The 288,358-nt window shown below is 48.4% G+C and overlaps 2 protein-coding genes across 3 annotated transcripts in view; one reads left to right on the top strand and one right to left on the bottom strand.

Moving 5' to 3' along the window:
- Positions 1-98,033: 98,033 nt before the first annotated feature.
- traf3ip3 (TRAF3 interacting protein 3) lies at positions 98,034-252,894 on the top strand. 2 transcript variants are annotated; one of them, XM_072479882.1, is made up of 16 exons: positions 98,034-98,548; positions 98,842-99,477; positions 115,311-115,461; positions 118,496-118,559; positions 119,143-119,167; positions 120,263-120,292; positions 148,589-148,684; positions 150,472-150,543; positions 198,498-198,638; positions 205,972-206,109; positions 220,342-220,486; positions 243,614-243,676; positions 245,793-245,852; positions 245,934-246,046; positions 247,577-247,690; positions 251,161-252,894. In XM_072479882.1, exons 2-16 carry the CDS (start codon positions 99,070-99,072, stop codon positions 251,254-251,256), a joined length of 1,716 nt encoding a protein of 571 aa, XP_072335983.1. In that variant the 5' UTR covers positions 98,034-98,548; positions 98,842-99,069; the 3' UTR covers positions 251,257-252,894. The 2 variants fall into 2 exon arrangements, with proteins under 2 accessions (XP_072335983.1, XP_072335984.1); XM_072479883.1 differs by having other exon boundaries at positions 247,577-247,730.
- Positions 252,895-285,670: 32,776 nt separating this feature from the next.
- The window catches only part of c17h1orf74 (chromosome 17 C1orf74 homolog), a 6,962-nt gene continuing 4,274 nt past the window's right edge, over positions 285,671-288,358 (bottom strand). Inside the window, exon 3 of the mRNA XM_072479881.1 lies at positions 285,671-286,622. Within this exon, the coding sequence (XP_072335982.1) occupies positions 286,576-286,622 (47 nt within the window). The 3' untranslated portion in view covers positions 285,671-286,575. The remainder of the gene's footprint in view (positions 286,623-288,358) is intronic.

The following is a 288,358-nucleotide window of genomic DNA, read 5'->3' as shown; positions in this document are numbered from 1 at the left end:
AGGTGGATTGGCCGCGATAAATTACCCCTAGTTTCTAAAGAGATTAGGTGGAGTTACTGAGTTATGTGGATGGGGTGGAGGTGTGGGCTTAAATAGGGTGTCCTTTCCAAGAGCCGGTGCAGACTCGATGGGCCAAATGGCCTCCTTCTGCACTGTAAATTCTCTGATCCTATGATGTCGGAAGAAGACGATCAATCTCCAGCGAGTTCAAGGGTAAGTTACCACCTCTCGCCTGACATCAGTTCAGTCTGCCACCCCTCGAATTCCCCAAACCCCCTCAGTATACCGGCTGACACCTCGCGCCCTCCCCACATCCGATCTCCGTGCTTGTCCCTCATAACCACCCCGACACCCATCAGTATAACCGCTTCACATCTAGGTGCTGTGTCCACACATGTCACCTACTGTAGTGCCCCCCACCTATCAAGAATGTGGCTCACAGGGCCCTCTCTTTGTCCCCGCAGGAGAAGATAGCCCATAATAAGAGGGAAATGGTGAAGAGTGTGGGGGGTGCCATAAATTTGTGTCCTCACTCCCGATGAGGAATGATCCCTATAGATCGCGGGGTTGCCGGAGGGGAGAGCAGTAACCGACAATGAGGTTGGCTTGTACCGCAGAGGTGAGGATCTACTGACCCTCCATCCAGATGATCTGCCTCAAGTGAGTTGTTGAGGTCCCACATGTCAAGAGCAGTGGGCAGAACAAGATGGCACGGTGACGCCAGTGACACCAGTAAAATTGGGCGAGGATCTCCGACACCAAGCCTCCAAAGGATGTCAGCCAAGGCCATCAAAGGCCCTTCATGAAAATGAAAATGAAATGAAAATCGCTTATTGTCACAAGTAGGCTTCAAATGAAGTTACTGTGAAAAGCCCCTAGTCGCCACATTCTGGCACCTGTTTGGGGAGGCTGGTACGGGAATTGAACCGTGCTGCTGGCCTGCCTTGGTCTGCTTTAAAAGCCAGTGATTTAGCCCAGTGTGCTAAACCAGCCCCTCATAGGGCATGGGAAGCCGCAGATTATCTACACCTCTGAAGTGCAACCTGGAGACGCACCAGACATGGCAGTAGACCACAGAAGACTAAGAAGAATGAGGAGCACTGAGTGGGCACCTGTGAGGGAAATGGTGGTGCCTCGGTGCTTGCAGGGTGACATGGTGCCACCGATGGCCCCTGGACCTGGGGCATCCCGGCAATGGCAGGAAATCCTGTCCTGCAGCCCAGGAATCTTGGTGAGCCTGGTCCAGCTGGAAGTTGATATTGTTGGATGCCCGGGCATACAGAAAATCCATAACCTCCTGGGTGCACTTGTGGGTGGAAAATTGTGACATGCCACACAGGTCACTGCTCAAGCCCTGAAATTACCTGGTGGCATAAAGGCCCAGGACTGCAGTGAGCATCAGGCACCAGAGTGTGGCGACTAGGGGCTTTTCACAGTAACTTCATTGCAGTGTTAATGTAAGCCTACTTGTGACAATAAAGATTATTATTATTGAAAAGGTGTACTAAACGACGCCCGTGTGACTTCCTGTTTGGGAGTCAGGTAATTCCCGTGAGGCCGCCGCATTAGAATTACTTCAATCTCGTTAATGAGATTTAAATGAATGCAAATGAGGGTTAATGATATTCTCACCATTGTAGTGCGAGATCTGGAAGTCGCCATGGAGACCATGCCGGTGAATCGCAAAATGTTTCACGCCTGGCTTGATACTCGATTTTGCTCTCTCCTGCTATTCACCCCGCATGCCCCTATCTGCACCAGACTTCAGAATGCAAATCCCAAAGGGGAAGAATACTTCTGAGAAAAGATTTTCCAGTTTGTTTTTGGGAGTGAAGTTTGGAAACTCTCATGTGGCAATCAGCAGAGGAGGCAGCCACTCAGGGTTCAGAGTGAAGAGTGTATTTGCCCACATTGATCTTGTGTGCTGAAGAGGGACTTTGTGTTAATGAGACCATTGCAATTTAAAATGTACTTTGTAATCCCTGTTAAGCCTAAAATTGGTGTGGATTTGTTCAGGGGGAAAGTTTTTTTTTCATATTTAATAAATGTTTTTTCCTTGTTGTTAAAACTAATTAGCTGTTCTGTGTCTCTGTTCTCCCATGTTTTATTTAAAAAAGTAAATATTACAGTCTTTTGAGCCAGGGTTCTATTATGGCATCTTCCCGTCCAGTTATAACATCACCTGGATCGTAAGGCTCTTGAATTCCATATTACATGTATTAGTGTCTAAGGGTGGGATTTTGATCCCCCCTACCCCCCGCCGCAGCATGTTTTCCAGCAAGTGCAGGCAGCATCCACTGACCAGCGGCAGGATTTTCCAGTCCTCGCAATGTGAATGGCGTTTTGTCCACACTGCAGGGAATCCCCATGGGGCAACACCATTGGTAGAACTGTAAATCCCACAGGCAGGAAGGGCCAGAACATTCAACCCTATATTATATCTAAGACCTCCAGTTCTAGATTCTGTAACAAGTGGAAAGATCTCTACCTTTACTTTATCATATTATTGTTTAGGAGAACGGACAAAACTGAGGAGATTTCCACATTATAGGTGACAAGCGCAGGTTGGCTGTGGAATAATTAAATAATCAGGGAGGAGAGAAACATCATACAGAGTTGCAAATCTTAGACACTGAAGTTCTTGGGCGCTCGGTAATGTGGAGTGCCAGGTGGAACTATTGCCATCGGCTTTCGGACCTTTGCTACATTTTTCTTATGCACGTCACTTAGGTTAGCCCACCAAGTTTGTCCTATGCTTCCTGGACCTGACTCATCATTCGCACAAAAATTGGACCAAAGGGGCCATCCTTTCCCCTTTAAATACTTCCTCAACTCTTTCTCCCATATGGGGCATTGTTCTGCTCTGTTGGTCACAGTGACCTCGGGTTCCTGTGGGTTCATTAAACGTTCCATCACTTTAGTGGCCATTGCTTCTAATATCTCTTGCTCTACCTCTAATATCTCTTACTCGACTTTAATTTCTCTTTCCCTACCTTTTAATTTGGGACAGGGGAATAAGGCGGCGATTTGAACAGTGGGTTTGGCCTGAGCTATTTTCCGGTTCACAATCTCTCGATAGTTTTACACAATTCTAACGAGTTTACCTTATATCCCTGTTAGTACACACTTCCGAAATTCGGTGATTTGGTCGATATGGGCTTGCACTTGTGGTTCTTTCTTTCTCTCGCAATTGGATTTCAAAGTTTTGTGGGTTCCCTCGGAGTGAGGAAGTCACTTCTAAATCGAATCCCATCCGAGTCGCCAATAATGTTGCTCTTTAAAGTCACAATATGATGTTATATCCCAACAGCGTCGCCAATACTGTGAGTGTTTCTATTTCTCTTACTGAACCACAAGGCTTTCCCGTATATCGGTCAAATGATCACAGAACCAGTTATTCAGTTCAATGGTTTATTTACACACAAGGGTTACTTCGATATGCAAGCACAATGAACTACACCTATCAGCTACAATTACCTATACTTAACTTCAGGATGACCGGCACTGTGCAAGTGGATAAGGCCTTTATCTTGATCTCACGTGGCTGGTTTGAAGAAGTGGCTCTGTCTCTGCTGGGGTCATCCGTCAGGTGGCGAGCGTTGGTCTTGAACTTGGCTGGCTGTTCCTGATAGTTGGCTGGCACGGGCCGGATTCAAAGGAGGCTGGCACAGGCCGGATCCAAAGAGGCAGAACACATGGCTGTGTCCCCTTTTATCCTTCTGGGATTTCACGCTCTTTGGAGCAGTCCTTGATCTTGGACCCAATAGTTTAACAGGGGCTCTGATCACTGCCTTCGATTTTGGCCAATAAAATGGCGGGTGCCTTGGTGGCTGGGTGGGTCCTTAGAGGTCATTGACATTGACAGTTGAGCTTTCTGAGTAAAGGGAGTGGCGCCGATCAGTCTGTGGCTGTACCGGTTTCTTGATTGGAGTTCTATTGTTCTGGGGAAATGGACTCTTAGAATGCAAACAAGCAGGGGTTTCGATCTGGTCTAGCTACCTGCATTTCAAATACACAGAAGCTCTGTAGCTGTCTGAGTCCTGTGTTGGCCATAATTCACATGGTCCTTTGCAGGTAGCCATCTCAGATGGCTACACCCTGACCAAATCCTCACCTTCACTGCAGTGTTAATCCCGAATCCTGTTGCACCCAAATAGCTACCCAACCCCAATATTCCTTCCTGCCCCTGATTCATATTATAATTTGGGACCTTCCTCTGATCAATGACTCTTATTGTTCAAATGCATCCATATAGAATAAAAGCAAATTACTGCGGATGCTGGAATCTGAAAGAAAAACAGAAAATACAGGACAATCTCAGCAGGCCTGACAGCGTCGGTGGAGAGAGAAGGGAGTTAATGTTTATTACAAAGAGTCATCCAGACTGGAAACGTGAGCTCCCTTCTCACTCCACTGATGCTGTCAGACCTGCTGAGATTGTCCAGCATTTTCTGTTTTTGCATTCATGTGGAGTCTGGGCAATTCAGTCAGCGATTTGGCAATGATGGTTTCCAAGACCAAAATACAATTATAACTAGAATTTTGAATGTCTCGCTGAGGAAAAATAGAACAAATGGGGCCACTCCTCCTCATTGCTTCTCTGAGGGATGCTCAGCTCCCACAAACTGAGAATAAGAAGACTTTAATTTGCTGTGTAGGAAATGCAGCACCCAATCAGTACTCAGCAAACTCCGACAAAGACTAATGTGATGATGAGTGGCGAATTGGTCTTTGTTATGTTGATTGAGGGACAGATATTGATCATGACACTGGAGATAATTCATCTGCTCCTTCTTGGAGTCCAACGGGTGACTGTTTTGTGAAACATCTCTGTTCAGTCCAATGTGACTCTGAGGTTCCCGTTGCTTGTCATTCCAGTTCTCCACCTTGCTCTCACTATGACCTTTGTGTCCTTGGGCCCGTGATACTGTTCCAATGAAGCTTGAAGAACAGCACTTGGGGCTGAATTCTCTGCCGTCGGCATTCTCAGTTTTGCTGGCAGCCCGGGGGTTTCCCGACAGTGCGGGGTTGCCCCACAATGGGAAACCCCATTGACCAGCCGACAAAATGGAGAATACTGACGGCGTGCTGAACCAGAAATCTGGTGCAGCGGGATGGAGAAATCCGCCCCATCTTTCAACTCTGGGCTGTAGTCTTCTGGAGTCAATATTGAATGTGCAAATTTTAGATCATAATCTGTGTCTCTATCTTGTTTCATTTTATCTCCTTTCTTTATTTCTTCATTCACTGTCCAGCCATTCACATGCCGTTTGGATGTATATTTTGTTTCTTTACCCATTACCATAGAACATAGAACATTACAGCGCAGTACAGGCCCTTCGGCCCTCAATGTTGCGCCGACCTGTGAAACCACTCTAAAGCCCATTTACACTATTATAGAACATTAGCAGAAACCTTTTGTCATTTTAACGTCTTCTGCCCTCCACAGACCTTCCCTTGTGTTCTTCCCCATACTCCTCATTTTCACTTGCTCTAAACTTATTGCTGCTCATTTCTATCTTTCCTCAGTTCTGATGAAAGTTCATGATCGATCTAAAATGTTAACTCTGTTTCTCTCCATTGTTGCTGCCTTACCTGCTGAATATTTCAAGCATTTTCCATGTGGCTGAATTTGCTGCTCATGTTGTGCATGTGCAGTCATCACTGGCTGCAGCAAGTTAATACTTTTAACAATCCCCTTCATCCATAGTTCACCCCACACCTTGGGCAGGGCTGGAAAGAGCAAGTGCCAAAATAGGGTCACTCCATCCACTCATCCTCACCCCAAACTTCCAATTAAATGACACATCACGTTGGTGACATTTCAGAAATGTATTAAAAGAGGAAATATTGAAAGAAATGGTTGTGCTGGGCGATGGAGAGAGGAAAACGGCAGTGACGGGGAAATGGCCATGCCCCCCCACTGCCCGCTGCTGGTCACAGCGCTGGTCAGTAGGCACAGTGATGGGGAAATGGCCGTGCCCCCCCACTGCCCGCTGCTGGTCACAACGCTGGTCAGCAGGGACAGTGACGGGGAAATGGCCATGCCCCCCCACTGCCTGCTGCTGGTCACAGCGCAGGTCAGCAGGGACAGTGATGGGGAACTGGCCGTGCCCCCCCCACTGCCCGCTGCTGGTCACAGCGCTGGTCAGTAGGCACAGTGATGGGGAATTGGCCATGCCCCCCCACTGTCCGCTGCCAGTCACAGGGATGGTCAGTAGGCACAGTGACGGGGAAATGGCCGTGCCCCCCCACTGCCCGCTGCTGGTCACAGGGCTGGTCAGCAATGGCAGAGATGGGGGATGCCTGCTGCTAATCACAGGACTCAGGAAGTGTGAATTGTTTCAGACCAGCCATTTTGTTCAGGAGGATGGTCCACCTGGTGACAATTTTTTTTGGTGCGATTTTGTCACTTTGGGGCAATGAAATCCAAGATTCAGAATTGAAAGTTTGAAAACTGCCAAAAAGAAGCTATTAGCGCTTATGAGGGTGGTTGGGTTTCCTGCTGATGGGTATTGGGGACCGTTGAGGGTGGTTATGAGGGTGGTTGGATTTCCTGCTGATGGGTATTGGGGACCGTTGTGCACTGTCATCTTGCATTGGTAGAATTTTGTTTTTAAATTTGCCAAATTGCGTGTTTTTTGTTCTGAAACATTTCTGTGGTCTTGGATTTACAGATACATTCAGGGGAGGTGCTACCAACTGACTTGAAGCTGACTTTTCTACCACTAAAAGTTGGCTAAATTCTCTGCCTCTCAAAACTAAAAAGCCAGCTGTTCAGTTGTCAGCTTGGTTGGGCTGAGTGAAGGATTCCTGCTCCGACACTGGGGACGGCATTTCCAGGGCCTTCTCGGAACGAGGGCGCTAAGTTGCCCTTTCCCCTTATTTGCTGCGGGACGTGACTGACCTTCAGATTTGCTGGGAGGTCCGGCCAACAGAGAACGTGTAATACGTGATGTTACTGAAGCTGTATATAAACCCAGGAGTGGAGCTGTGTGGAACTCACACCACACTGTGCTATAGTGCTGGAGACAGGCAGCAGACACAACAGCCCGTGGACACACTGTGACTTCCTGATCAAAAAGAAGGTAAAGAAATCATTATTTCAAATAGGTTCAGATGGACAAATACAACTTTATATTGGAGTCTTTTTTAAAGAAACGAATTTTCTGATGCAGTAATGAGCTATTGGTCAGGACCGAATAGCATATTATCTGGAATGTTGCTGTTTAGTCCGTTGGTGTCAGGGAAAGTCTTTGCAGTAAATCAGGTTGTGGAAGATCTTCTGTCGCTTGTTCAGCATCAATTTCATAATGTTTTATTTTATTTTATGAAGGAACCGAGATGGAAACTATGAACGAGTTGATCCCTTTCGCCAGAGAGATGCTGGCCCAAAGACCCAACCGGAAGATGGTGAAGATCTATGTGCTGGGCTCGATGTTGACCTTTTTCGGGGTGGTCATTGGGTTGGTGGAGACGGTCTGCTCGCCCTTCGCGGCGGTCACTGAGCCCGGGGAGCAGCCGGAGGTGAAAAACAAACTGCCCACAGAGCCCAGCAAGGAGCAGAAACAGCTCAAAGAAGTGAAAAGGCAGATAACGAGGAGCGGATCGTACAGAAAACATGCCTCCTGAAGCAGACACGGCGGGACAGGGCTGCGGGGCACCATCTGTGACTGACATTAATGATTTACTGGGAACTCAGAAAGGAGTTTCAGTAATAAGCTCGTTAAATTACAATTTGCTGTTGTGCAGCAGTTCTCTATGTTTATACCTTTCTGGTATCCTGTGAATACGTTTTTTTTTTACACTTAAATTTCATATATGCATTTTTGCATTGAATAAATTGTTTTTTCAATCAAATATTCACGCATGTGGCTTGTATGTTTAAACTAGGGCTTTGTGCTTAGAAACATTGCAATAGGCAGATGTTCAGAATTATATAAACTTTGGTGCAGCAAGAACTTTCAGTTCCCCTCGCCTCAAGTCTGCTTCAATTGTGTCTCTCTGCCCTTTCTTAGGAACCTTTGTGAACAAATATGAACATTAGTTGTGACTCTGAGCTTCAGGTTACAACGCCTGTCTTCAAAGGAAAAACAGAAATTATTCCAAAAAGGGTTATTATTTCCTGGCGGTTGATAACATTTTCTCACTCTGCTTAATTACACAGTCTTTATGGATTAACATATTTCCAGGAAGTCTAGAAACAAGGTCAATTTCTAAACATGATCTCCGTAAATTACAATGTCGGAGTCTTTTAGAATCATGTTTATCATAAAAATATTCAAAGCTATGACAAGAAAAGTATAACCTGCATTTGTATAGGGCCTTTCACACTCTCAAAACACTTTACTGCCAAGGAAGCACATTGGAAGCATATGGGAAGATGGTGGTGTAGTGTTACTGTCTCCTGCAGAAGCTGATGGGCAATAATCCAGATACATAAGGTAATTCCCTGGGGATCTGGGTGTGAATCTCACCCCAGCACATGGTGGAATCCAATAAAAATCAAATTAAAACACCTGGGGCTGGATTCTCTGTTGGCGGGATCCTCCGCTTCGCCGGCAGTGCACGCACGCCCGAGGATTTCCCGATGGAGTGGGGGTGCCCACAATGGGAAACCCCATTGGCTGGCTGCCGGGAGCGCGGAACGGAGAATCCAGCTCCTTTATGGAGGGAAATCTGTTGTGTTTAGTTGTAGCAAATCGCTCAACACAAGTCAATAAGGAATGAAACCGGACGACCACCCGGCATCGACCCAGGCACCGGAAACGACAATGGCAAACCCAGCCCTGTCGACCCTGCAAAGTCCTCCTTACTAACATCTGGGGGCTTGTGCCAAAGTTGGGAGAGTTGTCTCACAGACTGGTCAGCAACAGCCTGACATAGTCACACTCACAGAATCATACCTTACAGACAATGTCCCATAAACTACTCTCACCATTCCTGGGTATGTCAGTCATAGAATTTACAGTGCGGAAGGAGGCCATTCAGCCCATCGAGTCTGCACCAACTCTTGGGAAGAGCACCCTACCCAAGCCCACACCTCCACCCTATCCCCATAACCCAGTAACCCCACCTAACACTAAGGGTAATTTTGGACACTAAGGGGCAATTTAGCATGGTCAATCCACCTAACCTGCACATCGTTGGACTGTGGGAGGAAACCGGAGCACCCGGAGGAAACCCACGCAGACACGGGGAGAAAGTGCAGACTCCGCACAGACAGTGACCCAAGCCGGGAATTGAACCTGGGACCCTGGAGCTGCGAAGCAATTGTGCTAACCACTGTGCTACCATGCTGGCCAGCCCATCTCACCGGCAGGACAGACCCAGCAGAGATGGCGGGGGGCACAGTGGTGTACAGTCAGGAGGGAGTTGCCCTGGGTGTCCTCAACATCGACTCTGGATCCCATGAAGTCTCCTGGCTTCAGGTTAAACATGGGCAAGGAAACCTCCTGCTGATTACCACGCACCATCCACCATCAGCTGATGAATCAGTACTCCTTCATGTTGAACACCAATTGGAGGAAGCACTGAGGGTGGCAAAGGCGCAGAACATGCTCTGGGTGGGGGACTTCAATGTCCATCAGCAAGAGTGGCTCAGTCATACCACGACAGTCCAAGCTGGCTGGGTCCTAAAGGACAGAGCTACTGGTCTGGGTCAGCGAAAGGTGGTGAGGGAACCAACAAAAGGGTAAAACATACTTGATCTCATCCTCACCAACCTGCCTGCTGCAGTTGTATCTGTCCGTGACAGTATCGGGAGGAGTGACCACTGCACAGTCCTTGTGGAGACAAAGTCTTGTCTTCACAGTGAGGATACCCTCCATCGTGTCGTGTGGTTCAACCACTGTGCTAAATGGGCTAGACTTCGAACAGATTTTGCAACTCAAGACTAGGCCTACATGAGGTGCTGTGGACCATCAGCAGCAGCAGAATTGTATTCAACCACAACCTGTAACCTCATGGCCCAGCATATCCCCCACTCTGCCATTACCACCCAGCCAGGGAATCAACCCTGGTTCAATGAAGAGTGCAGGAGAGCATGCCAGGAGCAGCTCCAGCCATACCAAAAAATGAGATGAAGCTACAACTCAGGACTATATGCATACCAAACATGAGCAGCTTGCAATAGACACAGCAAAGTGATTTCACAAATAATGGATCAAATCTAAGCTCTGCAGTCCTACCACATGCAATCGTGAATGGTGGTGGACAATTAAACAACTCACTATATGAGATAGCTCAACAAATAGCCCCATCCTCAATGATGGAGGAGCCTAGCACATACATGCAAAAGACAAGGCTGAAGCATTCGCAATAACCTTTAACCAGAAGTGCCGAGTGGATGATCCGTCTCGGTCTCCTCTGGAGGTCCCAGCATCACAGATGCCAGTCTTCAGCCAATACCATTCACACCACGTGATCTCAAGAAACGGCTGAAGGCACTGGATACTGCAAAGACTATGGGCCCTGACAATATACCGGCAATAGTACTGAGGACGTGTGCTCCAGAACTTGCCGCGCCCCTAGCCAAGCTGTTCCAGTACAGCTACAACAGTGGCATCTACCCGGCTATGTGGAAAATAGCCCAGGTGTGTCCTGTACACAAGAAACAGGATAAATCCAACCCAGCCAATTACTGCCCTATCAGTCTACTCGCAATCATAAGTATTGATGAAAGGGGTCATCAACAGAGCTGTCAAGCGGCACTAGCTCAGCAATAATCTGCTCACGAACGCTCAGTTTGTGTTCCGCCAGGGTCACTCAGCTCCTGACCTCATTACAGCCTTGGTTCAAACACGGACAAAAAAGCTGAACTCCAGAGGTGAGGTGAGAGTGACTGCCCTTGTCACCAAGGCAGCATTTGACCGAGTGTGGCATCAAGGAGCCCTAACTAAACTGGAGTCAATGGGAATCAGGGGGAAAACTCTCCACTGGTTGGAATCATACCTCGCAGAAAGATGGTTATGGTTGTTGGAGATCAATCAAATCAGTCCCAGAACATCACTACAGGAATTTCTCAAAGTGGTCCTAGGCCCAACCATCATCAATTGCTTCATCAATGACCTTCTTTCTAACATATGGTCAGAAGTGGGGATGTTTGCTGATGACTGCATAAAGTTCAGCACCATTTGCGACTCCTCAGACACTGAAGCAGTCCGTGTCCAAATGCACAAACACCTCGACAATATCCAGGTTTGGGCTGACAAGTTGCAAGTTACATTCGCACCACACAAGTGCCAGGAAGACTATCGCCAACAGGAGAGAATCTAACCAGTGGACCTTGACATTTAATGGCATTAGCATCACTGAATCAACATCCGGGTTTGGGGGGGGGGGGGGGGGGGGGCGGCGGTGGTACCATTGCATTGACCAGAAACTGAACTGGACTCACCATATAAATACTGTGGTTAGAAGAGCAGGTCAGAGGCTAGGAATCCTGCGGTAGGTAACTCACCTTCTGACTCCCCAAAGCCTGCCCACCATCTATAAGGTGCAAGTCAGGAATGTGATGCAATACTCTCCACTTGCCTGGATGAGTGCAGCTCCAATATACTCAGGAAATGCGACACCATCCAGAACAAAGCAGCCTGCTTGATTGGCACCACACTGACAAATTTACACTCCTGATGTACAGTAGCAGCCGTGTGTACCATCCTCAAGATGCACTGCAGCAACTCACCAAGGCTACTTAGGCAGCACCTTCCAAACCCATGACTACTGCCAGCAAGAAAGACAAGAACTGCAGATACATGGAAATCCAACCCACTCACCACCCTGGTTTGGAAATATACCGCCATTCCTTCACTGTTGCTGGGTCAAAATCCTGGAACTCCTGCTTAACAGCACTGTGGGTGTATGTTCAACACATGGACTTCAGCGGTTCATGAAGACAGCTCACCACCACCTTCTCAAAGGTCCAGAGGAGGCTCATAAGAATGAAGGACTTGTCATGTGAGGAATGGTTGAGGACACTGGGTCTGTACTCGATAGAGTTTAGAAGGATGAGGGGGATTAAGTCACTCCTCATCCTTCATTGTTCCAAGGAAATAACCCGACCATCCAATCTCTCCTTATTACTTTATGAGCGACGAACTGCGTCAATTCCTGCTCAGCAAAGGCATCGCCTCGAGCAGGACGACCAGTTACAACCCCCGGGGAAACGGACAGGTAGAGAGGGAGAACGGAATGGTCTAGAAGACTGTTCTACTGGCCCTACGGTCCAGGAACCTCCCAGTCTCCCGCTGGCAAGAAGTCCTCCAGGAGGCCCTCCACTCCATCCAGTCACTGCTTTGTACGACCACCAATCAGACACCTCACAAACGTCTCCCTGTCTTTCCTAGGAAGTCCACCTCCGGGACCTCGCTCCCGACTTGGCTGGCAACACCCGGACTCAACCGGCTCCGAAAACACGTGCGGGTGCACAAGTCGGACCCGTTGGTCGAGAGAGTCCATCTGCTACACGCTAACCCCCAATACGCCTACGTGGCGTTCCCTGATGGCCGACAAGTACATCCCAGCCACCAATCCCACCCTCCCCTCCACCGCAGCACCTTACAGGAGGATTAGTCCTTCCGCCGCCCCTACCTCGGCCCCCACCCACCCACCGACGCCCACTACAGGCGCCCCCTTCCCGTTTTTCCCACCAGCGCCGTCTCGGGGCGACGAAGCTGCCATGGAGATCGAAGCCACGCTCCCGGAGTTGAAGACGCCCAAGCCCCCACCGGAGTCACCACTGAGGCTCCGACGATCACAGAGGACGACCAGGGCACCCGACCAACTGATTGCAACATTTTAACTGATCTGTAAATATTAAACACTGAATGTACATGTCTGACATGCTTGTAAATAATCACTAAACACTGTAAGGAGGTATCACGGTACGCCCATAACTGATTATACAATGTTGTTACATTTTGTAGTTGCTGACCACCACCCCCGCCGGACTCTTTTTTTAACAGGGGGTGAATGTAGTATTATCAGGTATTACGGTACCTGAGAGGCTGAAGTGCCATTGGTTAAACCTAGGGGTTTGAAGCATAGATTCACCCCCCCCCTCCCAGGCCACCCCCCTGGGTGCCCTCTGGCCCCAGCCGACCCATCAGCTGCATGGCGTGCTCCAGCACAACCAGTGCCATCCTGTTGGCTGGGATGGTGTGTGTGGGGAGTGTAATGTGTATGTGCGGCTGCAGCTTGTCAGCCTCCTGAGTGTCAATCACGGACCCGGCAAATCCCACACCGTTTTTTATTGTAATCAATTGTTTTCCACATGGATCCTGTGCTAGTCTTTTAACAGTAATGGAATCGGTCCAGGCATGGCGATAGTTTTTCTGTCGTGGAAGTCCACGAATTCTGCATTGGCATCGACACTTAGTCTCAGAAACGGAGAATCCTGGCCATTACATCTCGAGCACTTTCCTCTTCTGATGGAGAGTCACAGATCTGACATGTTTAACTCTGTTTTGATCCACAAAGGCTGTCATAACCTCCTGAGTGTTTCCAGCATTTTCTGTTCTTTATTTACAGAATCTGCAGTTTCTGCTCTTTAACATGGGCAGTGCATATTTACCACAGCAATTTGCAGGTATATTGAGCATTTAAAGCAGCAAAACACCTTCCAGCAGCTATCAAACAACATTTGGCAATGGAGGCACAGGAGATATTAGGGCAGGTGACCAAGAGCTTGGTTCAAAGTGGCAGGTTTGAAGGGGCTCATTAAAGGAGGTGAGAACAACGCAGAGGTTTAGGGAGGAAATGTTATGAGCTTCGGAACCAACCTGGTGGTGTGCTTAAAATAGGGGGTGGAATTCTCAAGAGTGTGGAATTGGAGGAGTATTGAACTCTCAAAGGGTTGTAGGCTTGCAGGGTTTAAAGAGGTAACAGAGGTAAGGAGGGGAGAGACAATGGAGGGGTATGTAAACAAGGATCAGAATTTAAAAACATGAGGCATCACAGGACTGGGAAGCAATATAGATCAGAAAGAAGTGGATAATGGGTGAATGGGAGTTTTGTATAAATTAGGATCCAGGCAGCAGTTTTCATTGATCTCAAGTTTCTGGAGAGTGGAATATGGGAGGCCGAGTGTTGGAATAGGAAAGTCAGGAGGTAGCAAAGACATAGATCAGGGTTTCTGCAACAGGTGAGTTGCGGCAGGGTGGAGTTGTGTATCACAGAGTCCCTTCCAATTCTCCAATACAAGAGCATTGGTTATCACAGCTTTCAGGCAGTCAAATGCCTGTTCAAAGTCCGCTGTCCATTGAAATTTTCAACGTTTCTTCAGCAAAGTCCATCAGTGGGGCAATCACGCTACAAAACTTTTGCACAAATGTTCGATCAAATCGACTCATGCCAAGAAATCGCATTATTTCTCTTTGTCTCGAGAGTATTGAAAACTTCTCAATAACTGTTGGTTTCACATCCCGTGTGATCATTCGACCCTGTCCAATTGTAACGCCAAGGAAAGTGACTTGGGCTTTTCCAAATTCACTTTTGGCTAGGTTTATCACCAAACCCACCTCCTAAAGTCGATCAAATAACTCCATCAGGTGTTTTAAATGTTCTTTCTATGTCTGGCTGAAAATTACCAGATCGCCGATGTATACCGCACAATTGGGTAATCCTGAAACAACTTTGTTAGTTAACCGTTGAAATGTGGCTGGTGCATTTTTCAGGCCAAATGGCATAACTTTGAATTGGTATATATCATCTGGAGTCACAAAAGCTGAAATCTCCTTCACCCTTTCGGATAAAGGTACCTGCCAGTAACCTTTAAGTAAATCCAGTTTGGAAATAAAAGCTGATTGTCCCACTTTCTCAATTCAATCCTGAAAACGTGGGATAGGTTAAGAGTCCGTTCTGGTAACTGCATTAACCTTTCGATAGTCCACACACAACCATTGGGTACCGTCTGGTTTTGGTACCATCACTATGGGTGAGCTCCATTGGCTGCAACCCACTTCAATTATGCCATTTTTAAGCATACTCTCAATCTCTTTGTTAACCTGTGCCAATTTTAAAGGGTCAAGTATGTATGGACGTTGTTTGATCGGAATAACCTTTCCCACATCTACATCATGTATAGCCATTTTAATAGTTCCCAATTTATCTCTACAAACCTGCCCATGCGATATCAATAACTCTTTCAGGTCAGTCCGTTTTTCCTCTGGAAGGTAACTCAACAATTTATCCCAATTTTTAAGAACATCCTCATTTTCCAATTTAATTTGAGGTATGTCAAGTTCACAGTCATCTGGATTTGGTTCGTCTCTTTGAGTTAGAATCATTAAAACCTCATCCTTTTTCCCTCCTTTCCTTTCAAAGTACCTTTAAAGCATATTCACATGACACACTTGGTGAGTCTTCCTTCTATCTGGTGTTTTTACCACATAATTCTCCTCACTTAATTTATTTTCAATCTGATAAGGTCCACAAAACCTAGCTTTTAAAGGTTCACCTACCACTGGTAACAACACTAAAACTTTATCTCCACTGACAAAACTACGAACTTTGGATTTCTTGTCCGGTACCCATTTCATCACATTTTGTGCAACTTTTAAATGTTGTCGAGCCAATTCACCTGCTCTATTTAATTGTTCCCTAAAATTTGACACGTAATCCAATAATGTAATTTCTGAATTCTCACTCACCAATTTTTCCTTAATCAATTTAAGTGGTCCTCTTACCTCATGACCAAAAATTAGTTCAAAAGGACTGAATTTGGTTGAGTCATTAGGTGCATCCCTAATTGCAAACAGTATGAATGGAATTCCTTTATCCCAATCCTCTGGATAATTGTGACAATAAGCCCTCAACATTGTCTTTAATGTCTGATGCCACCTTTCTAACGCTTCCTGCGATTCTGGATGGTATGCAGTTGATTTAAATTGTTGTATTCCTAAGCTACCCATAACTTCTTTGAATAATCTTGAGGTATAATTTGATCCTTGATCCGATTGTATTTCTGTGGGTAGTCCATATCTAGTAAAGAATTTAAGTAACTCCTCCACAATCTTTGTAGCTCTAATATTACGTACTGGAATGGCCTCTAGAAACCTGGTAGACACATCCATTCTCGTCAAAAGATGTTGATTCCCACTTTTTGTTTTAGGAAGCGGTCCTACGCAAACAATTAGGACCCTTGTAAAAGTTTCCTCAAATGCTGGAATGGGCATTAATAAGGGTGCTGGTTTTATCACTGCTTGAGCTTTTCCTATCACTTGGCATGTGTGACATGATTGACAAAATTCAACAACATCTTTATGTAGTCCAGGCCAATAAAAATTTTCTGGATTTTAGCTTGAGTTTTCCTTATTCCCAAATGACCTTCCACGGCTACCTCATGTGCTACTTGCAACACCTCCTTTCTATATCCTAGCGGCAATACCACTTAATGAACTTTTCATCCACCTGCATATGTAAAGGTCTCCATTTTCTCAACAAGACATTACTTTTACGCTAATAACACTCTGGTATGCACGCAGATTCCTCTTCCGTGTATGCTTTCTGATACATTGTTTTATTTCTACATCTTTTTGTTGTAACTCCGTCAATTTTCCTGAACTAAAAATATCCGCCTCATCCTCCATCTGTTCTTATTCTTTTTCAACCATCTGATCAAAAATCGTTTCTGATAATTGCACTTCAACTTCATCTTCACTCTTTAATTTCTCCTCTTGAACCTGTGACTTTGCGTCCTTGTTACGACACAATCCAGAAAAATCCCAGGATGCTCATCCTTCAACATTTCAGTTGTCTGATTTTCCACTGGCTTATCAACCAGGCATCACTCCCACCTGCGATCCAGCTATATCATTACCCAAGATAAACTGTATTCCTGGGCAAGATAGTTTTTCTATTACTCCTACTACCACTTCATCACTCTTCACTGGACTTTCCAACCTTACCTTATATAATTGAACACGACTACTCTCACCCTGAATTCCGCATATTACCACCTTTTCTGCCAACATTCTTCCCAAACTACATAACTCCTCATCTCTTACCATTAAATATTGACTAGCTCCCATATCTCTTAAAATTGTGACTTCTTTACCTGCTCCTCCTGATACACATGAGTAAACTTTACCCACACAAGTAAATTCTTTAAATAGATCTGGCACCTTCTTATCAATCACCTCTTGAATGAAAATGAAAATCGCTTATTGTCACAAGTAGGCTTCAAATTAAGTTACTGTGAAAAGCCCCTAGTCACCACATTCCGGCGCCTGTTCGGGGATGCTGGTACGGAAATTGTGCTGCTGGCCTGCCTTGGTCTGCTTTAAAAGCCAGCGATTTAGCTCAGTGTGCTAAACCAACCTTGATCAGGCTGTACAATCTTTTGCACCTCCTTCACTTCACTTGGGCGTTCCTTTGCCACTTCCACAAACCCCACTGTCTTATCCTGTTTTACCACATCAGCCTTCCCAGTGCTTTTCTTCAACCACCAACACTGTGACTTTACATGGCCTAGTTTATTACAGTGAAAACATCTGAAACTTTTCATCACTTTTCCACCCTCCTGGATTTCTTTTTGAATCTGAGGTACTCTCTTTTTATTATCTCCCATCAGATCACCTTTACCTTTATCACTTCAGTATTTCTCATGTCCCCAGTTTCTATCCCTCACCGGCTGAAACTGATGTCGGAAATCAAGTTTTGATTTATGAACTAATTCATAATCACCTGCCATTTCCGCGGCGAATCTCGCAGTTTTAACCCTCTGCCCCTCCACATGAGTTCTCACTACATCAGGAATTGAATTTTTAAACTCCTCCAAAAGTATAATTTCTCTGAAGGCTTCATGCGTTTGGCCTATTTTCAAAGCCCTCATCCACCCATCAAAATTACTCTGTTTGGTCCTTTCAAACTCCATGTATGTTTGACCAAATTCTTTCCTTAAATTTTTAAACCTTTGTCTGTAGGCTTCAGGCACTAGTTCATATGCACCTAAGATGGATTTTTTCACCTCCTCATACGTCCCAGATACCTCCTCCGGTAGTGAGGCAAACACTTCATTAGCCCTACCTACTAGCTGCGTTTGAATCAGTAGTACCCACATGTCCTGAGGCCATTCTATTTGTTTAGCCACCTTCTCAAATGAAATAAAAAAGGCTTCCACCTCCTTCTCATCAAACCTTGGCAATGCTTGAACATATTTAAATAGATCCCCACCAAGCCTTCGACTTTGACGCTCTTTCTCACTATCCTCATCACTATCATCCAACTGTACGTTTCCGTTTATATCTGCCAATTTTAACTGACTGTCATGTTTCATGGCCATTTTCTGAAGTTCAAACGCTCTCTCTTTATCTTTTTCCCTGATCTGTATCTCCCTTTCTCATTCTTTTTGTTTTGCTAGGGCTATTCTTTCTTTTCTCCTTTCTTCTCTTTCCTTTTCTTTTTCCTCTCTATCTCTTTCTCTTTCCGCTCTCTCTATTTCTTTTTCCTTTCTTTCGTATTCAAGCTGCTTCAATTCTTTCTCATGTTCCATTTGTTTAATTTGTAACTGAACTTTTGCCATTTCCAATGAGTCAAACTGTATCTCAGGCAAGTTTAAATGCTTAGCCACCACCATAATTGCCTCATCTTTTCGCATTTTGTCAGGTAATGTTAACTGCAATGTTTTTGCCAAATCTAACAGTCTGCTTTTAGTGTCTGTAAGGTACTGCGTGTGACCGTCTCCACCCCCAAAAACCTCAGAGCCTCTGAAAGAGCCATTGTCCACAACACACTCTCCACTTAAACTAGAATACCACACCTGAAATGCAACCACAATATGCTCACCCCTCACTGTCTTTAAGTTCACGAAGCCAATCCAATAGATAGACTTTTATCCCGGACGAGCCCCCAATTTGTTATGGGCCAGGGTTTAGAGAACCCCAAAGTGTATCATGGAATTCACCTGACCCACAACCTTTAATAGATTGTGGTATGGGGAGCACACGGCCCACTCTATAGGAGTGGTACAGCAGAAATGGAAACGTATTTTTTAAAGCAAAACAATGTTTATTCTATGAACACAAGTTAACCTTTTAAAACATACAGTGAACACCTTAGCAACCATTAATTCAAATACACCCCCAAAGAATATAACACTAAGTAATCCTTAATAACTTCCCAAACAACATCCAGAAGACCAAAGAAACACCTTTTAACAGAAGCACATTAGGTTTACATTCACGACTGAGAACATTTATAATTCTGAATTCACCAAATGATCAAGAGATAGTCTTTTCATGGCAGAGAGATCAACAGTACACCTGCTCTGTCTGGCTTCAGTTCCAACACTGTAAACAAAACTAAATCACACCCTGCAGCCTGTTCAAAAACGAAAGTAAAAAGCTGATAGACAGCCCAGCTCCACCCACTCTCTGACATCACTGCAGTAGTAAACACCCATTTCTTTAAAGGTACTCTCACTACAGATATTTATATACACATCCATTTATAAACACCCATTTCTTAAAGGTACTCTTCCATGACACTGGAACACCCTCCCTAACAGCACAGTGGTTGTATCTACACCATGTAGATTACAGCGGTTTAAGAAGACCCTAAAAATGGCCTGTTTTTGTCCCTAACTTGGTGAGACCTACTTGGACCTACTCCTGAAGAAAACAATTCTTCGAGGGCATCATATGGCAAGAGGAGGCCTGGAAAAGGAGCCTGAGAAAGGAATACTAGTGATCTAGAGTCCAAGGACCAATCCCACCTCCCAGAGACACCTGCCATTTGGGTGGCACAGTGGTTAGAACTGTTGCGTCACAGCACCAGGGATCCGGGTTCAATTCCAACCTCAGGTGACTGTGTGGAGTTTGCACTTCCTCCCCGTGTGTGCGTGGGTTTCCTCCGAGTGCTCCGGTTTCCTCCCACAGCCCAAAGATGTGCAAGTTAGGTGGATTGGCCATGATAAATTGCCCCTTAGTGTCCAAAGAAGATGTGTAGGTTATGGGGTTATTGGGGTAGGGCGGGGATGTGGGCCTGGGTGGAGTGCTCTTTCAGAGGGCTGGTGTAGATTTGAATGGCCTCCTTCTGCACTGTAGCATTCTATGATTCTTTAGGTGTGTAGTGGAACATGTGGCTCATCAGCCACGCAAGGATTCACAGAACCCATGACCAGTAACACAGAGGGTGCTGATGTAGAGCTGGGTGTCATCAGTGTTAGTGAGGATCGCTGAAAGAGAAGAATATATCCACATTAATGAAGACTGAATTACTGTTCAGGAAATAAACTCTTCGGTACATATTCACTGTAAATATCTAATGATCATATATCTTCACGGTTGTACCTAAAGTGACCTTTAATTATTGGCGTAATGTCTAAATGGCCAAAATAGGCATGAACACAACATAGAATTACAAAGGATAAATTCTAATCATCTTCCAATGGATGAATTAAAGGGACTATTTAAAAAGAGGATCATAAGGTTCCAGAAATTAGCAGAGCAAATGGACTAGTTAATATATTGCATCATAATGTTGGCATGGAGATCATATTTGATTTTCTGTTCAATACCCTGTCCAGAGGTCAGTTTTTAGACAGGAAACCTTGGCTTATCCTGTCTCAATCGGTGCTTATCACAAAAGTGCCACAAAATCAAATTTGGTCTCTGAGCGTTGCCATTTCCCCTAGAATATTTCCATGTTATTTCATCAGCTTGAATGCTAAATGCTGGATTGATTTCACAATCAGTCAGTTGGATTGGTAAAGGGGATTTGTCCTGTTCATTCAAGTTGCCTTTGCTGTGCTGTCATCAGTTCACACTTTCAAAAACATATCATGCAAAAAAATGTAAAACCTAAATGCATAGAATCATAGAATCGTATAATTTACAGTGCAGAAGGATGTCATTTGGCTCATCGAATCTGCACTGGCCCTTGGAAAGAGCACCCTACCAGAAAGAGCCCACGCCTCCAGACCCGTAACACAGTAACCCCACTTCACCTTTTTGGACACTAAAAGCAATTTAGCATGGCCAGCCCACTTAACCCACACATCTTTGGATTGTGGGAGGAAACCGGAGCACCCGGAGGAAACCCACGCAGATACAGGGAGAGCGTGCAGACTCCGCACAGACAGTGACCCAAATTGGGAATCGAACCTGGGACCCTGGAGTTGTCAAGTAACTGTGCTACCCACTGTGCTACCATGCATGAGGGTAAAGAACAAAAGAACAAAGAACAATACAGCACAGGAACAGCCCTTCGGCCCTCCAAGCCTGCACTGATCATGTATCCTATCTAGACCAACCGCCTGTATCCTTCTATACCCTGTCTGTTCATGCGTCTATCCAGATAAGTCTTAAAGGTCGCTAACGTATCTGCCTCAACCACCTCTCTGGGCCGTGCATTCCAGGCCACCACCACCCTCTGTGTAAAAAACGTCCCCGCACATCTCCACTGAACCTATCCCCCCTCACCTTGAACTTGTGCCCCCTTGTATTTGTCATTTCCGCCCTGGGAAAAAGCCTCCAACTGTTCACCCTATCTAGACCCCTAATCATTTTATAAACTTCTATCAGATCGCTCCTCAGCTCCGTTTCTCTAGGGAGAACAATCCCAGTTTATTCAATCTCTCCCCATAGCTAATACCCACCATACCAAGCAACATCTTTTCTGTACTCTCTCCAAAGCCTCCACGTCCTTCTGGTAGTGTGGTGACCAGAATTGGACACAGTATTCCAAATGCGGCCTAACCAACGTTCAAATATAACTGTAACATAATTTTCGAGCTTTTATACTCGATACCCCGTCCTATGAAGGCAAACGTGCCATATGCTTTCTTTACCACCACTTTCACCTGTGCTGTCACTTTTAAGGATTTGTGGACCTGCACACCCAGAGCTCTCTGTGTCTCTATGCTCCTGATGGTTCTGCCATTTATTTTATAGCTCTCACCTGAATTGGATCTACCAAAATGCATCACCTGACATTTGTCCGGGTTAAATTCCAGTTCTCTGCCCAATTTTGCAGCCTATCTATATCCTGTTGTATTCTCTGACAATCTTCATCACTATCCGCAACTCCTGCAATCTTAGTATCATCCGCAAACTTACTAATCAGACCCGCTTTGTTTTCTTCCAAGTCATTTATATATATTACAAAGAGCAGAGGTCCCAGTACTGATCCCTGCAGAACACCACTAGTTACAGACCTCCATTCAGAAAAACACCCTTCCACTGCTACCCCTGTCTTCTATGGCCAGGCCAATTCTGAATCCATCCAGCTCGTTCACCCCTGACCTCATGTGATTGAAATGTGACTAATGTTACACTGGGTGGCCTATCACTGCAAATTATAGCCCATTGAACTGATCCTGAATTATAATGAAGTCACTCCTTCGCCAACAAGTGGAGACTAGAATATCTCTAAACACCTGGCGACTTGTTCACTGCTAGATTCCTACCTCGGAGTGTTGGGTTTGGATTTAAGCCCTGCTGCACGCAGCCCTGGCTGTGACCACTGAGCTGATGTGCAGCGGCTGCACTTGTGTCTAATGTGTGGCTCTCCCACCCCGGCCTGCAGCGAAGATTGGACTTTGCAGCATAGTTTGCAACTCTTCAAATAAGAAGGTCTCCAAACATACAAACCATGAGAAAGGTCATCAGAAGACACATTACCTCCTATTCACTGGTAAGTAACTCACAAATCTTAAATGTTAAATTTGGGGCAGGAGTTTTAGCCCCAATGCAGCACTCCGGCTGGCCAGAGAAGGAGTCCCTCTCAATTAGGTGGCCGGTCAGCTGAGACCATTTTTCAAATTTCAAATCAAGTTGGAGAACTTCATGTAGGGGGGCCTATTCTCACTTACCTAAATCGGCACCCTGCTCTTACTCGATTACTGAAGGACCTCCAGTTGTCCCTTCAGCTTCGAGATTCGGTCATCCCCAGAAACTTCTTCTCTGGCCAACTGGCAATTCAGCGAAAATCACATCCGTTGTTCCCCACACAGTGTGAAATGCTGACTTCCGTTTGACCCTGATGTTGGAATCTTGACGCCTGTTGGGAAAATCCTATCCTGAAGGACTAATGTAGGGCAGAATGCACTCTGCAGACATACAGGAGTGATTGCTTTAAATACTGCAGCCAGTAGGTGCACTGCAAAGTTCTATTAAAAGCAGTTACCCAGTTTTATTGGTGCATCTGTAGCCTACACAATTATTCTCGTGTGCAAGTTCCAGGCAACTAGGGAACCTGGGAATTGTTCCTCCAATTAGGTATGAGATTCATACCTAAAGTGCAGGTGCATTTCCCCTGACAATGATAGAAAGCATTGATTCAAACCAGCAACAGAAAAGGGAACCAAATTATCTGTTTATGAAACATGGAACTAAAAGCCAGCACATGAATGCAGCAATACTTTTATATTGTGTATTGCAATCTCCTGAACAAGTGTTGCAACTGTCCTACTATTTACTAAATGTTTTTGAACAGGGTGTCTGAAAATGTCTAACATGTAAACTGGGGTATTTGCAGTTTACTTTTAATTTTTGGCTAGTATTTGTGGAAAAATATTGACACCAGTATAACATGCATGATAATCATTTTCTTTGCCAAAATTAGTGAACATTTGGAAAAACACAGATAAAATTCCAGTTTTTTAAACGTGAAATGTGGAACCCTTCATTACGAAACTTTTAAATTACTTTTCTTTATCAGCAAAAAAATCCTCAAACATCTGTTCCTGTCCGACTCGGTCGGGATTTGTACTTTATGCCTCAGAATGTAGAATATTGAATACACATACAGAAGGTCAAAGCAGACACTTAGGTTGGGAGTGCATTGCCCAGCTCGACAGAGCTGTCTCAGGAGAAAGTACCCCACAAGGTAGGGTAGTTTGTTCCGGGATGATGGGGTTGCCTGGGAGTTGGGCCAGGCAACTCCAGAACAAATGCAGGGGCTGCTGGATGCAGAGGCAGGCTGGGAATAGGCCTGTGTCCAGACAACAGAGCATTAAAACAAAAATCAGCCCTCCAAACCTCACCTTGACATCCCTCAGACATACTTCCCATTCATGCCAAACCATGCCATCTTCACCCAAAGGGCCTTCAACTCCTCATGCCATCCATGCCAACTTATGCCCTTACACTCACCCCATAACCCCTCATAACCTCTATGCCAACCTATGGCCCTCTATCCAACCCCATGGTCCTTTATAGCCCTCTGTGCCAACTTAGTGCCAAGCCATTTACCCTAACACCTTCCATGCCAACTCACCCAGTATCCACCATGGGAAGATCTGAAAAGCCATGCTGAGATAAAATAAATTTTAAGCATCTATTGCAGTTTATTTTTTTAACTTTAATTTATAAAAGCTAATTAACAGCATTTAAATTACTTCAATTGCATAATCCCTTATTAGGGCGGTATGGTGGCACACTGGTTAGCACTGCTGTCTCACAGCGCCAGGGTCCCAGGTTCGATTCCCGGCTTGGGTCACTGTCTGTGCGGAGTCTGCACATCCTCCCCGTGTGTGCGTGGGTTTCCTCCGGGTGCTCCGGTTTCCTCCCACAGTCCAAAGGTGTGCATGTTAGGCGGACTGGCTATGATAAAAATTGCCGCTAAGTGTCCAGGTGAGGTGGGGATAGGGGAGGGGATTGGGCTAAGATAGGGTACCTCGTTCAGAGGGCGGTGCAGGCTCGATGGGATGAACGGCCTCCTTCTGCACTGTAGGAATTCTATGATTTTATGATGAGAGCATAAGTTCCTTTCAAGTGCTAATAAAACAAGTATTGGAATGCATAGTCACACTTCAAAAGAGTCTATAACCACTTGGAGCTGTCAATCAAACTGTGAAATGGAAGGCGCACTACTGTAATATCGGAGACTGAAATCAGCCATGGAGCCAAATTATTGATAACCAACAGGTTAATGTCAACAGACAGAGTGAAATAGCAAGCAATGATTTTTTGAACACACCACCAAATTTTTTCATAGATTTAAAAGAAAGGAGTTCAAATGGCTTGACATTATAGGAGGGATCTGCTAGCACTGGAAAGGGTGCAGAGGAGATTTACCAGGATGTTGCATGGGCTGGAAAGTTTTAGTTATAAAAAGAGATTGGATAGACTGGCATTGTTTTCCTTGGAGCAGAGGAGATTGAGGAGGGATATGACTGAGATGTATAAAATTATGAGGGGCATAGATAGAGTCAACAGGAGGAAACTTTTCCCCTTGGTGGAGGGATCAATGACCAGGGGGCATAGGTTTAAGATAATGGGCAGGAGGTTTAGAGGGGATGTGAGGAAAAGCCTTTTTACCCAGAGGGTGGTGGAGTTTGGAACTTGCTGCCTGAAAGGGTGGTGGAGGCAGAGACCCTCATAACATTTAAGAAGTATTTGGATGTACACTTGTGACCCCAAGCCAGACACGGCTATGGGCTAAGTGCTGGGAAATGGGATTAGAATGCTTAGGTGTTTGTTTTTTGACCAATGCAGACGCGATGGGCTGAAGGGTCTTTTCTGTGCTGTTTACCTCTATGACTCTATGACAGCGTGATAGTTATAGAACATAGAACATTACAGCGCAGTACAGGCCCTCTGGCCCTCGATGTTGCGCCGACCTGTGAAACCACTCTAAAGCCCATCTACACTATTCCCTTATCGTCCATATGTCTACCCAATGACCATTTGAATGCCCTTAGTGTTGGCGAATCCACTACTGTTGCAGGCAGGGCATTCCACGCCCTATGTACATGGACACCGAGATCTCTCTGCTCATCCACACTACCAAGAATCTTACCATTAGCCCAATACTCTGTCTTCCTGTTATTCCTTCCAAAATGAATCACCTCACACTTTTCTGCATTAAACTCCATTTGCCATCTCTCAGCCCAATGCTGCAGCTTATCTATGTCCTCTGTAACTTGTAACATCCTTCCGCACTGTCCACAACTCCACCAACTTTCGTGTCATCTGCAAATTTACTCACCCATCCTTCTACGCTGTAATTGAAAATATGGACAGATGTGTCATTTGAAACATGGAAGTCTGGCAATATCTGGTCTGAGAGAAACATGAGAGAATACAGGGAAAGATCCCACAAAGCGTTAACAGCAGCTGCAAAGAGCAGGATTGTAAAATGCAGATATCCTTGGTGAAGCAGGCTTAGCAAACACACAGGATTTTGAATGAAGCCAAAAACAATGGCTCACACCTTGATTGAAAGTAACTATCTTAGTGAGCAGCTGGAAAAGAATGGATGAGGTTGAGTTGAATTTGGGACAATTTTAGGTGTGAAATTTTGCTAATACCAAGTAAATTAAAGAAAACTGGAGACTATCAGTCTACGAGAAATATAATTCAAAGCCAAAATCAAAGTCAAAATTATGAGCTGAGGCCACAATTGGAAAATAAAACGACAGAAGTCACAGGAATTAAAAGTAACACCTCTTGAAGTCAAAGCATTTTGAACATCACAAAGGAAACAATGTAATCAGTGACCTGAGAGCTTAGGTCATGTCAAAATGAGTACTTAGTTGGATTAGAATGTTTAGATCAAAGATACTTTTTACAATCAAAGATAATCAAGAGTTACTTTACAATAAAGTCATAAAAACTAGATAACTGTTAGAAAAATATATAAACCCGAAGAAAGGGGACACAGGCAGAACCAGAACCAGGGGCGGGATTCTTCGATATCGGCGTGATGTCCGCCGACCGACGCCAAAAACGGCACAAATCAGTCCGGCATCGCGCCGCCCCAAAGGTGCAGAAGTCTCCGCATCTTGAGCGGCCGAGCCCTAACCTTGAGGGGCTAGGCCCGAGCCGGACTGATTTCCGCCCCGTCAGCTGGCGGGAAAGGCCTTTGGTGTCCCGCCAGCTGGCGCAAAACTGACTTTGCCGGGCGGCGCATGCGCGGGAGTGTCAGCGTGTCCGCCCACGGCATCCCCGCGCATGCGCAGTGGAGGGGGTCTCTTCTGCCTCTGCCATGCTGGAGACCATGGCGAGGGCAGAAGGAAAAGAGTGCCCCTTCGGTGAAGGTATGGGTTATACCAGGGGATAACTTGAAAACATAGTTTGACCTGAATAGCACCCACTGAAGCCTGTATCGGAGTCGGGGAGTGAGAATCCCTGTTTCACCATTTAGAATGTTGGCCCTTTTTGGTATAGGGGGACTTCTAAGAATAGTGGTGAGTTTTCAAAAACAACACCCTTCTCCAGGTCATTTATAAAAATGACAAACAGCAGTGGCCCCAAAACAGATCCTTGGGATACACCACTAGTAACTGGATTCCAGTCTGAACATTTCCCATCAACCACCACCCTTTGTCTTCTTCCAGCTAGCCAATTTCTGATCCAAACTGCTAAATCACCCTGAATCCCATGCCTCCATATTTTCTGCAATAGCCTACCGTGGGGAACCTTATCAAACGCTTTACTGAAATCCATATACACCACATCAACTGCTTTACCCTCATCCACCTGTTTGGTCACCTTCTCAAAGAACTCAATAAGGTTTGTGAGGCACGACCTACCCTTCATAAAACCATGTTGACTATCTCTAATCAAATGATTCCTTTCCAGATGATTATACATCCTATCTCTTATAAACCTTTCCAAGACCTTGCCCACAACAGAAGTAAGGCTCACTGGTCTATAGTTACCGGGGTTGTCTCTACTCCCCTTCTTGAACAAGGGGACAACATTTGCTATCCTCCAGTCTTCTGGCACTATTCCTGTAGCCAAAGATGACTTAAAGATCAAAGCCAAAGGCTCAGTAATCTCCTCCCTCGCTTCCCATTAATTCTCATTAATCCCATTCTCATTAATGACTTGGATGAGGGAGTTGAAGGGTGGGTCAGTAAATTTGCAGACGATACGAAGATTGGTGGAGTTGTGGATAGTGAGGAGGGCTGTTGTCGGCTGCAAAGAGACATAGATAGGATGCAGAGCTGGGCTGAGAAGTGGCAGATGGAGTTTAACCCTGAAAAGTGTGAGGTTGTCCATTTTGGAAGGACAAATATGAATGCGGAATACAGGGTTAACGGTAGAGTTCTTGGCAATGTGGAGGAGCAGAGAGATCTTGGGGTCTATGTTCATACATCTTTGAAAGTTGCCACTCAAGTGGATAGAGCTGTGAAGAAGGCCTATGGTGTGCTCGCGTTCATTAACAGAGGGATTGGATTTAAGAGCCGTGAGGTGATGATGCAGCTGTACAAAACTTTGGTAAGGCCACATTTGGAGTACTGTGTACAGTGCTGGTCGCCTCATTTTAGGAAGGATGTGGAAGCTTTGGAAAAGGTGCAAAGAAGATTTACCAGGATGTTGCCTGGTATGGAGAGTAGGTCTTACGAGGAAAGGTTGAGGGTGCTAGGTCTTTTCTCATTAGAACGGAGAAGGATGAGGGGCGACTTGATAGAGGTTTATAAGATGATCAGGGGAATAGATAGAGTAGATAGTCAGAGACTTTTTCCCCGGGTGGAACAAACCATTACAAGGGGACATAAATTTAAGGTGAAAGGTGGAAGATATAGGAGGGATATCAGAGGTAGGTTCTTTACCCAGAGAGTAGTGGGGGCATGGAATGCACTGCCTGTGGAAGTAGTTGAGTCGGAAACATTAGGGACCTTCAAGCAGCTATTGGATAGGTACATGGATTACGGTAAAATGATATAGTGTAGATTTTTTTGTTCTTAAGGGCAGCACGGTAGCATTGTGGATAGCACAATTGCTTCACAGCTCCAGGGTCCCAGGTTCGATTCCGGCTTGGGTCACTGTCTGGGCGGAGTCTGCACATCCTCCCCGTGTCTGCGTGGGTTTCCTCCGGGTGCTCCGGTTTCCTCCCACAGTCCAAAGATGTGCAGGTTGGGTGGATTGGCCATGGTGGATTGCCCTTGGTGTCCAAAATTGCCCTTGGTGTTGGGTGGAGGTGTTGAGTTTGGGTAGGGTGCTCTTTCCAAGAGCCGGTGCAGACTCAGGGGGCTGAATGGCCTCCTTCTGCACTGTAAATTAATGATAATCTATGATTAATCTAGGACAAAGGTTCGGCACAACATCGTGGGCCGAAGGGCCTGTTCTGTGCTGTATTTTCTATGTTCTATGTTCTATGTATGTTCCCAGAGAATCCTAGGATAAATCCCATCCGGCCCAGGAGACTTCTCTATTTTCACACTTTCCAGAATTGCTAACACCTCCTCCTTATGAAGCTCAAGCCCTTCTAGTCTAGTAGCCTGAATCTCAGTATTCTCCTCGACAACATTGTCTTTTTCCTGTGTGAATACTGACGAAAAATATTCATTTAGCACCTCTCCTATCTCCTTGGACTCCACGCACAACTTCCCACTACTGTCCTTGACTGGCCCTACTCTTACCCTCGTCATTCTTTTATTCCTGGCATATCTATAGAAAGCTTTAGGGTTATCCTTGATCCTACCTGCCAAAGACTTCTCATGTCCCCTCCTGGCTCTTCTTAGCTCTCTCTTTAGGTCCTTCCCAGCTAACTTGTAACTCTCGAGCGCCCGAACTGAACCTTCATGTCTCATCTTTACATAAGCCTCCTTCTTCCTCTTGACAAGTGTTTTGACTGCTTTAGTAAACCACGGTTCCCTTGCTCGACCACTTCCTCCCTGCCTGACAGGTACATACTTATCAAGGACACGCAGTAGCTGTTCCTTGAACAAGCTCCACATTTCCATTGTGCCCATCCCCTGCAGTTTTCCTCTCCATCCTTTGCATCCTAAGTCTTGCCTCATCGCATCATAATTGCCTTTCCCCCAGATATAACTTTTGCCCTGCGGTATATACCTATCCCTTTCCATCACTAAAGTAAATGTAATCGAATTGTTGTCACTATCACCAAAGTGCTCACCTACCTCCAAATCTAACACCTGTCCTGGTTCATTACCCAGTACCAAATCCAATACGGCCTCGCCTCTCGTTGGCCTATCTACATACTGTGTCAGGAAACCCTCCTGCACACATTGGACATTGAAACTTATAACACTTTTGACAAATTTTGTTGACACTTCTCTTCATGTTTCCAACATGTTTATACACTTTTTACGCATATTCACATGCACTCTTAATGATCCCAAAGGGCAATATACTTCTCCCAACATCAATGATGGGATTCTCAGTCAGCCAACACGGAAATTGGGGAACGGGATTGGGCAGAGAATCGGTTTTGACACCGAAATCATGGCAGGCGCCGATTTGACGCCAAATCGCAATTCTTCATCGCCTCAAGAGTGCCGTCAATGTGTTCCGAATGCACGTACAGTGGACACCCTTTGCGGGTCTCACCAGTATTCCCAGGGGTCTCAGCGATTCTCCACCGCCGATGGGCCGAGCTCCCGATGACGCGGTTCACTTGTGCTTTTAAAAAGCATGAACCAAGCATCTTGGCTGCTGAGGGAGAGGAGGTAGGACACAGAGAGGCGTGACCATGGGCTGCCGGGCTGGATGCTAACTGGACTGGCACTGGAGTGGGCGGGGGGTCCCTGCCAGGGCCAGAGGGGTGGGAGGAGTGACCAGGGGATGGACCGTGTGGCCGGGGTGACCTCCCATGGTCCAGGCACAGACCGCCATTGCTGCGGCCTGCAAGGCAGCTATCTTGCTGCACACCCCACTGACCACCCACCTTGACCCCTGGTTCTGCAGAGTGACACCAGCCATATGGGTGGTCCCACCCCCAAACCCCAGCCCCCAACCCCCCCACCCCAGCCCCCACACTCCGCCACACACCCACCACCCAACCAGCTGCCACCAGCCGGTGGGGCATCATGCGGCCCACTCAAGGGCAATGCTGACTGTCACCCCTATGGGGGCACCGGGCGGGGGCCGCAGAGTGTACCGCTGGCAAGGACTGCGCCAGCAGACGGTACCTCTGGCATCACAGGCGCCAGGGCCAAAGGCCCCCACGGTGTCGGGCACGATGGGGCCAGGGTCCGGGAATGGCGGGGGGGAGGACATGAGGGAGCAGGGGCCGCAGTGCCAACGGGGGGCATCGGGTACCCTGTTGGACCTGGTTGGGCACGGGGGGCATGCAGCATGTTAACATGTCGGCCTGGCAGATCTTGCAGACAATGGGTATTGGAATTGAACCGGCAATGGTGGCCTTCCTGCTGGTCGAGATGGAGCTGCTCGAGGAGGAGGAGGAAGCTGCAGCAGCGAGCAGGCAGCAACGGAGCGGGCAGCGGCAGAGTGGGCATCAGCGAAGCGCGCAGCAGCGGAGTGGGCAGCAGAGGAGTGGGCAGCAACGGAGCGGGCAGCAGCAGAGTGGGCAGCAGAGGAGTGGGCAGCAGCGAAGCGCGCAGCAGAGGAGTGGGCAGCAGCGGAGCGGGCAGCAGAGAAGTGGACAGCAACGGAGCGGGCAGCAACGGAGCGGGCAGCAGCGGAGTGGGCAGCAGCAGAGTGGGCAGCAGTGGAGTGGGCAGCAGCAAAGCGCGCAGCAGCAGAGCAGGCAGCAGAGGAGTGGGCAGCAGTGGAGTGGGCAGCAACGGAGCGGGCAGCAGCAGAGTGGACAGCAGCGAAGCGCGCAGCAGCGGAGGGTGCAGCAACGGAGCGGGCAGCAGCAGAGTGGGCAGCAGAGGAATGGGCAGCAGCGGAGTGGGCAGCAGCAGAGTGGGCAGCAGCAGAGTGGGCAGCAGCGGAGCGTGCAGCAACAGAGCGGGCAGCAGCGGAGTGGGCAGCAGAGGAGTGGGCAGCAGTGGAGTGGGCAGCAATGGAGCATGCAGCAACGGAGCGTGCAGCAACGGAGCGGGCAGCAGCAGAGTGGGTAGCAGCGAAGCGGGCAGCAGTGGAGCGTGCAGCAACGGAGCGGGCAGCAGCGGAGTGGGCAGCAGAGGAGTGGGCAGCAGCGGAGTGGGCAGCAGCGAAGCGCGCAGCAGCGGAGCGGGCAGCAGCGGAGTGGGCAGCAGTGGAGTGGGCAGCAGCGAAGCGCGCAGCAGCAGAGCGGGCAGCAGCAGAGTGGGCAGCAGAGGAGTGGGCAGCAGAGGAGTGGGCAGCAATGGAGCAGGCAGCAGCAGAGTGGGCAGCAGAGGAGTGGGCAGCAGAGGAGTGGGCAGCAGCGAAGCGCGCAGCAGCAGAGTGGGCAGCAGCGAAGCGCGCAGCAGCAGAGTGGGCAGCAGAGGAGTGGGCAGCAGAGTGGGCAGCGGCGGAGCGGGCAGCAGCGGAGTGGGCAGCAGAGGAATGGGCAGCAGCGAAGCGCGCAGCAGCAGAGCGGGCAGCAGAGGAGTGGGCAGCAGAGGAGTGGGCAGCAGCGGGGTGGGCAGCAGCGAAGCGGGCAGCAGAGGAGTGGGCAGCAGAGGAGTGGGCAGCAGCGGGGTGGGCAGCAGCGAAGCGGGCAGCAGAGGAGTGGGCAGCAGAGGAGTGGGCAGCAGAGGAGTGGGCAGCAGCGGAGTGGGCAGTGTCATGATATTCAAACACACATCACAACACACACATCATGATAGACAGACCAACAGACCAATTAGCACACATGACACGACAGCCAATCACAGACAAGAGCAGACACAGTATAAGACAAGAAACACGACACCTGCTGGCCAGTCCATCTGGAGACAGGACAAGGCCAGGACCTCATTAACAAGACACTCACACAGTCAGCACGTGCTGAGTACCAAGTCAGATGTGTAAATAACTAGATGGAATAAAACTGCGTTGTACCAATCGCAACCGTGTTGGTTTGTCTGTACCTCAGAGCACCCAACACCACAGGCAGCAGCGGCGCCAGCAGCAGCAGAGCAGGCAGCAGAGGAGTGGGCAGCAGCGGAGTGGGCAGCAGCAGAGCAGGCAGCAGAGGTGTGGGCAGCAGCGGAGTGGGCAGCAGCAGAGCAGGCAGCAGAGGAGTGGGCAGCAGCGGAGTGGGCAGCAGCGGAGTGGGCAGCAGCAGAGCAGGCAGCAGCAGAGCGGGCAGCAACGGAGCGGGCAGCAGAGGAACAGGAGGCAGCCGCCCAGGATGGAGAGCCGGCCGCCCAACAGGCCGAGGAGGAGGTGCCAAAGAGGCGCCACTTGAAGTTTTGTGTGTACCGGCAGCGCCTGTCATTCAAGGACCTGCCGGACCGAGCATGTCATCGAAGACTCCGGCTGAGCAGGGAGACAGTGCGACATATCTGCCAGATCATGGCACACCTGACACCGCGGGTGAATGGGGAAGGACACTCGCTACTGGCGACCATCAATGTGACGGTCGCCAAGAACTCCATATCCCATCCCCACACTACCCACTGCCCCCCCATCCCTCAACCACCACCTTTTTCCTGCAACCTCCTCCGTGAAACATACCTGCCGCACTACGGGGGTTGGGACCCTGTGTTGCAGTAACAGTGGGTCTGGTCTATGGGATGGAGGATGATGAAAACCCGCTCTGCGATGAGCTCTGGTGCTCCGCATCGTTTGACAATGTCTGACTCCTGCCCACAGTGGCACCGGCCACCTGGGTGATCCCTGCATGCGAGCTGGTCATTCCATCACACGGTCCCGTTGAATCCCTGGGGTGGCGAAGGTGGGGGCAGTTGGAGGGGAGGGGGGGGGCGAGGAACACGGGCCACCCACAAGGTCCACCCATTCCCCCCCCTCTGCGGCCAACCCACCCCTCACATCCATTTGTAACAGTCGTAACAGGTGTTTATTGTGCGGAAATACATACACAGTCTGTGCCCTAGTCCCTGTAACTAAACTGTGCCCTGCATCCGTGCCAACTTAACTGGTGTTCAGCTTTCTGACCATACGGGCTCTAACACCACGTCTCGGTGATTCCCAGACAGTACATCAGGGGTGGAGGCGGTCTGCTGTGATTCCTGACCTGCAGCCTGGGTCTCAGTTGACGGGCATCTTCTGGGGTGACCGGGATGCTGCTACTCGGGTGTCCCAGATTGTGTTCCATGTGGCGCCGGTCCTAACCCCTCAACAGTAGCTGAATCAGTCCATGTGCGGTGCCAGTTTTGTGTCACGAAACTCCATAAATCCGGTGTGGGCATAGCCTCAGAAACAGAGAATCCCGCCCTGTGTCTCTCCCAGAGGGATGTCTCCCTCTGTGAAACATTTCCTATCACCACAACCAAAGGAATATCCAAAAGGATTCCCACCTTTCCAAAGGACTTTGCAAAGTTTTGACTTGCTCCTACAGGTCGGATTTGCACACGTTGGGTGTACATTAGCAGGTCTATTAACCATGAGCACAGACCCTGCGCTGGCCGCTAAATATTGAGAGAGGCAAAAAACATGATTTGCACCGGTGAGATTTCGGCATGCAGTCTTGCCGGACCCTCCCCAATGACATGATCAGGTTCATGCCCTTCCTGGGCATGAACCTGGGGCGGGATTCTCCGCAAACTGGCGTGATGTCCGCTACCCAGCGCCAAAAACGGCGCAGATCACTCCGGCGTCGGGCCGCCCCGAAGGTGCGGAATTCTCCGCACCTTTAAAGGGCCAACCCCTCGCCTTGAGGGGCTAGGCCCGCGCCGGATGGTTTCCGCTCCGCCGGCTGGCGGAAAAGGCCTTTGGCGCCACGCCAGCTGGTGACGAAAGGTCTTCGCCGGGTGACGCATGCGCGGGAGCGTCAGCGGCCGTTCACGGCATCCCTGCACATGCGCAGGGGCGGGGGTCTCTTCCACCTCCACCATAGTGAAGACCATGGCGAAGGCAGAAGAAAAAGAGTGCCCCCACGGCACAGGCCCGCCCGCGGATCGGTGGGCCCCGATCGCGGGCCAGGCCACCATGGGGGCATCCCCCGGGGCCAGCTCGCCCCGCGCCCCCCCCCAGGACCCCGGAGCCTGCCCACGCCGCCTTGTTCCGCCGTTCAAAAGGAGGTTTAATTCACGCCGGCGGGAGAGGGTTGACAGCGGCGGGACCTCGGCCCATCGCGGGCCGGAGAATCGCCGGGGGTGGGCCCGCCGACCGGCATGATTCCTGCCGACCGGCGCGGCGCGATTCCCGTCCCCGCCGAATCTCTGGCGGCGGAGAATTCAGGACACGGCGGGGGCGGGATTCACGCCAGCCCCTGGCGATTCTCTGACCCGGTGGGGGGTCAGAGAATCGCGCCCCTGATTTCAATGAATTTAAATATATTTCAATATTATTAGCGAGTTTAAAATCAACTCTTAATTTAGATTTCAGAGCCCTGTGTTAGTCTGCAGGCTGTGAATTTTATTTAGATTTCAGAGCCCTGTGTTAGTCTGCAGGCTATGTGGCAAGACAATGAAAATGAGGGCTGAGTTACTCAGCTGTTTGTGGCGTGGGCAAGCATTTCAAAATGATGAGGCTGGATTCTCCGCCGGTGGGATGCTCCGTTATGCCGGCCGGTCAATGGGGTTTCCCATTCTGGGGCAGCCCCACGCCGTTAGGAAACCCCCGGGCTGCCGGCAAAACGGAGCCTCCCGCCGGCGGAGAATCCAGCCCCGTCATTTTGAAATGCTTGCCCACGCCACAAACAGCTGAGTAACTCAGCCCTCATTTTCATTTTCTTGCCACATAGCCTGCAGACTAACACAGGGCTCTGAAATCTAAATAAAATTCACAGCCTGCAGACTTCAGGACATCTATTCCCATCCTATTCATGTATTTGTCAAGATGCCCCTTAATGTCACTATCGTCCCTGCTTCCACCACCTCCTCCGGCAGCGAGTTCCAGGCACCCACTACCCTCTGTGTAAATAACTTGCCTCGTACATCTCCTCTAAACCTTGCCCCTCGCACCTTAAACCTATGCCCCCTAATAATTGACCCCTCTACCCTGGGGAAAAGTCTCTGACTATCCACTCTGTCTATGCCCCTCATAATTTTGTAGACCTCTATCAGGTCTCCCCTCAACCTCCGTCGTTCCAGTGAGAACAAACCGAGTTTATTCAACCTCTCCTCATAGCTAATGCCCTCCATACCAGGCAACATCCTGGTAAATCTCTTCTGCACCCTCTCTAAAGCCTCCACATCCTTCCGGTAGTGTGGCGAGCAGATTTGAACACTATACTCCAAGTGTGGCCTAACTAAGGATCTATAGTTAGTTTCGGGAGCTCAGTTCCGGGAGCGGCCACAGGGAGCAAGTGCTGCTGGGAGAGTTAAGTGCTGTTTAAAACGTTCCTTACCTTGCAGGTCAGCCGTTAGTTTTGGGAGTTCAGTTCCGGGAGCAGGCCTATTGGCTGACTGTAAATCAGGAAGGATACAAAAGGTGTGGCTGAAGTGCCTTTAGAAGCGGAGTGCTGGAAGCAAACAGAGTGTATCTGAGTTTGGGTAAGGCTGAGTGCTGGAAGCAAACAGAATGTATCTGAGTTTGGGTACGGCTGAGTTCGGGTAAGAGGTGATTGAGGGCTGTGTTTTTTGGAGTTTGGTGCTTGGGGTTGAGTTTCCAAAAAAAATAAAACAAACAAAAAAAAAATTAACTAGTTAAGGGAATTTGGTGCTCATCTTAAGGAGGTGCAGAGAAGCAGACCTGTGAGGGAGCCTCGGGAGCAATTACATCACAGCCAGCAGGTAAGTGATTGGCTTGTGACTGGTAAGTGATTTTTCTTTTCTCTCTTTGACTTTCTCTTAGCTGTGTAGTGTAGTTCAAATTTAACTTCAGGTTTAAGTCATGGCAGGAGAGCTCAGACCCGTGTCATGCTCCTCTTGTGAGACGTGGCAATTCAGGGACCCTTCTGGTGTCCCTGACTCCTTCATCTGCAAGAAGTGTGTCCAACTGCAGCTCCTGTTAGAACGCTTGATGGCTCTGGAGCTGAGGATGGATTCACTTTGGAGCATCCGCGATGCTGAGGAAGTTGTGGATAGCACATTCAGTGAGTTGGTCACACCGCAGATTAAAATTACTGAGGCAGATAGGGAATGGGTGACCAACAGACAGAGGAAGAGTAGGAAGGCAGTGCAGGGATCCCCTGCGGTCATCTCCCTCCAAAACAGATTTACCGTTTTGGAAACTGTTAGGGGAGATGGCTCACCAGGGGAAGGAGACAGCAGCCAGGTTCATGGCACCGTGGCTGGCTCTGCTGCACAGAAGGGCGGGAAAAAGAGTGGCAGAGCTATAGTGATAGGGGATTCAATTGTAAGGGGAATAGACAGGCGTTTCTGCGGACGCAAACGAGAATCCAGGTTGGTATGTTGCCTCCCTGGTGCAAGGGTCAAGGATGTCTCGGAGTGGCTGCAGGGCATTCTGGAGGGAGAGGGTGAACAGCCAGCTGTCGTGGTGTATATAGGCACCAACGATATAGGTAAAAAACGGGATGAGGTCCTACAAGCTGAATTTAGGGAGTTAGGAGTTAAACTAAAAAGTAGGACCTCAAAGGTAGTAATCTCAGGATTGCTACCAGTGCCACGTGATAGTCAGAGTAGGAATGACAGGATAGCTAGGATGAATACGTGGCTTGAGAGATGGTGCAAGAGGGAGGGTTTCTAATTCCTGGGACATTGGAACCGGTTCTGGGGGAGGTGGGACCTGTACAAATCGGATGGTCTGCATCTGAGTGGGACCGGAACCAATGTTCTCGGGGGTGTGTTTGCTAGTGCAGTTGGGGAGGGTTTAAACTAATGTGGCAGGGGGATGGGAACCGATGTAGGAAGTCAGTGGGGACAGAAACAAAAGGCAGGAAGGGGGAGTGTGTAAAGCATGACCAGAGAAAGCAGGGCAGAGAGCAAGGAAAGTCTACATTAAACTGCATTTATTTCAATGCAAGGGGCCTGACGGGCAAAGCGGATGAACTCAGGGCATGGATGGGTACATGGGACTGGGATATTATAGCTATGACTGAAACATGGCTGAGGGAGGGGCAGGACTGGCAGCTCAATGTTCCGGGGCACAGATGCTATAGAAAGGATAGAACAGGAGGTAAGAGAGGAGGGGGAGTGGCCTTTTTGATTAGGGAGAACATCACGGCAGTACTTAGAGGGGATATATCCGAGGGTTCGCCCACTGAGTTTATATGGGTGGAACTGAAAAATAAGAAGGGAGAGATCACCTTGATAGGACTGTACTACAGGCCCCCAAATAGTCAGCAGGAAATTGAGGAGCAAATATGTAAGGAGATTACAGATAGCTGCAAGAAAAATAGGGTGGTAATAGTAGGGGACTTTAACTTTCCCAACATTGACTGGGACAGCCATAGCATTAGGGGCTTGGATGGAGGGAAATTTGTTGAGTGTATTCAGGAGGAATTTCTCATTCAGTATGTGGATGGACCGACTAGAGAGGGGGCAAAACTTGACCTCTTCTTGGGAAATAAGGAAGGGCAAGTGACAGAAGTGTTAGTGAGGGATCACTTTGGGACAAGTGACCATAACTCCATTAGTTTTAAGATAGCTATGGAGAATGATAGGTCTGGCCCAAGAGTTAAAATTCTTAATTGGGGCAAGGCCAATTTTGAGGGTATCAGACAGGAACTTTCAGAGGTAGATTGGGGGAGACTGTTGGCAGGCAAAGGGACGGCTGGTAAATGGGAGGCTTTTAAAAATGTGTTAACCAGGGTTCAGGGTAAGCACATTCCCTTTAGAGTGAAGGGCAAGGCTGGTAGAAGTAGGGAACCCTGGATGACTCGAGATATTGAGACTCTGGTCAAAAAGAAGGAGGCATATGACGTACATAAACAACTGGGATCAAGTGGATCCCTTGAAGAGTATAGAGATTGTCGAAATAGAGTTCAGAGGGAAATCAGGAGGGCAAAAAGGGGACATGAAATTGCTTTGGCAAATAATGCAAAGGATAATCCAAAGAGCTTCTACAGATACATAGAGGGAAAAAGAGTAACTAGGGACAGAGTAGGGCCTCTTAAGGATCAACAAGGACATCTATGTGCAGAGCCACAAGAGTTGGGTGAGATCCTGAATGAATATTTCTCATCGGTATTCACGGTGGAGAAAGGCATGGATGTTAGGAAACTAAGGGAAATAAATAGTGATGTCTTGAGAAGTGCGCATATTACAGAGGAGGAGGTGCTGGAAGTCTTAAAGCGCATCAAGGTAGATAAATCCCCGGGACCTGATGAAATGTATCCCAGGATGTTGTGGGAGGCTAGGGAGGAAATTGCGGATCCCCTAACAGAGATATTTGAATCATCGGCAGCCACAGGTGAGGTGCCTGAAGATTGGAGAGTAGCGAATGTTGTGCCCTTGTTTAAGAAGGGCAGCAGGGAAAAGCCTGGGAACTACAGACCGGTGAGCCTAACGTCTGTAGTAGGTAAGTTGCTAGAAGGTATTCTGAGAGACAGGATCTACAAGCATTTAGAGAGGCAAGGACTGATTCGGGGCAGTCAGCATGGCTTTGTGCGTGGAAAATCATGTCTCACAAATTTGATTGAGTTTTTTGAGGGGGTGACCAAGAAGGTAGATGAGGGCAGTGCAGTAGACGTTGTCTACATGGACTTTAGCAAAGCCTTTGACAAGGTACTGCATGGTAGGTTGTTGCAGAAGGTTAAAGCTCACGGGATCCAGGGTGAGGTTGCCAATTGGATTCAAAATTGGCTGGACGACAGAAGACAGAGGGTGGTTGTAGAGGGTTGTTTTTCAAACTGGAGGCCTGTGACCAGTGGTGTGCCTCAGGGATCGGTGCTGGGTCCACTGTTATTTGTGATTTATATTAATGATTTGGATGAGAATTTAGGAGGCATGGTTAGTAAGTTTGCAGATGACACCAAGATTGGTGGCACAGTGGATAGTGAAGAAGGTTATCTAGGATTGCAACGGGATCTTGATCAATTAGGCCAGTGGGCCGACGAATGGCAGATGGAGTTTAATTTAGATAAATGTGAGGTGATGCATTTTGGCAGATCGAATCAGGCCAGGACCTACTCAGTTAATGGTATGGCGTTGGGGAGAGTTATAGAACAAAGAGATCTAGGAGTACAGGTTCATAACTCCTTGAAGGTGGCGTCGCAGGTGGACAGGGTGGTGAAGAAGGCATTTGGCATGCTTGGTTTCATTGGTCAGAACATTGCATACAGGAGTTGGGACGTCTTGTTGAAGTTGTACAAGACATTGGTACGGCCACACTTGGAATACTGTGTGCAGTTCTGATCACCCTATTATAGAAAGGATATTATTAAACTAGAAAGAGTGCAGAAAAGATTTACTAGGATGTTACCGGGACTTGATGGTTTGAGTTATAAGGAGAGGCTGGATAGACTGGGACTTTTTCCCCTGGAGCGTAGGAGGCTTAGGGGTGAACTTATAGAGGTCTATAAAATAATGAGGGGCATAGATAAGGTAGATAGTCAACATCTTTTCCCAAAGGTAGGGGAGTCTAAAACTAGAGGGCATAGGTTTAAGGTGAGAGGGGAGAGATTCAGAAGGGCCCAGAGGGGCAATTTCTTCACTCAGAGGGTAGTGAGTGTCTGGAATATGCTGCCAGAGGTAGTAGTAGAGGCGGGTACAATTATGTCTTTTAAAAAGCATTTAGATAGTTACATGGGTAAGATGGGTATAGAGGGTTATGGGCCAAGTGCGGGCAACTGGGACTAGCTTAATGGTAAAAACTGGGCGGCATGGACTGGTTGGGTCGAAGGGCCTGTTTCCATGCTGTAAACTTCTATGATTCTATGATTCTATATAGCTGCAACATGACTTGCCAATTCTTATACTCAATGCCCCGGCCAATGAAGGCAAGCATGCCGTATGCCTTCTTGACTACCTTCTCCACCTGTGTTGCCCCTTTCAGTGACCTGTGGAGCTGTACAACTAGATCTCTCTGACTTTCAATACTCTTGAGGGTTCAACCATTCACTGTATATGCCCGACCTGCATTAGACCTTCCAAAATGCATTACCTCACATTTGTCTGGATTAAACTCCATCTGCCATCTCTCCGCCCAAGTCTCCAAACGATCTAAATCCTGCTGTATCCTCTGACAGTCCTCATCTCTATCCGCAATTCCACCAACCTTTGTGTCGTCTGCAAACTTACTAATCAGACCAGTTACATTTTCCTCCAAATCATTTATAGATACTACGAATATCAAAGGTCCCAGCACTGGTCCCTGTGGAACACCACGAGTCACAGCCGTCCAATTAGAAAAGCACCCTTCCATTGTTACTCTCTGCCTTCTATGACCTAGCCAGTTCTGTATCCAACTTGCCAGCTCATCCCTGATCCCGTGTGACTTCACCTTTTGTACCAGTCTACCATGAGGGACCTTGTCAAAGGCCTTACTGAAGTGCATATAGACAACATCCACTGCCCTACCTGCATCAATCATCTTTGTGACCTCTTCGAAAAACTCTATTAAATTAGTGAGATACGACCTCCCCTTCACGAAACCATGCTGCCTCTCACTAATACGTCCATTTGCTTCAAAATGGGAGTAGATCCTGTCTCGAAGAATTCTCTCCAGTAATTTCCCTACCACTGACGTAAGGCTCACCGGCCTGTAGTTCCCTGGATTATTCTTGCTACCCTAAACAAACGAACAACATTGGCTATTCTCCAGTCCTCTGCGACATCACCTGAAGACAGTGAGGATCCAAAGATTTCTGTCAAGGCCTCAGCAATTTATTCCCTAGCCTCCTTCAGTATTCTGGGGTAGATCCCATCCGGCCCTGGGGACTTATCTACCTTAATATTTTTCAAGTTGCCCAACACCTCATCTTTTTGGATCTCAATGTGACCCAGGCTATCTACACTCCCTTCTCCAGACTCAACATTCACCAATTTCTTCTCTTTGGTGAATACTGATGCAAAGTATTCATTTAGTACCTCACCCATTTCCTCTGGCTCCACACATAGATTCCCTTGCCTATCCTTCAGTGGGCCAACCATTTCCCTGGCTACCCTCTTGCTTTTTATGTACATGTAAAAAGCCTTGGGATTTTCCTTAACCCTATTTGCCAATGACTTTTCGTGACCTCTTCTGGCCCTCCTGACTCCTTGCTTAAGTTCCTTTCTACTTTCCTTATATTCTACACAGGCTTCGTCTGTTCCCAGCCTTCTAGCCCTGACAAATGCCTCCTTTTTCTTTTTGACGAGGCCCACAATATCTCTCGTTATCCAAGGTTCCCAAAACCAGGATGGTGCCTGAGCTGGAGCGTTTCAGTTATGAAGAGGGGCTGGATAGACTGGAGTTATTTTTCTTAGAGGAGAGACGGCTGAGGGTGGACCTGATTGAGGTGTACAAAATTGTGGAACATAGATATGGTGGATAGGAAGGTACTGTCCCCCTTAGTGGAGAGGTCAATAACCAGGGGGTATAGATTTAAGGTAAGGGGCAAGAGGTTTAGAGGCGATGTGAGAAAAAACCTCTTTGCCCAGAGGGTGGTGGGAGTCTGGAACCCGCTGCCTGAAAGGGTGGTGGAGGTGGGAAACCTCACAACATTTCAGTAGTATTTAGATGACCACTTGGAACTCCATTGCATACAGGACCACGGACCTAGTGCTGGAAAATGGGATTAGAATAGTGTTATGGGCCAGGGTTTAGAGAACACCAAAGTATATCATGGAGTTCACCTGACCTACAACTGTTAATGGATTTTGGTTATGGGGAGCACACGGGTCCACTCTCCAGGTCTGATGCAACAGAGACCTTAAGTATTTTTAAAAAGAAAACAATGTTTATTCCATGAATTCAGTTAACACTTTATAAACACACAGTCAACAGTTTATCAACTAACAACACTTATAATCCCCACAGATACAATACTCTATAGGTAACCCTTAATAACTTTCCTAACATCATCCATAAATCAAAAGACCCTTTTTAACAAAGACAACAAGTTTGAAATCGTGACAGAAAGCAGGTATCACTTTTAAATTATCAAGTGATCCGAACACCTTTTTAACCTGCAGAGAGAGAGAGTCTGGCATCCTTGTCATCTGAATACAGCTTTCAACTGAAAATGAAACTAAGACACAAAGCAGCTTCCAGCTCAAAACAAAAGTAAAAGACAGAATCACATTCCAGCTCCACCCACACAATGACATTACTGCAGCCATTTGATAAAACACACTTTTCTTTCAGGGATTCTCACATGACAATAGATAAGTGTTTGGTGCCGGCGTGGACATGATGGGCTGAAAGACCCTCTTTCTGTGCTGTAAAACTCGATAATTCTATGACAATAATGACCTGACTTGAGGCTGCCCATCTGGGTGAAGGTGTGGTGATTACCCCCTTTTCTGTCGCAGGCCAACCTCGCTCGTTGTTCATGCCTGGTTCTGCTCCTCTCCTTCTAGCTCCATGGCACTCTCTTCAAAAGGAGTCAGGATCCTTATTTTAGCCATTCCTCTGCCTGTCATCTCTCTCTGGTTGTGGCCAATTTTCTCCTGGGACACAAAAGGGGATATTGTGAGCCGGTCGCCTGGTGGGCCAGTGGTCGATAACAACTGGCATGTGTGGGCACTGCGCTTAAGCAGGAAGGAGTTCGGATAAGGAGTGCTGGGGGACATTTGAGGATCATGCTGGGAGGTCGGGTGCTGGGGACCTGCGAGGAGGCGGCATCGTACGTTCAAAGTGACATTCTGGGGTTTGACAGAAGGGTGGAGTGCCAAGGGGAGACAGGGGGAACTTCCCTTGTAAATCATAGTAGGTCATTCATTTTCTTCCTACATTGAGCTCCCATCCTCATGATCCGGCTTCTGGTCATGATCAGTACTCCACCGGTTCCCACAGGACTGGTGACCTTGCTGGGCCTCTTGCCGACAAGTGGGTAAATTGTGGCCTGCCTCTCCTCCACGACATCCAGCAATCAAGTGTGGGCCCCCTCCGAGAATCTGGGAGTTGGTCTTCCAGCTGCTAACCTCCTGTTTAGAATGAGGGTCAATGCTGTGGAGCCCTTCTAAATGCAGCTCCCATTGGCTGAGGTGCGGAGTGGCGATGGTAGCCACCAGCTCCACCAGGTTCCACCCCTCTGATGAGGCTGTGTCTCACAGTCAGCACACGGGACAGGGCAGCGGCTGTGCATGTGCTGCCGACAGGCCGCCTGGCCCATTGGGAGGGTGGGGAATAATAATAATAATCACTTATTGTCACAAGTAGGCTTCAATGAAGTTACTGTGAAAAGCCCCACGTTGACACATTCCGGCGCCTGTTCGGGGAGGCTGGTACGGGAATTGCCTACTGGGTGTTCAGATGTTGGCTGCTGCGTGTGTGGTGTTGCCCCCCGCAGTGTTCAGGTATCAAGGTGTGATTGGGATGCTGGCAGGGCAATGACTCCCACATGCTACATAGCCCGCCTGCCCACGGGTACCAACTTGGGTTGTGTAAAGTTCTCACTTAACCACAATTTCCAATTCCCCATCAGCAATAGCCTTCAGCCACAAGGCCCGAAGCCTTGGCAGTCTGTGGGGGATATGGGTGGGCAGTGGAGCAGACGGGCATTGACAAGGGTTGCCCCCGGAATGGGTACACACGATCCAGGGGTTGGCATGGTGGTGCCGCGAGCGGTTTCCCCCCAGTTGTCCCCCCCCCCCCCAGCGCATCCCCCCCATGGAGGCCCACCCCTGCGGAGGGTCCCCCATCCCCAGCCGAGAGTCCCCCAACCCCCACCGAGCACAGGGGCAGCAAGCCCAGCACCCCTGGGCTCTTTGCCTGTGAGCAAAAATGGCTGCTCACCTCCTCGGCTCCCTACATGGTCCCTTCCGCCAGGTTCACGTTTTTCAAAAGGAGTCTGAATCGGCGCCAGCGTGAGTACTCGCTGGGGAGGCCGGGCAATGACAGGAGGACGTTGGATATTGAGAGGCTCTCTCTTTTTGTATAGAGATAGGAGGCGCAATTCTCCTATCGGGAGTCTAAGTGCCGACGCCGGAGTGAAAACCGGAGTGTTTCACTCCGACGTCAGAGGCCGCTCCCAGCCCCCTATTCTCCCGCCCCCGGGGGGGCTAGGAGCGGCGTCGCGTCATTTAGGCACGCCGGGCATTGGCGCCGGGTAAAAGCGGTGCCGCATAAATGATGCGGCCGGTGCCGCGTAACTAGCGTCACCTGCGCATGCGCGGTTGCCGTCCTCCCCGAGGCCGCCCAAAAAGACGATGTCGGATGAATCTTGTGCGGCGGCGGAGCAAAGGAGGTCCTCCTTCAGAGAGGCCGGCCCGCCGATTGGTGGGCACCGATCGCGGGCCAGACCCCATTTGAGCCCCCCCCTGTGCAGGAACTCCCTCCCCCCCCTGCACAGGCCGCTCCCCCCTGTGTTCCCGCACTGTTCCCGCCGACAGCGACCAGGTGTGGACGGCGCCGGTGGGAACCTGTCATATTGGGCAGGCCGATCGGTCCACCCGGGCCGGAGAATCGCCGCTTGCCCGTTGCAAACGGCGAGCGGTGATTCTCCCAGCGGCCAGCCGTGATTCTCGTCGCGCTGGTTGGGGGGGGGGGGGAGAATCGCGTGCAGGCGTTGGGTCGGCGTAGCGGGACACGCGCGGTGGCCCGGCGATTCTCCCACCCGGCGTGGGGGGGGGGGAATTCTGCCCAGGGTTTAAGTGGTGATAATTGGTTTCTCATCACAGGAGTGGGCTGGTTGCATCGCAAACTGCTTGCCACCTGCCGCGGTTCTCGTTTTCAGTCTCTCCCGCTATTCACTGGCCTTGTTCCCCTTGAGCAGGACCGTAACAAGGCCGGAGATTCGCATCCTATGCCTCCTGGTTTGAACTGTGTTTACCTTAGTGAGAATTCTCCAATCTGATTGTTGAAGAATCTTTTTTTTTCTTGTCACAGATATCATGGATCACCTATAGAGAGGGCCACACTGACACAGACTCTAGATTGGAGGATGTGTATGGTTTATGCTGCTGTAATGGGAAAGTGAGAGGTTTGAACAGGAGGTGACTTTTCTGTCAAACTGCTGGCCATGAACCCAGTGCTGTCGACCTTTACTGTTATGAAACATTGTATTTCAGCCAGGTTGCAATGATGTAAATTGCCTAACTCAGTAATTATCAAGGGCATTTAGGATTACTTGGGACAATGAGCAAAATATAGAGCAACATTCAGTTTCCATCGAAATTCAGATATGTAAAAACACATGCTTCACTGCAGTTGATTTTTCTGTTAATTAAAAGTGAGGCCGTATATCATACTTAGCCAGTAAGTGCCTCATTGCACAGCTCATGTGTAACATAAGCAAAAGGTGCACCTGAAAAACTGCAGATGGCAAATTTTATATGGTAATGATTCTGGTAATTGCCCTTTGGGTTTTACTACATTAAAAGCATTATATAAATCCAAGTTGTTGTTGTTTGATCCTGGCAAAATTACCCGAATTCATCCAGCGGTGACTGTCAGCAGACATCACCAAAGTTTGTGGGGTCAGTGCATCTGAATATTAACAGAAACATGGGACCAGGAGGTGACGATACAATTCCACAAGTCTGTTCTGTCAGATAACTTGTACTTTCAGTTCCACTTGTTCTTTTACATCTTTTATCTCATAATAATCTGTCAATTTCAATCTTTAAAATTTGACTGATCAGCATTTGCATGGTTTTAGGGGAGTGAATCCCAGATTTCCTCTGGCTAGTTCTGAGATTTGCAATGATTTGCATTAATACTGTGTGAGAAAGTAGTTTTGCATAGTTTAGTGTCGAGTAGGAGGCTAGAAAAGGTGGGACCTGTGAGGGAGGAAGACGGCTTTTGCACTATGTTTATATTTGTATGTACACTGTTTCTTCTGTTACTGTTATAAACCCATAAATACCTCAATAAAATGTTTATTAAAAAAAAGAAAGTACTTTTGCTTCTGAATGACCACTTCTCTCATTGTTAAGGTTGTGCCCCTTTGTTCTGGATTTCCCATCGGAAGAAATAGATTCCTGATATTGAAATCGCTTGAGTGTTAATCAGATCAACCCTAAAAATCTTGGGCTGGATTCTCCATTTTGGAGACTAAGTCCCTTCGCCAGCGTGAAAACGGTGGTGTTTTATGCCAGGAAAACTGGCGCAAAATGGCCACTGATTCCCCGCTTTGCTGGGGGCTAGCAGGGAGGCAGCGCAGAGCTCCCAGCTCTAGCGGCCGATACGGCCCTGAGCATTTCCGGGTCCGTGGCAGCGGCCGCACCGTGCCTCATGACGGACTCAGCCCACGACCCCGACTGCAAAAGTAGTATCCTCCTTCGAATGAAGCCCCCCCCCACTGCCCACGGGTTGGCCCTCCCCCGACTGTGGCGGCCCCAGTCTGAGTCCGCAACCGCCATACTAAGTTCACGATGGGTGAGACCACACGTGTCCCACACCGTCGGGAACTCGGCCGTTCGGGGACGGAGCATCGCGGGGCGGGCCCCAGGCAATGGCCTGAGGCCATGGATACAGCTTGCGGTGTACTCTTAGAGTACGCTTTTTTCAGGGGGCAGAGCATCATGAAAGCGGCCCCCGTTTATTGGCGCCTACGGGGATTCTCCGCCCCCTCGCCAAATGTGATTTCGGCTTTGGGGATCGGAGAATCCACCCCTAAACTCAGGGCAATACAAGCCAAATGTGTGCAACCTGTCCTATAATTTAACCTTTGTAAGCCCAAGTGTTCTTTTGGTGAGTCTGTGCTCTCCAACTGCCAAGGCCAATATTACCCTTTCTGATGTGCAGTGTACAAACTGAATGGACTGAATTAGGACTGAATAAAACTCTGTACAACTGAAGCATAACTTACTCACTTTTGATGGGGCTGGTTTAGCACAGTGGGCTAAATAGCTGGCTTGTAATGCAGAACAATGCCAGCAGCACGGGTTCAATTCCCCTACCGGTCTCCCCGCCAGTCCCAAATTACCCGAGGGACTTTTCACAGTAACTTCATTGAAGCCTACTTGTGACAATAGGTTATTATTATTCCAACCCTCTTGTGATAAAGAACAACATTCCACGAGACATTTTGATTTTGTACTTTATACTCGCTGTTATTGATTTGTGTATTTGGCTACCCAATCCCATTGCCTCTCGGTAGTTACACATCTCTCACCATTAACAAGTTATTTCTGCCTCTGTTGGATCCAACATGGATGACTTCACTCTCCATATGCTGCAATTTCCACCAATCATTTAAACATTCTGGGCAGCACGGTGGCGCAGTGGTAAGCACTGCAGTCTCACAGTGTCAAGATCCCAGGTTGGATTCTGGGTCACTGTCCGTGTGGAGTTTGCACATTCTCCCCGTGTCTGTGTGGGTCTCACCCCCACAACCCAAAGATGTGCCGGTTGGGTGGATTGGCCACGCTAAATTGCCCCTTAATTGAAAAAAAAAATTGGGCAAAAAAACTGTCTCAGAATAAAGGTGGGGGGGGTGGGGGGGGGTGGGGGGGGTGGGGGGGGGGTGGGGGGGGTGGGGGGGGTGGGGGGGGGTGGGGGGGGGGTGGGGGGGTGGGGGGGGTGGTGGGGGGTGGGGGGGGGGTGGGGGGGGTGGGGGGGTGGGGGGGGGGTGGGGGGGGTGGGGGGGTGGGGGGGGGGTGGGGGGGGGTGGGGGGGTGGGGGGGGTGGGGGGGTGGGGGGGGTGGGGGGGGTGGGGGGGTGGGGGGGGTGGGGGGGGTGGGGGGGGGTGTGGGGGGGGGTGGGGGGGTGGGGGGGGTGGGGGGGTGGGGGGGGTGGGGGGGTGGGGGGGGGGTGGGGGGGGGGTGGGGGGGGTGGGGGGGTGGGGGGGGGTGGGGGGGTGGGGGGGGTGGTGGGGGGTGGGGGGGATGGGGGGGTGGGGGGGGTGGGGGGTGGGGGGTGGGGGGGGTGTAATTTGGGATGGGATACAAAGAACAAATAACAAAGAAAAGTACAGCACAGGAACAGGCCCTTCGGCCCTCCAAGCCTGCACCGACCATGCTGCCCTCTAAACTAAAATCTTCCACACTTCCTGGGTCCGTATCCCTCTATTCCCATCCTATTCATGTATTTGTCAAAATGCCCCTTAAACGTCACTAACGTTCCTGCTTCCACTACCTCCTCCAGCAGCAAGATCCAGGCACCCACTACCCTCTGTGTAAAAAACTTGCCTCGTACATCTATTCTAAACCTTGCCACTCCCTCTTTAAACCTATGCCCCATAGTAATTGACCCCTCTACCCTGGGGAAAAGCTTCTGACTATCCATGAGGAGGAATTTAGTCTCTCAGAGACTTTGGAACTCCCTGTCACAGAGAGCTGTGGGGGCAGAGTCCGTGTGCATATTTAAGGCTGAGATAGATTCCTGATTGGTGGGGGAATCGAGGGATACGGAGAAAGGGCAGGTAAGTGGATGTGAGGAATGTCGGATCACCCGTGATCCTGTTCAATGTTGGAGCAGACTCGATGGGCCGAATGGCATTCCTGTTCCTATTTCTTATGGTCTGAGGGTTGGTAACCAAAGAACTCAGATTTAACGTCATTGGCAAAAGAATCAGAGGCAACATAATTTTTACATAGTGAGTTTTTAATGAAAGGAATGCACTGTCTCAAATGGAGGTGGAAGCACGTTCAATGGTAACTTTCGAAAGGAAATTGATAGAATATTTGAAGAGAAAATATTGCATGGTAATGGGGCAAATGTGGGATGTAGAACTAATTGGTTAAATCTTCCAAAGATCTAACACAGGCATGATGGATGAATGGCCTCCTTCTGTACTGTCTCATTTAATAATAATAATAATCTTTATTAGTGCCACAAGTAGGCTTAATTAACACTGCAATGAAGCTACTGTGAAAATCCCCTCGTCGCCACATTCCGGCACCTGTTCGGGTAATGAGTGCCTGATAACTGAGTGTTGTCTACCTTATTAACAGACATCTGTACATCAAAAAGAAAGACAGGTAAAATGGAAGAATTTGCTTGAAAATATGATTTGTTCTGTCTTTGGGAGTGAGGTTGCATTAGCAAGACGTTGGCAGACTTCCGGTGATGGCGGGCGGGAGACGGCCTCACAATGGAGGGCTCCCGTTCGGGAACGGCATTTTCGGGGCTTTAAGCCCGGTCCCAGGATCCACAGAGGCGGCAAAAGCAGGGAGAAGGCACAGGGGCGGCAGAGTGAAGGCAGAGTGAAGAAAAATGTCGAGGGTGAGCAAAAGAACGTCCGGAAGGAAAACAGCTGAAGGTCCGTCGGGGAGTGGAAAGGTCACCGCGGGGTCACCAAGGAAAATGGAGGCTGGAGCACTGGGGGAGGCCGCATTGCTTACGGCTGAAGAAATAACTAAGCTGATGGCTGCAGAATTCGAAAGGCAATTTACAAAATACATGGAGACAATGAGGAAGGAGATGAGAGAGGTTTTGAGTGTGCTGGTGGAGGAGGCGGTTTCCCCGGTGAGGACGGAGTTGGCGAGCGCAGTGGCGGAGGTGCGAGAGCAAGGGGAGGCGCTGAAGGAAGTGGAGGAGACGTTATTGCAGCACGGTGATCAACTTGTCTCGATAGGGAAGGAGATGCGGAAGGTGATGGACATTAACAAGGATCTGCGAGGAAAAATGGAAGACCTGGAAAACAGATCCAGGCGACAGAATTTGAGGATTGTGGGGCTGCCCGAAGGAGTTGAAGGACCGAAGCCGACTGAGTATTTTGCCGCAATGCTGGCAAAACTATTGGGGGAGGGGGAGGATCCCTCCCGTTATGAACTGGATCGGGCTCATCGGTCGTGGAGGCCTGTACCAAAGGCGAGTGAGCCGCTAAGGGTAGTGACTCTGTGCTTCCGTAGGTACAGTGTGAAGGAGAAGGTCCTGAGCTGGGCCAAGCAGAAGCGGGTGGTGCAGTGGGCTGGAGCTGGTATACGTGTATACCAGGACTTTACGGTGGAGCTGGCAAGGAGGCGGGCTGCCTTCAACCGGGTGAAGAGGGCACTGTACATTAGCAAGGTGCAGTGCGGCATTGTATATCCAGCGAAGCTGAGGGTGACTTACAAGCTCAGGGACTTTTATTTTGGAACGGCGGAATCTGAGGAGGAGTTTGCGAAGGCAGAAGGACTGTGGCAGAACTGAGAAATTGAGGAATGGCCATGTGCCGATGTAACCTCATGACTGTATTTTCTTCTTTTTTGTTTCACTGCATGCGGGTGTATGGGCTAAAGGAACCAATGTTGTATATATTTGGACAAGGGAAGTGATGGGACTTTCACTCGAAATGAGGGCTCTTTGCGGTGTAGGTGGCTATGCGGGATTTGTGTGCTAAAAGGAGATTTCTGGGCTTTCCTAGGGCCGGGCAAGGGGGAAAGGGCCCCGGGCGGGGGCCTCCTTGCTGGCCGGTTTAAGCCGGCCAGTGAACGGGAGTGAGGTGGGGGGAGGGGCTGCGGCCATCGGAGCCTGGCAGAACAGGGTCCGAGTGGTCTAGCCGGGGTGGAAAGTTGGGGGGAAGGAACCGAGGTTGGGGGGAGGAGTTTTACAAGAGGCGATGGATGGGAGGAGTTGGAGACTGGGGGGGGGGGGGGGGGGGCGCGGGGGGGGGGGGGTGGTGGCGGTGGTGTACAACTCTTGGGTATCATGTACGGTACTCTTTCAGAGGTTGGAGGGCGTTGAGTGTAGTGGGGGAGGGGAAGTGGACTCTCTTGGTCAATGGTGACCATGGCCGGTCCCGGACTCTTTTTTTTTCTCCTTTGTTTTTTTGTTGCCACTGTGGGAGGGTTTGTTTTACTGGATGCATATATTGACAGGTGGGCCGTTGTTTGGGGTGGTGGGAGGATGGGATCGTTGTTATTGTTAAGGGGATTGATTTTGTATTTGTTGCCGTTTACTGTCTGCAGGTGGGGTGTAAACCTTTGAAGGAAAATGTGAAAATGGAGAATAAAAACATTTTTTTAAAAAAGGAAGACGTTGGCAGTTTCTATTCAGAACAGTCTGTAACTGTGTTGGAGTAGGTTCTGTATCTCTGAGTTCACTAATTTTCCTGCCCTTAGCAAAATCTGCATTTGACTCAGAAAGAAACTGATAACTTGAAGCAGATTCAATAAGTTCAACGCCCTCATTTTTCCCACATCCCTACACATGTCACTGCAGAGAACATTGTACATTCCGAGCCACTTAATCACTTAAACAGCAGCTGACTGGGGGTTGGAAAGTCTGCGTCACCCAATAAAAGAAGGAATATTATCAGGCCCCTGACTGTACCAGAAGAAATTATTTTCTGTGTCAGATAAATATGGCACTTATCAGCAAATATAAGCAGAACTCCTGGAAGTTAGGGATTGGCTCAGAATTCTCTCATTGTCTTCAATACTTATCCGTTATTAACGTGCAATTGGCCTAAAATGCAGAGGAAATTCTCATGTTGGCACATTTCGGTAAATTTGCTTTGTTTGAAATCATTTTCAAAGTGCAAATCGGAAGCTTCTTAGAGCCCCTCGGGGTTATTTTTCACATCTGCACAATTCAAGTACACACATTGAAGTTTCTGGGTTTATAGTTCCTGCAATCAATGTGATCTCATACTGAACAACAATAGTCTAACAGCTCTCTGACAGGCAAGTGTACATGAGGAGTAAGCGAGTTTCTGAAGAACTTCTTTAACCGCCTTTCTTCACACTTTATAATCACTGACTCCAACTGGAGGGCGCCACCATGGAAGTCAATTGTGTTTCTTCTGTCTGCTGCCCTGGCATGGTGCCCATTGGGCACAGTTTATAAATCAGCAAGGTGGCACCAACCTGGAATAGGGGTGCCAGTTAAAGTCCACAGCCTTCTGCGGCAAAGAGTTCCACAGATTCACCACGCTCTGGCTGAAGAAATTCCTCCTCATCTCTGTTTTAAAGGATCGTCCATTTAGTCTGAGATTGTGTCCTCTGCTTCTAGTTTTTCCTACAAGTGGAAACATCCTCTCCATGTCCACTCTATCCCGGCATCGCAGTATCCTGTAAGTTTCAATAAGATCCCCCCTCATCCTTCTAAACTCCAACAAGTACAGACCCAGAGTCCTCAACCGTTCCTCACATGACAAGCTCTTCATTCCAGGGATCATTCTTGTGAACCTCCTCTGGACCCTTTCCAAGGCCAGCACATCCTTCCTCAGATACAGGGCCCAAAACTGCTCACAATACTCCAAATGTGGTCTCTATACAGCCTCAGAACTACATCCCTGGTTGTCGACGATTCAAATATCTCTGCTAGGGAATCCGCAATTTCCTACCTTGCCTCCCACAACGTCCTGGGATTTATTTCATCAGGTCCCAGGGATTTATATACCTTGTTGCGCTTTAAGACATCCAGCACCTCCTTCTCTGTAATATGTACACTTCTCAAGACATCACTATTTATTTCCCCAAGTTCCCTAACATCCATGCCTTTCTCAACAGTAAATACCGATAAGAAATATTCATTTAGGATCTCGCCCATCTCTTGTGGATCCACACATACATGACCTTGTAGATCCTTAAGAGGCCCTACTCTCTCCCTCGCTACTCTTTTGCCCTTTATGTATTTGTAGAAGCTCTTTGGATTCTCCTTTCCCTGATCTGCCAAAGCAATCTCAGGTCCCTTTTTTGCCCTCCTGATTTCTCTCTGAACTCAACTCCAACAACCTCTATACTCTTCAAGGAATCCACTTGATCCGTTTTGACAAAGAGTCATTGGACTCGAAAACGTTAGCTCTTTTCTCTCCCTGCAGATGCTGCCAGACCTGTTGAGATTTTCCAGCATTTTTTCTCTTTCGTTTCAGATTCCAGCATCCGCAGTAATTTGCTTTTACCCAGCTGCCGATGTATGTCATATGCCTCCTTTTCCTTTTTGACCAGGGCCTCAATATTCTGAGTCATCCAGGGTTCCTACTTCTCCCAGCCTTACCCTTCACTCTAAAAGGAATGTGCTCACCCTGAAACCTGGTTAACACATTTTTGAAAACCTCCCACTTACCAGCTGTCCCTTTGCTGCCAACAGACTCCCCCCAATCAACTTTTGAAACTTCCTGTCTAATCCCATCAACATTGGCCTTGCCCCAATTTAGAATTTTAACTTTGGGGTCAGAGCTATCTTAAAACTAATGGAATTATGGTCATTGGTCCCAAAGTGTTCCCTCATTAACACTTCCGTTACCTGACCTTCCTTATTCCCCAAGAGGAGGTCATGTTTTGCCCCCTCTCTAGTCAGGCCATCCACATATTGAATGAGAAATTCCTCCTGAATACACTCAACAAATTTCTCTACATCCAAGTCCCTAATGCTATGGCTGTCCCAGTTAATGTTGGGAAAGTTAAAGTCTCTAACTATTACCACCCCATTTTTCCTGCAGCTATCTGTAATCTCTTTACATATTTTCTCCTCAACATCCCGCTGGCTATTTGGGGGCCTATAGCAAGTCCTATCAAATACCTTTCTTATTTTTCAGTTCGACCCATATAGACTCAGTGGGCGAACCCTCGGTTATATCCTCTCTCTGTACTGCCGTGATACTGTCCCGAATTAAAAGCACAACTCCCCCTCCTCTCCTATCTCCTGGTCTATCTTTCCTATAGCATCTGTACCCCGGAACATTGAGCTGCCACTCCTGCCCCTCCCTTAGCCATGTTTCAGTAATAGCTATGATATCCCAGTCCCATGTACCCATCCATGCCCTGAGTTAATCTGCCTTGCCTGTCAGACCCTTGCATTGAAATAAATGCAGTGTAATCTGGACTTCCCTTGCTCTCTGCCCTGCTTTCTCAGACTATCTGTTCGGTCATGTTTTGTACACACTCCCTGTGTTTTATTTCTCTTAGCCTTACTCGACCCATTCACTGAGTCCTGCACACTTTCTGTTCTCTGCACTGTGGTCTTTTTGATTTTTCTTTGACTTTCACTTTCCCCCTTACTGCCTTTTGTTTCTGTCCCACTTTACTATCTGTTCCCCTTACCATTGAATCCCCTATCACTATAGCTGTGCCACTCTGTTTCCTGCCCTCCTGTGCAGCAGAGCCAGCAACGGTGCCATGAACCTGGCTACTGCCACCTTACCATCTCGCCCAACAGCATCCGAAACTGTATAGCTGTTTTGGAGGGAGATGACCGCAGGGGACCCCTGCACTTCCTTCCTACTCTTCCTTTGTCTGGTGGTCACCCATTTCCTATCTCCCTCAGTACCTTTCATCTGCGGTGTGACCAACTCGCAAAATGTGCTACCTACGACTCCCTCAGCATCATGGATGCTCCAAAGTGAGTCCATCTGCAGCTTCAGAGCCATTACGCTGTCTAACAGGAGCTGCAGTTGGAAACATTTCCTGCACGTTAGGAGTCAGGGACTCCAGAAGGGTCCCGGAATTCCCACTTCGCACAGGGGGAGCATGACACGGGTCTGGAATCTCCTGCCCTGACTTAGCCCTTCAGTTAACTTACAACAACATCTACAATGCCAAGAGAAAAAGAGAAAAAATAAAATAAAACTATTTACCCGTCACCAGCCAATCCCATACCTGCTGTTCGAGGGGACTGAGTTGACTTGTCCCAAAATCCTCTTCTGCCGCCTCTATTGAACGATGATCTTCCTCCTGTTGGTCACTGGAGGGGTTATTCGACTACGCACAGTACAGTCGAGGTGACTGAGTTGACTTCTCCCAGGGTCACTCTGCTGGCCGGGATATCCTTCTGTACCCCTGCTTGTCATGGATACCAAAGAATTTACAGTGCAGAAGGAGGCCATTCGGCCCATCGAGTCTGCACTGGCTCTTGGAAAGAGCACCCTACCCAAGGTCCACACCTCCCCCCTATCCCCATAACCCAGTAACCCCACCCAACACTAAGGACAATTTTGGACACTATGGGCAATTTATCATGGCCAATCCACCTAACCCGCACATCTTTGGACTGTGGAAGGAAACCGGAGCACCCGGAGGAAACCCACGCAGACACGGGGAGGACGTGCAGACTCCGCACAGACAGTGACCCAAGCCGGGAATCGAACCTGGGACCCTGGAGCTATGAAGCAATTGTGCTAACCACTGTGCTACCATGCTGTCCTCCTCACAGTGCCTTTTATTTGTTTAGCGGAGGAGGGAGGGAGAGAAGCACTAATGTCGTCTTTCTGGTTTTACCACTCTTTGACACCAGGAGCTGGATTCTCCGCCGTCGGGATTCTCCGTTTTGCCGGCAGCCCGGCGGTTTCCCGATGCAGTGGGGCTGCCCCACACGGGGAAACCCCATTGACCAGCAGCCAAAACGGAGCATCCCGCCGGCGTGCTGAACCAGAAATGTGGGGCGGTGGGACGGAGAATCCAGTCCAGTTTTCCGGCTATCCACAGTACAGTCGAGGTGCCTGAGTTGACTTCTCCCAGAATCCTCTTGTGCCGCCTCTACATGCTCTGCTGGCAAAGTAACGTTTATTACAAGTGCTAAATTACAGTGATGACCTAACCAAACTCATGCCCATATCTACCTCTGCCATTCAGTGCCTACAGTTTCTTACTCTACCTCACCCTCAAACTATGCCGAGGTCCATCCCCAGGGCCCACAGCTGAGGCTGAGGCAGCTGCTGCCTTTCACACCCTGTTGTCTGAGATGACCCTGGGGGTCTAAACTTGAAGGTCTGGGCGCACTTTCGGGCAGCTCAGGTGTTGTAGTGCTGCCGTCCTCAGTGTGCTGAGCTGGAGGTGTGTCGTTCACAGAGAGGAGGGTGTCAGATGATTGGACACCCCCGGGGTTCCCTTGGTGGAGGACTCTGGGCTGTGCTCCAGCCGATTCTCTTCCCTTCAGGTGCCCGGGGCCCCTGGGCTCCTCCATGGGATAGACGGGCAGCTGGAGTGAGATCCAGAAGCCCCTCCACCCTCTGGCTCTGACACTTGTGGATTCCCACTGGACCCTGCACCATGGAGTGAAGCCCTCAGCCATGGAGGTCATGCCCTCAGCCATGGAGGTCATGCCCTCAGCCATAGAGGTCATGCCCTCAGCCATGGAGCTCATGCCCTCAGCCATAGAGGTCATGCCCTCAGCCATGGAGGTCATGCCCTCAGCCATGGAGCTCATGCCCTCAGCCATGGAGCTCATGCCCTCAGCCACGGATGTCATGCCCTCAGCCATGGAGCGGACATTCCCCGTCATGGAATGTACATCCTGCACCAAGATCTCCACTCTGCACACCACCCTTGCAGTTTTGGCCTCGTTGCGTTGCATTGACAGCGCCATCTACTCAGACAGAAGGAGATGGGACTCCTCCTGTGGAGACACATCTGGGAGATTCTAGACACGGGTATTGGAGGTCGCGTCTCAGCTGCCCTCCATCCAGGAGCCTTAGCAGCTTCTCCCGCCAACATCAGCCTTTGCAAAATCAGAGAAAATCTCCCACCAAGTGCTTCATAGAATGATAGAATCCCTACAGTGCAGGAGGAGGCCATTCGGCCCATCAAGTCTGCACCGATCCTCCAAAAGAGCACCCTACACAGGCCCACCCACACCCCATCCCCGTAACCCACCTAACCTTTTGGACACTAAGGACAATTTAACATGGCCTATTCACCTAACCTGCAAATCTTTGGACTCCGGGAGGAAACCGGTGCACCCGGAGGAAACCCACCCAGACACGGGGAGGAAGTACAAACTCCACACAGTCACCCAAGGCCAGAATTGAACCTGGGTCTCTGGAGCTGTGGTGCAGCAGTGCTAACCACTGGCCATCGTGCCACCCACATGTTTGATGACACTGGGCAAGCTAGTGTCTTCTTTTCAATATAAAGAGTTTGAACACCAAAGATCAAGTTTATGTTCTGCCAGACGAGAAAATCATATAAAAGGTGAGCTGGCTCGTTATGTTAGCACCACCTTCTGGCCAAATTGCTGCACTCGGTTCCATTTTCAATACTCACTCTCAATGGCACATTAGTCCTTTCTATAGTAGAAATATCCTGTCCTCCCTTTGATCCCTCTTCCTCTCCTCCATGCCCCTGATCCCAGTTCACACGCACCCCCACTCAGCACTGACTCACCCTGGCCAGTAACAAATCTCCTGCTGCCATTTTCCTGAATCCCTCCTTTGTGTCGCAGAATTCAACAAGGAGCCTATCTGACGTCATACACAACCACACAATGCTGACTGTCACATATCACCTTCAAATGGACGTGAATCGGATGCCGTGAGATTTCATGAAGGGAGGACATAATTACAAAATGTTCTAATACAATAAGTGATAGTTGCCATGAGGCAACATTCTCTAATCTGCTTCACCTGGATGTCTCGGCTGCGTAGTGTTAAACAAAGAACAACAAGATTTGTTAACGAGCAAAACTACACATTTATTTACACTACTTATTATGATTTGTTCACGTTCCTAGAGTAGAAGGTTTCTATATTAAACTAAGCTATCTCTAAACTGCAGAACACTCTGGTGTGCAACTGCTCTCTCTCGTGACTCACTATCTGACTCTTCTGTTTTTCTTCAATCTGATTTCTCTATCAATCTGACCCACAATTTGTCTCATCCCTTATATACTTATGAGACTAGCTCCCTCTAATGGCTGTCTGTATACATTTCATTAACCCTTGCATTGCCTTCATTTATGATAATACCCCAAACATGACCCCTGACCTGCTGGAAATAAGATGCTGAGTGAATCTTTAAATTTAAATCCACCATCGGGAAAATTACATTTTAGCTCCTGTCTAAGTAATCACCTCACCTGCAGATTCCAGTAAAACCCCACATATTTGATGCACTCGGAAGGGTCAATTTTGAGTACCTGACTTGTCTAACTTGTTTGTAATACTCCCTGCATTGAAGTATAAACTGTTTAATCCCACCATTTTCCCTTGCTGGACACTTTTAAAACTTTGCTTCTCCTGTAATTCCAAGTCTATCACAACATCTTCTATATCACTCGCTAATGTTCTACCTCCATTTTCCTGATCTGAGTTTGACCAATCTGATCCTGCTCCTGGGATCCCATCTCCCTGCCACACTAGGTTACTTACTTCCCAACAGAACTCGCAAAAGCCCTCGCAAGGACATTGGTCCCAGCTCTGCTCGGGTGCAACCTGTCCGGTTTGTACAGGTCCCACATTCCCCAGAACCGGTCCCACTGCCTCCAGAATCCGAATCCCTCCTGGCTACACCATCCCTCCAGCCATGTGTTCCTCTGATCTATCCTCCTATTCCTGCTCTCTCTAGCGCGTGGAGCTGGGAGCAATCCTGAGATTATGCGTTTGAGGTCCTGGATTTTAGTTTATCTCCTAACTTCCTGCTCTCAGCTTGCTGGACCTCATCCTTCAGTTTACCCATGTTGTTGGTACCAATGTGAACCACAAGCACTGGCTGTTCACCTTCCCTCCCCAGAATGCCCTGCAGCTGCTCCGTGACATCCTGGACCCTGGCACCAGGCAGGCAACACTCCATCCTCGATTCACGTTTGTGGCCACAGAGGCGTCTGTCTGTGCCCCTAGGTATTGAATCTCCTATCACTATATCCCTGCCATTTGTTTTGCCCCCACCTATCAGAGCAGCAGAGTCACCCACGGTGCTGTGGATTTAGCTGCTGCTTCTCTGCCCTGAGAAACCATTACTCCCAACAGTATCCAAAACAGTATATCTGTTTGAGAAGGGGATGACCACAGGGGACTCCTGCACTGCCTTCTTGAGTCTTTTACTGTTCCTGATGGTCACGCATTCCCTTTTTGCCTGTGAAATTCTCACCTGCGATGTGACCACCTCGCTAAACATGCTATCTACAACTTCCTCAGCATCACAGATGCTCCACAGTGAGTCCACACACAACCCCAGCTCCAAAGTCCGGTTAGCTAGAAGCTGCAGTTGGACATCCTCTGCACACTATAGTCACCAGGGACACTGGAAGTTTCCCTCATTTCCCACATTGTGCAGGAGGAGCATAATATGGGTCTGAGGTCTCCTGCCATGGTGTCCCTCTTGATTAAGCTCATTATTCCCTGAAAAGAAAAATGGGCCAGGATTCTCCGACCTGCCGCCGGGTCAGAGAATCCCTGGGGGGACACAAGAATCACGCCCCGACGCCAGCTTCCCCATTCACCAGCGCCGATTCTCGGGTGACCGCGGGATTCCCGCCGCACCGGTTGGGGGCCATTGACAACCACCACCCCGGCGATTCTCCGAGCCCCAATAGGCCGAATGGCTGACAAGTTTGGCCGAGTCCCACCAGTGTGGGTTACCCATGTCCCACACAGCGGGACCTGGAAGGTGCGTCTGCGGGGGCCGTCCTGGAGGGGGGGGGGGGGGATGGCAGCCCCCACAGTGGCCTGGCCTGCGATCGGGGCCCACCAATCGGCAGGCGGGCTGGTTCCGTGGGGGCCTATTTTACTCTGCGCCGGGCCCCTGTAGGGCTCCGCCATATTGCCCGGGGAGTGGCGCAGTGAAGGGAACCCCCGCACATGCGTGAACTCGCACAGGCCGTTCCACGCCGGATGGGGCTGCGGGGACCACTCCAGCACCGACCTAGCCCCCTAGGAAGGGGAGAATTCCCCATTATCAGGGACCGTTGACGCCGGAGTGGTTGGCTCCACTTTTCACGCCGGCGTGGGGACATAGCCCCATTATTGGAGAGTCCCACCCATGGTGTTAGCAAGGAACCTTCTTTCTTACTTAACCCTTCTATTGTGATTGTACGTTACTAATCTATATTCCTTTAACTTTATTAATTAATTAGTGCATTTATTTATTTACAGTCCCAATTCAGTTTCAAGCAATGAATTTGATTAAAAGATTGGAAAACAAAACTCACCTGGACCTACTCACCAAATCAGCTGCCTTGGTTGGTCCCTCACCACTTTCTGAATCGGCATTATGTAATTATCCTTCTCCTCTCTCACTCTTTCAAACTCCCGGCTCCTCTCTCGCTCTTTCAAACTCCCGGCTCCTCTCGCTCTTTCTCGTTCTCTGCTCCTTGTTATTATAGAATTTATAACTGCACTCACCCAATTCGCACTTTTTGATTTCCTGGTTCTGCTATCAGAGTCACTTTGTTCTTTCAGTTTGGTTCCCTAACTGTTATCTTACCCATTATAAGTTGCAGAATTTCCACAGCTTTGCAATGGTGAGGAATGAGTGGCCATCGTTATTATGGAGGAAATAAGACAACAATTTCCACATCTGCATAGATGAATGTAGAAATCCAAAAGCTGCAATCTGGGTTACACAACTTCTCCCCAAGGGAACTGTATTAAACCAGAAACTCACTGGTAGTTCTGGCATTGAAAGGCAACAGTGTGAAGTTGGGATACTTATTGATTAGTTAGTCAGGGTTCGTGCATCCAGGAGTAATTCATTTTTTAAAGTGGTGTGAGAAATGATAATTATTTTCAAACGACCTCTTTGGTCCTGAAATCATTTTGTTTCCAGTGTGTAATCACATTCCTTCATAAAGAATTCAGTGTTGGATTGTTTAAATCTCACTTACTGCTATCTGTCTTTTCTCATCTTTATTAGGCTTGTTGTACATGCTTTAAACCTAATCTCTTTAATTGATACTTTCTACTTTAGACTATAAATATTTCTAAAAAGTTTCTACAAATATATAAAACAAAAAAAAGTGGCTAAGGTAAATATTGGTCCTTTAGAGGATGAGAAGGGAGATTTAATAATGGGAGATGAGGAAATGGCTGAGGAACTGAACAGGTTTTTGGGTCGGTCTTCACAGTGGAAGACACAAATACCATGCCAGTCACTGATGTAAATGAGGCTATGACAGGTGAGGACCTTGAGAGGATTGTTATCACCAAGGAGGTAGTGATGGGCAAGCTAATGGGGCTAAAGGTAGACAAGTCTCCTGGCCCTGATGGAATGCATCCCAGAGTGCTAAAAGAGATGACTAGGGAAATTGCAAATGCACTAGCGATAATTTACCAAAATTCACTAGACTCTGGGGTGGTCCTGGCGGATTGGAAATTAGCAAACGTGACACCACTGTTTAAAAAAGGAGGTAGGCAGAAAGCGGGTAATTATAGGCCAGTGAGCTTAACTTCGGTAGTAGGGAAGATGCTGGAATCTATCATCAAGGAAGAAATAGTGAGGCATCTGGATGGAAATTGTCCCATTGGGCAGACGCAGCATGGGTTCATAAAGGGCAGGTCGTGCCTAACTAATTTCGTGGAATTTTTTGAGGACATTACCAGTGCGGTAGATAACGGGGAGCCAATGGATGTGGTATATCTGGATTTCCAGAAAGCCTTTGACAAGGTACCACAAAAAAAGTTGCTGCATAAGATAAATATGCATGGCATTAAGGGTAAAGTAGTAGCATGGATAGAGGATTGGTTAATTAATAGAAAGCAAAGAGTGGGGATTAATGGGTGTTTCTCTGGTTGGCAATCAGTAGCTAGTGGTGTCCCTCAGGGATCAGTGTTGGGCCCACAACTGTTCACAATTTACATAGATGATTTGGAGTTGGGGACCAAGGGCAATGTGTCCAGTTTTGCAGACGACACTAAGATAAGTGGTAAAGCAAAAAAGTGCAGAGGATACTGAAAGTCTGCAGAGGGATTTGGATAGGCTAAGTGAATGGGCTAGGGTCTGGCAGATGGAATACAATGTTGACAAATGTGAGGTTAGCCATTTTGGTAGGAATAACAGCAAAAGGGATTATTATTTAAATGATAAAATATTAAAACATGCTGCTGTGCAGAGAGACCTGGCTGTGCTAGTGCATGAGTCGCAAAAAGTTGGTTTACAGGTGCAACAGGTGATTAAGAAGGCAAATGGAATTTTGTCCTTCATTGCTAGAGGGATGGAGTTTAAGACTAGGGAGGTTATGCTGCAATTGTATAAGGTGTTAGTGAGGCCACACCTGGAGTATTGTGTTCAGTTTTGGTCTCCTTACTTGAGAAAGGATGTACTGGCACTGGAGGGTGTGCAGAGGAGATTCACTAGGTTAATCCCAGAGGTGACGGGGTTGGATTACGAGGCGAGGTTGAGTAGACTGGGTGGGACTGTACTCGTTGGAATTTAGAAGGATGAGGGGGGATCTTATAGAAACATATAAAATTATGAAGGGAATAGATAGGATAGATGTGGGCAGGTTGTTTCCACTGGCGGGTGAAAGCAGAACTAGGGGGCATAGCCTCAAAATAAGGGGAAGTAGATTTAGGACTGAGTTTAGGAGGAACTTCTTCACCCAAACGGTTGTGAATCTATGGAATTCCTTTCCCAGTGAAGCAGTAGAGGCTCCTTCATTAAATGTTTTTAAGACAAAGATAGATAGTGTTTTGAAGAATGAAGGGATTAAGGGTTATGGTGTTCGGGCTGGAAAGTGGAGCTGAGTCCACAAAAGATCAGCTATGTTCTCATTGAATGGTGGAGCAGGCTCGAGGGGCCAGATGGCTGACTCCTGCTCCTAGTTCTTATGTTCTTGTAGGAAATCAGTATTAGTAAAGAGATGGTTTTGGGGAAATTAATGTGATTAAAGATGGACAAATCTCCAGGACCTGATAATCTATATCCCAAAGTACTTAAGGAAGTGGCTCTAGAAATAGATCCATTGGTGGTCATTTTCCAAAATTCTTTGGGCTCTGGAATGGTTCCTTCAGATTGGAGGGTAGCAAATGTAACCCCGCTATTCAAAAAGGGAGGTAGAGAGAAAACAGGGAACTATAGACCAGTGAGCCTAACGTTAGTTGTAGGGAAGTTGCTGGAACCCATTATCAAGGATTTCATACCACAGCATTTGGAAAGCAGTGGTGTAATCAGACAGAGTCAGCATGGATTTATGAAAAGAAAATCATGACAAATCTACAAGAATTCTTTGAAGATGTAACTAGTAGTCTTGACCAGGGAGAACCAGTGGATGTGGTTTATTTAGACTTTCAGAAGGCTTTCGACAAGGTCTCACATACAGATTAATATGTAAAGTTAAAGTTAAAGTGTCTGGAGATGGATAGAAAGCTGGTTAGCAGACAGGAAACAAAAAGATGGAATAAATGTGTCTTTTTCCGATTGGCAGACAGTGACCAGTGGGGTACCGCAGGGATCTGTGCTGGGACCTCAACTGTTCACATTATATATTAATGATTAATGATTTGGATGAGGGAAGTAAACATATTGGTGAGATTCTCCATTTCAGAGACAAAGTGCTGACGGTGAGACTGAATTGTGTGTGTTTTACGATCCCAATAGCGGCGCCGGTCTCGGTTCCGAATGGTCCAGCACTGGAGCCACGTGGAACTAGTGTGGTTCCAAATGACGCCGGCGTCGGATTCGCTGCAGTTGGGATTAGCACTGGGGAGCCGGACAAGCTGGAACTGTATATAATTTTGACAAAATTTACAGTACCCAATTATTTTTTTTTCCAATGATGGGGCAATTTAGCGTGGCCAATCCACGCAGACACAGGGAGAATGTGCAAACTCCACATGGACAATGACCCGGATCCAGGATCGAACCCGGGTCCTCGGCGCCATCAGGCAGCAGTGCTAACCACTGTGCCACCGTGCCGCCCTGGGGAGCTGTATATAAGCACTCCTCTCCCCACACACACTCATTCCAGCCAAGAGGATGCCAACCTCGAGGGTGGCCCCGGGATTCACTGGTGCAGAGCTGGAGACACAGTTGGATGCCGTGGCGGAGAGGCGGGACATCCTCTCCCCGGAGTGGGAAGGAGGCTGCCACCTGCAGATGTCAACTGGTCTTGGGCGCAGGTGGCAGAGGCCGTGAGTGCCATGGGTCCCACCACCAGGATCGGCCAGCAGTTCAGGAAGAAGCTGCGCTACCTCCTCAGGGTGGCCAGGGCGAGTCATCACCACCACCATGCCCTGGCACCACCCCTGTACCACACTCCCCACACCATCACCTCCCCCCCCCACCCCACGTGGTAGACTGGGTGGGGATGGGCAACTCCCAGACCAGTGAGTCACCACCACCCCCCTCCCCCCCCATCCTAGAGGGTGATCGAGCCCCACCTGCGGGCAGGCTGGTCGCACCCCACCCACATGCCAATACTCATACCGCCTGCACCGTCCCTGTACTCCGCACCACCCCCATCCCAAGAAGTAGCATGAGGCCATCGGGCACCTGAGAGAGGAGGAGGTGATGGGGCCCATGCAGGTAGCATAGTGGTTAGCACTGCTGCCTCACAACTCCAGGGACCCGGGTTCAATTCCAGCCTTGGGTCACTGTCTATGTGGAGTCTGCACTTTCTCCCTGTGTCTGCTCCAAAGATGTGCAGGTTAGGTGGATTGGCCATGCTAAATTGCCCCTTAGTGTCCAAAAGGTTAGATGAGGTAACAGGGATAGGGTGGAGGTGTGAGCTTGAGTAGGGTGCTCTTTCCAAGGGCTGGTTTAGTTTTGATGGGCCGAATGCCCTTCTTCTGCACTGCAAATTCTATGATTCTATGATACAAGAATGGGCACCGAACTGTAAGTTTACAGTTGGGACAATTTTGCACCCAGGATCCCACAGAAGATACATGACAAGTGGCCAGAATGAGAAGGATTTGTTCAGAACCAAATCATCTGCAGTTTTACAGACAAAGGCGGAATGGTGGCCAAAACGACCGAGATCCAAACCAGCCCCAAAATCCTAAACAACTTTTGAACATGATTAAAAATGCAACCAGGAACAGCCTCCAAGAATGACACGACCGCTACGAGCAAATTAAACACCTGAGATAAGATCACCATTACACTTTCTGGATGTACTAGCAGATTACCTCCACATTTTAAAGACACATAGATTCACTTGTCTTATCCAAGTAATAGTAACTAAACATGAACATGTATTTGGTGGAAAGGGGGAAAACTATCTTTAAAAAGAACGGGGCTGTTGTAATATGCCTTTCAGGTATAGCAGCGTACCTGTACCTTAAAATAAATGTATCATGTGATCCAGCCTTGATATCACTTTGGACTGGAGCAGGACTCAGCAGATGTACAACTTTGTCTGCAGCAATGATGTCCTCACTCTTTCCATCCATGTATGTATATCTGTTCCCATGGGCGTCATTCTCCAACCCCCCGCTGGGTCGGAGAATGGCCGTTGGCCGCCGTGAATCCCGCCCCCGCCCCCGCCGAAGTCTCCGGTACCGGAGATTGGGCGGGGGCGGGAATCGGGCCGCGCCTGTTGGCGGGACCCCCCGTTCAATTCTCCGGCCTGGATGGGCCGCAGTCCCGCCCAGAAATTGCCTGTCCCGCCGGCGTAAATCAAATGAGGGCATTTAAAAGTTTATTGGATAAACATATGGATGATAATGGCATAGTGTAGGTTAGATGGCTTTTGTTTCGGTGCAACATCGTGGGCCGAAGGGCCTGTACTGCGCTGTATTGTTCTATGTTCTATGTTCTAAACCTGGTATTTACCGGCGGGACCAGGCAGCGTGGGCGGGCTCCGGGGTCCTGGGGGGGGGGCACGGGGTGATCTAACCCCGGGGGGTGCCCCCACGGTGGCCTGGCCCGCGATTGGGGTCCACCGATCCATGGGCGGGCCTGTGCCGTGGGGGCACTCTTTCCCTTCCGCTTCCGCCACGGCCTCCACCATGGCGGAGGCGGAAGAGACTCTCTCCACTGCGCATGCGCGGGAAACTGACAGCGGCCGCTGACGCTCCCGCGCATGCGCCGGGAAACTGACAGCGGCCGCTGACGCTCCCGCGCATGTGCCGCATTTCCGCGTCAGCTGGCGGGGCAACAAACGCCATTTCCGCCAGCTGGCGGGGCGGAAATCCCTCCGGCGTCGGCCTAGCCCCTCAATGTTGGGGCTAGGCCGCCAAAGATGCGGAGCATTCCGCACCTTTGGGCCGGCGCGATGCCCGTCTGATTGGCGCCGTCTTTGGCGCCAGTCGGCGGACATCCCGCCGTTGGGGGAGAATTTCGCCCCTTGTGTTCATTTTTTTTTGGAAACGATTTTAATTAAATTTTTAATATTTTATGCAAAGGATATAAAAGACATGAATCATAACAAACATTCTTTTACAAGATTCCATCAACAAACACATTTTACAAAGACTTTCAACTCCACCCCTTCAAAAAGCGGCTCATCCTCGCTTTAGTGAGGTGAGCTCGGAAATCAACCTTTAGCTGAATGTGTCGCAGCCTCGTGCAAGACGATGTCGCATTCACCCTCCTCAACAACTCACACCACACCCCTTCCTCTAGTATCAGCCCCAACTCTTCTATCCATTTTGCCATTGTCCTCTCAACCAAAGCTATATGCTGGTACATCCTGGATGTACTACTCTCCACTAATTCTGCGCAGGATAAAGTCAGTTCCAGCAAGGTGGGCGGCTGAACCACTGGAAAAGCTGGAAAAAACTCTTAACCAAGCTCCACATCTGAAGGTACCTAAATCCTTCCGCATCTGAAAGCCCATATTTCTCCTTTAACTCCTCCACGCCAGCGAAACGCCCCTCCAAAAATGGATCCCCCACCTTCTCGAATGTTTCTCCTTCCAAACACTAAATGTGACATCCGGCCTTGTCAATTTGAATAGGTGATTTGCACAGATGGGAACCAGACGTAATGTTGCCTCCAATTCACAATTTTGGCGAGCTGCCTCCAAATATTTAGCAAATTCCACTGGATTTGTGGAATATTTCGTCAGTGACACCAGGAGCAGTGCCATTCCCAACGCTCCCAAACTCGTCCCCCTAACTGACTCCGATTCCATCCGCACCCAGAGGGCCTCGGGATCCCCGCACCACTCGAGCACCTTCTCCACATTAGCCACCCAATAGTAATATAACAGATTTGGTAGTACGAGCCCCCCACCAGTCTCTCCATCTGAAGCACCCCCTTCAAATCCTCGGTACGTTTACCAAGCAGATAAATCGTAATAAGTTGTGGGGATAGGGTGGAGGTGTTGACCTTGGGTAGGGTGCTCTTTCCAAGAGCCGGTGCAGACTCAAAGGGCTAAATGGCCTTCTTCTGCACTGTAAATTCTATGATCATCTATTATTAATCTAGGACAAAGGTTCGGCACAACATCATGGGCCGAAGGGCCTGTTCTGTGCTGTATTTTTCTATGTTCTATGTTCTAAGTTGGTCTATCTCTTGAAAAATACTGGGAGGCACTGGAACAGGAATAGAAATCTAGGCAGTATATAAATTCTAACCAACCGAACTCAGCCCGCCCTTGATAGCGGGAGATGTGGCGGTATCCACCGATATTAAAGGCTGATCAGAACTGATTTTATATTAAATCATATATTCACTCTATATTAAAAGCTGATCAGAGCTGATTTTATATTAACTCATGTATTTAGCCCTATATTAGAAACTAATGACTGATATAGTCAATTATCTACTGTAAACCATTACTTATCGCAATAATGTTTTTTAATACGTATTACAGACATTATCTTTGTAAGAGTCCAGATGCAGTGAACTCATTACATCTTGTGGCCTTGTCTGGAAATAAGCTCTGTCAACTAAAGGAAGATATCACTTGTATTGTAGCCTTGTCCCTATGGGGGGCTACTGCTCGGCAAGAGACCCTGCCAAGAAGGGAGGCTGGTGTTTTTCTGGAGATAGCTACCGGAGGTATCAACCTTGTATCTTTCAGAAGCAAATGCCCTTCAAAAAACTCCCTAGAAACCAAGGACTTGCCGACCAAGAGAGAGACTGTTCTTTGTCTCAAAATAACTGGGGAGTCAAACTCCCTAAGTAAGAAAAGGATATAAATGTTTAAACACAGGCTCAAAAAGTTAGAGTTTCGCTTGGAGAGCTGTTTAGGAGATTACTGGGTGTTTATTTGAGTAAGCTGCTATCTCAACTCATAGAGTTCTGCTCTTGATTGAGTATCGAACTCCGAGACTACTAGTCGATGTAAGTATGAGATGTTTTAGGCTTAAGCAAATATGTAGTTAAGAAGGTCACAGGCTAACTCATCACATATCCTGTATTTGTCAAACTGTATCATTTATCAAAATCACTTGTATTACCCTTTCTCTTTAAATAAATTGCGTATATATTTTACCATACAGATCCGTGTCTATTTTAATACATAAGAGTGACATTTAACGAAGACTCATCATATTCTCACCCTTTGAGGCTATCTGAAGGGTTACTTGCCCACGCCTGGCTCTCAAGAATTAAAAATATTTAGTCAACGTTAAGGAAAGGATAGCATCTAAGTCACAGTCTATCCTGTACACTGAAGGTAGTGAACGCAAGGCACATTGTGGACACTATAATTAGAACTCCCAAATAGCGAGCCTTACTTTAGATATTCACAAGACCTTGTCTGGTAGCTTACAACCTCGACTAATCGGGAAAATCTTAGATAGAATACTCCTCAACTGTCACATCTGGCGCCCAACGTGGGGCCTGAGATTTATTCTTGGGGTTTAACAAATAAACACTAAAACTCTGTCGCTAGAATATATTTAATGTGTAAGCTAAACTAAAACAGTGCACTTTGACTCTTAAGTAAGGTCAGAACAATATAAAATGAAGCGCTAATACCAGCAAAAATAAATTGAATTTGACTACTATTGTTAAACTGTGTTTACTAGTAGGAAAGACCAAGTATATATTTTTTAAAATACTTTGGCTATGGCAGCTCAAGCACATCTCTGGTGTGATCCACCAGCAAACCCTGATCCCCTTGCAAATGAAACATTTAATGTTCCCTACTGGTGGATCATTTACTTGCATTGCAACCTCCCTTCGCAGACGGACAGAGATTTACGCTTGAAATAACAGAATTTTTCCCAGAGATAAATCACAGACAAGACTGTCAGTTTGAATTAGCCACTCGCCTAATTAGACCAGGTTGTAGTGTAAAGCCAAATGAATTCGTACCATTTGTGGTCTGTCACTCAGAAGATATAGACCCACTCAATGCTAGCAGGGTCTTGGGGTTAACAGTACATGCTTATCCTGTTCCGGTCCCACAAACTCCTGCCTTCGATCCAGGGAATCCCTGGAGAGACGCTATAAGTATTCTTAGTGACCTTAACATCCCCACACTTCTGACACCGGCTCAGATAGGGATAGCGGGAAGAGCCATTGCAGGGATGAATCACACACTCCTGACAGCACCTAAACCGACTGGCGAATCTGTGATTCCGGTCAGGATGAGATCAGTAATTGGGGAACACACCGTGTCCGTATTTAAAGATACCTTTGGACCAATTCCCCCCGACGATAAACAAGCCCTTAAATATTTTTTTGAAAAAATGTCCATGTTAGAAATATTCTTCGGACCATTAACTCCAAGAGATAAGCAGCAGCTGCTCCGAGTTACAGCCCCAGCAGGCTTTCATCTTTCAGAAGTGGAATGTGGAACCTTGTTTCAAATTTTAGCTGCTGCCCATAAGAAAATGTATGGCCATGGGATGCAGGGGGGTTTCAGAAACATTCTTTTAAATGCCCTTAAAGTAGGGAGCATTAGAGAAACTTTCCAGCTTGCCTTGCAATTACAATTCGATTTTGCTCAAGTCAGTCGATTGCGATTAAAATCAGTCACTGACTCAGCCGACCGCCTGCGCTTGCAGGATGCAGCACATGGTCAACAAAATCAAGCTGCTAAATACCACGCAGTTATTCAGGCTTGCGGAGACCTTGAGGAACTTTGCCAGCTGTCGGCTACCGAACTAGGAGGAAATAGGGATGTCCCCTCCATCTCTGGGACACAACCCAGGGGGGGAATAGGAGCACCAGTTGCCCCCCATATCCCAGGCAGGAGACAATCTCCTGCCGGAAGGTCCCCAAGAACTCCTGCACGAGCCCCAGCCTCAGGTTCCAGACAGCAGCCTTTTAGACAAATCCCCAGGCAGACACCACCGGGACCCTCTAGGGATCCACAACAGGCAGTACCCCATCGCCTATTCGAGGACAGAGGTCCACGATACCCCCAGTACCCTCCTCAACAAGGACAGTATGAGTTCCGAGATATAACTAATATCCGCCCCCCTGGAAGATACCAGGATGATAGAAATCCACAGAGGCAACAGCAGCAATACCAGGATCAGCCTAGAACTAATGGCAGTACTGGACAAAACAGAGGCCAAGGTAGAAATTCTAAAGGCGGCCGCGTTCCGAGTGTACACCACCTCTAAGAATCACTATTGACTATGTTGCTAACTTTTGGTTGGTTCAATTGGCTCTGTTTTATAACCTTTGCTCTAGAGTCGCCAGGTATCTTTATGATACCACCACGAGGTTCAAGTTCAAGTAATGATCAATAACTCAATACACCAATTAGTAAGATTCAAATCAAAGCACATTTATTATACACAGTAAATCGCTACTCATGCTTAAACTCTACTTTCTAAGCTATTTCTATCACTAACAGGCCTATACTTAGCTTCGGACTGGCCCACCAGGTCAGGGGAACAAATGGCCTTTCATTCGGGTTCTGAGTCTGCGGGATTCAAAGCTGGTATGGACTGGTAGCTAGGAGCGCCTATCTCGTAGAGAGCGTTGACTTGAGACTTATGTTCTTTGGAGGCAGCTGGACAGGTCACTGTCAAGGGTTGGTTCGCGTTGTTGAGTGACCCTGTCAAGAAGGACGATTTGAACTTGGGGGCTTTACTTTATAGTCCCCAGGGGCTTCCTGCCCTTCGGGGCGGACCCCGTACCTGGTTTCAAGTGATTGGACTTTGTTCCAATCACTTGGTTCGGTTTCTCCAGTGCTGGAGCGGTTCCCTGATCGTTGGGCGGTCTTTAGGTGTCCATTAACCTCTTTTGTGTTGGCTCCTGCTGGCGCCGAGGAGTCTGGCTTGGCCTTGTTTACCTTAAATGTTCTGATTGTTCCCGGGGATCGCTCATTAGTATGTAGATGGCTGCTACATTATTATGCTGATAGTTGCTGGTATCGATGCTGTCTGGGCTTTTGCAGAGTCTAGAACACAGTAAACTTGCACCTGCTAGTTTCTGCCTGTGTTGGCTGAATTTCCCTTCAGCCTTTGCTGTTCTCCATTTTATGTCGGGAATTGGCCAACCCAGGTGGCTACAACCAACAGGCAGGTCCGCTGACAAATTCTCCCAAATCGCTCCCGCTCAATTCCCATCTATAAATGCCACCCTGTATCTTAATCTAAAATTACTAACCGCTACAATAGGGGTAATTTTACTCCTCGATACTGGGGCGGAAATGCCCCTCATAGACAAAGGATTTGCCCGCTACCATTCCTTAAACAGATCAATAATAGGGACCAGGAGTGTAAAAGGCATAACTTCAGAAGTAAGACAAATACCATTGGTACAGATCACCCTTCTAGCAAATGATCAAGTAATTAGATGTCAAGCCGGACTATGGCCAAATTTAGACAAAGATCATGATTGCGACATTATCCTAGCCCAAGACATAATTCAAAAGTATGACTTACTTCAATTAGCCCCTCAGGATAATAGAAAAAAACAGTTAGGGGAAATCCTTAGGGATAGCCCAGGCAAACAGACAAAAACACAAATTAAAAACTTAATTCTCAGACACTGGGACTTATTCCAAAAACATCAGAATCACTGCGGACTGCTAAAAATTCAACCAGTCACAACCGAAGTCATCGACTTCCCGGTTCAGAAACAATGGTTCATCCGAGACCCGGAGTGCAGAGCCGCGCTCCAAAAAACAATTAACTCCCTATGCCAACAAGGCGTTCTGATTAAAAGATCATCTCCTTATAACTCCCCTATGTTTGGAATTCCCAAAGCTAAAGGTCAGACCTTTAGTCGACTACCGAGAACTAAACCGCGTTACGAGTCCAAACGCAGCCCAATCCGCTAGCATACAACAAGTTACACAACAGATTAGCCGAAAAAAGTACAAATCCACTTTAGACTTATCTAACGGCTTCTGGTCACACCCAATCCTCCCCGAGGAGTATGAATGCACAGCGTTCACTGGTCCTAACGGCCACCAGTACGTCTGGACCCGACTCCCGCAGGGCTTCCGCAATTCGCCTCAGCTCTTCGCGGCCGGCGTTATTTCAGCATTAGCGCCCATACGTCATAAGTACGATATCGACGTCTATGTAGATGATGTGTACGTGACAACCAACACCAGTTAACAACACTTAGAAGCCCTAGACAAAATCTTAACCCTCTTAAAAATCCATGGATACATAGTCGGCCTTAAGAAACGCCAATTGCTTAAAAAATCAGTTGAATACCTCGGTATCAATGTCACAGACACTGGCTGAGGCCTTACCGACTCCTTTTCCGAGAAATTCTCGGCTATTAAAAATCCTACTTCCCTTAAACAGCTACAATCTATACTGGGACTGCTTAATTTTGGACGGACATTTGTACCAGCATTCGCTCCACTTTCAGCTCCCTTGTATGAGTTCTGTACCCCGACAAATAAACCTTTCTGCTTCCCGGTGCATGCAAAGGAAGCTCTTACACAGCTAATTTGTGCAGTAAAAGATGCCACTGATCTTAGCTCAAGAGACCCATCCAGGGATATCTGTCTTATCCCTTGGATCGCTTCCCGAGCAGCCTGTACAGCCTGCATCGATGAGGGGGCCACAACGCTATTCCCATACCTCTCCCTTAACTACTCTCCCTGTGAACAGAGGTTGACTGCCTTAGAACGCTGCATGGTCCTCATCCTACATGCCGTAAGTTCCTTGCGGAAGGTTCAGGCCAATGCACGCATTATAATTAAAATGGGTTTTCCCAACAAAGATCACAGGAAGGAATCCAGGGAATGAACGCAAGGCAACTGTTATAACCTGCCTGCTTACCATTGGCTGGGGAATAATGACAATCCCACAATCCTGTGGGAGTATGAGCTTCCCCATTGAGGGGGGGCGGAGAAACCATTAGTAAACTCCATGTATAAATAAAGCTGGCCAGTTTGGAACCAGCAGGAAGGAGTGTGCAGCAAGGGAAGTTGCTGCTGCTGTTATATATATATATGTTATTGTAAATAAATGTTATTACTTTGTATCCTTAAAACTCGTGCTGGATTCTTCGTGGCCCTCACAAAACTGGCGACGAGGGTTAAAGTGAAAAGCTGTCTACACTGCTGAAGCCACCTCCCTGGATTTTTGTTGGATACAGGTTGGAAGTTGTTTTCTATTATACCATGCCTCTGTACGGACGTTTGGATGTTTTTGATGCTGCGCTGGAAAGCTGGAACCAGTACACACAACGGATGCGTTACTATTTCCGGGCAAACAATATCACCGAAAACAAGCGCCAGGTGGTCATATTGCTCATCGCCTGCGGCCCGCATACGTTTGGGGTGATTAGGGGCCTTACGTACCCAGCTGCGCCGGACACCAAAACGTTTGATGAACTTGTGAATTTAGTGGGGCAACATTTTAACCCAACCCTGTCCACGATAGTCCAGCGTTACCGGTTTAATACTGCTGAGAGGACCCCTGGAGAATCCCTTGCCGACTTTCTATCCAGGCTACGCAGGATTGCGGAATACTGTGACTATGGTGAGACCTTGTCAGAAATGTTACGCGACCGTTTGGTTTGCGGTATTAACAATGCGGCCACCCAGAGAAAGTTGTTAGCTGAGCCAACATTGACTTTTCAACAGGCCATTCAAATAGTATTGTCCCGAGAGAGCGCAGAACGAGGAGTGTAGGAGCTACAGGGAATAGAAGTGCATGCCTTGGGGCGCAACCCCTTCCGTCCGAAAATGTCCCCCCGCACTCCTGCGGTACCTTGGGCGAGGCGACGTCTGGATCGACGGCAGTGGCCGTCGGACATTCCTCCCCGAAGGGAACCTTCTCCAGAACCAATGGATGAGGAGCCATGTCCGTGTCAGACTTGTAGGCGCCGTCATGGATGCCGGTCCTGGGGGCGCCAGAGGCGCCGTCGTTCCGACCGAAACTGGGACCAGCCCAGGGGCCGTACCTTCCATGTGGATGAACCTGCGGCAACTACTTCTGAGGACGTGGAGACGGAGGACGACTGCCTGCAGTTGCATTGTGTGGCAGCTCCCCGTGTGGCCCCCATTAAGGTGACAGTATGGATCAATGGTCACCCGCTTGAGATGGAGTTGGACACTGGCGCAGTGGTCTCCGTGATTGCCCAGAGGACATTCGACCGCATCAAGCAGGGTGTACAGACCCTTACATTAACTACAATGACCCCTGCTGTTTATGGACGCCAGGAGGGGCATTTTCCACTTATCGTAGTGCGTGGCCATGGGCCCAGCCTGTTGGGTCGGGACTGGTTGCGCCATTTGCGATTGCAATGGCAGCACATCCTCCAAACAGTTTCTGGAGGGTTGACTGAGGTGCTAGGACGATACCCAGATGTATTCCAGCCCGGTTTGGGGAAAATAAAAGGGGCCGTAGCCCGTATCCAAGTCGAACCAGGAGTCACGCCGCGCTATTTCCGTGCGCGCCCGGTGCCTTATGCCTTGCTCGAGAAGGTAGAAGGGGAGCTCACTCATTTGAAGAGTTTGGGTATTATCAGGCCCGTCCGTTTCGCTGACTGGGCAGCACCAATTGTACCTGTAATGAAGCCAGATGCCACAGTTCGCTTGTGTGGCGACTATAAACTTACAGTGAATACGGCTTCCCAACTCGACCGATATCCAATGCCTCGCACATAGGATCTCTACGCGAAGCTTGCAGGCGGACTCTCGTTCACAAAATTAGATATGAGTCACGCCTACCTACAGTTGGAGCTGGACCCTGCCGCCCGACCATATGTAACGATTAATACACACCGGGGCCTGTATGAATATACACGGTTGCCCTTTGGAGTATCCTCTGCTTGCGCTATTTTTCAACGTGTTATGGAGGGCATTTTGAGAGGTTTACCGCGTGTCGCTGTCTACTTAGATGACGTTTTGATTACAGGGACGCGGAGCAGGAACATTTGGAAAATCTGGAGGCTGTCCTTAGGCGCTTTTCGGAGGCTGGAGTCCGTTTACGCCGCATAAAGTGCGTATTTCAGGTAAAGGAAGTAGTCTACCTAGGTTATCGGGTGGACCACGAAGGTTTGCACCGCGTCGCAGAGAAGGTGCGCGCGATTCAACATGCCCCCACCCCGACTGACACTTCGCATCTTCGTTCTTTTCTCGGTCTCGTAAACTATTACGGGAAGTTCCTCCCCAATCTGGCAACTACGCTGCACCTTCTGCTAAAGAAAAATCACACCTGGGTTTGGGGTCAGCCGCAAGAAACCGCTTTCCGGCGGGTAAAGCAACAATTGCCGTTGTCTGGGTTACTAACCCACTATGATCCTGGAAAGCCTTTGCTCGTCACATGTGATGCATCCCCGTATGGTATTGGGGCCGTCCTGTCCCACAAGATGGAGAACGGGGCCGAGCGGCTGATAGCTTTCGCTTCCCGCACATTGACTGCAGCGGAGAAAAAGTACGCGCAGATCGAGAAGGAGGGCCTGGCAGTGATTTTTGCGGTGAAACGCTTCCACCAGTACGTGTATGGCTGCCATTTCACTATCGTGACTGATCATAAGTCTCTGCTGGGACTTTTCAGAGAGGATAAGCCAATACCGCCCATTGCTTCTGCACGGATCCAGCGCTGGGCTTTGTTGCTTGCTGCATACGAGTATTCTCTGGAGCACAAACCAGGAACGCAGATAGCAAATGCCGACGCACTGAGCCGATTGCCTTTATCGACCGGCCCCATGTCGACCCCCACGACCGGTGAGGTGGTTGCAACCCTAAATTTTATGGACACCTTGCCTGTCACGGCATCACAGATCCGTGAGTGGATCCAGACGGAGCCAGTCCTGTCAAAGGTTCGGCACATAGTCCTGTATGGTGGGCAGCATAGACAGCTCCCAGGCAAGTTGCGGGCATTTTCCTCCAAGCTTTCAGAATTCAGCGTGGAAGACGGCATCCTCTTGTGGAGGACGCGTGTGATTGTCCCGGAAAAAGGACAGGAGCTGATACTAAGAGACTTGCACAATGGGCATCCAGGTGAGACCAAAATGAAAATGTTGGCCCGGAGTTATGTCTGGTGGCCAGGCCTCGACACCGACATTGAGAAGGTGGCCCAAAACTGCTCCATTTGCCAGGAGCATCAGAAGTTTCCGCCGGCCGCACCCCTACATCACTGGGAATGGCCAGGGCGGCCTTGGGCACGCTTGCATGCGGATTTTGCAGGTCCTTTTCAAGGATCCATGTTCCTTCTATTAATCGACGCCCAGTCTAAATGGCTAGAGGTGCATACGATGCTGGGCACAACGTCCTGCGCAACAATTGAGAAGTTTGTCTTTTAGTACGCATGGCCTCCCCGAGGTGCTGGTCACGGATAACGGCACTCCATTCACGAGTGAGGAGTTTGTGAGGCTCATGAAGATGAACGGCATACGCCATATCTGCACTGCCCCTTACCACCCGGTTTCAAATGGGTTGGCAGTGCAGACATTCAAACGAGGCCTAAAGAAGCAGTCTTCCGGATCAATGGACACGAGACTGGCTCGCTTTTTGTTTTCGTATAGGACCACCCCCATGCGGTGACTGGGGTAGCTCCCGCAGAACTCCTAATGGGCCGGAGACTTCGCACCCGCCTTAGTATGGTTTTCCCGGACACTGGCGCAAAAGTACGCCGCACACAAGAACGGCAGGGACAGGGTTTTTCTCGGCATCGGCCGATTCGGCAGTTTGTGCCCGGTGACCCAGTGTTCGTTTGGAATTTTGCTGGTGGTGCTCAGTGGGTTCCTGGCGTAATCTTTCGCCAAACGGGCCCTATATCTTACCAGGTGCAAGCCCAGGGTCGTCTCCAGCGCAAACATGTAGACCACGTTCGGTCCAGAAGACCATCCCCTCCAAAAATTCCCCGCCCCCGGAGCTCATTTCTACAGCCACGGAGACCAGAGACAATGGAAGGTAGTCCTCACAATCTTCCTCTGGTGCCTCACTCAAAGCCTGCGCAGGTCGTTACAGAACCGAATGGAGATAGAGACGCCGAGATGACAGATGCAGCAGACTCTGACTCCGAGATGGAGACACAGGACGCATCAGAGGGGGAATCCTTGGGCCCACGGGCCGTGGATGTACAACCGTTACGCCGTTCATCACGGAAGAGCCGGTCTCCGTCTCGTTACACGCCGCCTGATCCAGCGCCGCGTGCAAATGGTGTCCGGCCTGCGGCAAAACGAGTCCAAATCCCTCCTTCGCCAGGGTCTTCGGTGGATTCCTTGGACTTTGGGGGGGAGGGATGTTATAACCTGCCTGCTTACCATTGGCTGGGGACTCATGACAATCCCACAATCCTGTGGGAGTATGAACTTCCCCAATGAGGGGGGCGGAGAATCCATTAGTAAACTCCAAGTATAAATAAAGCTGGCCAGTTTGGAACCAGCAGGAAGGAGTTTGCAGCAAGGGAAGTTGCTGCTGCTGTTATATATATATTGTTATTGTAACTAAATGTTGTTACTTTGTATCCTTAAAACTCGTGCTGGATTCTTCGTGGCCCTTACAAAAGCAACCCAGGCCAGATACACTAAGTGGCACCATCTTTTACATGATACCATCCTGAGCTTTGAATACAATGAAAAATACTCGCAGAATATACTCCATTTTCCTCGTTTTGACAAAGAAGAGGGCCCGGGTATTCCGCGTCTCAATCTTACCGTAACTCCCCTGGACTTTGACCTTGTCATTTACTGCGATGGATCGGCAATGCCCATCCCTGATAGACAAGGCAGCATGCGCACGATAGCTGGTAGTGGGATATATACTAGGTTCTCATTCAAATGGAACCTTTAACCCCACCAAATCAATTTCAAGGACCCTGGGTCCCCATAATGCCCAATATGCAGAAGCACAGGCATTATTATTAGCCTTACAAGAAATACCTTCTAATGATACTAAAACATCAATCTGCACTGATAGTGCCTTTGGCAGAAGGCTGCTAATACCTTCTTACCAGTATGGAGAAAGAATACCTTTAAGACAGATAAAGGAAAACCAATAGCTCATATATCCTTATGGCAAACAATTGCCCAGCAATTAGACAACAAGCGGCATGTTACCATTATGCATGACCCAGGCCATACAAAAGGAGGCCCCCACAGAATCGGTAACCAAATGGCAGACAGCGCTGCAAAACAAGCAGTGACCCTAGAAAAAGTAGGGATAGAACATGTAAAGGTCCTGGTAATTACAAGCCAAATGTACAGTGACAATCAGGATGATGAGTTACGCCTACTTATTTCCGGGGAAACCCCGCGCGGGTACCCATCCAACTATAACTATCATTGCGAATAAATGGGAAGAGTCTTGGTTACTATTCCAGAAAAGGAGGCTAAGGGTGTCCCATCGGCAAAGAAACACCTGAGTTTAATAGAGGAGGCCCCCGTTAGCCAAGGTTCCGGCCATCCTGGAGCCAAGGCAACAATGGCTAAACCACTGCTCACCTATTGGTGATGTGGAGATGCCGGCGTTGGACTGGGGTGAGCACAGTACGAAGTCTTACAACACCAGGTTAAAGTCCAACAGGTTTGTTTCGATGTCACTAGCTTTCGGAGCATTGCTCCTTCCTCAGGTGAATGAAGAGGTCTGTTCCAGAAACACATATATAGACAAATTCAAAGATGCCAAACAATGCTAGGAATGCGACCATTAGCAGGTGATTAAATCCTTACAGATCCAGAGATGGGGTAACCCCAGGTTAAAGAGGTGTGAATTGTATCAAGCCAGGACAGTTGGTAGGATTTCGCAGGCCAGATGGTGGGGGATGAATGTAATGCGACATGAATCCCAGGTCCCGGTTGAGGCCACACTCATGCGCGACAACGCAGAATCGCCGAGCAGAAACTTATAGCCATGTTCCGCACACATGAGTGCGGCCTCAACCGGGACCTGGGAATTAATTCCTACTGTTTCTCTCCAGGCTCTAACAGGGCCCACATTCAAAATGTCATCAATCACTCGACCCCTGACTACCATATGCCTCAACTCATGGCTGGTGAACATATTATTTGTTCCACTTTCTTCTACGGACCCTAGTACAAAGAATACAGAGACCTTGTTAAAGATTCTATTAATTTCCTCAAGTCACTATCACAAAATTCATCCAACAACAACCTTCACGATACGTGCCAACATATCCTCCAAGGCACCAATCACTCAGGTTCATGCCAAGATTCCTTTCAACCGATCACCTTTTGTGACATTTACAGGCACCCCCTGTGGGTTGCCCTCCTCAAGCAATCCTTAACAAACCATACAAATGGCATGAGATTGAACAGAAAAGGTATGGGAGCTTGTCCACTAAAAAACAGCACCATTACTAAACCGTTTTGGCTTTGTACTAATAACGTCACAGCTTCTACCTGGACAGATAACAGTAACCAGAATATGACCTTCAGATCTCTCCATCTTGTCCTATTGGAAAACGAGACCCTCCTACACTCGCTTCACTAAGCGTTAACTCCTATTCCCGTTTGGAACACTACCCTGGCAGACAGCGCAGGAAATCCGACTGCAGCAATTGACTGGGCCTGGCTCCACCAGCTTGATTGCCACCTCAGGAATAAACTCCCCTCTTTCATCTCTAACTTCAAATGCGACGTTCATCTTCTTGAACTTCCCTCAGGCCTCGCACATATCGTAAACAACCTCACCGCGCCTCAGCCCATGGCCAGCTGCGAACGCAGATCTATTTCCGCTCAAATAGTTAAGGGACAACAAATCTCTGTAGACCTTTTCTCCAGGTTTTTATCCTGGAATAACGAACTGACGAACAACCAGCAGAATATTGCTCACCATATTATTTCCCTCGGAAAACACTCGGCCCAGGGACTCGCCCTCTCAGCAGCCGCTATGTTACAGTTAGGGGCCAAATTATCGATCGCTAAAACATATACGCAACTACTTAGAGTTATTAACGCTCTCCAGATGGGCCATGTCCCCTGGGAAGAGTTAGAACAATCAATCGATGAATGTATGTATTCAGACAAACATCTGGCTGGTTTACAAAGAGGAGGAACAACTGTAAAACTTTATAACGTCATTACTTCTAATCCCGAAGATCCTGCTGGGGATATATTAGGTGGTATGGTAACTAGATATTACCAAAGATGTCTGTATAAGATTCAGCTTGTATTCTCAATACCTATGTTTCATGAAAATGGAGTGTCATTATTTATCTACTTTTTGGCCAATATCGGCATTCCCCAATGTAGGGCCAAACACTGTACCCGGATACAGATAAAACCGAACTATAATGTCGGTATAGGTGAGCTGCCCCTTAAAAATCAGATGGCCTTATTATACGCCTCAACTAACATTACCAGGCTCACGGCTAAATTAGGGATCCTTCTACATCGCTGATGACTGGACACCAGTTAACCTCTGCGATACCAGTGCACATGGTTGCCCTGTCATAGCCACACCAATTACACAGGCGTTCCGCTCCTACTTCTCCATGGCCAATGGCTCAACCATTATAGCCACAGCAAAATTTTGCGAGGATTGCTCACTTCCAGTCGGCACCTGGCTGATTACCCCACCGGTTAACCATACCAGGTGTTGTACCTGTTTATTACCGCCAGTCACACAGCATAAGCAGTCTACCTACTGCCCCCCCAGTGGTAGATCCATTCCTAAGGCTTCTTATTTCACAAAACTGGACGCCGCAATGGTCATCATACAGGAGCCATTAGTCCTTACATATACTAATTGGGACATCAACAAACAGATAAAACATCTCCAGGCCCACTTGGAGTCAGTAGACACTTCCTATACGGGAGCCATGAGAGAATTCTTTACTGTATTAGGCGAAACCATGAAAAACGCCTTCCCGAGACTACCACATGCATTCTCCTCTATTATTGACTTCGCCGTCAACACGGCCTCCAGAATGCTTAACTGGTTTGGCGACATGTTAGGAAAGGGAAAATACCTAAAATATGGTTTGATTGGGGTTGCAGGCTGATGCACGATCAATGACCACTAAAGCGAGGTTGGAGTCCAACTGAAGGCTTTAATAAGCTAGATGTTTCCCCCAGCAGCTCAGGTACAGAATGAAGGCTGCTGGGGCGGCACAGGCTCTTATACCCCGCCTTGCAGGGTGGAGCTACCATACCGCTTGACCAATTGGAAACATACAATATCTACCAATGGTGTTCCAGCATTACCAGGCACCGTAATACCTCTACACAGACTCCCACATTCACCCCCTGTTAAAAAAGAGTCCGGCGGGGGTAGTGGCCTGATATTACAACATGGTAACGTGGTAGACATTATAGTTGTGGAGGTACCGTAATACCTCCATACAGCGTTTTGTAACTATTTACAATTCTATTTACTGTTTACAATTTATGATTCATAATTAACTATACACTTTAAAATGAAGCAATCAGTCGATCGGGGGCCCTGGTCTCGTAGGGAGACCGCATCTTGTCGGCAGTCGTGGTACGCCACAGAGGTGTACTGGGGGATAGCGTGGAGAAGATGGACCCTCTCGACCAACGGATCCGACTTGTGCGCCCGCACGTGTTTTCGGAGCAGGATGGGTCTGGGAGCTGCCAGTCAGGTCGGGAGCGAGGTCCCAGAGGAGGACTTCCTGGGGAAGACAAGGAGATGTTCGTGCGGTGTTTGGTTGGTCCGGGAGGACTTCCTTACAGCGGGAGACTGGGAGATTCCTGGACCGTAGGGCCAGTAGGACGGTCTTCCAGACCGTTCCGTTCTCCCTCGCTACCTGTCTGTTACCCCGGGGGTTGTAACTGGTCATCCTGCTCGAGGCGATGCCCTTGCTGAGCAGGAATTGACGCAGTTCATCGCTCATAAAGGAGGACCCCCTATTGCTATGTATGTAAACGGGGACCCCGAACAGTGTGAAGATGCTATGGAGGGCCTTGATGACGGTGGTTGCAGTCATGTCGGGACAGGGGATGGCGAATGGGAACCGGGAGTACTCGTCAATCACGTTCAGGAAGTACGTGTTGCGGTCGATGGTGGGGAGGAGGCCTTTGAAGTCCATGCTGAGGCATTCAAAGGGACGGGAAGCCTTTATCAGGTGCGCTTTCTCTGGCCGGTAGAAGTGCAGTTTGCACTCCGCGCAGATTTGGCAGTCCCTGGTGGCTGTCCTGACCTCCTCGATGGAGTAGGGCAGGTTGCGGGTCTTGATAAAGTGGAAAAAGCGAGTGACCCCCGGGTGGCAGAGGTCGTCGTGGAGGGCTCGGAGGCGGTCCACTTGTGCGTTGGCACGTGCCGCGTGACAGGGCATCAGGAGGCTCGTTTAGCTTCCCGGGACGATACAAGATCTTGTAGTTGTAGGTGGAGAGTTTGATCCTCCACCGCAAGATCTTATCGTTTTTTATCTTGCCCTGCTGTGCATTATCGAACATGAAAGCAACTGACCGTTGGTCGGTGAGGAGAGTGAATCTCCTGCCGGCCAGGTAATGCCTCCAATGTCGCACAGCTTCTACTATGGCCTGGGCCTCCTTTTCGACTGAGAAGTGGCGGATTTCGGAAGCATGGAGGGTACGTGAGAAGAAGGCCACGGGTCTGCCCGCTTGGTTGAGGGTGGCCACCAGAGCTACGTCAGAAGCGTCGCTCTCGACCTGGCATGCATCGTGGCCTTTGCAAAGTCTGCTTTGATGGGGCTGAAGGCCTGGTGGACCTCTATCGACAGGGGAAAAGTTATGGATTGGATCAGGGGTCGGGCCTTGACCGCATAGTTGGGGACCCACTGGGCACAGTAAGAGAAAAACCCTAGGCAGCGCCTCAGGGCCTTGGAGCAATGAGGGAGGGAGCACTCCATAAGCGGGCGCATGCGTTCAGGGTCGGGGCCTATAACTCTATTTTGCACTACGTAGCCGAGGATGGCTAGGCGGTCAGTGCTAAACACGCATTTATCCTTGTTGTATGTAAGGTTAAGGATCTTTGCGGTCTGGAGGTCTTTTCGGAGGTTGGTGTCGTGGTCCTGCTGGTTGTAGCCGCAGATGGTGACATTATCGAGATACCGGAATGTTGCCCGTAAACCGTACCGGTCAACCATTCGGTCCATCTCGCGCTGGAAGACCGAGAGGGTCGCAAGGCCGCAGATAGTGAGGGAGGGTATAGGGCCGCCGAATTTGAAAGTTAGACTTTGGAGATTACACTGGAAGTCTAAACCTAGGAGTGTGGCCGCGCAGAAGTGGGGAAGGACGTAGAGCCGGTAATTTTTAAACTCCTTTCCCTGGACTGTGAGGTCTGCGACACAAAACCCCTTTATCTCCACTGAGTGGGAACCGGAGGCCAGGGAGATTTTTTGATTAACGGGGTGTACGAGGAGAGAACAGCGTCTTACCGTGTCGGGGTGTGCTCCCTGAGTCGATTAAGCAGGATGCCTCGTGCCCGTTGATTAGTGCTGTTGTTGTAGCAGTTGAGAGTGTTCGAGGCCGGGACTGGTCCAGAGTCACCGAGGCGAATCTCAGCAGTTGAGTGTTCTCTTCGGGCGTTGTGCGGTCAGCCGAGCTGAGGTCCTGGGAGTCCATCCAAGATGGCGGCACCCATTGGTTGCACATGGCTGGAGGTGCACAAAATGGCAGCGCCCATCCATCGAATGTGCCGTCCGCGGGACAAGATGGCGGCGCCCGGGGGCCGCACGTGGCCCTGGAGTAGGAAGATGGCGGCGCCCGCTGGCCGCACAGGGACCGTGGCGAGGTTTGTGGTGGCGGTCCGCATTAGCTGCCGGAGACCGCGGCGACCGTACGGGCCTGGCATGCCACCACGAAGTGGCCTTTTTTACCGCATCCCTTGCAGGTCGATGCGTTGGCCAGGAGCGCTGCCGGGGGTGCTTGGCCTGCCCGCACAAGTAGCAGCGGGGCCCCCCGGGGTTGCCAGGCCGCTTTGCAGCACAAGCTTGCGGGGAGATGGGGGATGTCTCGGGGTCGGCTGCGGAAAGGTTCCACGCTGCCCAGGGGGCTGCCGTGCGGTCAGGAACGTAAGCGCGGGCGTTTCTGGAGGCCACATCCAGGGAACCTGCAAGGGCCCGTGCCTCCTTGAGGCCGAGGGTGTCTTCTTCCAGCAATCGCTGGCGGATTTGGGAGGACACCGTACCTGCCACAAAAGCGTCCCGGATCAAGAGTTCTGTGTGGTCGCTTGCCGAAACTTGCGGGTAGCTGCAGTTTCTCCCCAACACCAGGAGCGCACGGTAGAATTCTTCCAGCGATTCCCCAGCGATTTGTCGCCTCGTTGCTAGCAGATGTCGGGCGTAGGTTTACCAGGCGAATATAATGTCCTTTTAGCAGCCCTATTGCTGCATCGAAGTCTTCCGCGTCCTCGATGAGGGTGTAAATTTCCGGGCTCACCCTCAAGTGCAGGACTTGCATTTTCTGTTCTCCCATGGGTGTGTTTTCGGCCGTTCCGAAATATCCTTTAAAACGCGCCAGCCAGTGCTTGAAGATTGCCGCTGAGTTCGCCACGTGGGGGCTGAGTTGCAGACACTCCGGCTTGATTTGGAGCTCCATTCTTTTAAATCTAACTTATTAAATTGATGCACGATCAATGACCACTAAAGCGAGGTTGTAGTCCAACTGAAGGCTTTAATAAGCTAGATGTTTCCCCCAGCAGCTCAGGTACAGAATGAAGGCTGCTGGGGCGGCACGGGTTCTTATACCCCGCCTTGCAGGGCGGAGCTACCATTCCGCTTGACCAATAGGAAACATACAATATCTACCAATGGTGTTACAGCATTACCAGGTACCGTAATACCTCTACACAGACTACCACACGGGCATAGTACTGATATGTTTCCTTCGCCCCAATAGATAATTGACAGTTATGGATCAATACCAAAAGAGAGATGAGGACATAATTCAAGAATTCTCTTTCCAATCCTACTTCTCTTTCCAGTCATTAACGGAATTATATGAAGAAGCTCTTGTCAAGCTTTCACTAAATACTAACGCAATCACAGCAGATATGTACCCATGATATATGAGCTCCAATGGTTCCGTTCCAGGCGCTCTTTACTTCCGAGTCAGGCCATCATTGTGGTTCTCACTAGGCCTCTCACATCCAGACCTCCAGATTACAAGCGACCTGCTTGCAGTGGGACACTTGTGTGTTCCCTCTGCCCTTATGGCCTCATGCCCACTTAGTGACTTTTGTTGCCCATCTTTTGATCCTTTATCTTGCCACTCACGCCATGTCCATTCCTGGTGCTACGGTTATGAATTGGCTTCCTTATAAAATTTCCCTTAAGTCTTTTTATGAGGCTACATCCTACGCCCTTCCAGCACCACTTGACCGTTTCGCATTAGAGAACTCACCTTCAATACAAGCGAGCATCCTTGGCTATTACCTCACGCCTCCACGCGCTGCGCCTTTCACGCCACACGCCTCGCACGATGTGGCTTCTACCTCTGCTTTATTGACAGATAATCATGACTCTTCGCTGAGTGAAGAGCCTAGCACTGACAGGAGTAGATGATGTTGATGTCAATACGTTCGACCGTAACTTTGATGTGTCTCTCTCCGACTAAAAATGATAAGACGAAAGAACAGTGTTTACAACCCTTCTACTTCCCTTTTTTGGTTCCTTGGACACTAGTATTTCCACCGGTCTGCTCAGCAGCCCAGGTGGCCAAGAGGAGGATATGACCAGCAACTTGCGTATTATGACTTGCGGATTATATGACTTGCGGATTATGTCCCCCTAGTCTGCCTCACCGTTCTGTAACACTTTCCCAATTTCCCAATATATAGTATTGACCAAACATTTTCCCAATCTTGTATTCTCCACTGCCATATGAACAAAGAACTTTGATATTATTAAAGGAGGACATATTGTGGCATTTGGCTTTATACCTCTTACACTGATTATTATATTGCGCCTTATCAATACTAGATTGGCCCCTATCACCTTGGAGCTCCAACTGTCAAAGCCAAAATTTGAACCAAAGCAGAAGACCAACTGAAAACAAATCTACAAACCATTATGTCTGATAATCCAACCTTCTGCTCCCCCACTGCACCGTCCTCCATATGCAAATGGGGCTCAGCAAATCAATACTACTCAATCCAAACCGATCAACAAAGACAGGAGACCCTCTGTACTCTGCAAAAGCTGCAACAATTATTGCTTGAGCATCGCGCCCCCTTATGCGGAGAATTGATATACCAATTCCTATACCCACGCTGGACCGAGGACTGGACCTCTTGCCTCACCTTGATGACCACGACAACTGATGATCATCTACATTTCAATTTTTATACACACCACCTGGAAAATTTGGAAAAAGACCCTGGACATAGAGACATGTTAACCGTTTGCAGATCTAACAATGGTACCTTCACTTGCAACAAAGTGCAGTTCCATGTTGGAGTAACTAAACAAGAAACTTCTCATTCTTATACTTGCCCTTACATCCCAGAGAGACCAGAAGAAACCCTTTTGCAAGGACTTATGAGCAAGGACTTCCTGAAAGCCCATACTAGCCATTGTAATCTAACCACAGGAATGCCTATCTTTGCCCACAACCATCCCGTGAAGCAAAGGCCCCGTACACAATTCCAGTGTGTAACCTGTTCCAACCAGAATATTTACTGGAAGTACTCTCCCATTTGTCTGCACTGTTTGATCCAAGCATGGGAATTTAATATGGAAATAGAAATTTGTTTTAACTATGACTCAAGGTCCTCCGAGCAATAATTTCAGATCCCCAAGTACCTGACAACTATGAAGCCCACTCTAGGCTGGCTGAAAAGATAATCCTGAAATTAACTTCTTATAAAATAGCACCTCAAATAGGATGTACCCCTGAACAAGCCCTCAAAATACTGACCATGGAAAAAGAAACAGGTCAGCAAACCCCATTCAATCCAATATGTACACTCTGGGCAGGAGGATATGCCAACTGCCTCCAAACCAGGCATAAATATCCAAATACCACGACACTAGCAGAGCTCCTACAGACAGACACCTTCCGTATGATCTACCCAGATGATGGTAGATGGATGGTCTGCCTGGAAAGGATAGTGTCCCTTAGAAGACAAGCCGATACCCAAAGCTTCCAAGAAATATTTTCAGTCCTTTCAGAATGGGAAAATGTCCTCTATGCCAAGAATGCCCGAGATGAGAACAGATTAATTGATCAATTTAAGAAAGGATTCGAGGAATTCTCACTCTGTCATGGATGGGGATGCAACTAAACCCCACGCCCCCCCGGCCTATGAGCACACGGAAGCTAAATGTTCCAACCTTACGCTGAAAATGGTCTGTGACAAAGTCACAAAATTGGATTTGGTCCATGGCAATTGGATGCCCAAAAAATACACCAAATGGAAATAGCCAAATTAACCATGTATGGCCATTCTTCAATCCATGTGAGTACCGACCAAACCTACCTGAACGACCCCAGGTCATCAACCCAGACTTTTGCTGATTGGGTAAAAAACAAAGAAAACCTGCTGCCAGGAACTGGCCGAATGGATTTAGAACGCTGCAGAAAACAGCACTAAGATAAGCAAGTAGTGATGTCCACCAGAGATAGGATAGATGGGACTTACCCCACCAAGGCACTAACTCTAACTGACTAAACCTGCCTTATCTTTCTAGATTGGCCAACCCGGCTATGTCTCCATATACTTGGAGGATACTCAGCCTATGGAGAAATGTTTATGCTCATTACTCTTGTGTAATCTACAATTTTAATTCTAATTAGCATTAGAAAACCTTAGGAATAGATTGCCTCATAACAGGAAACTGTAACATTATTATTGAATGCATTAACCTTAGATTACTGTACCTTCGAAACAGAAATCGATTTCCTGAACAAAATACCCACAGTCCATATCTTGCTAAAAGAAAACTGCCCATAACACTAATCCCAGAATCACACGAACATGAGGACAAATTACAAAGCAAAACTCTTCTTGGGATTCTGTTGTTATCTCCTCTTATTATGGACACTCAAAAGATGGGACTGAACTGCTTATTCGGAAATCAGAAGCATATATCATTTGGGAAAACACCCATGAAGGACTGGTGGCAGAATCAACCCTTTTCCAAACAATTAGAAGGAAAAGAGGAATGCAACAAAGATGGACATTCATTCAATATGAACCATGACCATAAAAAGCGAACCTCAAGGACAATCATCAAGAAAACTATCCGAAGATGACATTAGTCACCAGACTTATTTCGCTCAAGAGGAGGATGTGGCGGTATCCACGTATATTAAAGGCTGATCAGAACTGATTTTATATTAAATCATATATTCACTCTATATCAAAAGCTGATCAGAGCTGATTTTATATTAACTCATGTATTTAACCCTATAATAAAAACTGATGACTGATGAAGTCAATTATCTACTGTAAACCATTACTTATCGCAATAATGTTTTTTAATATGTATTACAGACATTATCTTTGTAAGAGTCCAGATGCAGTGAACTCATTACATCTTGTGGCCTTGTCTGGAAATAAGCTCTGCCAACTAAAGGAAGATATCACTTGTATTGTGGCCATGTCCCTATGGGGGGCTACTGCTCGGCAAGAGACCCTGCCAAGAAGGGAGGCTGGTGTTTTTCTGGAGATAGCTACCGGAGGTATCAACCTCGTATCTTTCAGATGCAAATGCCCTGCAAAAAGCTCCCTAGAAACCAAGGTCTTGCCAACCAAGAGAGAGACTGTTCTTTGTCTCAAAATAACTGGGGAGTCAAACTCCCTAAGTAAGAAAAGGATATAAATGTTTAAACACAGGCTCAAAAAGTTAGAGTTTCGCTTGGAGAGCTGTTTGGGAGATTACTGGGTGTTTATTTGAGTAAGCTGCTATCTCAACTCGTAGAGTTCTGCTCTTGATTGAGTATCGAACTCCGAGACTACTAGTCAATGTAAGTATGAGATGTTTTAGGCTTAAGCAAATATCATAGAATTTACAGTGCAGAAGGAGGCCATTCGGCCCATCGAGTCTGCACCGGCTCTTGGAAAGAGCACCCTACCCAAGGCCAACACCTCCACACCCTATCCCCATAACCCAATAACTCCACCCAACACTAAGGGCAATTTTGGACACTAAGGGCAATTTTGGGCATTAAGGGCAATTTATCATGGCCAATCCACCTAACCTGCACATCTTTGGACTGTGGGAGGAAACCGGAGAACCCGGAGGAAACCCACGCTCACACGGGGAGGATGTGCAGACTCCGTACAGACAGTGACCCAAGCCGGAATCGAACCTGGGACCCTGGCGCTGTGAAGCAATTGTGCTATCCACAATGCTACCGTGCTGCCCATTATATGTAGTTAAGAAGGTCACAGGCTAACTCATCACATATCCTTGTATTTGTCAAACTGTATCATTTATCAAAACACTCGTATTACCCTTTTTCTTTAAATACATTGCGTATATATTTTACCATACAGATCCGTGCCTATTTTAATAAATAAGAGTGACATTTAACTAAGACTCATCATATTCTCACCCTTTGAGGCTATCTGAAGGGTTACTTGCCCATGCCTGGCTCTCAAGAATTAGAAATATTTAGTCGACGTTAAGGAAATGTTAGCATCTAAGTCACAGTCTATCCTGTACAGTGAACGCAAGGTACATTGTGGACACTATGATTAGAACTCCCAGATAGCGAGCCTTACTTTAGATAATCACAAGAACTTGTCTGGTAGCTTACAACCTCGACTAAAAGGGAAGATCTTAGATAGAATATTCCTCAACTGTCACAGAGACTGTCCCACCTCTTTAGGTCAGCCTTGATCCTCCCCTCCCAAGCTTGTATAATTCAACTTCCGTAACCGTCCCCACTCTCCCGCCACATGTAACCCTAAGTAGCAGAAGTTGGTCCCTGCCAATCAAAACTGTAACTCCCTCGGTCTAATTCAGTCTCTTGCTGCTCCTACCACAAAACATTCAATATTCCCTATATTCTGCTTGTAGCCAGAGAAAGCCCCTAATCGCTGCAAAAACCTCCATGATATTCCCAATAGATGTCTCTGGATCCCTTACGTATAACAGCAAATCGTCAGCATATAACGATACCCTGTGCTCCATCCCCCCATCCCCCTAACTATCCCATTCCCTCCCTTTGAGATCCTTAATGCCATGGCCAACAGTTCAATTGCCATTACAAACAGCAAAGGAGACAGTGGACATCCTTACCTTGTGTCCCGATGTCCATGTGCTTACTCTTTATAAATTAACCCACGACATGCTTGAAAAATCCCCCAAGAGCGATAGTTATATCATAACACACACAACAGAAGAACATAGAACATAGAACATAGAACAATACAGCGCAGTACAGGCCCTTCGGCCCACGATGTTGCACCGAAACAAAAGCCATCTAACCTACACTATGCCATTATCATCCATATGTTTATCCAATAAACTTTTAAATGCCCTCAATGTTGGCGAGTTCACTACTGTAGCAGGTAGGGCATTCCACGGCCTCACTACTCTTTGCGTAAAGAACCTACCTCTGACCTCTGTCCTATATCTATTACCCCTCAGTTTAAAGCTATGTCCCCTCGTGCCAGCCATTTCCATCCGCGGGAGAAGGCTCTCACTGTCCACCCTATCCAACCCCCTGATCATTTTGTATGCCTCTATTAAGTCTCCTCTTAACCTTCTTCTCTCCAACGAAAACAACCTCAAGTCCATCAGCTTTTCCTCATAAGATTTTCCCTCCATACCAGGCAACATCTGGTAAATCTCCTCTGCACCCGCTCCAAAGCCTCCACGTCCTTCCTACAATGCGGTGACCAGAACTGTACGCAATACTCCAAATGCGGCCGTACCAGAGTTCTGTACAGCTGCAACATGACCTCCTGACTCCGGAACTCAATCCCTCTACCAATAAAGGCCAACACTCCATAGGCCTTCTTCACAACCCTATCAACCTGGGTGGCAACTTTCAGGGATCTATGTACATGGACACCTAGATCCCTCTGCTCATCCACACTTCCAAGAACTTTACCATTAGCCAAATATTCTGCATTCCTGTTATTCCTTCCAAAGTGAATCACCTCACACTTCTCTACATTAAACTCCATTTGCCACCTCTCAGCCCAGCTCTGCAGCTTATCTATAGCCCTCTGTAACCTGCTACATCCTTCCACACTATCGACAACACCACCGACTTTAGTATCGTCTGCAAATCTACTCACCCACCCTTCTGCGCCTTCCTCTAGGTCATTGATAAAAATGACAAACAGCAACGGCCCCAGAACAGATCCTTGTGGTACTCCACTTGTGACTGAACTCCATTCTGAACATTTCCCATCAACCACCACCCTCTGTCTTCTTTCAGCTAGCCAATTTCTGATCCACATCTCTAAATCACCCTCAATCCCCAGCCTCCGTATTTTCTGCAATAGCCTACCGTGGGGAACCTTATCAAACGCTTTGCTGAAATCCATATACACCACATCAACTGCTCTACCCTCGTCTACCTGTTCAGTCACCTTCTCAAAGAACTCGATAAGGTTTGTGAGGCATGACCTACCCTTCACAAAGCCATGCTGACTATCCCTGATCATATTATTCCTATCTAGATGATTATAAATCTTGTCTCTTATAATCCCCTCCAAGACTTTACCCACTACAGACGTGAGGCTCACCGGTCTATAGTTGCCGGGGTTGTCTCTGCTCCCCTTTTTGAACAAAGGGACCACATTTGCTATCCTCCAGTCCTCTGGCACTATTCCTGTAGCCAATGATGACATAAAAATCAAAGCCAAAGGTCCAGCAATCTCTTCCCTGGCCTCCCAGAGAATCCTAGGATAAATCCCATCAGGTCCCGGGGACTTATCTATTTTCAGCCTGTCCAGAATTGCCAACACCTCTTCCCTACGTACCTCAATGCCATCTAATCTATTAGCCTGGGGCTCAGCATTCTCCTCCACAACATTATCTTTTTCCTGAGTGAATACTGACGAAAAATATTCATTTAGTATCTCGCCTATCTCTTCAGACTCCACACACAACTTCCCATCCCTGTCCTTGACTGGTCCTACTCTTTCCCTAGTCATTCGCTTATTCCTGACATACCTATAGAAAGCTTTTGGGTTTTCCTTGATCCTTCCTGCCAAATACTTCTCATGTCCCCTCCTTGCTCGTCTTAGCTCTCTCTTTAGATCCTTCCTCGCTACCTTGTAACTATCCATCGCCCCAACTGAAACTTCACACCTCATCTTCACATAGGCCTCCTTCTTCCTCGAAACAAGAGATTCCACTTCTTTGGTAAATCACGGTTCCCTCGCTCGGCGCCTTCTTCCCTGCCTGACCGGTACATACTTATCAAGAACACGCAGTAGCTGATCCTTGAACAAGCTCCACTTATCCAGTGTGCCCAACACTTGCAGCCTACTTCTCCACCTTATCCCCCCCAAGTCACGTCTAATGGCATCATAATTGCCCTTCCCCCAGCTATAACTCTTGCCCTGCGGTGTATACTCATCCCTTTCCATCATTAACGTAAACGTCACCGAATTGTGGTCACTGTCCCCAAAGTGCTCTCCTACCTCCAAATCCAACACCTGGCCTGGTTCATTACCCAAAACCAAATCCAACGTGGCCTCGCCTCTTGTTGGCCTGTCAACAAACTGTGTCAGGAAACCCTCCTGCACACACTGTACAAAAAACGACCCATCTAATGTACTCGAACTATATCTTTTCCAGTGAATATTTGGAAAGTTAAAGTCTCCCATAATAACTACCCTGTTACTTTCGCTCTTATCCAGGATCATCCTCGCCATCCTTTCCTCTACATCCCTAGAACTATTTGGAGGCCTATAGAAGACTCCCAACAGTGTGACCTCTCCTTTCATGTTTCTAACCTCAGCCCATACTACCTCGGAAGATGAGTCCCCATCTAGCATCCTCTCAGCCACCGTAATACTGCTCTTGACTAGCAGCGTCACACCTCCCCCTCTTTTGCCTCCTTCTCTGAGTTTACTAAAACACCTAAACCCCGGAACCTGCAACATCCATTCCTGTCCCTGCTCTATCCATGTCTCCGAAATGGCCACAACATCGAAGTCCCAGGTACCAACCCATGCTGCCAGTTTCCCTACCTTATTTTGTATACTCCTGGCATTGAAGTAGACACACTTCAAACCACCTACCTGAACACTGGCCCCCTCCTGCGACGTCAAATCTGAGCTCCTGACCTCTATACTCTCATTCTCCCTTACCCTAAAACTACAATCCAGGTTCCCATGCCCCTGCATGGGATAGAAGCAACGCTATTTTCTTTGTGAAGACTGCACTGTATTCATACTGGTGGCTTTGTGCTGTGGCATTCAATGGCCTAGTCAAAGGTGTTCAACGGTAGACCCAGATATCTTCTTTGGAAATTTGAGAAAAATGTATGTGAAGAAATGTTTTGGGAGGTATTAAAATCCTTTGATTAAAAGAATATAATCCTCTGTAGAACATTCGGGGTGAGTGAGTGCCGGCTGGCTTTGGGTATTCAGTGTGATTATTGAGAAAATATAAGCTGCGGGATTCTCTGTCAGCGGGATCCTCCGCCCTGCCAGCACCTCCCAGCCCCCGCGTTTCCCAGCAGCGTGGGGTGGCCACAGCGACCTGCTTCCAGAAAACAGGGCTGGCGAGACAGAGAATCCCACACATGAACTCTGATTTTCTTACTCAAGTTCAGAGGGAGGCACGGTAGCTCAGTGGTTAGCAGATGCTTCACAGCTCCCGGGTCCCAAGTTCGATAACCGGCCTGGGTCACTGTCGGTGTGGAGTTTGCACTTTCTCCCCGTATGTGCGTGGGTTTCCTCCGGGCGTTCCGGTTTCCTCCCACAGTCCAAAGATGTGCAGGTTAGGTGGATTGGCCGTGATAAATTGCTTAGTATCCAAAAAGGTGAGGAGGGATTATTGGGTTACGGGGATAGGGTGGAGGTGTGGGCTTAGGTAGGGTGCTCTTTCCAAGGGCCGGTGCAGACTCGATGGGACGAATGGCCTCCTTCTGCGCTGTAAATTCTATGATTCTATGAACAGAAGGAAAATACCTGACAGCATATTTTCTCAGTTATTGCATTTATAAATAATTGCATTTTTATGACAAATCTGGATGATAGACAAACAACGAACTTCACCGCTCTTCCACAAGAGTTAACCACTGCCTCACAGCACCAGGGGACTGGGTTCAATTCCAGCCTCTCGTGACTGTCTGTGAGGAATTTGCACTTTCTTCCTTTATCTTCGTGGGCTTCCGGTACTCTGGTTTCCTCCCACAGTCCAAAGATGTGAAGGTTAGATGGATTGGCCATGGTAAATTTCCCCATAGTGTGCAGAGATGTGTAGGTTATGTGGGGTTACAGGGTTCATAAGTTCATAAGATGTAGGAGCAGTGCATGGGTTTCGCCCCCACAACCCAAAGATGTGCAGGGTAGGTGGATTGAACACGCTAAATTGCTCCTTAATTGGAAAAAATGAATTGGGTACTCTAAATTTAAAAAAAAGATATAGGAGCAGAATTAGGCTATTCGGCCCATCGAGTCTGCTCCGCCATTCTATCATGGCTGATATGCTCCTCATCTGCTACCTACGATGTTACAGACCAAGAGCTGGATTGCGAAAACAGCCAGAGCATCTCCTCCCTAGAACACATGACCGAAGATCAGGAGTCGGTAATTTAGCCTCCGGAGCATAGCACCTTCAATGTGATCATGGCTGATCCCAATCCTGCCCTCAACTCAACCGTCCTGCCCGTTCTCCATAACCCTTAAACCCATTACCAATTAAAAAGCTGAATAACTCCTCCTTAAATATACTCACTGTCCCAGCATGCACCACACTCTGGGGTAGCGAATTCCACACATTCCCAACTCTTTGGGAGAAGTAGATTCTCCTCAAATCTGTTTGATACCTCTTATTCTAAGATTATGACCTCTTGTTTTACAATGCCCCACAAGAGGAAGCATCAGCTCCACGTCTACTTTATCCATACCATTTAGCATCTTGTATACCTCAATTAGATCTTCCCTCTTCTAAACTCTGGAGAGAATAGGCCTAAACTGTTCAATCTCTCCTCATACGGCAAACCCTCATCTCTGGAATCAATCCAGTGAACCTCCTCTGAACTGCCTCCAATGCCACTTCATCTTTCCTCAAATAAGGGGACCAAAACTGTGCACAATACTCCAACCAGAATGTTGCCTGGTATGGAGGGAAGATCTTATGAGGAAAGGCTGAGGGACTTGAGGCTGTTTTCGTTAGAGAGAAGAAGATTAAGAGGTGACTTAATTGAGGCATACAAGATGGTCAGAGGATTGGATAGGGTGGACAGAGAGAGCCTTTTTCCTCGGATGGTGATGTCTAGCACGAGGAGACATAGCTTTAAATTGAGGGGAGATAGAGATAGGACAGATGTCAGAGGTAGGTTCTTTACTCAGAGAGTAGTAAGGGTGTGGAATGCCCTGCCTGCAACAGTAGTGGACTCGCCAACACTAAGGGCATTCAAATGGTCATTGGATAGACATATGGACGATAAGGGAATAGTGTAGATGGCTTTAGAGTGGTTTCACAGGTCGGCGCTGTAGCCATGTAAAATAGCTAACTCCCGATTATAATGGCCAAACCCCGATTTAAAATGGCGAACGGAAGAGGCCGATGGGAAAATCAGCCAACAGGACTCAAACAGACAGCTGCAGGTAAAACAGTGGATTCGCCTCTGGAGAAGCCAGACCGAATCGATACCTGCAGCCATCAACATCACAACACCCCAGCCTTCTGCATATTAATCAACAATCCCCGGGAACAATTGCTACAAATTAGTAACACAAAGCCGACCCAGACCTTTCGGCGCCAGCAGGAGCTGACACAAAGAGAGGGGAATGACCACCCCTCGATCAAGGAATCGCTCCAGCATTGGAGAATATCGAATCAAGTGATTGGGACCAAGTCCAATCACTTGGAACCAGGTACAAGGTCCGCCCTGAGAGGCGGGAAGCCCCTGGGGACTATAAGAATAGGGGCAAGTTCAAAACGGCCCTTCTTCTCCTCTCCGCACCCTTCGAGACCCTCTGCAACAGCCACGAGAAACGTAAGTCTTACTCCAACGCTCGCTACGAGATAGGCACTCCTGACTATCGACCTGTACTAGCTTTGAATCCCGCCGGCTCAGAACCCGTACGAAAGGCCATTCATTTCCCTGACCTGGTGGGCCATTTCCAAAGTTAAGTATTGGCCTGTTAGTTGTAGGAAGTAGCTTAGAAGTAGAATTAATGTATAAGTATTAATTGCTGTATATAATAAATGAGCGTTGATTTAACTCTTACTAAGCAGTGTGTTGGATTATTAATCATTACTCGGACTTGAACCACGTGGCGGTATCAGAAAGATACCTGGCGACTCAAGAGCAAAGGTGACCGAATAAGAGCAATTAAACTAAGGCCAAAATGAGCAACAGCGCAACATCGAAGGCCGAAGGGCCTGTACTGCGCTGTAATGTTCTATGTTCTATGTTCTAAGTGGGGTCTCACCAATGCCTTGTATCGTTGCAACAAAACTTCCTTACCTTTATACTCAATTAATTTTGCTATAAATGCCAACATTTCATTTGCTTTCCTTTGATGTACCTGCATGCTCATTTTCTATGACACGTGCACGAGGACACCCAGATCCCTCTGCATCGGACCACCCCGAAGTCGCTCCCCATTTAGATATTAAGTTGCCTTCCCATTTTTTCGACCAAAATGCGTGACCTCACACTTATCCACGTTAAACTGCATCTGCCACATTTTGACCCACTCTCCTAACCTATCTATATCCATTTGCAAGGTTCTTATTTCCTCATTGTAACTTACTGTCCCACCTATTTTTGTGTCATCTGTGAATTTGGCTACAGAACCTTCTATCCCTGTATCCAAGTCGTTAATATAGATTGTAAATAGCTGGGGCTCAAGGACTGAACCCTGTGGAACCCCACTAGTTACATCTTGCCATCCAGAAATAAACCCATTTATCCCAGCTCTCTGTCTCCTGTCTGTCAGCCAGCCTTCTATCTCAGCTAATACGTTTCAGGGATAGGGCGGGGGAGTGGGCCTATGTAGGGTGTTCTTTCAGAGGGTTGGTGCAAACTTGATGGGCTGAATGGCCTCCCTCTGCATTGACAGGATTCGATGTCTATGTCTATCAGGCTTGCAAATATCATTCGTGTTAAGTTCCCTTTCCATAGAAGGTGATGTCACACATAATTGGCACCCTTTTTAAAAGGGCTTCACAAGAAGTTGTACATTTTAAGATGTGATCCCAGATCTGCCGCTTCAGGCTGCAATAAAAATAAAATATGTCAGTGTGCGGCAGTAACTTAGTTTGATGTTGTACGATGCAACATCTAATGAGCAAAAATTTGGTTGTATTGCAGGAAAAAGGACAACTGTTTTTTTAAATTCTGGGTGTGCTTATAATATTTTCTGTCTCATAAATTCTTCCCCCTCCCACCCCTCCCATAAACTGATAAACATCTGTCAGGCCCGGAGCCTAAAATGCACCATATCCTGTGTGATTGGGTTATCACAGTCAGTGTGCAATTGAGATACAGCCTGTCAGCAAATAGGCAGAGTTGACAAGAGGAGGAGAAAGAACGAACAGAAAACATTACAGCAACAAAGTCGGACTTTATGCAGTTTGCACCGACAAATATTCAGCAACGATGCAAAGGTGCTTGTCAGGTGTACAAGTAAAATAAGACCACATTTTGTGGAACAGTTAACAGAGCAAACTAACTGACAGGATGGTGAAGAAGCCACATGTTCTGAGTCAAGTGTGAGAGACAGGGACAGGAAGAACGTTAGAAGCGTGGTGGTTTATTTAAAAAAAAATTATTTCCTGTTTTAAATTGCAGAGGCGTGAGCACAGTGGAAGCAAATGGCCTGACTTGCAGGCATCCAACATGATTCGCGGCTCAAAGTAGCCATAAGTGTCACTCTGAGAGTAACTTTGTTGCTTTATGAAGTGAAGATTGATCATCTTGTTGGAATTGGAGCTTATGAAGATCGAAATGAGAAGTTGAAGCACTTGCCGACTTCCAGACTCGAAGCAGTGCCCAAGGACGAACATTTTCTCTGCCAATGTATCTCTCCTAGTCTCTGGTTTAGTAAGTTCAGATGTATTTTAAATATGGACAGTAAGCAAACGTAGATTGTGCATGTGAGGGCTGGTTAACCTTTTGCTTACTGAGTGAACAACTACATCTCGGAGAGAGCAACATTCTCTCAGTCTAACAAGAAAGTCAGAAATTCTGGAATGACAAATAGTGGGTAAATGGTGTTCATCAAGAAAGAAAGTAACAGTTCCAAAGTGATCAGATTGTCCGAAATGAACAATTATTTTTTGTATATATTTTGTCTGTTATAAAACAATTCTTAAACAGGATATTTATCGTTCCAGGTCTCGGTAAAGCCAGCCTCTGGAGCTAATTTTTGAGTCCAAGTAACCTGAAATATTCTCGGATAGTTTTACAATCATTCTGCAAACATCAGAACTAAATTAAACTGCAAGGGCTTTAGAAGATTTTGTGAAAGAAGTACGGTGTTTTTGGCACCACTGCCAATTACTGAGGTGCAAGCAGGTTTTAAACATTTTGGTCCTAAGAGTATTCTACAAATATCCCAGGGAATGAGCACTGAGATACTGTGCTTCAGAATGATGGGGAGCAGTCCAAAGCGAGTTCTAAGCCCAGGAGAACCTGACTTGTCCAAGAAAAGGAGACTCTTTGCTGAAAGCTATGATGAAAAACTCGAGCGGAGACATGAAAACCATCTGAATCTCATTGGCCGGAATAATATCACAACCTGTCGCAGGTCGCCAAGGGAGCGGAATGTGGAGCAGAACTCAAGACAAGTGCAGTTTCTGAAACGAAGAAATTTAACAATTGATGAAGAAGAGATAAAACAAAAGCCTTCCAAAGTAACACGTCACAGAGTGGAAAGGAGAGCAGAAACCGCCACTTATGCTGCAGCTGCCACTGCAGCCCCGGAAGTGGGTTTGAAGTTATCACAACAGAAATCAACTGCAGTCAGCCAGGTAAACTATCTGCTTTAATAGACATGGTAACAGAAAGCCAAATTACTGCTGTCTGCTGAAAGTTAAAGATGGACAGTATTAAATAATGTAAATTATCAAATTATTGAACACTGAACACAAAACCTACTCTTCTGCATTATTTTAAAACAGCACACTAGCAAATAATGGCTAATTAGACCAAGATAGACTGCATTATTTTCCACCCTTTCCTCTTCCTCGCCAACTAATGCATTATCTGGTGGCAAACTATCTCGCTGTTATGCCATTTTTTTGAAACCCTGAGAAGTTGAGCCCACCGAAGTTTATTTGTAACCACCACCGCTTTCTGTTACTCAATGAGGTTCACACCAGGAATTATTGCACTTTTGAAAATTACATTGGTACTCTGGTTGAGAGACACTAATGTGGGGAATTAAACACTTCTGCACTATTGTTACTATCCTGGGTAGATACTGGGCATGTACAGCACGGTAGCATTGTGGATAGCACAATTGCTTCACAGCTCCAGGGTCCCAGGTTCGATTCCGGCTTGGGTCACTGTCTGTGTGGAGTCTGCACATCCTCCCCGTGTGTGCGTGGGTTTCCTCCGGGTGCTCCGGTTTCCTCCCACAGTCCAAAGATGTGCAGGTTAAGTGGATTGGCCATGATAAATTGCCCTTAGTGTCCAAAATTGCCCTTAGTGTTGGGTGGGGTTACTGGGTTATGGGGATAGAATGGAGGTGTTGACCTTGGGTAGGGTGCTCTTTCCAAGAGCCAGTGCAGACTCGATGGGCCGAATAGCCTCCTTCTGCACTGTAAATTCTATGAAAATCTAGGTAAGGGGTAGGTGTCTTACACCACCAATTTTGATTTATGGATTTTGTTTATTGTCACGTGTACCGAGGTACTGTGAAAAGTATTTTTCTGTGAGCAGCTCAACAGATCATTAAGTACATGAAAAGAAAAGAAAATAAAAGAAAATACATAATAGGGCAACACAAGGTATACAATGTAACTACATAAACACCGGCATCAGGTGAAGCATACAGGGTGTAGTGTTAATCAGGTCAGTCCATAAGAGGGTCATTTAGGAGTCTGGTAACAGCGGGGAAGAAGCTGTTTTTGAGTCTGTTGGTGGGTGTTCTCTGACTTTTATATCTCCCATGCGTGTTCTCAGACTTTTGTATCTCAATTGGCAATGTGCTTTAACCACAACCTCTCCTTCCATCATTGTGGAAATTCAGTTTGCCACACTAACTATCTGCCAAGGCTCTCAGACGGAGATGGTTATTTTATTCCGAATGGTTTGCAGTTATTTTGTCTCAAGCAATTTAGATCTGGAGTGTCAAAGTTGTTGAGCACAGCAAACTATCATTCCTTCATTCAAACCCACGATTCACAGATAAAAAACAGTCTTCTAGGAATGTAGGACTTAGGGGAAAAAGTAGGTTAGTCAGCTCTTCGAGCCTGCTCCATCATTAGACAAGATCATGGCTAATCTTGTTGTGGCCTCAACTCTGCTTTCCTTTCTCTCCTCCTAACCGTTGACTCCCTTGTCTATCAAAAATCTATCAAACTCAACCTTGAATAAATTCAATGGTTCAGCTTCCACAAACAAGCAGACCTCGGAGAGAAATAAATTCTTCTCATCTGGGAGACCTCTTACTCTGAATCTGTGCTCCCGAGTTCTAATCTCCCCGACAAGAGAAATATCCTCCCAGTATCTAGTGCTGTATCTGCCCACAATGCTCTGGGTGGCATGGTAGCACAGTGGGTAGCACTGTTGCTTCACAGTGTTGCCTCCCAGTATTGATCCTTTCAAGTCCCCTCAGGTTCTTATGTTTCAATAAAATCACCTCTTGTTCTTCTAAACTTTAATGGATAATGGCCCAACCTGTTAAACCTTTCTTCAAAAGGTAAGTTCATCATCTCAGGAATAAGTCAAGCGGACCTTCTCTGAATTACTTCTGACATAATAAAATCCTTTTTCAAACAGGGAGACAAGATCTGTACATAGTATTCCAGTTGTGATCCCACCTTGGCCCTGTACAGCTGCAGTAAAACTTCCGCACTTTTATACTTCATTCCCCTTACAATAAAGACCAACATTCCATTGACTTCCTAATCACTTGATGCACCTGCAAACTAGCATTTTGTGATTCAAGAGATGGGGCACCCAGATCCCTCTGTACCTCAGAGTTCTGCAATCTCTCTCCAGTTAAATAATCTACTGCTTCCCTATTCCTCCCACCAAAGTTGACAAGTTCCCATATTATACTCCATCTGCCATGTTTTGCCCACAAACAGAACCATCCCTTTGCAGGCTCTCTACCTCCTCTTGACTATTTACTTTCCAACCCATCTTGGTGTTATTGGCAAATTCAAGACTCGAGCTGTGTCACCCAAATTCCTTATCCGTACCACTTGTCCTAACAAAAACTCTGATCTACTATAATTGGAAGAGCTGTTTGCAATACAGAGACAAATCTTGGAAGATGGCAGCATGACTATTTATTCTGATCTTAATTTTCCATTAAAGGTATTAGTACAGGCTAATTATCTGAGATAATCTTGGGATTTTAGATGTTCAGCCTCTGCCAATAGGTAATGAGCAGGAGTATCTCAAGATGAAGCGCAACAGGCTCAATATAATGAATGATATTTGGGATTTTATAAGGTCGTGCCTCTGATTGGCCAGCTCAGCACAAGAGATGCTCAATTACTTGATGAAAACTCCAATTTTCAAATAGAAAATAGATTATACTGATTTGAGGACATAAAAGGTTGTATCAATGAGTTGAGCGAACTTAATTGGTATACTTACTCTGATTGGAGACCTTGTTTAATATGTCAACACAATAATACATCTTTAAGTATAACATAAATAGAAATGTGTACGCCATATAAGATCAACAGTAATGGCATAATATATAATTGCTCAACTGTTTCACTCTGAGAATGCTCGCAATGTGGGATACTCTCAGTCCATTAACCTTTATCTTCACTGACGATAAAATCAACAGTGGGTCCATGATCTAATTTTCTACTGCAGTAATTGTCTCCGTGTTTATGGGGGGTATTTTTGCTTTGGTCCTGGCAGAGTGCATTGGCCAGTGGTAAACAGCAGAGCAAAGAGAGGGTTTAACCTATATGCTATTTTATTTACAATATATTAAAAATTCTATATCTACATATACAATATATGCATTAAAAACTCTACAGGGAGCGGCACGGTGGCACAAGGTTAGTACTGCTGCCTCACGGCGCCGAGGCCCGGGGTTCGAACCCAGCCCTGGGTCACTGTCTGTGTGGAGTTTGCACATTCTCCCCTTGTCTGCGTGGGTTTCGCCCCTCCAACCCAAAAAAGACGTGCAGGGCAGGTGGATTGGCCACGCTAAATTGCCCATTAATTGGAAAGAAATTAATTGGGTACTCTAAATTTATAAAAAATAAAACTAAAAAAAAAGAATACTCTACAGGTGCATCATTGTGCTTGGCGAGAATGCATGTGAGCCAGGTCGATCGTGACAGCAGCCTAAATGGCAAAGCTCGTCAGGAGCCAAGCGGTTTGTGATCGGATCGGCTCGCTCCAATTGGCGGTTTCCGGAACTGGTCTAGGAGCAGTGAGAACCCCCAAATCACCGCTTAAAGGACAATCTCCATTCATTAACGAGATGGTCACCGTATCCAATGGCCTGCTGGGAATGAATCGGCTCGCCAGTGAGAGATCCTGCGAGCAGTGATTGGTGCTGGTCCACACAAACGAGGACCAGGCGGAACAGCACTTGGATGGTCTCCCAGGCTGTTGATGCCGCTTGGGCAGTCAGGGACAGGGCAGAGTGGCACTCTGGCTCTCCCTGACACCCGCACACCTTGGTACCGCCCGGCTAGCACCTTGGTACTGCCACTCTGGCACTGCCAGGCTGCCAAAACTGCCAGGGTGTCAGTTCGGCAGTGCATGGGTGCCTGGGTGTCAGGGTGACACTGCCATGGGTCAGGACCTGAGGGGAGCGATGTACGTGAAGGTGGGATGAGGAGGGCACAGAGGATGGGGTTAAGGGTAAGAATCAGGGGGCCTCCGGAAGGTTGGTTGGGTGAAGGGTGGAGGTCTCGGAAAGGAGGAGGGCCCGAAAGGGGATGTGGGTTGGCCTGAATTGGGGAGCTCTAGCAACTCCACAGTGGGGCATGGATAGAGGATTGGCTGACTGGCAGAAGGCAGAGAGTGGGGATAAAGGAGTCTTTTTCAGGATGGCAGTCAGTGATTAGTGGTGTGCCTCAGGGGTCTGTGCTGGGACCACAACTTTTCACAATATACATTAATGATCTGGAAGAAGGAACTGAAGACACTGTTGCTAAGTTTGCAGATGATACAAAGATCTGTGGAGAGACAGGTAGTATTGAGGAAGCAGGCGGGCTACAGGAGGACTTGGACAAGTTAGGAGAGTGGGCAAAGAAGCGACAGATGGAATACAATGTGGAAAAATGTGAGGTTATGCGCTTTGGAAGGAGAAATGGAGCACAGACTATTTTCTAAATGGGGAAATGCTTAGGAAATCAGAAGAACAAAGGGACTTACTTGGGAATCCTTGTTCACGATTCTCTTAACGTTAACGTGCAGGTTCAGTTGGCAGTTAGGAAGGCAAATGCAATGTTAGCATTCATGTCAAGAGGGCTAGAATACAAGAGCAGGGGTGCACTTCTAAGGCTGCATAAGGCTCCGGTCAGACCCTATTGGGAGTATTGTGCGCAGTTTTGGGTCCTGTATCTGAGGAAGGATGTGCTGGCCTTGGGAAGGGTCCAGAGGAGGTTCACAAGAATGATCCCTGGAATGAAGAACTTGTCGTATGAGGAACGGTTGAGGACTCTGGGTCTGTACTCGTTGGAGTTTAGTAGGATGAGAGAGGATCTTATTGAAGCTTACAGGATACTGCGAGGCCTGGATAGAGTGGACGTGGAGAGGATGTTTCCACTTGTAGAAAAAACTAGAAGCAGAGGACACCAACTCAGACTAAAGGGACGATCCTTTAAAACAGAGATGAGGAGGAATTTCTTCAGCCGGAGGGTGGTGAATCTGTGGAACTCTTTGCCGCAGAAGGCTGTGGAGGCCAAATCACTGAGTGTCTTTAAGACAGAGAAAGATAGATTCTTGATCAATAAGGGGATCAGCGGTTATGGGGATCAGAAACATATCAGGCATGATTGAATGACGGAGCAGACTTGATGGGCTGAGTGGCCTAATTCTGCTCCTATGTCTTATGGTCTTATGGGGTGTCTACACTTGGGGGTGTGTGGGATAATGCCTATGTGTGTGGGGAGTGACATTGCCCATGGGTGGAGGGGCGTGATTGACCGGCAAGCTCACTTGGAGATCGGGCACCCTTTCAAAATGGCGGCCCAATTTCTGAGGAGCCGATCTGGCAGTGAGCTCAGCACCCCAGCAATGAAAATAACAGACTCAACCGGCGAGGAACTCGCAAGGGCTCAAAGAAATGCCTAGGTGCCATTCGATAGCTGCCAAGAGCTCGCCAACACTGCTGTTGAGGAGCTTGAGGGAAACACTGCTCACTACAGCACTTAGAACGTGTCCCGTTAAATCACACCTGACCTCTATAAACTGTCCCTGTCTATGTAACCCATTCCTGAGAACCACATTTTTGTCATAAATGCCTATTATGACGGGATAGTCATCAACCATGACTGCAGTGGATAATCCCTGTCACCCAGGAGCCAACCCCCCCAGCCGGTGGGGGTGGGGGGGTGGGGGGGGGGGGCGGGTATTGGGCGCAGGCGAGCATGATGGTTACGTATCAGCTGCATGTTCATCGAGTGGTACCCCTTTCGGTTTGTGTAGAACGGCCTGTCATCTGCAGGTGCTGGTAGGGGGACATGAATCCCGTCATTCACCCCCCTAAACTCGGGGCATCCCGGCGATGGCGGCGAACCCGCTGCCCGGGCAGCCAGGTGGGCTCGGTCCACATTGAAGTGGATGTATTGAGCCGCCTGGGCATCTCGGGCCTCCGTGACGGTGTGGACGCACCTGTGCACCGAGGTCTGTGAGATCCCGGACAGGTCCCCACTCGGTGCCTGGAAGGACCCTGTCGCGTAAACGTTCAGGGCGACCGTCACCTTGACGGCCACCGGGAGGGGGTGTCCTCCCCCATGGTGCCAGGTGTGCCATCATCTAGCAGATATGTCGCACTGTCTCCCTGCTCAGCTGGAGTCTTCAACGGCATGCCCGGTCTGGAAAATCCTCGAATGACAGACGCTGCCGGTACACACAAGCCACATTAGGCGCCTCCTTGGCAACTCCTCCCCCTCGGCGTGTTGGCTGGCCGGCTCTCCATCCTTACAGCTGCCACCTGCCCTCTGCTGCCCACTCCGCTCCTGCCCGCTCCGCTGCTGCAGCTTCCTCGTCCTCGAGCAGCTCCAGCTCGTACAGCCTCAGGGCATCCCCCAGGGCTGCGGCGAGCAGCAGGAAGGTCACCATTGCTGGTTGAATTCCAATATCCATTGTCTGCAGGGGGTGAAAGGCGGACATGTTAGCATGGTGCATGCCCCCGTGCCCAACCAGGTCCAACGGGCTTCCCCCCCTCTCATCCCCACACCCCTGGACCTGCCATTGCCCCGCACTGTGGGGCTCTGGCCCTGCCATCCGTCCCTGCTGCCAGGGGTACCGTCGGCTGGCCCTACGCTTGCCAGCGGTGCACTCCGTGGCCCCGTCTGGTGTCTAGTGTGGATGTTGCCCTTGAGTGGGCTGCCTGAAGCCCTGCCGACGGGTGGCGGCCGGGTTGGAGTGAGGATATGGCGGAGGGTGGGGTGCGGGGGTGGGTGGGGTGGAGGCTCCCATGCGACCAGTGTCACTCTGCAGAACCAGGGGCCACGGTGGGTGATCAGTGGGTGCGCAGCAAGATTGCTGCCTTGCAGGCCGCAGCAATGGTGGTTCGTGCCTGGACACCGCTCCAGTCCCATGGGGGGTCACCCTGGTCACAATGCCTGTTCCCCCATCAAGCCCCCTCCCCCAGCCCTGGAAGGGCACCCCAGGCCGCACAGCCAGTGTCAGGTCCGGCAGCTCGTAGTCGCTCCTCTCTGTGTCCTACCTCCTCTCCCTCCATCATCAGCCATGACACTGGTTTCACAATTATTAAAAGTACAAGTGAAGCGCGCCGTCGAGAACCCGACCCATTGGAGAATCGCGGGGGCCCCGGAGAATGCCGGGTATGGCCCCCTAATGATCTGCAAGCAGTATTTACTGTACGTGTGTACAGTATTTACTGTACTGCATTGACGCCACTGGCAAGTTGATGGAGAATTGTGATTTGGTGTGAAATCGGTGCCCACCGCGATTTCGGTGTCAGAACCGATTCTCCGTCCAATCGCGTTTCTTGATTTCGGCCGACGGAGAATCCCGCCCAACCGGTCTCACCAAATGTGTGCCTGACGTGGTGGACCTCACATTGGGCCAAGGGGTAACTCCTTAAGGGAGTTGCCCCCAAAATCCATCCGCGGGCCCCCTCCCTCTACAATGCATAACCTGCCCACCTCTCCTCTACCAGATCCCCCCAGGTCCCCCCAAAGACCCGCTAAAACATGAAACCCCCTAAGAGACCCCTTTAGTATGCAACCCCCTAACTAAAGGAACCCCCCACTGAAACCTCCTAACTCGAGTGACCACACCACTGGGATCCCCTAACTATAGAGGGATGCCCACAGACACCACCCCCAGAAAAAAGACCCCTGTGTGGAAGCTCGAGCAGCAGACCATACAGGGCAGTGACAGAAAATACAGTTGTTACACTTATCGAGAAGTTCCATGTGTCCATTCCTGTTATTGAACAGATGTGACCTGTGTTTAAACACCTCAGATCCTGTCATTGAAAGCCATTCATTCAGTTCTAGTCGTCGGCTGTGATTGACAGCTTTGACAAAATAGCTGCAGCCTTGATTCATTCATCTTCCTTCATGGATAAGTGACTCTAAGTCCTGAAAGTCCAATGTTTTCAAACAACAACCACATCAAAGAGCGGTAAGTGCATTGCAATCACATGCTGCTCTTCGATCTGCGGCTTCAGATATCTGTCCAATCTGGGTTCCCTAGTCACTGTCAATTTATTGTTGCTACAAAGATTTGTCCAGTTTCAGGACGGGAACCATTTGTGCTGCCCAGTTGGTGAATCTAAGTGGTCTGATGACTCCAAGGTCCTCCAGCTGTCCAAGCTCTGCCTCAACCTTCGCCAGTAGTGCATAGGGAACTGGGTGGACTGGAAAGTATTTAGGCTGTGCTTCAGGGTCTACATGAATTTGAGCCATGGCTATTTTGATTTTCCCCACACCGGCTTGGAAAACATTGCGGTATTTCCCCAATACCTCTTGTTAGACGTTTTTGTTGCTGTGATATGAAGAGTCTAAAGTTCTGTTCCTTTTTCACAAACACACATTTATTTCCTTCCAACAGGCTTTGCACAAAACTCTCACTATACATCACCTGATAGAGGCCATCTGAAGACCCTTTACATATCAGTGTCAATTCATGGATACTTAACATAAATGAGACAACTAATTGCAATGTCTCTTAACCCATTACTTAACACCTCTTAAGAGGCCTCCAGAACTCATCTGAAAAATTCCCTGCTAATCAAGGCGAAGGCATTGCAGCCAATCACGGCCGAGTAAATTAGGGCCGTGTCCATTCAGTCCAACCAAAGGCAGCCTCGCAGACTGCTGCCCGCTCACCACTGGGGTCATCACAGTCCCCGCTATGGCAAGCGGTTCCCCCGTATATGTGACTAGTTTTGCCTCTGCATCTCGTGAACTCATCTGTTGCACTGATTTAATCCTTTCAAATGCTTGTTTGCCAATGACCGAAATGGTGGTTCCCGTCTCTATTCCATTTCAAGAGAGTGACTGTTTACTTGAACGGTGATCCTAATGGCGGCAACTTTGGGAGCCGCAATGCAATTTAGCTGCATTCCTTTGTCATTGGGCTGTTCCAAGAGAAAAGTTTGGGATCTGGGTTGGCACCTCTCTCGGTGGGGCAACGGGTATAAAATTGAATTGTCTCAAGCCAGGGCTGTTGGTAGGGGGTGAATATAATGAGACAATTCCCACCTCTTTAACCTGTGATTATCCCTCTCTCCAGTTGCTTCTTCTGGATCTGTAAATACTTAATTACCTGCAAAGACTGGAGTGGTGTAGCGACAACAATCTCTCCCTCAATGCCAGCAAAACTAAAGAGCTGGTAATTGACTTCAGGAAGCAAAGTACTGTACACACCCCTGTCAGCATCAACGGGGCCGAGGTGGAGATGGTTAGCAGTTTCAAATTCCTAGGGGTGCACATCTCCAAAAATCTGTCCTGGTCCACCCACGTCGACGCCACCACCAAGAAAGCACAACAGCGCCTTTAGTTCCTCAGGAAACTAAGGAAATTCGGCATGTCCACATTGACTCTTACCAACTTTTACAGATGCACCATAGAAAGCATCCTATCGGGCTGCATCACAGCCTGGTATGGCAACTGCTTGGCCCAGGACCGCAAGAAACTTCAGAGAGTCATGAACACCGCCCAGTCCATCACACGAACCTGCCTCCCATCCATTGACTCCATCTACACCTCCCGCTGCCTGGGGAAAGCGGGCAGGATAATCAAAGATCCCTCCCACCCGGCTTACTCACTCTTCCAACTTCTTCCATCGGCCAGGAGATACAGAAGTCTGAGAACACGCACGAACAGACTCAAAAACAGCTTCTCCCCACTGTTACCAGACTCCTAAATGCCCCTCTTATGGACTGACCTCATTAACACTACACCCTGTATGCTTCATCCGATGCCAGTGCTTATGTAGTTACATTGTATATGTTGTGTTGCCCTATTATGTATTTTCTTTTATTCCCTTTTCTTCTCATGTACTTAATGATCTGTTTGAGCTGCTCGCAGAAAAATACTTTTCACTGTACCTCGGTACACGTGACAATAAACAAATTCAATCCAATCCAAGACTTGCATTCAAAGCATCGTCTGGCATCTTTGAATCTGTCTATATATATGTTTCTGGAACATACCTCTTCATTCACCTGAGGAAGGAGCAGTGCTCCACAAGCTACTGATTCGAAACAAACCTGTTGGACTTTAACCTGGTGTGTCAGACTTCTGATGTTTCCCTGGAGTGAGAGATTTCCATGGCCTTCTTCAGGTCTAGCAATGGCTCAGCAAGTAACTTTCATTATGTCACCATATTGCTTACATCACAAGACAATCGGTCCCGTTACATTTCAGGAAGAGAAGAGCTATACTCACAAAATTCAGATATTTTCCTCAAACACATAAATAACCTGGTTACAGACTCCCCTCGAGTCCTTTCAGACTTGTTGAAATGGTTCAGTTGCATGATGATCGAGGGTAGTGGGGTCATAATAGTTCGAGGAGATAAAAGTCTCCATTTTCTCATTAATATATCATTTCTAATGTAATAACACTTTGGTATACGCTCAGATTCCATTTCTGTGTTTGTTTCTTGATATAACTGCCTTATTTCGGAATCTTTCTGTTGTAATTCAATCAATTTGTTTGAACTAAAGATATCCACTCCACCAACCACCTGCTCTTGTTCTTTACCAACCATCTGATCAAACATGGTTTCGGACAACTGTACCTCAGCCTCTCTATCGGTACTCCTCAAGTTCTCTTCCTCAACCTATGACTTTGTGATCTGGTTACCACACCATCAGGAACCCCCCCCCCCCCCCCCTTATACTTCTTGCAACATCTCAGTTGTTTGACTTTCCACTGGCTTGTCAACCACAGTAGGCTGCACTCCCACCTGTGATCCAGCTATATCATTGCCGAGGAGGAATTGTACCCATGAAAAAGTTCATTTTTCTGAAACTCCGATTACCACTTCACCACTTTTAACCAGACTCTCTAATCTTATTTTGCATAGTGGCACACGACTGTTCTCACCACTAATCCCACATATTATCACCTTTCCTGGCAATACGCCTTCCCAACTATATATCTCCTTTTCTCTCACCATTAAAGGTTTACTTGCTCCTGTATCCCTTAAGATCTCAAATCTCTTTACCTACTCCATCTTGTACACATGAGTGAACCTTATCCTCACAAATAAAATCCTTAAAAGTTCTGGTACCTGTTTATCCACCAACCTCTGAAAGGCTGTACACTCTGTTACCTCTTTCACTGAAATAATGGTCTTCTTCCCACTTTAGTGAACCCCACTGGTTTATCCAGTTTTACCGAGTCTGTCTTCCCAGTACTTTTCTTAACCCCCACAACAAAGCGACGCCACACGCCCAACTTTATTACAATGAAAACACTTACGTTTTCTTATCTCTCTGCCACTATCATAGGTTTCCTTTTTACTCTGAGCCAAACTCCCCTTAACATCACCAACTAAACCTCCTTTGCACTGACCACCAGTAAATTTCTCATTTCCCCAGTTTCTATCCCTCACGAATTGAAACTGATGTTGAAAACCAAACTTTGCTTTATGACCAATTCAAAATCATCGGCCATTTCTTAAGCATGTCTCGCAGTTTTAACTCTTTGCTCTTTGACATGAGTTCTCACGACTGCGGGAAGTGAATCTTTAAATTCCTACAAAATAATCATTTCCTTAAGAGCATCATACATTTGGTCTATTTTGAATGCTCTTATCCACCTATCAAAATTATTTTGTTTAATTCTTTTGAATTCTATATATGTCTGACCTGGTTCTTTATTTAGATTACTAAAATTTTGTCTGTAAACTTCTGGCACTAGTTCATATGCACTCAATATATATTTTTTCACCTCATCGTAATCTCTAGTTACCTCCTCAGATCGTGATGCAAACACTTCACTCACTCTACCTGACAACTTTACTTGAACCAACACTACCCACATGGTCTTCGGCCAATTTAATTGTTTAGTCACTTTCTCAAATGAGATGAAAAGGGCTTCCACATCTTTCTCATCAAATCTTGCCAATGCTTGAATATATTTAAACATAAACCTACTAAGCTTTTGACTAGAAAGTATTTCTTCTCCCTCTCGACCTTCCTCAGCTTCTGCCTTTAACTCCAATATTTTAAGTCAATGTTCTCCTTGCAGTGCCAGTTTCCAAAGTTCAAATTCTCCCTCTCTTTCCTTATCCCTTTTTTCCTTTGTTAATCTTTGCATTTGTACCTCAATCTTCCTCCTTTCCATTTCCTTTTGAAAAGCCCTCTCTTTTTTCTTTTCTTTCATGTCCAATTTCTCCAGTTCTATTTCTTTCTGTTTATCTTTTTCCTGCATTTCTAATTGTTTCATTTGTAATTGAATTCTAGCTAATTCTAATGGTTCAGGCTGTATCTCTGGAAAATTTAAACCTTGAGTTATGGCTTGTATTATTTCTACCGTCCTCATCCCTTTAGATAAGGTTAACTGCAGCTTCTCGGTCAAATCCAAAAGTTTTGCTTCTGCCTCCCTCTGTAAATAATCGCAAGTAACCATTTTCTAACCCAGGAAAGGTTTTGCAACTGCAAATGGCTTGTCTAGTCACTCCCCATTTAAATTTCAAACCCTGAAAGAATGCAATTATCCCAAACACACTCACTGTCATTAAGTTCAATAACCCCAAGCCAAACAAGTAATTATGCTTAAGGTCCTGGGCGAGCCCACAATTTTATTATGAGACCAGGCCAGACCAGACCCAGCAATGGCTCGAACACTGGACCAAAATCTCAATATTTTAGTTCATTTGTAAGACTGCGCGGAAAGGATGATTCGTGCCAGGATTGAATGCATGAAAAAATAGGACCTGAGCATTTTTAAAACAAAACTTTATTATGAATATAATATTAAACTTTCTAATTCCACACCTGAAAAGAACAGTTTACAATTACTCGGTAAACACTAATACTCAATTCCCATTAAACAACAAGAAAATAAACATACACCTCTCAATCTATCTTACTGTGGGAGAATTGTAGACTCAGCGTCAGACAGATCAGAATTCAACTCCTCTCTCCAAAGATTTCTCCAAAAACTGCCTCCCGAAAGCTTTCAAAATATTCTCTGAATTCCTTAGCTCCACCCAGCAATGACCTCATCTCCCCACGCTGAAAAACAAATTATGTCTGTAGGCTAAACCACATTAAATCCCCAGGGATTTCCCCAGTCAAACCACAGTCCATTAACCCAGGCTGAAAAACACATTCCTTTGTCAATTTCACCTTCTGGCTACTAAAAGCATCCAAGCCCTGCAAAACAGAATTCTTTTAAAAGCATGACCACTGTAGCCAAACAAACTCTGACCCCAGGCTTTTAACCCTTACATTGCCCAATACTTAGAATCCAATATTCATAAAGTCTTTCACTCGTCACACTGATTGCTGGCAAAGGAACCAAATAAGGGCTGGAATTTTCCCACTGGCAGTGCGTCCCTGATACTGATTTTGCAGAGGTGTGGGGTGGTTTCAATGGGAATTCACATTGACAAACCACAAGGAATATGTGGCTGGGGGATACAACCCAATGTTTCATTTTACTAATTGTATCCAATCTGAAGTGAGGTCCTGGATGTAGTGGGTGTAGTGTATAATCACTTTTTTGAACAAAAAATATAATGTTCGATGGCAGGAAATTCCAGCAGTACAGAAAAAAATGATTGTGATAAGGCAAGATTACGGTAGCACAGTCATTAGCACAGTTGCTTCACAGCTCCAGAGTCCCAGGTTCGATTCCCGGCTTGGGTCACTGTCTGTGCGGAGTTTGCATGTTCTCACCGTGTCTGCGTGGGTTTCCTCCGGGTGCTCCGGTTTCCTTCCACAGTCTAAAGATGTTCGGGTTAGGTGGATTGGCCATGCTAAATTTCCCTTAGTGTCCAAAAAGGTTAGGTGGGTTATTGGTTTTCAGGGAAAGGGTAGAGTCGTGGGCTTAAGTAGGGTGCTCTTTCCAAGGGCCGGTGCAGACTCGGTGGGCCGAATGGCCTCCTTCTGCACTGTAAATTCTTTGATAAGACATTTATATTATCCCAGATTTTCCTGGAAATCCTTACCATAACTGTGGCCTATGTGCTATGTATATACAATGGTTAACACTGTTGCTTCACAGCGCTAGGGACCCGGGCTCGTGTCTCGGCTTGGGTCACTGTCTGTTCTCACCGTGTCTACATGGGTTTCCTCCGGGTGCTCCGGTTTCCTCCCACAAGTCCTGAAAGACGTGCTTGTTAGGTGAATTGGACATTCTGAATTCTCCCTCTGTGTACCCGAACAGGCGCGCTTTTCACAGTAACTTCACTGCGGTGTTAATGTAAGCCTACTTGTGACACTAATAAAGATTATATTATATTATACTATTACACTATTATACTGCCATTTCTTTGTTAGCACATTCACATTGAACTGGTTTTGCCAGTTTTATGCTGAAATATCAGTTTAGGCAAATTTCCTCACTTGTTTGTGTCACTTTTGTGACGTGTGCAGGAATCCTCTTCTACTCACTGAAAGCCCCCATTCCCCAAACAAGCCCAATGCAAAGAGGAGCAGGCAAAGTTTCCTGTATTTATGTCGATATTGCACGAGTGTAGATTGCCAGATCAAAATGTTGGCGCAATACATCCATGTAACTGACATTTATGGAGTTTGTTAGAACGATTTTGTCACAAATTCAAGCTAAATCTTATACTGAGATCTGTTCTGTAGTTAAGCAAAATTATTGTCAACCTCAGCACACATGACATTTTTCAGACCCTTACCCCATTAACACATGCACAGAGTCAGAAGGATTAAGCAGATGGAATGGTCTTCTTAATGGTCATCTCCCTGTTCTGCATTGTAGAGGAAGAGGAACAGCGATATGAGGCTCTGAGATTGAGACACTACAACAGGAGAGAGCAGCCCACTCAATACTGCCCCTGGTGGTGCATCAATTGCATTTGTTTCCCTCTTTAATTTCCAAATGAGGTAAATAAGCTGATGCAGGAAATCTGGGCATAAATTCTCACCAGCAAGATCGACACAGACATTGTGTAAATTTCGGTTTGAACTGGATCAAGGAACTTTTGGGCAATTGGTTCCAAACTATTGAAGACAAAGTTCAAGTTAATAAAATGGAAATGAGTCTGGGTGTTTTACCATACCAGACATCTTCGGCCGATGAATTAGTAACTTCAGAATACTTTAAAACAATAATTAATCCTAACAGCCTCCACTGCAGCCAATATTAATAAATTGTTGTACCCACTAATCTCTCAGTGCAGTAGAGGTGGGAACTGGACTGAGGGTTCTCCTATAGGGTGATCACACTGTTTCAATTTGACTTACTTGAGCATTGATGTGGTGATTTGTATCTGTAAAGTTTGCTTTATGTAGCGAGAAATGGAAGCACTGCACAAAGATTCCACTGTCCTGCGGAATTGTTGACAATTTGAACATTATGTTCATCCATGCAATGCAGGCGAAAGTCATTTACTATTAAAATGAAGACTGATGACCTCACAACTTTGACATGATGGCATTTACCATTCCTTATTATCTGGCAAAAAACAAGTTGAGTTGGAAAGTTTTCCCAATTAGAAGACTAATGTGATGGCCCATGGTTCAATTATTATCTGTGTGTAGATTCGTATCAAGAGAAGTTAGAAAGAGAGTCACTTGCTCAAACAAAAACATGGCTAATTTTCTACTGAGCTGCATTTAAAAATCCTTTCAAACATTGGTATGTGTCCATTAAAGCCTCTGGAGAATGCTCCCTGTCAATGTTGCTGAGGGGAAGGAGTTTTATTTTTACGTATGAGAAGGAATTGTCCCCATCCTATGTAGAAGAGCACTTTGTTGTTGACCAATAATTTTTTAAGTGAGCTCTTTTTCTGTTTACAGATGTCTCCACACTTCCTTTCGAGCAACAATGACACCCCATTAGCTAACCAACATTCTCACTGGGGAACAAAGGATCCAAATGTCAGTTTCCACATCAGTGCAACAGTCCAATGTGACACATCCATCAAGAAGGTTTCTAAAAGGGATAAAGGTGAATATCTGAGAAGAACAATAAGAGTCTAAAGTTAAAGATAGTTTACATTGTTAAGACATAATTAAGTCTTTATTTTGGAATGAAGGATAATACATGAGCCTCTGGACCTGAAGCTGGAACACATGACAGTATTGTCCTGGCTGATTGCTATATTCTGGACCGCTGTATTGTGCCACATTAAGTTTTGGAAGAGATGATTTGGTTAATTTGGCATCAATTGTCAATTTTTGGTTACTATCAATCTTCTGCTTCATTTCATTGTGTTTTGAACCTCCTCTGGAGGTCCAAGGCCAGCACATTTTTCCTTAGATATGGGGCCCAAAACTGTTACAATACTCCAAATCGGGTCTGACCAGAATCTTATATAGCCTCAGAAGAACATCTCAGCTCTTGTATCCTAGCTCTCTCAACATGAATGTTAACATTGCATTTGCCTTCCTAACTGCCGACTGAACCTGCACGGTAACCTTAAGAGAATCGTGAACAAGGACTCCCACATCCCTTTGTGCTTCTGATTTCCTAAGCATTTACCCATTTAAAAAAAAGTCTATGCCTCCTTCCAAAGTGCATAACCTCACGCTTTTCCACATTGTATTCCATCTGCCACTTCATTGCCCACTCTCCTAGCCTGTCCAAGTCCTCCTGCAGCCCCTCTGCTTCCTCAATACTACCTGTCCCTCTACAGATCTTTGTATCATCTGCAAACTTAGCAACAGTGCCTTCTTCCAGATCATTAATGTATATTGTAAAAAGTTGTGGTCCAACACAGACCCCTGAGGCACACCACTAGTCACCGGCTGCCATCCTGAAAAGGACCCCTTTATCCCCACTCTCTGTCTTCTGCCAGTCAGCCAATCCTCTATCCGTGCCAGGATCTGACCCTTAACACCATGGGCTCTTAACTTATTCAACAGTCTCCTATGCGGCACCTTGTCAAAGACCTTCTGGAAATCTAAATAAATCGCATTCACTGGTTCTCCTTTGTCTAACTTCCTTGTTACCTCCTCAAAGAACTCCAACAGATTTGTCAGACATGACCTCCCTTTGATGAGGCCGTGCTCTCAATCCTATTTTACCATGCACTTCCAAGTGCTTCGTGATCTCATCTTTAATAACAGACTCTAAAATCTTACCAATGACCGAAGTCAGGCTAACCGGCCTATAATTTTCCATCTTCTGCCTCACTCCCTTCTTAAACAGTGGTGTTACATTAGTCACTTTCCAGTCCTCTGGGACCCTTCTTGCCTCCAGTGATTCCTGAAAGATCATCACCAATGCCTCCACAATCTTCGATCCACTAGTTGAGGCTGGACCTCTGCCCCGAGCAACTGGAAGTCATGCCTCAGAGAGCTGCTTGTCAATCAGAAGCAGGCAGCACCCCAATACTGACAACACCACCAGGAAAGGTGGCCACTGCTGGTACTACAGCAAGGCCATGACGACGGAGTGTTGTGCTGAGTTTGGGATTTGAGGTGTGTTTGGGGTCTCACTGCAGTTGAATTGGCAGGCTTGTTGAGTGAGGAGTGCAAGGGAAGTGAGGGGCCAGATAGAAAGTCTGGAGAGGGTGGCAGGGGAAACTGGGGAAGTTTGAAAGAGCCCTACAATGAGTCTAGGTGGTGCATTAAAGTGGGACCCTCTCAGCACATTCCCAGGCTGAGCAGGAAGTGCTGTTGGGTTGGGCAGTTGGCATGGTGTAGGAAACCCCCTTTCCAGTTAAAACCCAGCAGTGGGATGAGGCCCTTAAGCAGGTATTAATTGCCCATTTGAGAGCTTCAATTGGCCCACAGGTGGGCAGGTTGGCCAAGCGCCACTGATAAGGTGGCCTGCCCTGCCTTCAAATCCCTGGCAGGAGAGCATGAAATCCAGCCCCTGATTCCTGCACATTAGCAGTTAAGTGCAGTTAAATGTAAATTAGCAGTTAAATCCATAGGTTTGGGACGAGACATTCCCGCCCCAAAGTGGTTTACGAGAGCATTAGAAAATAAATCCATAGGTTACGACAGCTATAACCTGCTGCTTTGCACAGCTCACTATTGCAGTCTCAATCAACTCTGTATTGAATTGTCTGCTGAGCAGGCACTCACTCGTTCCACATTACAGATGACTGAAAATATTAGGACAGGTGCATTCAGGAGGAAATGAGTTTTTAACAATGTAAGAAGTAATAATTATCGCTGAACAACCTCCATCACCCGAAAATTTTATTTTATAAGTGTGGAGTCCCATTCCCTTAGAAACCAAATTAATGATGGAGATTTTTTTTTAAATAGAAGCGATTCTGCTTTCCAATTTTTTTTGTCATTCTCTTAATCCCATCTGTCTTTTCCAATCTTTATTTGTCTTTCTGTACATAATTTAAATCTAATTTAGGGCAGCAGGGTGGCGCATTGGTTAGCACTGCTGCCTCTCGGCACCGAGGCCCAGGTTCGATCCCAGCTCTAGGTCACTGTTCATGTGGAGTTTGCACATTCTCCCCATGTTTGCGTGGGTTTCGCCCCCACAACCCAAAGATGTGCAGGGTAGGTGGATTGGCCACGCTAAATTGCTCCTTAATAGCAAAAAATGAATTGGGTACTCTAAACTTAAATCTAATTTCTACTTCCAGCTTTAAAGTTGCTGTTTTGGACTTTTTGAGAATTCTTCAATCTGATTATTGGAGAGTTTGTTGTTTTTCGTGCTGCCTACAGGTACCACAGGTCTGTTTTAGAAGAGGGCGCCTCATTGAATTGGTGCAAGGTACACTGAAATTAGGGTTTCGAAAAACCAGGCCCACCAAACTCTTGTGGTCAGCTTGTAACAAAGTGAATGTCGAGCTGTTCCTCCACCATTGAGAGGAAAATGTGGACCAATGTACGATTGTTATTTATTTACATATAGTCCATCTATTAATGTAGTAATGTAATAGACACAAATGTCATACTTTGTTGTAGAAACAGGTCAATTTTCCTACGCTTGTTGCTTCTTAGCTTTTATGTGGGTATTTTAACCGTCACAGCACTTACGTATCCAATCTTACCCCTTGTTTGAACAGCCATACAGGTGCCTTCAGGCACAGACAGTGAACTCATGAAGAAAGAAGCAAGCCAACAAACAGAGTATGTATACACCTGCCATCATGTGGACTGTTACTTGAAATGAAATGAAAATCGCTTATTGTCACAAGTAGGCTTCAAATGAAGTTACTGTGAAAAGCCCCTAGTCGCCACATTCCGGCGCCTATACGGGGAGGCTGTTACGGGAATCGAACCGTGCTGTTGGCCTGCCTTGGTCTGCTTTCAAAGCCAGCGATTTAGCCCTGTGCTAAACAGCTTTGATACTTGCTTCTTTCCAGCACTCAACTATCTTATGCATTGTTTAGTATTTTTCATTTAGCCAATTCCTTTTAAAATCTTTGTCTGGTGATCAAGGTAGATGAAATCAAACTACTGTGCAGGAACGGAAGAGCGATCTGACCAATGGCACCATTTCTGCTCTGCCTATGCCCCAGGAAACTGTGCTCACCTAAAACACAACAACTTATGCATAATGAAAATGATCATCGATACACAGATCACACATCTATGATATGAACATCCTGTAGGAGCAGCATAGCATTTACAGAGATGAATCACATCATTTTAGTTGGAATCCATTGCCCGGTGAATGTCCCTAATGCTTTTTTAATATTTTCGTTTACAGCTGCGGTATTGCTATTCTGGATAAGGTAAAGAAAAAAGCATCAACGGTCCACACAATGCATGAATTATTGTTTCAGTCAATCCTTTCACAGGGTAGGAATTCATACTTGGGGTTCACTCATGACCAACAATAAGCAGAATTACAGTAAAAATTACAGTGTTCATGGATGTTGCATCAACAAATTCTCATAACTTGAATGATCATTGGGCAAGATGTAAAGCAAGAACTCCCTGGCACAGGATTGACAATCGTTAATCTCATTTTTACACTGGGGTAGTTAATGGGGAGCGTACCTAGTGAATGTTTCGGGATCGGCTGTGAAAAGATCTGGGGCAGGATTCTCCATTAGCCGGTCAAAATCAGGAAAGGCGATTGGGCGGAGTACTCCACTGACCTCAGGCGGGATTCTCCGGCCGCATCTGACCAGCGACCGGAGAGTCCAACCCTAAGTGTGTACTAAACCAGTGAGAAATTCCCCAGGGCCCAAAAAAGTGACTAAGTGTCGTTGAATAACGGTGGGGAATTCGCCGGCAGAGCCAGCGGGAAACTCCCTGAAAAACCCGCCACAAATTAGTTTTGAAATGTTTTGGAAGAATCGCACCCTTGAACTCCCTTCAATCTTGAAGGGAGAAGATGGGAGAGATGTTTAACGTACTCAGTGGAGTGGGAATGCTGAAAACTCTATTGCACATTATATCATGTTTTTATGTCAATTTGACATGTCCAGCTAAAAAAAAACAAGCTTTGAATTAATGTCAGGAAAACCTCATAAATGATAATGTTTCAAGTCGAATATGATACTTCTTTAGATCTGAAGATTCAGTTCCAGTTCTGATGAAGTCATATTTGACATGAAATATTAACTTTGCTCCTCTCTCTACAGGTTCTGCCAGACCTGCTAAAGTATGTGTTTTTATTTCAGATTTCAAGCACTCACAGTATTTTGCTTTAACCTTTTACAAATGCTGGTTAATATCTGCAAATCTTCTGGGTAGGGTAGGGTAGTGGAGTGAAACTTTACGGAGGGATTAACATTCCTGTCAAAGACGTGCTAATTGGCCTTCATCCATGACTCATTTTGTTTCTTTAAATTGATGTAACCTGTATTCGTTTCTTGCAGGAGATCCAACAGCTCTCGGAGTATCTAAAGGTAATATCCACTATTCGTTTCTTGAAGACAGCAATGATCATTTATTATGTCATAAAAACATACTGTTCAGACTCACCAGAGTAAATGTCAGTTTATATATGTCTACTTTAACATTTTCACCACAAAAAGATTTTCACCAGGGCGGCATGGTGGCACAGTGGTTAGCACGGCTGCCTCACAGTTCCAGGATGCCATGTTCGATTCCGGCCTCGGGTGACTGTCTGTGCGGAGTCTGCATGTTCTCCCCGTGCCTGCGTGGGTTTCCTCCGGGTGCTCCGGTTTCCTCCCATAGTCGAAAGATGTGCAGGTTAGGTGGATTGGCCATGATCAATTTGCCCCTTAGGGTGGGGTTGCAGGAATAGGGTGGGGATTGGGTATAGGTAGGGTGCTCTTTCGAAGGGTCGGTTTAGACCCGATGGACCGAATGGCCTCCTCCTGCACTGTAAGGATTCCATGGGCGTGATTCTCCGGCTGCGTTGTGATCTCACTGGAGAATGCTGGGAGAGGCCTGCAGCGAGCCTCCCAACAGGTTCCGCACCTCCCGGGAATCTCCAAATTCCGGTGAGGCATCGGATTCGGAACCCGGCCCCAAATAAGAACATAGAACTAGGAGCAGGAGTAGACCACCTGGCCCCTCGAGCCTGCTCCGCCATTCAATGAGATCATGGCTGATCTTTTGTGGACTCAGCTCCACTTTCCGGTCCGAACACCATAACCCTTAATCCCTTTATTCTTCAAAAAACTATCTATCTTTATCTTAACAAAATTTAATGAGGGAGCCTCAACTGCTTCACTGGGCAACGAATTCCATAGATTCACAACCCTTTGGGTGAAGAAGTTCCTCCTAAATTCAGTTCTAAATCTACTTCCCCTTATTTTTAGGCAATGCCCCCTAGTTCTGCTTTCACCCGCCAGTGGAAACAACCTGCCCGCATCTATCCTATCTATTCCCTTCATAATTTTACATGTTTCCATAAGATCCCCCTGCATCCTTCTAAATTCCAACGAGTACAGTCCCAGTCTACTCAACCTCTCCTCGTAATCCAACCCCTTCCGCTCTGGGATTAACCTCGTGAATCTTCTCTGCACATCCTCCTGCGCCATTCAGCTGTTGAGTTCGGGAGTGAGAGCTGGGACCTTAGAATCAGCGCGGGAATTTTGAAAAGCGCGGGGGCTGCGAGACAGAGGGGACCATTTAAAAGGTTGCTGTCTGTGGTGAGGTGAGTACAGATTAACTTACTTGCCTTGCAGGTCAGCTGTTGAGTTCGGGAGTGAGAGCTGGGACCTTAGAATCAGCGCGGGAATTTTGAAAAGCGCGGGGGCTGCGAGACAGAGGGGACCATTTAAAAGGTCGCTGTCTGTGGTGAGGTGAGTACAGATTAACTTACTTGCCTTGCAGGTCAGCTGTTGAGTTCGGGAGTGAGAGCTGGGACCTTAGAATCAGCGCGGGAATTTTGAAAAGCGCGGGGGCTGCGAGACAGAGGGGACCATTTAAAAGGTCGCTGTCTGTGGTGAGGTGAGTACAGATTAACTTACTTGCCTTGCAGGTCAGCTGTTGAGTTCGGGAGTGAGAGCTGGGACCTTAGAATCAGCGCGGGAATTTTGAAAAGCGCGGTGGCTGCGAGACAGAGGGGACCATTTAAAAGGTCGCTGTCTGTGGTGAGGTGAGTACAGATTAACAACTTGCTTACCTTGCAGGCCAAGTCGATTTCAGCAGGAGCAGAGCAGGTTCGTCCATTTCTGCGGGGGCAGTGCGGAAGTGATTTCTGGGAGGTAAGTTTCTCCTTTAAATAAATTTTTTTTAAAAAATTCTAGTGTTTAAGGTGGGAACAGGAAGTCGACCCGCGGACGTCTGGGAAGACCCTCACCAATAAATTCTGGTGGAGAGGAAACCCGAGACACTACACGTGTAGTGTCTCCCACCCGCCCTCCTCCTCTAACCTAATAATAAAACCCTTTGGTGTGAGGTAAGTACCATATTTTATTATTGTTATTAATAATTTTTATTCTTTATTTTTTTTTTATATATAAATTTTTTTTTAAAATTTAGTTGTTAGCCAGATCTTGGTAGAAAGTTAGAGGAATGGCAGGGAAGGGAGTGCAATGTTCCTCCTGCAGGATGTTTGAGGTGAGGGATGCCGTTAGTGTCCCTGCTGATTTTACCTGCAGGAAGTGCTGCCATCTCCAGCTCCTCCAAGACCGAGTTAGGGAACTGGAGCTGGAGTTGGAAGAACTTCGGATCATTCGGGAGGCAGAGGGGGTCATAGATAGCAGCTTCAGGGAATTAGTTACACCAAAGATTGGAGATAGATGGGTAACTGTAAGAGGGACGGGGAAAAAACAGTCAGTGCAGGGATCCCCTGCGGTCGTTCCCCTGAGAAACAAGTATACCGCTTTGGATACTTGTGGGGGGGACGACTTACCAGGGGTAAGCCATGGGGTACAGACCTCTGGCTCAGAGTCTGTCCCTGTTGCTCAGAAGGGAAGGGGGGAGAGGAGCAGAGCATTAGTAATTGGGGACTCTATAGTCAGGGGCACAGATAGGAGATTTTGTGGGAGCGTGAGAGACTCACGTTTGGTATGTTGCCTCCCAGGTGCAAGGGTACGTGATGTCTCGGATCGTGTTTTCAGGGTCCTTAAGGGGGAGGGGGAGCATCCCCAAGTCGTGGTCCACATTGGCACTAACGACATAGGTAGGAAAGGGGATAAGGATGTCAGGCAGGCTTTCAGGGAGCTAGGATGGAAGCTCAGAACTAGAACAAACAGAGTTGTTATCTCTGGGTTGTTGCCCGTGCCACGTGATAGTGAGATGAGGAATAGGGAGAGAGAGCAATTAAACACGTGGCTACAGGGATGGTGCAGGCGGGAGGGATTCAGATTTCTGGATAACTGGGGCGCTTTCTGGGGAAGGTGGGACCTCTACAGACAGGATGGTCTACATCTGAACCTGCGGGGCACAAATATCCTGGGGGGGAGATTTGTTAGTGCTCTTTGGGGGGGTTTAAACTAATGCAGCAGGGGCATGGGAACCTGGATTGTAGTTTTAGGGTAAGGGAGAATGAGAGTATAGAGGTCAGGAGCTCAGATTTGACGTCGGAGGAGGGGGCCAGTGTTCAGGTAGGTGGTTTGAAGTGTGTCTACTTCAATGCCAGGAGTATACGAAATAAGGTAGGGGAACTGGCAGCATGGGTTGGTACCTGGGACTTCGATGTTGTGGCCATTTCGGAGACGTGGATAGAGCAGGGACAGGAATGGATGTTGCAGGTTCCGGGGTTTAGGTGTTTTAGTAAGCTCAGGGAAGGAGGCAAAAGAGGGGGAGGTGTGGCGCTGCTAGTCAAGAGCAGTATTACGGTGGCGGAGAGGATGCTAGATGGGGACTCATCTTCCGAGGTAGTATGGGCTGAGGTTAGAAACAGGAAAGGAGAGGTCACCCTGTTGGGAGTTTTCTATAGGCCTCCAAATAGTTCTAGGGATGTAGAGGAAAGGATGGCGAAGATGATCCTGGATATGAGCGAAAGTAACAGGGTAGTTATTATGGGAGACTTTAACTTTCCAAATATTGACTGGAAAAGATATAGTTCGAGTACATTAGATGGGTCGTTTTTTGTTCAGTGTGTGCAGGAGGGTTTCCTGACACAGTTTGTTGACAGGCCAACAAGAGGAGAGGCCACATTGGATTTGGTTTTGGGTAATGAACCAGGCCAGGTGTTGGATTTGGAGGTAGGTGAGCACTTTGGGGACAGTGACCACAATTCGGTGACGTTTACGTTAAGGATGGAAAGGGATAAGTATACACCGCAGGGCAAGAGTTATAGCTGGGGGAAGGGAAATTATGATGCCATTAGACGTGACTTGGGGGGGATAAGGTGGAGAAGTAGGCTGCAAGTTTTGGACACACTGGATAAGTGGAGCTTTTTCAAGGATCAGCTATTGCGTGTTCTTGATAAGTATGTACCGGTCAGGCAGGGAGGAAGGTGCCGAGCGAGGGAACCGTGGTTTACCAAAGAAGTGGAATCTCTTGTTAAGAGGAAGAAGGAGGCCTATGTGAAGATGAGGTGTGAAGTTTCAGTTGGGGCGATGGATAGTTACAAGGTAGCGAGGAAGGATCTAAAGAGAGAGCTAAGACGAGCAAGGAGGGGACATGAGAAGTATTTGGCAGGAAGGATCAAGGAAAACCCAAAAGCTTTCTATAGGTATGTCAGGAATAAGCGAATGACTAGGGACAGAGTAGGACCAGTCAAGGACAGGGATGGGAAGTTGTGTGTAGAGTCTGAAGAGATAGGCGAGATACTAAATGAATATTTTTCGTCAGTATTCACTCAGGAAAAAGATAATGTTGTGGAGGAGAATGCTGAGCTCCAGGCAAATAGATTAGATGGCATTGAGGTAAGTAGGGAAGAGGTGTTGGCAATTCTGGACAGGCTGAAAATAGATAAGTCCCCGGGGCCTGATGGGATTTATCCTAGGATTCTCTGGGAGGCCAGGGAAGAGATTGCTGGACCATTGGCTTTGATTTTTATGTCATCATTGGATACAGGAATAGTGCCAGAGGACTGGAGGATAGCAAATGTGGTCCCTTTGTTCAAAAAGGGGAGCAGAGACAACCCCGGCAACTATAGACCGGTGAGCCTCACGTCTGTAGTGGGTAAAGTCTTGGAGGGCATTATAAGAGACAAGATTTATAATCATCTAGATAGGAATAATATGATCAGGGATAGTCAGCATGGCTTTGTGAAGGGTAGGTCATGCCTCACAAACCTTATCGAGTTCTTTGAGAAGGTGACTGAACAGGTAGACGAGGGTAGAGCAGTTGATGTGGTGTATATGGATTTCAGCAAAGCGTTTGATAAGGTTCCCCACGGTAGGCTATTGCAGAAAATACGGAGGCTGGGGATTGAGGGTGATTTAGAGATGTGGATCAGAAATTGGCTAGCTGAAAGAAGACAGAGGGTGGTGGTTGATGGGAAATGTTCAGAATGGAGTTCTGTCACAAGTGGAGTACCACAAGGATCTGTTCTGGGGCCGTTGCTGTTTGTCATTTTTATCAATGACCTAGAGGAAGGCGCAGAAGGGTGGGTGAGTAAATTTGCAGACGATACTAAAGTCGGTGGTGTTGTCGATAGTGAGGAAGGAAGTAGCAGGTTACAGAGGGATATAGATAAGCTGCAGAGCTGGGCTGAGAGGTGGCAAATGGAGTTTAATGTAGAGAAGTGTGAGGTGATTCACTTTGGAAGGAAAAACAGGAATGTGGAATATGTGGCTAATGGAAAAGTTCTTGAAAGTGTGGATGAGCAGAGGGATCTAGGTGTCCATGTACATAGATCCCTGAAAGTTGCCACCCAGGTTGATAGGGTGGTGAAGAAGGCCTATGGAGTGTTGGCCTTTATTGGTAGAGGGATTGAGTTCCGGAGTCAGGAGGTCATGTTGCAGCTGTACAGAACTCTGGTACGGCCGCATTTGGAGTATTGCGTACAGTTCTGGTCACCGCATTATAGGAAGGACGTGGAGGCTTTGGAACGGGTGCAGAGGAGATTTACCAGGATGTTGCCTGGTATGGAGGGAAAATCTTATGAGGAAAGGCTGATGGACTTGAGGTTGTTTTCGTTCGAGAGAAGAAGGTTAAGAGGAGACTTAATAGAGGCATACAAAATGATCAGAGGGTTAGATAGGGTGGACAGTGAGAGCCTTCTCCCGCGGATGGAAATGGCTAGCACGAGGGGACATAGCCTTAAACTGAGGGGTAATAGATATAGGACAGAGGTCAGGGGTAGGTTCTTTACGCAAAGAGTAGTGAGGCCGTGGAATGCCCTACCTGCTACAGTAGTGAACTCGCCAACATTAAGGGCATTTAAAAGTTTATTGGATAAACATATGGATGATAATGGTATAGTGTAGGTTAGATGGCTTTTGTTTCGGTGCAACATCGTGGGCCGAAGGGCCTGTACTGCGCTGTATTGTTCTATGTTCTATGTTCTATGTTCAGGTAAGGAGACCAAAACTGAACACAATACTCCAGGTGTGGCCTCACTAACTCCTTATACAGTTGCATCATAACCTCCCTGGTCTTAAACGCCATCCCTCTAGCAATGAAGGACAAAATTCCATTTGCCTTCTTAATCACCTGTTACACCTGTAAACCAACTTTTTGCGACTCATGCACACCCAGATCTCTCTGCACAGTAGCATGTTTTAATATTTTATCACTGAAATAATAATCCCTTTTGCTGTTATTCCTACAAAAATGGATAACCTCACATTTGTCAACATTGTATTCCATCTGCCAGACCCCAACCCATGCACTTAACCTATCCAAATCCCTCTGCAGACTTCCAGTATCCTCTGCACTTTTTGCTTTACACTCATCTTAGTGTCGTCTGCAAACTTGGACACATTGCCCTTGGTCCCCAACTCCAAATCACCTATGTAAATTGTGAACAATTGTGGGCCCAATACTGATCCCTGAGGGACACCACTAGCTACTGATTGCCAACCAGAGAAACACCCATTAATCCCCACTCTTTGCCTTCTATTAATTAACCAATCCTCTATCCATGCTACTACTTTACCCTTAATGCCATGCATCTTTATCTTATGCAGCAACCTTTTGTGTGGCATCTTGTCAAAAGCTTTCTGGAAATCCAGATATACCACATCCATTGGCTCCCCGTTATCTACCGCACTGGTAATGTCCTCAAAAAATTCCACTAAATTAGTTAGGCACGACCTGCCATTTATGAACCCATGCTGCGTCTGCCCAATGGGACTATTTCCATCCAGATGCCTCGCTATTTCTTCCTTGATGATAGATTCCAGCATCTTCCCTACTATCGAAGTTAAGCGAACTGGCCTATAATCACCCACTTTCTGCCTACCTCATTTATTAAACAGTGGTGTCACGTTTGCTAATTTCCAATTCACCGGGACCACCCCAGAGTCTAGTGAGTTTTGGTAAATTATCACTACTGCATTTGCAATTTCCCTAGCCATCTCTTTTAGCACTCTGGGATGCATTCCATCAGGGCCAGGAGACTTGTCTACCTTTAGTTCCATTAGCTTGTCCATCACTACCTCCTCTGTGATAACAATCATCTCAAGGTCCTCACCTGTCATAGCCATGTTTCCATCAGTCACTGGCATGTTATTTGTATCTGCCACTGTGAAGACCGACCCAAAAAACCTGTTCAGTTCCTCAGCCATTTCCTCATCTCCCATTACTAAATCTCCCTTCTCATCCTCTAAAGGACCAATATGTATCTTAGCCACTCTTTTTTGTTTTATATATTTGTAGAACCTTTTACTATCTGTTTTTATATTCTGAGCAAGTTTACTCTCATAATCTATCTTACTCTTCTTTATAGCTTTTTTAGTAGCTTTCTATTGCCCCCTAAAGATTTCCCAATCCTCTAGTCTCCGACTAATCTTTGCCACTTTGTATGCTTTTTCCTTCAATTTGGTACTCTCCCTTATTTCCTTAGATATCCACGGTCGAGTTTCCCTCTTTTTACCGTCCTTCCTTTTTGTTGGTATAAACCTTTGCTGAGCACTGTGAAAAATCACTTGGAAGGTTCTCCACTGTTCCTCAACTGTTTCATGAAAAAGGTGTTTGCTCCCAGTCTACCCACAACCGTGATCCCAGAGACGTCATCCACTTACCGGCCTTCACCCCATCCACGCATGGTCTGGACATCCACCAACCTGTGAAGACAAACCGCAGCCCGACAGCGACCCGGCCCGCTCGACCGCGCTGATATGCCATTAATAAACACACGACGAGCGATGAACGTACCTGAGGCTTTAATATACTAAACAGCAAGCCTCCTGGCTTCTGGTCCCGAACTGGGTCGGAGGCGGAGACTTGCCACCTTTAACATGAGCCCGACGGGAGGAGCCACAGGCGAAGCCAGCCTGGACAAACCCAGGCATGTAACAACACAACACAATGTAATACAGTGGTTTACCACATTCACCCCCTGTTAAAAAAAAAGAGTCCGGCGGGGGTGAAGTGGTCTTAAAAGTCATGTCTGTTGGGGGCCTTGACCTTTCGCCGTGATCGCCTCAGTCCCGGCTGTGGTGTGGGCACCGGTGTCGAGACCTGCGAGTCCGGGAGCGTGTTGTCCTCTTCTTTGTTAGATGTTTTAGTTGCTGTGAAATGAAGAGTCTAAAGTTCTTGTTCCTTTTCACCAAACACCATTTATTTCACTTCCACAGCCTCTGCACAAAACTCTTAACACACACCACCTGACTGAGGCCACCTGAAGCCCCTTTACATATGTGTCAATTAATGGATACTTAACATAAATGAGACAACTTATTGCAATGTCTCTTAACCCATTACTTAACAGTCTCCCCTTCCATGGAGAAATTTTTTTTTTTCAAGAAACTCAAAAACACACATGATGTCCCCCTTTTTTTTTTGGACAAGAAACAAAAAAGTCACAGAAACAAGCGCCCTTCATTAACAATATCCAAAAGTTTCTGTGAACTCGCCCCTCTTTTCGTAAAACAGTGACAGTTGATAGCTCCTGTCGGACCATTTAATTTTTGTTATTTCCCCTCTGTCCAATATCTGCTTCAAACTTGCGATGTCTATCTGTAACCTCTTTTCATTGGCACTGTTTGTAGAGTGCACATTTTCCCACAGGGATTTATTGTCAGTGTGACAGTCAATAGGTATATTACCCAAATCCCCTAATCGCAAAATTTCTGTCAATATCATACTTATATAAAAAGCCATATCCACCGCTTCTACAAGGCTTAACGTCTCAGCAGCCAAAGTGCTTTTTACCACTCTCCTTATTTTCTTTGTTTCCCACACAAGTGGGCAACATTTATCATTGTTCCCCAAAAGGAAAATTATAAAACCTCCTGTGCTTGAAACCCCATCACACAAATTTGCGTAGGACACATCACAAAAACGATGAGTTTCAAGTGCTTAAGGTCACCTAAAACTGGGAACTTCAAAACACACTCCTGCATTTTTAGTTTGGCCAACACTTTATTGGCTCTTATTATGTCTTCCACTTTGGGATCATTCATTTTTGTACTCAACTCTAAGACATCAAAACGCACATCCGGTCTAGTCTGTCTACCTAACCAGTTCAGTTGCCCAATTAAACTTCGCAGTTGCTCTTTTTCTATCTTTGAAACCATTACGTCTTTTTGTGAAACTCGTCCACGACTAATTGCTATTGGGGTGATGCTTTCCAAATAAGATTGCTGATGTAAAGTTGCCCCTAATTTAGTCTGTCCAATTTCCAGTCCAATATATTTAAATGCACCGGAAGCCTGACTTCCAACCCTGAATTCTTTCCTCAAACCAGAGATTACAAGAGCTTGAAAATCACTAGTCCCACCCCACAAAAAATCATCAACATGCATCATAAAAATGCCAGAAAGATTTCCTTTATAATGCCAGTAAAACATTGCAGGATCTGCTTTCAACTGGCAACAGCCTAACTTTAACAAAACTGACCTTACCGAAAAATACCAGACTCTAGATGCATCATTTAATCCATAAACACATTTGTTCAACTTCCAGAGTACAAAAGAACATAAGAACTAGGAACAGGAGTAGGCCATCTGGCCCCTCGAGCATGCTCCCCCATTTAATGAGATCATGGCTGATCTTTGTGGACTCAGTTCCACTCTCCGGCCCGTACACCATATCCCCGAATCCCTTTATTCTTTAGAAAGGTATCTATCTTTTTCTTAAAAACGTTTAAAGAAGGAGCCTCAACTGTTTCACTGGGCAAGGAATTCCAGAGGTTCACAACCCTTTGGGTGACGAAGTTCCTCCTACACTCCGTCCTAAATCTACTTCCCCTTATTTTGAGGATGTGCCCCCTAGTTCTGCTTTCCCCGACCAGTGGAAACAACCTGCCCGCATCTATCCTATCTATTCCCTTCATAATTTTATATGTTTCAATAAGATCCCCCCGCATCCTTCTAAACTCCAATGAGTACAGTCCCAGTCTACTCAACCTCTCGTCATATTCTAATCCCCTCAACTCTGGGATCAACCTAGTGAATCTCCTCTGCACTCCCTCCAGTGCCAATATGTCCTTTCTCAGGTAAGGAGACCAAAACTGAACATAATACTCCAGATGCGGCCTCACCAACACCCTATACAATTGCAGCATAACCTCCTTAGTCTTGAACTCCATCCCTCTAGCAATGAAAGACAAAACTCGATTAGTCTTCTTCATCACCTGTTGCACCTGCACACCAACTTTTTGCGACTCGTGCACCAGCACACCCAGGTCCCTCTGCACAGCAGCATGTTTTAACATCTTACCGTTTAAATAATAATCCATTCTGCTGTTATTCCTCCCAAAATGGATAGCCTCACACTTGAATTCCATCTGCCCGACCCTAGCCCATTCACTTAACCTATCCAAATCCTTCTGCAGACTTCCGGTATCCTCTTCACTTTTTGCTTCAGCACTCATCTTAGTGTCGTCTGCAAACTTTGACACATTGCACTTGGTCCCCAACTCCAAATCGTCTATGTAAATTGTGAACAACTGTGGGCCCAACACTGATCCTTGAGGGACCCCACTAGTTACAGGTTGACAACCATAGAAACACCCATTTATCCCCACTCTCTGCTTTCTGTTAGTTAACCAATCCTCTACCCATGCTACCACTTTACCCTCAATGCCATGCATCTTTAGTTTATGCAGCAACCTTTTGTGGGGCACCTTGTCAAAAGCTTTCTGGAAATCCATACATACCGCATCCATTGGCTCCCTTTGTGAACCCATGCTGCGTCTGCCCAATGGGACAATTTCCCTCCAGGTGCCCCGCTATTTCCTCCTTAATGATAGATTCCAGCATTTTCCCTGCAATCGAAGTTAAGCTTAGCGGCCTATAATTACCCGCTTTCTGACGACCTCCTTTTTTAAACAGTGGTGTCACGTTTGCTACTTTCCAATCCTCTGGGACCATCCCAGAGTCTAGTGAATTTTGATAAATTATCACTAGTGCGTTTACAATTTCCCTAGCCATCTCTTTTAACACTCTGGGATGCATCCCATGAGGGCCAGGAGACTTGTCTACCTTTAGCCCCATTAGCTTGCCCAATACTGCCTCCTTAGTGATTACAATCATCTCAAGGTCCTCACCTATCATATCTTTATTTCCATCAGTCACTGGCATGTTATTTGTGTCCTCCACTGTGAAGACTGACCCAAAAAACCTGTTCAGCTCCTCAGCCATTTCCCCGTCTCCTATTATTAAATCTCCCTTCTCATCTTCCAAAGGACCAATATTTACCTCAGCCACTCTTTTTTGTCTTATATATTTGTAGAAGCTTTTACTATCTGCTTTTATGTTCTGAGCCAGTTTACTTTCATAGTCTACCTTACTCTTCTTTCTGGCTTTTTTAGCAGCTTTCTGTTGTCCCCTAAAGACTTCCCAGTCCTCTAGTGTCCCACTAATGTTTGCCACTTTGTATGTTTTTTCCTTCAACTTGATACTCTCCCTCACCTCCTTAGATATCCACGGTCGATTTTTCCCCTTTCTACCGTCTTTCTTTTTTGTCGGTATGAACCTTTTCTGAACACTGTGAAAGATCGCTCGGAAGGTTCCCCACTGTTCCTCAACTGCTTCACCATGAAGTCTTTGCTCCCAGTCTGCCTTAGCTAGTTCTTCTCTCATCCCATTGTAATCGCCTTTGTTTAAGCACAAAACACTAGTGTTTGATTTTACCTTGTCATCCTCCAACTGTATTTTAAATTCCACCATATTGTGGTCGCTCCTTCCAAGAGGATCCCGAACTATGAGATCATTAATCAATCCTGCCTCATTACACAGGACCAGATCTAGGACCGCTTGTTCCCTCGTAGGTTCCATTACATTCTGTTCCAGGAAATTATCCCGGGCACATTCTATAAACTCCTCCTCAAGGCTGCCTTTACCAACCTGGTTAAACCAATCGATATGCAGATTAAAATCTCCCATGATAACCGCCGTACCATTTCTACATGCATCCGTTATTTCTTTGCTTATTGCCTGCCCTACCATCCTGTTACTATTTGGTGGCCTATAGACTACTCCTATCAGTGACCTTTTCGCCTTACTATTCCTGATTTCCACTCAAATTGATTCAACCTTGTCCTCCACAGCACCAATATCATCCCTTACTATTGCCCGGATGCCATCCTTAAACAACAAAGCTACACCACCGCCCTAACCGTCCATTCTATCCTTTCGTATAGTCTGATACCCTTGGATATTTAACTCCCAGTCGTGACCATCTTTTAACCATGTTTCAGTAATGGCCACTAAATCATAGTCATTCACGATGATTTGCGCCATCAACTCATTTACCTTATTTCATATACTACGAGCATTCAGGTAAAGTACACTTATGCTGTTTTTTATGTCTTTGTTATGAATCCTAACACCTTGATCAGTAACTTTTCGCAATTTATTTTTCCTCTTACCCTTTCTCCTAATTTTCCTTGTCTTTGAACCCATATCTCTACATAATAACCTGTCACGTAACCTGTTGCCTTGATCTCCATTAACCATTATACTGTCCATAGCTTTACACTTCCCTTCCCCCCAACTTGCTAGTTTAAAGTCCTTGTGACCAACCTATTTATCCTATTCGCTAGAACACTGGTCCCAGAATGGTTCAGGTGAAGACCGTCCCAACGGTACAGGTCCCTCCTGCCCCAGTACTGATGCCAATGCCCCATGAAATGGAATCCCTCTTTCCCGCACCACTCCTTTAGCCACGTGTTAACTTCCCTAATTTTCTCAACCCTATGCCAATTGGCACGTGGCTCGGGTAGTAATCCAGAGATTATAACCCTGGAGGACCTGTTCTTTAATTTAGTCCTTCGTGTTTGATAATCCCCAAACAGGTCCTCTTTCCTAGTCTTACCTATGTTGTTAGTCCCAACGTGGACCACAACAACTGGATCCTCCCCCTCCCTCTCCAAAATCCTTTCAAGCCGATCAGAGATGTCCCTCACCCTGGCACCGGGCAGGCAACATACCATGCGGGACTCTCGATCTAGCTTACAAAGGATGCCATCAATCCCCATAATTATAGAATCCCCTACAACTACCACTTATCTTTTTGCTCCCCCCTCTTGAATGGCTTCCTGTACCAGGGTGCAGTGGTCAGTCAACGCATCCTCCCTACAGCCCTCTTCCTCATCCACACAGGGAGCAAGTACCTCATACCTGTTGGACAAGGTCAAGGGCTGAGGCTCCTCAACTCCTAAACTCAGGATCCCCCTACCTGCCTCCCTTGCAGTCACACCACTCTGTCCCTGACCACTGTCCGAATTAACAGTACTTATTCTACCGGGTGTGACTGCCTCCTGAAACAAAGCGTCCAGGTAATTTTCCCCCTCCCTGATGTGCCGCAGTGTGTGCAGCTCGGTCTCCAGCTCATCAATTCTGAGCCGAAGTTCCTCGAGCACCCAACACTTGCTGCAGATGTGGTCACTGACGGTCTCAATGGGATCCACCAGTTCCATCATCATACAGCAACAGCACATCACCTGTCCAGCCATATTCAATTAGTTAATTAATTTAAATAATTTAAAACATTTTTTTTATAGAACCTCAAGGATAAACCCGAATACGAACAAAAACACAGCCACTCATCCAAACTCAGTCACTCACCTACACTCAGATGCACTCTGTTCCAATCAGCACTCCGTGACTAAAGGCACTCCTGCCACACCTTTTGTGCACTCACCTCTCCCAGCACTGTCCGGGCTCTCTCCTCCCGCACTTTTTAAATCTCCCGGCTCTCTCCTCCCGCGCTGTTTTCGCTGTCCGGGCCCTCTCCTCCCGCACTTTTAAAATCTCCCGGCTCTCTCCTCCCGCGCTGTTTTCGCTGTCCGGGCTCTCTCCTCCTGCTCTTTTTAAATCTCCCGGCTCTCTCCTCCCGCGCTGTTTTCGCTGTCCCGGCTCTCTCTCCACTCGCGCTGTTTTCGCTGTCCGGGCTCTCTCCTCCCGCGCTTTTTAAATCTCCCGGCTCTCTCCTCCCGCGCTGTTTTCGCTGTCCCGGCTCTCTCTCCGCTCGCGCTGTTTTCGCTGTCCGGGCTCTCTCCTCCCGCGCTTTTTAAATCTCCCGGCTCTCTCTCCACTCGCGCTGTTTTCGCTGTCCGAGCTCTCTCCTCCTGCTCTTTTTAAATCTCCCGGCTCTCTCCTCCCGCGCTGTTTTCGCTGTCCCGGCTCTCTCTCCACTCGCGCTGTTTTCGCTGCTTCTTTAGGAGGACGGAGAAAAATGTCTCTCTGGAGCTGATGCCCCTGCAAAAAGGCAGCTTTTATATCTATAGATTTGCATTCCCATCCTTTGTAGCTAATAGAGCCAAGAAGATCTTTAAAATAACCTTTCCTGCTGTAGGTGAATCTACCCTTAAATCCTGATCTTCTAAGTTTTCTTCAAATCCCCTTGCCACAAGCCCGGCCTTTGCCATATAAGTTCCATCCAGAAGAACCTTTTCTGTGCAAATCCATCTGTGGGATAGAGCTCTTTGTGCCCTATCCGGTACTTCCGTGTATACCCCAAATTCACTCCAACTATGCAATTCTTGCTGTTTGGCTTCTTTCATAACTTTTTCATCTAATTTATTTGAAGCCACCAAAATCTCACGAGCATGTGGGCTTCTACTCCTATTAGTATTCGTAGTCTTACTCATGTTCCGAGATCTTGATAAACTACGTCCCCTCTCCCGCCTGGTATCTCGTTCTGTACTGCTACTGCTTGATCTTTCCCTTCTGCTGTGGGATGTCCTTTCAATAGTTCTCGACCTTTTCCTGCGGACCTGTTCACTATCCGATATACTATCTGAACTGGCACTGCGTTTCTGTGCCCTCCATTTTTGAACTTCGTTTTCCCAATCCATTGTCTTGACTCCTTCCCCTGAATGCTGTACATTCAACCAATGTTTATACTTTCCAGTGCCCTTCCCTGCTCTACTTATAACAGTTGCATCCTTCCAAGGACTAGACCCTTCAGGCAAGTATGTCACTTTTGTACCAACTTTTGACAGTTGCCCTTTCGGAAAAATGGCCTGTTCTAATTCATCAGAAGTGTTATGTTCCTCCGCAGAAACCGTGTCTACATCAGTTAATTGGTCCTCATAGTTCTGTAACACATGCGTACCAGATGACTCTGATTCCTCGTCATGTCTGTCTGCTCTGTCTAAATTTGAAAATTTGTAATCTGTACCCATTATCCTTGATGAATGGACCCTAACAGTTTGATTACCATGTTGCAAAATAATCGTTTTGCCATCTATGCCTATGATATTCCCTGGGCCTTTCCATTCATTAGAATTGTCTCTCTTATAGTATACCATGCCTCCTTGCTGAAAAACGGCATCTGATGGCCGTACGTTATGTCTTAAAGCTCTGCGAATTCTTTCAGAGACTTCTGCTTCCAAAAAAGCTTTTCTACTGCTATGTAATGCATTTAAATGTTCAGCAAAACCAGAGCTAATTGTAGTCCCCTCCCAAGCTGGAGGCTGGTCATCCAAAATGGATGGAATTTCAGGATTTCTACCAAACACTAATTGATAAGGACTATAGCCCCCAACCATCTGCAATGAATTCTTTGCATGTACTGCCCATGCTAAAGCTGAATTTAGCCTGCAATTTGGTCGGTCAGCCAAAAGTTTCCGAAGCATGTCACCGATGACAGCATGATTTCTTTCACAGACACTATTACTAAATGGGCTTTCTGCAGCCGTATTTATAACTCTGATATTCATATCCCTCAACTTATCATAAGGGGCAGCACGGTAGCATTGTGGATAGCACAATTGCTTCACAGCTCCAGGATCCCAGGTTCGATTTCGGCTTGGGTCACTGTCTGTGTGGAGTCTGCACATCCTCCCCGTGTGTGCGTGGGTTTCCTCCAGGTGCTCCGGCTCCCTCCCACAGTCCAAAGATGTGCAGGTTAGGTGGATTGGCCATGATAAATTGCCCTTAGTGTCCAAAATTGCCCTTAGTGTTGGGTGAGGTTACTGGGTTATGGGGATAGAATGGAGGTGTTGACCTTGGGTAGGGCGCTCTTTCCAAGAGCCGGTGCAGACTCGATGGGCCGAATGGCCTCCTTCTGCACTGTAAATGCTATGATAAATTCTATGATCATTAGCAAATTCTCCCCCATTGTCCGTAAGGAATTTTGCCGGTGGACCCATTCCTGTCCCTATCCATTTTTCCACGATTTGATCCAGAATTACTCTCTTTTCTTTACTTCGTACAATCGTTGATTGACTAAATCTGGTTGCTAAATCTACAAAATGCAAAATAAATATATTATTTGCTTTATCCCAGATCTTAAGGTCCATGGCCACAATGTCGTTAAAATCCCTGGCCAAAGGTAGGGTTACTATCGGTCGTGCTGGTGTCCTTCTGTGCTTCCTACAAACTTCACAGCGGTCACTAACCTGTTCTATCAGTTTAGTATAGTCGTCATCCCTTACCCCTGCATCCTTTAATACATTTTTCAGCCTCCGAGGAGACAGATGTGCAAATTGCCTGTGCAGTTTTAATACCACAAGCTTTTTATCAGCTAAAGTCCCATTCTCAACTACCATTAACACATCCTTAACCACTCTACTTGAAATATTATTTGTCAGTAATGGAATATAATAGTGTCCCGACTGTGTAAATTGTAAGGCCACCTTCTTTCCAAAAACTGTTGCCTTATCCTGTTCCATATCCAGTTTCATGTGTGCTTTCTTCATTGACGGTCTGCTCAGAAGCAAAGGTATCTCACTTGATACAACATCCGTGCTAATGAAATGATTCACTCCAGCAATATTGCAAGGGATCACCACTCTTTTCAGCGACTTCAGAGTATTATCATCCCCAAACCTGAAACTTGTGGAACTTTCAAATTCCTTAACCGTGTTACGATTTTCAGCATTCAAAGAGTCCAGGTAACATTTTAACCAGTCAATTCCACACACAGTAGATGTGCAGCCACTGTCCAATACAGCACAGTTGAAGGATTCTGCAACCAACACCCTCATTACCGGCGTAAAACTGCTTGTCAATAGGACAATGCCTTCTTTCTGGTCAATATCTTTTTCCTCTTCTGACTCTTCCGTGTCATGTGTCACTTCAAACACTCTATCATAACGAGTTGGACAGTTGAAAGCATAATGGTATTGAGATTCACATCGAAAACATCAATTTATCATGCCCCGTGCATTTCTGGGGTTCATCTTCCTATTGTAGGTTCTAACTGGGTTTCTGTCTTCATAATTTCCTTGTCTTAGACTCCTTCGATAGTCTTGAGCCCTGTTCGTAGCCATACAATTTCGCTATCCTGTTAGTAGTGTATCTTCCATATTCTGCCTTATTGCAGGCTGACCTATTTGGGTCATCAGAGCCATCGGAATCGAATGTTTCCCCAGAAACTTTTGTAAAGCTTTTGTCATCTGTTCGAATAAGGTATCCTTATCAGTAAACTGAACTCCTGTCAAAACCAGAGCCTATCCATGTTGCTCACTCTAGCACAGTCAAGTAATTTAAAGGCCAACACAGACTGTGGAAATTCCAGATTGTGTTTCTGCAGTCTTTTATATAGTCTGCCAAATTCCATTATATAGTCTTCCATGGAGATATCCTCCATTTTCCGGAACTTATCAAAATCCGACCATGCTTCATACGCACTGAACAAGTCATCTTTCTTATAAATCTTATCCATATAATGTAATAAAGTCTCCAGACCTTCTTCTGAGTCTAACTTGTCCAATTCCAGCTCAGAAAGCACTTTGTTTAGGATTTTACTGCCATATGGTAGAGAAAGAGCCAATGCCATACCTTGTTTTCTCTTTCCCAAAGCAGTTACTTTAGTCCACATAACTACTGCACTTCTCCATTGGTCGTAAGATTCCCTCTCAGAAAATAAGGGAGGATAGTCATATCCGGCCATCTCTATCCTGAGTTCAGCCATGTATCTTTTTTTTCCTTCTCACTCACTCCTTGGTTTGATCAGGAAAAGTTGTATCTATCAAACCTTCACATTTGCACAGCAACCATCCCCTGCTACCAATTGTTAGACGTTTTAGTTGCTGTGAAATGTAGAGTCTAAAGTTCTTGTTCCTTTTCACCAAACACCATTTATTTCACTTCCACAGCCTCTGCACAAAACTCGTAACAACCACCACCCCCCAGAGGCCACCTGAAGCCCCTTTACATATCAGTGTCAATTAATGGATACTTAACATAAATGAGACAACTAATTGCAATGTCTCTTAACCCATTACTTAACATTCTTCACCCAGTTGTTGAGTCGGTGGAGGGGGGGGGGCGGTGTATGGGCGGAGGTGGTGGTGATGGTCATCGGTGGGCCTGCGGGTGCCAGTTCTTGAGGTAGGTGGGTAGAGGTGGGGGAAGATGGTGTAGTGTCGGGGGTGATGGTCGCTGGGGAACCTGCAGGTGCCAAATCCCGGAGGGAGACTGTCCTGTCGCCCGTCCTGGTGTGCCACGTAGGCATATTGTGGATTGGCAGGAGGAGCAGGACCTTCTCGACGAGGGGGTCGGATTTATGGCTCCTCTCATGCTTCCGGAGGAGGACGGGCCCTGGGACTGCCAGCCAGGTCGGGAGTGAGACCCCGGAGGTGGACTTCCTGGGGAAAGCAAACATACGCTCCTGAGGAGTCTCGTTGGTGGCTGTAGACAGGAGCGACCGGACGGCGCGGAGCGCATCGGAGAGGACCTCCCACCAGCGGGAGACTGGGAGACTTCTAGACCATAGGGCCAGGAGGACGGCCTTCCAGAACTTCGCGTTCTCCCTCTCCATCTGTCCATTGCCCCGGGGGTTGTAGCTGGTCGTCCTGCTGGAGGCGATGCCTTTGCTGAGCAGGAACTGACGTAACTCGTCGCTCATAAAGGAGGTAAGCGGGGAACCCGAACAGGGTGAAAAGACTGTGCAGGGCCTTGATGACGGTGGCAGAGGTCATGTCAGGGCACGGGATGGCGAAGGGGAACCTTGAGTACTCGTCAACAATGTTAAGGAAGTACAGGTTACGGTCGGTTGAGGGGAGGGGCCCTTTGAAATCGATGCTGAGGCGCTCAAAGGGGCAAGAGGCCTTTACCAGGTGTGCTCTATCTGGCCGACAGAAGTGCGGCTTGCACTCCGCACAGACCTGGCAGTCCCTGGTCACGATCCTGACCTCGTCGATGGAGCAAGGCAGGTCGCGAGCCTTGATGAATTGAAAAAAAACGGGTGACCCCCGGGTGACAGAGGTCATTGTGGAGAGCCCGGAGTCGGTCAACTTGTGCGCTGGCACATGTACCGCGGGATAGGGCATCTGGGGGCTCATTGAGCTTCCCAGGTCGATACAAGATATCGTAGTTGTAGGTGGAGAGCTCGATCCTCCACCTCAGAATCTTGTCATTCTTGATCTTGCCCTGCTGTGTGTTATTGAACATGAAGGCAACCGACCGTTGGTCAGTGAGGAGAGTGAATCGCCTGCCAGCCAGGTAATGCTTCCAATGTCGCACAGCTTCCACTATGGCTTGGGCTTCCTTTTCGACGGAGGAGTGTCGAATTTCGGAGGCATGGAGGGTACGGGAGAAGAAAGCCACGGGCCTGCCCCCTGGTTGAGGGTAGTGGCCAGAGCGAAGTCCGAAGCATCGCTCGCCACCTGGAATGGGATGGACTCATCCACAGTGTGCTTCGCGGCTTTGGCAATATCTGCCTTGATGCGACTGAAGGTCAGTCGGGCCTCAGCCGTCAGGGGAAAAATGGTGGATTTGATAAGTGGACGGGCCTTGTCCGCATAATTGGGGACCCACTGGGCAGAGTACAAGAAGAACCCCAGGCATCTCTTCAGGGCCTTGGGCCAGTGGGGAGGGGGTGTCCCAGGAGGGGGCGCATGCAGCCGGGGCCGGGCCCTAGGACTCCGTGTTCCACGGTGTAGCCGAGGATGGCTAGGCGGGTTGTGCGGAAAACGCATTTTCTTTATTATAGGTGAGGTTCAGGAGTTTGGCGGTGTGGAGTAAGTGCCGGAGGTTTTTGTCATGGTCCTGCTGGTCATGGCCGCAGATGGTGACATTGTCTAAGTACGGGAACGTGGCCTGCAGCCCGTAGTGGTCAACCATTCGGTCCATTTCTCTTTGGAAGACCGAGACCCCATTGGTGACGCCGAAGGGGACCCTGAGGGAGTGGTAGAGGCGGCCATCTGCCTCGAAGGCAGTGTCTTGGTGGTCCTCCAGGAGGATAGGGAGCTGGTGGTGTGTGGACTTCAAGTCAACTGTGGAGAAGATACTGCGCAATCTGGTTGACCATGTCAGATATGCGGGGGCGGGGGTACGCATCGAGCTGCGTGTTCCGGTTGATGGTCTGACTGTAATCGATGACCATACGGTGCTTCTCCCCAGTCTTGACGACCACCACTTGGGCTCTCCAGGGGCTGGTACTGGCCTCTATGATCCCCTCTCGCAGGAGTCGCTGGATCTCCGACCTGACAAAGGCCCTGTCCCGGGCACTGTATCTTCTGCTCCTGGTAGCAATGGGCTTACACTCCGGGATGAGATTTGCGAAGAGCGACGGTGGGGCGACCTTAAGGGTTGCGAGGCTACAGACGATGAGGGGTGGCAGGGGTCCACCGAACTTTAAGATAAGGCTTTGGAGGTGGCACTGGAAGTTGAGCCCCAGTAATAGGGCAGCACAGAGATAGGGAAGGACGTGGAGTTTGAAGTTAGCGTACTCTACGCCTTGTACAGTAAGGGTCGCGACACAGTACCCCCGGATTTCTTCTGCGTTGGATCCGGAAGCCAGGGAGATTTTCTGGGCCACAGGTAAGATTGGGAGGGAGCAGCGCCTCACCGTATCTGGGTGAATGAAGCTGTCTGTGCTCCCGGAGTCGAAAAGACAGGCCGTCTCGTGCCCGTTGAGCCGGACAGTCATCGTAGACTTCGCGAGGTGGTGCGGTCGGGACTGGTCGAGCGTGATGGAGGCAAGCTTCGGAAGGCGGTTGGTAGGCCGGTCGGAGGTAGCGGGAGGCATCAGCGATGGCGTCCAAGATTGCGGCCCTCATGGGTCATGCGTGGCGGGTGGCAGCGGCGATGGCGTCCAAGATGGCAGCCCCGTGGGTTGCACGTGGCGGTTGGAGGATGTGTTTAAGATGCCGGCCCCCATGGGTCGCACGTGGCGGGTCAGCTGGGGGCGGCCGCAACGGGCAGCAGGCAGCACTGCTGGGCCTGGAAGTTTTAGGGGAAGATTGGGCTTGGCAGGCTTTTGCAAAGTGGCCCTTCCTCCCACACCCATTGTAAGTTGCGTTCCGTGCAGGGCAGCGTTGTCTGGGGTGATTACCCTGGCCGCAAAAGTAGCACCTCGGGCCTCCGGCATTGGCGGGCCGCTGCGCGGCACAAGCTTGCGTCGCACTGGGTCGGATGATGGGTGCGTCCACGAGGGTGCTGCGTGGTCGGAGGTGTAGGCCTCCATGTTCTGGGAGTCCACCTCCAGCGAGTTGGAGAGTTGCACTGTCTCTGGGAGGCCAAGTGTACCCCCTTCTAGTAATCGCTGGCGGATATAGTTTGATTTCATGCCTGCGACATAAGCGTCCCTGATCAGCAGCTCAGCGTGCTGGGTAGCTGATATCGCCCGGCAGTCACAGTTCCGGCAGAATACATGCAAAGCACGCAGGAATTCTGCAAGTGATTCCCCAGGGCGTTGTCGTCTCATGGCGAGGAGGTGCCTAGCATAGACCTCGTTAACGGACTTCACATATTGTCCCTTCAGCCACATTATTGCCTCCGCATACAAGGGGCGTCCCTGATGAGAAGAAAGATCGTGGGCTCACCCGTGCGTGGAGGATCTGCTTCTTCTGGAGGTCTGTGAAGTCTTCGGTGAAGGATCCGAGCTATGCTTCGAAGCAGCTTAGCCAGTGCTCAAATATTTCCGTGGTGTCGGCTGCCTGTGGGTCCAGCTCCAGGCCATCAGGCTTGAGTGAGGAGTTCATCTTAGAAGTTTAGTTTATTAAACTGATATGCCATCAATAAACACACGACGAGCGATGAACGTAACTGAGGCTTTAATACACTAAACAGCAAGCCTCCTGGCCTCTGGTCCCGAACTGGGTCGGAGGCGGAGACTTGCCACCTTTATACATGAGCCCGAGGGGAGGAGCCACAGACGGAGGCAGCCTGGACAAACCCAGGCACGTACAACACAACACAATGCAATACAGTGTTTACCACACGCGCAGACCCACCTACTGACGCAGGAACCGCAAGCAAGGCAACAAATCCTCCATCCACACACTGACCAGAGTGAATAACCTCATTGGACACAACTATTCCCTTAACACTGCATACTCTCACCGTCTCCCAGGCTCAAAAAGAAGCCATCACTCCAGGAAGCGTGGGAAACGCGCAGCCCTGCAGGTGATAGTGAAACAACGCGGCCCCAAGCCCCTCTGCCCAGCTTACTCCGAGCGAACGTCCAATCTCTAGAAAACAAGCCAGACAAACTTTAAGCCAGACTCACTTTTCAAAGAGAACTAAGGGACTGCTGTGTGCTCTGTTTCATGGAGACATGGCTCACTCCAGCTTCAGCAGACTGAGCCCTACAACCAGAGGGCTTCTCAATCCACCGAATGGACCATACGGCAGCCTCAGGCAAGGCAAGGGGAGGTGGGGTTTGCCTCCTAATCAACACCTCCTGGTGCCTAGATGTAGCAACACTGGTGAGTTTCTGCTCACCGGACCAAGAATACCTCACGCTAAAATGCCGCCCCTACTACCTTCCGCGGGAGTTCAGCTCCGTTATCCTGATGGCAGTTTACATCCCACCTCATGCGAACGTGAAAATCGCACTGGACGAAATATTCACCACCACAAATAGCCTTGAAACAAAACATCCCGAGGCCTTGTTCATTGCAGCTGGGGACTTCAATCAGACCAAGCTCAAGAGCGTACTACCAAGTTACCACCAACACGTCACCTGTTCCACCAGAGTTCCAAGCATCCTGGACCACTGCTGTACAAATACCAAACATGCCTACCGCTCTATCGCCCGCCCACACTCCGGCAAATCTGACCACAAGGCTGTGCTCCTGCTCCCGGCTTATAAGCAAAAACTGAAGCGGGAGAATCCGTCAAAGAAAGACGTGCGTTGTTGGTCTGAGGAATCGGATGATCTCCTACGGGACAGCTTAGAGTCAGTGGACTGGTCAGTATTTAAAAAGTCTGCGACCAGCCTGAACGAGTACGCCACTACAGTAACTGACTTCATTAATAAGTGTGTCGGAGACTGTGTGCCAAAGAAGCAAATGAAACCCTGGATGAACAGGGATATCCACCGCTTGCTGAAGTCTGGGTCTGAGGCGTTCAAGTCAGGCGACCCTGACCTCTACAAGAAAGCCAAAGTAGCAAAGATCAGTGGGAGACTAGAGGACTGGGAAATCTTTAGGGGGCAACAGAAAGCTACTAAAAAAGCTATAAAGAAGAGTAAGATAGATTATGAGAGTAAACTTGCTCAGAATATAAAAACAGATAGTAAAAGTTTCTACAAATACATAAAACAAAAAAGAGTGGCTAAGGTAAATATTGGTCCTTTAGAGGATGAGAAGGGAGATTTAATAATGGGAGATGAGGAAATGGCTGAGGAACTGAACAGGTTTTTTGGGTCGGTCTTCACAGTGGAAGACACAAATAACATGCCAGTGACTGATGGAAATGAGGCTATGACAGGTGAGGACCTTGAGAGGATTGATATCACCAAGAAGATAGTGATGGGCAAGCTAATGGGGCTAAAGGTAGACAAGTCTCCTGGCCCTGATGGAATGCATCCCAGAGTGCTAAAAGAGATGGCTAGGGAAATTGCAAATGCACTAGTGATAATTTACCAAAATTCACTCGACTCTGGGGTGGTCCCGGCGGATTGGAAATTAGCAAACGTAACACCACTGTTTAAAAAAGGAGGTAGGCAGAAAGCGGGTAATTATAGGCCAGTGAGCTTAACTTCGGTAGTAGGGAAGATGCTGGAATCTGTCATCAAGGAAGAAATAGCGAGGTATCTGGATGGAAATTGTCCCATTGGACAGACGCAGCATGGGTTCATAAAGGGCAGGTCGTGCCTAACTAATTTAGTGGAATTTTTTGAGGACATTAACAGTGCGGTAGATAACGGGGAGCCAATGGATGTGGTATATCTGGATTTCCAGAAAGCCTTTGACAAGGTGCCACACAAAAGGTTGTTGCATAAGATAAAGATGCATGGCATTAAGGGGAAAGTAGTAGCATGGATCGAGGATTGGTTAATTAATAGAAAGCAAAGAGTGGGGATTAATGGGTGTTTCTCTGGTTGGCAATCAGTAGCTAGTGATGTCCCTCAGGGATCAGTGTTGGGCCCACAACTGTTCACAATTTACATAGATGATTTGGAGTTGGGGACCAAGGGCAATGTGTCCAAGTTTGCAGACGATACTAAGATAAGTGGTAAAGCAAAAAGTGCAGAGGATACTGGAAGTCTGCAGAGGGATTTGGATAGGCTAAGTGAATGGGCTAGGGTCTGGCAGATGGAATACAATGTTGACAAATGTGAGGTTATCCATTTTGGTAGGAATAACAGCAAAAGGGATTATTATTTAAATGATAAAATATTAAAACATGCTGCTGTGCAGAGAGACCTGGGTGTGCTAGTGCATGAGTCGCAGAAAGTTGGTTTTCAGGTGCAACAGGTGATTAAGAAGGCAAATAGAATTTTGTCCTTCATTGCTAGAGGGATGGAGTTTAAGACTAGGGAGGTTATGCTGCAATTGTATAAGGTGTTAGTGAGGCCACACCTGGAGTATTGTGTTCAGTTTTGATCTCCTTACTTGAGAAAGGACGTACTGGCACTGGAGGGTGTGCAGAGGAGATTCACTAGGTTAATCCCAGAGCTGAAGGGGTTGGATTACGAGGAGAGGTTGAGTAGACTGGGACTGTACTCGTTGGAATTTAGAAGGATGAGGGGGGATCTTATAGAAACATATAAGATTATGAAGGGAATAGATAGGATAGATGCGGGCAGGTTGTTTCCACTGGCGGGTAAAAGCAGAACTAGGGGGCATAGCCTCAAAATAAGGGGAAGTAGATTTAGGACTGAGTTTAGGAGGAACTTCTTCACCCAAAGGGTTGTGAATCTATGGAATTCCTTGCCCAGTGAAGCAGTAGAGGCTCCTTCATTAAATGTTTTTAAGATAAAGATAGATAGTTTTTTGAAGAATAAAGGGATTAAGGGTTATGGGGTTCGGGCCGGAAAGTGGAGCTGAGTCCACAAAAGATCAGCCATGATCTCATTGAATGGTGGAACAGGCTTGAGGGGCCAGATGGCCTACTCCTGCTCCTAGTTCTTATGTTCTTATGTTCTTATGATCCAAAGAAATCCATCAGAGATGCCAAAAGACAGTCCCGGACCGAGCTCGAGTCCCAGGCTCGCCACACGGATCCCCGCCGTCTATGGCAAGGTCTGCAAGACATAACGGGCTACAAGATGAAGGCATGTAAAATTGTCGGCTCCAACGCACCCCTCCCTGATGAGTTCAATGCATTCTGTGCCCGCTTTGAGCAAGAGGTCAGCGAGAGCGAGCCCTCCACCCCAGAAGCCTCGGATGAACTTGTATCGGAGATCACCACTGCAGACTCAGAGCAGCCTTGTCGAAGGTCAACCCACGGAAAGCCACTGGCCCGGATGGGGTACCCGGCCGAGCACTCAGGTCTTGCGCGGATCAGCTGGCGGGGGTATTCACCGACATCGTCAACCTCTCTTTACAACAATCTGAGGTCCCTATCTGCTTCAAGAAGACGACCATCATCCCTGTACCAAAATAAAGTCAAGCAGCGTGGCCTTAATGACTATTGTCCACTGGCTGTGACATCCATCATCATGAACTGCTTCGAAAGGTTAGTCATGGCACGAATCAACTCCAGCCTCCCGGATTGCCTTGATCCACTACAGTTCGCCTACCCCTGCAACAGGTCCACAGCAGACGCCATCTCCATGGCCCTGCACTCTACCCTGGAACACCTAGATAACAACGACACCTATGTCAGAATCCTATTTATCGACTACAGCTCAGCCTTCAACACCATTATTCCGACAAAACTCATCTCCAAACTCCGTGGCCTTGGCCTCGGCTCCTCCCTCTGTGACTGGATCCTGAACTTTCTAACCCACAGGCCACAATCAGTAAAGATAGGCAACAACACCTCCTCCATGATCATCCTCAATACTGGTGCCCCACAAGGCTGTGTCCTCAGCCCCCTCCTATACTCCTTATACACCTATGACTGTGTGGCCAAATTCCCCTCTAACTCGATTTTCAAATTTGCTGATGACACCACCGTAGTGGGTCAGATTTCAAACAATGACGAGACAGAGTGCAGGAATGATATAGAGAATCTGGTGAACTGGTGTGATGACAATAATCTCTTCCTCAATGTCAACAAAACGAAGGAGATTATCATCGACTTCAGGAAGCGTAGTGGAGAACATGCCCCTGTCTACATCAATGGGAACAAAGTAGAAAGGGTCGAGAGCTTCAAATTTTTAGGTGTACAGATCACCAACAGCCTGTCCTGGTCCTCCCATGCCGACACTATAGTTAAAAAAGCCCAACAACGACTCTACTTTCTCAGAAGACTCAGGAAATTTGGCATGTCAACTACGCCCCTCACCAACTTCTACAGATGCACCATAGAAAGCAATCTTTCTGGTTGTATCACAGCTTGGTATGGATCCTGCTCTGCCCACGACCGCAGGAAACTACAAAATGTTGTGAATGTAGCCCAGTCCATCACGCAAACCAGCCTCCCATCCATTGACTCTATCTATAATTCCCGCTGCCTCAGAAAGGCAGCCAACATAATTAAGGACCCCACGCACCCCGGACATACTCTCTTCCACCTTCTTCCGTCAGGAAAAAGATACCAAAGTTTGAGGTCACTACCAACCGACTCAAGAACAACTTCTTCCCTACTGCCATCAGACTTTTGAATGGACCTACCTCGTATTAAGTTGATCTTTTCTCTACACTTTGCTACACTGTAACATTATATTCTGCAGTCTCTCCTTCCCTATGTACGGTATGCATTGTTTGTACAGCATGCAAGAAACAATACTTTTCACTGTATACTAATGCATGTGACAATAATAAATCAAATCAAATACCTTAGCAAGCTCTTCTCTCATCCCATTGTAATCTCCTTTGTTTAAGCACAAAATACCAGTGTTTGATTTTACCTTCTCACCCTCCATCTGTATTTTACATTCCACCATATTGTGATCGCTCCTTCCGAGAGGATCCCTAACTATGAGACCATTAATCAATCCTGTCTCATTACGTAGGACCAGATCTAGGACCGCTTGTTCCCTCATGGGTTCCATTACATACTGTTCCAGGAAACTATTGCGGGTACATTCTATAAACTCCTCCTCAAGGCTGCCTTGACCGACCTGGTTAAACCAATCGACATGTAGATTAAATTCCGCCATGATAACTGCTGCACCATTTCTACATGCATCAGTTATTTCTTTGTTTATTGCGTGCACCACCATAATGTTACTATTTGGTGGCCTATAAAGACTACTCCTATCAGTGACTTTTCGCCTTACTATTCCTGATTTCCACCCAAATGGATTCAACCTTATCCTCCATAGTACCGATGTCATCCCTTACTATTGCCCGGATGTCATCCTTAAATAACAGAGCTACACCACCTCCCTTACCATCCACTCTGTCCTTCCGAATAGTTTGATACCCTTGGATATTTAACACCCAGTCGTGACCATCCTTTAACCATGTTTCAGTAAAGGCCACTAAATCATAGTCATTCAAATGGATGGGACCGAATGACGCTCGCGGAAGTAGGTCATAAACCTACTTATAACCCACCTACGCGGGATCCACCAGCCTCCCTCAATTCTTCGGCCTTCCCAGGGACGCTGCACCCGGGTAGGTGTCGGGTGGCTACCTGCTCTCCCCCTGGAACATGGGCATCTTGGCATTGCTCAGCTGGCACCTTGGCACTGCCACCCTGGCAAGAGCACTGCCTGGGTGCCAGGGTGGCACTGTCAAGGGCCAGGGGGCGAGGGGAGCCATGTTCATGAAGTGAAGGTGGAGGGAGGGTTTGAAGGGTGGGGGAGTGCAGGGCAGGTAAGTAGGGAGAATCGCGTCTATGATTCTATGAAAATTAGATAACTATAATTCAACAAGTATAGATTTAGTGATTTAATATAGTTTTCAATACCAAGCAAACATGTGAGTTTATCAGATTGTTAGAGTTTGGACTAATACTAAATGTATATTCCTCTTGCAGGAAGCTCTGCATCGTGAACTGATGCTGAAAAAGAAACTCACTCTTCTCCAACAGCTACTTGCAACAGTCTTTCAGGCGGCAGAGAAATCATGGAAGGTAGGAAAGGATAGGGCGATTTACTGCCAATTAATACTGGTTGGTGAATCCAGAATCTTCCATTCCTTTGTATGTTTTACTCAACAGATGTTGGAAGTGCTGACAAAGGTGATTTCTGGCCCATTCCTGGTCTCTCTGAGAAGTAGTTGTGGCCTTATTAAACTCCCAGATGGTAGGGAATTCCAGAATACCGGCCCAATGACAATGAAGGAACAGTGGTATATGTCAGGATGGTGTGTGCTAATATTCACTTGTTGATTGGTAGAATGTAGACAGATTGTCATTGATCCATTGTCCCGAAGAGTCTGTGGTGTGCAAACAATTTCAATATGTACATGTGAGTTTTTTAGTCTGAAGGGACAATACTTCCAGCCAAGCAAATTCCCTGCAATGAAAGTGAAAAATAATCCAGCAGACGTGAGCTGGGTTTAATGTGAATGTTGGCTTTAACCCAGGTCTCAGCACAAAGTAATATTTGATTATATGTATTCAAGAAAATCCAATATTTCCAGTTTGCACTGGTACTTATTAAAGGTGTAGTATATTCTATTTTTATTAATTAGAGCAATGGTATTTATAGCAATGGTATTTATACCTGACACACAAATGAACAATATGCTGTATGGGCAGCACGGTAGCACAAGTGGATAGCACTGTGGCTTCACAGCACCAGGGCCCCAGGTTCGATTTCCGGCTTGGGTCACTGTCTGTGTGGTGTCTGCACTTTCTCCCCGTGTCTGCGTGGGTTTCCTCCGGTGCTCCGGTTTCCTCCCACAGTCCAAAAATGTGCAGGTTAGGTGGATTGGCCATGCTAAATTTCCCTTAGTGTCCCAACAAAAAAAGGTTAGGATGGGGTTATTGGGTTAGGGGGATAGGGTGGAAGTGAGGGCTTAAGTGGGTCGGTGCAGACTCGGTGGGCCGGATGGCCTCACACTGCACTGTATGTTCTATGTTTGACTAAATCCCACACACATACAAGCTTCTCTTGTGTTGCTTGTTTTTACAGCTAAATAGCTACTGCTCACATCTGAAAAGCAAGAATTATACAGTAGGATCACAACCTTTTAGCGAATAAGATCCAGAGGTCACCATGTGGGGCTTTTCCTCTGTATTAAATAGAAAATGTTTGACGTTGTTGCAGCAACATTGATTACTCATTCTGTGCTGCAAATCACACGCAGGATAGCCGATACTGCCACAGCACAGGAAGCTAAAAGAAAACAGACTTACCTTTATATTTATGTTTCTTTATATTCGCTCACACAACACAGTTCTGTAACAGAGAAGTAGAAATATGGTAACTTAGAAAGTAAGCAACAACTTTAAAAACACATCCCCTTAATGCTGATAACTAAAGATGAGCCAAGGCTTCCTTGGGACAGGGAAAGAATCGTCCAGGACCATAACAACAATGTCAATTGGGTTACTTTTAAATATGATGGTCATCTCATTCTTTCTGATTCACAAGGCACAGATTACGAGGACTTTAAACTTCAATGCACAAACAACAAGGATTCAAGCTAAAAGTTATTTATTCAAATTTACTTTGTCCTGTTGGGTAGTCCATGAACTTTGTCCTGTTGGAGATTTCAGAGTTGGCTTTCGGGAATTAAAACACATTGCAATCCCAAAGACATCATCCAGCATGATTTTAATATTTAAATGAGACCCTCACCTGTCTAAAGATTAGGTGAATTTTCTGAGGATGAATATAATGTAGCCCAGTATCATATGGACTCTTTATCAGTTGATGACTTTGAGTTGAATCTTTATTTCTGTTTATACAGGTGCAGTTGGATGATGACTTAGCGAATTGTAAACTGCAGTCGCTTGAGAATCAGTTACACACCTGGGCACAGGTAACAGAAAGAAAGAATTATTTAAAAAACGGAATTCTTAACTGAACAAATCCCTGTAAATCATTGAGAGAACAAAGTCTCCTAACGTATGTTTACAAGCAAAAATATCATTCAGATTATTGCACAGTGTCAACAAATTCAATTTAACAGGAAAAATGTGGAATATTACTTATACAAAAAACAAGCAGTGACCTGAACAGCAATCATGTTCAACAAATTGAAGGATCTGGGGTTGCAGGTACATAAATATGCAATTTTAAAAACTGCTATCAATAATGCAAAACGGGTTTTATACAGAGGACAGCAAATATAAAGGTGAAAAGTAATGTTGAACATGTTTAAGACATTCATTTTCATTTCATTTTCATTTCACATTAATTAAGCCAAGGTTGGAGTTTGTCATTCATTATAAGAAGGATATGAGAGTTATTAACACAGCACAGTGAAAATTCACTGCAATGGTACAAAGAGTCACTAACGGCCTAAAACACTTTATTCACAGAAACTGAAAAGGTTGCATACATCCACGAAGGATTTTTCAAATTATGGAAGTCTTGAGAGTGTAAATAGTGGAAGTTTGTTTCCATCGATTGGTAAATTGGTAATAAACTCAGGTTTACCTGATAAACTAGAAAAATGCAGGGTGAAGTTAACAAAGAACAAAGAACAAAGAAATGTATAGCACAGGAACAGGCCCTTCGGCCCTCCAAGCCCGTGCCGATCATGCTGCCCGACTAAACTACAATCTTCTACACTTCCTGGGTCCGTATCCCTCTATTCCCATCCTATTCATGTATTTGTCAAGATGCCCCTTAAATGTCCCTATCGTCCCTGCTTCCACCACCTCCTCCGGTAGCGAGTTCCAGGCACCCACTACCCTCTGCGTAAAAGCTTGCCTCGTACATCTACTCTAAACCTTGCCCCTCTCACCTTAAACCTATGCCCCCTAGTAATTGACCCCTCTACCCCGGGGAAAAGCCACTGACTATCCACTCTGTCTATGCCCCTCATAATTTTGTAGACCTCTATCAGGTCGCCCCTCAACCTCCTTCGTTCCAGTGAGAACAAATCGAGTTTATTCAACCGCTCCTCATAGCTAATGCCCTCCATACCAGGCAACATTCTGGTAAATCTCTTCTGCACCCTCTCTAAAGCCTCCACATCCTTCTGGTAGTGTGGCGACCAGAATTGAACACTATACTCCAAGTGTGGCCTAACTAAGGTTCTATACAGCTGCAACATGACTTGCCAATTCTTATACTCAATGCCCCGGCCAATGAAGGCAAGCATGCCGTATGCCTTCTTGACTACCTTCTCCACCTGTGTTGCCCTTTCAGTGACCTGTGGACCTGTACTCCTAGGTCTCTTTGACTTTCAATACTCTTGAGGGTTCTACCATTCACTGTATATTCCCTACCTGCATTAGACCTTCCAAAATGCATTACCTCACATTTGTCCAGATTAAACTCCATCTGCCATCTCTCCGCCCAAGTCTCCAAACAATCTAAATCCTGCTGTATCCTCTGACAGTCCTCATCGCTAGCCGCAATTCCACCAACCTTTGTGTCATCTGCAAACTTACTAATCAGACCAGTTACATTTTCCTCCAAATCATTTATATATACTACAAACAGCAAAGGTCCCAGCACTGATCCCTGTGGAACACCACTGGTCACAGCCCTCCAATTAGAAAAGCATCCTTTTATTGCTACTCTCTGCCTTCTATGACCTAGCCAGTTCTGTATCCACCTTGCCAGCTCACCCCTGATCCCATGTGACTTTACCTTTTGTACTAGTCTACCATGAGGGACCTTGTCAAAGGCCTTACTGAAGTCCATACAGACAACATCCACTGCCCTACCTGCATCAATCATCTTAGTGACCTCCTCGAAAAACTCTATCAAGTTAGTGAGACACGACCTCCCCTTCACAAAACCACGCTGCCTCTCACTAATACGTCCATTTGCTTCCAAATGGGAGTAGATCCTGTCTCGAATGATTCTCTCCAGTAATTTCCCTACCACTGAAGTAAGGCTCACCGGCCTGTAGTTCCCTGGATTATCCTTGCTACCCTTCTTAAACAGAGGAACAACATTGGCTATTCTCCAGTCCTCCGGGACATCCCCTAAGACAGTGAGGATCCAAAGATTTCTGTCAAGGCCTCAGCAATTTCCTCTCCAGCCTCTGCCTCCAGCAGTATTCTGGGGTAGATCCCATCAGGCCCTGGGGACTTATCTACCTTAATATTTTTTAAGACACCCAACACCTCGTCTTTCTGGATCTCAATGTGACCCAGGCTATCTACACACCCTTCTCCAGACTCAACATCTACCAATTTCTTCTCTTTGGTGAATACTGATGCAAAGTATTCATTTAGTACCTCGCCCATTTCCTCTGGCTCCACACATAGATTCCCTTGCCTATCCTTCAGTGGGCCAACCCTTTCCCTGGCTAACCTCTTGTTTTTTATGTACGTGTAAAAAGCCTTGGGATTTTCCTTAACCCTATTTGCCAATGACTTTTCGTGACCCCTTCTAGCCCTCCTGACTCCTTGCTTAAGTTCCTTCCTACTTTCCTTATATTCCACGCAGGCTTCGTCTGTTCCCAGCCTTTTAGCCCTGACAAATGCCTCCTTTTTCTTTTTGACGAGGCCTACAATATCTCTCGTTATCCAAGGTTCCCGAAAATTGCCGTATTTATCCTTCTTCCTCACAGGAACATGCCGGTCCTGAATTCCTTTCAACTGACACTTGAAAGCCTCCCACATGTCATGATTTGCCCTCAAACATCCGCCCCCAATTAACTGAATTAATTTCACAAAGGTTGTCAGAAGATAGAACATAAGAACATAAGAACATAAGAACTAGGAACAGGAGTAGGCCATCTGGCCCCTCGGGCCTGCTCCACCATTTAATGAGATCATGGCTGACCTTTGTGGAATCAGCTCCACTCTCCGGCCCGTACACCATATCCCCGAATCCCTTTATTCTTTAGAAAGGCAACTATCTTTTTCTTAAAAACGTTGAAAGAAGGAGCCTCAACTGCTTCACTGGGCAAGGAATTCCAGAGATTCACAACCCTTTGGGTGAAGAAGTTCCTCCTACACTCCGTCCTAAATCTACCTCCCCTTATTTTGAGGCTATGCCCCCAAGTTCTGCTTTCCCCGACCAGTGGAAACAACCTGACCACATCTATCCTATCTATTCCCTTCATAATTTTATATGTCTCAATAAGATCCCCCCGCATCCAATGAGTACAGTCCCAGTCTACTCACCCTCTCGTCATAATCTAATCCCCTCAACTCTGGGATCAACCTAGTGAATCTCCTCTGCACTCCCTCCAGTGCCAATATGTCCTTTCTCAGGTAAGGAGACCAAAACTGAACACAATACTCCAGATGCGGCCTCACCAACACCCTATACAATTGCAGCATAACCTCCCTAGTCTTGAACTCCATCCCTCTAGCAATGAAAGACAAAACTCGATTAGCCTTCTTAATCACCTGTTGCACCTGCACACCAACTGTTTGCGACTCGTGCACCAGCACACCCAGGTCCCTCTGCACAGCAGCATGTTTTAACATCTTACCGTTTAAATAATAATCCATTCTGCTGTTATTCCTCCCAAAATGGATAGCCTCACACTTGGCAACATTGAATTCCATCTGCCAGACCCTAGCCCATTCACTTAACCTATCCAAATCCTTCTACAGACTTCCGGTATCCTCTGCACTTTTTGCTTTACCACTCATCTTAGTGTCGTCTGCAAACTTTGACACATTGCACTTGGTCCCCAACTCCAAATCGTCCATGTAAATTGTGAACAACTGCGGGCCCAACACTGATCCTTGAGGGACTCCACTAGTTACAGGTTGCCAACCAGAGAAACACCCATTTATCCCCACTCTCTGCTTTCTGTTAGTTAACCAATCCTCTACCCATGCTACCACTTTACCCTCAATGCCATGCACCTTTAGTTTATGCAGCAACCTTTTGTGTGGCACCTTGTCAAAAGCTTTCTGGAAATCCAGATATACCACATCCATTGGCTCCCCGTTATCTACTGCACTGGTAACGTCCTCAAAAAATTCTACCAAATTAGTCAGACACAACCTACCCTTTGTGAACCCATGCTGCGTCTGCCCAATGGGACAATTTCCCTCCAGATGCCCCGCTATTTCCTCCTTAATGATAGATTCCAGCATTTTCCCTACAACCGAAGTAAAGCTTACCAGCCTATAATTTCCCACTTTCTGCCGACCTCCTTTTTTAAACAGTGGTGTCACGTTTGCTACTTTCCAATCCTCTGGGACCACCCCAGAGTCTAGTGAATTTTGATAAATTATCACTAGTGCGTTTACAATTTCCCTAGCCATCTCTTTTAACACTCTGGGATGCATCCCATCAGGGCCAGGAGACTTGTCGACCTTTAGCCCCATTAGCTTGCCCAATACTGTCTCCTTAGTGATTACAATCATCTCAAGGTCCTCACCTATCATATCTTCATTTCCATCAGTCACCGGCATGTTATTTGTGTCCTCCACTGTGAAGACTGACCCAAAAAACCTGCTCAGCTCCTCAGCCATTTCCTCATCTCCCATTATTAAATCTCCCTTCTCATCTTCCAAAGGACCAATATTTACCTTAGCCACTCTTTTTGTCTTATATATTTGTAGAAGCTTTTACTATCTGCTTTTATGTTCTGAGCCAGTTTACTTTCATAGTCTACCTTACTCTTCTTTCTGGCTTTTTTAGTAGCTTTCTGTTGTCCCCTAAAGACTTCTCAGTCCTCTAGTCTCCCACTAATTTTTGCCACTTTGTATGTTTTTTCTTTCAATTTGATACTCTCCCTCACCTCCTTAGATATCCACGGTCGATTTTTCTCCTTTCTACCGTCTTTCTTTTTTGTCGATATGAACCTTTTCTGAACACTGTGAAAGATCGCTCGGAAGGTTCTCCACTGTTCCTCAACTGCTTCACCATGAAGTCTTTGCTCTCAGTCTACCTTAACTAGTTCTTCTCTCATCCCATTGTAATCGCCTTTGTTTTAGCACAAAACACTAGTGTTTGATTTTACCTTGTCATCCTCCAACTGTATTTTAAATTCCACCATATTGTGGTCGCTCCTTCCAAGAGGATCCCGAACTATGAGATCATTAATCAATCCTGCCTCATTACACAGGACCAGATCTAGGACCGCTTGTTCCCTTGTAGGTTCCATTATATACTGTTCCAGGAAATTATCCTGGGCACATTCGATAAACTCCTCCTCAAGGCTGCCTTTACCAACCTGGTTAAACCAATCGATATGCTGATTAAAATCTCCCATGATAACCGCTGTACCATTTCTACATGGATCCGTTATTTCTTTGCTTATTGCCTGCCCTACCATCCTGTTACTATTTGGTGGCCAATAGACTACTCCTATCTGTGGCCTTTTCGTCTTACTATTCCTGATTCTGGAGGATAGCAAATGTGGTCCCTTTGTTCAAAAAGGGGAGCAGAGACAACCCCGGCAACTATAGACCGGTGAGCCTCACGTCTGTAGTGGGTAAAGTCTTGGAGGGGATTATAAGAGACAAGATTTATAATCATCTAGATAGGAATAATATGATCAGGGATAGTCAGCATGGCTTTGTGAAGGGTAGGTCATGCCTCACAAACCTTATCGAGTTCTTTGAGAAGGTGACTGAACAGGTAGACGAGGGTAGAGCAGTTGATGTGGTGTATATGGATTTCAGCAAAGCGTTTGATAAGGTTCCCCACGGTAGGCTGTTGCAGAAAATACGGAGGCTGGGTATTGAGGGTGATTTAGAGATGTGGATCAGAAATTGGCTAGCTGAAAGAAGACAGAGGGTGGTGGTTGATGGGAAATGTTCAGAATGGAGTTCAGTTACAAGTGGAGTACCACAAGGATCTGTTCTGGGGCCGTTGCTGTCATTTTTATCAATGACCTAGAGGAAGGCGTAGAAGGGTGGGTGAGTAAATTTGCAGACAATACTAAAGTCAGTGGTGTTGTCGATAGTGTGGAAGGATGTAGCAGGTTACAGAGGGATATAGATAAGCTGCAGAGCTGGGCTGAGAGGTGGCAAATGGAGTTTAATGTAGAGAAGTGTGAGGTGATTCACTTTGGAAGGAATAACAGGAATGCAGAATATTTGGCTAATGGTAAAGTTCTTGGAAGTGTGGATGAGCAGAGGGATCTAGGTGTCCATGTACATAGATCCCTGAAAGTTGCCACCCAGGTTGATAGGGTTGTGAAGAAGGCCTATGGAGTGTTGGCCTTTATTGGTAGAGGGATTGAGTTCCGGAGTCAGGAGGTCATGTTGCAGCTGTACAGAACGCTGGTACGGCCGCATTTGGAGTATTGCGTACAGTTCTGGTCACCGCATTATAGGAAGGACGTGGAGGCTTTGGAGCGGGTGCAGAGGAGATTTACCAGGATGTTGCCTGGTATGGAGGGAAAATCTTATGAGGATAGGCTGATGGACTTGAGGTTGTTTTCGTTGGAGAGAAGAAGGTTAAGAGGAGACTTAATAGAGGCATACAAAATGATCAGGGGGTTGGATAGGGTGGACAGTGAGAGCCTTCTCCCGCGGATGGAAATGGCTGGCACGAGGGGACATAGCTTTAAACTGAGGGGTAATAGATATAGGACAGAGGTCAGAGGTAGGTTCTTTACGCAAAGAGTAGTGAGGCCGTGGAATGCCCTACCTGCTACAGTAGTGAACTCGCCAACATTGAGGGCATTTAAAAGTTTATTGGATAAACATATGGATGATAATGGCATAGTGTAGGTTAGATGGCTTTTGTTTCGGTGCAACATCGTGGGCCGAAGGGCCTGTACTGCGCTGTATCGTTCTATGTTCTATGTTCTATGATTTCCACCCAAATTGATTCAACCTTGTCCTCCATAGCACCAATATCATCCCTTACTATTGCCCGGATGCCATCCTTAAACAACAAAGCTACACCACCGCCCTTACCGTCCATTCTATCCTTTCGTATAGTCTGATACCCTTGGATATTTAACTCCCAGTCGTGACCATCTTTTAACCATGTTTCAGTAAAGGCCACTAAATCATAGTAATTCACGATGATTTGCGCCATCAACTCATTTACCTTATTTTGTATACTACGAGCATTCAGGTAAAGTACACTTATGCTGTTTTTTATGTCTTTGTTATGAATCCTAACACCTTGATCAGTAACTTTCCGCAATTTATTTTTCCTCTTACCCTTTCTCCTAATTTTCCTTGTCTTTGAACCCATATCTCTACATAATAACCTGTCACGTAACCTGCTGCCTTGATCTCCATTAACCATTATACTGTCCATAGCTTTACATTTCCCTTCCCCCCAACTTGCTAGTTTAAAGTCCTTGTCACCAACCTATTTATCCTATTCGCTAAAACACTGGTCCCAGAATGGTTCAGGTGAAGACCGTCCCAACGGTACAGGTCCCTCCTGCCCCAGAACTGATGCCAATGCCCCATGAAATGGAATCCCTCTTTCCCGCACCACTCCTTTAGCCACGTGTTAACTTCTCTAATTTTCTCAACCCTATGCCAATTGGCACGTGGCTCGGGTAGTAATCCAGATTATAACCCTGGAGGACCTGTTCTTTAATTTAGTCCCTAGTGTTTGATAATCCGCAAACAGGTCCTCTTTCCGAGTCTTACCTATGTTGTTAGTCCCAACGTGGACCACAACAACTGGATCCTCCCCCTCCCTCTCCAAAATCCTTTCAAGTCGATCAGAGATGTCCCTCACCCTGGCACCGGGCAGGCAACATACCATGCGGGACTCTCGATCTGGCTTACAAAGGATGCCATCAATCCCCCTAATTATAGAATCCCCTACAACTACCACTTGTCTTTTTACTCCCCCCTCTTGAATGGCTTCCTGTACCAGGGTGCAGTGGTCAGTCAATGCATCCTCCCTACAGCACTCTTCCTCATCCACACAGGGAGCAAGTACCTCATACCTGTTGGACAAGGTCAAGGGCTGAGGCACCTCAACTCCTAAACTCAGGATCCCCCTACCTGCCTCCCTTGCAGTCACACCACTCTGCCCCTGACCACTGTCCGAATTAACAGAACTTATTCTACCGGGTGTGACTGCCTCCTGAAACAAAGCGTCCAGGTAATATTCCCCCTCCCTGATGTGCCGCAGTGTGTGCAGCTCGGTCTCCAGCTCATCAACTCTGAGCCGAAGTTCCTCGAGCAGCCAACACTTGCTGCAGATGTGGTCACTGACGGTCTCAATGGGATCCACCAGTTCCATCATCATACAGCAACAGCACATCACCTGTCCAGCCATATTCAACTAGTTAATTAATTTAAATTTTTTTTAATTTTTAAAATTTCTTTATCGAACCTCAAGGATAAATCCGAACACCAACAAAAACACAGCCCTCTCTCGCCACTCACACAAACTCAGTCACTCACCTAAACTCAGATGCACTCTGTTCCAATCAGCACTCCGTGACTAATGGCACTCCTGCCACACCTTTTGTGCACTCACCTCTCCCAGCACTGTCCCGGCTCTCTCCTCCCGCGCTTTTTAAATCTCCCGGCTCTCTCCTCCGGCGCTGTTAGAATGCTTTAAGGAATGCGAGTGAGGACTGGATGTCCAGGAGGTACAATTTTTTGTCAAAGTTAGTCTATATTTTTCACTTTTGTTTTATTTTTTGTGTCTGGTGGGTGGTGACGGGTTGGGGCAGTGGATGGGAAAGGCGGATATGGATCATGTTGTCAGGAATATGGAGGGGACTAGATTGATTTGCTTTCACTTTCTGTCGTTTGTTTTAGTTCCTTTTCACATTCATTAGCTGATTTCAGCAAAACAAAGGTCAAAAAGATTGAAATGAAGAAGATATGAGAGATCCACTCAGATGGATTTGATCCAAGTACAATGATGGAAGCTTTGCACACACCCTGCTTGCTGCTAACAGAGTCAACAGCAAATAAAACACAACTCCATTTTTAACTACATTTCCCCATGGTTCTGCTTTCAATACTGCTGGTGGAGAAGGTGTCCACTGGACTTGGTCATAGCCTCGTGGATCAATGAAAATCGAGGTTCTACGTTTCTATGTAAATAAGACTTCAATGGCATTTTAACTGAGACATGAGTGGCGAAACCACTGCAGCAACCAACTGGACTCAAACCACCGCAACAACTAACTGGACTCAAACCACCACAACAACCAACTGGACTCAAACCACCGCAACAACCAACTGGACTCAAACCACCGCAACAACCAACTGGACTCAAACCACCACAACAACCAACTGGACTCAAACCACCGCAACAACCAACTGGACTCAAACCACCGCAACTACCAACTGGACTCAAACCACCGCAACAACCAACTGGACTCAAACCACCACAACAACCAACTGGACTCAAACCACCGCAACAACCAACTGGACTCAAACCACCGCAACAACCAACTGGACTCAAACCACCGCAACAACCAACTGGACTCAAACCACCGCAACAACCAACTGGACTCAAACCACCGCAACAACCAACTGGACTCAAACCACCGCAAAAACCAACTGGACTCAAACCACCGCAACAACCAACTGCACTCAAACCACCACAACAACCAACTGGACTCAAACCACCACAGCAATCAACTGGACTCAAACCAACCCAACAACCAACTGGACTCAAACCACCACAACAACCAACTGCACTCAAACCACCGCAGCAATCTACTGGACTCAAACCACCGCAACAACCAACTGGACTCAAACCACCACGTCAACCAACTGGACTCAAACCACCGCAACAACCAACTGGATTGAAACAACCGCAACAACCAACTGGACTCAAACCACCACAACAACCAACTGGATTCAAACCACCGCAACAACCAACTGGACTCAAACCACCACAACAACCAACTGGGCTCAAATAAACGCAACAACCAACTGCACTCAAACCACCACAACAACCAACTGCACTCAAACCACCACAACAACCAACTGGACTCAAATAACCGCAACAACCAACTGCACTCAAACCACCGCAACAACCAACTGGATTCAAATCACCACAACAGCCAACTGGACTCAAACCACCGCAACAACCAACTGGACTCAAATAACCGCCACAACCAACTGCACTCAAACCACCACAACAATCAACTGCACTCAAACAACCGCAACAACCAACTGCACTCAAACCACCGCAACAACCAACTGCACTCAAACCACCACAACAACCAACTGGATTCAAATCACCGCAACAACCAACTGGTCTCAAACCACCACAACAACCAACTGGACCCAAAGCACCACAACAACCAACTGGACCCAAAACACCGCAACAACCAACTGGACTCAAACCACCGCACCAACCAACTGGACTCAAAACACCGCAACAACCAAATGCACTCAAAAAAACGCAACAACCAACTGGACTCAAACAACCGCAACAACCAACTGGACTCAAACCACCGCAACAACCAGCTGGACTCAAACCACCGCAACAACCAACTGCACCCAAACCAACCCAACAACCAACTGGACCCAAACCACCGCAACAACCAACTGCACTCAAACCACCGCAACATCCAACTGCACTCAAACCACCCCAACAACCAACTGGACCCAAACCACCACAACAACCAACTGGACCCAAACCACCACAACAACCAACTGGACCCAAACCACCACAACAACCAACTGCACTCAAACCACTGCAACAACCAACTGGACTCAAAGCACCGCAACAACCAACTGGACGCAAACCACCGCAACAACAAACTGGACTTAAACCTCCCCAACAACCAACGGGACCCAAACCACCGCAACAACCAACTGGATTCAAACCACCGCAACAACCAACTGGACTCAAACCACCACACCAACCAACTGGACTCAAACCACCGCAACAACCAACTGGACTCAAACCACCGCAACAACCAACTGGATTCAAATCACCGCAACAACCAACTGGACTCAAACCACCACAACAATCAACTGGACTCAAACCACCTCAACAACCAACTGGATTCAAATCACCGCAACAACCAACTGGACTCAACCACCACAACAATCAACTGGACTCAAACCACAGCAACAACCAACTGGACTCAAACCACCGCAACAACCAACTGGAGTCAAACCACCGCAACAACGTACTGGACTCAAACCACCGCAACAACCAACTGAACACAAACCACCACAACAACCAACTGGACTCAAGCCACCGCAACAACCAACTGGATTCAAACCACCGCAACAACCAACTGGACTCAAACCACCACAACCACCAACTGGACTCAATCAACCACAACAACCAACTGGACTCAAACAACCGCAACAACCAACTGAACACAAACAACCGCAACAACCAACTGAACACAAACAACCACAACAACCAACTGGACTCAAACCACCGCAACAACCAACTGGACTCAAACCACCACAACCACCAACTGGACTCAATCAACTGCAACAACCAACTGGACTCAAACAATCGCAACAACCAACTGGACCCAAACCACCACAACAACCAACTGGACTCAAAGCACCGCAACAACCAACTGGATTCAAATCACCGCAACAACCAACTGGACTCAAACCACCGCAACAACCAACTGGATCCAAACCACCGCAACAACCAACTGGACTCAAACGACCACAACAATCAACTGGACTCAAACCACCTCAACAACCAACTGGATTCAAATCACCGCAACAACAAACTGGACTCAACCACCACAACAATCAACTGGACTCAAACCACAGCAACAACCAACTGGACTCAAACCACCGCAACAACCAACTGGAGTCAAACCACCGCAACAACGTACTGGACTCAAACCACCGCAACAACCAACTGAACACAAACCACCACAACAACCAACTGGACTCAAGCCACCGCAACAACCAACTGGATTCAAACCACCGCAACAACCAACTGGACTCAAACCACCACAACCACCAACTGGACTCAATCAACCACAACAACCAACTGGACTCAAACAACCGCAACAACCAACTGAACACAAACAACCGCAACAACCAACTGAACACAAACAACCACAACAACCAACTGGACTCAAACCACCGCAACAACCAACTGGACTCAAACCACCACAACCACCAACTGGACTCAATCAACTGCAACAACCAACTGGACTCAAACAACCGCAACAACCAACTGGACCCAAACCACCACAACAACCAACTGGACTCAAAGCACCGCAACAACCAACTGGATTCAAATCACCGCAACAACCAACTGGACTCAAACCACCGCAACAACCAACTGGATCCAAACCACCGCAACAACCAACTGGATTCAAACCACCGCAACAACCAACTGGACTCAAACCACCGCAACAACCAACTGGACCCAAACCACCGCAACAATCAACTGGACTCAAACCACCGCAACAACCAACTGGATCCAAACCACCGCAACAACCAACTGGATCCAAACCACCGCAACAACGAACTGGATCCAAACCACCGCAACAACCATCTGGATTCAAACCACCGCAACAACCAACTGGACTCAAATGACCGCAACAACCAAATGAACTCAAACAACCGCAACAACCAACTGGACTCAAACCACCGCACCAACAAACTGGACTCAAACCGCCACAACAACCAACTGGACTCAAACCACCGCAACAACCAACTGGACTCAAACCACCGCAACAACCAACTGGATTCAAATCACCGCAATAACAAACTGGACTCAAACGACCGCAACAACCAACTGGACTCAAACCACCACAACAACCAACTGGACCCAAACAACCGCAACAACCAACTGGATTCAAACCACCGCAACAAACAACTGGACTCATACCACCGCAACAATCAACTGGATTCAAACCACCGCAACAACCAACTGGACTCAAACCACAGCAACAACCTACTGGATTCAAACCACTGCAAGAACCAACTGGACTCAAACCACCGCAACAACCAACTGGATTCAAACCAGCGCAACAACCAACAGGACTCAAACCACCGCACCAACCAACTGGACTCAAACCACCGCAACAACCAACTGGACTCAAACCACCGCAACAACCAACTGGACTCAAACCACCGCAACAACCAACTGGACTCAAACCACCGCAACAACCAACTGGATTCAAACCACTGCAACAACCAACTGGATTAAAACCACCACAACCACCAACTGGACTCAATCAATCGCAACAACCAACTGGACTCAAACCACCGCACCAACCAACTGGACTCAAACCGCCAAAACAACAAACTGGACTCAAACCACCGCAACAAACCAACTGGACTCAAACCACCGCAACAACCAACTGGACTCAAACCACTGCAACAACCAACTGGATTCAAACCACCGCAACAACCAACTGGACTCAAACCACTGCAACAACCAAATGGACTCAAACCACCGCAACAACCAACTGGACTCAAACCACCGCAACAACCAACTGGATTCAAACCACTGCAACAACCAACTGGACTCAAACAACCGCAACAACCAACTGGACTCAAACCACCGCAACAACCAACTGGAGTCAAACCACCGCAAAAATCAACTGGAGTCAAACCACCGCAACAACCAACTGGATTCAAACCACCGCAACAACCAACTGTACTCAAACCACCGCACCAACCAACTGGATTCAATCCACCGCAACAACCAACTGGACTCAAACCACCGTACCAACCAACTGGATTCAAACCACCACACCAAACAACTGGACTCAACCCACCGCAACTACCAACTGGACTCAAACAACCGCAACAACCAACTGGACTCAAACCACCGCAACAACCAACTGGACTCAAATCACCGCATCAACCAACAGGACTCAAACAACCGCAACAACCAACTGGACTCAAACAACCGCAACAACCAACTGGACCCAAACCACCGCAACAACCAACTGCACCCAAACCAACCCAACAACCAACTGGACCCAAACCACCGCAACAACCAACTGCACTCAAACCACCGCAACATCCAACTGCACTCAAACCACCCCAACAACCAACTGGACCCAAACCACCACAACAACCAACTGGACCCAAACCACCACAACAACCAACTGGACCCAAACCACCACAACAACCAACTGCACTCAAACCACTGCAACAACCAACTGGACTCAAAGCACCGCAACAACCAACTGGACGCAAACCACCGCAACAACAAACTGGACTTAAACCTCCCCAACAACCAACGGGACCCAAACCACCGCAACAACCAACTGGATTCAAACCACCGCAACAACCAACTGGACTCAAACCACCACACCAACCAACTGGACTCAAAACACCGCAACAACCAACTGGACTCAAACCACCGCAACAACCAACTGGATTCAAATCACCGCAACAACCAACTGGACTCAAACCACCACAACAATCAACTGGACTCAAACCACCTCAACAACCAACTGGATTCAAATCACCGCAACAACCAACTGGACTCAACCACCACAACAATCAACTGGACTCAAACCACAGCAACAACCAACTGGATTCAAATCACCACAACAACCAACTGGACTCAAACCACCGCAACAACCAACTGGAGTCAAACCACCACAACAATCAACTGGACTCAAACCACCACAACAACCAACTGGACTCAAACCACCGCAACAACCAACTGGAGTCAAACCACCGCAACAACGTACTGGACTCAAACCACCGCAACAACCAACTGAACACAAACCACCACAACAACCAACTGGACTCAAGCCACCGCAACAACCAACTGGATTCAAACCACCGCAACAACCAACTGGACTCAAACCACCACAACCACCAACTGGACTCAATCAACCACAACAACCAACTGGACTCAAACAACCGCAACAACCAACTGAACACAAACAACCGCAACAACCAACTGAACACAAACAACCACAACAACCAACTGGACTCAAACCACCACAACCACCAACTGGACTCAATCAACTGCAACAACCAACTGGACTCAAACAACCGCAACAACCAACTGGACCCAAACCACCACAACAACCAACTGGACTCAAAGCACCGCAACAACCAACTGGATTCAAATCACCGCAACAACCAACTGGACTCAAACCACCGCAACAACCAACTGGATCCAAACCACCGCAACAACCAACTGGATTCAAACCACCGCAACAACCAACTGGACTCAAACCACCGCAACAACCAACTGGACCCAAACCACCGCAACAATCAACTGGTCTCAAACCACCGCAACAACCAACTGGATCCAAACCACCGCAACAACCAACTGGATCCAAACCACCGCAACAACGAACTGGATCCAAACCACCGCAACAACCATCTGGATTCAAACCACCGCAACAACCAACTGGACTCAAATGACCGCAACAACCAAATGAACTCAAACAACCGCAACAACCAACTGGACTCAAACCACCGCACCAACAAACTGGACTCAAACCGCCACAACAACCAACTGGACTCAAACCACCGGAACAACCAACTGGACTCAAACCACCGCAACAACCAACTGGATTCAAATCACCGCAATAACAAACTGGACTCAAACGACCGCAACAACCAACTGGACTCAAACCACCACAACAACCAACTGGACCCAAACAACCGCAACAACCAACTGGATTCAAACCACCGCAACAAACAACTGGACTCATACCACCGCAACAATCAACTGGATTCAAACCACCGCAACAACCAACTGGACTCAAACCACAGCAACAACCTACTGGATTCAAACCACTGCAAGAACCAATGGACTCAAACCACCGCAACAACCAACTGGATTCAAACCACCGCAACAACCAACAGGACTCAAACCACCGCACCAACCAACTGGACTCAAACCACCGCAACAACCAACTGGACTCAAACCACCGCAACAACCAACTGGACTCAAACCACCGCAACAACCAACTGGACTCAAACCACCGCAACAACCAACTGGATTCAAACCACTGCAACAACCAACTGGACTCAAACCACCACAACCACCAACTGGACTCAATCAACCGCAACAACCAACTGGACTCAAACCACCGCACCAACCAACTGGACTCAAACCGCCAAAACAACAAACTGGACTCAAACCACCGCAACAACCAACTGGATTCAAACCACTGCAACAACCAACTGGACTCAAACAACCGCAACAACCAACTGGACTCAAACCACCGCAACAACCAACTGGAGTCAAACCACCGCAACAACCAACTGGATTCAAACCACCGCAACAACCAACTGTACTCAAACCACCGCACCAACCAACTGGATTCAATCCACCGCAACAACCAACTGGACTCAAACCACCGTACCAACCAACTGGATTCAAACCACCACACCAAACAACTGGACTCAACCCACCGCAACAACCAACTGGACTCAAACAACCGCAACAACCAACTGGACTCAAACCACCGCAACAACCAACTGGACTCAAATCACCGCATCAACCAACAGGACTCAAACAACCGCAACAACCAACTGGACTCAAACAACCGCAACAACCAACTGGACCCAAACCACCGCAACAACCAACTGGACTCAAACCACCACAACAACCAACTGGACTCAAAAAAACGCAACAACCAACTGGACTCAAGCCACCACAACAACCAACTGGACTCAAAAATCCGCAACAACCAACTGGACTCAAACAACCGCAACAACCAACTGGACTCAAACAACCGCAACAACCAACTGGACCCAAACCACCACAACAACCAACTGGACTCAAACCACCGCACCAACCAACTGGATTCAAACCACCACACCAAACAACTGGACTCAACCCACCGCAACATCCAACTGGACTCAAACAACCGCAACAACCAACCGGACTCAAACCACCGCAATAACCAACTGGACTCAATCAACCGCAACAACCAACTGCACTCAAAAAACCGCAACAACCAACTGGACTCAAACCACCACAACAACCAACTGGTCTCAAAAAACCGCAACAACCAACTGGACTCAAACAACCGCAACAACCAACTGGACTCCAACCCCGCAACAACCGACTGGATTCAAACCACCGCAACAACCAACTGGACCCAAACCACTGCAACAACCAACTGGCCCCAAACCACTGCAACAACCAACTGGACTCAAACCACCGCAACAACCAACTAGACTCAAACCACCGCAACAACCAACTGGACTCAAACCACTGCAACAACCAACTGGACTTAAACCACCACAACAACCAACTGGACTCAAACCACAGCAACAACCTACTGGATTCAAACCACCGCAACAACAAACTGGACTCAAACCACCGCAACAACCAACTGGACTCAAACCACTGCAACAACCAACTGGATTCAAACCACTGCAAGAACAAACTGGACTCAAACCACCGCAACAACCAACTGGATTCAAACCACCGCAACAACCAACAGGACTCAAACCAACGCACCAACCACCTGGACTCAAACCACCGCAACAACCAACTGGACTCAAACCACCACAAGAACCAGCTGGACTCAAACCACCGCAACAACCAACTGGACTCAAACCACCGCAACAACCAACTGGATTCAAACCACTGCAACAACCAACTGGACTCAAACCACCACAACCACCAACTGGACTCAATCAACCGCAACAACCAACTGGACTCAAACAACTGCAACAACCAACTGGACCCAAACCACCACAACAATCAACTGGACACAAAGCACCGCACCAACCAACTGGATTCAAACCACCACAACCACCAACTGGACTCAATCAACCGCAACAACCAACTGGACTCAAACCAATGCACCAACCAACTGGACTCAAACCGCCACAACAACAAACTGGACTCAAACCACCGCAACAACCAACTGGACTCAAACCACTGCAACAACCAAATGGACTCAAACCACCGCAACAACCAACTGGACTCAAACCACCGCAACAACCAACTGGATTCAAACCACTGCAACAACCAACTGGACTCAAACAACCGCAACAACCAACTGGACTCAAACCACCGCAACACCAAACTGGAGTCAAACCACCGCAACAACCAACTGGATTCAAACCACCGCAACAACCAACTGGACTCAAACCACTGCAACCACCAACTGGACTCAAACCACCGCAACAACCAACTGGACTCAAACCACCGCAACAACCAACTGGACTCAAAAAACCGCAACAAACAACTGGACTCAAACAACCGCAACAACCAACTGGACTCAAACAACCGCAACAACCAACTGGTCCCAAACCACCACAACAACCAACTGGACTCAAACCACCGCACCAACCAACTGGCTCAAACAACCGCAACAACCAACTGGACTCAAACAACCGCAACAACCAACTGGACCCAAACCACCACAATAACCAACTGGACTCAAACCACCGCACCAACCAACTGGATTCAAACCACCACATCAAACAACTGGACTCAACCCACCGCAACAACCAACTGGACTCAAACCACCACAACAACCAAATGGACTCAAAAAACCGCAACAACCAACTGGACTCAAACCACCACAACAACCAACTGGACTCAAAAAACCGCAACAACCAACTGGACTCAAACAACCGCAACAACCAACTGGACTCAAACAACCGCAACAACCAACTGGACCCAAACCACCACAACAACCAACTGGACTCAAACCACTGCACCAACCAACTGGATTCAAACCACCACACCAAACAACTGGACTCAACCCACCGCAACAACCAACTGGACTCAAACAACCGCAACAACCAACTGGACTCAAACCACCGCAACAAACAACTGGACTCAAACAACCGCAACAACCAACTGGACTCAAACAACCGCAACAAACAACTGGACTCAAACAACCGGAACAACCAACTGGACTCAAACCACCGCAACAACCAACTGGATTCAAACCATCACAACAACCAACTGGACCCAAACGACCGCAACAACCAACTGGACTCAAACCACCGCACCAACCAACTGCACTCAAAAAACCGCAAAAACCAACTGGACTCAAACAACCGCAACAACCAACTGGACTCAAACAACCGCAACAACCAACTGGACCCAAACCACCGCAACAACCAACTGGACTCAAACCAACACAACAACCAACTGGACTCAAACCACCGCAACAACCAACTGGACTCAAAGCACCGCAACAACCAACTGGACTCAAAAAACCGCAACAACCAAGTGGACTCAAACCACCGCACCAACCAACTGGACTCCAGCCGCCACAACAACAAACTGGACTCAACGCACCGCAACAACCAACTGGACTCAAACCACCGCAACAACCAACTGGACTCAAACCACCGCAACAACCAACTGGACTCAAACCACCACAACAAGCAACTGGACTCAAACCACCGCAACAACCAACTGGACTCAAACCACCGCAACAACCAACTGGACTCAAAGCACCGCACCAACCAACTGGATTCAATCCAACGCAACAACCAACAGCACTCAAACAACCGCAACAACCAACTGGACTCAAACCACCGCACCAACCAACTGGACTCAAACCACCGCACCAACCAACTGCACTGAAAAAACCGCAACAACCAACTGGACTCCAACCACCGCACCAACCAACTGCACTCAAAAGACCTCAACAACCAACTGGACTCAAACCACCGCACCAACCAACTGGACTCAAACAACCGCAACAACTAACTGGACTCAAACCACCGCAACAACCAACTGGACTCAAGGCACCACAACAACCAACTGGACTCAAACAACCGCAATAACCAACTGGACCCAAACCACCACGACAACCAACTGGACTCAAACCACCGCACCAACCAACTGGACTCAAACCGCCACAACAACAAACTGGACTCAAACCACCGCACCAACCAACTGGACTCAAACCACCGCAACAACCAACTGGACTCAAACCACCGCAACAACCAACTGGATTCAAACCACTGCAACAACCAACTGGACTCAAACAACTGCAACAACCAACTGGATTCAAACCACCGCAACAACCAACTGGAGGCAAACCACCGCAACAACCAACTGGATTGAAACCACCGCAACAACCAACTGGACTCAAACCACTGCAACAACCAACTGGACTCAAACCACCGCAACAACCAACTGGACTCAAACCACCGCAACAACCAACTGGATTCAAACCACTGCAACAACCAACTGGACTCAAACAACCGCAACAACCAACTGGACTCAAACCACCGCAACAACCAACTGGAGTCAAACCACCGCAACAACCAACTGGATTCAAACCACCGCAACAACCAACTGTACTCAAACCACCGCACCAACCAACTGGATTCAATCCACCGCAACAACCAACTGCACTCAAACAACCGCGACAACCAACTGGACTCAAATCACCGCACCAACCAACTGCACTCAAAAAACCGCAACAACCAACTGGACTCAAACCACCGCAACAACCAACTGGACTCAATCAACCGCACCAACCAACTGCACTCAAAAAACCGCAACAACCAACTGGACCCAAACCACCACAACAATCAACTGGACACAAAGCACCGCACCAACCAACTGGATTCAAACCACCACAACCACCAACTGGACTCAATCAACCGCAACAACCAACTGGACTCAAACCAATGCACCAACCAACTGGACTCAAACCGCCACAACAACAAACTGGACTCAAACCACCGCAACAACCAACTGGACTCAAACCACTGCAACAACCAAATGGACTCAAACCACCGCAACAACCAACTGGACTCAAACCACCGCAACAACCAACTGGATTCAAACCACTGCAACAACCAACTGGACTCAAACAACCGCAACAACCAACTGGACTCAAACCACCGCAACAACAAACTGGAGTCAAACCACCGCAACAACCAACTGGATTCAAACCACCGCAACAACCAACTGGACTCAAACCACTGCAACAACCAACTGGACTCAAACCACCGCAACAACCAACTGGACTCAAACCACCGCAACAACCAACTGGAGTCAAACCACCGCAACAACCAACTGGATTCAAACCACCGCAACAACCAACTGTACTCAAACCACCGCACCAACCAACTGGATTCAATCCACCGCAACAACCAACTGCACTCAAACAACCGCTACAACCAACTGGACTCAAACCAGCGCACCAACCAACTGTACTCAAAAAACCGCAACAACCAACTGGACTCAAACCACCGCAACAACCAACTGGACTGAAACCACCGCACCAACCAACTGGACTCAAAAAACCGCAACAACCAACTGGACTCAAACCACCACAACAACCAACTGGACTCAAAAAACCGCAACAAACAACTGGACTCAAACAACCGCAACAACCAACTGGACTCAAACAACCGCAACAAACAACTGGTCCCAAACCACCACAACAACCAACTGGACTCAAACCACCGCACCAACCAACTGGCTCAAACAACCGCAACAACCAACTGGACTCAAACAACCGCAACAACCAACTGGACCCAAACCACCACAATAACCAACTGGACTCAAACCACCGCACCAACCAACTGGATTCAAACCACCACATCAAACAACTGGACTCAACCCACCGCAACAACCAACTGGACTCAAACCACCACAACAACCAAATGGACTCAAAAAACCGCAACAACCAACTGGACTCAAACCACCACAACAACCAACTGGACTCAAAAAACCGCAACAACCAACTGGACTCAAACAACCGCAACAACCAACTGGACTCAAACAACCGCAACAACCAACTGGACCCAAACCACCACAACAACCAACTGGACTCAAACCACTGCACCAACCAACTGGATTCAAACCACCACACCAAACAACTGGACTCAACCAACCGCAACAACCAACTGGACTCAAACAACCGCAACAACCAACTGGACTCAAACCACCGCAACAAACAACTGGACTCAAACAACCGCAACAACCAACTGGACTCAAACAACCGCAACAAACAACTGGACTCAAACAACCGGAACAACCAACTGGACTCAAACCACCGCAACAACCAACTGGATTCAAACCATCACAACAACCAACTGGACCCAAACGACCGCAACAACCAACTGGACTCAAACCACCGCACCAACCAACTGCACTCAAAAAACCGCAAAAACCAACTGGACTCAAACAACCGCAACAACCAACTGGACTCAAACAACCGCAACAACCAACTGGACCCAAACCACCGCAACAACCAACTGGACTCAAACCAACACAACAACCAACTGGACTCAAACCACCGCAACAACCAACTGGACTCAAACCACCGCAACAACCAACTGGATTCAAACCACTGCAACAACCAACTGGACTCAAAGCACCGCAACAACCAACTGGACTCAAACCACCGTACCAACCAACTAGACTCAAACCACCGCAACAACCAACTGGACTCAAGCCACCGCACCAACAAACTGCACTCAAAAAACCGCAACAACCAAGTGGACTCAAACCACCGCACCAACCAACTGGACTCCAGCCGCCACAAAAACAAACTGGACTCAACGCACCGCAACAACCAACTGGACTCAAACCACCGCAACAACCAACTGGACTCAAACCACCGCAACAACCAACTGGACTCAAACCACCACAACAAGCAACTGGACTCAAACCACCGCAAAAACCAACTGGACTCAAACCACCGCAACAACCAACTGGACTCAAAGCACCGCACCAACCAACTGGATTCAATCCAACGCAACAACCAACTGCACTCAAACAACCGCAACAACCAACTGGACTCAAACCACCGCACCAACCAACTGGACTCAAACCACCGCACCAACCAACTGCACTCAAAAAACCGCAACAACCAATTGGACTCCAACCACCGCACCAACCAACTGCACTCAAAAGACCTCAACAACCAACTGGACTCAAACCACCGCACCAACCAACTGCACTCAAAAAACCGCAACAACCAACTGGACTCAAACCACCGCACCAACCAACAGGAGTCAAACAACCGCAACAACCAACTGGACTCAAACCACCGCAACAACCAACTGGACTCAAACCACCGCACCAACCAACTGCACACAAAAAACTGCAACAACCAACTGGACTCAAACCACCGCACCAACCAACTGGACTCAAACAACCGCAACAACTAACTGGACTCAAACCACCGCAACAACCAACTGGACTCAAGGCACCACAACAACCAACTGGACTCAAACAACCGCAATAACCAACTGGACCCAAACCACCACGACAACCAACTGGACTCAAACCACCGCACCAACAAACTGGACTCAAACCGCCACAACAACAAACTGGACTCAAACCACCGCACCAACCAACTGGACTCAAACCACCGCAACAACCAACTGGACTCAAACCACCGCAACAACCAACTGGATTCAAACCACTGCAACAACCAACTGGACTCAAACAACCGCAACAACCAACTGGATTCAAACCACCGCAACAACCAACTGGAGGCAAACCACCGCAACAACCAACTGGATTGAAACCACCGCAACAACCAACTGGACTCAAACCACTGCAACAACCAACTGGACTCAAACCACCGCAACAACCAACTGGACTCAAACCACCGCAACAACCAACTGGATTCAAACCACTGCAACAACCAACTGGACTCAAACAACCGCAACAACCAACTGGACTCAAACCACCGCAACAACCAACTGGAGTCAAACCACCGCAACAACCAACTGGATTCAAACCACCGCAACAACCAACTGTACTCAAACCACCGCACCAACCAACTGGATTCAATCCACCGCAACAACCAACTGCACTCAAACAACCGCGACAACCAACTGGACTCAAATCACCGCACCAACCAACTGCACTCAAAAAACCGCAACAACCAACTGGACTCAAACCACCGCAACAACCAACTGGACTGAAACCACCGCACCAACCAACTGCACTCAAAAAACCGCAACAACCAACTGGACTCAAACCACCACAACAACCAACTGGACTCAAAAAACCGCAACAACCAACTGGACTCAAACAACCGCAACAACCAACTGGACTCAAACAACCGCAACAACCAACTGGACCCAAACCACCACAACAACCAACTGGACTCAAACCACCGCACCAACCAACTGGACTCAAACAACCGCAAAAACCAACTGGACTCAAACCACCGCAACAACCAACTGGACTCAAACCACCGCACCAACCAACTGGACTCAAACAACCGCAACAACCAACTGGACTCAAACAACTGCAACAACCAACTGGACCCAAACCACCGCAACAACCAACTGGACTCAAACCACCACAACAACCAACTGGACTCAAAAAACGGCAACAACCAACTGGACTCAAACCACCAGAACAACCAACTGGACTCAAAAAACCGCAACAACCAACTGGACTCAAACAACCGCAACAACCAACTGGACTCAAACAACCGCAACAACCAACTGGACCCAAACCACCACAACAACCAACTGGACTCAAACCACCGCACCAACCAACTGGATTCAAACCACCACATCAAACAACTGGACTTAACCCACCGCAACAACCAACTGGACTCAAACAACCGCAACAACCAACTGGACTCAAACCACCGCAACAACCAACTGGACTCAATCAACCGCAACAACCAACTGCACTCAAAAATCCGCAACAAGCAACTGGACTCAAACCACCACAACAACCAACTGGACTCAAAAAACCGCAACAACCAACTGGACTCAAACAACCGCAACAAACAACTGGACTCAAACAACCGGAACAACCAACTGGACCCAAACCACCACAACAACCAACTGGACCCAAACGACCACAACAACCAACTGGACTCAAACCGCCACAACAACAAACTGGACTCAAACCACCGCACCAACCAACTGGACTCAAACCACCGCAACAACCAACTGGACTCAAACCACCGCAACAACCAACTGGATTCAAACCACTGCAACAACCAACTGGACTCAAACAACCGCAACAACCAACTGGATTCAAACCACCGCAACAACCAACTGGAGGCAAACCACCGCAACAACCAACTGGATTGAAACCACCGCAACAACCAACTGGACTCAAACCACTGCAACAACTAACTGGACTCAAACCACCGCAACAACCAACTGGACTCAAACCACCGCAACAACCAACTGGATTCAAACCACTGCAACAACCAACTGGACTCAAACAACCGCAACAACCAACTGGACTCAAACCACCGCAACAACCAACTGGAGTCAAACCACCGCAACAACCAACTGGATTCAAACCACCGCAACAACCAACTGTACTCAAACCACCGCACCAACCAACTGGATTCAATCCACCACAACAACCAACTGCACTCAAACAACCGCGACAACCAACTGGACTCAAATCACCGCACCAACCAACTGCACTCAAAAAACCGCAACAACCAACTGGACTCAAACCACCGCAACAACCAACTGGACTGAAACCACCGCACCAACCAACTGCACTCAAAAAACCGCAACAACCAACTGGACTCAAACCACCACAACAACCAACTGGACTCAAAAAACCGCAACAACCAACTGGACTCAAACAACCGCAACAACCAACTGGACTCAAACAACCGCAACAACCAACTGGACCCAAACCACCACAACAACCAACTGGACTCAAACCACCGCACCAACCAACTGGACTCAAACAATCGCAAAAACCAACTGGACTCAAACCACCGCAACAACCAACTGGACTCAAACCACCGCACCAACCAACTGGACTCAAACAACCGCAACAACCAACTGGACTCAAACAACTGCAACAACCAACTGGACCCAAACCACCGCAACTACCAACTGGACTCAAACCACCACAACAACCAACTGGACTCAAAAAACCGCAACAACCAACTGGACTCAAACCACCAGAACAACCAACTGGACTCAAAAAACCGCAACAACCAACTGGACTCAAACAACCGCAACAACCAACTGGACTCAAACAACCGCAACAACCAACTGGACCCAAACCACCACAACAACCAACTGGACTCAAACCACCGCACCAACCAACTGGATTCAAACCACCACATCAAACAACTGGACTTAACCCACCGCAACAACCAACTGGACTCAAACAACCGCAACAACCAACTGGACTCAAACCACCGCAACAACCAACTGGATTCAATCAAGCGCAACAACCAACTGCACTCAAAAATCCGCAACAAGCAACTGGACTCAAACCACCACAACAACCAACTGGACTCAAAAAACCGCAACAACCAACTGGACTCAAACAACCGCAACAAACAACTGGACTCAAACAACCGGAACAACCAACTGGACCCAAACCACCACAACAACCAACTGGACCCAAACGACCACAACAACCAACTGGACTCAAACCACCGCACCAAACAACTGCACTCAAAAAACCGCAACAACCAACTGGACTCAAACAACCGCAACAACCAACTGGACTCAAACAACCGCAACAACCAACTGGACCCAAACCACCGCAACAACCAACTGGACTCAAACCACCACAACAACCAACTGGACTCAAACCACCGCAACAACCAACTGGACTCAAACCACCGCAACAACCAACTGGATTCAAACCACTGCAACAACCAACTGGACTCAAAGCACCGCAACAACCAACTGGACTCAAACCACCGCAACAACAAACTGCACTCAAAAAACCGCAACAACCAAGTGGACTCAAACCACCGCACCAACCAACTGGACTCAAACCGCCACAACAACAAACTGGACTCAACGCACCGCAACAACCAACTGGACTCAAACCACCGCAACAACCAACTGGACTCAAACCACCGCAACAACCAACTGGACTCAAACCACCACAACAAGCAACTGGACTCAAACCACCGCAACAACCAACTGGACTCAAACCACCGCAACAACCAACTGGACTCAAAACACCGCACCAACCAACTGGATTCAATCCACGCAACAACCAACTGCACTCAAACAACCGCAACAACCAACTGGACTCAAACCACCGCACCAACAAACTGGACTCAAACCACCGCACCAACCAACTGCACTCAAAAAACCGCAACAACCAACTGGACTCAAACCACCGCTCCAACCAACTGCACTCAAAAGACCTCAACAACCAACTGGACTCAAACCACCGCACCAACCAACTGCACTCAAAAAACCGCAACAACCAACTGGACTCAAACCACCGCACCAACCAACTGGACTCAAACAACCGCAACAACCAACTGGACCCAAACCACTGCAACAACCAACTGGACTCAAACCACCGCACCAACCAACTGCACTCAAAAAACCGCAACAACCAACTGGACTCAAACCACCGCACCAACCAACTGGACTCAAACAACCGCAACAACTAACTGGACTCAACCCACCGCAACAACCAACTGGACTCAAGGCACCACAACAACCAACTGGACTCAAACAACCGCAACAATCAACTGGACCCAAACCACCACGACAACCAACTGGACTCAAACCACCGCACCAACCAACTGGACTCAAACCGCCACAACAACAAACTGGACTCAAACCACCGCACCAACCAACTGGACTCAACCCACCGCAACAACCAACCGGACTCAAAGCACCGCAACAACCAACTGGACTCAAAGCACCGAAACAACAAACTGGACTCAAACCACTGCAACAACCAACTGGACGCAAAGCACCGCAACAACCAACTGGACTCAAACCACCACAACAACCAACTGGATTCAAACCACCGCACCAACCAACTGGACTCAAACCACCGCAACAACCAACTAGACTCAAACCACTGCAACAACCAACTGGACTCAGACCATCACAACAATCAACTGGACTCAAACCACCGCACCAACCAACTGGACTCAAACTACCGCAACAACCAACTGGATTTAAACCACCACAACGACCAACTGGATTCAAACCAACACAACATCCAACTGGACTCAATCCACCGCACCAACCAACTGGACTGAAACCGCCACAACAACAAACTGGACTCAAACCACCGCAACAACCAACAGCACTCAAACCGCCACAACAACAAACTGGACGCAAACCACTGCAACGACCAACTGGACTCAAACCGCCGCAACAACCAACTGGACTCAAACAACCGCAACAACCAACTGGACTCAAACAACCGCAACAACCAAATGGACCCAAACCACCACGACAACCAACTGGACTCAAACAACCGCAACAACCAACAGGACTCAAACAACCGCAACAACCAACTGGACTCAAATAACCGCAACAACCAACTGGACCCAAAGCACCACGACAACCAACTGGACTCAAACCACCGCACCAACCAACTGGACTGAAACCGCCACAACAACAAACTGGACTCAAACCACCGCAACAACCAACTGGACTCAAACCACCGCAACAACCAACTGGACTCAAACAACCGCAACAACCAACTGGACCCAAACCACCACAACAACCAACTGGACTCAAACCACCGCACCAACCAACTGGACTCAAACCGCCACAACAGCAAACTGGACTCAAACCACCACAACAACCAACCGGACTCAAACCACCGCAACAACCAACTGGACTCAAAGCACCGCAACAACTAACTGGACTCAAACCACCACAACAACCAATTGGACTCAAACCACCGCAACAACAAACTGGATTCAAACCACCGCAACAACCAACTGGAGTCAAACCACCGCAACAACCAACTGGACTGAAACCACCGCAACAACCAACTGGATTCAAACAACCACAACAACGAACTGGAATCAAACCACCGCAACAACCAACTGGACTCAAACCACCGCAATAACCAACTGGACTCATACCATCGCAACAACCAACTGGACTCAAACAACCGCAACAAACAACTGGACTCAAACCACCGCAACAACCAACTGGACTCAAACCACCGCAACAACCAACTGGACTCAAACCACCGCAACAACCAACTGGACTCAAACCACCGCAACAACCAACTGGACTCAAACTACCCCAACAACCAACTGGACTCAAACCACCACAACAACCAACTGGACTCAAACCACCGCACCAACCAACTGGAGTCAAACCACCGCAACAACCAACTGGATTCAAACAACCACAACAACCAACTGGACTCAAAACACCGCAACAACCAACTGGACTCAAACCACCGCAACAACCAACTGGACTCAAACCACCGCAACAACCAACTGGACTCAAACCAGCGCAACAACCAACTTGACTCAAACCACCGCAACAACCAACTGGACTCAAACCACCGCAACAACCAACTGGACTCAAACCACTGCAACAACCAACTGGACTCAAACCACCACAACAACCAACTGGACTCAAAAAACCGCAACAACCAACTGGACTCAAACAACCGCAACAAACAACTGGACTCAAACAACCGGAACAACCAACTGGACCCAAACCACCACAACAACCAACTGGACCCAAACGACCACAACAACCAACTGGACTCAAACCACCGCACCAAACAACTGCACTCAAAAAACCGCAACAACCAACTGGACTCAAACAACCGAAATAACCAACTGGACTCAAACAACCGCAACAACCAACTGGACCCAAACCACCGCAACAACCAACTGGACTCAAACCACCGCACCAACCAACTGGACTCAAACAACCGCAACAACTAACTGGACTCAAACCACCGCAACAACCAACTGGACTCAAGGCACCACAACAACCAACTGGACTCAAACAACCGCAACAACCAACTGGACCCAAACCACCACGACAACCAACTGGACTCAAACCACCGCACCAACCAACTGGACTCAAACCGCCACAACAACAAACTGGACTCAAACCACCGCACCAACCAACTGGACTCAACCCACCGCAACAACCAACCGGACTCAAAGCACCGCAACAACCAACTGGACTAAAAGCACCGAAACAACAAACTGGACTCAAACCACTGCAACAACCAACTGGACGCAAAGCACCGCAACAACCAACTGGACTCAAACAACCACAACAACCAACTGGACTCAAACCACCGCAACAACCAACTGGACTCAAACCATCACAACAATCAACTGGACTCAAACCACCGCAACAACCAACTGGATTCAAACCACCGCAACAACCAACTGGACTCAAACCATCACAACAACCAACTGGACTCAAACTACCGCAACAACCAACTGGATTTAAACCACCACAACGACCAACTGGATTCAAACCAACACATCATCCAACTGGACTCAATCCACCGCACCAACCAACTGGACTGAAACCGCCACAACAACAAACTGGACTCAAACCACCGCAACAACCAACTGGACTCAAACCACCGCAACAACCAACTGGACCCAAAGCACCACGACAACCAACTGGACTCAAACCACCGCACCAACCAACTGGACTGAAACCGCCACAACAACAAACTGGACTCAAACCACCGCAACAACCAACTGGACTCAAACCACCGCAACAACCAACTGGACTCAAACAACCGCAACAACCAACTGGACCCAAACCACCACAACAACCAACTGGACTCAAACCACCGCACCAACCAACTGGCCTCAAACCGCCACAACAGCAAACTGGACTCAAACCACCACAACAACCAACCGGACTCAAACCACCGCAACAACCAACTGGACTCAAAGCACCGCAACAACTAACTGGACTCAAACCACCACAACAACCAATTGGACTCAAACCACCGCAACAACAAACTGGATTCAAACCACCGCAACAACCAACTGGAGTCAAACCACCGCAACAACCAACTGGACTGAAACCACCGCAACAACCAACTGGATTCAAACAACCACAACAACGAACTGTAATCAAACCACCGCAACAACCAACTGGACTCAAACCACCGCAATAACCAACTGGACTCATACCATCGCAACAACCAACTGGACTCAAACAACCGCAACAAACAACTGGACTCAAACCACCGCAACAACCAACTGGACTCAAACCACCGCAACAACCAACTGGACACAAACCACCGCAACAACCAACTGGACTCAAACCACCGCAACAACCAACTGGACTCAAACTACCCCAACAACCAACTGGACTCAAACCACCACAACAACCAACTGGACTCAAACCACCGCACCAACCAACTGGAGTCAAACCACCGCAACAACCAACTGGATTCAAACAACCACAACAACCAACTGGACTCAAAACACCGCAACAACCAACTGGACTCAAACCACCGCAACAACCAACTGGACTCAAACCACCGCAACAACCAACTGGACTCAAACCAGCGCAACAACCAACTTGACTCAAACCACCGCAACAACCAACTGGACTCAAACCACCGCAACAACCAACTGGACTCAAACCACTGCAACAACCAACTGGACTCAAACCACCACAACAACCAACTGGACTCAAAAAACCGCAACAACCAACTGGACTCAAACAACCGCAACAAACAACTGGACTCAAACAACCGGAACAACCAACTGGACCCAAACCACCACAACAACCAACTGGACCCAAACGACCACAACAACCAACTGGACTCAAACCACCGCACCAAACAACTGCACTCAAAAAACCGCAACAACCAACTGGACTCAAACAACCGAAACAACCAACTGGACTCAAACAACCGCAACAACCAACTGGACCCAAACCACCGCAACAACCAACTGGACTCAAACCACCGCACCAACCAACTGGACTCAAACAACCGCAACAACTAACTGGACTCAAACCACCGCAACAACCAACTGGACTCAAGGCACCACAACAACCAACTGGACTCAAACAACCGCAACAACCAACTGGACCCAAACCACCACGACAACCAACTGGACTCAAACCACCGCACCAACCAACTGGACTCAAACCGCCACAACAACAAACTGGACTCAAACCACCGCACCAACCAACTGGACTCAACCCACCGCAACAACGAACCGGACTCAAAGCACCGCAACAACCAACTGGACTCAAAGCACCGAAACAACAAACTGGACTCAAACCACTGCAACAACCAACTGGACGCAAAGCACCGCAACAACCAACTGGACTCAAACAACCACAACAACCAACTGGACTCAAACCACCACAACAACCAACTGGATTCAAACCACCGCAACAACCAACTGGACTCAAACCATCACAACAATCAACTGGACTCAAACCACCGCAACAACCAACTGGATTCAAACCACCGCAACAACCAACTGGATTCAAACCACCGCAACAACCAACTGGATTCAAACCACCGCAACAACCAACTGGATTCAAACCACCGCAACAACCAACTGGACTCAAACTACCGCAACAACCAACTGGATTTAAACCACCACAACGACCAACTGGATTCAAACCAACACATCATCCAACTGGACTCAATCCACCGCACCAACCAACTGGACTGAAACCGCCACAACAACAAACTGGACTCAAACCACCGCAACAACCAACTGCACTCAAACCGCCACAACAACAAACTGGACGCAAACCACTGCAACGACCAACTGGACTCAAACAACCGCAACAACCAACTGGACCCAAACCACCACGACAACCAACTGGACTCAAACAACCGCAACAACCAACAGGACTCAAACAACCGCAACAACCAACTGGACTCAAACAACCGCAACAACCAACTGGACCCAAAGCACCACGACAACCAACTGGACTCAAACCACCGCACCAACCAACTGGACTGAAACCGCCACAACAACAAACTGGACTCAAACCACCGCAACAACCAACTGGACTCAAACCACCGCAACAACCAACTGGACTCAAACAACCGCAACAACCAACTGGACCCAAACCACCACAACAACCAACTGGACTCAAACTACCGCACCAACCAACTGGACTCAAACCGCCACAACAGCAAACTGGACTCAAACCACCGCAACAACCAACCGGACTCAAACCACCGCAACAACCAACTGGACTCAAAGCACCGCAACAACTAACTGGACTCAAACCACCACAACAACCAATTGGACTCAAACCACCGCAACAACAAACTGGATTCAAACCACCGCAACAACCAACTGGAGTAAAACCACCGCAACAACCAACTGGACTGAAACCACCGCAACAACCAACTGGATTCAAACAACCACAACAACGAACTGGAATCAAACCACCGCAACAACCAACTGGACTCAAACCACCGCAATAACCAACTGGACTCATACCATCGCAACAACCAACTGGACTCAAACAACCGCAACAAACAACTGGACTCAAACCACCGCAACAACCAACTGGACTCAAACCACCGCAACAACCAACTGGACTCAAACCACCGCAACAACCAACTGGACTCAAACCACCGCAACAACCAACTGGACTCAAACTACCGCATAAACCAACTGGACTCAAACCACCACAACAACCAACTGGACTCAAAACACCGCACCAACCAACTGGAGTCAAACCACCGCAACAACCAACTGGATTCAAACAACCACAACAACCAACTGGACTCAAAACACCGCAACAACCAACTGGACTCAAACCACCGCAACAACCAACTGGACTCAAACCACCGCAACAACCAACTGGACTCAAACCAGCGCAACAACCAACTTGACTCAAACCACCGCAACAACCAACTGGACTCAAACCACCGCAACAACCAACTGGACTCAAACCACTGCAACAACCAACTGGACTCAAACCACCACAACAACCAACTGGACTCAAAAAACCGCAACAACCAACTGGACTCAAACAACCGCAACAAACAACTGGACTCAAACAACCGGAACAACCAACTGGACCCAAACCACCACAACAACCAACTGGACCCAAACGACCACAACAACCAACTGGACTCAAACCACCGCACCAAACAACTGCACTCAAAAAACCGCAACAACCAACTGGACTCAAACAACCAAAACAACCAACTGGACTCAAACAACCGCAACAACCAACTGGACCCAAACCACCGCAACAACCAACTGGACTCAAACCACCACAACAACCAACTGGACTCAAACCACCGCAACAACCAACTGGACTCAAACCACCGCAACAACCAACTGGATTCAAACCACTGCAACAACCAACTGGACTCAAAGCACCGCAACAACCAACTGGACTCAAACCACCGTACCAACCAACTAGACTCAAACCACCGCAACAACCAACTGGACGCAAGCCACCGCACGAACAAACTGCACTCAAAAAACCGCAACAACCAAGTGGACTCAAACCACCGCACCAACCAACTGGACTCAAACCGCCACAACAACAAACTGGACTCAACGCACCGCAACAACCAACTGGACTCAAACCACTGCAACAACCAAGTGGACTCAAACCACCGCACCAACCAACTGGACTCAAACCGCCACAACAACAAACTGGACTCAACGCACCGCAACAACCAACTGGACTCAAACCACCGCAACAACCAACTGGACTCAAACCACCGCAACAACCAACTGGACTCAAACCACCACAACAAGCAACTGGACTCAAACCACCGCAACAACCAACTGGACTCAAACCACCGCAACAACCAACTGGACTCAAAGCACCGCACCAACCAACTGGATTCAATCCACGCAACAACCAACTGCACTCAAACAACCGCAACAACCAACTGGACTCAAACCACCCCACCAACAAACTGGACTCAAACCACCGCACCAACCAACTGCACTCAAAAAACCGCAACAACCAACTGGACTCAAACCACCGCACCAACCAACTGGACTCAAACAACCGCAACAACCAACTGGACTCAAACAACCGCAACAACCAACTGGACTCAAACAACCGCAACAACCAACTGGACTCAAACCACCGCAACAACCAACTGGACTCAAACCACCGCAACAACCAACTGGACTCAAACCACCGCACCAACCAACTGGACTCAAACAACCGCAACAACCAACTGGACTCAAACCACCGCAACAACCAACTGGACTCAAACCACCGCAACAACCAACTGGACTCAAGGCACCACAACAACCAACTGGACTCATACAACTGCAACAACCAACTGGACCCAAACCATCACGACAACCAACTGGACTCAAACCACCGCACCAACCAACTGGACTCAAACCGCCACAACAACAAACTGGACTCAAACCACCGCACCAACCAACTGGACTCAAACAACCGCAACAACCAACTGGACTCAAACCGCCACAACAACAAACTGGACTCAAACCACCGCACCAACCAACTGGACTCAAACCACCGCAACAACCAACCGGACTCAAAGCACCGCAACAACCAACTGGACTCAAAGCACCGAAACAACAAACTGGACTCAAACCACCACAACAACCAACTGGACTCAAACCACCTCAACAACCAACTGGATTCAAACCACCGCAACAACCAACTGGATTTAAACCACCACAACAACCAACTGGATTCAAACCAACACAACATCCAACTGGACTCAAAGCACCGCAACAACCAACTGGACTGAAACCGCCACAACAACAAACTGGACTCAAACCACCGCAACAACCAACTGCACTCAAACCGCCACAACAACAAACTGGACGCAAACCGCCACAACAACAAACTGGACTCAAACCACCACAACAACCAACTGGACTCAAACAACCGCAACAACCAACTGGACTCAAACAACCGCAACAACCAACTGGACCCAAACCACCACAACAACCAACTGGACTCAAACAACCGCAACAACCAACAGGACTCAAACAAGCGCAACAACCAACAGGACTCAAATAACCGCAACAACCAACTGGACTCAAACAACCGCAACAACCAACTGGACCCAAAGCACCACGACAACCAACTGGACTCAAACCACCGCACCAACCAACTGGACTGAAACCGCCACAACAACAAACTGGACTCAAACCACCGCAACAACCAACTGGACTCAAACAACCGCAACAACCAACAGGACTCAAACAACCGCAACAACCAACTGGACCCAAACCACCACAACAACCAACTGGACTCAAACCACCGCACCAACCAACTGGACTCAAACCGCCACAACAACAAACTGGACTCAAACCACCGCAACAACCAACCGGACTCAAACCACCGCAACAACCAACTGGACTCAAACCACCGCAACAACCAACTGGAGTCAAACCACCGCAACAACCAACTGGACTCAAACCACCGCACCAACCAACTGGACTCAAACCACCGCAACAACCAACTGGATTCAAACCACCGCAACAACCAACTGGAGTCAAACCACCGCAACTACCAACTGGACTGAAACCACCGCAACAACCAACTGGATTCAAACAACCACAACAACCAACTGGAATCAAACCACCACAACAACCAACTGGACTCAAACCACCGCAACAACCAACTGGACTCATACCACCGCAACAACCAACTGGACTCAAACAACCGCAACAAACAACTGGACTCAAACCACCGCAACAACCAACTGGACTCAAACCACCACAACAACCAACTGGACCCAAACCACCGCAACAACCAACTGGACTCAAACCACCACAACAACCAACTGGACTCAAACCACCGCAACAACCAACTGGACTCAAACCACCGCAACAACCAACTGGATTCAAACCACTGCAACAACCAACTGGACTCAAAGCACCGCAACAACCAACTGGACTCAAACCACCGTACCAACCAACTAGACTCAAACCACCGCAACAACCAACTGGACGCAAGCCACCGCACGAACAAACTGCACTCAAACAACCGCAACAACCAACTGGACTCAAACAACCGCAACAAACAACTGGACTCAAACAACCGGAACAACCAACTGGACCCAAACCACCACAACAACCAACTGGACCCAAACGACCACAACAACCAACTGGACTCAAACCACCGCACCAAACAACTGCACTCAAAAAACCGCAACAACCAACTGGACTCAAACAACCAAAACAACCAACTGGACTCAAACAACCGCAACAACCAACTGGACCCAAACCACCGCAACAACCAACTGGACTCAAACCACCACAACAACCAACTGGACTCAAACCACCGCAACAACCAACTGGACTCAAACCACCGCAACAACCAACTGGATTCAAACCACTGCAACAACCAACTGGACTCAAAGCACCGCAACAACCAACTGGACTCAAACCACCGTACCAACCAACTAGACTCAAACCACCGCAACAACCAACTGGACGCAAGCCACCGCACGAACAAACTGCACTCAAAAAACCGCAACAACCAAGTGGACTCAAACCACCGCACCAACCAACTGGACTCAAACCGCCACAACAACAAACTGGACTCAACGCACCGCAACAACCAACTGGACTCAAACCACTGCAACAACCAAGTGGACTCAAACCACCGCACCAACCAACTGGACTCAAACCGCCACAACAACAAACTGGACTCAACGCACCGCAACAACCAACTGGACTCAAACCACCGCAACAACCAACTGGACTCAAACCACCGCAACAACCAACTGGACTCAAACCACCACAACAAGCAACTGGACTCAAACCACCGCAACAACCAACTGGACTCAAACCACCGCAACAACCAACTGGACTCAAAGCACCGCACCAACCAACTGGATTCAATCCACGCAACAACCAACTGCACTCAAACAACCGCAACAACCAACTGGACTCAAACCACCCCACCAACAAACTGGACTCAAACCACCGCACCAACCAACTGCACTCAAAAAACCGCAACAACCAACTGGACTCAAACCACCGCACCAACCAACTGGACTCAAACAACCGCAACAACCAACTGGACTCAAACAACCGCAACAACCAACTGGACTCAAACAACCGCAACAACCAACTGGACTCAAACCACCGCAACAACCAACTGGACTCAAACCACCGCAACAACCAACTGGACTCAAACCACCGCACCAACCAACTGGACTCAAACAACCGCAACAACCAACTGGACTCAAACCACCGCAACAACCAACTGGACTCAAACCACCGCAACAACCAACTGGACTCAAGGCACCACAACAACCAACTGGACTCATACAACTGCAACAACCAACTGGACCCAAACCATCACGACAACCAACTGGACTCAAACCACCGCACCAACCAACTGGACTCAAACCGCCACAACAACAAACTGGACTCAAACCACCGCACCAACCAACTGGACTCAAACAACCGCAACAACCAACTGGACTCAAACCGCCACAACAACAAACTGGACTCAAACCACCGCACCAACCAACTGGACTCAAACCACCGCAACAACCAACCGGACTCAAAGCACCGCAACAACCAACTGGACTCAAAGCACCGAAACAACAAACTGGACTCAAACCACCACAACAACCAACTGGACTCAAACCACCTCAACAACCAACTGGATTCAAACCACCGCAACAACCAACTGGATTTAAACCACCACAACAACCAACTGGATTCAAACCAACACAACATCCAACTGGACTCAAAGCACCGCAACAACCAACTGGACTGAAACCGCCACAACAACAAACTGGACTCAAACCACCGCAACAACCAACTGCACTCAAACCGCCACAACAACAAACTGGACGCAAACCGCCACAACAACAAACTGGACTCAAACCACCACAACAACCAACTGGACTCAAACAACCGCAACAACCAACTGGACTCAAACAACCGCAACAACCAACTGGACCCAAACCACCACAACAACCAACTGGACTCAAACAACCGCAACAACCAACAGGACTCAAACAAGCGCAACAACCAACAGGACTCAAATAACCGCAACAACCAACTGGACTCAAACAACCGCAACAACCAACTGGACCCAAAGCACCACGACAACCAACTGGACTCAAACCACCGCACCAACCAACTGGACTGAAACCGCCACAACAACAAACTGGACTCAAACCACCGCAACAACCAACTGGACTCAAACAACCGCAACAACCAACAGGACTCAAACAACCGCAACAACCAACTGGACCCAAACCACCACAACAACCAACTGGACTCAAACCACCGCACCAACCAACTGGACTCAAACCGCCACAACAACAAACTGGACTCAAACCACCGCAACAACCAACCGGACTCAAACCACCGCAACAACCAACTGGACTCAAACCACCGCAACAACCAACTGGAGTCAAACCACCGCAACAACCAACTGGACTCAAACCACCGCACCAACCAACTGGACTCAAACCACCGCAACAACCAACTGGATTCAAACCACCGCAACAACCAACTGGAGTCAAACCACCGCAACTACCAACTGGACTGAAACCACCGCAACAACCAACTGGATTCAAACAACCACAACAACCAACTGGAATCAAACCACCACAACAACCAACTGGACTCAAACCACCGCAACAACCAACTGGACTCATACCACCGCAACAACCAACTGGACTCAAACAACCGCAACAAACAACTGGACTCAAACCACCGCAACAACCAACTGGACTCAAACCACCACAACAACCAACTGGACCCAAACCACCGCAACAACCAACTGGACTCAAACCACCACAACAACCAACTGGACTCAAACCACCGCAACAACCAACTGGACTCAAACCACCGCAACAACCAACTGGATTCAAACCACTGCAACAACCAACTGGACTCAAAGCACCGCAACAACCAACTGGACTCAAACCACCGTACCAACCAACTAGACTCAAACCACCGCAACAACCAACTGGACGCAAGCCACCGCACGAACAAACTGCACTCAAAAAACCGCAACAACCAAGTGGACTCAAACCACCGCACCAACCAACTGGACTCAAACCGCCACAACAACAAACTGGACTCAACGCACCGCAACAACCAACTGGACTCAAACCACTGCAACAACCAAGTGGACTCAAACCACCGCACCAACCAACTGGACTCAAACCGCCACAACAACAAACTGGACTCAACGCACCGCAACAACCAACTGGACTCAAACCACCGCAACAACCAACTGGACTCAAACCACCGCAACAACCAACTGGACTCAAACCACCACAACAAGCAACTGGACTCAAACCACCGCAACAACCAACTGGACTCAAACCACCGCAACAACCAACTGGACTCAAAGCACCGCACCAACCAACTGGATTCAATCCACGCAACAACCAACTGCACTCAAACAACCGCAACAACCAACTGGACTCAAACCACCCCACCAACAAACTGGACTCAAACCACCGCACCAACCAACTGCACTCAAAAAACCGCAACAACCAACTGGACTCAAACCACCGCACCAACCAACTGGACTCAAACAACCGCAACAACCAACTGGACTCAAACAACCGCAACAACCAACTGGACTCAAACAACCGCAACAACCAACTGGACTCAAACCACCGCAACAACCAACTGGACTCAAACCACCGCAACAACCAACTGGACTCAAACCACCGCACCAACCAACTGGACTCAAACAACCGCAACAACCAACTGGACTCAAACCACCGCAACAACCAACTGGACTCAAACCACCGCAACAACCAACTGGACTCAAGGCACCACAACAACCAACTGGACTCAAACAACTGCAACAACCAACTGGACCCAAACCATCACGACAACCAACTGGACTCAAACCACCGCACCAACCAACTGGACTCAAACCGCCACAACAACAAACTGGACTCAAACCACCGCACCAACCAACTGGACTCAAACAACCGCAACAACCAACTGGACTCAAACCGCCACAACAACAAACTGGACTCAAACCACCGCACCAACCAACTGGACTCAAACCACCGCAACAACCAACCGGACTCAAAGCACCGCAACAACCAACTGGACTCAAAGCACCGAAACAACAAACTGGACTCAAACCACCACAACAACCAACTGGACTCAAACCACCTCAACAACCAACTGGATTCAAACCACCGCAACAACCAACTGGATTTAAACCACCACAACAACCAACTGGATTCAAACCAACACAACATCCAACTGGACTCAAAGCACCGCAACAACCAACTGGACTGAAACCGCCACAACAACAAACTGGACTCAAACCACCGCAACAACCAACTGCACTCAAACCGCCACAACAACAAACTGGACGCAAACCGCCACAACAACAAACTGGACTCAAACCACCACAACAACCAACTGGACTCAAACAACCGCAACAACCAACTGGACTCAAACAACCGCAACAACCAACTGGACCCAAACCACCACAACAACCAACTGGACTCAAACAACCGCAACAACCAACAGGACTCAAACAAGCGCAACAACCAACAGGACTCAAATAACCGCAACAACCAACTGGACTCAAACAACCGCAACAACCAACTGGACCCAAAGCACCACGACAACCAACTGGACTCAAACCACCGCACCAACCAACTGGACTGAAACCGCCACAACAACAAACTGGACTCAAACCACCGCAACAACCAACTGGACTCAAACAACCGCAACAACCAACAGGACTCAAACAACCGCAACAACCAACTGGACCCAAACCACCACAACAACCAACTGGACTCAAACCACCGCACCAACCAACTGGACTCAAACCGCCACAACAACAAACTGGACTCAAACCACCGCAACAACCAACCGGACTCAAACCACCGCAACAACCAACTGGACTCAAACCACCGCAACAACCAACTGGAGTCAAACCACCGCAACAACCAACTGGACTCAAACCACCGCACCAACCAACTGGACTCAAACCACCGCAACAACCAACTGGATTCAAACCACCGCAACAACCAACTGGAGTCAAACCACCGCAACTACCAACTGGACTGAAACCACCGCAACAACCAACTGGATTCAAACAACCACAACAACCAACTGGAATCAAACCACCGCAACAACCAACTGGACTCAAACCACCGCAACAACCAACTGGACTCATACCACCGCAACAACCAACTGGACTCAAACAACCGCAACAAACAACTGGACTCAAACCACCGCAACAACCAACTGGACTCAAACCACCACAACAACCAACTGAACTCAAACCACCGCAACAACCAACTGGACTCAAACCACCGCAACAACCAACTGGACTCAAACTACCCCAACAACCAACTGGACTCAAACCACCACAACAACCAACTGGACTCAAACCACCGCACCAACCAACTGGAGTCAAACCACCGCAACAACCAACTGGATTCAAACAACCACAACAACCAACTGGACTCAAAACACCGCAACAACCAACTGGACTCAAACCACCGCAACAACCAACTGGACTCAAACCACCGCAACAACCAACTGGACTCAAACCAGCGCAACAACCAACTGGACTCAAACCACCGCAACAACCAACTGGACTCAAACCACCGCAACAACCAACTGGACTCAAACCACCGCAACAACCAACTGGACTCAAACCACCTCAACAACCAACTGGACTCAAACAACCGCAACAACCAACTGGACTCAAACCACCGCAACAACCAACTGGACTCAAACCACCGCAACAACCTACTGGATTCAAACCACTACAACAACCAATTGGACTCAAACCACCACAACAACCAACTGGATTCAAACCACTACAACAACGAACTGGACTCAAACCACCGCAACAACCAACTGGACTCAAACTACCGCAACAACCAACTACACTCAAACCACCGCAACAACCAACTGGACTCAAACCACCACAACAACCAACTGGACTCAAACCACCACAACAACCAACTGGACTCAAACCACCGCAACAACCAACTGGACTCAAACCACCGCAACAACCAACTACACTCAAACCACCGCAACAACCAACTGGAATCAAACCACCACAACAACCAACTGGACTCAAACCACCACAACAACCAACTGGACTCAAACCACCGCAACAACCAACTGGACTCAAACCACCGCAACAACCAACTGGACTCAAACCACCGCAACAACCAACTGGACTCAAACCACTGCAACAACCAACTGCACTCAACACTGAAACAACCAACTGGGCTCAAACCACCGCAACAACCAACTGGACTGAAGCAAGACTTCATCTGGTGCGGGAAAGAAAAGACGCTCAGATAAATGAAAACCAGGGCCAGGATTCTGCATTTTTGAGACTGAGTGTTATCGGCAATGCAGCAATCATGGACTTTCACGGCTGCAAAGCTGGCGCCGCACCTGGACCGATTCAGCGACCTTTGAGGGGCTAGCGCCGGCACCACGTGGAACACAATCGATTCCAATGAAAAACGGCGTGGGGTTTGCCAGGTTCAAGATTGACACGCAGGAGTCTGACAAGCTGCAGCTGCATATACACACTTCACTCCCCACACTCACCATCCCAGCCAACAGGATGGCATTGGTTGCGCTGGAACAGGCCCATCCCGTTGATGGGTTGGCTGAGGCCAGAGGGTACATAGAGTAGCCTGGGGGGTGACCAACATAACTCGTGGCCCGAAGTTCACAATGAGCTGTTAGTGACCTGCGCAGCTGCATGGCTACCTTGCCGGCTGTGGCAATGGTGTGCCCACGGGAGGGTTTAAACTAGTATGGCAGGGGGTGGGCACAGGAGCAATAGGTCAGAAGGTGAGAGCATTGAGGGAGAACTAGGGAATAGGGACAGTGTGGCTCTGAGGCAGAGCAGACGGGGAGAAGTTGCTGAACACAGCGGGTCTGGTGGCCTGATGTGCATATGTTTTAATGCAAGGAGCATTACGGGTAAGGCAGATGAACTTAGAGCTTGGATTACTACTTGGAACTATGATGTTGTTGCCATTACAGAGACCTGGTTGAGGGAAGGGCAGGATTGGCAGCTAAACGTTCCAGGATTTAGATGTTTCAGGCGGGATAGAGGGGGATGTAAAAGGGGAGGCGGAGTTGCGCTACTTGTTCGGGAGAATATCACAGCTATACTGCGAGAGGACACCTCAGAGGGCAGTGAGGCTATATGGGTAGAGATCAGGAATAAGAAGGGTGCAGTCACAATGTTGGGGGTATACTACAGGCCTCCCAACAGCCAGCGGGAGATAGAGGAGCAGATAGGTAGACAGATTTTGGAAAAGAGTAAAAACAACAGGGTTGTGGTGATGGGAGACTTCAACTTCCCCAATATTGACTGGGACTCACTTCGTGCCAGGGGCTTAGACGGGGCGGAGTTTGTAAGGAGCATCCAGGAGAGCTTCTTAAAACAATATGTAAACAGTCCAACTAGGGAAGGGGCGGTACTGGACCTGGTATTGGGGAATGAGCCCGGCCAGGTGGTAGATGTTTCAGTAGGGGAGCATTTCGGTAACAGTGACCACAATTCAGTAAGTTTTAAAGTACTGGTGGACAAGGATAAGAGTGGTCCGAGGATGAATGTGCTAAATTGGGGGAAGGCTAATTATAACAATATTAGGCGGGAACTGAAGAACATAGATTGGGGGCGGATGTTTGAGGGCAAATCAACATCTGACATGTGGGAGGCTTTCAAGTGTCAGTTGAAAGGAATACAGGACCGGCATGTTCCTGTGAGGAAGAAAGATAAATACGGCAATTTTCGGGAACCTTGGATGACGAGTGATATTGTAGGCCTCGTCAAAAAGAAAAAGGAGGCATTTGTCAGGGCTAACAGGCTGGGAACAGACGAAGCCTGTGTGACATATAAGGAAAGTAGGAAGGAACTTAAGCAAGGAGTCAGGAGGGCTAGAAGGGGTCACGAAAAGTCATTGGCAAGTAGGGTTAAGGAAAATCCCAAGGCTTTTTACACGTACATAAAAAGCAAGAGGGTAGCCAGGGAAAGGGTTGGCCCACTGAAGGATAGGCAAGGGAATCTATGTGTGGAGCCAGAGGAAATGGGCGAGGTACTAAATGAATACTTTGCATCAGTATTCACCAAAGAGAAGGAATTGGTAGATGTTGAGTCTGGAGAAGGGGGTGTACATAGCCTGGGTCACATTGTGATCCAAAAAGACGAGGTGTTGGGTGTCTTAAAAAATATTAAGGTTGATAAGTCCCCAGGGCCTGATGGGATCTACCCCAGAATACTGAAGGAAGCTGGAGAGGAAATTGCTGAGGCCTTGACAGAAATCTTTGGATCCTCGCTGTCTTCAGGGGATGTCCCGGAGGACTGGAGAATAGCCAATGTTGTTCCTCTGTTTAAGAAGGGTAGCAAGGATAATCCCGGGAACTACAGGCCGGTGAGCCTTACTTCAGTGGTAGGGAAATTACTGGAGAGAATTCTTCGAGACAGGATCTACTCCCATTTGGAAGCAAATGGACGTATTAGTGAGAGGCAGCACGGTTTTGTGAAGGGGAGGTCGTGTCTCACTAACTTGATAGAGTTTTTCGAGGAGGTCACTAAGATGATTGATGCAGGTAGGGCAGTAGATGTTGTCTATATGGACTTCAGTAAGGCCTTTGACAAGGTCCCTCATGGTAGACTAGTACAAAAGGTGAAGTCACACGGGATCAGGGGTGAACTGGCAAGGTGGATACAGAACTGGCTAGGCCATAGAAGGCAGAGGGTAGCAATGGAGGGATGCTTTTCTAATTGGAGGGCTGTGACCAGTGGTGTTCCACAGGGATCAGTGCTGGGACCTTTGCTCTTTGTAGTATATATAAATGATTTGGAGGAAAATGTAACTGGTCTGATTAGTAAGTTTGCAGACGACACCAAGGTTGGTGGAATTGCGGATAGCGATGAGGACTGTCTGAGGATACAGCAGGATTTAGATTGTCTGGAGACTTGGGCGGAGAGATGGCAGATGGAGTTTAATCCGGACAAATGTGAGGTAATGCATTTTGGAAGGTCTAATGGAGGTAGGGAATATACAGTGAATAGTAGAACCCTCAAGAGTATTGAAAGTCAAAGAGATCTAGGAGTACAGGTCCACAGGTCATTGAAAGGGGCAACACAGGTGGAGAAGGTAGTCAAGAAGGCATACGGCATGCTTGCCTTCATTGGCCGGGGCATTGAGTATAAGAATTGGCAAGTCATGTTGCAGCTGTATAGAACCTTAGTTAGGCCACACTTGGAGTATAGTGTTCAATTCTGGTCGCCACACTACCAGAAGGATGTGGAGGCTTTAGAGAGGGTGCAGAAGAGATTTACCAGAATGTTGCCTGGTATGGAGGGCATAAGCTATGAGGAGCGATTGAATAAACTCGGTTTGTTCTCACTGGAACGAAGGAGGTTGAGGGGCGACCTGATAGAGGTATACAAAATTATGAGGGGCATAGACAGAGTGGATAGTCAGAGGCTTTTCCCCAGGGTAGAGGGGTCAATTACTAGGGGGCATAGGTTTAAGGTGAGAGGGGCAAGGTTTAGAGTAGATGTACGAGGCAAGTTTTTTACGCAGAGGGTAGTGGGTACCTGGAACTCGCTACCGGAGGAGGTAGTGGAAGCAGGGACGATAGGGACATTTAAGGGGCATCTTGACAAATATATGAATAGGATGGGAATAGAAGGATGCGGACCCAGGAAGTGTAGAAGATTGTAGTTTAGCCGGGCAGCATGGTCGGCACGGGCTTGGAGGGACGAAGGGCCTGTTCCTGTGCTGTACATTTCTTTGTTCTTTGTTTGTTCTTTACATGTCCAACCTGACCCCACAGCCCACCTCCTGGCCACCCCCCCCCCCCCACCGCAACCCCCCCTCGCCCTGGCAGACGCCCCCCCCGGCCAGCGGCACAATTCTCAGCAAACTGTGACGATGTTGGACACTTTCCGTACCCGCTCTCTCTCCCTCAGCAGCCACCACGCCATCGGGAACTCGGCCCACCGGACTGGGAGAATCCCGGGGGTCCCAGGGAGTACCGGGTCAGGCCCGCTAATGATATGCAAACAGTGTTTACTGTACGTGCATTCAGAATGCATTGATGTAGCTGTTGAGTTGACGGAGTATTGCGATTTGTTGTCAAATCGCCACCCGCCGCGATCTCAGCATCAGAACCAATCTCCGCCCAATTGCGTTTCCCGATTTTGGTGTCAGCCAAGGGAGAATCACGCCCCATGACTTTGAGGCCAGAGGACCATTGGTGGGCCTGGGTCCTCCGGTCCCCATAAAGCTAGTTGTAGCCACTCCCGCTTTCAACATTTACCCCCATCCCTTCATGTGAGATCTCACAGCTCCAGGGTCCCGGGTTCAATTCCGGCCTCGGGTGACCGTCTGTGTGGAGTTTGCATGTTCTCCCCGTGTCTGCGTGGGTTTTCTCCGGGTGCTCCGGTTTCCTCCCAAAGTCCAAAGATGTGCATATTAGGTGGATTGGACATAGAGGCACAGAGTCATAGATGTTTACAGCATGGAAACAGGCCCTTTGGCCCTGCTTGTCCATGTCGCCCAGTTTTATCAGTAAGCTAGTCATGGTAAATTGCCCTGAGTGTTCAAAAGGTTAGGTGGGGTTTCTGGGGTACAGGGATGGGGTGGAGATATGGGCTGAAGTACGGGGCTCTGTCCAAGGGCAGGTGCAGACTCGATGGGCCGAATGGCCTCCTTCTGCATTGTGAATTCTATGATTCTATGAACCATCTCTCTACCACCTACCCGTGAGGTGCTGATGTTCAACAGCTACCCAATTCTCCCAGGCTCCATCACTCTGCACCCTCTTCGCAAATGGAAAATGGAGCAATTATATTGAAATGCTACCTGAAGGTAAATAACCCCAGGCCTGAAACTGAGGCCATTGAACTCGTTTTGCACTTGCCCATCCCTGCCTACCTGACATCCCCTTTCTGTGTGATTAAGGGGAAATTAATACTCAGATCCAGAAAATGATTATTAAATAATCTATTAAATCAACTAATCGACTTAAACTTTTAATAGTAATTCACTGAATTTACCAATAATCCTGCACAGTGTCTGATGGTCGTTAATACCGTCCTTCAGACTATGTTGTGTAAACAGCTGGGATATTTAGCATTTTGGTAGCATGGCGCCATTCAGGAAAGGTTCTTTGCGGGCCACGCGGTGCCGATGGAGCCAGCATGTGAACGTTAGCCTATCAGGTGTTAAGATGCAGACCTGGCTCTTGGAGTTTGGTCATAGTTAGTTTGGGAGTCGAGGGGACTGGACATGTGTGGGATTGGACTGTTCTGTTTATAAAGTTCCTCTTTGTTAAATAAATGTGAATTAACCTTGCCTGGTCGCTTACCTTGCAAACAATAAACATCCTCTGTTGTTTGTCCATAGAATCACTCCCGAGACACTGTGAAGGAAAGCATGATTGAAATGCAGAAGCAGAAACTCAAGTATGAGCTTGTTGCGAAGGAAACACTTCAGAGAACAATCAAAGAGAAAATGGCCGTTGAAGAAATTTTGGCCAGTGCACAGGTAAGAGAGAAAGTTAAAGTCCAGAGCGATTGAGAGCTCATAGAATCCCTGAAGTACAGGAGGCCATTCAGCCCATCAAGTCTGCACCGACCCGACTTCCGGGTGCGGCGATGACCAGCTGAGTCGCACGTTTCGTCAGCTCCCGGTGAAACGGACTTTTGGGCTCTTGATAGGAACCCCAACGGCAATTTTGACGGCTAAAAACACTGTGCGGTAAACCAGAAGGGAATCCCCCCTGGAAAAGGATGAAAAAAGGAGGAGAAAGTGGCCGGATTGCAGTGGATCCTTTAGAACAGCGGCAAGGAAGGCAAGCAAAAACCAAGATGGCGTCGGAAGGTGGCAGTTTAACATGGGGCCCTGAACAACAAGAGTTCTTGAAATGCTGTGTGGAAGAGCTCAAAAAGGAAATGAAGAAAGAGCTGTTGGCCCCGATACTACAGGCGATCGAAGGGCTAAAGGAGGAACAAAAGACCCAGGAGCGGGAGCTTCGGGTCGTGAAGGCAAAGGCAGCCGAGAATGAGGACGACATACAGGGCCTGGTGGTGAAGACGGAGACGCATGAGGCACATCAGAAACGATGTGTGGAAAGGTTGGAGGCACTGGAGAACAACGCAAGGAGGAACAACCTGAGGATTCTTGGTCTTCCTGAAGGTGCGGAGGGAGCGGACGTCGGGGCATATGTGAGCACGATGCTGCACTTGTTAATGGGAGCGGAGGCCCCGGCGGGTCCGCTGGAGGTGGAGGGAGCATACCGAGTGATGGCGCGAGGACCGAGAGCAGGAGAAATTCCCAGAGCCATAGTGGTGAGATTCCTCCGTTTTAAGGATAGAGAAATGGTCCTTAGATGGGCAAGGAAAACTCGGAGCAGTAAATGGGAGAACGCGGTGATCCGCGTTGATCAAGACTGGAGTGCGGAGGTGGCGAGAAGGAGGGCGAGCTTTAATCGGGCCAAGGCGGTGCTTCATAAAAAGAAGATAAAATTTGGAATGCTGCAACCGGCAAGACTGTGGGTCACATATCGAGGGAGGCACCACTACTTTGAGACGGCGGATGAAGCGTGGACTTTTATTGTGGAAGAAAAACTGGAATGAGCGGGTTATTAAAAAGAACGTTTGAACAAAGTGGTGGGGCGAATGTGGGGGGCGAAGAGGGGGGTTAAAAAGGGGGGAAAGAGGAGTTTTATGTACTAATCCTGCGATGTGGTAACTTTTCTCTCTTCCACAGGTGGTGATGGGGGAGGAGGGGAGGTGGAGGAGATGGGGCGTTGGCCATTGGGGGCGGGGCCAAGGGAGAAGCGCGGGCTTGGTTCCCGCGCTATGATAATCATGGTGGGAATAGAGAAGCAGGAAGGAGGGGGCGTCGCACGGTGCGGGCCGAGGTCACGGGGGGAAGCCGAGGTCGGCCAGAGTTTGCTGACTTCTGGGAGCAACATGGGGGGAGTAATTACGCTAGCGGGGGATCTAGCGGGGGGGTGGGAGGGGCGAATTACTGGGTTGCTGCTGCTGGAGAGAGGGGGGAGCTGGTATGGGAGGGGATGGGCGGGGGGGGCACCGCCTGGGGGAGATACAGCTGCGTGGGAACCGGGTGAGGAGCTGGAAAAAGGGGATGGCTAATCGACAAGGGGGGGGTAGGAAGCCCCCCAACCCGGCTGATTACGTGGAACGTGAGAGGGCTGAACGGGCCGATAAAGAGGGCACGGGTACTCGCACACCTTAAGAAACTTAAGGCAGATGTGGTTATGTTACAGGAAACGCACCTGAAACTGATAGACCAGGTTAGGCTACGCAAAGGATGGGTGGGGCAGGTGTTCCATTCGGGGCTAGATGCGAAAAACAGGGGGGTGGCTATATTAGTGGGGAAGCGGGTAATGTTTGAGGCAAAGACTATAGTGGCGGATAACGGGGGCAGATACGTGATGGTGAGTGGCAAACTACAGGGGGAGACGGTGGTTTTGGTAAACGTATATGCCCCGAACTGGGATGATGCCAATTTTATGAGGCGGATGCTAGGACGCATTCCGGACCTAGAGATGGGAAAGCTGATAATGGGGGGAGATTTTAATACGGTGTTGGAACCAGGGCTGGATAGGTCGAAGTCCAGGACTGGAAGGAGGCCGGCAGCAGCCAAGGTACTTAAAGATTTTATGGAGCAGATGGGAGGTGTAGACCCGTGGAGATTTAGCAGACCTAGGAGTAAGGAGTTCTCGTTTTTCTCCTATGTCCATAAAGTCTACTCGCGAATAGACTTTTTTGTGCTGGGAAGGGCGTTGATCCCGATGGTGAGGGGAACGGAGTATACGGCTATAGCCATTTCGGATCACGCTCCACACAGGGTAGACTTGGAGATAGGGGAGGAAACAGGAGGGCGCCCACCCTGGAGAATGGACATGGGACTAATGGCAGATGAGGGGGTGTGTCTAAGGGTGAGGGGGTGCATTGAAAAGTACTTGGAACTCAATGATAATGGGGAGGTCCAGGTGGGAGTGGTCTGGGAGGCGTTGAAGGCGGTGGTTAGAGGGGAGCTGATATCAATAAGGGCACATAAAGGGAAGCAGGAGAGTAAGGAACGGGAGCGGTTGCTGCAAGAACCTTTGAGGGTGGACAGACAATATGCGGAAGCACCGGAGGAGGGACTGTACAGGGAAAAGCAAAGGCTACATGTAGAATTTGACTTGCTGACTACGGGCACTGCAGAGGCACAATGGAGGAAGGCACAGGGTGTACAGTACGAATATGGGGAGAAGGCAAGCAGGTTGCTGGCACACCAATTGAGGAAAAGGGGAGCAGCGAGGGAAATAGGGGGAGTGAGGGATGAGGAAGGAGAGATGGAGCGGGGAGCGGAGAGAGTGAATGGAGTGTTCAAGACATTTTATAAAAAATTATATGAAGCTCAACCCCCGGATGGGAGGGAGAGAATGATGGGCTTCTTGGATCGGCTGGAATTTCCCAAGGTGGAAGAGCAGGAAAGGGTGGGACTGGGAGCGCAGATCGAGGTAAAAGAAGTGGTGAAAGGAATTAGGAGCATGCAGGCGGGAAAGGCCCCGGGACCGGATGGATTCCCAGTCGAATTCTATAGAAAATATGTGGACTTGCTCGCCCCGGTATTGACGAGGACCTTTAATGAGGCAAAGGAAAGGGGACAACTGCCCCCGACTATGTCTGAAGCAACGATATCGCTTCTCTTAAAGAAGGAAAAGGACCCGCTACAATGCGGGTCCTATAGACCTATTTCCCTACTAAATGTAGATGCCAAGATCCTGGCCAAGGTAATGGCAATGAGAATAGAGGAATGTGTCCCGGGGGTGGTCCACGAGGACCAAACTGGGTTTGTGAAGGGGAGACAGCTGAACACGAATATACGGAGGCTGTTAGGGGTAATGATGATGGCCCCACCAGAGGGGGAAACGGAGATAGTAGTGGCGATGGATGCCGAGAAAGCATTTGATAGAGTGGAGTGGGATTATTTGTGGGAGGTGTTGAGGAGATTTGGTTTTGGAGAGGGGTATGTTAGATGGGTGCAGCTGTTGTATAGGGCCCCGATGGCGAGCGTGGTCACGAATGGACGGGGATCTGCATATTTTCGGCTCCATAGAGGGACAAGGCAGGGATGCCCTCTGTCCCCATTATTGCTTGCACTGGTGATTGAGCCCCTGGCGATAGCGTTGAGGGGTTCCAAGAAGTGGAGGGGAGTACTTAGAGGAGGAGAAGAACACCGGGTATCTTTGTATGTGGACGATTTGCTACTATACGTGGCAGACCCGGCGGAGGGGATGCCAGAAATAATGCGGATACTTGGGGAGTTTGGGGATTTTTCAGGGTATAAATTGAACATGGGGAAAAGTGAGTTGTTTGTGGTGCATCCAGGGGAGCAGAGTAGAGAAATAGAGGACCTACCGCTGAGGAAGGTAACAAGGGACTTTCGTTACCTGGGGATCCAGATAGCCAAGAATTGGGGCACATTGCATAGGTTAAATTTAACGCGGTTGGTGGAACAAATGGAGGAGGATTTCAAGAGATGGGATATGGTATCTCTGTCACTGGCAGGGAGGGTGCAGGCGGTTAAGATGGTGGTCCTCCCGAGATTCCTCTTTGTGTTTCAGTGCCTCCCGGTGGTGATCACGAAGGCTTTTTTTAAAAGGATCGAAAAGAGCATCATGGGTTTTGTGTGGGCCGGGAAGACCCCGAGAGTGAGGAAGGGATTCTTACAGCGTAGCAGGGATAGGGGGAGGCTGGTACTACCGAGCCTAAGTGAGTATTATTGGGCCGCTAATATTTCAATGGTGAGTAAGTGGATGGGAGAGGAGGAGGGAGCGGCGTGGAAGAGATTAGAGAGGGCGTCCTGTAGGGTGACTAGCCTACAGGCTATGGTGACAGCCCCATTGCTGTTCTCACCGAGGAACTACACCACAAGCCCGGTGGTGGGGGCTACACTGAAGATTTGGGGACAGTGGAGACGGCATAGGGGAAAGACTGGAGCCTTGGGGGGGTCCCCGATAAGAAACAACCATAGGTTTGCCCCGGGGGGAATGGATGGGGGATATGGAATGTGGCAAAGAGCAGGAATAACGCAACTGAAAGATCTGTTTGTGGATGGGAAGTTCGCGAGTCTGGGAGCGCTGACCGAGAAATATGGGTTGCCCCAAGGGAATGCATTCAGGTATATGCAACTGAGGGCTTTTGCGAGGCAACAGGTGAGGGAATTCCCGCAGCTCCCGACACAAGAGGTGCAGGACAGAGTGATCTCAAAGACATGGGTGGGGGATGGTAAGGTGTCAGAACTCTATAGGGAAATGAGGGACGAAGGGGAGACTATGGTAGATGAACTAAAAGGGAAATGGGAAGAAGAGCTGGGGGAGGAGATCGAGGATGGGCTGTGGGCAGATGCCCTAAGCAGGGTAAACACGTCGTCCTCGTGTGCCAGGCTAAGCCTGATTCAGTTTAAGCTATTACACAGGGCGCATATGACTGGAGCACGGCTCAGTAAATTTTTTGGGGTGGAGGATAGGTGTGCGAGGTGCTCGAGAAGCCCAGCGAATCATACCCATATGTTTTGGTCATGCCCGGCACTACAGGGGTTTTGGATGGGGGTGACAAAGGTGCTTTCAAAAGTAGTGGGGGTCCGGGTCGAACCAAGCTGGGGGTTGGCTATATTTGGGGTTGCACAAGAGCCGGGAGTGCAGGAGGCGAGAGAGGCCGATGTTTTGGCCTTTGCGTCCCTAGTAGCCCGGCGCAGGATATTGTTAATGTGGAAAGAAGCCAAGCCCCCGGGGGTGGAGACCTGGATAAATGACATGGCGGGGTTTATAAAGCTAGAGCGGATTAAGTTCGTTCTAAGGGGGTCGGCTCAAGGGTTCACCAGGCGGTGGCAACCGTTCGTCGAATACCTCGCAGAAAGATAGATGGAATGGAAAAAAGAAGGCAGCAGCAGCAGCCCAGGATCGGAGGGGGGGGGGGGGGATTGGGGGGGGGGGGGGGGGAGGAGGAACCAGAAGGACTCTCAGGGTTGTTAATATATACTGTATAATATGTATAGGTCGTTGCGACAGATAATTATATATTGGACTGTTAAATTATATTTTTGGAGAGTGTTACTTGTGATAAGGCAGTTGCCAATTAGGGTTAGTTTTCATTTTTGTTATTTATTATTTATTCATTTTTTGTTTATAAAATAGGTCATTGTTATTTGTGTTGTTATAATATTGTGTAAAGGATGCACAATGTACTGTGTTGGTTGACCAAAAATTTTCAATAAAATATTTATTAAAAAAAAGTCTGCACCGACCCTTTGGATGTGCACTCTACCCGCACCCACTTCCCTCCTATCCCCGAAACCTAACCTGCACATTCCTAGACACGAAGGACAATTTAGAATGGCCAATCCACCTGACCTGCACATCGTTTGGGGCTTGGAGGAAACCCACGCCGACGCGGGGAGAAAGTGCAAACTCCACACAGACAGTCACCCGAGATCGGAATTGAACCTGGGACCCTTGTGCTGTGAGGCAGGAGTGCTAACCACTGTGCCATCGGGAGTCTCCGTCCCGCGCTCCCGCCTGCATTGGGAATCTCCGTCCCACGCTCCCGCCGGCCTCGGGAATCTCCGTCACGTGCTTCCACCGGCCTCGGGAATCTCCGGCCCGTGCTCCCGCTGGCATTGGGAATCTCCGTCCCGCGCTCCCGCCGGCATCAGGAATCTTTGTCCCGCGCTCCCGCCGGCATCGGGAATCTCCGTCCCGCGCTCCCGCCGGCATCAGGAATCTTCGTCCCGCGCTCCCGCCGGCATCGGGAATCTCCGTCCCGCGCTCCCGCCGGCATCAGGATTCTCCATCCCGCGCTCCCTCAGGCCTCGGGAATCTCCGTTCCGCGCTCCCGCCGGCATCGAGATTCTCCGTCCCGCGCTCCCTCCGGCCTCGGGAATCTCCGTTCCGCGCTCCCGTCGGCATCGGGAATCTCCGTCCCGTGCTCCCGCCGGCATCGGGAATCTCCGTCCCGCGCTCCCGTCGGCATCGGGAATCTCCAACCCGTTCTCCCGCCGGCATCGGGAATCTCCGCCCCGCGCTCCCGCCGGCATCGGGAATCTCCGTCCCGCGCTCCTGCCAGCATCGGGATTCTCCGTCCCGCGCTCCCGTCGGCATCGGGAATCTCCGCCCCGCGCTCCCGCCGGCATCGGGAATCTCCGTCCCGCGCTCCCGCCAGCATCGGGATTCTCCGTCCCGCGCTCCCGTCGGCATCAGGATTCTCCGTCCCGCGCTCCCGCCGGCATCGGGAATCTCCGTCCCGCGCTCGCGCTGGCATCGGGATTCTCCGTCCTGCACTCCACCCGGCATCGGGATTCTCCGTCCCGCGCTCCCGTCGGCATCAGGATTCTCCGTCCCGCGCTCCTGCCGGCATCGGGAATCTCCGTCCCGCGCTCCCGCTGGCATCGGGATTCTCCGTCCTGCACTCCACCCGGCATCGGGATTCTCCGTCCCGGCAGCCTGTGAATGGGGTTTCCCCTTGTGCGCACCTCCACTCCGTCGGGAAATCCGCCCATTGGGCGGGATTCTCCGCCAACGGGATTCTCCGTTTTGCCAGTGCCGGGGGGGTTTCCCGACGACGTGGGGCTACCCCACAATGGGAAACCACATTAACCAGCTTGCGTAACGGAGAATCCAGCCCATGTTTGATTTGATTTCCACATCTTCACATTAGCAAAGCACCAGTGGAGAGGGTAACAAGGTCAAATCATAGCCAGGAGGGCCTGAATTCATCAATACTTTACTAATCTCACCATTGATCCTCTTTGGAACAGTGGATTTGGAAGCTGGATAAATCCTGCCTGTTTGTGTTTGCAGAGATCACTGAGCGAAGCAGAAGGAGAATCCGCTCACTGGAAAGGGCAATGTGGTCGAGCTCAGGCAGATTGTGCTGAGCTGACCCTCAGACACCAGGAGACCACTGACCAATTACACATTTCCCAGGGCAAACTACAGGTATTTTAATGTCATAACATCAGTGATTTTAAAAATATGTCTGATTACAGAATTAGCTTAAATTTACAACATATAGAATTGATGAAATTGCGCTGTTTGACAAAGTGGAGATTTCCAAATTGTTGTTACTGAACATCCTTTGGCTTTAATAGGGGATGTGAGCATTGCTGGGCCAGCATTTATTGCACAGCCCTAATTGCCCTTGAACAGAATGGCTGTGACCCTATTTCAGGAGAAATCTAAGAGTTAACCACATGGGTGTGGGTCTGAAGTCACATGTCGGTCAGACCGGGTGGGGATGGCAGATTTCCTTCGCCCAAGAACATTAACTGCCCGACTGATGGTTTTTCACCTCAACTGTGGCACCTGGAGAGGGGCTGAATGGGGGGCAAGATCACGGAGACAGAGGGAGGTCAGAGGTTAAGTCACTCCACACACTCTCATACAGCTCTGATCAGATAGTTACCAATTAACAGTGCTCTGACTGTGAGATGTGGCAGGTCCGGGAGGCTTCCAGCGTCCTGGATGGCTTCATCTGCAGAAAGTGCACCCAACTGCAGCTCCTCACAGACCGCATGGTTCGGTTGGAGCAGCAATTGGATGCACTTAGGAGCATGCAGGTGGCAGAAAGCGTCATAGATCGCAGTTATGTAAGTGTGGTCACACCCAAGGTGCAGGCAGAGAAATGGGTGACCACCAGAAAGGGCAGGCAGTCAGTGCAGGAATCCCCTGTGGTTGTCCCCCTCTCGAACAGGTATACCCCTTTGGATACTGTCGGGGGGGATAGCCTATCAGGGGAAAACAGCAGCAGCCAGAGCAGTGGCACCACGGCTGGCTCTGATGTTCAGAAGGGAGGGTCAAAGCGCAGAAGAGTAATAGTTATAGGGGACTCTATAGTCAGGGGAACAGATAGGCGCTTCTGTGGACGTGAAAGAGACTCCAGGATGGTATGTTGCCTCCCTGGTGCCAGGGTCCAGGATGTCTCCGAACGGGTAGAGGGAATCCTGAAGGGGGAGGGCAAACAGGTAGAGGTCGTTGTACATATTGGTACTAACGACATAGGCAGGAAGAGGCATGAGGTCCTGCAGCAGGAGTTCAGGGAGCTAGGCAGAAAGTTAAAAGACAGGACCTCGAGGGTTGTAATCTCGGGATTACTCCCTGTGCCACGTGCCAGTGAGGCTAGAAATAGGAAGATAGAGCAGACAAACACGTGGCTAAACAGCTGGTGTAGGAGGGAGGGTTTCGGTTATCTGGACCACTGGGAGCTCTTCCGGGGCAGGTGTGACCTGTATAAGATGGACGGGTTGCATCTAAACCGGAGAGGCATAAATATCCTGGCCGCGAGATTTGCTAGTGTCACACGGGAGGGTTTAAACTAGTATGGCAGGGGGGTGGGCACGGGAGCAATAGGTCAGAAGGTGAGAGCGTTGAGGGAGAACTAGGGAATATGGACAGTGTGGCTCTGAGGCAGAGCAGACGGGGAGAAGTTGCTGAACACAGCGGGTCTGGTGGCCTGAAGTGCATATGTTTTAATGCAAGGAGCATTACGGGTAAGGCAGATGAACTTAGAGCTTGGATTAGTACTTGGAACTATGATGTTGTTGCCATTACAGAGACCTGGTTGAGGGAAGGGCAGGATTGGCAGCTAAACGTTCCAGGATTTAGATGTTTCAGGCGGGATAGAGGGGGATGTAAAAGGGGAGGCGGAGTTGCGCTACTTGTTCAGGAGAGTATCACAGCTATACAGCGAGAGGACACCTCAGAGGGCAGTGAGGCTATATGGGTAGAGATCAGGAATAAGAAGGGTGCAGTCACAATGTTGGGGGTATACTACAGGCCTCCCAACAGCCAGCGGGAGATAGAGGAGCAGATAGGTAGACAGATTTTGGAAAAGAGTAAAAACAACAGGGTTGTGGTGATGGGAGACTTCAACTTCCCCAATATTGACTGGGACTCACTTAGTGCCAGGGGCTTAGACGGGGCAGAGTTTGTAAGGAGCATCCAGGAGGGCTTCTTAAAACAATATGTAAACAGTCCAACTAGGGAAGAGGCGGTACTGGACCTGGTATTGGGGAATGAGCCCGGCCAGGTGGTAGATGTTTCAGTAGGGGAGCATTTCGGTAACAGTGACCACAATTCAGTAAGTTTTAAAGTACTGGTGGACAAGGATAAGACTGGTCCGAGGATGAATGTGCTAAATTGGGGGAAGGCTAATTATAACAATATTAGGCGGGAACTGAAGAGCATAGATTGGGGGCGGATGTTTGAGGGCAAATCAACATCTGACATGTGGGAGGCTTTCAAGTGTCAGTTGATAGGAATACAGGACAGGCATGTTCCTGTGAGGAAGAAAGACAAATACGGCAATTTTCGGGAACCTTGGATGACGAATGATATTGTAGGCCTCGTCAAAAAGAAAAAGGAGGCATTTGTCAGGGCTAAAAGGCTGGGAACAGACGAAGCCTGTGTGGCATATAAGGAAAGTAGGAAGGAACTTAAGCAGGGAGTCAGGAGGGCTAGAAGGGGTCATGAAAAGTCATTGGCAAATAGGGTTAAGGAAAATCCCAAGGCTTTTTACACTTACATAAAAAGCAAGAGGGTAGCCAGGGAAAGGGTTGGCCCACTGAAGGATAGGCAAGGGAATCTATGTGTGGAGCCAGAGGAAATGGGCGAGGTACTAAATGAATACTTTGCATCAGTATTCACCAAAGAGAAGGAATTGGTAGATGTTGAGTCTGGAGAAGGGGGTGTAGATAGCCTGGGTCACATTGTGATCCAAAAAGACGAGGTGTTGGGTGTCTTAAAAAATATTAAGGTAGATAAGTCCCCAGGGCCGGATGGGATCTACCCCAGAATACTGAAGGAGGCTGGAGAGGAAATTGCTGAGGCCTTGACAGAAATCTTTGGATCCTCGCTGTCTTCAGGGGATGTCCCGGAGGACTGGAGAATAGCCAATGTTGTTCCTCTGTTTAAGAAGGGTGGCAGGGATAATCCCGGGAACTACAGGCCGGTGAGCCTTACTTCAGTGGTAGGGAAATTACTGGAGAGAATTCTTCGAGACAGGATCTACTCCCATTTGGAAGCAAATGGACGTATTCGTGAGAGGCAGCACGGTTTTGTGAAGGGGAGGTCGTGTCTCACTAACTTGATCGAGTTTTTCGAGGAGGTCACTAAGATGATTGATGCAGGTAGGGCAGTAGATGTTGTCTATATGGACTTCAGTAAGGCCTTTGACAAGGTCCCTCATGGTAGACTAGTACAAAAGGTGAAGTCACACGGGATCAGGGGTGAACTGGCAAGGTGGATACAGAACTGGCTAGGCCATAGAAGGCAGAGGGTAGCAATGGAGGGATGCTTTTCTAATTGGAGGGCTGTGACCAGTGGTGTTCCACAGGGATCAGTGCTGGGACCTTTGCTCTTTGTAGTATATATAAATGATTTGGAGGAAAATGTAACTGGTCTGATTAGTAAGTTTGCAGACGACACAAAGGTTGGTGGAATTGCGGATAGCGATGAGGACTGTCTGAGGATACAGCAGGATTTAGATTGTCTGGAGACTTGGGCGGAGAGATGGCAGATGGAGTTTAACCTGGACAAATGTGAGGTAATGCATTTTGGAAGGGCTAATGCAGGTAGGGAATATACAGTGAATGGTAGAACCCTCAAGAGTATTGAAAGTCAAAGAGATCTAGGAGTACAGGTCCACAGATCACTGAAAGGGGCTACACAGGTGGAGAAGGTAGTCAAGAAGGCATACGGCATGCTTGCCTTCATTGGCCGGGGCATTGAGTATAAGAATTGGCAAGTCATGTTGCAGCTGTATAGAACCTTAGTTAGGCCACACTTGGAGTATAGTGTCCAATTCTGGTCGCCACACTACCAGAAGGATGTGGAGGCTTTAGAGAGGGTGCAGAAGAGATTTACCAGAATGTTGCCTGGTATGGAGGGCATAAGCTATGAGGAGCGATTGAATAAACTCGGTTTGTTCTCACTGGAACGAAGGAGGTTGAGGGGCGACCTGATAGAGGTATACAAAATTATGAGGGGCATAGACAGAGTGGATAGTCAGAGGCTTTTCCCCAGGGTAGAGGGGTCAATTACTAGGGGGCATAGGTTTAAGGTGAGAGGGGCAAAGTTTAGAGTAGATGTACGAGGCAAGTTTTTTACGCAGAGGGTAGTGGGTGCCTGGAACTCACTACCGGAGGAGGTAGTGGAGGCAGGGACGATAGGGACATTTAAGGGGCATCTTGACAAATATATGAATAGGATGGGAATAGAAGGATACGGACCCAGGAAGTGTAGAAGATTGTAGTTTAGTCGGGCAGTATGGTCGGCACGGGCTTGGAGGGCCGAAGGGCCTGTTCCTGTGCTGTACATTTCTTTGTTCTTTGTTCTTTGTAAACCAGGAGCCAAACCTAATAATGGGCCAGAGATTTCAGGATGGTTCATTGTGCAGGCAAACACAGGCTTACGCGCGCGACGCGGCATGGCATGATTTTCAGTGGTAAGTTCTCAGTTTGAGACCTTCCCCACCCCCGCCAGTGATGTAATCAGGTTCATGCCCAGAATTTAAATGTATTGTAATCATTACATGCTTAACACCGTTGCTGTCGACGCATTGGTTGTTTCTCCTGCCCAACCAGTGTGAGTCGATACTGGTTTTGATAACGAGTCGTGATGACCACACCAGGGGTGCTGAGAGGAGTATGCCCCCTGGTGTTGACGGACTTGGCAGAGCACTACCGCCTAGCACCCTGCCAGTGCTGACCTCGCTGTGACAGGTTGGCAATGCTGGGGGCGGGTTCTGTGTGTCGTCTGATTGGGGTTACTTCCTTTCTGTGTTGGCGGGGGGGGGGGCTATGTATGGTGAGGGACGGCTTGTGCCTGCATTCGGGGTCAGGGGGTGGCGAAGACCATGAGGGGTCCTGCCAATGCTGGCGAAAGGGTGGGGGGTCAGGTCATCCTGATGCTTGCCTGGTGTGGGGGGAGAGTCCGGACCTAGTTATTTAACTGCCTTTGCCTTTCATCAATAAACCCCTCGGATAACTACCGGAAGCCTCCAATGTGTCTGCAGCACCACATTGGTGACAAGGCCAAAACATTTCAATTGCAGCTGACAGTTGTCGTGGATCGAGGGGGAAAGAAGGAAACAGAAAAACTCCAGCAAGAGTTGGAATCACTTAAACCAGGAGTGGGAATGATTATCATTGGGAAACAAGACCCCTTTGGTCAAGGGGTTGATTTATGGAGTCAGTACATCGTACGGCTCAGTTTTCTCTTTACCGTGAATAAGACCACAGATGAGGACGGCAGAAGGTGATACTTTTGCCGGTCCAGACATATCATTTTATTCGGAACCTCACGTCCTCGGATGCACCAAACTCGAAGGCCTTTGATCAGACAATGAAATTGGTCAAAGAACATTTCAACCCATTGCTTTCGGTTATCCTCCAACGTTATAAGTTTATCTCTGCAGTGAGGGGCCATGAAGCGTCTGTCTCAGCTTCATAGCCAGACTGAACACTATGAGTTCAGACCACATTCAGCGCCATGTTGCGCAACCAGCTGGTTTGTAGGGTCCAGAGCCTTAATATCCAGAAGAAGCTAGTGGTAGAAATCACAATCATGTTGGAGAAAGCGATCGAGTTGCTCAGGTGACAGAGTTGTGGTAGTCACCACTTTTGTATTATATTGTATATATGGGTATTACGGTAAGGCCCCTGTACTACAGGTACGGGGGTAGATCTCTGCCTGCTGGCTCCGCCCAGGAGGCGGAGTATAAATGTGTGTGCTCTCCGAACAGCAGCCATTTCATAAGCTGCTGTAGGAGGCCACACATCTCTGTGTAATAAAACCTCGATTACTCTCTACTCTCGTCTCGTCATAATTGATAGTGCATCAAGAGTGAGCCGAAAAAGGGGCCATGGAGCTTCAAAGCATGTCTAAAGAGGAGGTTAACCTAGTACGGGGCAGTATGGCCCCGAGGTCTGCGGCGGATCGACAGACACGGCTCAGAGCCAGACACGGTCCTCGGGACAGGACTCAAACCCAAGGAACGGGAAGAAATTGGAGCCTCAAACCCAATCTGAGGTGAACTGCTATCACTGCAGGAGGGTTGTCATACCAAGGAGACCTGCTATGTTCAGGAGTTCATGTGCTTCCATTGCTACTGAAGTGGGCATGCTTCAGCACATTGTCGAGTGTCAATGTAAAATAAACCAGCAGCAGTCCACAACACCGTGGAACATATTGGAGAAGAGTTGTTGAGAAGAGAATGTGACGCATTGGCTGAATGCAGTCCAATTGAATAAAACGGCTCAGCTTAAAATTGCCTTAAGGGTAAATGGCAAACCCATAAAAATGGAAGTCGACACAGGGGCTTCGGTGACTGGAGTGGGTGGACAGACCTTTCAATATCTGTCTTCAGGAACACAGGGCTAGATTCTTCGCAGCCCCGCACCGCAATCGCGTTTGGCTCGGGGGCGGAGAATTCACTTTCACGCCGTAATTGGGCCCGGCGCTGGTTGGCGATTCTCTGGGACCCGAAAATCGTCGTGACCACGGAGTACGCCGCGCGGCTGGGGGCCCATTGACAGAGGACCGCCCAGCAATCCTCCGCTCCCGACCGGCTGAATTCCCGACGGCGTGGAACGAATCACCTATTGCCGGTCAGGATGCTGGCGTGGCGACTGGGGACTCAGTCCGCGGCCGCCCTAGTCGGGGGCAGGGGGGACCGGACACCGCGGGGGGGGTGCCCTTATAGGCGGTCCGGGGTTAGATCTCCATGGTTTGACGCTTGGTCACGCGGCCGATCGGGGGGATTCTCATTTTTACACCTGGCTCCGCGGTCTGAGTCCACCATCGCGCTCGGCGCAGCCGCTGGAGGCCGCCGCCGTGCACATGCGCGGACTCCAAACCAGAAGTGCGGGGCCCGTATCCGCAGCTAAAGCTGTGGGATTTATTCCGGGTCTCTGCTAGCCCCCTGCAGGGTATTGAATTAGCTCAACCTGCTTCTCGGAGTTTCTGGAGTAAAACTCCACTGTTTTCACGCCGGCGTGGGGACAGAGTCCCATTTTGGGAGAATCCAGCCAACAGTCTTTAAGCTTAAAGAGTACGACAGCCAAGCTTTCGAGCGGGGGGTTTTGAAGATCCTCAGAACAGCCAAGACCCAGTGGCCGACAGAGGGCAGGAGGGCAGGGGGCCAATCTGCCTTTGGTTGTCATGGAAGGATAAAGGCCAGTCTGTTGTGAAGAGATTGGTTACAGAAGATTCGGCTCAACTGACTGGAAACCTTCATAATATCAGACAGCATCCTCCAAGATGTCTTAAGGAGATATGAAGACCTCCACAAAGAATTGGGTTGGATCGAGGGCGAAAAAGCCAAGACATATGTCAATCTGGATCCAACACCCAGGTTCTTCAGAGGCAGACCAGTGCCATACGCATTGAAGCAGACGTTTGAAGCAGAGCAAAAGACATGAGATGGAGCTGGGTATAATCAAGCCAGTTCATTTTTCAGAGTGGGCCGCACCAATAATCCCTGTCTTCAAACCTGATCGGTCAATAAGGATTTCTAGGGACTATAAACTGACCATAAATCAAGCTGCCCAGGTAGATCGGTATCCTCTACGCCAAGCTGGTGGGAGGCTTCACCTATTCAAAACTGGGCTCAGCTACACCTACCTGCAACAAGAATTGGATGAAGAATCTCAGAAGTTTGCTACAATCAATTCCCATAAAGGCCTCTTCCAGAATTCCAGACTACCATTCAGCATTGCTTCAGTCTGCGCAATCTTCCAGCGCACAATGGAAAATCTTCTCCAGGGAATTCCCAGGATGATGGTTACCTTGTTGATGTGCTATTCACCGGCACTACACCAGAAGAACACGTGGCCAGCCTAGAGGAAAAATTAAAGATGAAGGGGGGTCCACCTAAAATGCAAAAAATGTACTTTTCCGGCCCCTGGAGTGACCTTCTAGGGTTTTACGTTGATGTGACACGGCTTCACCCTTTGGAAGAAAAGTCAAGGCCATATGAGGCATCCCTGCACCAAAACAAATCCTTTCTTGGTATGGTTAATTATTATGCAAGGGGCAGCACGGCGGCATAGTGGGTTAGCCCTAAGAGATGGTGCAGGAGGGAGGGGGTTCAGATTTTTGGGACATTGGGACCGGTTCTGGGGGAGGTGGGACTACTATAAATTGGATGGTCTACACCTGGGCCAGACTGGAACTAATGTCCTTGGGGGTGCTTTTGCTAACGCTGTTGGGGAGGGTTTAAACTAATGTGGCAGGGGGATGGGAACCAAATGAGGAGTTTAGTGGACAGTAAGGAGGTAGTAACTAAAGCGCGTAAGGAACTAGATCATGAAGTCAGTGTGACTATGGGGAAGAGTAGGCAGGGAGCAGATGATGAATGCAAAGGGACTGGTGGTCTGAGGTGCATTTGTTTTAATGCAAGAAGTGTAGTAGGTAAGGCAGATGAACTTAGGGCTTGGATTAGTACCTTGGAGTATGATGTTATTGCTATTACTGAGACTTGGTTGAAGGAAGGGCATGATTGGCAACTAAATATCCCAGGATATCGATGCTTCAGGTGGAACAGAGAGGGAGGCAAAAGGGGTGGAGGAGTTGCATTACTGGTCAGAGAGGATATCACAGCTGTGCTGAAGGAGGGCACAAGCAGTGAGGCGATATGGGCAGAGCTCAGAAATAGGAAGGGTGCGGTAACAATGTTGGGGCTGTACTACAGACCTCCCAACAGCGAGCATGAGACAGAGGTAGGGGCTGGTTTAGCACACTGGGCTAAATCGCTGGCTTTTAAAGCAGACCAAGGCAGGCCAGCAGCACGGTTCAATTCCCGTACCAGCCTCCCCGAACAGGCGCCGGAATGTGGCGACTAGGGGCTTTTCACAGTAACTTCATCTGAAGCCTACTTGTGACAATAAGTGATTTTCATTTCATTTCATTTCAAATATGTAAACAGATTGTGGAAAGATGTAGGAGCAACAGGGTGGTGGTGATAGGAGATTTTAATTTTCCCAACATTGACTGGGATACACTTAGTGTCAGAGGTCTAGATGGAGCAGAATTTGTAAGGAGCATCCAGGAGGGTTTTCTAGAGCAGTATGTAAATAGTCCAACTCGGGAAGGGGCCATATTGGACCCGGTATTGGGGAATGAGCCCGGCCAGGTGGTTGAAGTTTCAGTCGGGGATTACTTTGGGAATCGTGATCACAATTCCGTAAGTTTTAGAATACTCATGGACAATGACGAGAGTGGTCCTAAAGGAAGAGTGCTAAATTGGGGGAAGGCCAACTATACCAAAATTCGGCAGGAGCTAGGGAATGTGGATTGGGAGTAGCTGTTTGAAGGTAAATCCACATTTGATATGTGGGAGGCTTTTAAAGAGAGGTTGATTAGAGTGCAGGACAGACATGTCCCTGTGAAAATGAGGGATAGAAATAGCAAGATTATGGAACCATGGATGACAGGTGAAATTGTGAGACTAGCTAAGAGGAAAAAGGAAGCATACATAAGGTCTAGGCGACTGAAGACAGACGAAGCTTTGGAAGAATATCGGGAATGTAGGACCAATCTGAAACGAGGAATCAAGAAGGCTAAAAGAAAAATAGCTTTAGCAAACAGGGTTAAGGAAAATCCCAAAAACTTTTATTCATATATAAGGAGCAAGAGGGTAACGAGAGAAAGGGTTGGCCCACTCAAGGACAAAGGAGGAAAGTTATGCGTGGAGTCAGAGAAAATGGGTGAGATTCTTAACGAGTACTTTGCATCAGTATTCACCAAGGAGAGGAACATGACGGATGTTGAGGTTAGGGATAGGTGTTTGATTACTCTAGGTCAAGTCGGCATAAGGAGGGAGGATGTATTGGGTATTCTAAAAGGCATTAAGGTGGACAAGTCCCCAAGTCCGGATGGATCTATCCCAGGTCACTGAGGGAAGTGAGAGAGGAAATAGCTGGGGCCTTAACAGATATCTTTGCAGCATCCTTGAACATGGGTGAGGTACCGGAGGACTGGAGAATTGCTAATGTTGTCCCCTTGTTTAAGAAGGGTAGCAGGGATAATCCAGGTAATTATAGACCGGTGAGCCTGACGTCAGTGGTAGGGAAGCTTCTGGAGAAGATACTGAGGGATAGGATCTATTCCCATTTGGAAGAAAATGGGCTTATCAGTGATAGGCAACATGGTTTTGTGCAAGGAAGGTCATGTCTTGCCAACTTAATAGAATTCTTTGAGAAAGTGACAAAGTTGATTGATGAGGGAAGGGCTGTAGATGTCATATACATGGACATCAGTAAGACATTTGATAAGGTTCCCCATGGTAGGCTGATGGAGAAAGTGAAGTCTCATGGGGTCCAGGGTGCACTAGCTAGATGGAAAAAGAACTGGCTGGGCAACAGGAGCCAGAGAGTAGGAGTGGAAGGGTGTTTCTCAAAATGGGGAATTGTGACCAGTGGTGTTCCACAGGGATCCGTGCTGGGACCACTGTTGTTTGTGATATACATAAATGATCTGGAGGAAGGTACAGGTGGTCTGATTAGCAAGTTTGCAGATGACACTAAGATTGGTGGAGTAGCAGATAATGAAGGGGACTGTCAGAGAATATAACAGAATATAGATAGATTGGAGAGTTGGGCGGAGAAATGGCAGATGGAGTTCAATCCGGGCAAATGCGAGGTGATGCATTTTGGAAGATCCAATTCAAGAGCGAACTATATGGTAAATGAAAAAGCCCTGGGGAAAATTGATGTACAGAGAAATCTGGGAGTTCAGGTCCATTGTACCCTGAAGGTGGCTGCGCAGGTCGATAGAGTGGTCAAGAAGGCATACAGCATGCTTTCCTTCATCGGAAGGGGTATTGAGTACAAGAGTTGGCAGGTCATGTTACAGTTGTATAAGACTGTGGTTCGGCCACATTTGGAATACTGCGTACAGTTCTGGTCGCCACATTACCAAAAGGATGTGGATGTTTTGGAGAAGGTGCAGAGGAGGTTCGCCAGGATGTTGCCTGGTATGGAGGGTGCTAGCTATGAAGAGAGGTTGAGTAGATTAGGATTATTTTCATTAGAAAGATGGAAGTTGAGGGGGGATCACATTGAGGTCTACAAAATCATGAGAGATATAGACAGGGTGGCGAGCAAGAAGTTTTTTCCCAGAGTGGGGGACTCAATTACGAGGCGTCACGAGTTCAAGGTGGGAGGGGAAAAGTTTAAGGGAGATATGCATGGAAAGTTCTTTACGCAGAGGGTGGTGGGTGCCTGGAACGCATTGCCGGCAGAGGTGGTAGAGGCGGGCACGATAGCATCATTTAAGATGTATCTAGACAGATACATGAATGGGCAGGGAGCAGAGGGATACAGATCCTTAGAAAATAGGCGACAGTTTTAGATAGAGGATCTGGATCAGCGCAGGCTTGGAGGGCCGAAGGGCCTGTTCCTGTGCTGTAATTTTTCTTTGTTCTTTGTTCTTTGATGCCGAGGTCCCAGGTTCAATCCCGGTGCTGGGTCACTGTCCATGTGGAGTTTGCACATTTTCCCTGTGCTTGCCTGGGTTTCACCCTCCACAACCCAAAGATGTGCAGGGTAGGTGGATTGGCCACACTAAATTGCCCCTTAATTGGGAAAAATGAATTGGATACTCTAAATGTTTTAAAAAATTATTATGGAAGGCTTATTTTGAACTTAGCCACAATGTTGACACCATTACACCAGAAGAAGATTCCGGAAGAATCAGTAGTGACAATGGAGAGAGCCTCAAGAGGAAGCTGCCTGAGATGTGAAGTAAACATCACAGTCTTCAAACCTCTTGGTGCATTTTTATCCGGGGAATCCAATCGTGCTGACATGTGACATGTCCTCTCATGGTATAGAGGCTGTTTTAGCCCACAAAATGGGAGATGGTTCAGAACGCCCTATCGCCTTTGCCTCAAGGACCCTTTCTGAAGCAGAATGAAACTACGCCCAGGTTGAGAAGGAGGGTTTAGTTATATTGGATGTGAAGAAATTCCACCAGTATGTGTATGGTCGATGGCTTGACACCGTGACTGGCCACAAGCCATTACTGGGCCTGTTAAGGGAAGTTTAGCCCGTACCACCCACAGTCTCAGAGGGGGTGCAGTGTTTGGATCCTGCTGTTGACGACATCCAACTGCTTTTCAGCACCGGTCTGGTATACAAGTTGTTAATACAGAGGCGTTAAGTCGCCTGACCCTACCCAAGAACATTCCGCCTCAAACCATTCTAGCTCTAAACCTCCTTGACATTCTGCCAGTGTCCATGGGGCACATCTGCAGCTGGACTACAAACTGATTCTTTCCAAGGTTAAGATCTCTGAAGGTAGAGGGAAGGTTAATAGGGTGGTGAAAAAGGCAAATGGGACACTTGCTTTAATCAATCGGGGCTTAGATTACAAAAGCAGGGGGGTCATGTTGGGTTGTACAGAACTTTAGTGAGGCCACAGCTGGAGCACTGTGTACAATTCTGGTCACCACATTATAGGAAGGCTGTGATTGCACTGGAGGGGGTGCAGAGGAGATTCACCAGGATGTTTCCTGGGATGGAACATTTCAGTTATGAAGAGAGGTTGGATGGGCTTGAGTTGTTTTCTCTGGAGCAGAGAAGACTGAGGGGGCGACCTGATCGAGGTGGACAAGATTATGAGGGGCACGGACAGGGTGCATAGGGAGCAGCTGTTCCCCTTAGTTGAAGGGTCAGTTACAATGGGACAGAAGTTCAAGGTGAGGGGCAGGAGGTTCAGGGGGGATTTGAGGAAAATCTTTTTTCCCCAGAGGGTGGTGAGGGTCTGCAACGCACGGCCTGGGAGGGTGGCCCAGGCGGGTTGCCTCACATCCTTTAAGAAGTGGATGAGCACTTGGCACATCATAACATTCGAGGCAGAGCAGCACGGTGGCGCAGTGGTTAGCACTGCAGTCTCACGGCGCTGTGGTCCCAGGTTCGATCCTGGCTCTGAGTCACTGTCCGTGTGGAGTTTGCACATTCTCCCCGTGTTTGCGTGGGTTTCGCCCCCACAACCCAAAAATGTGAAAGCTAGGTGGATTGAACACGTTAAATTGCCCTTAATTGGAAAAAATGAATTGGGTACTCGAAATTTAAAAAAAAACAATTGTGGCTACGGACCAAGTGCTGGCAAATGGGATTTGGATTGTCAAATCAGGAGCGGGATTCTCCGACCCTCCGCCGGGTCGGAGAATCGCCGGGGGCTGGCGTGAATCCCGTCCTGCCGGTTGCCGAATTCTCCGGCACCGGATATTCGGCGGGGGCAGGAATCGCTCCGCGCAGGTTGGCGGGCCCCCCCCGGCGATTCTCCGGCCCGCGATGGGCCGAAGTCCCGCCGCTGTCAATCCATGCCGGCCGGCGTGGATTGAACCACCTTTGGGATGGCGGGATATGGCGGCGCGGGCGGGCTTCGGAGTCCTGGGGGGGGGGGGGGGGCGCGGGGCGATCTGGCCCCGGAGGGTGCCCCCACGGTGGCCTGGCCCGCGATCGGGGCCCACCGATCCGCGGGCGGGCCTGTGCCGTGGGGGCACTCTTTTCCTTCCGCCTTCACCATGGTCTCCACCATGGCAGAGGCGGAAGAGACCCCCTCCACTGCGCATGCGCGGGGATGCCGTGAGCGGCCGCTGACGCTCCCGCGCATGCGCCGCCCGGCAGTCAGTTTCGCGCCAGCTGGCGGGTCACCAAAGGCCTTTCCCGCCAGTTGCCGGGGCAGAAATCAACCCGGCGCGGGCCTAGCCCCTCAAGGTGAGGGCTCGGCCGCTCAAGATGTTGAGACTTCCGCACCTTTGGGACGGCGCGATGCCGTACTGATTCGCGCTGATTTTGGCGCCGGTCGGCGGACATCGCGCCGATATCGGAGAATCCCACCCCAGGTGCCTGTCATGTGGCGGTACAGACTCGATGGGCCGAACGGCCTGTTCTGCACTGTAGTATTCTGTGATTCTGAAACAGAGTAATCAATATAGTTTGTTGATTACAGTAGATTGGCTAATCATTGGTTAACAATGGAGAAGGTAACCCTACAAACTGCCAAGTTACATGGCGAGCATCCCACACGTTAGTTGGCTTCAGAGAGGTATTCCACAGACAAGTTAGCTAAAGGAGAGAATTGAGGAAACCAGCTGATTGGCTGATTTGTTTGCTCCCTTTCTGTGTTTCTTTTTCTCCATCTCTTCATCTTCTCTTTTTTCAGAGAGCAGAAAATGACAATTTGTGGCTCAGAAATTTAGAGACGAAATTGGAAATGGTCGAAAGTGAGAAACAGAAACTCTTGGATCAAATTTCTGCTTTAAAAGAAGACAAGGACCTGAAACAAGAGCAGCTTCAAACCAGTCAAGGTACTGCTTCTACGTGGGTAAGGGGCTTCAGCGAGCGAGTTGGTACTTATTTAGCAGTAAATAATTTTACGTGATTTACAATTAAGTACTGTATATTTAGAGCAGCACGGTGGTGGAGCAGTGGTTAGCACTGCCGCCTCACGGCGCTGAGAACCCGGGTTCGGTCCCGGCTCTGGGTCACTGTCCGTGTGGTGTTTGCACATTCTCCCCGTGTCTGCGCGGGTCTCACCCCCACAACCCAAAGATGTGCAGGCTAGGTGGATTGGCCACGCTAAATTGCCCCTTAATTGGAAAGAAAATAATCGGGTACTTTAAAAATAAAAAAAGTACGGTATATTTAAATAGCAAGCATTAAGACAAGGTGCTTGTATCTGATCATTTTGGTCCATAATCAATTCAAAATTTCCAACTTTTGAGTGGCACAAATGGTAAATATTGCTGAAAATACTTATGGAAAAGCAATTGTAATCAAGTCAGTCTAATGTCAACTTCCGGGTGCGGCGATGACCAGCTGAGTCGCACGTTTCGGCAGCTCCCGGTGTAACGGACTTTTGGGCTCTTAATAAGAGCCCCAACGGCAATTTTAACGGCTAAAAGTACTGTGCGGTGAAGCAGAAGGGAATCCCCCCTGGATACGGATGGAAAAAGGAGAGGAAGGTGGCCGGATTGCGGTGGATCCTTTAGAGCAGCGGCAAGGAAGGCAAGCAAAAACCAAGATGGCGTCGGAAGGTGGCAGTTTAATATGGGGCCCTGAACAACACGAGTTTTTGAAACGCTGCGTGGAAGAACTCAAAAAGGAAATGAAGAAGGAGCTGTTGGCACCGATATTACAGGCGATCGAAGGGCTAAAGGAGGAGCAAAAGACCCAGGAGCGGGAGCTTCGGGTCATGAAGGCAAAGGCTGCCGAGAATGAGGGTGACATACAGGGCCTGGTGGTGAAGACGGAGATGCACGAGGCACACCATAAACGATGTGTGGAAAGGCTGGAGGCGCTGGAGAACGCGAGGACGAACAACCTAAGGATTCTTGGCCTTCCTGAAGGTGCGGAGGGAGCGGACGTCGGGGCATATGTGAGCACGATGCTGCACTCGTTAATGGGAGCGGAGGCCCCGGCGGGTCCGCTGGAGGTGGAGGGAGCACACCGAGTGATGGCGCGACGACCGAGAGCAGGAGAAATTCCTAGAGCCATAGTAGTGAGATTCCTCCATTTTAAGGACAGAGAGATGGTCCTTAGATGGGCAAAGAAAACTCGGAGCAGTAAGTGGGAGAACGCGGTGATCCGCGTATACCAAGACTGGAGTGCGGAGGTGGCGAGAAGGAGGGCGAGCTTTAATCGGGCCAAGGCGGTGCTTCATAAAAAGAAGATAAAATTCGGAATGCTGCAACCGGCAAGACTGTGGGTCACATATCAAGGGAGGCACCACTACTTTGAGACGGCGGATGAGGCGTGGACTTTTATCGTGGAAGAAAAATTGGAATGAGCGGGTTATTAAAAAAAAGAACGTTTGAAACAAAGTGGTGGGGCGAGTATGGGGGGCGAAGAAGGGGGGAAAGAGGTGTTTTATGTTATTAATCCTGCGATGTGGTAACTTATCTCTCTTCCACAGGAGGTGGTGGGGGGAGGAAAGGAGGTGGAAGAGATGGGGCGTTGGCCATTGGGGGCGGGGCCAAGGGGGAAGCGCGGGCTCGGTTCCCGCGCTATGATAATCATGGCGGGAATAGGGAAGCAGGAAGGAGGGGGCATCGCACGGTGCGAGCCGAGGTCACGGGGGGAAGCCGAGGTCGGCCAGAGTTTGCTGACTTCTGGGAGCAACATGGGGGGTGTAACTACGCTAGTGGGGGATCTAGCGGGGGGGGGGGGGTGGGAGGGGGGAATTATTGGGCTGCTGCTGCTGGGGAGAGAGGGGAGCTGGTATGGGGTGGGATGGGCGGGGGGGCACCGCCTGTGGGGGACACAGCTGCGTGGGAACCGGGTGAGGAGCTGGAAAAAGGGGATGGCTAATCGACAAGGGGGGGGGGGGTAAAAAGCCCCCCAACTCGGCTGATCACGTGGAACGTGAGAGGGCTGAACGGGCAGATAAAGAGGGCACGGGTACTCGCACACCTTAAGAAACTTAAGGCAGACGTGGTTATGTTACAGGAAACGCACTTGAAACTGATAGACCAGGTTAGGCTACGCAAAGGATGGGTGGGGCAGGTGTTCCATTCGGGGCTAGATGCGAAAAACAGGGGGGTGGCTATATTAGTGGGGAAGCGGGTAATGTTTGAGGCAAAGACTATAGTGGCGGATAGCGGGGGCAGATACGTGATGGTGAGTGGCAAACTGCAGGGGGAGACGGTGGTTTTGGTAAACGTATATGCCCCGAACTGGGATGATGCCAATTTTATGAGGCGTATGCTAGGACGCATCCCGGGCCTAGAGGTGGGAAAGTTGGTAATGGGGGGAGATTTCAATACGGTGTTGGAACCAGGGCTGGACAGGTCGAGGTCCAGGACTGGAAGGAGGCCGGCAGCAGCCAAGGTGCTTAAAGATTTTATGGAGCAGATGGGAGGAGTAGACCCGTGGAGATTTAGCAGACCTAGGAGTAAGGAGTTTTTGTTTTTCTCCTATGTCCACAAAGTCTATTCGCGAATAGACTTTTTTTTTTCGGGAAGGGCGTTGATCCCGAAGGTGAGGGGAACGGAGTATACGGCTATAGCCATTTCGGATCACGCTCCACATTGGGTGGACTTAGAGATAGGGGAGGAAACAGAAGGGCGCCCACCCTGGAGAATGGACATGGGACTAATGGCAGATGAGGGGGTGTGTCTAAGGGTGAGGGGGTGCATTGAAAAGTACTTGGAACTTAATGACAATGGGGAGGTCCAGGTGGGAGTGGTCTGGGAGGCGCTGAAGGCAGTGGTTAGAGGGGAGCTGATATCAATAAGGGCACATAAAGGAAAGCAGGAGAGTAGGGAACGGGGGCGGTTGCTGCAAGAACTTCTGAGGGTGGACAGGCAATATGCGGAGGCACCGGAGGAGGGACTGTACAGGGAAAGGCAAAGGCTACACGTAGAATTTGACTTGCTGACAACGGGTACTGCAGAGGCACAGTGGAGGAAGGCACAGGGTGTACAGTACGAATATGGGGAGAAGGCGAGCAGGTTGCTGGCCCACCAATTGAGGAAAAGGGGAGCAGCGAGGGAAATAGGGGGAGTGAGGGATGAGGAAGGAGAGATGGAGCGGGGAGCGAAGAGAGTGAATGGAGTGTTCAAGGCATTTTATAAAAAATTATACGAAGCTCAACCCCCGGATGGGAGGGAGAGAATGATGGGCTTTCTGGACCGGCTGGAATTTCCCAAGGTGGAGGAGCAGGAAAGGGTGGGACTGGGAGCACAGATTGAAATAGAGGAAGTAGTGAAAGGAATTAGGAGCATGCAGGCGGGGAAGGCTCCGGGACCGGATGGATTCCCAGTTGAATTTTACAGGAAATATGTGGACTTGCTCACCCCACTACTGATGAGGACCTTTAATGAGGCAAAGGAAAGGGGACAGCTGCCCCTGACTATGTCTGAGGCAACGATATCGCTTCTCCTAAAGAAGGAAAAGGACCCGCTGCAATGCAGGTCCTATAGACCTATTTCCCTCCTAAATGTAGACGTTAAGATTCTGGCCAAGGTAATGGCAATGAGGATAGAGGATTGTGTCCCGAGGGTGGTCCATGAGGACCAAACTGGGTTTGTGAAGGGGAGACAGCTGAATACGAATATACGGAGGCTGCTAGGGGTAATGATGATGCCCCCACCAGAGGGGGAAGCGGAGATAGTTGTGGCGATGGATGCCGAGAAAGCATTTGATAGAGTGGAGTGGGATTATTTGTGGGAGGTGCTGAGGAGATTTGCTTTTGGAGATGAGTATGTTGGATGGGTGCAGCTGTTGTATAGGGCCCCAGTGGCGAGTGTGGTCATGAATGGACGGGGATCTGCATACTTTCGGCTCCATAGAGGGACAAGGCAGGGATGCCCTCTGTCCCCATTACTGTTTGCACTGGCGATTGAGCCCCTGGCAATAGCATTGAGGGGTGCCAAGAAGTGGAGGGGAGTACTTAGAGGAGGAGAAGAACACCGGGTATCTCTGTATGTGGATGATTTGTTGTTATATTAGCGGACCCGGCGGAGGGGATGCCAGAGATAATGCGGACACTTCGGGAGTTTGGAGAATTCTCAGGATATAAACTGGACATGGGGAAAAGTGAGTTGTTTGTGGTGCATCCAGGGGAGCAGAGCAGAGAAATAGAGGACTTTCCGCTGAGGAAGGTAACAAGGGACTTTCGTTACTTGGGGATCCAGATAGCCAAGAATTGGGGTACATTGCATAGGTTAAATTTAACGCGATTGGTGGAACAAATGGAGGAGGACTTCAAGAGATGGGACATGGTATCCCTGTCACTGGCAGGGAGGGTGCAGGCAGTTAAAATGGTAGTCCTCCCGAGATTCCTCTTTGTGTTTCAGTGCCTCCCGGTGGTGATCACGAAGGCTTTTTTCAAAAGGATCGAAAAGAGTATCATGAGTTTTGTGTGGGCCGGGAAGACCCCGAGAGTGAGGAAGGGATTCTTACAGCGTAGTAGGGATAGGGGGGGCTGGCACTACCGAGCCTAAGTGAGTACTACTGGGCCGCCAATATCTCAATGGTGAGTAAGTGGATGGGGGAAGAGGAGGGAGCGGCGTGGAAGAGATTGGAGAGGGCGTCCTGTAGGGGGACTAGCCTACAGGCTATGGTGACAGCCCCATTGCCGTTCTCACCGAAGAAATACACCACAAGCCCGGTGGTAGTGGCGACTTTGAAAATTTGGGGACAGTGGAGACGGCATAGGGGAAAGACGGGAGCCTTGGTGGGGTCCCCGATAAGAAACAACCATAGGTTTGCCCCGGGGAGAATGGATGGGGGATTTGGAATATGGCAAAGAGCAGGAGTAACGCAACTGAAAGATCTGTTTGTGGATGGGAAGTTCGCAAGTCTGGGAGCGCTGACCGAGAAATATGGGTTGCCCCAAGGGAATGCATTCCGGTATATGCAACTGAGGGCTTTTGCGAGGCAGCAGGTGAGGGAATTCCCGCAGCTCCCGACGCATGAGGTGCAGGACAGAGTAATCTCAAAGACATGGGTGGGGGACGGTAAGGTGTCAGATATATATATAGGGAATATATATATATATAGGGAAATGAGGGACGAGGAGAAGATTATGGTAGATGAGCTGAAAGGGAAATGGGAAGAAGAGCTGGGGGAGGAGATTGAGGAGGGGCTGTGGGCGGATGCTCTAAGTAGGGTAAACTCATCGTCCTCGTGTGCCAGGCTAAGCCTGATTCAATTTAAGGTGTTACACAGGGCGCATATGACTGGAGCACGGCTCAGTAAATTTTTGGGGGTAGAGGATAGGTGTGCGAGATGCTCGAGAAGCCCAGCGAATCACACCCATATGTTCTGGTCATGTCCGGCACTACAGGGGTTCTGGGTGGGGGTGACAAAGGTGCTTTCGAAAGTAGTGGGGGTCCAGGTCGAACCAAGCTGGGGGTTGGCTATATTTGGGGTTGCACAAGAGCCGGGAGTGCAGGAGGCGAGAGAGGCCGATGTTTTGGCCTTTGCGTCCCTAGTAGCCCGGCGCAGGATACTGTTGATGTGGAAGGAAGCCAAGCCCCCGGGGGTGGAGACCTGGATAAATGACATGGCAGGGTTTATAAAGCTGGAACGGATTAAGTTTGTCCTAAGGGGATCGGCTCAAGGGTTCACCAGGTGGTGGCAACCGTTCGTCGAATACCTCACAGAAAGATAGAGGGAATGGAAAAGAAGAAGGCAGCAGCAGCAACCGGGGTGGGGGGGGGGGGGGGGGGAGGAACCAGAAGGAGTCTCAGGGTTATTAATATATATGTATAATATGTATAGGTCGTTGCTATAAATAATTGTATATTGGATTGTTAAACCATATTTTTGGAGAGTGTTTATCTGAGACAAGGCAGTTGCCATTTAGTTTTAGTTTTCGTTTTTGTTATATATTATTTATTCTTTGTTTATAAAACAGGTCATTGTTATTTATACTGTTATATTATTGTGTAAAGGATACACAATGTACTGTGATGGTTGACCAAAAATTTTCAATAAAATATTCTTTAAAAAAAAGTCAGTCTAATGTCTGCAATAACATGTAATTTATGTTCCCATATTTAAAGGTACATAATTGAGTCTTTCAATTATCCAATTTCCTCAAGCTTCAAAATTGTTTCAGTTAATGTCCATCCTGTATGGAACGATTACTTGAATTTTGGTCGGCCCATTTTGCATCACTCAACAAGAATAATAACAACTTGTATTTATGTAACTTTGTTTAGCCATAATATGGCTAATCAAGTTCCGTTTGTGGTCATTGGTAACCCCCAGGATGTTGATAGTGGGGGATTCAGTGATGGTTAGATTCTCTCTTGTAGGAGATGGTCATTGCCTGGCAATTGTGTGGTGCGAATGTAACTTGCCACTTGTCAGCCCAAGGCTGGATATTGTCCAGGTCTTGCTGCATTTGGACACGGACTGCTTCGGTGTCTGAGGAGTTGCGAATGATGCTGAACATTGTGCAGTCATCCGCAAACATCCTTACTCCAGTTTAGCTACAACTCCTTGATGCCATATTGAGTAAAATACTGCCTTGATGACAAGTGCAGTCACTCTGACCTCACCTCTGGCATTCAGCTCTTTTGTCCATGTTTGAACCAAGGCTATAATGCGGTCAGGAGCTAAGTGACCCTGGTGGAACCCAAACTGAGCGTCCGTGAGCAGGTTATTGCTGAGTAAGTGCCGCTTGATAGCACTGTTGATGACTCCATCCATCACTTTGTTGATGATGGAGAGTAGACTGATAGGGCGGTAATTGGCTGGGTTGGATTGGTCCTGTGTACAGGACACACCTGGGCAATTTCCCACATTGCTGGGTAGATGTCAGTGTTGTAGCTGTACTGGAACAGCTCGGCTAGGGGTGTGACAAGTTCTGGGGCACAAGTCTTCAGTACTATTCCCGGGATATTGTCAGCGCCCATAGCCTTTGCAGTATCCAGTGTGTTGAACTCTTGTGTTAAATTTGTACAAAGCCTGAATACAACATTCTATGATTCTGTGAATAATATTATCTTTATTATTGGCACAAGTAGGCTGACATTAAGACTGCAATGATGTTACCGTGAAAATCCCCTAGTCGCCACACTCCGGCCCCTGTTCGGGTACACAGAGGGAGAATTCAGAATGTCCAATTCACCTAACAGCACGTTTTACGGGAGGAAACCGGAGCACCCGGAGGAAACCCATGCAGACACGGGGAGAACGTGCAGCACGGTAGCCAGATGGAACGGCTTCAGATGGTGTTGGTTGTGGGGAAAATGGTGACCTGCATCGCAAGGGCTGCAACCTGCTGGAAAGTGGGATTAAGTGTTGCCGTGAACTGGTCTGGGAATGCTATCACTTAGTGCTATCACTCAGTCAACATCACAGGGAAGCGGACTTGGACACAGTGTCTTCACGGTCACAGCTGCAGAGAAGAGGACATGATTCTAAAAAGTGTTTTTCTTTGGATGAAGCGATTACCAGAGAAACAACACAAATAAGTGAAAATCAGGGTCTTAACAGTAAAGTAATATAAGTAAACAAAGTAGGATAAAGGAAGCACACGCCCTCAGTACTGACCCTCTGACAGTGCGGCACTCCCTCAGTACTGACCCTCTGACAGTGCGACACTTCCTCAGTACTGACCCTCTGACAGTGCGGCACTCCCTCAGCACTGACCCTCTGACAGTGCAGCACTCCCTCAGTACTGACCCTCTGACAGTGCGGCACTCCCTCAGCACTGACCCTCTGACAGTGCGGCACTCCCTCAGTACTGACCCTCTGACAGTGAGGCACTCCCTCAGTACTGACCCTCTGACAGTGCGGCACTCCCTCAGTACTGACCCTCTGACAGTGCGACACTCACTCAGTACTGACCCTCTGACAGTGAGGCACTCCCTCAGTACTGACCCTCTGACAGTGCGGCACTCCCTCAGTACTGACCCTCTGACAGTATGGCACTCCCTCAGTACTGACCCTCTGACAGTGCGGCACTCCCTCAGTACTGACCCTCTGACAGTGCGGCACTCCCTCAGTACTGACCCTCTGACAGTGCGGCACTCCCTCAGTACTGACCTTCTGACTGTGTGTGGTAGTCACCACTAACTGTATGTTAGATGTAGTACGGTACGGCTCCTGTACTCGAGGTACATGGGTAAATCCGGCCTGCTGGCTCTGCCCAGAAGGCGGCGTATAAATGTGTGTGCACACCGAGCTGCTCCCATTCTGGAATCAGCTACAGGAGGCCACACATCTTTGTTCAATAAAGCCTCGATTATTCACTACTCTCGTCTTTGTAGTAATTGATAGTGCATCAATGTATTGAGCAAAGATTTTAAAACGATGGAACTTTGCATCAAGCCTGATCGCCTACAGCTGCACCCTCAGGCAGCCAACGCCACGTCCGCCTTTGACCACTGGCTAGCCTGCTTCGAAAGCTACCTCCGAACATCGGCTGGACAACCCCTGGATGCACAGAAGCTCCAGGTCCTTTATTCACGGGTGAGCCCTGCCATTTTTCCTCTCATCCAGGATGCGCCCACTTACTCTGAAGCAATGGAGCTCCTGAAAGGACATTACGTTTGGCACGAGACAGCAACTCCCCGGTGAGTCCCTAGATGATTTCTGGCGTGCCCTGCACATCCTGACGAGGAACTGTGACTGCCAGGCAGTTTCGGCAGTCGGGCATACAGAACTTTTAATCAGAGATGCTTTTTTTACAGGCATGGGGTCGGCGTACATCCGCCAGCACTTATTGGAAAGGGGTATGCTTGACCTTGCGGGGACCAGGCAGCTCGCGAACTCGCCGCTGTTTCTAGGCCTAGTGTTCCTACACCCCCCATGTGCGACCCGTGGGCGCCGCCATCTTCTTACACGCAGACCATGTGCGCCCTGTGGGCGCTGCCATCTTCGCCACCATTTTGGACGGCACCTCAGGACCCCTGCTTGTCGGGAAGCTCGGTTGGCTGCTCATTGCCTGCCACTACCGCTGACCAGCCCGGGGCCTCCCAGCATCAGCCACAGCTCGCCTCGATCACCCTCGACCAGTCCCGGCCTCACAACCTCGCAACCGCAACGACAACGGTGAAAATCGATGGGCACGAGACATCCCGCCTTTTTGACTCCGGGAGCACGGAAAGCTTCATCCACCCCGATACGGTAAGGCGCTGTTCCCTCGCGGTACATCCCCTTACCCAGAGAATCTCCCTGGCCTCCGGATCCATTCCGTGGAAATCCGGGGGTACTGCATCGCGACCCTCACCGTCCAGGGCGTAGAGTTTAGCAACTTCCGGCTCTACGTCCTCCCCAACCTCTGCGCTGCCCTGTTACTCGGTCTGGACTTCCAATGCAACCTCCAAAGCTTAACTCTAAAATTTGGCGGACCCCTACCCCCCTCACCGTATGCGGCCTCACGACCCTTAAAGTCGATCCACCCTCCCTGTTTGCAAACCTTAGCCCGGATTGCAAACCCGTTGCCACCAGGAGCAGACGGTACAGTGCCCAGGACAGGACCTTCATCAGCTCGGAGGTCCAGCGGCTTCTGCGGGAAGACATCATTGAGGCCAGCAACAGCCCCTGGAGTGCCCAAGTGGTAGTAGTAAAGACTGGGGAGAAATACAGGATGGTCATTGACTACAGTCAGACCATCAATCGGTACATGCAGCTCGATGCGTACCCCCTCCCACGCAGATCTGATATGGTCAATCAGATTGCACAGTACCGGGTCTTTTCCACAGTGGACCTGAAATCTGCCTACCACCAGCTCCCCATCCGCAAGGAGGATCTCCAATATACTGCGTTCAAAGCAGATGGCCGCCTCTATCACTTCCTTAAGGTTCCCTTCGGCATCACTAACGGGGTCTCAGTCTTCCAACGTGAGATGGACCGAATGGTTGACCGGTACGGACTCGGGCCACCTTCCCGTACCTAGACAACGTCATCATCTGCGGCCACAATCAGCAGGACCACGATGCTAACCTTCACAAATTTCTCCACACTGCCAAACACCTTGTAGAAAATGGAGTTCTAGGGCCCGACCCCGACCACATGCGCCCCCTCATGGAACTCCCCCTCCTCCACTGCCCCAAGGCCCTGAAACGATGCCTGGGGTTTTTCTCCTATTATGCCCAGTGGGTCGTTAACTATGCAGACAAGGCCCGCCCACTCATTCACTCCACAGTTTTTCCCCTGACGGCTGAGGCCCGCCAGGCCTTTAACCGCATCAAGGCGGACATCGCCAAGGCTACGATGCATGCGGTCGTCAAGTCCCTCCCCTTTCAGGTCGAGAGCGATGCATCGGACGTGGCTCTGGCCGCCACCCTCAACCAGGCAGGCAGGCACGTGGCATTCTTTTCCCGCACCCTCCATGCCTCCGAAATTCGACACTCCTCCGTCGAAAAGGAGGCCCAAGCAATCGTGGAAGCTGTGCGGCATTGGAGGCATTACCTGGCCGGCAGGAGATTCACTCTCCTCAATGAACAACGGACGGTTGCCTTCATGTTCACTAATGCACAGTGGGGCAAGATCAAAAACGATAAGATCTTGAAGTGGAGGATCGAGCTCTCCACCTATAATTACGAGATTTTGTATCGCCCCGGGAAGCTCAACGAGCCCCCGATGCCCTATCCCGAGGTACATGTGCCAGCGCACAAGTGGACCGACTCCGGGCCTTACACAATGGTCTCTGTCACCCGGGGGTCACCCGGTTCTTCCACTTCATAAAGGCCCGCAACCTGCCCTACTCCATTGCGGAGGTCAGGGCTATCACCAGAGACTGCCAGGTCTGCGCGGAGTGCAAACCGCACTTCTACCGGCCAGATCGAGCGCACCTGGTGAAGGCCTCCCGCCCCTTTGAGCGCCCCAGCATGGACTTCAAAGGGCCCCTCCCCACCACCGACCAAAACACATACTTCCTGAACGTGATCGATGCGTACTCCCGACTTCCCTTCGCCATCCCATGCCCCGATATGACTTCTGCCACGGTCATTAAAGTGCTCAACAGCATCTTCGCCATGTTCGGTTTCCCCGCTTACGTCCACAGCGACCGGGGATCCTCCTTTATGAGCGATGAGCTGCATCCGTTCCTGCTCAGCAAGGGCATCGCCTCAAGCAGGACGACCAGCTACAATCCCTGGGGAAACGGGCAGGTGGAGAGGGAGAATGGGACGGTCTGGAAGGCCGTCCTGCTGGCCCTACGGTCTAAAAATCTCCCGGTCTCCCGCTGGCAGGATGTCCTCCCCGACCCGCTCCATTCCAGCAACACTCACCCTCCCCCCTGCGCACCTCACCACAGCCCCCACCCCAGGAGAATCCGCCCGCTCACTGGTTCCACTCGGGGGCGATGAAGATGAGGACAACACGCTCCCGGAGTCACAGGTGACCAAGTCGGCGCCCACATCACCACCGGGACCGAGGCGATGACAGCGGAGGGTCAAGGCACCCGACTGACTGAACTTGTAAATTTTGCCTGAACTTGTGAATTTTGCCTGAACTTGTAAATTCTCCACCACTCCCGCCGGACTCTATTTTAACAGGGGGTGAATGTGGTAGTCACCACTAACTGTATATTAAAGGTAGTACGGTAAGGCTCCTGTATTAGAGGTACAGGGGTAAATCCCTGCCTGCTGGCTCCGCCCAGAAGGCGGCGTATAAATGTGTACACACAACGGAGCTGCTCCCATTCTGGAATCAGCTACAGGAGGCCACACATCTTTGCTCAATAAAGCCTCGATTATTCACTACTCTCGTCTTTGTAGTAATTGATAGTGCATCAGAGTGCAGCACTCCCTCAGTACTGACCCTTTGACAAGTGCAGCACTCCCTCAGATTCCCTCTGACAGTGCGGCTCTCCCTCAGTACTGACCCTCTGACAGTGCAGCACTCACTCAGTACTGACTCTCTGACAGTGCAGCACTCCCTCAGTACTGACCCTTTGACAAGTGCAGCACTCCCTCAGATTCCCTCTGACAGTGCGGCTCTCCCTCAGTACTGACCCTCTGACAGTGCAGCACTCCCTCAGCACTGACACTCTGACAGTGCGGCACTCCCTCAGTACTGACCCTCTGACAGTGCAGCACTCCCTCAGTTCTGACCCTTTGACAAGTGCAGCACTCCCTCAGATTCCCTCTGACAGTGCGGCTCTCCCTCAGTACTGACCCTCTGACAGTGCAGCACTCCCTCAGTACTGACCCTCTGACAGTGCAGCACTCCCAGTACTGACCCTCTGACAATGCAGCACTCCCTCAGTACTGACCCTCTGACAGTGCAGCACTCCCTCAGTACTGACCCTCTGACAGTGCAACACTCCCTCAGTACTGACCCTCTGACAGTGCAGCACTCCCTCAGTACTGACCCTCTGACAGGGCAGCACTCCCTCAGTACTGACCCTCTGACAGTGCAGCACTCCCTCAGTACTGACCCTCTGACAGTGCTGCACTCTCTCAGTACTGACCCTCTGACAGTGCAGCACTCCCTCAGTACTGAACCTCTGACAGAGCGGCACACCCTCAGTACTGACCCTCTGACAGTGCAGCACTCCCTCAGTGCTGACCCTCTGACAGTGCAGCACTCCCTCAGTACTGACCCTCTGACAGTGCGGCACTCCCTCAGTACTGACCCTCTGACAGTGCAGCACTTCCTCAGTACTGACCCTCTGACAGTGCAGCACTCACTCAGTACTGACCCTCTGACAGTACAGCACTCTCTCAGTGCTGACCCTCTGACAGTGCGGCACTCCCTCAGTACTGACCCTCTGACAATGCAGCCCTTCCTCAGTACTGACCCTCTGACAGTGCAGCACTCACTCAGTACTGACCCTCTGCCAGTGCAGCACTCCCTCAGCACTGACCCTTTCACAGTGCAGCACTCCCTCAGTACTGACCCTCTGACACTCCCTCAGTACTGACCCTCTGACAGTCAGCACTCCCTCAGTACTGACCCTCTGACAGTGCAGCACTCCCTCAGTACTGACCCTCTGACAGTGCAGCACCCCCTCAGTACTGGATGAGCTCAAGACGTGACATTTGTCTTTAAAAGTCCTACAAGCTAAGACAAGCTGACGCTCAATTTGAAAAGGTAAAATCACAAAATATCGTGATGCAAGGTACTACATTTCAAGCTAACCGATTCTAAATCCTAAAATAGTCGTTACTGGTTGAATGGAAGACTTCAGAGAAACCGTGCAATTTCAAATCCGAGGTATTGCAGGGCAGACGTGTGGTGTTCAAAATAAATTTTAAAGAAATATATAAAATGTAATCATTAAAAATAAATCTGCAGACTGGACTTCCTGAATTTGATGCATTTTAAAAATATTCTTCGTTATTTTTGGTCTGATTGTGGTTCTGCTGGGGAAGCATGTAGCTGTCCGAGAGCTGATACCACATTGAAACCTTTCACATCCTGTTTTGTGTGATTTTTGAATGTGTTTTTTAAATATGAGGGGTTGGCAACTGTGACAAATGCACTACGTAAGTTATATTTGAAAGTAACTTTTCAAACACAGTCTCATTGATCTGTTTCAACAGCGTGGGCAGTGTGATCCTGTGCACTGATGAGAGTTGGAACTTGCAGTTAAAGCATTCTGAACAGTTTTGTTATGTAAATGTACATTTGCTTAAATACCACCCTGGTTAGACATATGAGCATTTTTAAAGTGCTCATGTACAGCTGAATATATGTTAGCCAAATGTCATTCTATAAAATCAAGTATTAAATATTGTTGCTTAAAACTGTTGGGCGGGATCCTCCCCATCGCCGACAGCGCATTGACGCCCACGGGTTTCCCGACAGCGTGGGGGTGCCGGGATAGGCGGCTGCCGGGATAGGGGGCCGCCGGACCAGAAATGGGTGCAGCGGGACGGAGAATCACGCCCAACTGGACCTTACATTATTGGACACAGCGTCATGAATACTGACCTGAAAATTTGCCTTCTGCTCTTTCTATTAAAATGGGTTGACACGGCAACCAGAATCGTAGACAATCTTTCAGATAAAGCATTGGTGCAGGATTCTCTCAGCTCACGCGGGCTGGAGAATCGCCGGGCCGGGCGCGAATCGTGCGACGACGCCCCAACGCCATCCGCCGATAGTCCGATGAGCGGAGAATCGGCGCCATTGCCGTCGGTCGGGGGCCACCCCAGCGATTCTCCGCCCGGGATGGGCTGAGTGTCCGCCCAAAAAAGCCCGAGTCCCGCCAGCGCTGTTCACATCTGGTCTTACCTGGCGGGACCTCGGCACCCAACCTGCGGGGGGCGGCTTGGTGGGAGGGAGGAGTCCGATTCTCAGGGGGGCCTCCATCGTGGCCTGGCCCACGATAGGGGCCTACTGATCTGCGGGCCAGCCTCTCGTGGTGGGTGCCTCTTTTTGCCCGTGTAGCCCTACGCCATGTTGCGTCGGGGCCGGCGCGGAGAGGGGAGATACCGCGCATTTGCGCCGGTCGCAGCACGCATGCACAGACCCGCGTCGCCCATTTGACGCCAGTATCGGCAGCTGGAGCAGCGTGGGTCGCTCCAGTGCCGTACTGTCCCCCTGTAGGGCTCAGGATCGCTGCTCCTGGAGGCCTGTTGACGCCGTCGTAAAACGTGACAGCGTTTATGATGGTGTCAACACTTCGCCTCAGGATCAGAGAATCCCGCCCTAGGTTTTGGGTCGGACTCTGATCACTTTCAGTGAAACAATTTCTCTTCATGTTGTATCATTGGGTGGAACTCTCCCATTCAGCCCATGTGGGTTTGATGGTGGGTTTGAACAAAAGAACAAAGAAATGTACAGCACAGGAACAGGCCCTTCGGCCCTCCAAGCCCGGGCCGACCATGCTGCCCGACTAAACTACGACCTTCTACACTTCCTGGGTCCGTATCCCTCTATTCCCATCCTATTCATGTATTTGTCAAGATGCCCCTTAAATGTCACTATCGTCCCTGCTTCCACCACCTCCTCCGGTAGCGAGTTCCAGGCACTCACTACCCTCTGTGTAAAAAACTTGCCTCGTACATCTACTCTAAACCTTGCCCCTCGCACCTTAAACCTATGCCCCCTAGTAATTGACCCCTCTACCCCGGGGAAAAGGCTCTGACTATCCACTCTGTCTATGCCCCTCATAATTTTGTAGACCTCTATCAGGTCGCCCCTCAACCTCCTTCGTTCCAGTGAGAACAAACCGAGTTTATTCAACCGCTCCTCATAGCTAATGCCTTCCATACCAGGCAACATTCTGGTAAATCTTTTCTGCACCCTCTCTAAAGCCTCCACATCCTTCTGGTAGTGTGACGACCAGAATTGAACAGTATACTCCAAGTGTGGCCTAACTAAGGTTCTATACAGCTGCAACATGACTTGCCAATTCTGTACTCAATGCCCCAGCCAATGAAGGCAAGCATGCCGTATGCCTTCTTGACTACCTTCTCCACCTGTGTTGCCCCTTTCAGTGACCTGTGGACCTTTACTCCTAGATCTCTTTGACTTTCAATACTCTTGAGGGTTCTACCATTCACTGTATATTCCCTACCTGCATTAGACCTTCCAAAATGCATTACCTCACATTTGTCCGGATTAAACTCCATCTGCCATCTCTCCGCCCAAGTCTCCAGACAATCTAAATCCTGCTGTATCCTCTGACAGTCCTCATCGCTAGCCGCAATTCCACCAACCTTTGTGTCGTCTGCAAACTTACTAATCAGACCAGTTACATTTTCCTCCAAATCATTTATATATACTACAAACAGCAAAGGTCCCAGCACTGATCCCTGTGGAACACCACTGGTCACAGCCCTCCAATTAGAAAGCATCCCTCCATTACTACTCTCTGCCTTCTATGACCTAGCCAGTTCTGTATCCACCTTGCCAGCTCACCCCTGATCCCGTGTGACTTCACCTTTTGTACTAGTCTACCATGAGGGACCTTGTCAAAGGCCTTACTGAAGTCCATATAGACAACATCCACTGCCCTACCTGCATCAATCATCTTAGTGGCCTCCTCGAAAAACTCTATCATGTTAGCGAGACATGACCTCCTCTTCACAAAACCATGCTGCCTCTCACTAATACGTCCATTTGCTTCCAAATGGGAGTAGATCCTGTCTCGAAGAATTCTCTCCAGTAATTTCCCTACCACTGAAGTAAGGCTCACCGGCCTGTAGTTCCGTGGATTATCCTTGCTACCCTTCTTAAACAGAGGAACAACATTGGCTATTCTCCAGTCCTCCGGGACATCACCTGAAGACAGTGAGGATCCAAAGATTTCTGTCAAGGCCTTAGCAATTTCCTCTCCAGCCTCCTTCAGTATTCTGGGGTAGATCCCATCAGGCCCTGGGGACTTATCTACCTTAATATTTTTTAAGACACCCAACACCTCGTCTTTTTGGATCTCAATGTGACCCAGGCTATCTACACACCCTTCTCCAGACTCAACATCTACCAATTTCTTCTCTTTGGTGAATACTGATGCAAAGTATTCATTTAGTACCTTGCCCATTTCATCTGGCTCCACACATAGATTCCCTTGCCTATCCTTCAGTGGGCCAACCCTTTCCCTGGCTACCCTCTTGCTTTTTATGTACGTGTAAAAAGCCTTGGGATTTTCCTTAACCCTATTTGCCAATGACTTTTCGTGACCCCTTCTAGCCCTCCTGACTCCTTGCTTAAGTTCCTTCCTGCTTTCATTATATTCCACACAGGCTTCGTCTGTTCCCAGCCTTTTAGCCCTGACAAATGCCTCCTTTTTCGTTTTGACGAGGCCTACAATATCTCTCGTTATCCAAGGTTCCCGAAAATTGCCGTATTTATCCTTCGTCCTCACAGGAACATGCCGGTCCTGAATTCCTTTCAACTGCCATTTGAAAGCCTCCCACATGTCAGATGTTGATTTGCCCTCAAACATCCGCCCCCAATCTATGTTCTTCAGTTCCCGCCTAATATTGTTATAATTAGCCTTCTCCCAATTTAGCACATTCATCCTAAGACCACTCTTATCCTTGTCCACCAGCACTTTCAAACTTACTGAATTGTGGTCACTGTTCCCGAAATGCTCCCCTACTGAAACATCTACCACCTGGCCGGGCTCATTCCCCAATATCAGGTCCAGTACCGCCCCTTCCCTAGTTGGACTGTCTACATATTGTTTTAAGAAGCCCTCCTGGATGCTCCTTACAAACTCCGCCCCGTCTAAGCCCCTGGCACTAAGTGAGTCCCAGTCAATATTGGGGAAGTTGAAGTCTCCCATCACCACAACCCTGTTGTTTTTACTCTTTTCCAAAATCTGTCTACCTATCTGCTCCTCTATCTCCCGCTGGCTGTTGGGAGGCCTGTAGTAAACCCCCAACATTGTGACTGCACCCTTCTTATTCCTGATCTCTACCCATATAGCCTCACTGCCCTCTGAGGTGTCCTCCCGCAGTACAGCTGTGATATTCTCCCGAACCAGTAGCGCAACTCCGCCACCCCTTTTACATCCCCCTCTATCCCGCCTGAAACATCTAAATCCTGGAACGTTTAGCTGCCAATCCTGCCCTTCCCTCAACCAGGTCTCTGTAATGGCAACAACATCATAGTTCCAAGTACTAATCCAAGCTCTAAGTTCATCTGCCTTACCCGTAATACTTCTTGCATTAAAACATATGCACTTCAGGCCACCAGACCCGCTGTGTTCAGCAACTTCTCCCTGTCTGCTCTGCCTCAGAGCCCCACTGTCCCTATTCCCTAGTTCTCCCTCAATGCTCTTACCTTCTGACCTATTGCTCCCGTGCCCACCCCCCTGCCATACTAGTTTAAACCCTCCCGTGTGACACTAGCAAACCTCGCGGCCAGGATATTTATGCCTCTCCAGTTTAGATGCAACCCGTCCTTCTTATATAGGTCACACCTGCCCCGGAAGAGCTCCCAGTGGTCCAGATAACGGAAACCCTCCCTCCTACACCAGCTGTTTAGCCACGTATTTAGCTGCTCTATCTTCCTATTTCTAGCCTCACTGGCACGTGGCACAGGGAGTAATCCCGAGATTACAACCCTAGAGGTCCTGTCTTTTAACTTTCTGCCTAGCTCCCTGAACTCCTGCTGCAGGGCCTCATGCCTCTTCCTGCCTATGTCGTTAGTACCAATATGTACAACGACCTCTGCCTGTTTGCCCTCCCCCTTCAGGATGCCCTCTACCCGTTCGGAGACATCCTGGACCCTGGCACCAGGGAAGCAACATACCATCCTGGAGTCTCTTTCACGTCCACAGAAGCGCCTATCTGTGCCCCTGACTATAGGGTCCCCTATTACTATTGCTCTTCTGCGCTTTGACCCTCCCTTCTGAACATCAGAGCCAGCCGTGGTGCCACTGCTCTGGCTGCTGCTGTTTTCCCCTGATAGGCTATCCCCCCGACAGTATCCAAAGGGGTATACCTGTTCGAGAGGGGGACAACCACAGGGGATTCCTGCACTGACTGCCTGCCCTTTCTGGTGGTCACCCATTTCTCTGCCTGCACCTTGGGTGTGACCACATTTATATAACTGCTATCTATGACGCTTTCCGCCACCTGCATGCGCCTAAGTGCATCCAATTGCTGCTCCAACCGAACCATGCGGTCTGTGAGGAGCTCCAGTTGGGTGCACTTTCTGCAGATGAAGCCAACCGGGACGCTGGAAGCCTCCCGGACCTGCCACATCTCAGAGTCAGAGCACTGCACCCCTCTAACTGACATTGCGTCAATTAATTAAAATTAAAAGTTTTTAAAAAATTTTTATATATTTTTTTTTTTTCAAGTTACTGTTAACTATCTGTTTCCTAGCACTTTCCGATCTCTGGCTTAGATACCCCTCTAAATTATAATTAAGTAATTATGTTTAATTAGTTACCAATGCTTGATTTTTTAAATTTAGTGTAGATTCCCAACCAACCACTCAGGTCACAGCTTTTCTGTGATGTCACTTCAGTTTCCCCCCCGACACACACATTTGAAAAAGGTATAAAAGTAAAAATGTGTAAAAATCACTTACTTACCTTCTTACCTTCTGAGTGTCTTAGATGTTCTCAGGTTCTCTCCCTGACAGAGACTGCTCCTCCTCCTCCGAACGGCTCCCGAAACTAGGCCGCCATCTTTTAAAATCTCCGCTTCGACTCGCAGTTCCTGCTCTTTTTAAATCTCCTGCGCTTTTTAAATGGGGGGTTTGATGGGGGGTTTGAAGGGGGGTTTGATGGGGGGTTTGATGGGGGTTTGATGGGGGGTTTGATGGGGGATTTGATGGGGGGTTTGATGGTGGGTTTTGATGGGGAGATTGATGTGGGGTTTGATGGGGGGTTTGATGGGGGGTTTGATGGGGAGATTGATGTGGGGTTTGATGGGGGGTTTGATGGGGGGTTTGATGGGGGGCTTGATGGGGGGTTTGATGGGGGGTTTGATGGGGGGTTTGATGGGGGTTTGATGTGGGGTTTGATGGGGGGTTTGATGGGGGGTTTGATGGGGAGATTGATGTGGGGTTTGATCTCAGTTCCTTGTTCATCAGACCTCTTGCATTAAAATAAATGCCATCCAATCTAGCCAACTCCATTATGACTCAACTGGTCTAGACATCCTGGGCGGGATTCTCTCAGCCCGGAGAGCGGAGAATCACGGAACGGGCGCGAAACGCGCGATGACGCCCCGACGCCTGTCTACCGATTCTCTGGAGAGCGGAGAATCGGTACCATTGGCGCTGGCGCGGTCAGCGCGGTGCCGGCCGGGGGCCGGTCCACACGGCCCCCGCCGGTGATTCTCCGCCCGAGATGGGCCGAGGGGCCCAGCAAAAAATCCGAGTCCCGCCGGCGCACTTACCCAGCGGGACCTCGGCGTGCATGCATCCGGGGGAGGCCTGGTGGGGGGGCAGGGGAGTCCGACCCCGAGGGGGGCCTCCGCTGTGGCCTGGCCCGTGATCGGCGCCGACCGATCGGCAGGCGGGCCTCTCAGGCTATGAGCCATTTTGTTCCGTGCCGGTCCCTCTAGCCCTACGCCATGTTGCGACGGGGCCTGCGTGGAGAAGGGAGCCATCGCGCTTGTGTGCAATCGTGCCGGTCCCACTGCGCATGTGCAGACCCGCGGCGCCCATTTGACGCCGGATCGGCAGCTGGAGCAGCATGGGTCGCTCCAGTGCCGTGCTGGCCCCCTGTAGGGGACAGAATCACTGCTCCTGAGGGGATGTTGACACTGTCGAGAAACGCACTTAGCCTCAGGATCAGAGAATCACGTCCCCTGTGCCTTCCTGACTCACTTGATATCTCTTCTACTTTTGACTGTAAATCTCTTCCTGCTGAACCTTCTCTTAAGGCCCCTGCCAAGTTAGTTTAAACCCTCCTCAATGGCACTAGCAAACTTCCTGGTAAGGACACTGGTCCTATTTCGGTTCGGGTGCAAACCGCCCGCCTTGTACAGGTCCCACCATCCCCAAAAATGATCCCAATGTCCAGAAATCTAAAGCCCGCCCTCCTGCACCATTTCTCCAGCTACACATTCATCGGGACTAACCTCCTATTTCTGTACTCACTAGCACATTTCACCAGGAGTAATCCAGAGATTACTATCTCTGTGCACTTTTAAAGCCATTGGTAATGCATTGCCACCACGTTCAGCGGGGGGTGGGGGTGGGGGGGTCTTCCCCTCTTGTGTAGCAGACCCACCCTGATGACATGAAGTTGGCTGCCACTGCTTTCCCGACACAGTCATTTTCCGCTAAAGTATCCAAACGGTATATCTGTTAGAAAAAGGGATGGACATGGGGGGGGGATTCCTGCACTACCTGCCTACCTCTATTTAGAAACATACATAGAAACATAGAAAATAGAAGCAGGAGGCCATTCGGCCCTTCGAGCCTGCTCAGCCATTCATTATGATCATGGCTGCTCATCAAGTTCAATACCCTGATCCCGCCTTCCCCCATATCCCTTGATCCCTTTAGCCCCAAGAGCTATATCTAATTCTTTAATGAAATTACACATTTGTGCCTCAACTACTTTCTGTGGCAGCGAATTCCACAGATTCATCACTCTCTGGGTGAAGAAACGTCTCCTCACCTCAGCCCAATTCACCTAACAAGTATGTGTTTTGGGACGTGTGGAGCCGGTATGTTGTAGCTAGGGGGTGTGTATAAATGATTGTATAGCAGCAAATGGGGGTTTCAGACAGAGCACCCTGATCCTGAGAGGTACACCCCAACTCCACACACCTGCCACCAAGTCATTCCCTGCTACTCCCCGTGGTCCAGGCATACACCCACCCAGCAAACCCAAAAAGTTACAAAGGTTTGCTTATCTCCTTGCTCTGCCTCAATGGCGCCTGGGTCCCGCTTGTAAATATCAAATCACACATGCATCAAATCACACCCGCGTGACTCCCAGCTGAGAGGGGTAGAGCATCACAGAGGCATGGAGCAAATCCCGGCACTTATACTGCAATGTTGCCCCTGTGGATTTGAAAAGCAGCTGATGAGGGCAGCACGGTGGCACAGTGGTTAGCACTGTGGCTTCACAGCGCTAGGGTCCCAGGTTCGATTTCCCGCTGGGTCACTGTCTGTGCGGAGTCTGCACATTCTCCCCGTGTCTGCGTGGGTTTCCTCCGAGTGCTCCGGTTTCCTCCCACAGTCCAAAGACGTGCAGGTTAGGTGGATTGGCCATGCTAAATTGCCCTTAGTGTCCAAAAAGGTCAGGTGGAGTTACTGGGTTATGGGGATAGGGTGGAAGTGAGGGCTTAAGTGGGTCGGTGCAGACTCGATGGGCCGAATGGCCTCCTTATGCACTGTATGTTCTAGGGGGCATAGCCTCAAAATAAGGGGAAGTAGATTTAGGACTGAGTTTAGGAGGAACTTCTTCACCCAAGGGTTGTGAATCTATGGAATTCCTTGCCCAGTGAAGCAGTAGAGGCTCCTTCATTAAATGTTTTTAAGATAAAGATAGATAGTTTTTTGAAGAATAAAGGGATTAAGGGTTATGGTGTTCGGGCCGGAAAGTGGAGCTGAGTCCACAAAAGATCAGCCATGGTCTCATTGAATGGTGGAGCAGGCTCGAGGGGCCAGATGGCCTACTCCTGCTCCTAGTTCTTATGTTCTTATGTATGCAATACTAGACTTTTTAGACATTGAACTCTCTCTCGTACTTTGACTAAGAAGCCATTCTGAGCCTAGACAGGGAAATTGGTGTGCTGCCTCGCAGTCCAGGCTTTGTTCAGCCAGGAGGTCAGTAAACAAGCTGTAATGGATTCTATCATTTATGTCGTTTCCTAATTTGAATAGACAAAAGGAAAAGCTGAGAGCTGTCTGTACCAAACCTAGCTGAGAAAGTCAGCGGCTCAGAGATCCAACAGCACAGTGAGGAAGTAACTCTTAAATGAATGTAATTCTCCAAAAAGAAGAGACTTTGAAAGTGCCAGAAAAATTGCCTAATTGTGCAGAGTGGCACAGTTCAGATTCAGGGGCACCATTGATGCCGAGGAGTTCAAGATTCTCCTGCAGGAGATGTGCCAAAGGAGCGTGGTCATTTTGGGGGCTGAAAGTAGCTCAGTCTCCAGTAAAAAGTACAGGTACCAGCTGAACACTGAGTTAATATTGAACCCGCTGCAAACAAGGAAGACGCTCTGGTATCTGGAATGAAGCAAAGGTGAATATTGAGAGAATTGTGTCGGGTTTAATATTTGCTGCCGCAGCACTATACACGATACATTATATACCCTATATACTATACACACTATATAGGCTGTACATGATACACTATATACCCTATATACTATACACACTATATAGGCTGTACATGATACACTATATACCCTATATACTATACACACTATATAGGCTGTACATGATACACTATATACCCTATATACTATACACACTATATACACTGTACAGGCTCCTGAAACTGAAGGTTAAACCATGCAGTCAGATAGCACAGGGACATGTATTTCTGCTGGTTTATGTACAACCTGACCTTGGAAAGAGTTGAAACTTTCACAAACTACAGCTATATTATGAGTGAGGGAATGATTATCGATTCTTTCCCCCAGCAAAACTACAAAAAATGGAAGAGCAGAAAGAGATGCTGGCATCTACAATCAGTCGTCTACAGGGTAAGTGTGCAGTTTGTTTGTTATTCTGTTATCAGATATCAGCATTGTTGGCAAGGCCGGCATTTATTATACGTTCCGAATTGCCATTGGGAAGATTGTAGTGAGTTCCCTCCAATGATTGGTGGCATGGTGGCACAGTGGTTAGCACTGCTGCCTCACAGCACCAGGGACCTGGGTTCTATTCCCAGCTTGGGTGTCTGTGCGGAGTCTGCACGTTATCCCCGTGGGTTTCCTCCGGATGCTCCGGTTTCCTCCCACAGTCCAAAGATGTTCAGGGTAGGTGGACTCTCCATGATAAATTGCCCTTAGTGTCCAGGGATTTGCAGGTTAGGTTCTGGGGATCGGCCGGGATAGATGGGGAAGTAAACATGGACAGAGTTTTAGATTTTTGACCCAGCCATAATGAAGGAACAGCAGAGTTCCAAGACAGGATGGTGTATGGATTGGAGGGGAACTTCTAGTTGGTGTTGTTCCCATGTGTTTGCTGCCTTCTAGTTGGTAAAGGTTGCAAGTTTGGAAGGTGCTGTCAAAGGAGGTTTGGCAAGTTTTTGCAGGTCACTTTTATATGTACACACCGCTACCATTGTGTGTTGGTGGCAGATGGGGTGCCAACCAAGCAGGCTGCTTGGATGGCAATGGTGATGAGATACTGGAGTGTGTTTGGGCCTGCACTCATCCAGGCAGTGAGTCACACTCCTGACTTGTGCCTTGTAGATGATGGACAGGCTTTGGAGAGTCAGGAGGTGAGTTACTCTCCACAGGATTTCCATGAGCAGTGTTGGTGTCATTGCCGATTTGTATTGGGGTCGGTTTAGCTCAGTGGACTAGACTGCAGAGTAAGGCCATCAGCGCAGGTTCAATTCCTGTCCAAGCTGAGGTTATTCATGAAGGGCTCGCCTTCTCAACCTTGCCCCTCGCCTGAGGTGTGGTGATCCTCAGGTAAAATCACCACCGGTCAGCTCTCCCCCTCAAAGGCGAAAGCAGCCTCTGGTCATCTGGGACTATTGTGACTTTACTTACTTTAGATTTCTATTACAATAAAAGTTATGTCTATATGACTTGAATTGACAAATACAGCCCACCTTGCACTGTAGTGTACTCTCTCTTTTAGTTAGATTGTCGGAATTAATCTGATTAATTTGTTTGGATTGGAATGAGAATGTTGACTGCTTTGTTGTGTTTTGCACCAAATTTGGATCCCAGCTAAATAATTTCTCATATCACTGATCCATTACCTGATTAGCCAGGACAGACCAACTCACTTTGAGAATAATTCCTAGTTTAGATGTTATTCAGGATGTTAGTCCGTGATAAATGATGGTCCGCCCTCCATGGGGAGGTTTGCCTCTATGTGTGAATTTATAGAGAATTTCCTATTCTTAAATTATCACTATAAACCAAAAAAAATGTTTCTCAATATCATGCTCTGATGGAAACATACATCTTAAAGTTTGAACTAACAAAGATTGTTTCCAATTTCAAATTAAGGCAAATCCATTAGAATACCAAACCTCAGCAGGCATAAGTCCAGTTTTAACCCCTGGCATGAATTATCCAGATGGGGGCTGAGGTAAAAAGGATCTCTCTGGCCACCCACAGAAATGGTCCAGGAGACTTAAACTCCCAGGCTTCAACGTCATGAGTCTTGTCAGACCTCCGCCCTAACCCCGCAGGAAGCAGCTATCCTAAAGGCAGGGGTATGATTTTGGGCAACAGGGGGACATTGCTGTGGGGTCAAAAGAATGATCTAGGCCATCACAAAACTTCTTAGGAAGAGGGTAGTTGCGATAGAGTTCCTCAGCCTCCTGGAATGACCTGGAGTTTCCTGGAACTGAATTTTCCGCCACTGAGCAGCTGGGGAGAGGTACAATCTAAGTTTCTTGCTGCACCTTGTATGCACCTTCCGACTTTATAAGAGATATCTCCGACTCAGTGGCACCACTTGACCACTGCTGCAGAGCTGCAAAAGTAAAATGGAATAAATTAATAATAGTTCTTTGTGCGTTGAGGTAGACTTGGATTTGAGTAGCTATGAAATTCAGCTGAGAAGCGATAGTAAATATGTGCCTAACAGTAATTCTATTCCATATTTTTTCAATTATCCTTCAAATTGCAGAAATGGTCGAGAAGCAAACCATCCAGACAACTGCACAAAAGAAAGTGATGCAACAGAATGGTTAGTAAAAAAGATCACAGTAATTCCAGATTAATTCAATATTTGATTGTCAATGTCTAGCTTGGGTTTGCTTCATTTTAGATTTGTTTAGTGCCAGGAGTGAGCACCGTCATCAGGCACTTCAGCAGCAGATCAGTGAGCTGCACGACCAATTGGAAAGACAGTCAGCCCTGCTTCATGGCAAGGAGAAGGAGGTGAGAAAATGATCATTGGGTCCAGCCAACCCACTTTCAGCATTAAATCGAAATATGCACACAGCTCCCAATGGGCAAAAAAAAAATTCAAAACTCACGGATAGCAGAGTATTAATTTAATATACTTCTTTCTAAAAGTTTGTTTTTAAAATGCATCATTGCTGAGACTTGCTTTTTTTATTTAAATAACACAGTACGATTATATCAGGCATCAGGATTTTAGATTAATAATCAAAAATATTTCATTTCTATCTAATACTGAAATAAGGGAAGTATAATTCACTCCTCACAGCGCTTGGATCCTAGAAGTCTGGCTGACCAATTTTGTAACAATCGGATTAAACTTTCTTGGTCCTTTGGAGTTCGGCTGTGAGGTCAGGATTGGAAATATGGCGAGGGAAGGTGAGGGGGGGAGGGGGAGTTTCTGATGTTTGATTGTCACAATGACATATTGCCAGTGGTGGGAATCTTATTGGCCCCCAGATGGCCAATTGAATCATTTATTGGTCATTTAATGATCCAATTAAGAGCCACTTCCCGCTACCACGGATATGTCTACATCGACTCTCACAAACCTCTACAGATGTGCCGTAGAGAGCATCCTATCCGGCTGCATCACAGCCCGGTATGGCAACTGCTCGGCCCGAGATCGCAAGAAACTGCAGTGTGGTGAATTCAGCCCAAAGCATCACACAGGCTTGCCACCCTCACTTTGATTCTGTATACACCTCCCGCTGCCTCAGGAAGGCAGACAACATTATCAGAGACCCCTCCCACCCAAGCTTTGCCCACTTCCAGACCCTTCCATCAGGCAGAAGGTACAGAAGTTTGAAGACCCACACATCCAGACACAGGAACAGCTTCTTCCCCACAACTACAAGATTCCTCAACGACTCCCCCTCGGACTGATCTGTTCCCTGTAAGAACACTATTCACGACGCCCTATGCTGCTCTTGCTCATGTATTTGCTTTGTTTGGCTCCTTGTTCCGCACTGTAACCAATCACTGTTTGTTGATTACCATTTGTCAATTTACTCTGTGACTTTTTCTTTTTTTTGTCTACTATGTACGTACTGTGTAAGTTCCCTTGGCCACAGAAAAATACTTTTCACTGTACTTCGGTACATGTGACAATAAATCAAATCAATCAATCAATCAATATTTTGCCACTATGAGGGAAACTGCCAGGAAAATCCCAACAGTCTCCCAGCCAGTTCCGGGAGACATCCGGACACTCCCTGGCTCATGGCAACAATGGTGCCATCAGTGTAAACCCCCCACCCCCCCCCCCCCAACCCACCCCCGGACTGGCCTCCTTCTGCACTGTTGGGTATTGATGGATTCCCTGTATATAATCAAATTGGTATAGAATCTTAACCATGCTCGTTTTATGAGGCGGAACTCCCCATCTGCTTCTGGAGATTTTGTTTGTGTTGGGAAACATTAGTTAAGATTGTTACCTCTTGATTCTGTTTATAAGCTTTTTTATTCCTCACCTGAGCAATCTGTCCTTTCCCATTAACACAATAGTGCAGCGAACTACACTCAGAACTCACACACGTGCAAAGTGAGCATCAAGCCTGGCTGGAGAAGTTGCAGCTTCCTCGGGATCAGTCAAAGAGGTTTCAGAAGAAACCCGCCCAGGTGAGGTTCTGAAATCATCTCATCTCCAGTCACAAGGCAGGTGAGACATGGCCACAAATACCAGAGTTTAACAGTAAGCAGCAGTAAATTACTTGGTGTTTAATTCAACGCCCGAAGTCAAACACAAAGGGCGGGATTCTCTGATAATGGGACTATGTCCCCACGCCTGCGGGAAAATGGGTGCGAATAACTCTGGACTTTTTTCTGGAAAGTCCAGAGTGATTCCTCATTTTGAAGGGGGCTAGCAGGGTTCCGGAGTAGTCCATGCAGTTCTGGCTGCCGATACGGGGCCCCGCGCAGCATGGCGGAGGGTAGCCCCCACAATATAGCCCCCACCCCAGATTGCGCGTGCCTGCCAATCGATGGCCCCTGATCGCAAGCCTGGCAGTCCAGGAGGCCCCCCCGGTGACAGATCCCCCCGCCCCCTGCTCCCCACCATGGTGGCCTCAGACTGCGTCCGCAGCCACCACTCCGAGTGCCCGCCGCGTGGAACCATGAGTGAACCACGCCGGCGGGAACTCGGCCAATTGTCGCGGAGAATCGCCGCGGAGGCCTCTTTCAAGGGCCTCTTACCGGCGCCGCAACGACCTCGTGCGCGTGACTGGCGGCAATTCTCCTGTCCGCGGAGAATCGCGGGAAGGCGTCGGACCCGATCGCGGGTCTGAGGCCCCATTCTCCGCCCCCGCGCCGAGTGCGATTTCGGCGCAGAGGTTCAGAGAACCCCGCCCATAAGCTCCCTTTTCATGAATTCACTAAACAACATTCAGTTTCAAATGATCGCTCATTTGGACTTGTTTGATGATTATTTTGTATTTATCAGCAATAACCATTTTATTCACATATTCACCCATCAAAACTGAATCATTATTTGTCAATGTTTGGTTGAATTGATTTAGCACCATTAACTTAAAAATAAAAATAACCTGAAGATACAGGGTACGATTCAGCAACCCTAGTGCACCCGGCCTGGAGCTGGGCACAGCGGGTGAATCAGGTGAGACTCTCAATGTGGGCTCCCCGCTGGATGCTGGGCCAATCGCAAGTCACCCGGCTACCTCCACCCGGCCTCTCACTAATACGCCCACTTCTTCCAAATAGGAGCAGATCCTGTCTCAAATAATTCTCTCCAGTAATTCCCCTACCACTGACGTTAGGCTCACCGGCCTGTAGTTCCCTGGATTATCCTTGCTACCCTTCTTAAACAACGGAACAATGTTGGGTTTCTCCAGTCCTCCGAGACATCACCTGAAGACAGTGAGGATCCAAAGATTCTGTCAAGGCCTCAGCAATTTCCTCTCTTGCCTCCTTCAGTAATCTGGTTGTAGCTCTAGGAGAGTCTCTCACATCATGGCAGTCTGCTGCGTCCTCCACAACATCGCGCAGCAGAGGGGTGACGAGCTGGAGGAGGGGGAAGAACGCCATGCCTCGTCAATGAGGAGGGTGTAGAGGAGGGCCAGGATGGGCAGGCCATGGGGCCCCGGCAGCCATTGGAGACCGCACAACATGTGCGCCTAGGCCACCACGCACGGGACAATCGAATCACCACCAGGTTCACCGACTATGGGGCCTGGCCACCGGCGGCCCGACTGTTCCGACCCACTCCCCACATCCACTGCCCCCCCCTATCATATTACCCCCTCCCTGTGCAGCCTCCCTGCACCCACTACTACTTCCCTGGCACCTGCACTCCCCCTCCGTGCTTCCACCTGCCACACTACAGGGTGTGGGCCCTGGATTGGCAGCATCAGCAGGCCTGGTCCATGGGATGGAGGATGTCGGACCATGAGGTTGCAGATTGGGGTTGAATACAATTCTGCTGCTGCTGATGGCCCACAGCACCTCGTGGATGCCCAGTCTGGAGTTGCTAGATCTGTTTGAAGTCCACCCCATTTAGCACGGGGCCAGTGCCACACAACACGATGGAGGGTATCCTCAATGTGAAGATAGGACTTTGTCTCCACCAGGACTGTGTGGTGGTCACTTTTACTGATACTGTCATGGACAGATGCATCTGTAGCCGGCAGATTGGTGAGGTTGAGGTCAACTATGTTTTTCCCTCACCACCTTTCGCAGCCCCAGACCAGCAGCTATGTCGTTTAGCACCTGGCGAGCTTGGTCTGTGGTACTACCCAGCCACCAATGGGCATTGAAGTCCCTACCCAGAGTATATTCTGTGCCCTTGCCACCTTCAGAGCTTCATCCAAGTGATGTTCAACATGGAGGAGAACTGATTCATCAGCTGATGGTGGACGGTACATGATAATAAAGCTGCTTAGAAGAAAGAGGAAAGTGAGAAACGGTATTTGTAACCCAAAACTAAAGAGGGTGAAAAATCCCAGACTCTCTCCTGTGCAGCAGCTAGTGAGGGAAAGTGCAGTGGGAAGGGAGATGGGAAAGCTGGGATAATATGCCGAACAGCAAGCATGTTAGCAGAGCACTGGCAAAACGATGCTGTGTTAAACATGATATCAGAACATGACTTTCTGCAGAAGCTGGATTTTTCCGCCCCGCCCTCCGCAAGAATGCCACAGGCGAGAGGCGGACAATGGAGAAGTCCACTGACCTCGGGCGGGATTCTCCGGTCGACGGGCAGACGCGGCCGGAGAATCCTGCCCAGGGTGTTATAACCCTGCATGGGACTCATCCAGTTGGGATGATTGTTCCCGAGTGCTGATTGGGATATCAGTTAACCAGCATTAGGGTTAAAATAGGTTGGCTGCTGTGGCAGCAACAGGAAGGAGTGAGGACCCTGAGATGTGTACCTGTGTGAACACTGCTGTCATACTAAATAAACATCTTCCTCAGGGACTCTTTGGACTTCCCCTTTGCCATTTACTTCACAAAGGCCCCAATTTCAATTCTTTAAATTGGTTTTGAGTGAGTTAAAATTGAGTATCAAATGGGGCAGATCGATTCCAACAGACTTTGAGAATGATTTTGTTATTCTCAAAGTTAACACATGGATATGGAGCAGGATAATGTTCTGAATGGCATTGTTTTGATTTGACTATGTCATGCTTTATTCTAGACTATATCATGGTGGAACTTGCCATTCATGTTGAACAGTGATTCTATCGTTCACCTAGAATTCAGCCAACAACTGGGTATCCCATAGCCCTGAACTGTAAAATGCTGCGCAGCATCACGTTGAAGTTCCCAATATGTTATTTTGCACAATGTAACTCAGGTGCAGGCAAAATGTAGAATATCAAGAATTTTTCCAAACTCATGAAGAATATTTCAGAGCAGAAATTAATGATCTACGTTCATCATATTTACAGATTTAAGAAATTACAAAACCAGCTCATTTAATTCATTAAATTTATGAATAGTTGATTACAACTGATTAATGTACATTTCCAATGAGGGATCAGTGAGAAGCAGAGTTGGCAGTGCACGGATATGCAGGTGTGTTTTTTGGGTGATTTTTATCCCGTAATTTATTGTCTGAATATTTTTGTCTCTTCTAGCGGCGATGCTGTCGATGTGTGGCCTTACTCCTCCTGGGGGCAGCAATCACAGGGTTTGCTGTGCTTTGGGTAAATGTGGACAATATCCCTTTCTAAGAAGTTGGCATGGAGCACATTTTGTTATCAGTATAAACTTGCTTTAGCCTTTGAACACCAAATGTTCCTCAAAATAAAACCTTTATCTTTCAAGATTTTCAAAAATAATGTACTGGACATGATGAATGTTAAAACATAAGAATTATACAGCTGCATTCGCTCATGGAACACAGACTTGCTGTTTGCTCTTGCCAACCTGATTGAGATCAGTAACTTATCAAGTGTTGAATTCAGACTGCTGACCTATGTGACATATTTCAGTTCGCAAACGGTAGTCCATCGGGTCACCAGTTCTTCAGCTGGCAAAGGCAAATTGCATAAGAGATATTTTCACAGAATACTATAGTGCAGAAGAGGCCCTTCAGCCCATCAAATCTGCACCATAGCTCATAGAATAGAAAAAACTGCTAAGTTCATAGAATTTACAGTGCAGGCCCTGTATGAAAGGCCCTGCCCATCCAATCCCATTTGCCAGCACTTGGCCCATAGCCTTGAATGTTATGACGTGTCGAGTGCTCACCCAAGCACTTTTTAAAGGGTGTGAGTCAACCCGCCTCTAGCACCCTCCCAGGCCGCGCATTCCAGATCATCACCACCCTCTGGGTAAAAACGTTTTTCCTCAAATCCCCCCAAACCTCCCACACCTCACCTTGAACCTCCTCATAACTGACCCTTCAACTAAGGTGAACAGCTGCTCCCTATCCACCCTGTCCATGCCCCTCAATCTTCTACACCTTGATCAGGTCTCCCCTCAGTCTTCTCTGCTCCAGTGAAAACAACCCAAGCCTATCCAACCTCTCTTCGTAACTTAAATGTTCCCAGGCAACATCCTGGTGAATCTCCTCTGCACCCCCTCCAGTGCAGTCACATCTTTCCTATCGTGTGGGGATCAGAATTGCGCACAGTACTCCAGCTGTGGCCTCACCAATGTTCTATACAACTCCAACATGACCTTCCTGCTTTTGTAATCGATGCCCTGATTGATAAAGGCAAGTATCCCAAATGTCTTTTTCACCACCCTATTAACCTGCCCTTTTGCCTTCAGAGATCTGTGGACAAACACACCAAGGTCACGTTGTTCCTCGGAACTTCCCAGTGTGGTGCCATTCATTGAATATTTCCGTGTTAAATTACTCCTTCCAAAGTGTAACACCTCACACTTTTCAGGTTTAATTTCATCTGCCATGTTTCTGCCCATTTGACCATCCCGTCTGTATCTTCCTGTAACCCAAGACACTCAACCTCACTGTTAACCACCCGGCCAATCTTTGTGTCTTCTGCAAACTTACTGATCCTACCCCCCACATGGTCATCTATGTCATTTATATAAATGAAGAATAATAGGGGGCCCAGCACAGATCCCTGTGGTACGCCACTGGTCACTGGCTTCCAGACACTAAAGCAGCCGTCTGTCATCACCAGATCTCAGATTTGTGAATGTGGTGGTATGTATTAGGGGTAGTACGGTACCTGTGAAGTCGAGAGGCTATTGGTAGACAGACACTGGGTCCTGGTTGGATCTGCCGTCTGCTGGTTCCGCCCAGCAAGACGGAGTATAAGAGCCCGGGTTCTCCCAGCAGCCACATTCTGTAACTGAGCTGCTGGGGAACAAGTCTTGCTTAATAAAGCCTCGATTGACTTCATCACTTCTCGACTCGTGAGTAATTGTTGTGCTACAATTTATTAAGCAGACTTAAAAAGACTATGGAGCTCCGGATCGCCCCGGAGTGTCTGCGAATCAGCCCCCATGAAGCAAACTCGGCGGCCGTGTTTAAACACTGGCTAGCATGCTTCGAAGGTTACCTTCGAACGGTCCCCGGCCGGACCACGGAAGACCAGAATTCATGCAGGTCCTGCATTCCAGGGTGAGCCCGGAGATCTACACGCTCATCGAAGATGCGGAGGATTTCCCGACGGCGCTCACCATGCTGAAAGGGGTCTACATTCGGCCCAAACCAGGTCTACGCACGCCACCAACTCGCGCTGAGACGGCAAATCCCCGGAGAATCGCTGGACGAGTTCTACAGCGCGCTGTTGATATTGGGGAGGAACTGCAACTGCCGGGTTGGTGAGCGCAAACGAGCATATAGAGCTCCTAATCAGGGATACTTTTGTGGCAGGGATGACTTCTTCTCAAATTCGCCAGAGACTGCTGGAGAGAGACTCGTTAGGACTCACAGAGGCACGGGCCCTTGCAGCCTCCCTCGACGTGGCCTCACAAAAGTCCCGCGCCTACGGCCCTGACCGCGCGGCAGCCCCTTGGGCTCCGTGGACCCCAGTTGTGACCGACCCCCCGGCACCCCCCACCCCCCCGCAAGCCTGCGCGGCCAGAGCACCAGACCATCCGGGTGGGCCCCGCTGCTATTTTTGCGGGCAGGCGAAACACCCCCGGCAGCGCTGCCCGGCCCGTTCAGCCATCTGTAAAAGCTGCAGCAAAAAGGGGCACTACTCAGCGGTGTGCCAGTCCCGGGGGGTCGTCGCTATCTCCGGGGGAGAACGGGGACAGCCGACTCAACCCCCCCTAACGATCCATGTGCGGCCCGCGGGCGCCGCCATTTTGGGTCCCGGACACCACGCGGGGAGGATGGGCGCCGCCATCTTCTGACCACCCGGCCACGTGTGATCCATGGGGGCGGCCATTTTGTCCGCCCCCGACCACGCGCGATCCATGGACGCCGCCATCTTGGCTGATAGCCAAGGACCCCAGCATAGACGGCTCCACGGGGTCTGAAGAAAACGTCCCGATGCAACAACCACGACTGGCTTCGGTGACCTTGGACAAATCGCGGCCCCGAACGCTCCAAACGGCAACAACAACGGTGCTGGTCAACGGGTACGAGACGCCCTGCCTGATCGACTCTGGGAGCACGGAAAGTTTTATCCATCCGGATACGGTAAGACGTTGTTTTCTTTCCATTTGTCCAAGCACCCAAAAGATTTTCCTGGCAGCGGGATCCCATTCCGTAGAGATCAAAGGGTTCTGCATCGCGAACCTAACGGTGCAAGGGAGTGAGTTTAAGAATTATCAGCTTTATGTCCTTCCCCACCTCTGCGCGCCCACTCTCCTAGGGTTAGATTTCCAATGTAACCTCCAGAGCCTAACGTTCCAATTTGGCGACCCAATACCCCCACTCACTATCTGCAGCCTCGCGACCCTCAAGGTTGAACCACCTTCCTTGTTTGCGAACCTCACCCCGGATTGCAAGCCCGTCGCCACTAGGAGCAGACGATACAGCGTCCAGGGTCGAACGTTTATCCGGTCTGAAGTCCAGCGGCTGCTGAAGGAAGGCATAATCCAGGCCAGCAATAGTTCCTGGAGAGCCCAGGTGGTAGCTGTGAAGACCGGGGGGAAGCAGAGGGTGGTCGTAGACTATAGTCAGACCATCAATAGGCACACGCAGCAAGATGCGTACCCTCTCCCCCGCATATCCGACATGGTCAATCGGATTGCACAGTACAAAGTCTTTTCTACCGTGGACCTCAAGTCCGCATACCACCAGCTCCCCATCCGCCCGAGTGACCGCAAGTACACGGCCTTCGAGGCAGACGGGCGGCTCTACAATTTTTTAAGGGTCCCATTTGGCGTCACAAACTTAGTCTCGGTCTTCCAACGGGAGATGGACCGAATGGTTGACCAGCACGGTTTGCGGGCCACGTTCCCATACTTCGACAATGTAACCACCTGCGGCCATGACCAGCAGGTCCACGACACCAACCTCCGCAAATTCCTCCAGACCGCTAACGCCCTGAACCACACCTATAACGAGGAAAAATGCATTTTTAGCACTAACCGTATGGCCATCCTGGGATACGTAGTGCGCAATGGAGTTATAGGTCTCGACCCTGAACGCATGCGCCCCCTTATGGAATTTCCCCTCCCCCACTGCTCCAAAGCCCTGAAACGCTGCCTGGTCTTCTTCTCGTACTACGCCCAGTGGGTTCCCCAATACACAGACAAGGCCCGCCCGTTAATCCAGTCCACTACCTTCCCCCTGTCGACAGAGGCCCGCCAGGCCTTCAGCCGCATCAAAGCTGATATCGCAAAGGCCACGATGCACACAATCGACGAATCCCTCCCCTTCCAAGTTGAGAGCGACGCATCCGATGTAGCTCTGGCGGCCACCCTCAACCAAGCGGGCAGACCCGTGGCCTTTTTCTCCCGAACCCTCCACGCCTCAGAAATCCGCCACTCCTCAGTGGAAAGGGAAGCCCAAGCCATAGTGGAAGCTGTGCGACTTTGGAGGCATTACCTGGCCGGCAGGAGATTCACTCTCCTCACTGACCAACGGTCGGTAGCCTTTATGTTCGATAATGCACAGCGGGGCAAAATCAAGAACGACAAGATCTTAAGGTGGAGGATTGAGCTCTCCACCTATAACTATGAGATCTTGTATCGTCCCGGGAAGCTGAACGAGCCTCCTGATGCCCTATCCCGTGGCACATGTGCCAACGCACAAGTAGACGGCCTCCAAGCCCTCCACGACGACCTCTGCCACCCGGGGGTCACTCGATTCTACCATTTTGTGAAGTCCCGCAACCTCCCCTACTCTGTCGAGGAGGTCCGTACAGCCACCAGGAACTGCCAAATCTGCGCAGAGTGCAAACCGCACTTTTTCAGACCAGATAGAGCGCACCTGATAAAGGCTTCCCGTCCTTTTGAACGCCTCAGTTTGGATTTCAAAGGCCCCCTCCCCTCCACCGACCGCAACGCGTACTTCCTAAACGTGGTGGACGAATACTCCCGTTTCCCCTTCGCCATCCCCTGCCCCGACATGACCACGGCCACAGTCATTAAAGCCCTCGGCACCATCTTTACACTGTTCGGTTTCCCCGCGGACATCCATAGCGATAGGGGGACCTCCTTCATGAGCGACGAACTGCGTCAGTTCCTGCTCAGCAAGGGCATTGCCTCGAGCAGGACGACCAGTTACAACCCCCGGGGGAACGGTCAGGTAGAGAGGGAGAACGGTACGGTCTGGAAGACCGTCCTACTGGCCCTACGGTCCAGAAATCTCCCAGTTTCCCGTTGGCAGGAAGTCCTGCCGGATGCCCTCCACTCCATCCGGTCGCTGCTGTGTACTAGCACTAATCAAACGCCTCATGAGCGCCTCCTTGTCTTCCCCAGGAAGTCCTCCTCCGGAACGTCGCTGCCGACCTGGCTGGCAGCCCCAGGACCCACCTTGCTCCGAAAGCATGTGCGGGCGCACAAATCGGACCCGTTGGTCGAGAGGGTTCACCTTCTCCACGCAAACACTCAGTACGCCTACGTGGCGTACCCCGACGGCCGACAGGACATGGTCTCCCTGCGGGTCCTGGCGCCCGCCAGAACCACACACACACCCCCAACACCAATCACCCCCTCCCTCCCAACGGCACACCCCACGGCCGCTCCCTTCCCGGGTGGATCGGTCCTCCTCCAGTGCCCGCCCAGGAGTAAAGAACCAGGGATGAACAGCGCAACGCTCCCAGAGACGACAGTGCCTGAGCCAGCACCTGCACCACCACCGGGGCTGAGGCGATCGACAAGGACGACCAGGACACCCGCTCGACTCGTGGAATCCGTGTGACAAAAATCTGCAAATAATTCTGACAAAACCTGTAAATAGTTAACTGTTGAGCTCAATGCATAGCCACTGCAGGAAAATAGTTCCAGGACCAGCTTTGTAAACCCGTACCACCATGCGACCCACCACCCCGCCGGGTTCCTTTTTAACAAGGGGTGAATGTGGTGGTATGTGTTAGGGGTAGTGCGGTACCTGTGAAGCCGAGAGGCTATTGGTAGACAGACACAGGGTCCTGGTTGGATCTGCTGTCTGCTGGCTCCGCCCAGCAAGGCGGAGTATAAGAGCCCGGGTTCTCCCAGCAGCCGCATTCTATAACTGAGCTGCTGGGGAACAAGTCTTGCTTAATAAAGCCTCGATTGACTTCATCACTTCTCGACTCGTGAGTAATTATTGTGCTACAGGGATCATATATCTCCGTCTGGCTGATACGGAGCAGTATCAGAACAGGTTATCCAGTGGCATTCCTGATTGACCTTTGACCCCCTCCCCCAGGGAAAAGGCTCCCTTAAATTGAAAGGAAATGGGACAACCACTTGCAGAATCCAATTTTATTGTATGTAGAGAGAATTTGATCTCCATGGTCAACACCAGCCTCAGCAAAAAATGTTAGCCATTTAAAATTTGAACCTCTTGTTTAAACTAGAATTTCAAAATGAAAATTTGATAAAGGTGTTGGGAAAAACAGTTGGAAAGTTGTTAGTCCAGGAGCCCCATGAGGAAAAGGTCAGGGGTTTACCCAGCGAATTTGGGCTGCCCAAAACTCTCAAATATAACAAAGTATAAAGTCTGTGAAACTACTGACTATTGAACAGTCAGGAATCAATATTAAAAAGTGTCACTATTTTGGGAGAGAATTTTATTGAGAAAAATACAGCATAGCTGTGGAAAATCTGTGAGTCACCATTTTGAACATAGAGTTCAGTTACCTGGAGGGTCAAGTGGCAAGAAAACAATTGACTTCAAAGATTTTATGTTAGATTCTCCGTTTGGTAGACTAAATGCTGATGCTGGGACTGAATCGCGTGAATTCTACGATCCCAATAGCGGCACAGGTCCCGGAGTGATTCAGGACATCCTAATGGGCTAGCACCAGCGGCACGAGGAATTCGTGCAATTCCAACGAATGCTGGCATGTGATTCACCAGAGTCGGGATTGACACTCGAGAGCCTGATGAGCTGCAGCCGTATATAATCACTCCACTCCCCCACACTCATTCCAGCCAACAAGATGCCACCCTGAAGGAAAGCACCCAGGTTCACTGATGCCGAGCTCGAGACACTGTTGGATGCCATGGGGGGGAGGGGGCCATCATATTTGCTGGGGTGGGAAGGAGGCTGACTCCCGCCGACATTAGCCGGGCCTGGGCGCAGGTGGCAGAGCCCGAGAGCGCCGTGGGCCCCACCGCCAGGGCCAGCCAGCAGCGCAGGAAGAAACTGCATGACCTCGTCAGGGTGGCCAGGGTGAGTCATCACCACCACCGTGCCCCTGGCACCAATCTGCGTCCCACACTCTCCACTTCCATCACGCTCCACCAACGCACCCCTCCACCATGTGGCCCCCAATCAGGTGGCCCCGCCGGCAGTGGTGGCCGATGATGGCCAACCCCCAAGCCAGCCAGGGTGGGTCACCACCAGCACTGCATCCCTGGCACCATCTCCATCCCACACACCTCCGAGAGGGCAATCGAATCCCACCCACCAGCAGACCGTGTGCACCCCACCCTGCACCCCACTGCAACACCCACACCGCTCACCATGGCCGGATGCCCTGCGGACCCCCGGAGTATCGCACACTGTGCATTATCGTCCCTCCTGAAGAAGGTGGCTTACAACCGCTGGGAGAAGACCAGAGGGGGCCCGCCGGATCTGCGGTTCCTCACCATCGATGGACCTGGTCGGAGTGTGGGCAGTCGCCGAGGCGGAGGTCGGCATCAGTGAACCAAATGAGCCCCAAAGAATCGCAATGACCTTTTTGCACATGTGGTACCGACACCCTCCCCCCCCCCCGGCTCACCACCCCTACCCGCGATCTAATCATGCGCCTGGTCTTGCAGGGTCCCAGGGTAGGTCCCGTCCCCCCCCCCCCCCCAACCCCCAGCCCCCCCTCCCGCCACCCCCCCTGCGCGAGGCTCATCCAGCGAAGAGGCAGGATCTGCTGGTGACTCGCGCCCCTAACGGCAACTGCGACACCCGGAGGCACTTCTCGTCACTGCTGTCACCAGCACTCTCTACCACCCCAGAAACACTCAGCTTTGTCGGGCATGTCAGTGAAGAGGCTCCTGGGGCTCATGTGTGTGTGCACCACACACATGCTGCGGTACATCAGGCAGATGTAGGAGCCCCTGAAGGGGCGGACGGTCGGATGGCGGCCCAACCCCAGGGACTAGCTGCCGTCCAGACAGGTTTCAGACCTCTGGAAAGGGCGGTCCCATAAATGTTGGAGATGCAGTGGCGAGTCATGGACTGCAGGAGGGGGTGTAAGCTACCATCCAGCACCTGCAGCTGGAGTTGGAGGAGTCCAACCATTTGCAGGAGGAGGAGGTGGTGTCGACCATAAGTTCCACCCAGGCCAACACCACAAGGGTGGCATCTGCAGTGGAGGCCTTGGGTCAGGATGTCCAAGGACTGGGCACAGTGTGCAGGGGGTGGCTGAGGCACAGGACAGGGCGGCCCTGTCACAGGCAGTCATGACAAGGCCACATGGACATGGCAGCGGCGCTCCAGGGCGTGGCCCAGTCACAGCGGGCCATGGCTGCGGGCTTCGAGAGCATTGGCCTGGCGCTGGCTGACCTGAGCCAGACACAGAGGCACCTGACATGGTCCCTGAATGATGACACAGTTCCAGAGGGTCCCCGGAGCTCGCTCCAGCCCCGTCCCAAAAAGTAGCCCGGGGGCCAACGACACTCTGAGGGAGGAGCTGGTGATGGAGCACGTTTTGGTAACTCCCACAGGGGAAGTGCCGGAACACCACATCTGTCCCTGGCGCATCTAATGGGCAGCAACCAGAACAGGGTGGCACCACACCACCTTGAACACCCTGAATGTTGTGGAGGATGCAGCAGGCCACACGACGTGTGAGACTCTCCTGGGGCTGTAATGGAGGCCCCCCCAGAGTGGTCCAGGCACCTGAACCACATCTTCAAAAGGCCGAAGCACGGCACGATCAAGGCCTTGGTCGATGTGCGGGTGTCGTTATAGCGAGTCACCACGTTGCTCTGTGGCCTCCGTATAGGCGTCATCAGCCACGACTGCAGCGGATAACTCCTGTCACCCAATAGCCAACCCCCCAGTCGGGGGAACGACTCGAAGGTGTCGGTCACCGTCGAGTGCGCCAGGATGAAGGAGCCGTGCACACTGGCCTGGTAACGACGCAGACGTGCACGATGTACATCTCATGATCATACACCAACTGCACCTTCATGGAGAGGGACCCCATGCAGTTCCTGCAGTGTACCTCCTCATGCACCAGTGCCCTTAGAGGGACATGCAACCCGTCGATCACCCCTTGGACCTGGGGCATCCCAGTAATGGCGGTGAACCCACTGCCCGGGCAACCTGATGCACTCATTCTACGACTCTTTTCTCACAGGCACTGCACGCCAGTTAGAGACATTATCACCCCCTGGTGGCTCCACCATTATCCAATATGTTGATGACTTAGTCCTTGCCAGCCCTGATTTCGTCATTAACCAACGTGACACCGTTTATCTGCTCATCCGTCTCCATTCGTGGGGGTATGTGATCCCAGCCGCTAAAGTTCATAAAGGTCAACGACAGGTCAAATTTTTGGGTGTCCCAATAAGTGCTGCTGATCGCTCCCTTACTCAGAGACGTATTAATCCTCTACTGCAGACCCCATTTCCTACATCGCCCAAGCAGTGCGAGCTTTTATAGGATTGGTGAACTTTTGCAGACAATGGATTCCGAATGTTACTGTCCACACTAAAGAATTAACTCCGTACTCCTCTCAAAATGCTCCTCTTAAGTTTGAACTCCCCGATTCAGCAAAGCAATCTTTTGTTACTCTCAAAGACGCCCTGGCTACCGCCCCAGCACTAGGACGACCTATGTATGACAGACCCTTTCAGTTGTACGTTAATGTTCTTGATGAATGTGCCACTGGTGTTCTAACACAAAAGCACAGTGACCGCCGTCGCCTGGTCGCCTACTATTCTATTAAATTGGATCCTGTAGCTTGCGGTCTCCTTCCCTGCACCCAAATTCTTACGGCTGTCCATTTGTTAGTGCAGGCAGCCTCTAATCTGACCCTTCACCAGCCAGTACAAGTGCATACCTCGCACTCTATTGTGGCTCTCCTAACGTCTCAGCAAACCCAGCATCTGACTCAAGCTCGCTTGAGCCGTTATGAGGTTTCACTATTACAGAACCCCTACCTCTCTTTTCATTACTGTTCAACCTTAAATCCTGCTGTGTTCACTCCTGTTCAATTAGGGAATGCCCGTGCTGATTCAGGTGCTAAGGCTGCGGCTACATCAGCCTCTTTGATTGTTCCCAGTGGGGCTAATCAGGCTCTAAATCAGGTACCTGCATTCGGAACGAAGGGCATGCCAGAGATAACCGAGGTTCAAAATTTACAGAGGGACGCCTCTGATTCTGAGCGCACACTATGGAAGTCAATGGGGTGTTCGCACTCCTTGACACGGGACCAGTTGGTCAAGTTTGTATTCAGAATTCTTTATTGCCGGTACTTATTGATTATTTGCATTCTTGTACCCATCTTGGCAAGGAGGGAAAGGTACAGCTACTCCTGAAAACTTGGTGGCACCCAGATTTGAATACAGCAGCGCAAATGCGGCTGGATCGATGCCTCATTTACATGAAACATAATAAGGGTAAAGGCATTAAATGCCCTCCAGGAACCACTCCCTTGCCAGGTGGCCCTTTTGCCTGTATACAGCTTGATTTTATTGAATTACCAAAAGTACAGTGCTGTAAATATTGTTAGTAATAATCAATGTGTTTAGTAAATGGATTGAAGCCGTCCCCACCACAAATTGTACTGCACATACGGTGGTGAAGTTGTTAACAGAAGTTATTCCTCGTTTTGGGATACCCAAAATGGTGAGCTCAGACAATGGACCACATTTTGTGGCTCGGATCAATACTGAATTGTGCGAAGCACTCGTAATTAAACAGCAACTGCACTGCGCGTATCACCCGCAGGCAGCAGGAATTATCTAAATTGACTGAAAAAACTGGGTTAAATTGGCTAAAGGTATTACCCTTGGCACTGTTTCACATGCAGGTGACTCCACATTCGCGGACCGGACTGTCAGCTGAAGAGATAGTCTATGGTCGGCCAATGAGGACTCCCTGGGATGCCCATGAAAAACCCATGGAGGGAGTAGACCTCCATGTGATGGGGGAACAGGTGCAGAACTATTTGAAGCAATTAACACTTTCTCTGAAGTTTCTCCACTCACAGGTGAAACAGGCACCCAGTGACAGCAGGAACAGCCGTCCCTCGATATCCAGTGATCGAACCCGGAGACTACATATTGGTAAAGAACTGGGACAGAAAGAAACTAGGACAACGCTGGAGCGGACCTTTCCTAGTACTACTGACTACACCGACTTCCGTCAAGCTTGAAGGATGTTCAAGTTGGATACATCTATCCGATTGCAAGAAGGTAGTCTCCAATCCAGACGCGAACACAGGATGAAGATCTTCATTATAATTTTTGGACTCTCTGGACTATTTGGCCTCAATGGCCACTCAGTAGTAAAAAAAACGGACTACCTGGGAACTGCATGCCAATACCTATTTATATATGACATATCTTTATGCTGAAAAATTGAATGTAAGCAAATGTTGGGTTTGTACCCACATCCCCGTCCATTCGAGGGAAGGAATGCCTCTCCCTCCCCTTTCATATTGCAGATAGTTGAATGGATTTTACAACAAAATCAAACAGGGATCAGGGGAGATAGGGGAGATATGGAAATATGGAGATCTGCTGGCTATGACATGACTAAATTTTCGGCTTCGTATCAACCTGCTTATAATCATGCCTCGACTGCACCCTCCCTCACTGTCCACGCGAATAATGTTCAAGGTGTTTTGATAAATCAGGAAAAGGAAAGTTGATGGGGCAAAGTAGGTGCAACCTTACAGTTGACTGGCAAGGACCAGGCATATCCAACAAGGGCATGTTTAACTGTGATTGGTCCAGGGTATGGAATATAACCTCTAATAGTTCATGGGGACAAACATCCCCAATCCCCTGGATGACATTAGCTGATGATTTTACGGCCTATAATGGAACATATTTCATATGCGGCACTAAAGCATACCCATGGCTCCCTATTGTTTGGACAGGATCCTGCTTTCTGGGATATGTCGTACCCCAAATGCGTCACCTACCCACCCTTAAGCATTACTACTCGCGAGCCAAAAGGACTATTACTAAAACAGAACAGTTCTTCATGGTGGCCGTAAGGAACGGGCAAGGCAGCCAACAAACTGATCCACATGGCCTCAGCAATGGAACAACTGGCGAACGTAACGGCAGCAGAAGCCAGAGAAACTGGACAGGCACTGGCCGAGGTCTCAGCTGAGCTGGTGGCTGTCCGGACCGTGGCATTACAAAATCGACTGGCTTTGGACTATCTGTTAGCCTCGCAGGGAGGAGCGTGCGCTATCGTAGGTCAGGAGTGCTGTACGTATATTCCAGATGGCTCTGAAAATATCACTAACCTGGCCGACCACATTAAGAGACAGGCTGATGAAATTCAAGAGATTGGCAGTGAATTTCATGACTATAACCCGCCGGATTGGCTACGTTGGTTGGGTCACAGATTATTTGATTGGATCTTTAAGGCCTTCATTCTACTACTACTACTAATGCTACTAGGGATAGGATTGCTTGGTTGCTTGTGTAAATGCATTTTCAATCGAGTCATGGATATACCTATTTAACTTGTTGTCATGATATGACAAAAGGAGGGAATGTGATGTTGTACGAATTAAGTAATGGCATGATGGGAAAATTGGTCAACTATTCGGTACAATGTAAGAAAAGCTGGCCTAGCCATTTCAATGTACCAGACCCCTTTGTAAGACCAATAAGGCTGACTCCGCATAACCTAAAGCATGAATAAGATCAGAGAAGGTCAAGCTATTCCAAAATGCCTGACCTCTGTAATTTCTGATAAGGCTAACTCGTCATAACCCAGGGCGGTATGAATAAGACAAGATAAGGAATGGATGGGTCTCCTCCGACCTTTTAATGTTCTATCAAAGGACAAGATAATGGTATGAGGGATGAGACAAAGAGTCCGAGAAGATCAACAGGTCAGCAGGTTAATGACATTACATAAGAACATAAGAACTAGGAGCAGGAGTAGGCCATCTGGCCCCTCGGGCCTGCTCCACCATTCAATGAGATCATGGCTGATCTTTGTGGACTCAGCTCCACTTTCCGGCCCGAACACCATAACCCTTAATCCCTTTATTCTTCAATAAACTATCTATCTTTATCTTAAAAACATTTAATGAAGGAGCCTCTACTGCTTCACTGGGCAAGGAATTCCATAGATTCACAACCCTTTGGGTGAAGAAGTTCCTCCTAAACTCAGTCCTAAATCTACTTCCCCTCATTTTGAGGCTATGCCCCCTAGTTCTGCTTTCACCCGCCAGTGCAAACAACCTGCCCGCATCTATCCTATCTATTCCCTTCATAATCTTATATGTTTCTATAAGATCCCCCTTCATCCTTCTAAATTCCAACGAGTACAGTCCCAGTCTACTCAACCTCTCCTCGTAATCCAACCCCTTCAGCTCTGGGACTAACCTAGTGAATCTCCTCTGCACACCCTCCAGTGCCAGTACGTCCTTCCTCAAGTAAGGAGACCAAAACTGAACACAATACTCCAGGTGTGGCCTCACTAACACCTTATACAATTGCAGCAGAACCTCCCTAGTCTTAAACTGTATCCCTCTAGCAATGAAGGACAAAATTCCATTTGCCTTCTTAATCACCTGTTGCACCTGTAAACCAACTTTTTGCGACTCATGCACTAGCACAGCCAGGTCTCTCTGCACAGCAGCATGTTTTAATATTTTATCATTTAAATAATAATCCCTTTTGCTGTTATTCCTACCAAAATGGCTAACCTCACATTTGTCAACATTGTATTCCATCTGCCAGACCCTAGCCCATTCACTTAGCCTATCCAAATCCCTCTGCAGACTTCCAGTATCCTCTGCACTTTTTGCTTTCCCACTTACCTTAGTGTCGTCTGCAAACTTGGACACATTGCCCTTGGTCCCTAACTCCAAATCATCTATGTAAATTGTGAACAGTTGTGGGCACAACACTGATCCCTGAGGGACACCACTAGCTACTGATTGCCAAACAGAGAAACACCCATTAATCCCCACTCTTTGCTTTCTATTAATTAACCAATCCTCTATCCATGCTACTACTTTCCCCTTAATGCCATGCATCTTTATCTTATGCAGCAACCTTTTGTGTGGCACCTTGTCAAAGGCTTTCTGGAAATCCAGATATACCACATCCATTGGCTCCCCGTTATCTACCGCACTGTTAATGTCCTCAAAAAATTCCACTAAATTAGTTACGCACGACCTGCCCTTTTTGAACCCATGCTGCATCTGCCCAATGGGACAATTTCCATCCAGATGCCTCGCTATTTTTTCCTTGATGATAGATTCCAGCATCTTCCCTACTACCGAAGTTAAGCTCACTGGCCTATAATTACCCGCTTTCTGCCTACCTCCTTTTTTAAACAGTGATGTCACGTTTGCTAATTTCCAATCCGCCGGGACCACCCCAGAGTCTAGTGAATTTTGGTAAATTATCACTAGTGCATTTGCAATTTCCCTAGCCATCTCTTTTAGCACTCTGGGATGCATTCCAACAGGTCCAGGAGACTTGTCTATCTTTAGCCCCATGAGCTTGCCCATCACTACCTCCTTGGTGATAACAACCCTCTCAAGGTCCTCACCTGTCATAGCCTCATTTCCATCAGTCACTGGCATGTTATTTGTGACTTCCACTGTGAAGACCGACCCAAAAAACCTGTTCAGTTCCTCAGCCATTTCCTCATCTCCCATTATTAAATCTCCCTTCTCATCCTCTAAAGGACCAATATTTACCTTAGCCACTCTTTTCTGTTTTATATATTTGTAGAAATATTTACTGTCTGTTTTTATATTCTGAGCAAGTTTACTCTCATAATCTATCTTACTCTTCTTTATAGCTTTTTTTAGTAGCTTTCTGTTGCCCCCTAAAGATTTCCCAATCCTCCAGTCTCCCACTGATCTTTGATACTTTGTATGTTTTTTCCTTCGATTTGATACTCTCCCTTATTTCCTTAGATATCCACGGTCGATTTTCCCTCTTTTTACCGTTTTTCCTTTTTGTTGGTATAAACCTTTGCTGAGCACTGTGAAAAATCACTTGGAAGGTTCTCCACTGTTCCTCAACTGTTTCACCATAAAGTCTTTGCTCCCAGTCTACCTTAGCTAGTTCTTCTCTCATCCCATTGTAATCTCCTTTGTTTAAGCACAAAACACTAGTGTTTGATTTTACCTTCTCACCCTCCATCTGTATTTTAAATTCCACCATATTGTGATCGCTCCTTCCGAGAGGATCCCTAACTATGAGATCCTGAATCAATCCTGTCTCATTACACAGGACCAGATCTAGCACCGCTTGTTCCCTCGTAGGTTCCATTACATACTGTTCTCGGAAACTATCGCGGATACATTCTATAAACTCCTCCTCAAGGTTGCCTTAACCGACCTGGTTAAACCAATCGACATGTAGATTAAAATCCCCCATGATAACTGCAGTACCATTTCTACATGCCTCAGTTATTTCTTTGTTTATTGCCTGCCCCACCATAATGTTACTATTTGGTGGCCTATAGACTACTCCTATCAGTGACTTTTCCGCCTTACTATTCCTGATTTCCACCCAAATGGATTCAACCTTATCCTCCATAGCACCAATATCATCCCTTACTGTTGCCCGGATGTCATCCTTAAATAACAGAGCTACACCACCTCCCTTACCATCCACTCTGTCCTTCAGAATAGTTTGATACCCTCGGATATTTAACTCCCAGTCGTGACCATCCTTTAACCATGTTTCAGTAATGGCCACTAAATCATAGTCATTCACGATGATTTGCGCCATCAACTCATTTACCTTATTCCGAATACTACGAGCATTCAGGTAAAGTACACTTATGTTGGCTTTTTTACCTCTGTTCTGAATCTTAACACCTCGATCAGTAACCTCTCCTAAGTTATATTTCCTCTTAACCTTTCTCCTAATTTTCCTTGTCGTTGAACCCATATCTTCATGTACCAACCTGCCGCGTTGCTTACCATTAATGTTTTCACTTCCCGTTTTATTCCTTTTAGTATTCCTGGTCCTATTCACTGAGCTCCCCTCAGTCACTGTACCTTGTACTGTCGCCCTTTTTGATTTTTGACTATGGCTTCTCTGCCTTACACTTTCCCCCTTACTGCCTTTTGTTTCTGTCCCTGTTTTACTACCTTCCAACTTCCTGCATCGGTTCCCATCTCCCTGCCACATTAGTTTATACTCTCCCCGACAGCTCGAGCAAACACCCCCCCCTAGGACATCGGTTCCAGTCCTGCCCAGGTGCAGACCGTCCGGTTTGTACTGGTCCCACCTCCCCCAGAACCGGTTCCAATGTCCCAGGAATTTGAATCCCTCCCTCTTGCACCATCTCTCAAGCCACGCATTCATCCTATCTATCCTGACATTCCTACTCTGACTAGCTCGTGGCACTGGTAGCAATCATTGCTTCCGTTTCTACTTCCGATCGAATTCCTGACTAAGCTGTAGCCACATAATCTTGATAATGATAATGTATAAATACTGAACTGATTTTCTGTAAAAGCACATACTTGAGTAGGAATCAGCACTGGTAGTAACTGCTCTCCGACCTCAACTTTCAGCCAAAACTGCATGCGGTCATTTTGTAAATAAAGCCTTGTTATTTTACCATAACAATCTATTGTTGAGTCTTTACCACAGTCAAAGAAACATGAAAATATTGAATTCTACATATTCATGCTGATGTATTGCATACTCAGGCATACAAGGCATCCGTGATGGTGACCTGTGCACCCAGGTCTAGGAGATCCAAGCAGGTCCCCACTCGCCTCCTGAATGACTACTTTGCATATATGTACAGGGCGACCGTCACCTTGACGGCCACCAGGAGCGGGTGTCCTCTTCCATACCCCGCACGCGGTTCCAGGTATGCCATGATGCGACAGATATGCCATACGGTCTCACGGATTATCTGGAGTCTTTGACGGCAAGTCCGGTCCGGCAGATCCTCGAATATCAGATGCTGTAGGTACACACGGGACCTGATGCGGTGAGGCCTTCCTATCTTCTTCCCGTCCTGTTGGGCAGCCAGCTCTCCATTTTCTCCAGCTGACACGTTCCCCTCCGCGCCGCACCCCTAGCCCTGTCGATGCCTGTCACCTGGGGGGGGGGTGCTCTGACTTCGGCAGGGGTCCGGTTGTCTGGCGCTAGCCATGCCAGCCATACGCTCTGCAACCCCCATCCTACGCCCTCCTGTGGGGTGTACTGTCGGCGTCATCCTTGGGTGGGCCACATGATGCCCCGCCAGCAGGGTGGCGCCTGGTTACTCCTTCCAAAGCGTATCACCTCACACCTTTCAGGTTTAAATTCCATCTGCCACTTTTCTGCCCATTTGACCATCCTGTCTATATCTTCCTGTAACTCAAGACACTCAACATCACTGTTAACCACCCAAACTCCTCCCTTGCCTCCCACAGCATCCTGGGACACAATCCAACCAGATCTGGAGAATTTGTCCACTTTTAAACATGACAGCTCCTCCGATGCTTTGCCACTCGCTATGTCAATTTGCTCAAGTACCTCTCCGTCTCTCTCCTTGAGTTCTATACACCCTCATTCTCTTGGGTGAAGACGGAGGTGAAGTATACGTTCAACACCCTACCAATGTCCTCTGGCTCCACCCACAGATTGCCCCCTTGGTCCCAAATGGGCCCTACTCTTTCCCTGGTTTTCCTCTTCCCATTGATATACTTATAGCCTCCTCCCTCTGCAACTGGATCCTCGACTTCCTGACCCACAGACCACAATCAGTAAAGGCAAATGACGCCTCCTCCGCGATAGTCCCCAATACCTGGATCCCGCAAGGCTGTGTACTTAGCCCCCTACAATAGTCCCTATACACAAATGACTGTGTGGCAAAATTCGCCCCACCAACTTCATCGACAAGTTTGCTGATGACATGACCGTAGTGGGTCGGATCTCAAACAACAATGAGTCACAATACAGGAGGGAGGGAAAGAATCTAGTGGAGTGGTGCAACATCAACAATCTCTCCCTCAATGTTAGGAAACTATGGAGCTGGTCATCAACTTCAGGAAGCAAAGTGTCGTACACGCCCCTGTCTGCATCAACAGGGCCGAGGTGGAGATGGTTGACAGCTTCAAATTCCTAAGTGTAAACATCACCAACATATCTGTCTTGGTCCACCCATGTTGATGCCACGACCAAGAAAGCACAACAGCACCTATACTTCCTCAGGAAATTACAGAAATTTGGCATGTCCACATTGACTCTTACCAATTTTTACAGATGCACCATAGAATGCATCCTACCTGGCTGCATCACAGCCTCGTATGGCAACTGCTCGGCCCAAGACCGCAAGAAACTTCAGAGTCGTGAACACAGCAAGTCCATCACACAAACCCACCTCCCATCCATTGACTCTATCTACACGTCCCTTGGGAAAGCGGGCCACATAATCAAAGACCCCTCCCACCCGGCTTATTCACTCTTCCAACTTCTTCCATCGGGCAGGAGATACAAAGGTTTTGAGAACACGCGCTGACAGATTCAAAACAGCTTCTTCCCCGCTGTTACCTGACTCCTGAATGGCCTTCCTATGGTTCTACGCAATTCTCTACGGTTGTAGCACTATATTTGTATGCTGATTCCGATATGTCCTATGTTTTTTCATGAATGAAAAGATCTGCCTGGACTGTACGCAGAACAATACCTTTCACTGTACCTCTGTACACGTGACAATCAATCTAAAATATCTTGGGATTTTCCCTACTTTTACCAGCCAGAGCTTTCTCATAACCCCTTTGCTCTTTGAATTGTTTTCTTAAGTGCCATAATGCAGTGTTCTTCAAACTGGTGGGTCGCGGGCGGGTGTCGGGTGTGTCATGGAGCCGTCCTTCGCGGTGCTCCCGATCGCGCAAATCCCCGCGCAGCAGCCGGCTTTTAATAACGCCTTTAAAATGGCCGCGAACATGTAAAAAAAAGTGCCCGCATTGCGCATGCGCGCACGATCATCGGCGTGCATGCGCAGTGCGGTCGCTATTTTTTTAAACGGTCACAGCTTTTTTTTGACAAGTTTGTGCATTTTTTTATTCATTTTATTCATTTATTTTATTCATTTAATTTTATTTTTCATTTATTTTTATTCATTTTTTTCCCCATTTCTTTTTTACAAGTTCGGGGGGGGGGGGGGTTTATTTAATAAAATGTTATGAAAAAAAATGCAGAACTTTGGACAGATGGAGACTGCATACTTTCCGACACTGGAAGGCTTCACCTTCATCCAACAGGTTCCATTGGAGGAGCGTGTACGAAGGCCAAAGGGACCCAAAACCATTTCCTCCATTTTTATCAGCAATAAACAAGGTAAGAGAAAATGTTGGGTCGCTCAGGTCGGCCGATGTGGGTCGCAAAGGTCGGCCGGGTTGGGTCCCGAAGGTTGGCCGGTTGGTAAAAATGGGTCCCTGGAAAAAAGTTTGAAGAACACTGATTTGCTCCCCTTGTGTTTGTTAAAAGCCTCTATTCCTTCTCATCGTATCCTGAATATCTCTGGTCATCCATGGTTCTCTAGGCTTGTTACTCTTTCCTATTCCCCTAGAGGGAGCATGTTGGGCCTGTACTCTCCCCATTTCCTTTCTGAATGGCCTCAGCGCTCTGCCGTAAATTCTCCATAAGTAATTCCTCTCAGTCTACCTTAGCTACATCTTGCCTTATTTTACTAAAATCTACTCCCTCACAATACAAAACCTTTTTTTGCAACTTATCTATTTCTTTGTCCATAACAAGTGTAAGTTGCATCATGTTGTGGTCGCTATCATTAAAATGCTTCCCACCACCACCTCGACCCAGTCAGGCTTTTACATACTTTTAGAAGCTCTTGCTATTCTTGTTTATATTTTGCACTAGTTTTCTTTCAGAATTTACCGTTGCTCTTTTTATTACAATTTTGGTAACACTTTGTTGTTCTTTAAAGGTTTCCCAATCCTCCAGCCTGCCACTGGCCTTTGCAATATGGTATGCCTTAGTTTTTGCCTTTATGCTATCTTTAACTTCCTTGTTCAGCCATGGATAGCTCTCCTCCCCCCCCCCCCCCCCCCCCACCACCACCACGAGGGCCAAATCTGTCCTCATGCCAATGTAATTCCTGCCGATGTTTAACTCCAGAATGGAAGTGTGGGAATTGTTTGGGCATGGCTGAGTTTCCCACCCTCAAATTGAATTTATGATCAATCTTTCCTGGAGGATCCTTAACTCGGAGATCATTAATTAATCCCTCCTCATTACACAATACCATATCCAGAACAGCCTACTTCCCGGTCGGTTCCACAACATATTGCTCCAAGGAACAATCTCTAATTCATTCACTGAACTCTCTCTCTTGAGGCTACCCTTGCCAATTTGATTAATCCAGTCCACATGCATATGAAAATCACCCATGATTTATTTTCCAATGCCTGCCGGTTTTCCTGCCAAAGGCTTTTTTCAGAGAGATTGAGGGAATGATTACTTCATTCATATGGGGAGGGAAGGTGGCCAGAGTTAGAAAGGTGCTGCTACAGAGGGGAAGGGAGGGGTTTGGGTCTTCCCAACCTGATGTATTATTACTGGGCGGCGAATGTGGAGAAGGTGCGGAGCTGGGTCAGAGAGGTTGATTCCTAGTGGGTCAGAATGGAGGAGAGTTTGTGCAGGGGGTCGGGATTGAAAGCACTAGCAACAGCGCCGCTCCCGATGGCCCAGGGGAAATACTCAGGGAGTCCGGTAATAATAGCTTCTTGAGAATTTGGAGGCAGTTTCGCCAACACTTCAGGGGGCAGGGTCAAGGGAAATGCAGATTCGGGGAACCACAGATTTGAGCCAGAGAAGTGGGATGGAAATTTTCGGAAATGGGTGGAGAAGGGGATTAAGACACTAAAAGATTTGTTTCTTAGGGGTTGGTTTGCAGGATTGAAGGAGCTGGAAGCGAAGTATGGGCTGGAGCAGGGGGAAATGTTTCGATTCATGCAGGTTTGAGATTTTGCCAGAAAGGAGATCTCGAGCTTCCTGGTGGAGCCGACCTCCACATTGCTGGAGGAGGTGCTGACGACAGGGGGACTGGAGTAGGGGGTAGTGTGGGCTATTTACAGAGCAATTTTGGAAGAGGAGACGGCACCACTGGAAGGGATCAAAGCAAAGTGGGAGGAAGAGTTGGGAGAGGATATGGAGGAGGGGGTTCTGGTGTGAGGTGCTCCGGAGAGTGAACGCCTCCACCTCGTACGCGAGGTTGGGGTTGATACAGCTGAAGGTGGTATACAGAGCACACCACACGAGGGCAAGGATGAGCCGATTCTTTGAAGGGGTAGAAGATGTGTGTGAACGTTGCTAATCACGTTCATATGGTTTGGGCCTGTCCAAAGCTGGAGGATTACTGGAAGGAGGTTTTTAGGGTAATTTTTAAAGGGGTGCATGTGAAACTGGACCCTGGCCCCCGGGAGGCCATATTCGGGGTGACTGACCAGCCGGGGTTGGAAACGGGTGGGGAGGCAGATGCTGTAGCCTTTGCCTCGTTGATCGCCCGAAGGCGGATCCTGATAGGTTGGAGAACAACCTCTCCACCCTGTGCCCTGGCGTGGCGGGGGGTCCTGTTGGAATTCTTGACTCTTGAGAAGGTTAAGTTTGAACTGAGGGGTAGGATGGAGGGGTTCTACAATTCATGGGCATTATTCATTATGCATTTTCAAGAACTGGATAACATCGAACATTAGTTGGGTGTGGGTGGGTGGGAGAGTTGCGGGGAGGGGGGCTGTGTGTGTTAATGGTGACTATGAGTGATTCCTGATTCCTTTCTGTCATTTGTTTATGTGAACATGCAGGCTAATGTTTGGGGTTTGGTGGGAGGATGGGATCATAGAACATAGAACACAGAACAATACAGCGCAGTACAGGCCCTTCGGCCCACGATGTTGCACCGAAACAAAAGCCATCTAACCTACACTATGCCATTATCATCCATATGTTTATCCAATAAACTTTTAAATGCCCTCACTGTTGGCGAGTTCACTACTGTAGCAGGTAGGGCATTCCACGGCCTCACTACTCTTTGCGTAAAGAACCTACCTCTGACCTCTGTCCTATATCTATTACCCCTCAGTTTAAAGTTATGTCCCCTCGTGCCAGCCATATCCATCCGCGGGAGAAGGCTCTCACTGTCCACCCTATCCAACCCCCTGATCATTTTGTATGCCTCTATTAAGTCTCCTCTTAACCTTCTTCTCTCCAACGAAAACAACCTCAAGTCCATCAGCCTTTCCTCATAAGATTTTCCCTCCATACCAGGCAACATCCTGGTAAATCTCCTCTGCACCCGCTCCAAAGCCTCCACGTCCTTCCTATAATGCGGTGACCAGAACTGTACGCAATACTCCAAATGCGGCCGGACCAGAGTTCTGTACAGCTGCAACATGACCTCCCGACTCCGGAACTCAATCCCTCTACCAATAAAGGCCAACACTCCATAGGCCTTCTTCACAACCCTATCAACCTGGGTGGCAACTTTCAGGGATCTATGTACATGGACACCTAGATCCCTCTGCTCAGCCACACTTTCAAGAACTTTACCATTAGCCAAATATTCCGCATTCCTGTTATTCCTTCCAAAGTGAATCACCTCACACTTCTCTACATTAAACTCCATTTGCCACCTCTCAGCCCAGCTCTGCAGCTTATCTATATCCCTCTGTAACCTGCTACATCCTTCCACACTATCGACAACACCACCGACTTTAGTATCGTCTGCAAATTTACTCACCCACCCTTCTGCGCCTTCCTCTAGGTCATTGATAAAAATGACAAACAGCAACGGCCCCAGAACAGATCCTTGTGGTACTCCACTTGTGACTGTACTCCATTCTGAACATTTCCCATCAACCACCACCCTCTGTCTTCTTTCAGCTAGCCAATTTCTGATCCACATCTCTAAATCACCCTCAATCCCCAGCCTCCGTATTTTTTGCAATAGCCTACCGTGGGGAACCTTATCAAACGCTTTGCTGAAATCCATATACACCACATCAACTGCTCTACCCTCGTCTACCTGTTCAGTCACCTTCTCAAAGAACTCAATAAGGTTTGTGAGGCATGACCTACCCTTCACAAAGCCATGCTGACTATCCCTGATCATATTATTCCTATCTAGATGATTATAAATCTTGTCCCTTATAATCCCCTCCAAGACTTTACCCACTACAGACGTGAGGCTCACCGGTCTATAGTTGCCGGGGTTGTCTCTGCTCCCCTTTTTGAACAAAGGGACCACATTTGCTGTCCTCCAGTCCTCTGGCACTATTCCTGTAGCCAATGATGACATAAAAACCAAAGCCAAAGGTCCAGCAATCTCTTCCCTGGCCTCCCATAGAATCCTAGGATAAATCCCATCAGGTCCCGGGGACTTATCTATTTTCAGCCTGTCCAGAATTGCCAACACCTCTTCCCTACGTACCTCAATGCCATCTATTCTATTAGCCTGGGGCTCAGCATTCTCCTCCACAACATTATCTTTTTCCTGAGTGAATACTGATGAAAAATATTCATTTAGTATCTCGCCTATCTCTTCAGACTCCACACACAATTTCCCATCCCTGTCCTTGACTGGTCCTACTCTTTCCCTAGTCATTCGCTTATTCCTGACATACCTATAGAAAGCTTTTGGGTTTTCCTTGATCCTTCCTGCCAAATACTTCTCATGTCCCCTCCTTGCTCGTCTTAGCTCTCTCTTTAGATCCTTCCTCGCTACCTTGTAACTATCCATCGCCCCAACCGAAACTTCACACTTCATCTTCACATAGGCCTTCTTCTTCCTCTTAACAAGAGATTCCACTTCCCTTGTAAACCACGGTTCCCTCGCTCGACGCCTTCCTCCCTGTCTGACCGGTACATACTTATCAAGAACACGCAGTAGCTGATCCTTGAACAAGCCCCACTTATCCAGTGTGCCCAACACTTGCAGCCTACTTCTCCACCTTATCCCCCCCAAGTCACGTCTAATGGCATCATAATTGCCCTTCCCCCAGCTATAACTCTTGCCCTGCGGTGTATACTTATCCCTTTCCATCATTAACGTAAACGTCACCGAATTGTGGTCACTGTCCCCAAAGTGCTCTCCTACCTCCAAATCCAACACCTGGCCTGGTTCATTACCCAAAACCAAATCCAACGTGGCCTCGCCTCTTGTTGGCCTGTCAACATATTGTTTCAGGAAACCCTCCTGCACACACTGTACAAAAAACCACCCATCTATTGTACTCGAACTATATATTTTCCAGTCAATATTTGGAAAGTTAAAGTCTCCCATAATAACTACCCTGTTACTTTCGCTCATATCCAGAATCATCTTCGCCATCCTTTCCTCTACATCCCTAGAACTATTAGGAGGCCTATAAAAAACTCCCAACAGGGTGACCTCTCCTTTCCTGTTTCTAACTTCAGCCAATACTACCTCGGAAGAAGAGTCCCCATCTAGCATCCTCTCCGCCACCGTAATACTGCTCTTGACTAGCAGCGCCACACCTCCCCCTCTTTTGCCTCCTTCTCTGAGCTTACTAAAACACCTAAACCCCGGAACCTGCAACATCCATTCCTGTCCCTGCTCTATCCATGTCTCCGAAATGGCCACAACATCGAAGTCCCAGGTACCAACCCACGCTGCCAGTTCCCCTACCTTGTTTCGTATACTCCTGGCATTGAAGTAGACACACTTCAAACCACCTACCTGAACGCTGGCCCCCTCCTGCGACGTCAAATCTGTGCTCCTGACCTCTATACTCTCATTCTCCCTTACCCTAAAACTACAATCCAGGTTCCCATGCCCCTGCTGCATTAGTTTAAACCCCCCCAAAGAGCACTAACAAATCTCCCCCCCAGGATATTTGTGCCCCTCAGGTTCAGATGTAGACCATCCTGTCTGTAGAGGTCCCACCTTCCCCAGAAAGAGCCCCAGTTATCCAAAAATCTGAAACCCTCCCGCCTGCACCATCCCTGTAGCCACGTGTTTAAATGCTCTCTCTCCCTATTCCTCATCTCACTATCACGTGGCACGGGCAACAACCCAGAGATAACAACTCTGTTTGTTCTAGTTCTGAGCTTCCATCCTAGCTCCCTGAAAGCCTGCCTGACATCCTTGTCCCCTTTCCTACCTATGTCGTTGGTGCCAATGTGGACCACGACTTGGGGCTGCTCCCCCTCCCCCCTAAGGACCCGGAAAACACGATCCGAGACATCACGTACCCTTGCACCTGGGAGGCAACATACCAAACGTGAGTCTCTCACGCTCCCACAAAATCTCCTATCTGTGCCCCTGACTATAGAGTCCCCAATTACTAATGCTCTGCTCCTCTCCCCCTTCCCTTCTGAGCAACAGGGACAGACTCCGTGCCAGAGGCCCGTACCCCATGGCTTACCCCTGGTAAGTCGTCCCCCCCACAAGTATCCAAAGCGGTATACTTGTTTCTCAGGGGAACGACCGCAGGGGATCCCTGCACTGACTGTTTTTTCCCAGTCCCTCTTACAGTTACCCACCTATCTCCAATCTTTGGTGTAACTAATTCCCTGAAGCTGCTATCTATGACCCCTTCTGCCTCCCGAATGATCCGAAGTTCTTCCAACTCCAGCTCCAGTTCCCTAACTCGGTCTTGGAGGAGCTGGAGATGGCAGCACTTCCTGCAGGTAAAATCAGCAGGGACACTAACTGCATCCCTCACCTCAAACATCCTGCAGGAGGAACATTGCACTCCCTTCCCTGCCATTCCTCTAACTTTCTACCAAGATCTGGCTAACAACTAAATTAAATTTTTATAAAAAATAATAATAATATAATAAAAATATGGTACTTACCTCAGACCAATGGGTTTTATTATTAGGTTAGAGGAGGAGGGTGGGTGGGAGACACTACACGTGTAGTGTCTCGGGTTTCCTCTCCACCAGAATTTATTGGTGAGGGTCTTCCCAGACGTCCGCGGGTCGACTTCCTGATCCCGCCTAAAAAACTAATTAAAAAAAAAAAAAAGAAAAATTCTCAGCTCCTGCTGAAACTGACTCACCAGCTGTTCTCCCGCCGAAATCGACTGGCCTGCCCTGCAAAGAGAAGTGCTTTTAAAGGTTGACTTACCTCCCAGCACCCTCCTTCCGCAATGCTCCCGCTGAAATTGACTAACCAGCTGCTCTCACGCCGCCGAAATCGACTGGCCTGCCCCTGCAAAGAGAAGTGCTTTTAAAGGTTGACTTACCTCCCAGCAACCTCCTTCCGCAATGCTCCCGCTGAAATTGACTAACCAGCTGCTCTCACGCCACCGAAATCGACGGATCGTCGTTATTCATATGGGGATTGACATATTTGTAACTGATTATTGTTTATTGTTGGTTGGTGTAAATTTGGGAGAAAATGTGAAAAAGGAGAATAAAAAAAAATATTTTTTTTTTAAATCACTCATGATTATTGTTGTAATTTTCTTTTAAGCTTCCATTATTTCCTGGTTTATACTGTGCCCCACTGTGGTACTGCTATCTGGGGACCTACAGATTACTCCCACCAGGGACTTTTTTTTTGCTATTTCTTACTTCTATCTAGACTGATTCCACATCTTGATCTCAAGTGCCTATATCATTTCTGATGAACCTGCCTCCGTCACACTCTCAGGCAGTGCATTCCGGATCCCAACCACTCGCTATGTTAAAAGCCTTTTCTCATGTCGTCATTTGCAAATTACAGAAAATACTCCATTCCTCACTCCTGTTGCTATCTTTACTTGCTCGAAATATGGCCATCAATAAGGTTGCTCTTCTTTTATATGGATATGAATATGATTTGCTCTCAGAGTCGCCAGGTATCAAATTATATCGCACAAGGTTCAACCGGGTATCGATCAAAGAGCCAAACAGCCAGTTAGTTAACTCAAGATCAATGGTACTTTATTTACACACAAGATTAACTTACACATGCAACATAAACACTACAAGCTAAACTACACCTAACAACTATGACAACCTGTACTTAACCTCAGGCACCCGGCTAAGGTCAGAGGAACAATGGCCTTTGTTCGAATCTGGATCGGCTGGATCTGGAAAAGTAACTGCTGTTCGGCTAGGATCATCCGTCTGGTAGCGAGCGTTGAACTTGGAACTTGCTTCTGGTGGTGCTGCGATTGGAGATGGATGTTGCCGGAGCGCCAGGTCCAAAAAGAGATCGAACACATGGCAGTGTCTCTCTTTATCCTTGGGGAGTTTCGCGCTCTTTTGGGCGGACCTTATGTTTGGACTGCCCAATTAATTGGGCAGTTCTCGATCACTGCCTTCGATCTGAACCAATAAAGGGGCAGGTGTCTTGATGGCTGGGCGTGTCCTAAGCGGTCATTGACCCTGCTGTTTACGCTTCCTGAGTATAGAGAATGGCGCCGAAATGTCTGGGCTTGTATCGGTTATCTGAGTATCAATCCTTTGTCTTACGGAGATGAGCTATTAAATGCTAATCGGTTGGGGGTTTCGATGCTGTCTGGATTCTCTGCTCACAAATATACATTCAGGCTCTTTGCCTGTCTGAATCTTACATTGTCCATATTTTCCGTTAGGCTTTGCGAACGTCCATGTTTCTTGTTGTAAGTGGCTATCCCAGGTGGCTACAGTGCGTCCTCTTGATCCTAAACGCGAAGCGTGATGGATTACACTACTGAATCTTCTTCTGTTCTCTGGTATGCCGGGTACCCTCCATCAAGGACAGGTTCTATCCTACTGTATCCTATGGATTGGAACATTTACCTAAGTTTTAACACAGCACACATATATGCAGCAGGGGCATGGGAACCTCGATTGTAGTTTTCGGGTAAGGGAGAATGAGAGTATAAAGGTCAGGAGCACAGATTTGACGTCGCAGGAGGGGGCCAGTGTTCAGGTAGGTGGTTTGAAGTGTGTCTACTTCAATGCCAGGAGTATACTAAATAAGGTAGGGGAACTGGCAGCATGGGTTGGTACCTGGGACTTCGATGTTGTGGCCATTTCGGAGACATGGATAGAGCAAGGACAGGAATGGAGCATCCAGGAGGGCTTCTTGAAACAATATGTAAACAGTCCAACTAGGGAAGGGGCGGTACTGGACCTGGTATTGGGGAATGAGCCCGGCCAGGTGGTAGATGTTTCAGTAGGGGAGCATTTTGGTAACAGTGACCACAATTCAGTAAGTTTTAAAGTACTGGTGGACAAGGATAAGAGTGGTCCTAGGATGAATGTGCTAAATTGGGAGAAGGCTAATTATAACAATATTCGGCGGGAACTGAAGAACATAGATTGGGGGCGGATGTTTGAGGGCAAATCAACATCTGACATGTGGGAGGCTTTCAAGTGTCAGTTGAAAGGAATACAGGACAGGCATGTTCCTGTGAGGAAGAAAGATAAATACGGCAATTTTCGGGAACCTTGGATGACGAGTGATATTGTAGGCCTCGTCAAAAAGAAAAAGGAGGCATTTGTCAGGGCTAAAAGGCTGGGAACAGACGAAGCCTGTGTGGCATATAAGGAAAGTAGGAAGGAACTTAAGCAAGGAGTCAGGAGGGCTAGAAGGGGTCATGAAAAGTCATTGGCAAATAGGGTTAAGGAAAATCCCAAGGCTTTTTACACGGACATAAAAAGCAAGAGGGTAGCCAGGGAAAGGGTTGGCCCACTGAAGGATAGGCAAGGGAATCTATGTGCGGAGCCAGAGGAAATGGGCGAGGTACTAAATGAATACTTTGCATCAGTATTCACCAAAGAGAAGGAATTGGTAGATGTTGAGTCTGGAGAAGGGGGTGTAGATAGCCTGGGTCACATTGTGATCCAAAAAGACGAGGTGTTGGGTGTCTTAAAAAATATTAAGGTAGATAAGTCCCCAGGGCCTGATGGGATCTACCCCAGAATACTGAAGGAGGCTGGAGAGGAAATTGCTGAGGCTTTGACAGAAATCTTTGGATCCTCGCTGTCTTCAGGGGATGTCCCGGAGGACTGGAGAATAGCCAATGTTGTTCCTCTGTTTAAGAAGGGTAGCAAGGATAATCCCGGGAACTACAGGCCGGTGAGCCTTACTTCAGTGGTAGGGAAATTACTGGAGAGAATTCTTCGAGACAGGATCTACTCCCATTTGGAAGCAAATGGACGTATTAGTGAGAGGCAGCACGGTTTTGTGAAGGGGAGGTCGTGTCTCACTAACTTGATAGAGTTTTTCGAGGAGGTCACTAAGATGATTGATGCAGGTAGGGCAGTAGATGTTGTCTATATGGACTTCAGTAAGCCTTTGACAAGGTCCCTCATGGTAGACTAGTACAAAAGGTGAAGTCACACGGGATCAGGGGTGAACTGGCAAGGTGGATACAGAACTGGCTAGGCCATAGAAGGCAGAGGGTAGCAATGGAGGGATGCTTTTCTAATTGGAGGGCTGTGACCAGTGGTGTTCCACAGGGATCAGTGTTGGGACCTTTGCTGTTTGTAGTATATATAAATGATTTGGAGGAAAATGTAACTGGTCTGATTAGTAAGTTTGCAGACGACACAAAGGTTGGTGGAATTGCGGATAGCGATGAGGACTGTCTGAGGATACAGCAGGATTTAGATTGTCTGGAGACTTGGGCGGAGAGATGGCAGATGGAGTTTAATCCGGACAAATGTGAGGTAATGCATTTTGGAAGGGCTAATGCAGGTAGGGAATATACAGTGAATGGTAGAACCCTCAAGAGTATTGAAAGTCAAAGAGATCTAGGAGTACAGGTCCACAGGTCATTGAAAGGGGCAACACAGGTGGAGAAGGTAGTCAAGAAGGCATACGGCATGCTTGCCTTCATTGGCCGGGGCATTGAGTATAAGAATTGGCAAGTCATGTTGCAGCTGTATAGAACCTTAGTTAGGCCACACTTGGAGTATAGTGTTCAATTCTGGTCGCCACACTACCAGAAGGATGTGGAGGCTTTAGAGAGGGTGCAGAAGAGATTTACCAGAATGTTGCCTGGTATGGAGGGCATAAGCTATGAGGAGCGATTGAATAAACTCGATTTGTTCTCACTGGAACGAAGGAGGTTGAGGGGCGACCTGATAGAGGTATACAAAATTATGAGGGGCATAGACAGAGTGGATAGTCAGAGGCTTTTCCTCAGGGTAGAGGGGTCAATTACTAGGGGGCATAGGTTTAAGGTGAGAGGGGCAAGGTTTAGAGTAGATGTACGAGGCAAGTTTTTTACGCAGAGGGTAGTGGGTGCCTGGAACCCGCTACCGGAGGAGGTAGTGGAAGCAGGGACGATAGGGACATTTAAGGGGCATCTTGACAAATATATGAAAAGGATGGGAATAGAAGGATACGGACCCAGGAAGTGTAGAAGATTGTAGTTTAGTCGGGCAGTATGGTCGGCACGGGCTTGGAGGGCCGAAGGGCCTGTTCCTGTGCTGTACATTTCTTTGTTCTTTGTTCTTTGGATGTTGCAGGTTCCGGGGTTTAGGTGTTTTAGTAAGCTCAGAGAAGGAGGCAAAAGAGGGGGAGGTGTGGCGCTGCTAGTCAAGAGCAGTATTACGGTGGCGGAGAGGATGCTATATGGGGACTCATCTTCCGAGGTAGTATGGGCTGAGGTTAGAAACAGGAAAGGAGAGGTCACCCTGTTGGGAGTTTTCTATAGGCCTCCAAATAGTTCTAGGGATGTAGAGGAAAGGATGGCGAGGATGATCCTGGATAAGAGCAAAAGTAACAGGGTAGTTGTTATGGGAGACTTTAACTTTCCAAATATTGACTGGAAAAGATATAGTTCGAGTACATTAGATGGGTCATTTTTTGTACAGTGTGTGCAGGAGGGTTTCCTGACACAATATGTTAACAGGCCAACAAGAGGTGAGGCCACGTTGGATTTGGTTTTGGGTAATGAACCAGGCCAGGTGTTGGATTTGGAAGTAGTGGAGAGCACTTTGGGGACAGTGACCACAATTCGGTGACGTTTACGTTAATGATGGAAAGGGATAAGTATACAACGCAGGGTAAGAGTTATAGCTGGGGGAAGGGCAATTATGATGTCATTAGACGTGACTTGGGGGGGATAAGGTGGAGAAGTAGGCTGCAAGTGTTGGGCACACTGGATAAATGGAGCTTGTTCAAGGATTAGCTACTGCGTGTTCTTGATATGTATGTACCGGTCAGGCAGGGAGGAAGGCGTAGAGCGAGGGAACCGTGGTTTACCAAAGAAGTGGAATCTCTTGTTAAGAGGAAGAAGGAGGCCTATGTGAAGATGAGGTGTGAAGTTTCAGTTGGGGCGATGGATAGTTATAAGGTAGCGAGGAAGGATCTAAAGAGAGAGCTAAGACGAGCAAGGAGGGGACATGAGAAGTATTTGGCTGGTAGGATATCAAGGAAAACCCAAAAGCTTTCTATAGGTATGTCAGGAATAAGCGAATGACTCGGGAAAGAGTAGGACCAGTCAAGGACAGGGATGGGAAGTTGTGTGTGGAGTCTGAAGAGATACTAAATGAATATTTTTTGTCAGTATTCACTCAGGAAAAAGATAATGTTGTGGAGGAGAATGCTGAGACCCAGGTTATTAGAACAGATGGCATTGAGGTACGTAGGGAAGAGGTGTTGGCAATTCTGGACAGGCTGAAAATAGATAAGTCCCCGGGGCCTGATGGGATTTATCCTAGGATTCTCTGGGAGGCCAGGGAAGAGATTGCTGGACCTTTGGCTTTGATTTTTATGTCATCGTTGGCTACAGGAATAGTGCCAGAGGACTGAAGGATAGCAAATGTGGTCCCTTTGTTCAAAAAGGGAAGCAGAGACAAGCCCGGCAACTATAGACCGGTGAGCCTCACGTCTGTAGTGGGTAAAGTCTTGGAGGGGATTATAAGAGACAAGATTTATAATCATCTAGATAGGAATAATATGATCAGGGATAGTCAGCATGGCTTTGTGAAGGGTAGGTCATGCCTCACAAACCTTATTGAGTTCTTTGAGAAGGTGACTGAACAGGTAGACGAGGGTAGAGCAGTTGATGTGGTGTATATGGATTTCAGCAAAGCGTTTGATAAGGTTCCCCACGGTAGGCTATTGCAGAAAATACGGAGGCTGGGGATTGAGGGTGATTTAGAGATGTGGATCAGAAATTGGCTAGCTGAAAGAAGACAGAGGGTGGTGGTTGATGGGAAATGTTCAGAATGGAGTTCAGTTTCAAGTGGCGTACCACAAGGATCTGTTCTGGGGCCGTTGCTGTTTGTCATTTTTATCAATGACCTAGAGGAAGGCGCAGAAGGGTGGGTGAGTAAATTTGCAGACGACACTAAAGTCGGTGGTGTTGTCGACAGTGTGGAAGGATGTAGCAGGTTACAGAGGGATATAGATAAGCTGCAGAGCTGGGCTGAGAGGTGGCAAATGGAGTTTAATGTAGAGAAGTGTGAGTTGATTCACTTTGGAAGGAATAACAGGAATGCGGAATATTTGGCTCATGGTAAAATTCTTGATGTGGAGATGCCGGCGTTGGACTGGGGTGAGCACAGTACGAAGTCTTACAACACCAGGTTAAAGTCCAACAGGTTTGTTTCGATGTCACTAGCTTTCGGAGCAGTCGAAACAAACCTGTTGGACTTTAACCTGGTGTTGTAAGACTTTGTACGGTAAAGTTCTTGGAAGTGTGGATGAGCAGAGGGATCTAGGTGTCCATGTACATAGATCCCTGAAAGTTGCCACCCAGGTTGATAGGGTTGTGAAGAAGGCCTATGGAGTGTTGGCCTTTATTGGTAGAGGGATTGAGTTCCGGAGTCGGGAGGTCATGTTGCAGCTGTACAGAACTCTGGTACGGCCGCATTTGGAGTATTGCGTACAGTTCTGGTCACCGCATTATCGGAAGGACGTGGAGGCTTTGGAGCGGATGCAGAGGAGATTTACCAGGATGTTGCCTGGTATGGAGGGAAAATCTTATGAGGAAAGGCTGATGGACTTGAGGTTGTTTTCGTTGGAGAGAAGAAGGTTAAGAGGAGACTTAATAGAGGCATACAAAATGATCAGGGGGTTAGATAGGGTGGACAGTGAGAGCCTTCTCCCGCCGATGGAAATGGCTGGCACGAGGGAACATAGCTTTAAACTGAGGGGTAATAGATATAGGACAGAGGTCAGAGGTAGGTTCTTTACGCAAAGAGTAGTGAGGCCGTGGAATGCCCTACCTGCTACAGTAGTGAACTCGCCAACATTGAGGGCATTTAAAAGTTTATTGGATAAACATATGGATGATAATGGCATAGTGTAGGTTAGAACATAGAACAATACAGCGCAGTATAGGCCCTTCGGCCCACGATGTTGCACCGAAACAAAAGCCATCCAACCTACACTATGCCATTATCATCCATATGTTTATCCAATAAACTTTTAAATGCCCTCAATGTTCGCGAGTTCACTACTGTAGCAGGTAGGGCATTCCACGGCCTCACTACTCTTTGTGTAAAGAACCTACCTCTGACCTCTGTCCTATATCTATTACCCCTCAGTTTAAAGTTATGTCCCCTCGTGCCAGCCATATCCATCCGCGGGAGAAGGCTCTCACTGTCCACCCTATCCAACCCCCTGATCATTTTGTATGCCTCTATTAAGTCTCCTCTTAACCTTCTTCTCTCCAACGAAAACAACCTCAAGTCCATCAGCCTTTCCTCGTAAGATTTTCCCTCCATACCAGGCAACATCCTGGTAAATCTCCTCTGCACCCGCTCCAAAGCCTCCACGTCCTTCCTATAATGCGGTGACCAGAATTGTACGCAATACTCCAAATGCGGCCGTACCAGAGTTCTGTACAGCTGCAACATGACCTCCCGACTCCGGAACTCAATCCCTCTACCAATAAAGGCCAACACTCCATAGGCCTTCTTCACAACCCTATCAACCTGGGTGGCAACTTTCAGGGATCTATGTACATGGACACCTAGATCCCTCTGCTCATCCACACTTTCAAGAACTTTACCATTAGCCAAATATTCCGCATTCCTGTTATTCCTTCCAAAGTGAATCACCTCACACTTCTCTACATTAAACTCCATTTGCCACCTCTCGGCCCAGCTCTGCAGCTTATCTATATCCCTCTGTAATCTGCTACATCCTTCCACACTATCGACAACACCACCGACTTTAGTATCGTCTGCAAATTTACTCACCCACCCTTCTGAGCCTTCCTCTAGGTCATTGATAAAAATGACAAACAGCAACAGCCCCAGAACGGATCCTTGTGGTACTCCACTTGTGACTGTACTCCATTCTGAACATTTCCCATCAACCACCACCCTCTGTCTTCTTTCAGCTAGCCAATTTCTGATCCACATCTCTAAATCACCCTCAATCCCCAGCCTCCGTATTTTTTGCAATAGCCTACCGTGGGGAACCTTATCAAACGCTTTGCTGAAATCCATATACACCACATCAACTGCTCTACCCTCGTCTACCTGTTCAGTCACCTTCTCAAAGAACTCAATAAGGTTTGTGAGGCATGACCTACCCTTCACAAAGCCATGCTGACTATCCCTGATCATATTATTCCTATCTCGATGATTATAAATCTTGTCTCTTATAATCCCCTCCAAGACTTTACCCACTACAGACGTGAGGCTCACCGGCCTATAGTTGCCGGGGTTGTCTCTGCTACCCTTTTTGAACAAAGGGACCACATTTGCTGTCCTCCAGTCCTCTGGCACTATTCCTGTAGCCAATGATGACATAAAAATATGTTAGATGGCTTTTGTTTCGGTGCAACATCGTGGGCCGAAGGGCCTGTACTGCGCTGTATCGTTCTATGTTCTATATAAAAAAATCTAAGGGGGCACTATCACATTCAATCATACATTTCAACTTCTTTACACAAACAGGGGAACCTCTAACTGTCCTTATCTAAACAACACTTATGCTGCTGGCTAATAACCAAAAGAACTTATATTACAGTACAAAATAAACAATAGCAGCATCACATTTCTACTTAACATTTATGCCATTTACAGAGAGTAATTTGTCTTGAAAAACCGCAGAATCTATTTGGAAAGAGTGAGGGGTCTGTTGAAGTCTGAAAAAAGGGGGTCTGAGTGTGTATACTGGGGAGCGGGAGGCTCTCCTTCGCTATTTCCGAAGTCTGAGTGTCTGGACGGCACTGCAAAATATTGCTATGATCAATAGGGCTTCTACCGTGTAAGAAAGGGAATACCACTTTATGATATTATCACACCATGTTGGAGTATCAGTGGCTGCTTCTATGTGTGGTGTCGTGTCCAGGCGAGGGGTATCGTGTTGGGTGGTCATGTTTAGGGCCTGTATGGTGGAGGATGTAGGAGCTGATAACGCGCGCGCAACTGTAGTGATCCAACGACGATCATTATGCAGTTCATCAGGTCCGTCTTCATTTTGTCTTTGTCTTCCTCTGTCGCCTGGTATATTCGTATCTTCCTGGGGGTACAAGCATAATATCTGTTATTATCTCGTTTGTCTGTCTGTTTCTCCTTAACATCAATTTCCCGTTTAGAATCGTCACCATATGTGACTCCCTCAATTTTTTTTTAAACCAACCATTTGGGAGAGAAGACATCCGTAGCAGCAAATTTGTTTCAATCAAGTGTATGAACATGTAAATAGTAGTTGGGGGATAGCAACCGAAGGGTTGCCGGAAGGCAAACAAAAACTGTGGCAAAGTACATTCTTTAAACCACACTATGAAAAGAACAGTAAAAGAGTTTCAAAAAGAACTTTCCGAATGGGGTGCGTATGAGCCGCGGAAGGGCAAGAATGGGTGGAATCCCTGGGCAGGGCGGTGATCAGTGCTGTTGCTCCACTACCCGAGCTTGGCTGACCAAATACATAGGGGGTCCACAGGCAGGATAAGTGCCGTTACTCCACTGCCTGGGTGACCTTACAAGAACGGTAAGAATTTTAATATATATGGACTTCCGACAAACTGGTTCCATTAACTACCATGTGGCGTCAAAGGGGTAGTTATGACTGCATCAAGAATTTTGGGATGAGACACACAAAGTCGTACAAGAGACAAACATTCAACATTAAATACATCTAAAAAAAAAAACAGGCAGGCTCCATCAGAGAACAGGACACCGTAAATCACATTTGGCCTGGGTGTAACTAGCATATGGAGTCAGTGCAGTGTGACCGAAGAAGAGAGGAAGGAGAGAAACAAAAATGAAGTGGCATTGCTGAGGTGTCCCTGCCATGAGAACATAGAACATAGAATTTACAGTGCAGAAGGAGGCCATTCGGCCCATCGAGTCTGCACCGGCTCTTGGAAAGAGCACCCTACCCAAGGTCAACACCGCCACCCTATCCCCATAACCCAGTAACCCCACCCACCACTAAGGGCAATTTTGGACATTAAGGGCAAGTGGCGGGTATGTGCTCAGTTTGCATGGGGCAGCTGGGACCTTGTAGCTGCTGTGGGTGGTGTTCTCTTTCATATCTGGGGGCTAGTCTAGCTGGTGGTGGGGGTCTCCTGCAATCTCGGGCAACGTGTCCTGACTGCCCACAGTTGCAACATGACCCGTGGGGTACGTAAGGTGGAGCAGGCTCTCTGGTGTATTGCTCCCTTGGGTATGGTTCCCTGGGGGGGGGGGTTGGGCTGTTGGTGTTGTTGCTGGTTCGGGGGGCTTTGTCTCCATTCGCGGGCGTAATGTCCCTTCTGTCAGCAATTATAGCATCCCTGTGCTTTATGGTGCTGTCCGTCATTTCCACCTACATTTACCCATGCGGAGTCTTGATGTGTCCTTACTGGATTGATGTTTGCTTCTACCTTCTCCTGCTCTGCCTTTATTTGTAGGGATTGCTCCCAAGCTCTAGAGAGTCTCTTCAGAACCCACACTTCATTGTGTGCAGGGTCTGAGGGGTCATAGTTTGCACATGCTTTTTGTCCTGCCTCCGTGGCGTGGGAGACTAAAATACGGGTCCATTTGGCCGTACTGTCTGCAGTTAAATGGGCGCGAGCTAAATCTCCAAATACTGCTGTGCAGTGTATCCAGAGGCGTCCAGCAAACGCTGTTGGATGCTCTCCTTTTATCTACCTACATCGGTTGGGTCCTTCTACGGGATCTCCTCTATTATAGCCAATTGCATCTAGGATGGCTGCTTTCATATCCTGGAGGCTACCTCCTCCTACATTTTGTGGGTTGGGAAGGGCTGAA

The sequence above is a fragment of the Scyliorhinus torazame genome, chromosome 17, assembly GCF_047496885.1.
Source record: "Scyliorhinus torazame isolate Kashiwa2021f chromosome 17, sScyTor2.1, whole genome shotgun sequence".
Classification (NCBI taxonomy): Eukaryota; Metazoa; Chordata; class Chondrichthyes; order Carcharhiniformes; family Scyliorhinidae; genus Scyliorhinus; species Scyliorhinus torazame.
This window is presented reverse-complemented; position numbering and strand designations above follow the sequence as displayed.

What these genes read in the sequence shown, in the direction of transcription:
- traf3ip3 (XM_072479882.1), top strand. Translation starts at nt 99,070, where the DNA reads ATGAGCACTGAGATACTGTGCTTCAGAATGATGGGGAGCAGTCCAAAG. An exon ending in GGTTTCTAAAAGGGATAAAG is followed by an intron (nt 115,462 to 118,495) that starts GTGAATATCTGA and finishes TTGTTTGAACAG; the next exon opens with CCATACAGGTGCCTTCAGGC. An exon ending in TACAATCAGTCGTCTACAGG is followed by an intron (nt 243,677 to 245,792) that starts GTAAGTGTGCAG and finishes TTCAAATTGCAG; the next exon opens with AAATGGTCGAGAAGCAAACC.